General features: G+C 40.8%; 2 protein-coding genes across 2 annotated transcripts; one reads left to right on the top strand and one right to left on the bottom strand.

Annotated features, from left to right (window-relative positions):
• The first annotated feature begins 11,977 nt into the window (after positions 1-11,977).
• BRF2 (BRF2 RNA polymerase III transcription initiation factor subunit) lies at positions 11,978-20,693 on the top strand. Its single transcript, XM_063445603.1, has 4 exons — positions 11,978-12,202; positions 14,628-14,687; positions 15,947-16,268; positions 19,966-20,693. Exons 1-4 carry the CDS (start codon positions 12,049-12,051, stop codon positions 20,621-20,623), a joined length of 1,194 nt encoding a protein of 397 aa, XP_063301673.1. The 5' UTR covers positions 11,978-12,048; the 3' UTR covers positions 20,624-20,693.
• A 6,585-nt stretch (positions 20,694-27,278) lies between these two features.
• ADGRA2 (adhesion G protein-coupled receptor A2) lies at positions 27,279-203,406 on the bottom strand. The gene is made up of 19 exons (XM_063448684.1): positions 202,941-203,406; positions 109,644-109,715; positions 70,556-70,627; positions 68,117-68,188; positions 65,156-65,227; positions 59,093-59,256; positions 56,671-56,884; positions 49,208-49,372; positions 39,703-39,901; positions 39,210-39,359; positions 38,927-39,088; positions 38,248-38,454; positions 37,513-37,702; positions 33,769-33,977; positions 33,068-33,195; positions 31,710-31,833; positions 31,378-31,523; positions 30,514-30,603; positions 27,279-29,489 (listed from the first exon to the last, which is right to left on the bottom strand). Exons 1-19 carry the CDS (start codon positions 203,168-203,170, stop codon positions 28,268-28,270), a joined length of 3,888 nt encoding a protein of 1,295 aa, XP_063304754.1. The 5' UTR covers positions 203,171-203,406; the 3' UTR covers positions 27,279-28,267.
• Positions 203,407-239,833: the final 36,427 nt, after the last annotated feature.

The raw sequence follows: 239,833 nt of genomic DNA, 5'->3' as shown, positions 1-239,833 counted from the left end.
CTGGGCGTGAGCCTATCGGAGAAGGGAGTTCCACAGGAACTGTGCAGCCGTAGAGAAGTTTTGAAGGTGAGCATAAAGGTGGGGGTACATTCAGAGGATAGACGCAGGTCTCTGGCAGAGTGTAGGGGTGTAGATGGTACATACTTGTGTATTAGAGAGGATAGGCTGGTGAAGTCTTCATAACACACCAATCCATATTTCTGCTTGTAATAAACTTAAAGAGGAACTGTCCTTTTTAGACCACTGACTAAATTTTTTTTTTTTTTTTTTTTTAAAGACAATGCATCTCATTTATTTTTTTTATTAATATTAAAGATTTCAAAAATTACAACATATTCCAGTACAGACGAAGTAAACATTGAAAAGAAAGTGGGACATCTTGTGTGTAGAGGTTTTTTCTTCCCCTTTATATGCTGAACGCCGGACACAAAGAACAATGACCTGACAGGCCCCTAAGATGGAGGCACTCAATTGCAAGATAGAGATGTGAATATCTAAATGTATTTTTATTCTTATCTCACAAATACATATTTGTTTTAAATATAGTCATAAGTAAATGTAATATTGAATATCCTGAGCATTGACTGTTACCTTTTTAATGACAAAGAAAATGTGCTGCCTTTAAGGAAACCAGATGGAACTGCTGTCACCAGAAAGTAACATTGGAAAACACCCACTGATAAGGAATTAAATATAGGTTGCATGCAGTAGGTCCGATAACCGAAAACAAATGTTCTGCACATGACATTGACAGGTGTTGACTACAGCGACAAATTAAGCCATTAATGGTAAACACTCCACACTGAATGGAAAACCTGAATACTATATGTAAATATCAAAACTCCTAAGTAGCTGTAATTTTTCACATATGGGCGTTAATAAAAGTTTTTTTTTTTTATTAATTCTTTATTTTCAAAGTGCAGAGTTAATGATACAAGGCAAAATTGGTAAATAGCATAACATTTGGTATACATGTAAATGACAAGCTATGCTGCACTTTTTGTTTTTTGTGTAGTAGAGAAGATAACATGAGTTATAACATGCAATTCTAAGGAACAAAAGTTTAGTACAAGTTTAGTTGATATATATATATATATATATATATATATATCATTGTTGATATTATCAGGGTGGCCCCACCACTCTATCGTGGACAAGTTAAAGGCAACAGTGGGATGTGAGCAGCTATGGATCGGGGTTTACAGTCCACATTACGGATCACGGTCTGTTCACAATTTAACGATGGGGGTCTTATGTGGTGGGCTATGTAATATTATTAGCTATATTAGACAGGCTGGAGCCCCACAATATTTAAAACGAACAAGGGGAGAAGGAAAGCGGAGGGCTGGTAAGGTGCTAAAAACATTGCAGGAGTATAGCCCATACCAGTTCTTGCTAAGTTCAGCCAATACCCCGGGTGGGCAGTGCAGAGAGTTCCGGTATGAGGCCTGTCTGCTCGCCGGCTTGAGGAGAGTGAGCGTAGGTGTGCCTTCCTGATGGGGCCTGATGACTCCCTCTCTCTGTCTGTATAAGCCAAGGTAAGTAGGGGTGTTGGTTCTCCAGGATACCCACGTGGAGCTGTGTCTGTAGGCTGGACCGGGGTTTCGTTGGCTTCAGTCGGATACCAGCCGTCTCCTTGCACGGACGCGTGCGTTTGCTTGCAGGTGGGTGGAGGCGTTGTCTGTGGTGCCTTTGGTAAGTCTGCTTCATCGGCCGGGGTAAGCGCTCCGGGTAGAGTAGGCGGGCAGTGCCACGGGTGAACACCCTTCTATGGTCTGTGTACTTGCCTGCTGTTCTCTCTGCTCCAGCCTTTTCCAGAAGGCTGCGAATACAGCATCCAGTCTTGCGTGGATGTCAAGCCCCTGAGCTGAGTCACTCTGCCTGGTGGCGGTTTCCGCCATTTTGAGGACAGTGGACTTCGTCTGGGTACGTTGCCAGTCAGTCTGGTGAGGCTCTCCCGGGACTGAGATAACCCCCATCGGTCCATAGGGGGGGGGGAACGAGGGCCCATATTCAAGATTGTAGCCATCGTGGGCAACAGGGGAGCGGCCGCCTCCCCCGTGCCTGCCACGTGTGTAGGCCTTGGGTGTCGCATCGGGGATTTCTGCAGGGTAGGCTGCTTGTTCGGTATCGATACGTGCCCCTTGTTGTCACCTCGCAGTTGGTGGCCCATGTGTGGCTTTTAAGGGCTATTTGTGGCTTGTGGCTGGCAATACGTGCCTGGAAGAGCAGGAGCAGTACTTTCCTGCGTCCGCTCAGCTTGGCGGTTAGGCCCCGCCCCCTCAATAAAATAGTTTTGAATACACTAACCCTTTAATAATAATATGCAAAACCATCATTGTATAATCTGGTTAAGCCCTTGTCTCAAGGTGTCAATGTAGATTTATAGAAACCCAAAACTTCTTAATTGAACCAAAATCAATCACTTAATCCCTCTACCAGTTACCCTACCCCTCTACGTGTCTATTACAGTGTGCTGTAGTGGTTATGGTGGCAGGAGGGTAAGTATTGAACCAAGTGCTGTACAGTTTCTTTGGGTCTCCAGTCTTTTCCCTCACTATTAATGATATCATTCCTTATTTGCTTCAACTGTTTGGATAAAATTTATTGTCCGAGTGTTTGGTCATTCCATATGCCCATGTTCTCAAAATATGGGAGAATTACCAGCTACTGCAGAAATAGAAGTCAATGATTCCAATATAGTAGAAGTGGAGGCACCTGGGTTTGAAAATGGTCTTCTAACCAAGGAATGACACCATAGCTCTACTTTCACCATGATAATTATGAACGACTGTGCTTCCCTGTTAACTCTCTTCACTTCTGAAGTATAGGGATAGTTGGAACCACTTTGTCACTGGTGACTTACATTGTACAGTGACAGTTTGAAGTGTTTTTATGAAGGCTTAATAGTGGGGCACAACAGATATGGGTTCCCAAGGCAGGTGGTCATAGAGATAGCTGTCCCTAGCGGCAATTATAATCAGGACCAGATTAACATGGGGCTGATGGAGCTGCACCTCTAGGCCCATGGAATAGGCCTATTGCTAAAAAAAAAAAAATATATACTACTCTTCACATGCTCTTGCTTAAGTATGTAAACTTAAGAGGGATGTAGGGGAACACAACTGGTGTGGACTGGCTGACAATGAAATTAGTTATGGTAAAGCTGACTTTTTTTTTTACACACTATGTAAATGCTCTTGCTGCTTCAGTCTCTCTAACACTGTGCCATGTTCCCTTTCTTCTACACTCACTACATACACTTTTTCTCTGACCCAGACTGCATAACAGGAGCTGCTGCTAGTAAGAAGTTTAGGAGAGGAATGGACCAGCGAGTGCTAGGGGACAGTCCTTAGAAAGCGTAGAGCTAGCGCATCATTAGACGCATTTATGCCAAGCTCAGTGTGCTAGAGACGTACTGGATACCGCACTCCCCAAATAATCCAGGTACTCTGAAGCCAGAGCTGGCCAGGCCTCCCTTCCAAGAATAAAAACCGGTTCAGGCACTCTGGGATAACAAAAATGGCAACTTTATTGGGGCAAAAGCAGCACCTCCACCAGATACATGCCAATTGATGTATAACTGGTTTAATGTTTTCTGTCTATATAATTCTGTAATTAGACCCATTATAATTGTCAGCACCAGGCCCAATGGGCTCTTAATCTGGCCCTGACTTTAATCATCCCCAGCCAGGCAGGGTCCATCCATTCCTAGATCATGGCATGTACTGACTACAACTGAAAGCCTGTGCAGGAACAGCTTGTAATGCCTGTCTAGCCATGGAACTGCAGGGTTGTTCTCTGCAGCAGCTTGCCTAATGAGGAAATGAATGTCCACATTAGCTGTACAATTGTAGATGGCAATCATAAGCTGAGAGAGCTAGGGGTGAGTTGGATCAATTCTAGTTTAACTAAGGTTCAGCATAGGGACTGGGAAATAGTTTATTTGTGCCAAAAAAATACAAACTGGTTGGCAAAAACTAGAAAATGCTGCACACAGAATAAAACAAACTCTACAATCAGAAACCAAGAAAGTTATGGTGGGGAAAAAATTGTGATTGTAAACCTCTTCCACCTGAAGTCAGTAGATAGTCAATACTTTGTTAAACACAGATCTGCACACCAGTCAAGCCATAAGACTTGCTTTTCCCACATAAATCTAAAATTTGCAGTGATGTTAGTACCACAAAGGATCCTGGGTGGGCATATGCAAATTAGTTTAACAAAGAATCACATTTTTGCCTCATTCCATTTTAAACATGGATTCCTCGGAGTTTATACGAAACAGCTGTCCACGAGTGGTTCATTGGCTTTGTATCTCTTCCGGAATTGTGTTTCAAAGCTGTTGTATACAGTAAACATAAACTCCAAGGAATCCATGTTTAAAATGGAATGAGGCGAAGATGTGATTCTTTCTTGAACAAATTTCCATATGCCTACCCAGAATCCCTTGCAGTAGTAACATCACTACAAAGCTCAGATTTCTGTGGGAAAAGCAAGTGTTATGGCTTAACTGGTGTGCAGATCTCGATTTAACAATGTATTGACTATCTACTGACTTCAGGTGGAAGCGGTTTTCAATCACAATTTTTTTTCCCCACCATAACTTTCTTGGTTTCTGACTGTAGAGTTAGCTTTATTCTGTGTGCAGCATTCTCTAGTTTATGTCAACCAGTTTATTTTTTTACACAAAAAAAACCTGTTTTCCAGTCTCTATGCTGAACCTTGGTAAAACTGGAATAGATCTAACTCATCCCTAGCTCTCTCAGCCTATGATTGCCATCTACAATTGTAAGCTACAAAGTTGAGATGCCTCCCTCCCCCTTCCCATCAGTCAGTGGCAGGGAATGAACATGAAGACCTTACACTTGATAAAGTGTAAGTAGACTCAATAGGCAGAGATTAATTGTTGCTTTCGTTTTTAACATGGAATTAACAAATAATTCCCAGATTTTACTATTAACATGACGTAAAGTCATGATTTTATTAAAGACACGGAGGCGAGTATTATGCATAACTCTTTCTTTATTTCCTCAGCAGCAAAGATAGAGGAATATGAATATTGTAAAAATGAAAGAAAAAACAGTATAGATACACAGGCAACCAATCACATAACAGAGGAAGTGACTATATAAGGCCTGTGTCTCCCACAATCCCCCTCTTTCTTGCGAAAACCGAAGATCAGGTAAGAAGAACGAAATCCAACTTGTCCAGAACAGGAAACGGCAACAAACCGATAACGTCAAGCTAAAAGAGAGAGAGAAATATGGTAATATCCAAACTCCAAACTGTAGACTTACCAAAACAAACTGCAGGTATTTCAATGATAGAAAAAACTTGTATCAAAACACACTGTTGATAGCTCTAATGACAGAAAACTGGAATCTGAAAAACATAAAGTATATCATTAATATAACATGTAAGTAACATACACAAATCTCATCAAAAGACAGACCGAATTGAACGTACCTGAAGAGTCCAATAGCATCTCATCCCAAAACCCACATCGGGAGGGTGGGAGGGAATAATACTCGCCTCCGTGTCTTTAATAAAATCATGACTTTACGTCATGTTAATAGTAAAATCTGGGAATTTTATTAAAGACACGGAGGCTCATATTATGCAAGTTTAAAGCTGTGCTATCACCTGAGATGCGATATGTTCAATAGGTCTGAAATAGAAATCGCGGAAGGTCGATTCTCTAGACCAGTCCGCTGCACGCATGATGTCCTCCAGCCGACAGCCGACTGCGGATGCCTTCGAAGCCATGGCACCCCGAACAGAGTGAGGCGTAAAGACCGAAGTGTCTATACCCGCCGAAGATAAAAGCCAGCGCACCCAACGTGCCAGAGTCGGAGTCGACACAGGTCGGTGAGGCGCTCTAAAAGACACGAATAAAGGATGCAAGTCCAAGGAGCGGAGAGATTGAGTAGCGTCCAGATAAGCCTTCAGGCATTCTACTGGACATAATGCCGGACATTCTGGGAACCTAGGATACACAAACGACTTGGATGCAGATTTAGTCCTTCTGGATATGTTGAAAGCGACACCTCCCGGGGTGAAAGCAATGGCGTCCCAATCAAGGGCCCTAACATCAGACACCCTCTTACACGAAACCAAACAGAGAAGCATCACTAGTTTGGAGGACAATTGCTTGAGACTCAGTTCGTGGTTAGGGTACCATGATGAGAGGAACTGTAACATGACGTTGACGTCCCAGAAGACAGAGAAACGAGATCTAGGAGGGCGAGCGAGACGGATACCCTTGAGAAGACGACAGACAAAAGGATGTCTGCCGACTGGTGAACCATCTAAACCACTATGCCCGGCCGAAATCGCCGAGCTGAAAAGGTTGATTGTGCGGTACGCCTTGCCCGCATCAAATAGCAACGTGAGGAACTCTAGGATCAGATGGAGAGGGGCAGATATGGGATCCACTGCCCGTTCCATGCACCAATTAGACCATGAATTCCATGAGGCACGGTAAGCCGATCTTGTACCGGGAGCCCAGGCGTCCTCGCCTGAATCACCCTCATCATAGGAGTCATACTCCATAGCGTCAGACTCATTCTCTGCACTCCGGTCGGTATCCGACACATCATTTAGGGCTCTAGCCCGTTTCCACAACCTAGCCTTTTTAGCCCGGCCAGGGGCTCTTTTGCGCGTGGGAGGCGCGCTTTCTGTGACCGCGTCAAGCGAGTCCATCATAGCAGGCATAGCCTGCATCGGGGAGTGGGAGCTGACGTGCTTCGCCTTAGCCCTTGCCTTACGGGCCCCAGGCATGGCGGGGGCTGGAGGGGGGGTCCCATCACCCAGGGGGGAGGGAGCCGCCAATGAGGGCAAAAGCATACTCTGTAGAGATTGGGAAAACGATGTGGACACCGCTCCCATGGCAGAGGCAAAGGCCCTCTGCAAGGATGATGCCATAGTGGCGTCCAAGAGGGCATGGAATTCCTGGGAAGCTATATTACCCTCTGGAACATCCTGAGGAAAAGTGCCAGGAAGGCCCTCTTGCCCCTCATCCCTGTTTTGCATAATGGCAGGGACAAAATACTCACAGATGCAGTAGAAAATGATATGCAGAGCAACAGGGTTGAGTAACCCACGAGAACAAGGAAAAAGTGCTGTTAGGTGTGCCAGGGGACCCAGGGGACTGCAGAGGCGGGCAGCAGGCTGACCGCGAGCCGCAGAGGAGCAGTAGTACCGGCCGCGAGTAAGCTCCGCCTCCAAAATGGCCGCCGCATGAGGAGGCCGGCGGGTATCGCTCGCGGCCAGGACACACTGGGGGAAGGGGCGCGTGCACCTTATCCACGCGGCACGGAGGCCGTGAGGGCGAGAGACATGTAGCCGCGGTCGGTAAGAGCAGACCGCGGCAAACAGCCGCCCACAAAAAAACTGCGCGCGAGCACCCAGAAGGGAAGCCAGCCGCAGGGAAAGCAAGGGAAGGAATCCCCTCCGCGTGGAGAAAAAACAGCAACAGAGGAAGGGAAAACCCACTAGGCACACCAGGAGATAAACAGTAAATACACAATAAAACGAGCAAAGTGTAAACAGCAATAAAGAGCAATAAATGCTGAAAACATGTAGAGCAAGATAAAGGTACTTAGCTGATCTGAGGAAGCAGCAAAGAAAGAGGGGGATTGTGGGAGACACAGGCCTTATATAGTCACTTCCTCTGTTATGTGATTGGTTGCCTGTGTATCTATACTGTTTTTTCTTTCATTTTTACAATATTCATATTCCTCTATCTTTGCTGCTGAGGAAATAAAGAAAGAGTTATGCATAATATGAGCCTCCGTGTCTTTAATAAAATCTAATTGGCTAGCTTTTCTTTCAAACTGCTGTTCTTTCCTGGTCTCTTCCAATCCTTCAAAGAACTTTGATTTGTTAAGAATACTCCGTACTAACATCTGAATAATAAGCAACAGAGGCTTCACCTTCTGAGTTTTTCAGGAAGGTCTAGGAAGGTTTTAAATATACAGTACTGTTCAACTTCAATGATCTTGTGGACCTAATGCAGTAAGAATATAGTCTAGTTATTCGCTATTTGAGTCAGTCTGCACCTGATCTGCATATTTCCATGCTGGCAACTCAGCTAGTTATGCAACATCTAAGTCAATATGGTTTTAGTGATTTATATAGTTCTTATTCTTTCCCTCTCTACATTTCTTGTACACAGAGAGCTTTGGATGGTAACTTTGGACATGTCTTGTTGAAACCATACCTGGAGGATCTCTGTAGAAAAGAATGTTGCAACCTTCTTCAGATAACTTTTCTCTTATTATAACTTTGGCATCATAGACTTCACAAAATATTTTATTTTGTATCTACTTCTCTTATGGGCTGATTCATGGGGTTTCAAAAAATGTCACAGTGAAGCCAGTGTCTAAATAGTTTAAATGTAAATCTAAATGATCACCAAGCGACTAACCTTAATCTAGAGTGAGATCTGTAGAATGCTGATTCGTTATCAGCCTGGGCTAAAGAAAGAAGCGTTTAGTAAAACCAATAAATTGGAAAGAGGCTCTCTGTCCCATTAAAGCTACAAGTATACGCAAGTATTTAACTAAACTATTCTTTAAAGGTGAGTTAATATATAACTAATCTGTAATTGTTGCATTTCCTTTTGAGTCACTGAAATTACAATGGCTATATAAATTAATTTAGACAAGTAGCAAATAAAGAATGTGCATTGATCATTCGCTTAATTAGCTTATGCAAAACAACATAGTAACGGTAAATAAAATGTGTCGTATTTAATTATGCATAATGAGTTCCAAATGGATTTAGTGACTGAAATACAACTAATTTAAACAAGCCACGCTTCCCGTTTAATGAATCAAGCTTCCTCAAACATAAATTCGGAGAGTACCAAATACAGTACAATGGTGCTCCACCATGGACGGTAATTAAATTCTCAAAACATTGAATGGTCATCTGACAATGTACCTGGAATCTGCCAGTTTCTGCTTCCCCTGGAGCCAGAAGCTCATGCACTCTGCACATAACTGAGTTTTATTACTGTGGAGCTTTGCAGCTCTGTGGTAGGGAGAGGCATTAGCAGTAAGTAGAAAGAGGGAAGTGCTCATGCCATTGTACAGAACACTGGTGAGACCTCACTTGGAGTATTGTACGCAGTACTGGAGACCGTATCTTCAGAAGGATATTGATACTTTGGAAAGAGTTCAGAGAAGGGCTACTAAACTGGTTCATGGATTGCAGGATAAAACTTACCAGAAAAGGTTAAAGGATCTTAACATGTATATCTTGGAGGAAAGACGAGACAGGGGGGATATAATAGAAACATTTAAATACATAAAGGTAATCAACACAGTAAAGGAGGAGACTATATTTAAAAGAAGAAAAACTACCACAACAAGAGGACATAGTCTTAAATTAGAGGGACAAAGGTTTAAAAATAATATCAGGAAGTATTACTTTACTGAGAGGGTAGTGGATGCATGTAATAGCCTTCCAGCTGAAGTGGTAGAGGTTAACACAGTAAAGGAGTTTAAGCATGCGTGGGATAGGCATAAGGCTATCCTAACTATAAGATAAGGCCAGGGACTAATGAAAGTACGGTATTTAGAAAATTGGGCAGACTAGATGGGCCGAATGCTTCTTATCTGCCGTCACATTCTATGTTTCTATGTTTCTATGGTATGCTTTAACACTGTATTGCTGTTCGTTGTATTGCTGAGGAGCTTTGTGACACATACCTATACTCTGCACATGCCTCACAACTTCAGTGTCCCATAAATCGGATGCTAGTGGGAGAGGGGAAGAGGGTGGGCCAGTGACGTGATCACATTACTAGCACCGCCCAATGGAGTGGGTCCATTTAAAGGATTGTCAGGTCAGCCTGGTATGAATGTATGCCAGGCTGCCCACTGAGGGCAGACCCTGCCAGGAGCACTGTTTCAGTGCTCTCTGCAGGGTCCTATAGACTTAAGCATAGCACGAGAGCATCTAATGATGTACTCATGATATGGTTGTTGGGAACAGTTCACAGGTTCACCAGGGAACAAAGTCACCTTGGGATAAAACCTTAAAATTGGGACCATCTTGCTGAAATCAGAGACCGTTGGAACCTCTGCTCTGCACATAACTGTCAGGGTGCTTCACTAAATTGAGAATTTAAAGGGATGATTAAAGTCAGGGCCAGATTAAGAGCCCATTGGGCCTGGTGCTGACAATTTAAAATATAAGGACAAAATGGCCAAACTGAAAACCAAACTGTTTTGGAAATTTTTTCTATTTCGGCTCTGTTGACCAAAACTTTGAAATTCTCTTTGAACTCCCAGCAATTCTCACTTAGTGAATAACTGTGTGTGAGCGTTATTGCTGCGGGGCTCTGTAATACTAATACACACCGCACATTACAGCGAATTTTATTACACTGCTCAAAAAAACAGTAGGCAGGATTAGGTTTCCCTTCCATATTTCAATTGCTCATTTGTTTACTGTGCTCCTCTCCTGCGGTGCCCGCTCAGCCATGCTACACACAGCACAGAAGTGAGCTCTAAGGAGACACATGAGAGGGCTGGGAGGTTTAACCCCTTAAGAACCAAACTTCTGGAATAAAAGGGAATCATGACCTGTCACACATGTCATGTGTCCTTAAGGGGTTAAGGAAACACATGGGGGGTCTATAGGGTGGTTTAAGCAGACATATGGATGGGGCTTTGGAGGAGTTTAAGGAGACACATAGAGGGGCTGGGGGAGTTCAGGAGACGTGGGGACGGGGGATTATTGAAATACATTTGGGCACGGGGGGGTTAAGGAGACACATGGAGGGGCTGGGGGTTAAGGAGACACATGGGGGGCTGGGGTGTTTAAGGAGACACATGGAGGGGAGAGAGGCACATTGAGGGCTGAGGGAGTAGAGGTGCACAGAAGGGGTGGGGATGACAAAGAGATACACAGAGGGCTTGGGGACGAAAAAGAGACCCACAAAGATGCTGGGGGGTAGAATAGCTAATCTGGTAAAATATTCCAACTCGGCTATTGTTACAGTTTGGCTATTTTATACTCAGTTTTACAATTTAGATTTAATTTACTAAAATTATGAGTTTAGTGAATAAACTACATATGTTCCCCAGCATCAGCAAACGGCGCGCGGCGAGAGGGAGCAGACAGAACACACAGCTCCCTCGCTGCGGCTGATATGGACAGGGGGAACACGGGGAGAGGAAGGGGGACATTTGGGGGCGCTGAGTGCCTGCAGGAACGGCGTTCCTGCTAAAAAAAAAAGGGCAGGAACACTGTTCCTGCAGGACTCACAACATAGCGCGTCCCGCGGGGATTAGGGTGTGCCCAGGCACACCCGGCACACCCCGTGCGCACGCCTATGATATAGATGCCAGTAATAATAATAATAATCTGTCTTTATACCACAATGATGTGATTAGTAATCACTCTTTGTAAATAATAAATTGCATTTGCTCTAACTTACAGTTTAGTTACATAAAGTCACCTACAATTCTCAGAACAGCCCGCCACTCTCCACATCCTTAAAAGTAAAGTCTACCCTCTGTCCATTTAAAAACATTGGCAGGTATGAAATTAAACCTGATCTAAATACAAAATTTGCATGACTGATCGTGAATGGCTAGTTGTACATATTATGGATGTGTACAACCATTACTAGGATAAAATACAATCCCTGAGAACAGAAACACAGCTTTATTATAAAAGGAAGCCTTCACTTATCAATATTAATAGCGCCACCTGCAGACGAAGTCCAGTAAGTCAATCACGTACGCAAGCACCCCTTGCCTATATGAGCGCAACTTCAATCCCTTGGTCCTTTGCGCCTTTTTTTTTTCGGTGGGAAGTGACGTAACCTGAAACTCCTCCATATTACCTATAGTTCTGTTTACGTCAATTTTATGCGCTCAGCTGCCATTTTTGCGTAGCCTAGTGCTTATTAGCCATTCTATGGGCTTGGTCTCCGTGGTAATGGCTGGATGTTGTGACGTAGTAATTGGGAGACGCTGTTGATTTTAGTTGTGTGTGTATACTGAGAGGTAACGGTAAGTTTTGGCTATGTCGGGCCCCAGGCAGTGCCCTGACTGTGGCTCCTGTGATGTTGTGGAGGATGCTCACTACTCCCAGGACCAGCTGGTGTGCACTGCCTGCGGCTTTATATTGACAGAGGGACTGCTGACAACAACCCAGGCAGAGGAGGGCTTTCAGCAAGGTGTGTATACTGAGTTATCATTACACATAACATGTATTATCATTACACATGGTGTGTATACTGTATTATCATTACACATGGTGTGTATACTGTATTATCATTACACATGGTGTGTATACTGTATTATCATTACACATGGTGTGTATACTGTGTTATCATTACACATGGTGTGTATACTGTGTTATCATTACACATGGTGTGTATACTGTGTTATCATTACACATGGTGTGTATACTGTGTTATCATTACACATGGTGTGTATACTGTGTTATCATTACACATGGTGTGTATACTGTGTTATCATTACACATGGTGTGTATACTGTGTTATCATTACACATGGTGTGTATACTGTGTTATCATTACACATGGTGTGTATACTGTGTTATCATTACACATGATGTGTATACTGTGTTATCATTACACATGGTGTGTGTATACTGTGTTATCATTACCACATGGTGTGTGTATACTGTGTTATCATTACACATGGTGTGTGTATACTGTGTTATCATTACACATGGTGTGTGTATACTGTGTTATCATTACCACATGGTGTGTGTATACTGTGTTATCATTACCACATGGTGTGTGTATACTGTGTTATCATTACCACATGGTGTGTGTATACTGTGTTATCATTACCACATGGTGTGTGTATACTGTGTTATCATTACCACATGGTGTGTGTATACTGTGTTATCATTACCACATGGTGTGTGTATACTGTGTTATCATTACCACATGGTGTGTGTATACTGTGTTATCATTACCACATGGTGTGTGTATACTGTGTTATCATTACCACATGGTGTGTGTATACTGTGTTATCATTACCACATGGTGTGTGTATACTGTGTTATCATTACCACATGGTGTGTGTATACTGTGTTATCATTACCACATGGTGTGTGTATACTGTGTTATCATTACCACATGGTGTGTGTATACTGTGTTATCATTACCACATGGTGTGTGTATACTGTGTTATCATTACCACATGGTGTGTGTATACTGTGTTATCATTACCACATGGTGTGTGTATACTGTGTTATCATTACCACATGGTGTGTGTATACTGTGTTATCATTACCACATGGTGTGTGTATACTGTGTTATCATTACCACATGGTGTGTATACCATAACGTAAAGCATTCTGATTAAAGTTGCTCTGCCACTTTACAACAAAAAAAACCCTAAATATATTTAGTCCCAAATCTCCCCTCTGATTTAAGTGCACATATATATTCATTACATTTCATTATACATTTTAGAACAGTTTTTTTTCTTCTGATAACGTATATCTATACCTGATGCAACCTTAAGTATGATTTAAATGTTTTTTGTGTGTGGTTTTTTTTTTTTTAATGGCGAAAAACTTCATAGTATAATACTATACAAGTGCAACTAAAGAAAAATACAAGATGCCACATATTACACCTCATATTTATATGATTTCAATTATTTATTTATTTGCAATTCTAAGACAAACACTGGAAGGAGTCAATTAAAGGGACACTGTAGTCACCAAAACAACTTTAGCTTAATGAAGCAGCTTTTGTGTACAAATCATGCCTCTGAAGTTAAATCACTTTTGTTTCTGTTAGAGGGGAACTATAGTGCCAGGAAAACAAACTCCTATTCCTGGCACTATAGCTTCCTCCTTTGTCAAGGCTCACACCCGTGGTGCAGAAGGGGTTAATAACCCCTTCTGTCTCTTACCTGGGTCCAGCGCCGATGTTACTTGACGCTGGCTCAGCCTCACCCACGCTCCTCTCTCGCTGACGTCCGCTGGTGGGGGAGACCTAATGCGCATGCGTGACAATGGCCGCGCTCACATTATGATTTTCTCATAGGAGAGCATTATTCAGTGCTTTACTATGGGGATTCCAGTGACGCTGGAAGTCCTCATTCATAGCATGAGGACGTACTGCCTCGTTTAGGCGACCAAAAGTAGTCCCTCTAGGAAGGCTGTGTAAGTCACACGCAGGGAGGTGTGAGTAGGCCTGCCTAAAAAGTGTTTTAACTCCTAAATGGCAGAGAATTCAGCAGTGAGACTGCAGGGACATGATCTATACACCAAAACTGCTTCATTAAGCTAAAATTGTTTTGGTGACTATAGTGTCCATTTAGGGTGTTAAAGCTAAAACTTTGTATAAGTTGTAGCTGGAGGAAAGGGATCTCTGACAGTTGTGCATGTAGCATTAGGCCACCACACACAAAACATTAATTAGATACAGCCTTACGCTCATTCTGAGCTGACAGGAATTTTTTTTTTGTTTAAGTGGTTATAATGCATGTTTTTCTGTTGCCAAGAGTTTTTTTTTTTTTTTTTTTTACAACACTTTTTAAATAGAAAATAATCTATATTCATTAATGCAATTAAAATCAACCTAAACATGTCTTGTTTATTGTTTGTGTACAGCGGTGAAGTTTTCTGAAAGTACCGGAGAGCGTGAATCAACAAGCAAGTGCAAACTTCGAGGTAAGTCCTGCTGTTCCTTCAGCCACCATAGCAAATTGATTGAAATGGTTTAACCCCATCTTCTCCTCTTCAGCGCCAGATCAGTCTGCCCCTTCACCATCCACTTTTTGAAAAGCTTCAAAATGCAAACATAGGGCTTCTGCAGGCAGGGGCCCCACTGCTTTTTTTTAGCATGGTTAGCTGATGTGGTTCGCCATTCACAAAACTGCTTGAAAAACGTATGTGTATATATAAGTGAAATGTATAGCTTGCAAGTCCCGCAGCCGCTGTAGTATGTATGTATGTATGTATGTATGTATGTATGTGTGTGTGTGTGTATATGTATTGGTTTTGCCTGGCAACACTAACTTTAGTCTCCCATCATGCCATTGGGGAACTTTGTATTGTGTTGATTTGAATTCAGTGAGTAGTGAACTCTGGATAAGAAGGTTACATCTTCAAGGTCAAGACATTTCTTTAGTCAAAGGGACACTATAGGTACCTAGAACACTGCTTATCATTGAAGTTGTCAGTGTACACTGTCCCTGTTCATTTAACTCTGCAATGTAAACAATTGCAGTTTTAGAGAAGCTGCAATGTTTACATTGCAGTGTTAAGAATGCCTCTGGTGGCTGTCTGTCCGGCACTACCTGCTGTTTCACGGAGTTTGACTCCATGAAACAACGCTGGACATCCTCACGCTTTGCATGAGGATGCCCAGTTTATTTAAAAACCCAACAGGAAAGCATTGAGTCCATGCTTTCCTATGGGGAAGGTTTAATGCGTATGCGGCGCCCCTATCAGCTGAGTTTGAAGGAGGAGCAACTTGACCCAGTGCTGAGGGACTATGGCACTGGAGTCAGGTAAGTTAAAAAAAAAAAAAAAAAAAAAGAAAGGGGGGGGGGGGATTTGAACCCTTTACATCGCCGGAGGGGGGGAGGTGCAGAGGTTTCCTATAGTGTCTGGAATTCAGCTTTGTATTCTTAACACTGTAGTTTTCCTTTAACCTCTTATACAGAGTTCCCACTGATTTTGGATTAAGTCAACTATGGACATTTTTTTTTATAAGTTTTTCAAAAACATGTAAAATGACTTTGAATGAGAAAAAAGCGCCAGTGGGCTGGGAACCTCCTTGCAACATAACCACTATATAATGGAGTATTGGTTATGGTGCCTAGTGTCTCTGTATCGTGAAAAATGTGTTATTAATGCTTTAAGAATTAGCTATGCAAAGTGTGACAGAAATAATCAGTTTCCATGTTTTCTGCTTTGCTCCACAGGCATAAAGCGAGTAAGGGATGTTTGCAGAGTTCTGAGACTGCCAGACAGCTTTACAGACACTGCAGTGTCTTACTATGAACAGGCCTTCAACCATCCCAACTATCACTTTATCACTACGCAGAAAAAGGAAGCCGTGATGGGATGTTGCGTTTACATTACTTGCAGACAGCACCAGTGGCCTCTTACCATGGCAACCATTTGCACTTTGCTATACACCAAGAAAGAAATATTTGCAAGCATTTACCCTGATGTTGTTCAAACGCTGAAACTGAATGTACCATTGCTCAGCCTCTGTGATCTTGTGAAAAGTCATTGCACGAGGTACAGTGTTTCTTTTTATTTAGTATTGTGGGAAATATATATGTATATTAAAGGGACACTATAGTCACCATAACAACTACAGCTTAATGGTGTATTGTCAGTCCATGCAGGCTTTTTGCAGTAAACACTCTTTTCAGAGAAAAGGCAGGGTTCACCTTACAGGATATGGAAAAACTGGTGAGTATAAGGTATAAGTGCTCAATATCTATAATTGGCAGCAAATCACCAACAATGGGTTCTCTCCACCCTTGTGAAGTGAATAGTAAAGATAACAGACAGAAGGTGGGTTCACCATACAGCCTAGGGACACCTCTACTGGCCACTCCTCATTTGGCTACTAGTGGTGCTTCCTGGGCAGTGCTGCACTCCACCCTTTACATGGAGATACTGAACCTTCCTCATAGAGAAGCATTGATTCTCTATGAGGAGATGCTGATTGGCCAGGGCGGCGTTTTGCTCCGTCTCCTTTCCTGAGATCACCAGAATGGATAACCTCATCCAATCCAATGCTTTCCTATGGGAAATTATTGGGATTGGCTGAAGTCATTACTTTGGGCTAGCCATGGGGGCTAGATACATGTTTGTGTTCCTGACCCTATAGTGTTCCTTTGATTAGTCTCTAATTCATTATTTCTTTTACTTATGTAGTAAGCAGGTAGTTGGAAAAAGAGTATTTACATTAATAGACCATTTTCTTTTTTAGGAGGGCGGGGTTTGCTATGCTCAGACTTTGGCCACTACAGATATTATACACTACCTTTTGTGGCAAAGAAGTTTCCTTTTCATATTTGTACATATAAAGCACAATTATTTTTAGATAAATGTTAGAATGAATATAACTTAAAATTAGAAGTTGTTCAACATTTTTCACAAACTTAAAATTGTAACTAAAATATATAGGACATCAAACCCAGCTTTTTATAATGACAAAATGACAAAAAAGCCTGGAATATTATAAGCTGTATTTACCATGCATATATCTGTAGGTTAATTACAAGGTCAGAAATCGGGCAATATTCTTTGCTGGACTCTTGCTTAAAGGACCACTATAGGCACCCAAACCACTTCAGCTCCATTAAGTGGTCTGAGTGCCAGGTCCCTCTAGTGTTAACCCTGCAGCTGTAAACATAGCAGTTTCAGAGAAACTGCTATGTTTACACTAGGATTAATCCAGCCTCCAGTGGCTGTCTCCCTGACAGCCGCTAGAGACGATTCCACGCTTCTCACTGTGAAAATCACAGTGAGAAGACGCTGGACGTCCATAGGAAAGCATTGAGAAATGCTTTCCTATGGACTGTTTGAATGCGTGTGTGGCTCTTGCCGCGCATGTGCATTCTGCGCTGACGTTGGCAGAAGGAGAGTTCCCCAGCGCCAAGGGAGCCCGGTGCTGGAGAAAGGTGTTTTAACCCCTTCAGCCCAGTGGGAGGGGGACCCTTAGGGTGGGGGGGACTAGTTTGTTTTTCTGTCACTATAGTGGTCCTTTAATTTGCTTAGCCTCCAACTAAAGTACGTATATTTCAAAAGTAGAAACTGTGTTGAACAGGGAGACAGGTGCCTGTGGTGCAGTAAGCACACGTTTAACTGCTACATCATTGCAGGAGCAGGAAGAGTAAGTTGGTAATTAGTGAGCATACCAGTGATTAGCTACACACAGTTGCAAGAAAAAGTATGTGAACCCTTTGGAATGATATGGATTTCTGCACAAATTGATCATAAAATGTGATCTGATGATCATCTAAGTCACAACAAGAGACAATCACAGTCTGCTTAAACTAATAACACACACATAATGAAATGTTGCCATGTTTTTATTCACAGTGCAGGTGGAAAAAGTATGTGAACCCCTAGACTAATGACATCTCCAAGAGCTAATTGGAGTGAGATGTCAGCCAACTGGAGTCAATCAATGAGATGAGATTGGAGGTGTTGGTTACAGCTGCCCTGCCCTATAAAAAACACACACCAGTTCTGGGTTTCCTTATTACAAGAAGCATTGCCTGATGTGAATGATGCCTCGCACAAAAGAGCTCTTGGAAACCTACGATGAAGAATTGTTGGCTTGCATAAAGCTGGAAAGGGTTATAAAAGTATCTCCAAAAGCATTGCTGTTCATCAGTCCACTGTAAGACAAATTGTCTATAAATGGAGAAATTTCAGCACTGCTGCTACTCTCCGTAGGAGTGGCCGTCCTGTAAAGATGACTGCAAGAGCACAGCGCAGACTGCTCAATGAGGTGAAGAAGAATCCTAAAGTGTCAGCTAAAGACTTACATAAGTCACTGGTAAATGCTAACATCCCTGTTAGCGAATCTACAATACGTAAACACTAAACAAGAATGGATTTCATGGGAGGATACCACAGAGGAAGCAACTGCTGTCCAAACAAAACATTGCTCCACGTTTACAGTTTGCACAAGAGCACCTGGATGTTCCACAGCAGTACTGGCAAAATAATTTGTGGACAGATGAAACCAAAGTTGAGTTGTTTGGAAGAAACACACAACACTATGTGTGGCAAAAAAGAGGCACAGCACACCAACATCAAAACCTCATCCCAACTGTGAAGTATGGTGGTGGGGGCATCATGATTTGGGGCTGCTTTGCTGCGTCAGAGCCTGGACGGATTGCTATCATCGAAGGCAAAAATGAATTCCCAAGTTTATCAAGACATTTTCCTGGAGAAGTTAAGGCCATCTGTCTAGCAGCTGAAGCTCAACAGAAGATGGGCGTTTCAACAGGACAATGACCCAAAGCATAGAAGTAAATCAACAACAGAATGGCTTAAACAGAAGAAAATACGCCTTCTGAAGTGGCCCAGTCAGAGTCCTGACCTCAACCCGATTGAGATGCTGTTGGATGACCTCAAGAAAGCGATTCACACCAGACATCCCAAGAATATTGCTGAACTGAAACAGTTCTGTAAAGAGGAATGGTCAAGCATTGCTCCTGACCATTGTGCACGTCTGATCTGCAACTATAGGAAACGTTTGGTTCAACCAGTTATTAAATCCAAGGGTTCACATACTTTTTCCACCTGCACTGTGAATGTTTACATGGTGTTTTCAATAAAAACATGGCAACATTTCATTCTCTGTGTGTTGTTAGTTTAAGCAGACTGTGATGGTCTATTGTTGTGAATTAGATGATGATCAGATCACATTTTATGACCAATTTGTGCAGAAATCCATATCATTCCAAAGGGTTCACATACTTTTTCTTGCAACTGTATGTATGCAAGCGATAACCTGTCCAGGTTTTAAGGCATTACAGTAGACCAGCACTGTTTTCAAAGATTTTTTGTGTGACACAGGCTCAGCAATGTCACAGAAAATAAGTTACAGCACCTAGTCTCTGAATCCTTAGGCACTTAAGCATTAGCAGTCCCCTGTGTTTAAAGTTATAATGGATTTCTAAACTGGGGATTCAGAGTATAATAATCTTCGATGTGGATTTATGGTGGTAGCGTAGTCAGTTGTACACGTGGAATCCCTAAATCAGTGGTAGGCAACATTTGGCACGGATTTGGCATGTCCTCTGATGCTTTTCCAGCATTATGGCTGTAAGAGAATACAAGAAGATGCATTCCACAACACCTGGAATGTTCTAGGTTGGCTACACGTGTCCTCTATCATGTTGTAGATCAACATATAAAAATGGTAAATTGTTTTGTAATATTAGTATTTATTTTTTCCTTGCAGTTTCAAGCTATTTCAAAACTCCTCTTCGGCCCCTACAGGATATGTAGAAGATCTCAATAAGGTCTTAGAGAGGGCTCTGCAAACAGTGGAATTGGCCAGTGAGACATGGCTAGTTACTGGACGTCACCCTATACCTATCGTTACAGCAGCTGCCTATGTTTCCTGGCAGTCTTTGCAACCATCCACGCGTTTGTCATGTACATTTGTCCGCTTCTGTAAATTATCTGATGTGGACTTGCCACCTCCGTCAAAGAAGAGACTAAAAGAATTTCATGAAATCTTCCTTAAGTTGGCCAACCAGCTTCCCTGGCTGAAAATGCTTTCCCTAAATAAGAACACTGTAGTGCGCCACCTAGGTGACATCCTGAAGCACCGTGCGTACCTTCTGAGACAGGCGCTAGCAGCCACAGAGACTGTCAATATGTCCACAGATTCTGAAACTCATTCCACCACTGGGAAGGCAAGCCGATCAACTCAGTTTCTTCCACCATGTATCACTAACCCTCAGAAAAGAAGCTACCGAATGGCATTCCCACCGGGCCCTCAGAATCTTACAGGGGAAGAGGATATCTCTGATAGCGAGATTGAGCAATACTTAAGGACACCAAGTGAAATTGAGGAATTTAAACATGCCCTGGCTCAGGTACCTAGTGTTTAATATGATGCATGGTAAAAAAAAAAATTGAGTGTCGATGGCCATATTTTTACCTCCATTCCGGAATATCTCAGAAGACTTATTTTTTCTTTTTTTCTTTTACGTATTTTTCCAATAATACAAAATAAATTATTACAGTATCAATCACATTTTGCATAATATATTCAACTAGAGTTTTTCTGGAAAACAGATGTGTTAAAGAGACTCTCCAAACCTAAAAACACGTAAAGGGACACTCCTGAACCGTAAACCATTTCACTTCAGTGAAGTTTGTATGTCCTATTTCATTGTTCCATTTTGCAAAAAAGTGCAGATTTAACCCCTTAAGGACACATGACATGTGACATGTCATGATTCCCTTTTATTTCAGAAGTTTGGTCCTTAAGGGGTTAAATAGAAACTGGCACTTTTAAATTAACCTTATTACACCCTCCTGGCCGTCAATCAGACCATTATTGCAGCTTTGAGTCAGGCAATTGTCCAGATCACCTGCCTTGCAACAAATTCTCATAGAACTGCTTTGGGAAGTCTGTGATTGGAAAGCCACAGAAAATATGGGCTGGGTTGGAAGGGGTGGTCTTGCACAGGTTTCAGACAGGAAATCTGCAGCTTTTGCAATCCGTTTTTAGATATATGCACAATTAAATGCATGCATATTTTCATTTGAAGGATATTTACTAAACGGTGATTATTTTTTGTTTGTATTTGGGTTTTTGGAGGTTTACGGCTTGCCCTCTTTGTCCCAATTCAGAATAATGGCGATTATCAAAAGAAAGTGACACTTTTTTTCTTTTTTCTTTTTTTTTTTTTAAATGAATTTATGTGGACCAACTTGGGAACACCTCCCAGCTGTTAGTCCATAGGTTAGTATTAGTTCATGCTTGGCTATGAGAAGCATTTTACTGGGCATTTGCACCACTTTTTCCTAGACTACCTTGTCACTGACTGTTTATAATGGGGTAGAGCAGCAATGAGAGAGCTCTCAACGCTGGATAAAAAGAGAAGTACACTTTATTTTCGGAGGGGTTGCCGGCTTTTGAAGGGTTAAATAAACATTACAAATGATAACCCAATATAGAAAAGAAATCAAAACCTAAAAATGAAAGGAAGTGGGAGTGTGCGGTTAGGAAGAGGCATGGGGAACAAAAATGGTAATCGTGTGAGGATGACAATGGGTCGTCAATGTGTTCAATGCTTTTGTAGTTGACGAAAATACACATTTCAAGCTTGTGAGCTCTTTAATTTTACACAATACATATATGTGAACCACACATGTCTGATTATTCAGACTAAATGTACAGCTCCTGAAGAAGGGGGGGGGGGGGGGGGGGAATGCAGTAGAGTGACAAAGAAATAATTGGCATAAACTTTATGCAAGACATTTTCTAGCAGTAGTGGCAAGGGCCACCAAATAAAGTCCAGGTACCTGTTTCACTTAACCTGTAGACATATAAAATGGGTGACTATCAAGTGTAGTGTAGCCATAGTCTTACAGGAACACAGCCCTGAGGTCCTCTTGGTTTTTTTTTTTCTTTATTTTTCTAGTTTTCCAAAAATAGATGACTGTAGATATCTGTAGTTGAGCTGTACTCCCTGGACTATTCTGAGCTGTCTTCATTAGTAAACGCATTTTGTGTTTCTAATTAAATCCTGTTTGTGTCCAAGTAACTGTTGCCAGCACTAGTGCATGCACACTGTTATGTGACACAGCTGTCTTATTCCATTACTTTAGTGCGGGTGTGTGGACTAGCTGATTCTTGTCATACTTGGGTTTATGCACTAAACACCATATCCTATCAAATGGAAAACCCAAATTGCAAAAATCAGTCTCTGTAAATTAAACCTTAGAATTGCTCTAACTTTGTTGTAGTCACAGTTTTGCTATTTTACTCCAGGATGGAGATCACAGGTTTGCTTTATAGAAATACTGAGATGACCTCTATTTACTTACATGTATACAGAATATACCCTTAATGTTCCCTATGTAAGGGCACCTTGGTTATGTTGTACAAACAAGATACAAAGTATACATTCACTTTATTTGGTTTAAAAAATTAATATATTTTTTTTTATTAACAAAATGAAAATAAATCATTAAAATGGAAAACAGACTTTGGACATGATTTCTTTGGTATAGCATTATTGATTGCTTAAACAATACGGTTGGTTCTTCAAGAGGAGAGCGGCTAACTGAATAAACATCTGACACTTTGCACTGTTGATTGTCTCTCATAAATATAGATTTAGAGGTAACTGTACACTTAACCCTATTCATACAGGTTTGTTGCAAGCATTTTAACCTGGTGTTTTCACTTGGCTTTTGAAGACCAAAAATACTTAAACAGCACAGCAATAAAAAATGTTTGTCAGTTCTCAACAATCTAAGACTTGCAGGAAAAATATGTATTAAGTGCATTATGCAAGTGTTATCCTACGGTTCATATGTGGACTGAAATATGAATGATTGTTGGGACTCCGTTACTGTAGATTCATATGGCACATGTTATCTAGATATTAAGAGCGATAGGTCATTAGGGAGACTGAATCACCAGCATACCCTTTGCAGACATTTGATGACTGACTCATGCTTTTGGAATGTGAATGAATCTGAGTATATTTTAATAAAACAATTGAATGTAATACTAGATAACTAATTGCCAGTGCAATAGAGAATGCTGTGGATACTAACTTCTTGATCAGACCTAATTGTGGTACTGCAGCACCATAACCTACATTAAATAGAAGGTATCTTTTTGAAATTTACTTTTACTTCAGTCCAAGGTATACTACCTTGGAAACAACACACAGTGGTGTATAATTTGGCACAAACCTTATGATTGCATCACTTACTGGTAAGTGGTAATGTTTCTCTTTTACATCATTTCTGCACAACTGTATCATCATTCTCTTTCTGCCATACAAAATGTAACTATCACCATGAAGGGATTATATAATAAGACAATTGCTTTTATTGCAATATTAAGGGAATGCAACATATTTATACTGGCCAGACCTTCACAGTCCCGGGTGATACATTTTGCGTTATCCTAGTCTGGCTACAGTCTGAATATACATTTCATATAAATACAAAATAAACATATTTTATAAAGCATTAAACAAATATTTTTTTTGGCACATGGTAGGTAATTAACACCCCATTTCCCTGCTTTACTTTTGGTCTTTGATGTATATTTTTCATGTTGTTACTACAAATATTTGAGCTAAATAAGAGGCCTATGAAACACAAGTCAACAAGACTGCCACAATATGTTTTGCCCACACAAAATTAACAGGCAGAATAATACTAAATAATGAAAGGGACATTCCAGATGTTATATAACCGGTATGTTCAAGCTTGACACATGTGCTGTTCTCAAACTATAATCCCACATTTGTGGTTCCTCACAGGTGCCAAGAAATATGAGATACTATCTTTTCATTAAACATATAATCTGGGGAGTAAAATATCAAGGGTTTCCACTTCAGTATCAGCTTCTTTTAACAGAAGCCTGAACTGAAAAGAATTTAAATATCTAGGGGAAAAAATACTTTAAAGGAACACTATAGTGTCAGGAATGCAAATGTTTGTTTTTCCTGACACTATAGGTCTAAATAGCCATTTACATTTCTAGCCCCACTTACTTGCGGTTAAAAAGGTACCACTTGTCTGGTCGTGGCTGACTTTGTCCTCTTGGCTTTGCAATAGATAAGCATTAGGAAGCGATTGTGTATGTGTGGCAAAAAGCCGCTCTGCGCCAATGAGCATCTCCCCATAGAGATGCATTGACCCAGGAAGCACCTCTAGTGGCCATCTGAGTGACTGCCACTGGAGGTGTCCCTGGCCAGTAATGAAAAGGCAGTGTTCAAATTAAAATGCCTGCAGGGCAGGCTATACATGCCAGAACTATGACATTAAGCTGTAGTTCTGCTCACAATGTTATCTTTATAAGTGGTTTGGTTTTTTTTGTTGCTATTATTTTTTTAATGTGGGTACTAGTTGCATTTTTATACTTTAGGCAGATAGCATAAAAAGATTTAAATGTCCAACTTTGTAGAAACCAAGAAGTGAGTTTTCTCATCCATTCTTGGTCATCCCAGTATTTTATTTTACAACCGTGATGTGTATAACTATTCAACACATGCACAGCAGTCCTAAGTTAAAAAAAAAAAAAAAAAAAAAATTATGAATAAATTAATCAAGCTATGCACAAGTGTTGTTTTTTGTTGGAACTCTCACAGAAAGCATATGCAAGTCATTTAGGAGGTGTACCTCATAGATGCTCTTGTACTGTAGAAAACGTATGCTCCTGTGCCACCACAAATTATGGATGTAGATATTGTCTGCAACCATTTTTGCCAATACCTGCAGCTGCACGGGAAAGTAAGAATGGATACAATGACATGATGCTCTGTGTGCAAAGAACATTTGTTATTATGGTGCGTGTCAAAGTAAACTATTTTTCTTTAAGTATAATCATATTTCACTGTTAGAATTTGTAAGGCACTTTTACGTATCAAGTGTTAAACGGACTCTCCACTGCCCAAACAAATATAAAATTAAAATCACTGTTTAGTATGTATGTTCCAAATGAAAACATGCATTTTTATAATTGGAGTATAGCTAAACCGGTTTCAAAAGCTGCAGATCTCTTGTCTGCAGCCTTTGCAAGCCCTCCTAACCATCAAACACTTTATGTGGTTGTCCAATTACAGACTTCACAATGAGAAGTCTTTGCAAAGCTGGGGCTCTGAGCAATTGCTGCCTCTTGAGTTTAACTCCATTCAGTTACACTTCCTGGAGGTAACAGGAATAGCTGTGAATTTCTACTGAAATCTGCACTTTTTGTAAAATGGAAAAAAAAGGCCATACATAAAACACTTTAGCAAGGGCAAGCTGAAGTGCTCTAGGGGTCTGGAGTGTCCCATTAAGACTTGTTTTAAATTGACATGTAATCACCGCAGCAACACTCAGGAATATACAACATACAAGAGGTCATCCATTGAGACGGGAAGAAAGGTGTTTTGCTTACAGCAGGGGAAAGGATTATTTAGAGTAAGAACAATAAAGATGTGGAGTTCTCTACCAAAAAGGTTTTCTTATCAGATTCTATGGCGATATATATATATATATATATATATATATATATTTTTAACTGCACAAATTAATGGTTTTTAGGGTTGACCTGGGTGGACCAACCTATACAACTGTGTAATGTAGCTGGTGTTCTGCTGGAATTGCAGTATATTGGTGGCCCTTTAGTATTTGAGTTTGACATTCATAGTCTAAGGATTCTACCATATTCCTATCTGACTGCTTAATACGATTTGTAAGTAGAAATGTCTGGACATATTAACAATCCCTGTCTATACAGCTTTCCATATACAGTTTACTGTATCACAGAACAAGAGGGTAATAGGCGCTCGCTATAGTAAATGGTGAGCAGGCAGCAGTGTACAAAACAAGGATTCCCAGAACCTTGTATGTGAATAGAAATTGGAGAAAAAGAGAGTATACCGCGCCTAGAGGTATTGGTATAAAAAATTATACATACATATATTTGATGGATAATTCGACAGTAGATGGTAACCTCAAAATAAAAAGTAAAACATAATAGTGCAGTACAGTAAGTAAATACAAAGGACAAATAAAGCTATACACAGTCCACTCACATAGGGATGAGCTATAACAGAGCTTAGCTGTGATGCGCCTGGACGGTATAATCCCCGTCTCGGGATGTATGGTGGTGTTGCTTCAGGGGTTTTCCAAGGTGCAGTAGTACGTAGATCATAAAATAAAAATATAGCCGCAAATGGTGAAGTAAGTACTAATAGGATGATAAAAGTATAAATAGTATTGTACTTACAATTTCTAGAGCATAAAACCTGCTCTAGTGTGAACAGCCTAGGTGGTATAATCCCCACCAGGGATATGCAGGATCCAGGGAGTAAAAAATAATAATTGAAATATAAAAAAGTATACTATAAAAAGTACTTTAATATATATAACAATCAAATATAATAACAGGTATAAAAAGTCCACTTTACGCGTTTCGCCTCACAGGGCTTCTTCAGAGGCGAAACGCGTAAAGCAGGTTTTATGCTCTAGAAATTGTAAGTACAATACTATTTATACTTTTATCATCCTATTAGTACTTACTTCACCATTTGCTGCTATATTTTTATTTTATGATCTACGTACTACTGCACCTTGGAAAACCCCTGAAGCAACACCACCATACATCCCGAGACGGGGATTATACCGTCCAGGCGCATCACAGCTGAGCTCTGTTATAGCTCATCCCTATGTGAGTGGACTGTGTATAGCTTTATTTGTCCTTTTGTATTTACTTACTGTACTGCACTATTATGTTTTACTTTTTATTTTGAGGTTACCATCTACTGTCGAATTATCCATCAAATATATGTATGTATAATTTTTTATACCAATACCTCTAGGCGCGGTATACTCTCTTTTTCTACAGTTTACTGTATAACTGCCCATTTTGGGTGTCTTAAGCACATATACATCATGGGTACACTTTTTATTTTGTTTATATGTTAAAAAAAGATTCCTTGCCATGCTTTTAACAGAAAAATATGTGCAGAGTTCTCAAAATTGATTCTCATCATTCTATACAATATTCAATATAATTCTATATTTGAAAAATAAACATTTTACTCTTTTATAACAAAATACGCATAGACCATGCAGAGGTGATTTAAGAACAAGAATCTCTGCCTGTGATAAACATAAACATTGTCTGTGTGGATAGTACCAAGGTGCACACATTTGCATATTTGTTCCCTAGTCAGTCATTTGTCTTTATACACAACTAGATTTAGGCACTAGGTTTATTCATCTAGATGTGGAATTCATTGATGAAGAAAAATACACATCCCTGGAACATTACTCATAGAGCTAATTAAAGAGCTCCACGGACATTGGACCCAAAGCAATTTGAGGACATTAAAAAAAAAAGTTAGGGTTTTGACAAGTAGCAGTGTATAACAAGTAGTTTCTTTGAGATTTTTTTGAAGAAGGGATTCTGTTACTAGTGCTCAAAAAGAAGACCAGGTTAGTTTATCACAAGGCACTTGTGTTCATGACGAGACCGAGGACTTTTTAATCATGCCATAACAAGAAAAGGGTGAATGCATGATAGTAACTAGACTCCAAATGGGAATGTGGTCACCAGTATTGTTGCATAGACCATTGAAATATATATGTGTAATAATTCTGGAGGTTTGCATGATGCAAATTGAGACTGAAGTACTTTCCAAGCTAAAAAAAACACGTGTTCTCAGCTGGACTGAAGTCAGAGCTGTAACGAATCTACTAAATGAGATCCTTCATGTGTTTACATTAATTATCTGAAATATTGATAACATTCATTCAAGCAAAAGTCACAGACATCAAACCAATAACTGAAAATTGGTGTACATCTGTGTGCTCTTTTCCCTTATACAACCAAATACACCTTGGCACATCTTCCCTGTTATGAGGAACCAAGTCATCTCCACCAACCAATGTTTAAGCCCAAGCTGTGGCTGGGGAGAGCCTCTTTTCCTAGCATATGTTGAGGTGTACTGTGGAGTCACTTCTGTATATGACATTTAAGGCACCTGCCATTAATGCCTATGTACAAACTACACAGTAGTTTCACTTTTCCAGAGGCCTGTCTTCATGGTTGCTGAAGTCTCTGTAGTTGCAAGATTGATGTCATATTTGCTACCCTTAAGGACACCATTCTGGTTCGCAGTGTTAAGTGGGTATGATCTGCGTTTGGTCTCTCTTTCCATGCTGTTAGCTTGTTTAAGGTTGTCACGACTTTCACTTTTCCTCTGGGCCTTGGCAAAGTCCTGTGTCGGGTGTCCACTGCTATCACTCCCTTCAGACTGAGTCAAGCCTCCTTCTGGATCCCTAGCTTCTCCCCCAGTCCTTCCATTGTTTAAAGGGCTATTCCTGCTGTTGTAGCTTTCTGAATGGCTGTTATGGATGCTGCCACTCTCACTAGAAGGCTGTTCTGAAGTGGGGCCACGCAGGACTTTTAACCTATGGTGTTTCCCCTCTCTGTACTGTTTGCTTCTGCTCTTATGATTCCTGCGCCCATGAAGGTTATTCATGTACCTGCTGGGTACAGTTACATTTTTGTTATTGGCAGGTTCACTATCTTCACAGCTGGCTGGTTTGGGTGAGCAGCTCTCCACCTGATTCTGGGCCAGCTGCAAGTTTGTGATTTTACAGGGTCCATTATTAGAGTTACTGCTGCTACTCGGTGAGGACGACAACTTTACAGAATTAGCCACCTCTGTATTACATCCAGCGTAGACTTGAGGAGAATCATATACGGGTGACCCAGCGTGGACATATGCTTGCATTGGTAAAGGTTCTGTGTGAGATGGACAGCAAGAAAACCAGGAGCGCTGAACATCTTCTCGTCGTACACAATGGTGAATGAAGATGAAAAGTCCTAGAGCAACTGCTGTGACTCCATAGAAGCAGCTGAATATTATATTGAAATACCAATCCTGTGATACAGCCAAAGCCCCAAAAATCCAGAGTACAATATACAGAACATGGACAATCACTAGAGCCCAGAACTGTACAGCCAGAGAATACACTGTGTCTACATCTGCTGGTGGGGATGCAGAGTTGATGGTGACAGATATTGAGCTTGAATCACTCAACAAGTGGCTAATGCCACCAGGTGGCTGCTGAGGTTCAACGGGTTCCGGAAGATCTTTCTGTTCTGTTGGTTGCCGCTTTAAGTTTATTCCAGCGCACAGTAGATAAATCCAAGTTACGAGGAGTATAAGGGCAGCTGGGACATAAAAAGCACCAAGGCTTGGCATCCATACCAAACAGCAGCTGTGGAGACAGAAACCATTAGTTTAGGTTCACTCACATTTCTTTTGCAGGACATGACATTGAATGAATGAGTGCATAACGTGTAAACGTTTCTACTAATCACGATCACTGTCATTAACCATAGACATATGGAAACCTGAATTCTACTAAGGGCCTTTCCACAAAAATCTGCGTGAGGGTTAATTGGATAATAACTCATTTAAAGTTGGAGGAAATGTACAAGTAGGATCTTTGTTTTTGGTTCAAGTTATATTTTGTTAAAAAGAAAGCTGGCAAACATGACTTAGATTTGACTTTAGTTTCTCCCGATAACCTTAGTTGAAGAATCATACTGTTAAAAGATAATTAATTTAAAGGAACACTATAGCATTAGGAAACAAACCAGCTATAGTGCCACTGTACATACATAGATTCAACATCCCATTTGTCATATATATATATATTTTTTTTTTTTAAACTTTTGTTTTTTTACTTACCCTTGTCCAGCGCTGAGACTCCATCGGCACTGCTAACCTCTCAGCCTCACTTGGATCCTATGCTTCTCATAGGAAAGTATTGGATTGTATTGCTTTATATAAGCTGCCAAGTCTTGTGTCAGCCACTAGAGGTGTGTTTAACCCTGCTATGCAAACATTGCAGTTTCTAAAAAAAAAACTATAACGTTTTACATTGCACGGTTAAAACTAAAGGGCCAATGCACACAGACCACTTGATTTAGGTTACTTTAGTGGTCCTTTAAAATAAATGACAGCTGGATTCGGATGACCACCTTTAAACTGGGAGTCAGTTAGAATTTTCTTCAAAGCAAAAACACTGAGAAAATGTCATTAGTTACAACTCCAACAGCAACGCCAAACCTATTAGCCTTGCTGCTATGGCACAGGGGCTAAAAACTCCAGTGGCAAAGATTTTCTGAAACAGTCATCAGGTGATAAATTATTCTGATTGGGATGTTTTTGTTTATTGTGCTTTTTATTACTTTTGTGGTTTGCAATGTGTTATAGAGGTAATGGGAGATACTTACTAAGGACTGTTCTCTCTTGAGTTGTTCATGTTCACAGCAGCTGTGATTCCACAAATTATCAAAGGTATTCCACCAGCAATCAGGTAAAACCTGCAAAACCAACAATATGTCAAGAATAAGGCATGCCAAAACTACTGAATCTTTTCAGCATAGTTTAAAATGGTGTATGTGCCACTTGCTAATTTTCTAAGCACACAACTGCCTTTCTATTCAACCATTCTGTCTTCAATCCAATTTCTTCTAAATACTCATGTTGATAAAGCAGTTAAATCTGGAGCGAGTCAAGGTCCTTGCAATATCGCTACAGCAAGGTGAGAACATGGTGTGAATGAATAATAACTAAATGGGAAGGTTGGCTTTTTTTCCTGTAGGAAAGTTCAGTGATCAAGGCCTATATATCACATTATGTATTTACTAAAATTAGTCACTAAAACTAGTCATCTTCAGATCACTCTAACACACCTGATATTGGGCAAAACCCAGTCCTGATCATAATATGAATAACATTTTAATTCCTGGGGACCTCTTGGTACATCATTAGTATAATAATTAAGTAAAAGTAGGGAAGGAGATCGTCATCTGTGTCTTCCACTTGGTATTATTAATCCCTTACTCCAAATCCATGGAGTTAGGATGGGTCCCTGTGGTAAACATAACATCCTCTGACCTCTATTCATATATAAAAAAAAAAAAAAAAAAAAAAAAACACCTCCTGCCCATATGTCAAGATAAAGCTTTGATTTAAACTAATTTCATGTTCTAACTGAGGTATCCAAAAATATTTATCTATCTATAAGCAGTAGTGGAACATTCAATTTATCCTTATTCAGTGATGACCATTCTATGAGCCAGCTCTCAAATTACCTGAGCATCGGCCTCTGAGGAGACTGAACGGTTTCCCCATCCTGCGGTGGCTGAGGTTTGTGAGTGAGCTCCTTGTAAATGACTCTAGCCTTCAGACCCATCCAGAGCAAGGTTGACAAAGAAGAGTAATGGAGAATAATGCTGACCTGTACATAAAAAAAAAATAAAAGAATCAGAACAAGCCTTTAGGCCTTCAGAGCAGACTGAGTAAAATGATCAGAACTTTGAGAGTGTCATCCTGCAGAGCAGCTCCAATTCCTGTGATATATTGAAATATTAACTACTATTTAAACATTCATGAACGTTATCCAGGATAATTAACTAATACTTACAGCTTGACATACAATAAGGTATCCGGTCAGGTTGATTCCCCCAGCAAATACGGCTGATGTCATTGCAATATGGAAACAAAGATTTAGCTGCATATGCCATCCTTTTCTGGATATCTGGATGGAGCTGGATACATAATATAGAGCATTATTTAAGAGGGTATCAGTCAGTCAAGCCTCCCTTCTCATTGTAAAGTTGTAGAGCCATTTAAACACCCTACCTCTGCTCCCTATAACAACAAACTAATACATACTTGCATACAGTACTTCTTGTAAGAAGGTAGCGTTACAGAGAATACATAATATATTGCTCATTAACTGAGTCAAGTTCAATACATTGTATTGGTATTATTTTCATATTTAAAACAATTAGTTTAATCTATGTTTTTTGTTGTTGTGCTGAAACAAATCACAATATCTGTTTTCACAGATTATATGTCAATATAAAATAACTCATTTGCATAATTGTATAGTTTTGGCACATACACTGATCAGCCACAGAATTAAAACCATTTCCCTAATACCGTGTAGGCCCCCCTCGTGCTTATAAAACAGCTCTGATGCATCAAGGCATGGGCTCCTCAAGACCTCTGAACGTGTCCTGTGGTATATGGGACATACCACAGGAGTCATTAGCCACAACACCCCCCCACCCCCGAGGTTTTAAACTACTAATATTCTAGCCAGACAGCAAGGAAGCGCTGGCCTCGACTCTTCTTGCTCTCTCACGCTCTGTGAGTCTGTGAGTGAGTGTAGCTGTCAGTGCATGTGTAGCTGTCAGTTTGTGTCTGTGAGTGAAAGTATGTGTCTGTCAGAGTGTGTCAAATCAGTGAGGATGGGTATGTCTGTGAGTGTGTGTCTGTCAGTGAAAGTGTGTTGGTTAAACAGTGTGTGTGCCAATGACTGTGTATCTGCAATTGAGTGTATGTCAGTGCATGTATCAATGAGGGCCTGTGTCGGTCAGTCAAAAAAGTGGCCTTGACACGAATTGGGGGGCAAATTAATATTTGGGGGGTGCCAAAATTTAGTCGTGCCTAGGGCAGCACAAATCCAAAATACACCACTGATTGTAACAATATGATCTATGTTATTCTCTTCACATATCAGTAAATGTAATGTTGTGGCTGATCAGTGTATTCTGTCCTTACCTGTCTACTTGTTACTATTATAATATCCAAATTCAAGTCCTCTTTTTTATTGCATAACTGATTCCAAATCAGTTATTTACATGTGCACAGGGATCTGGGATAGTGTGCAAGTAACTCTTTTCTTTGATTCCAAATCATTCAATACCATTCATTTCTCACTACCCATGCGTTGCTGAAGTGTTCAAACAGCCTCACTGATAGAGTTCTCCTTACCTGTGGTTCACTATATATGTAATGATGGTGGTGAAAAGGCAGACGAGAAGGATGGCAGTGCAGGAGTAGATGACAGGGTGCAGAACTTCAGTGCCATTTTGAGTCGATTGGGAAAATGTGTTCAGCTCCTTTGGTGGAGGAAATGGAGGAGAGAAATGGTAACTCATTGAAAAAGGCAAGATGATGTATGTATAAGGCAGAAACTCCAATCCTAAAGACAGACCATTCTAAATGATATGCAAAAGGTGAGGTTTAATTGCTGCAAATACTAAAGGCATATATGCAATAAAATACATATGTAATTATTCTTGCCATCATAGTTTTTGATGTGTAGTATGCAACTGCAAATTCCTGATAAAGGTTTGAAAAAATAGCAAAATATGATTCCCAGAGCAAACTACCCTTCCAAACCTATACCCGAGGACTTAGTATTTTCTGTGTCTACAAGTCTTAAAATAGAACATATTTGTCCAAAGGAATATTTATTCTAAAATGCCCTGAGCATATATCTAAATTGCCAGACTGGAATTTCAGCATTGATGATAAAGCAGAAAGACAGATTGCACGGCTGGAGTGATGGTAAAATAGTAACTTGCAGATGTTGAATGTTAGTTAATAATTATAGTTGGTGTAAACATTTGGGGAACTCAGGGTATTTGAAAAGTTTCACCTGTACGAACATGGAAGGTTTGATCACTTACAGTCAGGATCGCAAAGTTCTTGAGCTGGTGGCACTGCATGCTGGTTATGTTTGGCTCTTCTGAGAGAAGTTGACAACCTTCCGAGCTCCAACTGCCGTAGCCTTCCAAAGACTTGAAGTTCCACTGAGCTGGGAGAGGATCAGATCCCTTCACCAAGTGCCGTAGAGTAACTTTTACAGGGTCAGTAATGTTACCAATCCCACATTCTTCTGAGAAAAGAGAGGATCAGGTTAAAAGAAGCATTCATTTATACAGGCTTGCATGTGAAATTCTGCTCTTACATTTTTTCAGTGTATCTTGTGACAAATCACTGTACATGAAAACAATGCTCTATACCAGCAGTGTATTAAACATTTCACATGATGCAAGTCAAAACATATTTAATGGAAATTTTGTTCTAGCAGAAAATGACTGAAACAGTTTTGCATATATAAAGCGTGCAATTTTGCTGCAGGACAATCTATTTAGATATCAATATTTCATATCTGAAAATATCTGAAGAGTCTTCTAGTTGCAGACTCACATATCCTATTCACGTGTTCTACTGCGATATAAGACTTCCTATGTGAGCATGATGGCTCCATGGTTTGCTAATGAGAAACAAGTATTGTAAAAGTTATCCAATGGGTTTATTTATGCAGTCATGAGTCGTGAGGAAAAACAAACTGCTCTGAACTAAGAGTCAAATAGTGAGGTGAGCAAACATTTATAGAATGTATTTAGGCCTCTGTATAATGAGAGTTTTCCAACCTTTTTAAACAAAATCCCTGGTATAGAATGGGTGAAAACATTATCCCATCCCAAATATTCAGGAAGAATGCATGCCAAAACCTTGAGCTCTTCCTGTCCATTGCCCATACTGGTAACGCTCCAGATTTGGAGTATGGAGCAAAAACCTTACATTACAGTACCAAGGAAACTATTTGAAATGGGTATTTCCCCTGTCACCGTCCAATCATGGCTGGAATGAGTGATGGAATTATTTTATTCACAAAAATATTATTGCTATCCTACATACAATTAGGGCATTTCTCCTCCTGAAATTCAATTCAAGAACTGTTTAATTGCTACCTAATATATCCCACCCCTTGACAGGTGCCATTGTAATAATATAATCAATGTTATTTGTCACGCCAAGGGTGCATAATTCATTGTTGCACTATAGAATATTGCCATTTAATGTAATTTATGTAGTGCATATATGAATTGGCCACTTGGTTGCAAGGTCAGATGACAGAAGGGATAATGTAAATGGTATAGGAATGTGAAAAGGGGGCAGATGGTTTGCAACATGGATGGATCATTTGATTAATCAAAGGCTCTGCAGGGCGTGAGATTTTACACTTGAGATGCCTGAATGTCTAGTCCCACTGTAAACTAACTGGCTTCAGCCACATGCTCTATACCTTTTAATTGATGAGTTGATTTCTTTGATATGTTAATGATCATTAGCTTTCAAGACAGAAAAGAAACAAACAAGCCTTGTGTTCCAGTATCATATCCAAAAGAAACATTAATACTTACTCACGGAATAATAATTCAGCCTCATTTTTGTTATATTTGGAATGGGAAGAGCACAATCTTCTAATCAAGGCCAACATGATTTGCATAACAACCATAGGGGGAGGGACTTTGATGTCCACTATATTGGGTCACAAGTAAGGAGTGTGACATATCTATGGATTGGAAAAATGGTAACAAATTCATAGATGCAATTATTATTTATGTGGCAAGTACATAAGAGGAGATAGAAGCAAATGTTTTTATTTGGATTGATGTTGGTCTGGAACACAAGGGGGTGGTCACTTATAGTTACTATAGGTATCTATCTCCACCTCTGGTCGAGGCTTGGTAATCCACAGAGTATATATCTAATGATACTGAGATGTGTATTTGAACTTGCTTGGGGGCCAGAATCTAATTCTAAGTGAGTCACCACTTTTCTTACCAGAGACCCCCTGGGGCAGAAGTTTTACTTTGAAAACCTGAGTAAGTGATTAGACCTTCTGTTATTTCATCCCTTTTGCTTTTATCTGTTGTTGGTGTAACTAATTTGATTGTCATCTATATTTTTGTATGCACTGTGACTAATTTTTGCTCATAATAACTTGTCTGGTATAGAATCACGTTACCTGAAGAGACTAATTAATTAGTGTTTTGCAATTGTGCTACATTGTATTTGGTGGGTTTTTATTATTGATTTACCTGGGGGACCAAGGCACCCCATTTATATCTTGGTGGTGGCAGCGGTAAAATAATAATAGTTATATTATTATGGTTAAGTGTGGGTTGTGTTAAGGGGGATTTTATCATTATATCCGGTCTAGTGCAGACAAATAGTGAACTTTAATCCTTTCACCACCCCAACCAAGTCACACACACTCTTGAAGTAGGGTGTATTCGTGATATTATTCACTTCACCCGTCAGTGGTGTTAATGTGGTGGCTGATCAGTGTGTGTGTGTATATATATATACATATATATATATATATATATACTGATCAGCCACACATAAAAAACACTGTCAGGTGAAGTGTAATGATATAATGAATGTTATTTACATCTCCTGTCAGTGGTTTTTATGATGTGGATAATCAGTATATATTACGCAGCAAGCGAACAGTTCTTGAATTTCATGTGTTGGAAGCAGGGAAAATAGTAAGCGAAAAGATCTGAGTTACTTTGACAAGGGCCAAAACATGATGGCGAGGCAACCGGGTCAGAGCATCTCCAAAACAGCAAGTCTTGTGGGGTGTTCCTAGCATGATATGGCCTATATTGTAAGCAACATTTAAGCTCACTTTATTGTTTATTTCAGCTTGGCTATTTTTATTTACATTTTGCAGTTTGGCTCTCTCCAGTCATTGTATGATCTATGTATGAGTATACAGACTGATTACAGAAAACACAAGATGAATTAATATTTTCATGCAATAATGGAAGAAGTCTCTATATAACAGAAAATACCTGAAAGGTGGATTACAGTTATATCTTTAAATCACTTTTGTAGCAACAAAAAGTAAGAGCTTGTGCAGGTAAGATTGGTTGATCCAAAACAATATGATGTTTGTTCACTAAACTCCGAATTGAAATGACTTTATATCCAAATAGCATTATTAAAGGAACACTATGTTAGGAATACAAACATGTATTCCTAACACTATAGTGCTGGAATGGAGTTAAAAGGGTATTTAAATTCCATTTTCTCCATCACTGCGCTGGTTTATCTGTAGCTGGCCCTGCCTCCATAGCTGAGATCATCAACTTTGACTATCTCAGTCAATTCAATGCTGTCCCATAGGAAAAAATTGGGAGGCTAGTGTGCATGTGCGGCAAATCGCAGCACTGCGTCAATCAGCATTTCCTCATAGATCGTGGAGCAGAGCGTGCAGGACCTAACTTAGGAAGTGCCTTTAGTGCCTGTCAGAGTTACAACAACTAAAAGTGTTACTAGGCTGCACTGCCTTTTCTCTGAAACACCAGAACCACTGCATTAAATTGTAGTGTGTCCCTTTAAAAATACTTTGGAAAACAAATGTCTAAAGTCCCAGCTTGGCTAGTTTAGCCAGAATTTTGCTATTCAGTTTGCAATCCACTACAGTTCACAATTTAGTGAAAAAACCTTTATGCTTCCATAGTAAAGTAATTAAGACAGTATATATCATGTTAATATTCCAAGCATAAATCATCAAGCATTGTTGTTTAAGAACAATATTTTGTGTGTTTAGAGAACGGTTTTCTTACTTGTTCCAACATATATAACAGGGGTGGAGATACTGCGCCTTTTCCCATCTTCTGCAAGTCTAGAGGAGTTTCCTACACTTCTGAACAACTTCCCATTCCTGAACGCTAAGACCTGTAACTTGCAACTTTGGGAGGAGGTTGCCATGAAGAGGCTAGGAGGTAACTGCACAGATGCTAGGGCAAGGCTGTTCTGTAGAAGGATAAAATAGGAAAATTTAAATTCAATCTCTGTAAGTAACAAATTTCTCAATTTAATGGCTAGATCTCAGCTTACGGGCAGGGTCCTTTTCTACCTTTTGTGTTTGTCTGTGTACATTGTATGTTCTCCACTAATTGTACAGCGCTGCAGAATCTGTTGGCGCTTTATAAATACCAGTAATAAATAAATAAATAAGCTTTCAAAATGATTCCATACTGTTAGAAAAAACTGTTCAAATGTTATATCTACAGAACTAACGCCTATAAGAATTTTTGAAGATAAATAAATTATTTGGAAGTTTTCTAACAATATTAAATCACGTCAGCCAACTGAAGTCATCCTGTGGTTTGAGTGCTTTAAATCATTAGTTTTCTTTCAATAACAAAATTATTAACTGAACTACTAAAAACCAATGACACTGGACCTTTGAAAAATCAGGTTGGAATACGGCTAAAAAGGACCATCTCTTCCGTGTTCACATTACAATTCTATACGATACGGCTTTTTATGACCAGAAAATCCATTGTTGTCTGTACCTTGACATGGAAGTTGGGCAGGGAAACATTGGCTTGTCCTGTGGTGCAGCGGAATTTCAGCCGTTGTTCAGTATGTGGGTCTACCTTCTGCTCTTTCCTGTGTGTCTCCTGTCGGTGGCCACCTCTTCTTTGGTAGGCCGTGCAGCTCAGACCAACAAAGCTGTCTGGCTTAATCAAGTAGGCCTCTAAAGCAATATTGCGTGTGCTCTAGAATAAAAGAGAAATGTATTTAATAAATATGCATATTTCTTTATATCAGGGCTCATCACTGTTACTTGTCACTGCAAACCTCCTCATATAACGGGACTGCTAAAAAAAAATACAGAGTAAAAGTTTGCTCAGCCACTCTACCAAATACAACTTGCACAACATCTGACAATTTCTAGCATGTGGGTGCACTCTAGAAGCCAAGTTCCCAATCAAGCTAATAAGTAGTATCTATATTACAAATCATAAGGGAGCACACAAATAGTAAGTAAATAAGTTAAAAATATGTGTTCCTTTATTAACTGGGCAGTGGAATGCTAATAACAGAAACAATATATCTCAGGTAGAAGTGTTACATTTGTGACCGGCATGACCATTTCTTTCCTTGATGGAAAATACTATCCATGCTACATCATCATGTGATTATTAAATGAAAAGCATAAATATTTATATAAAAAAAATGTGATCTTACCACAGACAGATCCTGTGAGTTGCTGCTAAGTGTTAGTCCAGCAATCTTCTCTACTGTCTGGACAATACTGCTGCAGGCCTTGTCTTCTACCTGGGCCATCCATAGGATGTGATCATCTACCTGCATTATATTGCTGGCCATCTCCAACATCACCTCTGCCAACTGAGAAGAAAAACATATATATAATTGTATATGGACCATTATATGTAGATGGAAATCTCCTCAGCACAAAAGTATTTTCAGGTACTGGAGGATGGAGATATTAAATTGTTGCAGCCATTACCTGTTTAACGTTGTCCACCAACTTAACAAACTTTTCCATTATCTGAGCCACGTAAATTACATCCATCATGTCAGAGAACATGGCAGCCTCAGCTGTGTACTTCTGCAACTGGTCAGCCAAGCTTAGTACATTGGAGGCATTGATGTGCATCTAGAGGACAGATAATATTAAAGTCATTCAACATAAAGGGACTAACATTAAAATGTTCTAGGTCATCTTCTTCGTGTTTGTAGCAAATCAAAGAGTGATATTCTGTTGCCCATTGAATGAAAAGACAAGCTACAACTAATATGTTTGTCTCAAATACTACTAATTTGTATTATTGAGTTATAATGAGAAGCCACGGTAACTTATATTATATCCTTGACTAGGGTCCACATGCTGATGTACATATGTGTGCATCCTACAGAGAAATAGTTCTGTACTGGACTTCATACTTTCTTTGGTAATCTTGTGGAGCTTCAAAGCAATAAAAAGTAAAAAAAAAAGATACCTTGGCCAGTTTGTAAAGCACGTTGGTGATGTCATTGGTATACTGACAGTTCGAATAATCTCCTTCTTCCCAGTGCCCAGTGCGATTGCAGTGGCGGGAGGCTTTTCTCTCCTTCCCTGAATCAATCAGTGAGATAGAAGTAAAGGGATATGGCGGGCAGGGTTGGTAGGATGTTATACCAGCCAATGTTCGAGGCCACCTGCAAGGCAAAAAATTTATATATGAACTCTACCAGGAGAAACATTTGTGAAAACGTATGTACCAGCATAACTTATGATAAAGCCATGTAACAGTCTCAGACCGGCATATAAGACAGATAGTTATTCAAAAATAGAACCCTTATATGTTACCATCAGTGGCATAGTAAAGTAAACCTATCATGAAGATAAAATATAGATATAACTGTTATGTTAATAGTCACATCTGGTCCAGCACTGCCACCATGATTGAGGGATCTAGGTCACTCTTGTCTCCTAGCCCTCATCATATTTCAATCCTCCAACATAGTGCAGATGTGCTGCATTCATTGCCATAGGCTTCAGAAAGGAGAGACACGTTATGGTGTTCTTATGCTTCTTTGCAATTGCAAGACACTTGCTAGAGGAGTAGTCACAGCAACCACAGTGCATGTCACCTCTTTACATATACCTATATTATCACGAGAAGATGCCCATCAGGAGTTTATAGGAACACAGTAGAAAGCACACAGCTATTTCCCAGAATTCTCTGCTGAAACCATCAAGCCTTCCAGGGCACTGGTTTACAGAAGAACTCCCACAGAAAAATTATGGAGCATCAAGGTTAGTTTTATTAATCTACAGACTCCGAAAATTGCAAAGCCCATTGATCATTAAAACGATTCAACTTTAGGCTCTAGTGTCCAGGATATTATGGGATTTAACAAATGTACTTATTTATTAAATATTTTACCAAGGAAGGATACATTGAGATTTCTCTCGTTCAAGTATGTCCTGGGTAATATGTATTTAAGGTGTGAAAAATAACATAGATAAGTTTATTTATTAAAGTGAGAATTCAAAGTGAATTTCTGCTTAAATGCAAGAGTGGGATAGCTGACAGTTTAGCTATTTTGACCTTAAAATTGAACTTCTTACTTTAGTAAATAAACCTGCAAATTAAGAAATTCACATTACTTTATCCTGTAACTGGGTGCCACCATCTTAGCTCCCTGTCAGCCATTGTTATAAGCTCTGTCCTTTGTACCTGGTAGTCAGCACAGAAAAAGATTACAGAAAAGAGGATTATGTTTTATTTTGCCTTTTTACTTGCAATATTTGCCCTGGTTTTGCCTTGTCTCAAATGGATCATGATGTAATTTGCTAAATCTTTAATATAAATTTAAAAGAAAACTAAAACTGTGTGAAGTGGCTCGATCCTCGTCTTCCTACAGAGCACCGCAGTTATGGAATAACGACAGGGACACAGTCAAATCTTCATTCAATCTAAAATATTTAAAGGGATCTATGGAAATATACCTCAGCACAGAATGCACCCGTCATGGTTGAATATATTTATCACCTGTTGTTATGTATTAAATGTATATATGTGTGTGTATATATATATATATATATATATATATATATATATATATATATATAGTTTGTATATTGTATTTTTTTTAATATTGTATCCTATTGTAACAATGCAATGTTTTTTTGGACCCAAGACATACTTGAAAATGAGAGAAATCTCAATGTATCCATCCTGGTAAAATATTTTATAAATAAATACATATCCCCTTTAAATATACAAAACGGCCAAAATACTCTACAGACAACCGCATAATTTCCAAATGCAACTCCCTCTTCCACTGCCAGGGGGCTCTCTGGCTACAGGTGACTCATGTTTTTCAACTAACCATTTAGAATTGCAATTTTACCATTGAAGCATAATCCCAGTTCAATTTTGGAAAGCAGAACATAACATTACAGCAAAACATTGCAGTCTTTTTTAAGTGATGCTAATTAATCATTAATTAAACAGTCAATGTGCCTTCTTTACTAGTGTTAGGAAATGCTCTGCCTCCAACATTAAATAATCCAGTTATAATGCTGAATATGAAAAGTAATGAGCATGAAATGATTATTGTAGGGGCGGGGCCTGGCAGCCAAGATGGCCGGACGTGTATACCCACAGCTCCAAAATCGTGGCCTGTAAACATCGCCTATACGACAATTTCCCTGCCGAGAGTAACCCACCGAGACCCCGTGGCCGGTCTGCTTCCAAGGGGGCACACATTGACACCTGAATCCTGCAACTGACCCCGACAGAACTGCAGATAGGCCCAGCGGCCTAGCCTGAAGTGAGACGCATGCGGATATCGCGGGAGAGACGGACGCTCTCCCTCGGCCACAGTGCGCAACTACTCTCGGCATGGGACCCCGTTCCCCCCCCTATAGACCGGTGGGGGTCATCCCAGTCCCCTACGCCCCGCAGCAGATAACAAAGCGGGCCCCAGCTGGCTTACCACGACAAAGGTATGGGGAAGAAGAGCCTCTCAAAAAGGCGGACGCACCCCAACGAAATCCACAGACACAAGCACAGCTTGGAGGCCAGATACAGGCAGGTACTCACTCACAGACTGCTGACAAACTAGAGTCAAAAGACCAAGTCACAGACACCCGCACAAACCGACTTACCCCCAGCGAATGGGCACTTGACTTTCAAACCAGGTTTGAGGCCATATGCAGGTGGTTCTGGGCCAGCCTGGAGGTCGAACAACAGCCTCTAAAGTCACAGACGGGCGGTACCACAGCGAACTCACCCACAACAAGACAATCAGACAGGGCTCCTCGCCCTAAAGAGCAACGGACCAGGTCACAGCTGAGGACGCCCCAAACAGAGCCACATGGGGTGTAAACCTTACACGCCACCCACACTGGTGAAAGAAAACAAGGCGCAAGCTGCAACACCGGAGTGGGACCCTAGGCAGCCACATACCACTCCAAACATCTCAGCCACATAAGCAGAGGGCTGCAGAGGGCAAACGGCACAACCCGCTATCACCTCATGGTGCCCACAGCAACAACCCCCCCAAGAAAATCCAGGACCCCACAGGACAGCGGGCGCAAGGTAGCAGACATCCGGCTTCACGGCAACCCCACAGCGGGGGAAGCACCCCACACCCACAGCACAACGCTGCGCCTAACAATGGATTGTGTACAAGAGTAACCAACGAACACCGCAGGGGCATCGGCTGAAAGACCGGAGCAGCAACAAGAGGGGCGAGCTTGAGGCACCAACCCTACTTAAGACTCGCGGCACCGTAGAGGGCACTGGACAAGTCAACATCCCCTTGCAACCAATTTGCGGACATTCACACTAGATGGACATATACATAGCCGGTTCAGCAAGTGCACCAGGCCAGTCACTAGGCAACCCCTTGCCTTGCCATACCTTGCGCAAGCCTTAACGTCCTAAACTTCCCTCCATTCTCCGGGCAGGACAATTTTGCTTCATGTGGGCATGTTCATGTCTCTATATTGGCGCCTGATGTTACAGCATATATTAGTTATTTAGCGCTTAAGTGACTGCCAGCATACAAAGGGTGTATAGCCTACTGAATGTCAGGAAAAAGTGAATCTGTATTTAAAAACACTCCACCTTGAGCAGTACAGTACCTAGCTAAAATGTATAGATCGGGGCAAAACGTTTCACTTACTGTCTAACCACTGTTTCTTTAAATTGTGAGCTTACTGCCTACCAAATGTCTGACTATAATAATTTAGCATGTTACCAACCAGATCTTATGATCCATAGCTTGTATTTTCAAACTAAAGTTTAACAACAAAAATTTAAAAAAAATGAGGCATCGCAATTCTGGAAATGTAACTTAATCTTGCTGATTGATGTATCAACCCTATACTGTAAATCACTCGAACATTTCCCCCAATTTCTCTTATGTACCCCATCTTATATGCCTTTAATAAAATAAAGATTAACAAAAAAAAAAGAAATGATTATTGTAAAATGAAAGATATTTATTAAGCAGTGGTTTTGACCACAATGAAAACCAAACGGCTCAGTAACACTGCTGAGGGATGTTCCTTTATCAAGCATTCTGTTTTTGCTTTGGTGTGTTACATTACAAGCTGAAGGCGTTATGGATGAATATAACTCTTACAAAAGGCAATCAGCCGTGCAAAAGTGCTATTAAATTGTTGCCTCAAGGTTCTTTGGAGAGCAAAACGATGAACAACCAAGCTTCCTATTTTTCAAAAGCTCCAACAGAAAACAGTGTTTTTTACATCATCACTCAGTGAACATCTTTTTTACAGAAGGCATAGAAATAAAAGTAACTGTCTGGGGGCCAAAGAGTTTCTTCTTTAAAGAGGAAGTGCCATGTTTCTATTTTTAATATTTTATGGTCTTTTCATCCTGATATAAACTACTGCTGCATATGGTTTTATCAAATGGCACTGCTAAGCTAGTATGATGTCCTGCTATACTAAATTAATGTTTAGATTTTGCCACACTTTAATCAAATCTCGATACATATATATATTTTTTTTACTAAACTGAGAACTGTGGAGAATTGACTGAGGCCCTGCAAATTTTAGTGATTATAGCCATAGTCATGTCCGCTTTCTCATAATAGGTATTCATCATCTCTGTAACTGCTCAGTAGACTTGTGCGTTCAGTGTCAAACAAACTGCAGTTTGTTCAAAATTTGGGCAATTGGAGGTTCTTCTGAATTCTGTAACTCTGAAATGTTATATGGAACAATTACAAAACAAACAAAATGAACAATGGACAAGCAGTTTCATTTGATTTGAGTTTCCATACATGGTGCCATAAAAAGAGATTATTGATGGTTAGCAGACAGCCACAAAATGCCGATTTTATTCACAGATCACATTCACAGTCACCAATAGAGGGGAAAAAATGAAGGAGCAAAAAAAAATAAAAAAAAATCAATTTTTATGTATTATATATTTAGTAAATATATAATACATACCGGTAATTATAGATTTCTTTTTTTACTGTACTGTGAACCAAATGGCAGGGAATTGGACTTATTAATGAAATGTAGTACTCTGACTTATTTTCAATTCCTATTGGATCATCCAAATGTTTTTTCTTGATTTATTGCATGGATGGAATTCATCCGAACCGAAATGTCAGATGAAACCATGTAGAAACCATGGGAAATGTACAGTAGTCATATTTCAGATTTTATAATCTGACTTGCAGATCTTTATTTTATAAAATGATATCCTATGCTTATATGCCAACACCAGAAGTATAGTACAAGATTAATAGCCCCAATTATAGCCAAACTAGGAAGTTGGATAATCAGCTAAAAGACACAGTTTTGGCAACACTTAGGGGTTCCACTAAAGAAAATATTTGACACTGTTTCAACTGTGGTGAAGCCAATAAACACCATGCACAATGATTTGTGACATGGGCATTTAGTCCAGTACAATGAAGGGAAGAGAAAGCCGATCGCAATATAACATCTGTTGACACAGAATGCCTTTTGTAAGTTGGTCTGCCTGATTTTTAACTTTGCAAATCTCTCATTTCCCCTGGTACTTTCTTCCAAATCCTTCTCTGTTTCAGAAGGTACAAGGAAAGAGGGCAGTGGGGCTGGGGGGAGAGGGGCTAGCCTAATTGAAGCCACATTGACGGTACCGATAATTTATATTTCATAAAGGAACAGACTCTGCTTGCAATGCACGGCACACAACTCTTTATTCTGTAGCCAAGCGAAATTCCAACACCTTGATTTTTTACGCCCTGTGTTTTCTGCCAGGAGAGACTATGTGAAAGGAACCTTCTCTGCAGTGCTTGCTAATAGCTAACAGATGAGCCCAAATCTCTAGTGTTTAACACCGTCACTGCCAAAGACAACTGCTGTACAAAATGTTTGCCAGGCCAAAACATTTATACACTCATAGGTGTCATATTTTAATAAAATGTGTTTGGTTTTATTTTGCTTTTTTTAAATTTGACACCTCTCCAGTATTAACATGGAAGGTTGTCATGTTTTTGGACATTGGGCTTGATTTAATTGTTTTGAATAAGCTTTTCAAATGAGTTATCTACAGAAGTCACCAGTAAAGTCTAATGAAATTATTGTAGTTAAATCATTTGAAATGTTTTCCTAATAGATTGGGATCATTTGAGACCATAATTTAAATACATTTTGGGTTCTCTTTATTAGATCAGCTGAATGGAAATATCTGCCAAGAGAACAACAAACAGTTTGACAACTGAACTCTGGAGTTCCACTCTTCAGGCAAAAACAAAGTAACAGTACCCTGTTTTTAATATTTTCAGAACTAGCACATCCATTTAGATTACACAATATAACCGCCAATGAAGTCAGTGACTATGTCCATACAGTGAATTCTTTCATGTACTCAGACATCAGTATTGAAACTACTTTTAACCATCAATCCTAACGAATCTTTATTAGTGATGTACAGATTATTAAACTAGGGACAAAACCGATTTTTAAATTAACAGTATGCTCAAAAAATAAAGTTCTGCCACTGACCATATCTGCAGTGATGGAAAAAGCATCGGTAATACTTAGCATCTAATAGACAGTGGTGCCACCATTTGTCTCCTGAACATTTTCAGTCATTATTGGAATGGTGCCATATAAGTCCTGAGCTTGTGTTTCGGAAGAAAAGTCTCTAGTTCTTTAAGGAATATACGAAGTGGAAATCTATTTAACAAGAGTTCCGCTTCCACTTAACAAGTTCAATATGCTCTACATCTGATGATTTGGGAGACCATGGAAGACATTTTACACTATCACTCCACAGAGTGCAAGGGGCCATTACCATCTCCAACTGTGGGAAAATCATGAGAGAACAATGTTTACAAAATATTGTGCTCATGATCTTTTAAAATAGTCTTTAATTCCTTGGCCTTTATAGGATAATGCAGTACACCTATAATTCCATCATGGATCCCCCACCATGTTGAGAACAGGCCTTGTGGGTTGCAGACATCCTTTGGCTTTCTTCAAACATAAACATGTCCAGATGTTGAAAACAGAGTGAAAGATGGCCTGTCAGACCATATTACTTTTTCCATTACTCATGGGTCCAAATTTTGTGCTTCATACACTAGGTCAGGGGTAGGCAAACTTTTGGTAGTACTGTGCAAAAGTAAAACTTTGAAGGGTGTCAGACCTATTTTTTTTTGTTTCGTTTTTTAAAGTAAAAATTACGTATGTGTAGGGATTCTGCTTGTGTCATTTGTGGTGCAGTGGATGCTTTGTGAGGTTGTATATGTTGGAGGTGTGGTATTTTTGTGGTGTTATGTGAGTCTATATGCATGATGTGTGTAGTGTTATGTATGTGCTGTTGTTTGAGTTATTGTGTGCTGTTGGTGTTTGCTTGAAGGTTTTGTGTGTGAATGATCCAGACCAAATTCTGTCCTTTAAGTGACATTATAGGCACTGTAACTGCTTCATCTCATGGTGGTGGTTAGTGTGTCTGTAGTCCTCTGGTGCAATGCTTTCGTTCAGTGTTAGACATTTCAATGTTTTAATACTAAAGTGTCAGTGTCCTGCAGCTCATCCCCTCTCTGCAGCTTGGGCTAATAAGGAAGCATTAGCCCGAGCAGCAAAGGCTGGCAGCGATTGGCTGAGAGTCTCAACTGATGGCTTTCAGCTGAACACAGGTGCTCATTGCTGATATGAATTTTAATGGCTAGATGGAAGTATGTATTCTATGATAAGCTTCTCGAAAATGATTTAGCACTGCATAGAGGGACAATGCAAGGTGACTCAAAGACGTATAACCAATTTAGTGAGATGAAATAGTTATAGTGCCTTGAGTGTCCCTTTAGTAAATAACCCCATATAATTCAAATATAAATATTGAGAAATAGAATATAATGTATCTGCACACACTTATATACAACATTTTACAAAAGTGAGTACACCCCTCATACTTTTGTAAATATTTTATTATATCTTTTCATGTGACAACCAGTGGTGTATCCTGGTTTTGTGCTGCCCTAGGCAAAGTATCAGGGGAAATGTAGTCCACAACATCTGGAGATCTGGAGTGCTGAAGGTTGCATATCTATTCTAGGTGTTCTCGGTTATCTTCAGAGAAATGCTGTATCAGTGCACTACCTTCTTCTTACAGTATAGTTAAAGTGCATGCGCCTTCCTGCACAGTACTTTGGGGTTTAAATTAATGTATATGCCCTGACTCTTCCAGGATTCCCACACATAAAATGTAAAATAGAAAATAAACACACAACTTTTTTTTAAGTAAAACCCATAGTTATCTTTTAGTTGGCTATTGGGATCTGCAAAAATCTAACAAATGACAGTCCCACTTTAAAGAGTTAATATGTATATATTTTTATGCCTCTGGCCAGCCTTGAAATGTCAGATATTGTAATGTGGTTTTAATATATAAATTAATAAAATAAATAAATAAATAAACTAGTTGTAAAGTATCTTAAATCGAACACAAAGAAAGTTTTAAATTGTTTTGATTGTTTGTTAACAATGTGGTTTTTTAATATGTCCTATTGTGGCTACTGCTAATTGAATCAGCAGCTGCATTTGAAACAAGTCCCTAATTGAAACATTGCTTGAATGCATATAATATTAAGAGAAATATGCAGAACATAAGCCTGCCACCTGAAGGTGGATATGGAGAACTATGAATCTTAATGTGTTTGCCAATATCTGTTTGTTTTAAGAACTGCTGTAGGATATGGATTATTTCGCACATCAAAGATGACATTCAAAAAAATCTTCTCCTTTGTTAAAACTCTGAACTCTGTGGTGTCCTGTTCCTATCACAAGCAGACCTCTATAACTGAGCTCCAGATCCCAAAGGGTTAACTTATGCTTGTGAGCTTGGTGTTAAATTAAATTTTTCTAATATTGAGGAATATCTTGTTCACGTCAGATCCTATGCGAATCACTTAAAGGGACACTCCATCCACTAAAACACTCCAGCCAGTATGCATCACTGTAACGGTCATGCTCAGGTTTGGGAGGTGAGGTTTCCGATAGTTCACATTTAACAATGTAAACTGCAACCGAGTTATCAGAAACCAATACAGGAAGCAGCATGGGCCTCTATAGCTCTCATGTGACAAAAGGAAGAAAAATATGTATCTGGCCTGTATTTACTCAGCCTGTGTCTACTAGATATCTAGGGAATGACAAACATTTATCTGGGTGGTATAGCTACGCTGAACCAGGCTTGTGGGAAATGTGCCCAGGTTACTTTATTTTGTTTAGACTTGAGCACTACTCTAATGCCAAGGTTCCACATTCCAATCTGCTTGCCCCAACTCCATGGAACTCAAAAAGCAAATACGGCTAGAGAGTTGTGCCTCATTCAACCAGGAGAAGTAATATTCAGGTAATTTTATATTGAAGTGTATATACTGGTATACCTGTCTGAAGGGCACTGTGCCATTCACATGTTTTAGAATGACTAAGTCACGTTAAATAACATGCCTGATAGAATGATAATGAATAGGTACCTAAAGTCCCCTCTGTTGTTGGACAGCCTCTCAGCTGGACAGTATGAGGCCGAGTTCTCCAGAACCACCAGTTCTACCTTCTTGCTGACGTTGCCATGATTGGTAGATACAATACACTCCCACTCACCATTGGCTGACAGAAGAATGTTGTTGAGGAAGAGTTCACTAGAAAAATATAAATAAATAAGTCAATGGTTTGAGAAAAAGAGAAGATAAAAACATGGTCGGGAAGATATCAAACTCAAGAACAAAAGACATAACCAAGTTATTAGGTATGATTAACAACAATAAAATACTTTTAGCATTTCGGCTGGATTGATGACTGCAATACAGTGACGTTTGGTAGCAGATAGTTTATTTTCAAGACATTTTGATGTCTTGACTTTTCCATTTAAAAAAAATAAAATATTTTACTAAATGTTTGATCTAGATATCCTTATCATATAAACAGTGATGTTACAAATAACCAAACCATTTATATTAAAATGTCATTGAGTGCCCAGCCTAAACACCTGTCTGCTATTTACTGTGAGCACAGAGTAATACTGTAATAATCCAGCATTTCTCAATGTTTTCACTTCAAATGCACAAGCATTCCATTATATATATTTTTATAAAACTAGTAATCCTAATGACAATCCCTGTGCACAAAAAGAGAGAACCAGCAACTTAGAACCTGGCCACTTAGTATCCCCTGCTCCCTGGTACAGATTATTACCACCCTGGGAGGAAGATGGGGAGGGGTGGGAGAGGGGAGGGGATATGGTCACTACTGGGCTGGTATATTTCCCCTGCAGGTATCATATGTTTACAGGGAACTCTGCTTATTTTCATGTTAAAGACGGGTTAATCACTGGTCCCATCTAGTGATACAGAAGTCATGTGATATAGAGGACACAGTGTATTGTTTTCTACTGCAAGGGTTATAGTAGTATCAGCGTGGTGTGCTATAGATACTTAGTGAGGGTTTAAGGCTTGCTAAATTGTCTTTTGCACCTGGTAGAGAGCACATAACAGATTAGCACAGAACGAGGTTGGAAATTTTACCCATGAATTGAGCAGCTTTTCTTATTGCCTGCTGTGCTTAGGTCAGCACATTAAATGGACTTTTAGAAACAAATAAATCCCAAATAAATCCCAAATAAATTTAGAAACAAACCAAAGCCTGAGTCTAAGCGACAAAGCAGCGTCGGGGCCTGTCATACACTGCCGGAACAGCACTGACAATCATGGCGGATGCCACGTGGAACCCTCTGAACAGCGCCCCGTTGCCCTCTCTTGAAGAAAGGCTAGATCGCCTGTTCGCCGCCTTTTGGGCCAAAATCTACCACCAGGGGGGCACCGAAGAGGAGGCACCACCAGCAATTACCCAAGGTGAGGCCGTGCTGCGACCCACGGCTCCCACACGGGGCAAGGGCAAGGCTTGGAAAGCGGGGAGGAAGCGGCGGGCGACCCGGCAAAAGCCTATGAGACGCAGTCCAAGACCAGCGGTGAGTTGCACTACCCCTGAGCAGGGACTACCCCATCACAACCACACCGCCCTCCGGAAGACCAGCTCTCACCATGTGGGGAATCCACACAGAAAGAGGCCGAAGAGACCCAAAGCGGAACCCTGCCGCACACCCACAGCGCTCCTGAGAACGACTACCCGAGGGACTGAACCGTTCCACACGACCACATCGGCACCCAGGAAGAACTACCCGACGCCATCAGTGCAAGTTCCACCTAGAGGAATCGGCTGATCCCTTAGCAGACGGGCGGCATGGCCTTCCCCGCAACCACAAAGGACGCTGAGCAGTTATGCAGGGACACTAGTCAGGAGCTCACATCACCGAGACTTTGACACCATTCCTCTCTACCATGCACACTAATGTACCTACTCCGAAGCGTGTTCTACTAATCCAGCTACACTTCATAGTCTTACATGCAAGTTATTCTAATGCCATTGTATTACTCTGACATGCAATTAGCATATAACTGTGTTCACCATAATATGCCTGCCTAGCATAACTGTTTTAAGCGGGAAAGGTCTGCCTGGCATATAGCTGTCCTCAACACGACATGTTCACCTAGCATATAGCTATACAGCTAGCAGCATTTGTATGCATGTAGCCAGTGTGCTTTTATTTTTGTAATCTTATGTTTTATAATTTCTTATTGCACCCACTAGGCATGTGTTCAACTAGTATGTTAATCTAATCTCACACTGACACATATGCATGCCTAATAATGTACATGTTTATTATTTTCCTTTTCAACATTCAACAGTCATGTCTCACTAGCTTGTTTGGAACTTACCTTTCATATACCCACACACATGTCTATGTAACGCTCTTAGACCACATCTTATGTTTTGCTAAACACCCTAGACATGTATGAATACCGTGACCTAGCTACTTAACTTAAAAAATGTGTGCACTGACCTTCTACGCCTTATACTTGTTCATATATGTATTTTACCAATCTTGTACTTGCTGTTGGGGCATGGCAAGAGCTTGTGTTAACTATTTGCACCACAAAAATAAAGAATTAAAAAAAAAATAGTATAAAGGAGCAACACACTGTACCTTAAAAACGTCTATGTCTACTGAGCTTTGTTTGTTTATTTTGTTACACATTTTTTTACTGTAAGGAGTATTGAAACTTAGCATGTATGAATTTAGATCAATAACCACTGGAGGGCCACTAAACCTTTTAACATGTAAGTCTACACAGTAAATGAGCTACTGAGTTGCAAAACCATTTCAGTGTAATTTTTTTTTGCTGCCAAAATGTTGGACACTGGAATTTTACTAGTTAAGTGGATTTTATCATCTTGCCAATTTTTTTGTGATGCTAAAGAAAGGTTTTCCGGAGTTATTTTTAAAACTACAATGGTGAGAATTGTGAATAGGTTCTGTGTGTATTTGTTTGCAATTATTCTGTAACAGTCAATTTGTTAAAAAGCGAACATGTGCTCTCACAGCGAATTTAGACCAGCTTGATAAACATGACAACTAGAGCAATATATACATTGCACGGTGCTAGTTAGGAAGGAAGGAAGACGAGCTGGAAACTGGGGGAGATGTGAATATATTCCCCACAGTAATTTGAGCCTTTAATGTATTAACTAAGCTCACAATGGGTTTTATTGAACAGTAAGTTACTAAGCTCACTATGGGTTTTCTTTTGTACAGTGCTATGGAATCTGATGGCGCTATATAAATAATAAAATAATAATAATTGAACAGTAAGTTGTGTGTTAACAGTTGAAAAAGTAAGCCAAAACAGCTTGTTTGGATGTATAATTTTGTGTCACATACAAACAATAGCACCTTACTTTCAGTGGTTCATGCATTACCATTTATAAACAGATTAAAGTGAATTGACCCATGGAATAAACCCCTATTATTTTTATCCAATTTTAAAAGTTTTCAGAAAATTGAAAAACAGATATCGGACCTTTAACGTGCTGAAACTGACCTTCCTGAGATTGTGTGTTTCAGTATAGCCCATACCAATTCAGTATTTGAGTTTATTTAAAGACCCCATGTTGTGGTAACCATTTCCTACACTGCTAACTACATTATCACAGGATCCAGACATCTGGTCTTCTTGGCACGTCTACTAATTGAGGGGTGAGGTTCACAAACATTTTTGCTTAACTGCAAGTCCCAAAATACAGATCAATATCTTGATAATTAAGATATTAATTAATTAATAATACTTGACCCAGATATATGTTTCTGTTTTCACTTGGTGCTAAGCTTTCATTATTAATATCATTAATTATCAATACAAGTGTTAGTGGTTTGCAGCACATTTTTACAATTAATGAGAAAAAAGAGAAACAAAAAAAGATGCATGAGTAAGAAATGGAGAAAAAGGTAAAGTATTTTGCCTCTACTTGGCCCAACATTTTGTGATGGTAGTTCTAATGGCAGCAGATTTCAAAGGGAGAACATGATATCTATTATATCCTTAGCCTAACTACATCTTCACTAAAATGGATTTAACAGAGTTAGAATTGACCACACTGATCCTCTTTCCGCCTCCATGCAACCACTTCTCGCTATTACCCAGATATCTGTAGGTCATTGATCTACCTATCTCTCCCCTATTTCAGTCAATGCCCTCACTAAACACAGTGAACAGAAACTCCTCTCCAGGTTCTTAATCTGCCACACTGTTTGCCCCTGAAAATCTCATATTATAGGCACCCAGACCACTTCTCCATCAGTTCATCTAAATGAAGTGTTCTGGGTGCCATGTCCCTGTATTTTTGTCCCTGTAGTGTAAAACACTTTCTGCAGATAGCCAATGTTTACATTACAGGGTTAACATGCTTCTAGTGATTGTCACTCAGACAAAATTGGAGACTAAAACTCTGGTATTTCAATCAGATGGTTTCATAGAGCCTCCCAATGCTTTAACCTTGATGATTCTCAGCCAAGAAGGCAGGGCCAGCTTGGGATAAAGCAAGGCGACATGGGAGCAAAAGTGAGTTAATAATTGTTTTTACTTTTTACGGGAGGCAATCACCTAAACGATGACTAGGACACTATAGCATTAGGAATACAAATTTGTCCTCCTAACGCTGTAGTGTCTCTTCAAAGGTGAGCTGTCACATTCCAAGAATTGAAATATTATGCATACTTATCCCTGCATTTAATAAATATGTAATTGTGAGATGTGAAAAATAAAATTAAATGTAGTATTAATCTCTTGCAACTGTCACTAGTCTAATACTATCCTTACCTTTTGTGTCATTTTACCCCACTCCCTCTAGCATGTAAGCTCATTGAGCAGGGCCCTCAACCCCTCTGTACCTGTGCGTCCAACTTGTCTGGTTACAACTACATGTCTGTTCGTCCACCAATTGTACAGCGCTACGGAATTTGTTGGCGCTGTATAAATAATAACATAATAATAATAATAATAATCACCTTTTCATCCTGCAATGAGTGCCTCCATCTTTGCTCCCTGTCTATCATTGTTACACTGCCCTTTGGATGTCAGCATAGAGAAAACATACAGAGAATAGGGGAAATGAAACAATGTTTCTATCTCTACTCTTCATTTGCAACACTTGCAATGGCTTTGCTTTGTCTGAACTGCATTAGGATGGAACACACTAAATATTTACTAAAAAAATTTAAGAAAATGGAGGGTCACATAAAAAAATGGTAAACACAAGTAATAGGAGATGTTTTTATATATATAAAATAAACTCCTGTTACAATTACAAAACTATAAAGGTAGTCAGTCACCTTTCACAGAGGTATAAACTCTGGAATAGCATACATGCTGCTAACTGTGCACAGACTTAATGCCTTCAAGCTTGCTAGTATTCAGATATTGACTGTAATCTCGTTTGAGCAGGGTCCTCTTCAACCTATCGTTCCTCTAAGTTTTCTTGTAATTGTCCTATTTATAGTTAAAGGGACACTCCAGGCACCCAGACCACTTCTGCCAATTGGAGTGGTCGGGGTGCCAACTCCCACTACCCTTAACCCTGCAATATTTACATTGCAGGGTTAAGTTCTCCTCTAGTGGCTGTCTACTAGACAGCCACTAGAGGGACTTCCGTGTTCATAGAACACGAAAAGTATGTTATACGATGCTGGACGCCCTCACGCTATGTGAGGACCTCCAGCTTCGCCAAAATCCCCATAGGAAAGCATTGTATAATGCTTTCCTATGGGGAAGTCTAATGCCGCACATGCGCATTAGATCTCCCCCGCCGGCTGACGTCGGCGGGGTAGGAGAGTAAGCGGAGTCTGACCCAGCGCCGAGGGACATCTGCGCTGGACTCCGGTAAGTCACTGAAGGGGTTTTAACCCCTTCAGCAACTTGCGATGGGGGGATGGGAGGGAGAGGGGCACTACAGTGTCCTGCAGTGCAAATATGTTTTCCTGGCACTGGAGAATCCCTTTAAATCCATCCCCTCTTATAATACTGTAAAGCGCTACGGAATCTGTTGGCGCTATATAAATAATATTGGGGCTTAATCAACCCTTAAATAAGATGCTCTAATCTTTGTCCTTGTCTAATTTCCTTGTTATCAAACTCCTACATAAAAAGATTTCTTGAACTAACTCTCCCCCTAAATTAACTGACCATAGAAAGGGCATAAAAAAAAAATATCAGCTCGACTTTGTTTATCAAACTCCTACGCGAGCAGACAGACTACCTTAACAGCAGGCCACTGCAGCTGTACTTAGTAAGCAAGCTTAAAAACTTTCCCAGCGGTGACACGTCCGCCTTAAATCACGCTGGAAGATGTAATTTAGTACAGTTTACACACTACATTGTTTTGGAAACGCCTGAAGGATCTATGTAACGTGTTTATTTTCAAGTGTTATTTTGCCTGACCTGTAACAAAGGCACATGCACAGACTAGGTGGGCCAAGTGACTCTTATCTACCATGAATTGCTGAATTTCTAGAGCACCTTGGCAAAAGAAATGCACATCCGATAGGAGGCCCTGAACGCACAGGATGTGCCTTCACGCTGAGAGGAAACGGCTGATTTGCCAGCTAGGAATAAACAGTTTATCAGCACTGGAGTCAGCAGGATGCTTAGTCGTAATACCAGGACCATTTGCTAAATTTAAACGCAGACACTAAATGTAAACAAGACATTCCTGGTCTGCCTTAGCTCTCCACTATTATGGATTCACTGATTCTGGAACTGGACTGTCAAACATTATATTATACATTGCTGCTGCGCATAACTCGTGTCTGAAGTTATATAACTCATACAGTATATGCTAGGTTCAGCATTGTAATAAATTATGAATAATGGAAAATGTTTGCTCTGTGACCAGAAGAATGCAAAGCAAAAGCTTTAGGCAAAACAAAAAAGAAGCAGTAAATAGGCTCCAATTTTTTTTTAACCCCTTAAGGACACATGGCATGTGTGACATGTCATGATTCCCTTTTATTCCAGAAGTTTGGTCCTTAAGGGGTTAAAGACACTACAAGCACCATAACCACAACATCATGCTGTAGTAGTTATGGTGCCAGATGCGCCTTGGTACCTCACACTGTACATAGTCAAACTATTTTAGACTTCTTACCTGGGATTTGCCAGGTGCCTACTTCCTCATCGAGAGTCAGAAGCTTTCTGTCTGAGCCGAGCCTGGCAGTAAAGGGCTTCGCTCATTGACTGAGTGCAATCAGTGGATACGCTCAGCCAATGAGCTAGCCCTGCATTGCCCTGCTCAGCGGAGGATAATTAATGGAAGCTTCTAAGCAGGAGCTTCCATTTTTCTGATTAATGTTGTGGGCAGATGGAGCAGTGCCTGGCAGATCAGAAGTCAAAGTGTGTGTGGGGGGAGGGTAACGCACTTCTTGCACCATAACCACTAAAACATGAAAAGGTCAATAACCTTGTCCACAAAAGCATACTTTTTTAATCTGCTTGCAATGTCCCTGTAAGTGAGGATGTATACAGTGTACAGTAACAACAACAAACAGTACCTGGTAATTAAGGTGCAATCATGGATTATAGTCTCTTCTAGTATGATGCCAAGCTCATCGTCTCTCACCACCTGATTCCCATTATGGTACCAGATGATCTGGCTGCTGTTGCCTAAGTAACTTGCGGTGCATTGGAAGGGAAGACGGTCCCCCTGGAAGACGACTTGCCGCAGGGATGGGATTAAGTAGTGGGTATGAAGCTCAAGGGTCCCTTCTGTAATAAAGAGAAACAATCATTCAGTAATTGTATTGAATTTAAAGATCTGTGCGTTTGCATTAAATGACTGCCTATACAGATCTTGGTATAGTATATTGTGTTTAATGACTTTGTTTACGAAGCCAAGTTTATTTGTGAATAATAATTGTGTTTACAGAGCTTGATTTTGTGTATAATGATGATGGTATTCAGTCAGATGTTTTTATTACAGAACTGTTGATAATAGAACCATTCATCTCCCTGAACCCTAACTTCCTCAAGGAACTGATCACCATCCTGTAGCAAAGAAAGGTGTATTTCCTCATTCCTCAACTTCCACCTGTGACTGAACCCCATCCTATATCCACTAACCAACCCACACCTTCCTGTCATATTTGTTTGTTTGTTTTTTTTATAATTATTAGACCAATGTTTTTCATCTTTGTGAAAAGACACTCTAATATCTCCTAACCATCTCACACTTTAATTGTTCTCAACATACATAGTATTTTCAGTAATATTTTTTAAAATATCTAATAATCAACTTCATCAAATTTCATCTCTAATATTGTGTTTTCTCAACCTCTGTTATCTCATTTAAATTATTAACTCATGGGCCATCTAATTCAGCAATCGATACATTACTATACTAATTACTATGTCTTTGAAAAGAACACTCAGGGCACCATCACCACTTCATCTCCATGAAGTGGTTATGATACCTAGAGGCCCCTAAAGCCATTTTACCTTTCAGTATTAAACCTTCCCCGGGTACCTGTCTCACTGTCTTTTCGTTGGTGCACTGCTAATGCTGAAGCAATTTTTTTCAAGCAGCGAAGAGGCTGCGGGGATAAGCCAAGAGCTTCATATCATCTTAATCTTAATGAATTGTTTAAAGCAGAAGTTTATAAAATTATATCTAGTTTTGTGGTGTACAGCTGTGTGATGATTCATCCTGCAGGGAACAGTCCAAATGTGAATAGCCTTATCATAAAAAACTGCGTGATGAATAGTCCTGTTATGAATGCGCCTATCAAAAATATATGTGTGATGAAGTGTCCTATCATGAACAGTCCTGGCTGTATAGTCCTATTATGGACAATTTATGTAAATTATGCTCTATGAAGGACAGTTCTATGAAGAACAATTATGTGATAAACAGTATTGCAATGGAAAGTAAACAGTCCTATGAGCATATATACCTTCCAAAGATGCTTATTATAAAGGGTCCTACAATAAATATTCATCATAAATACATAAACATTTGAGATTGTGGCTTACATTTGTGCGTTTGTGTATAGAATTTGTGCTAAAAGATCCTGGTTACTAGTCTTTCTGTCGTGAGCATTGAATAAATATCACTAGAGAATGTGGGTTTGTCCCCAGTGTGAGCTCCACATTCTGTTCTGTGTAGTGTTTGTACACATTTCAACGAAGAATTGTGTGTATTTATGAAATGTGTTTGTAAATAAAATGGTGGTCTTGTTGGCATCTTTCGTATGCCAGTGCTTTTCTGAACATGGTTCTAGAGTTGCATTGATGGCGCTATACAAGAAACACATGCAGGGAATTAAAAAGTATTTATTAGGTCTGTTGTGCTTGAATTTATTATCTTAATGGAACACTATAGAAAAACAAATCTGTATTCCTAACACTATAGTATCCCTGTCCCTAGATCTAAATAGGTCCGTTCCCCCCCAGACCCCAATTTAAATTTAAAACATATGTTTCACCTACCGTTTTCCAGTGCCCAGGCTCCCTCTGCACTGCTCAGCTCTTCGCCTCCCACAACATCACAGAGGATCTCTCTGCGATGGTCCAATCTAATGCTCTCATAGAGGAGCATTGGGAACCAAATGTGCAGAAAGCACTGCATGCACATTCAAGCTTCCCCATAGGAAAGCATTGTATTCAATTCCTTCCTATGTGCTTCCACGTCATATGACAAAGTTTTACTTGCCTAGTGGAGCGGAAACACCTCTAGTGTTTGTCAGTATAAGTTGCACTAATCCCTGTAAAGTATACATTGCAGTTTCTAAAAAAACTGCAATGTTTTACATGGCAGGATTAAAAGGACAGGTCCATTGCTCTCAGACCACTTAATTGAGATGAAGTGGTGTCACTTTAAGTGTGCAGTTAGGATTAATTACAGATTTAAAGCTTTTATAGAAAAGAAAAGTTTTATAGAGTGAAGGCTCTCAGGTAACTTTCTTTTGGATGACTTACCACAATTCAGCTGGTTTTCCACCAAACTCCTCAAAGGTCGGTCTCTAAGAGAACTTGGATAAGCACACAATGTCCTGTCTGACACTTGATTTGAGCCATTCCTTGTCCATGATGCCAACCAGCGTAGATGGCAGTCGCAGGTAAGGTACTCCGTTGAAAAGTCTCTGGTAGGGTAAAAGTTAACTAATGTTACAGTGGTGAATATAACTCTAATGATGGCTCTGCACTAGTAATGGGAGGAATCAGGCTTGTGATTAGATATAGTCAGAATGATCACATATTCTCTGAAACCCTAATATTAGGTTGGGTATTCACAAATTGGTTAGGCTCAGAGCATCTCAGAAGACCCAAGTATTTTTTTTTTTTTTCATTTGAACATAATAGCTCAATTTAGCAGTAATTTGCTGGACTCCAAAATCAAGTGACCCTGGAGAGTTTTGTAGACAATCTGGACCTCGCCATCCCAAAATAAAGATACTTGTTATCATATGCTTGATATGCACTTTTCTACCTATGTCTTGTGAGTGTTTTTAATTAGTTAAAATAAACCAAGCTATTTTACAGAGTGCACTATGTTTTTTTATCTTTTCCTTTTTAGGTGTGATATTTTCGAATACATTATCACAGTTTAGCTGACAGACAGTGACTGCCACTATTCAGATGATCTATTATACCTCCTTTGCTCATTAGTTCTGTTGGGTACTATAATATGCAAGCAATCAGTACTTAGAACCAACTACAGGTTCTTTGTCCTGTAGTTTTAGGCACCCTTTTGCTACCTGGTATCTAAGAACTTGTTTAATATTTATTACAGCATTGATACATGCAGGAGATACTTTATGACCTGTTTACAATTTTGAAAGTTTTCCCTCCCTGTTTTAGTCTAATAGTTCCACTTCGACTTGTTGATGCTCCTCTGGACTTATTTACACTGATTTTGAAGCCATACTTTATTCATTATAATATTTATATTGCTATTTGTCTAGTTTTTTTTTTTTTTTTTTTTTATTCTTTATTTTATTTGTACCGGCCCAGCACCCACACGAAGTCTCGTCCATCTTGCAGACGGGCCCGCCGTCGGACTCTCCCGATGCCTCTCCGCAAAACCGCAAGACAACACCAACCCCACACGGCCCATTCAGCCTTGAGTAATCAGTGAGCTGGACCGCTATAGTCAAGATTTTTTGCCGATATTAGGTAGTTTTGAGCCCGTTTGTGTCGGAGCTCGCTGAGCACACGTCTTGCCAGCTCGGCTGTCAGGCACAGCCCCCCCTGTCTAGTTTTTTTTATGTATCCTATTCTCTTCTAATTATAAGCTCCTGGATATTTTGGACTAGTTTTATACTGTTCAATTGAATACTTGATAACATATTGACTGATGACTAATTCCAAAGATAACAAAGACAACAGTGCACTTTGTGGATATATATTTAATGTGTTACATAACCAATATACAAAATATAGTCTACACTATGATTTAAAATCAAATATATCCAGTATACACAATAGCGCCTTACAAGTTCACACTAATATTTATTCTATCATATAAACTATTATAAACACACAAAAACAAGTTTGTGATTCTATGGTCGAATAAGTGGAGTTGAAAAATTCACCATTTCCTAACTTGAGTATCTTGGTCTAAGACTAACGTCAATGAAATTTGTTTTTCTGTTCACCAGATTCTGCTTTTATTCTGTTTACTGTAATACTCTAAGTACTTTACTCTTGTATTTAATATTCACTGCCCCCAGAAATAGACTTATAGGGCTTATTTGATCATAAACAAGGGATTTGGTGAGGTCACCACTTATGTTTTAATGGTTTGTGAGATCCAACTGGCCCATGTGTTCTGTTCATTTTTCCTTTTTTTCACAAATAAATACAGGGTTTAGGATGGTTTTTTTTTTTTTTTTTAAGTCTTTATTTTTGTTGTGCGGGGGGTTACAGACATATTTAACAAACGCCACAACAGCGTGTCACAGGATTCACATATAGTAATCAGCGGCGTGAGGATTCGCACCATTTTATATATTTAGCATGTTTATCTACACATTTGTTCCAACGGGGTAATATTCAGCTAAAATAGCTTGCGTTGAGAAGATAACATAATTTAAGTACAATTAGGAGATTAACATGGGTGAACGTTGCTTATAGAATATTAACTTAGAGTGGCCTAGTGTGCTGTGAGATGGGATGTTGTACGTACCAACAAATATTATGTTATGTTATTGCCCATAACGGTTCGGAGGGAGCGAGGCTATGTGCCAGGTACGTTGTGTACTATATGTAAGAGTGTAGAGTGGGACATACGGCAGAGGGTTGGAGTGTACCGGGCTGCAATGTGTCATCTTGCGCCTATGTTTCCCAGGTAAGGACATAAAACGTAATGATGTGCACTGACCAGGTAAGTCTAAAACATAACCTATAATAACATTGTTATAGCTTTTTACGTAAGAAGTTGTATGCTGTGTCAGATGTTAGTCAGATATACGCCAGTTTTCGGGTCTGATTAAAGGTAACATAGGTAAGATGAAGCTTTACAATCATTAAAGATACATTAGCATAATACTTTGGCCCAATACTGGCCTGTAGGCATTAGGAACTGTCATGTTTGGATCCTAGGTGGGTACCTTTAGCGTTTAAAAGTGAGTAAGCGAATCAATACAGGCTCAGGCTGGCCTATGAGAGCCAGATATCGTTACATTTACTCTAATCAAGCCAATATTAACAAGTTAATAAAGGTATGCATGCATAGTGACTGAGCAAAAACCATATAGGTCTATCTGTATTGCTGCCGTGAATGGTATATTTGCGGTACCTTCAGTTGAGGAATATAGCGTGGTGTATACAAGTATATGAATAGCTCCGGGCAATATACACATCAGAACGTTGGCAGGGTCGTATCTTGGATATTGCGCTGATCTCCTTATATGTCAGATGGGCATAAGATCGTTGTGGCATTGCCCTGAGAAGCAAAACATGGAAGCTCTTGGATATGGCCCCATGTCCATAAGGGTACAAAGAATTAAATTTAGCCTTGAGTCACGGTATGGTTGGTCGAGTCTCGATGTCTGAGACCAGGCAAAAAACTAGGGAAACTGGGGCGGTCGCCCATAAGGGCAAATCCTGTTGTAACAGTAGGTATGGCTAGCTAGTTGCAAGGAAACAGCAGCGGTGCATAGCCTGGCTGGATAGTTAGGCCCAGGAGGCTGGGCGATAGCGGGGTTGAATCTGGAAGCCCAGTTGCCTTGCGGGGTCCAGTAGCTTAGTGGGGTTATTACATTTATGTGTGACGCCTCTCATGTGCACGGGCATTCTCGCTACGCCCCTATAGTAGGAGCGAGTGAAGTATTAGCAATACGCTGAACAGTGCGGGCTAATAGGGAAAACTGTGTATACATGTGGCTTAGAAAGCTAGAGGGGCGCAAGTGTAACACATAGACATTGTCTAGTTAGAGAATTAACATCTGGTTGATCGACTAGGTGGCAACAGATAGTTACCGCTGGGTCGATATGTGACATCCTAGTGAGTAGTCGTAAAAGTGACAACATAACAACTGAACAACATGGCTAAATCTAGGACGGCACAAGCAGTGCGAGATTCTATCCGCTGTCTCCTCTAGAGACTGTGCTATAGAAGGGTTGTAGGTGCTACAGCGAGTATATATATTAACTAGAGGGTGTTGCTTAGGACCTAATGTCCGTCAACTTATCGGACATCAGCATAAAGTATAATAACAAGAAAAAAGAAGAGAAAAAAAAAGAAAAACAACTGGCATAGTCACGTGTTATATGTGTCATGGTAGAAATGATAAGTTCACAGGCTCTTGTAGGCCTCGAAGGGTCCCTCCTGGATGGCGGTAGAACTGCCCCTTTGAGACTTGGCAATCTCCTGTAATACTGTGTGGTGGGTCTAGGGCCCAGACAGATGGATGTCTCTGTGTCTCTATGTCGTGACTGCCGAGTATGCGTCCGGCGTGGAGCTTTGGGGGAGGAAAGTCGCGGCCCGTTCTGGGTCCCATGTATGGGTGCAGTTGGGGGAGCCATTATTGTCCCTGGTGGTCTCTCCAAGCGGAGGCAGCAAGTCGTGAGGTAGGTCCAGTAGTCGGAGGAAGGCCGGGGCGTCTTTGATGTCCTGAATGCTGTGTAGGGTTGACCCTTGTTGGACCGTCAATGTCCTGGGTGCCCGCCAGCGGTAGTCAATCTTGCGGGTACGTAGAATTGAGGTGAGTGGCCGTAGCGACCTGCGGCAGGCCAGGGTGCCGTTGGACAGGTCCGAGTAAAGTGTGAGGTCCATGTTATCAAAGCGGAAGGGGGTCTTGCCTCGGAGGGCTGATAAGATCGCTACCTTATGGCCGCTGTTGTGGAGTGTCAGGATTACATCTCTTGATGCCGTAGTTGGCGCGTTTGCTGGTTTAGGGACCCTGAAGACCCTCTCCGGGGTGATTGTTGGCCGCTGACTGCGAGGCAGTATTTCTTGTATCATGCGTTGCATTAGAGAAGGTAGGTCGGCCTCTGCTAGGTCCTCCCTGACTCCCCTTATTTTGATGTTGGAGGCCCGCCTGGTGTCCTCGAGCGCCGCAAGGCGATGTTCGTATTGCCTGTTTTGCTGTTCCAAGGCTCGTACTGTGAGTTGCAGTGTGGCAACGTCCTGGGCCTGGGATTTTGAGGAGCTCTCCAGTTTGGAGATGCGGCCTGTCAGGCCTTTCAAATCTGCGCGGAGTGCTGTAATGTCCTCGTGGAAGCTGTGTTTCAGGTCCGCCAGTAATGTCTTCAGGACCACAATGGTGATAGGCTCTGTGTCTTGCACTTTGTCGCAGCGCTGTGCCGTTTGTGGTGGGTTAGGAAGCTGTAGTATTCCCCTGTCTTCCTCGTCGGACAAGTCCTCTGAGAAATCGGAGCACCCACCGTGTTGAGCCGCCATGATTGTGTCAGAGGCTCCTCGTGTCTGCCTCCATAACTCTACGATCGTTAGTCCCGATGTGGGTTTGTGGGGTAATGATTTTTTCCCCTTTCTCCCCATTAGTGCTTGGGGTAGTTGTTGGTTAATTGGGTTGTGAAGGGAGGGGTTTTTTCACGCTTTTTCCCCTGTTCAAGGCTCGGAGCTCGCTTAGTGTGCGTCTGTTCGCTTCAGTGTTCAACCGGAAGTCCGTTTAGGATGTTTTAAATGACGAAATACCCAATACTGTACTTTCAACTCTTTCTATTCTGTCTATTTCCCAGTTAACTGCAAATTTTAACTGAAGTTTGGTCAGTTGCATGACCTAATGTATTGAAGGATCTCTGTAAACTAAAAAAATATTCAGTGTCCAGTAAACTGTCCTGATTAAATTTGATTAAATTTGACTTCTTAAAATGTATACTTGCTCTTGTGTAAATAAAAATAAATACGTAAATACATGTTTAAATAAAAAATTGTGGTTCCCAGAAAGTATTTAATGCATTTTGTGTGTGTTATAGTTTCCTTGTGCATTTTATATAATTCAGGTCTTTACAGAAAAAAAAGAAGTTATTTATTTGTTTTATTTAAACAAAAGTTTAAATATTTTTGCTTTGTTTCTCATGATGCTCAGTGCAGTATTGTGAAACTAATCTGCCTGGACCTGCAACAATCCATACAAAGTCTGATATCCAGCATTCACTGTTCTCCACCACGGGCCCACCTACCTCTCTATTATTTGTTACAGCAGTTTACCTATGGATATTTTAACCTGAACGGAATATTATATATAATAATTAAGATTTATTCATGAAATGGTACTTTTGAGTTGGCAAAATGAAGGACTAAGAAGCCAAATACCAGCCTATATTCTAGTTCACATATTTGGCCAGCTAGTTGTTGACTCACCATACATTCACCTTTTTGTTAATAATCCCTGGAATATTGATCCCTCTTTCACTTGCTCTTTTCAAATACATAATAGAAGAGATTGTAATCTGTTACTAAACCCACAAATGCTAATAACCACAAGCAGAACTCTAGATACATATCTAATAGTAACAGTGCATTGATGTCATATGACTGAATAAACCCATCACTTTATCACAAAATATACTTACACGGACTTCAGGGAGGGCATTTCATCAAATACCCCTGGAGTGAGACTGGAGAAGATGTTTCCAGACATGATCCTAAAAAAATTATAACCAAAATCTGTGTAAAATAATCATATCATTGGAAATAACCTTAATTTGGTGGGTTATCTTTTTTGGAGACGTGAAAAGTTAAACATGACAGACATGAGTCTTTTTTCAACCTATTTAACTATTTAAAAAAAACACACTGAGCACCAAAATCATTACAGCACTCTCTAATCAAGTGGTGGTTTTTGTACCAGGAGTCCCCTGGCACCCCTCCATTGTAAATAGTCAATCCATTTGGAAACACTTTGACTTCTTCCCTGGCATCCACCAGGAGTCCCCCCGACTACTGTCAATGGAGAGTTGGGAGCTCAGTGCTAAAACTGGCATGGTATTTGCTCAGGGGAGCTAAGAGAAGATCCTGCTCAGGAATGTCCAGCTGTCTATCACCAGTAGTGGAGACAGGGAGCAGAACCTGTTGGACCCCCAGGTAAGGATTTAAACAGTTCTATAATGGTTTAGATACTTCCATTGAGGGGCACCAGGGCACACTGGCATTACAAACACTACAGAGCACTTATATTTCCCGGAGTGTCCAGTTAAAACTCCAAGTATTAATTTGAATCTACACAGGAAAATTTTAACTAAAAATCAGACCTGGAAAAATTCTGCTTTTTAACTATAATTACAAGTATGTCAATACAAGTTAACACCTCTATTATTAGTGACATTACAATTTAGACATGAAGATATCTTTTAAAGACTTGTTTTGGGTTTAGAGAGCTAAGCTTGTTTACAATGCCACTTAATTTCATTTATTTTTCTGAAACACTCTTGATTATACCACAATGAATTACACATCAAACTCATGGACAAGAAGATAGATTTATCTAGAAGATAGATTTTATTGGAAGTAAAACTCTCTTGCTCGCACACTAAACAACCAGGAAAATGACTATAGGCAACAGGGCATACAAAAGAATGTAAGAGGAGTAACAAAACAGGGTCCAAAAACTTGTCAGCATCAGGTCTCTTATTCCCTTGTTGTATGTACCCTCGCAGAGAATCATGGGCATTGGAGCAAAAACACAGCTTGTGAGCTATAGATTTTCCATCAATCCTAGAATGTTATCTAAATCTAGAAAACAAATATTTGTTTGCAGGGTGCAGGATTGTTGTCTAAATCTTGAAAACAAATATTACCTGTGATATCAGTTAATTATGGATTAGTGGAATCTATTACAAATAGGCAAGAAATGTAATGGGCGTAAAATTATTCCGTTTAAGATCTGCTATAATAACCTGTAAAATCCTGCTAACAAGAAACAGAGGAGAACATTTCTGCTTCCAGGGTAAAATAAGTTGTTTAAACTTTAGATTTCTATGATGCAAGGACAATTCCTATAATGTTAGTGTCAGTCTTGTACCTATACAGTAAAAATGCTTGTTCCATTTGGACATGCTTAGAGATACAGCTGACCAAAGCACAAGGTGGTAATGCTGCAACCACAACGAATGTGCTGGCTATGCGCCCAAGTGGATCCTACAATTACAGACTTTATTAAAAACTGAAACTCCACTTCTTGTCTCCAGCTGGAAAGGGAGCAGCATGTAGGGGGTGAGAGTCAATCCTTCTAAGGCCACAAATAGCACACAAGAAATGAGGACGCTAGAAAATAAGCAGACAGAATGGTAATTTTACTGTCCCCGAATAGAACGTGGTCTAGTAAATGCTTAGTAAGGAGGTTTTATGGCTATGGAAGTGTCAGATGAGTAGTGGCATTTTAATAGTGGGTATATTTTAAGGAATGGGTAAATGATCCTCTGCCTTGTGGTTGATGAAATAAGAGGGTATATTCTAGTCTCTATGAGAAACTGCTGCCAAAATAAGCACATCTTTTTTCACATTTTCCATTTTCAACAATTCCTAGACTGACTGTCCTGTGAATGCAAGTACAAATTTGTAATGTGCATATATAGACATGTCAGGGCTAAACGTTCAGATGGATGTATACACTGTATAAGTGCAGGGATGCTTTAATAGTAATGTATCGTTTACATTTAACCTTATAAAACTGGAAATTCTACATGCGACACCCTATTGTGGTAACATTCTGCACTCTGGATTTTCCACAGAGTCTGAAGGGATTTAACACATGTGAAGAATGATGCGCAATACCCCAGTGACCCTTCTTATATCAAGAGCTTGGTGTATGTGTCTTTTGGAGGAACCCAGTAAATAGATCGCCTGCCCCCAGGGACAAGTCCCTTTCAAGCATCAATACAATGTTATGCTCTTATCTTGCCTTTACCACACTTCTCTGCAAATTATACAACTGAATAATATATATTTTTTTTAAAACCTACAACGCATGCTAACTTTTTTTTTTGTTTGGCTGTTCTGTTGTTTTGTTTTGTTCATTTTTAAAATTTTGAAAGAAATGTGTCACACAAAAACATAAAGGGGGCCAGAAATAGACACTGGTCAATACTTTGACACCGCCGCTAAAGTCATATCTTCTAGCAAACCTTCTACTTGGAGTAGAGTTTCATAAAAATATTATGTGATAAGGAACCTATTGCTGGCTATGTAGAGCAAAATTCTTTAACCGCTTAAGCACCAAACTTCTGGAATAAAAGGGAATCATGACATGTCACACACGTCATGTGTCCTTAAGGGGTTAAAACAGGCTACTAAACAGTATGGAAACAGTATGGATAGCTCAGGTGAGAGAAGGGTAAAGGTAAGCTAGGCAACTGATAAATATGTCATGGCAATATTCTTTATACTAAAAGTTTAACTAAAACAAAATGATGCATGGTATCATCTTCCAGCAGAGGTGGTAGAGACTAATTCAGTGGAAGAGTTTGAGAAGACTTGGGAAAGCTACACTGATGTACAAAATTGAGAACAAAGCCTAGGTTAAATCTTATACATACAGGCGAGTAAGGCTGCTTAGCCCTTGAAAGGCAGCAGGATTCACACAGCCAATTCTGTTGTTCGAGATGTCCCTAAAGAAGAAAAAAAAAAAAGTAAACCACATTTGGTAGGCTTATTTCATTTTACATAGATTAATGATTCTGCATTTAGTAATGAGCACAATATAAAGTTGAATTAGGTAGAATTAGACAAGATTGATAATTGGCCACTGTAAAATTTTGCATATATCGCAGTCTCTCAGGAAATATCTCTGTGGCCAAATCCAGATCTGGAGAAAATTCAGATTGCTGTGGAACACTGTTCTAATCAAGTCATTTTCACAGTTTTCCATTTACCGGACATGAGGAGGGAGCCAAAAATGTATACCCTTAGCCGATAACCTTGGTGTTAGAAAAATAATGGTACTAATGCAATGGGTTTACTAGTGCAGATTAAGAGAATAAATGTGCAATGATAATAAAAGTAACAAGGTCAGATGAGATTAAATGAAAGAGCCAAGTGAAAATTAGTTGGTATCAGGTATACAACTGACTTATAGAGAACGTCAAGCAATGGACTAGACATACACACACACACACACATAATTTCAAATATGTTATCATCATCAAATTTGTAATAGATACAATGAATATGATTAAACAATACACACGCACAATTTTGCTTTTTCATGTCTTCACTAAATCCAACAATCCAACAATGATAGCATTCACTGAAAAGACACTTAATAACTATAAATAAATACTTAAAGGACCGCAACATGCACCTATTGAAGTGGTCTGGGTGCAGTGGCATTGTTGTTTTCACTGCAGGGTAAAATCCACCTATAGTTGTGTCTTTACAACAACCACTAAATGATGCTTCCGCTGTAATGAAGGACAGACTTAGTTATGTGACATGACCTCACACATTGCATGAGGACATCACACTTTCTCAAGTGCAATTAAAGGGAAGCATTGGTTTTGAGGGAAACATTTTAGTGCACAAGCCGGTGCTCTATGTGCATGCGCTTCTCGTCCCCAAGACAAAGAGGAGACTGCATGAAGGACGTCACCAGAGCCAGAGAGGGTGGCTGCAAGGAGTGAGTCTTGGTGCTAAAAAATGTTTTATTTTGTGAGGGCCCTGAATCTAAATAGGGATTAGAACACTATACTTATACTTATAGAAAACACTGTAGCGTTATAAATCTTTGTATTCCTAAATGTTTCTTGTATCTCTTGATGAATCCTGCAAATCGGGTTGGAGGCTCTGTGGTCTGTATGACAGAAGCTCCCTTGCCAGGGCCTTTTAGATAGGCTTGAAGGCCAGGCTCTTGCCTACAGACTATGGACCATTTCCCAAAAGCTCCTGAAAGGGGCTTTTGATGGTAGCAATTGAAAAACAAACTATTCATTGTTACTTGATAACTCTGCAGTGCCCTCTGCTGGGTGAATGGAAGTTTGTACATTTGCATAATGCTGGTATGCAAATGAAGGCAACCAAATAAGCAGTTAAATGTATATATTATTGTATTTTAGTGTGTTCGAAAATTTTATTTGTATTATATGGATCATGTAATAATTATAATTGCTCGTTCTTCAATGTTCAATATATTTGTATTTTAAATGTTTGTCACCACTTATTTAAGGACTAGGCCCCAAAGGCTAGTCCTTGCCCGAACTAAAGTATTAAATGGTAGTTCCTTTTGGAACTGTGTGTCCTGGGTGGATTTTTAAGGATCCCAGTAACAGAGTCTTCAGACCTGTTGCCTGGCTGCACAATCCATCTAGCGTGGGACAAGCCTGAGAGCTGCACATGTCTTTGTAGAGACAAGAGCTATCACAGTGCAGGCAGAGGTGGATAACTTCCTGGAATAAGCACTGCATAGGAACAGGCAGAGGGGGCGATCCCTGCTTGGAAGAAGGCAGCTGCAGATTGGTCGGGTGGAAGAGTTCCAGAGAGTCCCAGTCAAACTTCGGCGACTGGGGTTGAAGTGCTCCAGAGTCCCCTTTGGCAGCTAGGAAGCAAATTTGGCAGAGTACAAGAGCTCCGTCACAATCTGTTTCTCTTAACAGACCTACTTTGAGACATACATTCTCTTTTTGGTTTGGGGTTGGGCACAATTTGCTTCATGTACATGCATTGTTAAAGATCAGATTCTGCCAGGTACCCATAAGCTTCCTGAGCTGCAGAGTGACTGTTGGATCAAGGTATAAATTTGAAAATGTACAAATGTATCTGCCATTTGCCATTTGATACTTTATTTAACACGTAGATGAAGACCAGGTGGCATTTTATGTGAGCATGTAGGAATATGGAGAATTCTGAAGTGCCCCATAACCTTTTTACACCTCTGTAGATGAAAAGATATATATGCCAAAAGATAAACAGGAAACAAAAACAATATGTTAAATCGGTTAACACTGAACCAAACATTTAATAGAGGGCAGCCCCTTACTTACAGCCGTTTTAACTCAGACAGTCCAAGGAAAGCTCCAGGCTCCATCTGACTGATTAGGTTGTTTTTCAAGTCTCTGTACGGAATAAAAAAAAACACACAACCAATAAGTCATTATATGGACACTATAATCGTGACCTGTGATGCATAAAACTGTTCAAAATATTTCCTAGTAAATTGTCTGAGGAGTTAAGCAAATTCCGATTATCTTTATCACAAGAAAAGGGTGTTAAAACCACACATACCATTTACTCTACATGCATAAGACAAATATAAAACTCACAATAAAGCACAGGTTTTTGACAGTCACAAAACAGCTAAAATAAACTGCAGAATGTCTCATGTCACATTATGCCATATATGTATTTTTTTCTGTATTGAAAAACACAAAATTTGTACATGTATAACACAGGGAATTTGTAGCTTAAGGAGTTAACAGCATGTCAGGAATGTCACAGTAATAAGGGTTATGTATCCCTGGTCTCGAAGGGGTTAAGGGGCAATAATTGTATGGATTTAATACATAGAAACATAGAATGTGACGGCAGATAAGAATCATTCGGTCCATCTAGTCTGCCCAATTTTTTACTCATTAGTCCCTGGTCTTATGTTATAGCTAGGATAGCCTTATGCATATCCCACGCATGCTTAAACTCCTTTACTGTGTTACAACAGATTAAGAAAAGCCTGCAGAGACCATGTGGTGTCAGCAGCCAATCAGAATTACTGAGTAGATCCTAGCTTTCCACTGAGCACGAACAGAAAAAGGTTCTTTTTTTTTAACTTTCTTATGCCGAATGTCATACATGCGATAGAAAATAAATACTTGGCTACAAATCTAAAAAAAAAAATATATTACAAATATTAACATTATAGGTAATTGCTATATGATGTTGCACTGACAATTTATAATGCAAGTGTCACTTTAATCCAATAGTCTTCTATGGAATGTAGATATCAATAGCACTGAATTTCACTAAAACCAAGAATAATCCACGTAATTTCATATTTTTATTTATTTATTTTTACATCATACATACAAGACAACATAATAAAACAAAGACATCTATTAAAACAATCCTATTATAGATGCTCAGATCTTTTACATTACTATGCATCAAAATTAAAATTAAAACACAGAAACATCTACAGACCAAAAGTTAAAAAAAAAGAAAGAGAAATGTCGACAAAAACTGCAGGGAAAAGGAGGGATAAGTGAGTATCGCCCATATGTAAAGAGATCAATTAAACTCAAAACCATCAATTTACAATAAAAGAGTACAAAATGTTCACAAAAGCCAAGGAAATCCAAAAGAAACCACCTAAATTCCACTTTATTGGTGGAACTTAAAGGGACGTCAGGTCTTCCCAAGCTTTGTAAGTCATACCAAAGCATTTTTGTCACGGCAGTCTTGTTTTTGGCAAAATACTCATAATCCAACTAGGCTTTCTTTCCATTTCTCATGGCCCTGTGATTTGTCCCCTCAATTGGTGCCACACAAAATCATTACTGTGTTTCCAATTTCTAGCTATTATAATGTTTACTGCTACCAGGCAGTGGATAGACCAGGGATAGGCAACCTTCGGCACTGCGGATGTTTTGGACTACACCTCCCATGATGCTTTGCCAGCATTGTGGCTGTAAGAGCATTGTGGGAGATGTAGTCCACAGCATCTGTAGTGCCAAAGGTTGCCTACCCCTGGGATAGACAGACAAGTTTTGACTTCATCCATGTGGGGCAGCATCAAGGCAAATATAGTTACCACTGGTTTCTTAGCTAGTTGGAATTAAAATTTGTCAAATAGTCAAAAGTAATATTCCCTTGTCATCTGACTTTTATACAGCTCCACCATATATGTTTATATGAGCCTCTATCTGCTCCACACCTCCAGCAAGTGCCTGAATTCTCTCATGGAATAAGGATAATCCTGTTGGCACAATATACCATATGTTGGACTTTTAAAAAGGTTTCTACCAGTGCTAGGTCATGAATATATTTATTGACTCTATAAAGGGAAGCATCCCATTCTTTGCACTGTATCACAATATTTAAAAATATTTTTTTCCATTTCTTAATATTCTTAATAATTCACCAATATTCTCCTATAATACCAAATCTAAGCACCTGGTGAAAACTTTATTTGTCTTTAATTGATTGATAATTGCCATTCATTCTCTCCAGTGTTCCAGAGCACCTAAGTACTGGTATATGTTTCCCCAAGAAGTATTTTATTATCAAGCATTTAAAAACTTCTGAATTAGTTATATGAGACTCCCTCACTAATTGCATGAAGGATTTGATATCGACTTTGTCAGTAATATTGCATACCAATGTAATGCCTTTGGTTTTTCCATGCTTCTAAATTTAAATACTCTATGCTCAGTTATTTCTATATTTAGAAAAGCAGGTTATTTTCCATTGATCCAGGGTCTTCTTTTTGTCCCATACCATAACGGAATAAAATTCTCCAATATCGTATTCTGAGCTAGGTATTTTGATATCATTTATGCTATAAGCTAAGCTTGTCAAATTCTTAACTCCACACGCATTGTTTTCTAACTTATACCATACTTCTGGCCTTAATTTCTCTGCATACATATATTGGCTTCGTATAGCTTCTATATTACTGGAAAGCTAACACCACCTTTATTTTTTTTATATTACAGATCTTTTAAGCTGATCCTTGGCCTTTTCCACTCCAACAAAGTTATTAAAACTTGCTTGTACTCTCTGTAGCCAGGTGTGAGGAACTCTCATAGGAAGCATCCTAAAGAGATATGGCCACTTTACCACTAGATATGCTTTTATAATATGGATCCTTACCCACGGTTATATGTTACCTGTATTCCATCCTTTCAGAGATTAAGTGGTATATTTTATTAACTGGAGACAATTTATTTCCATATTTGTTTAATCTAATTGGAGAGTAATATCCCTAAATAATTTAATTCTTTTTTAGAGCAGTAAAACTGATATTCCCTTTGTATGTGTATAAATTATTTACCTACATTTTTAAAAAGAGCAACCATTCCTAACACATGTATTCCTGACACTATAGTGTTGAAAATACACTTTAAGTGACCAGCCCCTGTTGCCCCCGTTAAAAAGGGTAAAACAAAGAGGAGGGAAGATGGGGTTGCAAGGTAAGCCTTGAGCAGCGTAGTGTAGTACAGGATGGGAGATTGGCTGCCCCACCCGCATGATGGTTCTGCAAGGCCTTGCTGGGACTTCCGTCTAACAGGCAGAATGAAGTAATCCAGGGTACCTCGGTTGGCACCAGGAACAGGTAAGTCACTAATTGTGTCTTTTGAGCTTGTTGGTAGGCGATTATTGTACAAAATAGAGAGATCAAGCTTGGAGCTCAAAGAAAGAACATCCAGCCGCCAGAGAGCTCAGGCCCCGCCCCTATATATATAGACAGATTTTTGTCTGTATGTTTTTAAATTAAAATCCTTTGATGTTTATGTTAGGCATGTGCATGGGGAAAATATTCGGCTCGGTTCGGCATTCTGAAATTCGGGACTTCATCAATTCGGCAATTCGGCACTTCGACACTTCAGCAACTTCGGATCTTAGACACTTCGGCACTTCGGCAACTTTGGCAACTTCGGAACTCCGGCATTTCGGGACTTTTGTTGCAGCCGCTTGGTAGATAACTCCCTAATTCCCACAGTATTAGGGAGTTATCTACCAAAAGGCTGAAAGACCTTAATTGGTCTTTCAGCCAAATTTATTAATACTAAGTAAAAATTACTTAGTATTAGTAAATTGTGCCCCTACTCGCAATACTGTGGCTGCTCACTGTTAAAAAAACAATAAAAAAAAATAAAAAAGGGTCCCCCCTCCCTGAGCGGGTGGGGGCCCTAAAGTAAAAAAAGGGGGGAGGACCTATTGTCCTCCCCACCGGCCCCCACCCCTGAGCGGCTGTGGGCCCTAAATAAAAATGAGGGGGGGACACCTAATGTCTTCCCCCCTGGCCCCCACCACTGAGCGACGGGTGGGGGCCCTAAATACAAATGGAGGGGACCTAATGTCCTCGCCCCTGCCCCCCACCCCTGTGCGGCGGGTGGGGGCCCTAAATACAAATCGGGGGACCTAATGTCCTCCCCCCTGGCCCCCACCCCTGAGCGGTGGGTGGGGGCCTAAACAAGAATAAGGGGGGGACCTATTGTCCTCCCCCCTGTCCCCCACCCCTGAACGGTGGGTGGGGGCCCTAAATACAAATTGGGGGGACCTAATGTCCTCCCCCTTCGCCCTCACCCCTGAGCAGCGGGTGGGGGCCCTAAAAAAGAATAAGGGGGGGACCTAATGTCCTCCCCCTGGCCCCCACCCCTGAGCGGTGGGTGGGGGCCCTAAACAAGAATAAGGGGGGGACCTATTGTCCTCACCCTGGCCCCACCCCTGAGCGGTGGGTGGGGGCCCTAAATACAAATTCGGGGGACCTAATGCCCTCCCCCCTGGCCCCCACCCCTGAGCGGCGGGTGGGGGCCCGAAACAAGAATAAGGGGGGGACCTATTGTCCTCCCCCCTGGCCCCCACCCCTGAGCAGTGGGTGGGAGGCTCTAAACAAGAATAAGGGGGGACCTAATGTCCTCCCCCCTGGCCCCCACCCCTGAGCGGTGGGTGGGGGCCCTAAACAAGAATAAGGGGGGACCTAATGTCCTGGCCCCCACCCCTGAGCGGTGGGTGGGGGCCCTAAATTAAAATTTAACCCCCCTCCCCCCCAGGTGACTAGGAGTCCCCAAACCCCTAGTCACCCCCTCCCCAAAAAAATAAACTCCTACCTACCCCCCTCACCCTAAAAATAATGAGGGGGGACCATTTAACTAAGTACCTGTAAAAATGTTTTCTTTCTTCTAAAATCTTATTTTTTCAGCCCCAAAAAAGGCCAAATAAAAATCCATAATAACCGACGCAATAAAAAAAAAAACGAGCGCAAAGAAATAATAATCCGTATTTACCTGAAATTCGCCCGAATTTTAATTCAGACCGAAACGAATTGCACATGTCTAGTTTATGTTATTTCTAATATTTATAGCCAATTGTTCCATAGAGAGTATATATAGAATGGGTGCTAATGGACAACCCAGCATTTTTAAGTTCGAACCAATTTAAACACAGATTGATTCCCACCACCCTTGCCATTGGTTTTATATGTAGACTGTAAGCTCATTTGAGCAGGGTCCTCATCAGCCCACTGTTCCTATAGCACTATGTACTTCTCTCATTTATTGTAAATTTCCTTCTCTCATAATCTTGTAAAGCGCTGACGAATATGTTGGCACTATAAAAAAGTCAAAAATAATAATATTGTATGGCCCTCAGCATTCACCCCTCAATACCAAAGGCTTGAAGAGCAGTAAATAGATACTTCCACCCAACTCTATCAAATGCTTTTTCAGTGACTAGAGACAGGATCAGGAGAGGATCACATTTTTCTCTACTAAATCCAAAATGTCTACTAGTCTTCTGGTATTGCTACATGCCAACCTGCCAGGCACAAAGCCAATTTGGTCTAAATGAACCATTTTAGATTTAACACTCTTTAGACGCTTAGATATATGCTGAGAATATATTTGTGCCTACATTTATAAGAGATATTGGTCAATAGTTTTTAAACTCTGTTGTTTTTTGTCTTGCTTAAGCATAGGGAGTATATTAGCTTTTTTTTTCATTTCATCTGGCAATTTTCCTCTTATAAGAATATCATTAAATGCATTATATGGTCTGATATATATTGCTTATATGTTTAATAAAATAAGTTGCCAAAAAGCATCCGGGCCAGGGATTTACGTTTAACCAATTTATCTATTGCCATTATCACCTCTTCTTGTTTTATGACTTGATATCGGCTATCCGATTCTAATTTACAGAGTCTTGGGATTGCAGTTCTACGAACATATCTTCCCATTTCTTCACTGTTTATATTCTACGGTAAGTTACACAATTTTTTTATAATATCTAACAAACGCTGTTGCTATATCTGCAGGTGTTGTTATCTATTATTGAGTCTATCCTTTAATTCGCTGTTTTCTTCTTTTTTTTTAAATCTTTTTTCAACATCCTTCTACTTGATCTATTACTGAGATGATATTTCGTTTTATTTTAGTAATGGCATGTTTTATAGCACAAAAGCAAAAATTTAAAAATGATTTAACTAAGCTATTTTTACAGTTCAGCTATTTTGCCCCCAAATTTCCATATCCCATGACAATAACCAGTTTTGGGAATAACCCTGCATGTATTACTCTAAATTCTTTGATTACAATTAATCCTTTTAGAGTAAGCATTCTTGACTGCCACATTTGGAGCAAAATTATTCCACGATTAGCCATTTGTCCCACAATTCTTGAGTTTGGTCTTGGTAAACATGGGCCATTGCATCTAAAATTAAACTATAACTAAATATGTTTGTTAATTATTCTTGGCAAAATACAGTTCAGCCAAGACAGCATGAGAAAAAGTAAAAGCACTGTACAAAATACGCCATCAATTTGCTTTTCCTGTTAATGCTTACGTAGAAGTTAATGACCCTTTCACCTTGGTATGTTTATTCCAAATAAATAAACAAGAAAAAAAAAGAAAATGTACGCAACTGTAAAAGTAGTCTAAATATGAATTTGTATATTTAAAGTATTTTTTCTATCAGGGTTTAGTGTACCGAGTTATCCCACTGTACCTTTCATAACTGCCTGCATATTTTTAATAACAATTCAAAATTTGCAAAATGTAGGTAAAATAGCTCATATGTGCAAAATTTTAAACTTTACTTTCACCACAGCTCACCAAAGCTTAGCTATTTTGGTATTCAATTCACTGTACACTGATCAGCCACAGCATTAAAACCACCTTTCTAATATTGTATAGGTCTCCTTCGTGCTGCCAGCTCTAATGCATTAAGGCATGGATTCCACCTCTGAACGTGACCTCTGAACAGTGGCGTACACACAATCCATGGGACCCGGTGCAAAACTGATCCATGGACCCCCCTCTCTTTTTCCCCCATCTCAATCCCCTCCCCCGACAGACACACACACACACACATATGCATACAGACACACATACACACAGACACATACAGACAGACAGATACATACAGACACATACACACATACAGAAAGACAGACACACACACACACACATAAATACATACACACAGACACATACAGACAGACAGATACATACAGACACATACACACATACAGAAAGACACACACACACACACACACACACACATAAAAAAGACACATGCATACATACACACAGACACATACATACAGACATACACACACACAAGACACACATGCATACAAAGACACATGCATACATACAAACAGACAGGCACATATACATACAGACAGACATACACACAAACACATACAGAGACAGACACACACACACACAGACACAGACACATACATATAAAAAAACACACACACATATACAAAGTGTTTCCTACCTTTTAGGTGCAGGAGGACGACTTTCCCTGGGGTCCAGTGGTGGCTCAGGTTGATGGGAGCTGCTTCCCCCGCACGGCTCTCTGATACCTAGGAGGAGTGACCGGGGCAATCACCCAGGGGGCCCGGTCGCGCTGTTAAAGCACCACAGCGCTGACCGGGCCCTCTGGAAATCCATACCCATCGGGTGGCCCTAACAGCATGGGGCACCCAATGGGCCCCTTGAACGTGCAAAACATGGCAGCTGCTACTCGGTAGCAGGGGTCCGCAAGGCAGCCAGGTCCCCTGGAGTGACAAGACCGGTCGCAGCTGCGACCACTGCGACCTCTATATGTACGCCACTGCCTCTGAAGACCTCTGTACGTGTCCTGTGGTATCTGGCACTAAGGCATTAGCAGCAGATCCTTTAAGTCGTACAAGTTGTGTGGTGAGTCCTCCATGGATCATATTTGTTGTTCCAGCACATTCCACAGATACCCAATCTGATTGAGATCTGGGGAATTTGGAGGCCAGGGCAACACCTTGAACTCTTTGTCATGTTCATCAAACCCTTTCTGAACCATTTTTGCAGTGTGACAGGGTGCATGATTCTGCTGAAAGAGGCCACTGCCATCAAGGAACACCACTGCCAGGAAGGAGTGAACATGGTCTGCAACAATCTCTAGGTAGGTTTTATGTGTCAAAGTAACATCAACATGAATGCCAGAACCCAATGTTTCTATGCAGTACCTACCCCAGAGCATAACACTGCCTCTGCTGACCTGCCTTTTTCCTATAGTGCATCCTGCTGCCATCTCTTTACCAGGTAAATTACACACCTGGCCATCCATGTGATTCATCAGACCAGGAAACCTTCTTCCATTGCTCCATGGTCCTGGTCTGACGCTCATGCCCCCACTCAAGGGGCTTTCGAGGTGGGCAGGGTTCATCATGGGCACTGTGTTAGCAGCTATGCAGCACCATATGCAGCAAACTACAATGCACTGTGTGCTCTAACACCTTTATCTCATGGCCAACATTAGTTTTACCGCAAAGTCACTCTGATCTTTTTGCTTGTCCATTTGTCCTGCTTCCAACACATAAAAATTCAAGAACTGACTGTTCACATGCTGCCTAATATATCCCGTGCCTTGACAGATGCCATTGTGACAATATCATCAATGTTATTCACTTAACCTGTCAGTGTTTTTAATGTTGTTGCTGATAGGTGTATGTAATGGCATTTCCCTGCCTTTGTATGTCATCTTCCATCCTCTCTACCCATGAACATCATGCTGCTGATGAATAAGATGAATAGGTCAATGGGGCCTGATGGAATACACCCAAGGCTATTAAAAGAGCTTAGTGGTGTACTAGCAAAACCATTAACAAATTTATTTAACCAATGATTGTTAACAGGAGTAGTCCCAGAAGAATGGAAGTTAGCGAATGTTGTGCCCATTCACAAGAAAGGTAGTAGGGAGGAGTCGGGCAACTATATGCCAGTAAGCCTTACTTCAGTAGTGGGGAAAGTAATGGAAACCATGTTAAAGGATCGGATTGTTGAACATCTAAAATCACATGGATTTCAAGATCAGAGACAACATGGGTTTACTTCAGGGAGATCATGCCAAACTAATCTTATTGATTTTTTTGATTGGGTAACTAAAATAATAGATCAGGGTGGTGCAGTAGACATTGCTTACCTAGATTTCAGTAAGGCTTTTGACACTGTTGCACATAGAAGGCTTATCAATAAACTGCAATCTTTAGGTTTGGATTCCAATATTGTTGAATGGGTAAGCAGTGGCTGAGTGGCAGGCAACAGAGGGTTGTAGTCAATGGAGTATATTCGAAGCATGGTCTGAGCTCTAAAGAGCTAAAAACAAAACATTTTGGCTTATCTTTGGGCTAAACCTGAAGACCGTAAAGGATGATGTTTCGTGCTGAATTTAATAAAAAAAAAAGGACCAAGCTTGCCCAGCTGTTTTGGAGTAGTTTAAATGAAGCTCCCCAACCCCCTCCCCCCCCCCCCCCCCCTCTTCCTATAAGAGCCGATCCCATTTTTCTGTATTTAATAAAAAAAGATGTTACTTTCTTTCTGGCCGTAGTTGAAAGCTCAAGATATCTGTAGAGCCAATAAACAGAGGGAATCAATCATGTGCATGGCGCAGGAAAAATAATATATCAGAGCTGACTTTTTGCCTCTTTGGGAGAGATAAAATGAAGGGGGGGGGGGGGATCACATTTTAGAGAGAAATACAGCCCTGTGTATAGTCTTACCATGTTAACTGCTTCCATCCCAAACACAGATCATATTAGCTTGTAATAAAAATATACTGAAATTCAGAGATGCAACACTAGATAATAGGCCACACATGCTCAGTGATCAGTGCAGACCAGGAAGTGTAAGAAATGAAGTGACCTATGAAATTTTAATCCCAAAAGCTCAGACTGTAAAAATGTTTGCACATTCCATAGTTTGATTCATGGTCCTACTTTTTATTATTATTATTTTATATCACTAACAAACTCTGCAGCGCTAGCTGCAGTAAATAAACTGTAGTTTTGTTTTTCTTCTCAAACTAACTGTTAAAAAAACAGGTCTTACACTCCAGGGTTCACTACTGATTGAGCACACTTGCATTAAAGGGCTAGTCATTTTTATTAATTCTGCCTTATGTAGCCATAACACATTGTAAATTGCACATTAACAGTCTGGTTTGTTAGCAAGTGCCCTCTGACTCCAGATGATACGAGGAGTCCTCATAAAATGATGTGGCACAGAGATTTTGCTCAAGGATGGCAAACACAGGCCAGTTGAGTTCCAATATGCATTATTCTCTGTTCCGTAAATTGGTAAGTCTACAGAATTGGAATGGCTATAAAATTGTTACTGGGACTTTTCTATTTTTTCAACCATTTTAAAATCCAAAAAAGGATTATAAATATCCAGTTAAACTAGTTGATAAGGTTTATTTTTGGTTTTTGGAGTGTCATCCCTGTGCGTTGATTTTTTCCATTGGCACCAATAGTTGCAAACAGTCTTGACTCTTGAGGTCACTCACCACATTTTTCCCTCCCTCTGTCATTGTATTATTAGGGATAATTGGCAGGCAGGTTGTGTGTATTTTCTGGTTCACACTGCTATACACAGTGTTAGGTACAGTGGTGTATTTTGAAATGGTGCTGCCCTAGGCACAACAGATCTCACCCACGGACAAGCACACACTCTCAGATACACTGACACACACACACACATACACTCACTGATTTGACACAATTTAACAGACACATACAATCATTCAGACACACACTGACAGGTGCATACATTCACTGACAGACACACATACGCACTGACAGACGAACCCACTTACTGACAGACACACACACTGGACACACACACTTACAGACACTCACTGACAGACATACACACACATTCACTGACAGACAGACACAAACTCATTGACAGACACACACACTCACACAATGACACACACACACATTCACTGACACACACACACTTACTCACAGACACACACACACATTCACTGAAACACAATATCACTCAAATTCACTGACACACACTCATTCACATTCAATGACACATACACTCACATTCACTGACACTCACAAACACAGACACACACACACACACACTCAAATTAACTGACACACACAATTACTCAAATTCACTGACACACACTCATTCACATTCAATGACACATGCACTCACATTCACTGACACTCACAAACACAGACGCACACGCACACACACACACTCACATTCACTGACACACACACACTCACTTACATTCACTGACACACACACTCACTCACATTCACTGACACACCCACACACATTCACTGACAAGCACACACACCCACACATTTCCCCCCAACACTCACAATTGTTATTACATTTAAATCCACGCAGCCTCCCTAGTTTTGTTTTTTTCCACCCCCTGGAAAGTGTCACCCAAGACAAATGCCTTGTTTGCCTCGCGGTAGATACAGCCCTGGCTAGGTATGAAAGGAACACTACACTATGTAGTCATAACCCCACCTTCTCTCTCACTGCACTTTCTGTTATACAGATAAACTGGCATGGTCATCATTAGGAGTTGGTCAAGTGTAGGGGAGCTAAAGAGATTATGGAGCTGGGGTAATGGGGGATTATGTAGATTAAATGTCTAGGTTTGTTTTAGCAATACTTAATCACAATACTGGAAGTATTCAAGTCTTGCAGTAAAAATCTACAATTCATGCAAACATTTTATTTAACTATTGCCTTATTTGTTCAGAGGCCCTTATATATGAGTACTCAATGACATGATTAGTCACTAAAGTCAGAATTCAAAAGGAATTCAAAGGTAAACTCAAATGTAAGCCCAGAGTAACCAAACTGGAAGCATTGCTCTTTAATTTCAGCGATTTTGAACTAAACTTTGAATTCTTACTTTAGTGAATAACTTTGTTAGTATAGGGCCGCAGTGACTGCTAGATCCATCACACCCCAAACTGACATCTACTCACATTAAATTAAAAATATCCATTGGTAACAGAGCCATCAGTCAGTCAGGTTCTGTGATTTATGATTCTGAATGTGACCCTCAGATTATATTTCAAAAGCAAGGCATTATGGGTTAAGTGACCATCTACGTTGTTACATTACATTTGGCCTTGCTTGCTGTGGGATACTAAAGTGTTGAATAAATAAAATGGTCACAAAACAGATTCTCAGGCAATGTAAAGTTTATGGGGTCAAAAATGACAACCACGAGGACAAAGCAAAACAGAAAATCAAAGGGGCAGATGCCCTGAGTATCAGTGAAAAATACAGGCCTTCATTTATATGGAAAGTCAAGCAAGCTTCCAGCACCACAATCACCATATTGTATATTGTTACCATAAAACAAAACACTCTTTCCATGCCTCATGAGGGTGAGGAAAGAGAGGCATTTGTTTGAAAGCAGCATCTTCCGCTTTTATTTAACCCTTTTCATTGCAGTAATGAGAATACTGTATGGAACAATCATTTGGCTTTAGTTATGGATAATCAACCTCTGGTCCTGTGTCCATAAATCAATGTGACAGAATACCCTACAGCATGAACATGTGTAAGAACTGGTACACTACTGATGTTCATTCCACAATATGTTATAAAACCAGTATCATATAGTATATGCTCTAAATTCATCTACACTAAGTAACTTTCACTCTGTTTTTCCCTAAATAAAGTGCACAAATTCATTAGTGTCACTATACACTTTATCTAGTTTATAATATACAAAAGAAATCAGAAAATGAACTATTAAAGCAATGGAAATATGGATCACTAGGAAGAGACTCCATAAATTAGGATGCTCTCATCCGGTTTATGATGTCTGATCTTATCCCATAAAACTCTGTCCAGTATGGGTTTAAATGATATGTAGTTTATCTGCAGCCATGATTCGACTCTACACATAGAGTGAATGAAATTGCTCTATAAACTGACAGCAGCCACATCATGGGGATATAAATTTTTTTTTCACAGCCGCGTTCAGTTTTGTGAACTGGGCTGCAAGCAATAATGGAGCCACTGACCACACGATTGCATGGCTGACGTTCAGCTCTCTCTAAGGAGTAGAGAGAGATTACACCAAGTTATGCATATTACATGTACAACTTGGACAAAAGTGACAGAAGCAGCCTGGAAGCAGATTTATGATTGGCTGATTGACACCTCTTGAAAATATTTTTACAAAGTCCTGCAATTGGAAGCCACTCTCAGAGCAAGTTAGTGCAAGGGTATACTCTGTATCATAAGCACTGCAATAATATAAAGTTGTTCAGATGAGTCTCTAATTTCTGCCTGCACCTTAGTGAATGCCAACATTGCAGACACTTTTCTAATTATGCTAATTCAGATGAGCTTTCAAACATGTATTCCTGACACCATAGTTCTGATGTGGCATTTTAGGTGAAGGGCCACATCAGATTGCACTAAAAAGGTGATTTCACTCACCTTTTCTCACACACCAAGGGTAGCCCTCCTGGCTCCCCCTCCATGGCTGGGATTATCAGTCTTGATGATCTCAGCCAATCCAATGCTTTCCTATAGAAAAACATTTGGAGGCTAATGGTTATGTGCGTCAAAACGCTATGCTGCACCAATCAGCATCTCCTCATAGAGATGCATTTAATTAATGCATCTCTGTGAGGAATGTTCAGCGCCTCTATGCAGAGTGTGGAGATGCTAAACATACTTTACTAGGAAGCATCTCTAGTGGCTGTCTGAGTGACTGCCACTAGAGGTGTTCCTAGGCAGCAATGTAAACACTGCATTTTTTCTGAAGGCAGCATTAACATTGAAAAGCCTGCAGGGACAGGATATAGACACCAGAACCACTACATTAAGCTGTAGTGGATCTGGTGACTATAGTGTACCTTTAAGGTTACTCTGTTATCTACAATGGGATTAAAGCAGCACTGACACACCACCTCCCCCTGCAAAACCAGGATTTCGTAAAGATAAACTCTTGACTGTGTTGTAATGTCACAGAAATTTTTAAATATTATAGGGACTACTTTATTTCAGTATATTTCATACACCTGACAATTCTAGACACTGGACGAAGCTACCGCTGTCTAGAAGTGTCAGTCTCCCAGTCTCCCAGCCGTAACCAGTGACGGCTGCAGAGATATTAGTTGAGATATTAGGATCCTCAACAGACCTCAATGCTGTTCTCTCACTCATGCAGAAGAAGACCGTCCAGAAGAAGATGGCGTCGCCCACGAGGGACAGGTTCAGGTAAGTAAATCTCACCTTGCCCAGCTCCACATCTCTGGCCACTGGACTACTTGCATCTATCTCACCGTCAGTGGTTTTTGCAAATAATGCAAAGTCTCCCGATGGTGAAAGTGCTGCTTTAAGGAACGTGTATAACCATATCACCCATGTGACACACATTGAACAATGTTGCTATTTATCCAAGTGATATCTGATATATCTCCAAACTATACGTTCAAAAAGGTTTGTCTTCAAAGACAGAATTCCATTATTTATTTTTAAAATTGGCACAGGCAGCTCACATTAACCCTCCCATCTAATATCCATTTTTCTGTATTTTCTTTCCTTGCATAGGTCAACAACTAGAGAGACAAATTGTGCCTAAAGACAAAAAGATGGAAAGTTAACAACAGGCACTGTAGCTTATCAACCATGTGTCACCTACAACTCTTGGTAGCAGGACATAGCTCACTTTCTAGCGAAATACTTTCAAGAATCTTGTACAGTTCTGTATTCCTGAGTTACTTCAACCAAACACCAGTGTTTTCATAAAACACTGTTTTTAGTTAGAGTATATTTTGCTCTGCTGGTCCACACCACAATAAAAAAAAAAAAAAGAAATAAAGTTATAAAACTTGCCTACATCCAGTTTTCCCTGCAGCCCAATCCTCCATGGCTAATGTCACTCCCCCTCTATAGAGGAAAGTCAGGAAGGGCAATTTGAGGGGAGGACATGGACTTCACAATGGAGAGCCCATGGCGCCATTGGCTGTCTGGTGCCAGAATGCTTTGTGTGCTGGCATTAGACACCACATATACATTCACACTAGCTACCTGGAACTCTTGCTCCAACCTGTCTAATAACACCTCAAAAACATAGCCTGAGGTGGAGCTACACCTCCAGCAACAGAGAGGTTAAACTCTGTATGGGCAGCCTTCATAGTGAAACGCTGTGGATACAAACTCCAGGCACCATCATCACTTTAAATAACTGAAGTGGTAATGGAGCTTGGAGTAAACCTTTAACCCCTTAAGGACACATGACGTGTGTGACATGTCATGATTCCCTTTTATTCCTGAAGTTTGGTCCTTAAGGGGTTAAATACCACTCTATGCACTAGAATCACTTAATGTAGGAAGTCTCAACCAGAACAGTGGCCGTGGTGAGAACGGCATTCTGAGAGACTAAAGATAACTAAATGCTATTTAATGGGTACATGGGGGCCCTTTATCTAAATAGTTAGGAAAATGCAATAATATTAGTAAAGCATGTCTATATTTCTAACATTAGAGTGTTCCTTTAACTAAACAACTTACAATCTAATTTACTAAAGAATAGTAACAGACCCTGTAATGGTGAATCAAGGTACATGCTGGCATTAGAAATGTACCTGAGTTAAATGTAGTGATTTTAAAAACTCAGACCCACAGTATAAATCCTTGCTAATGCAAGCAGGCTAAATTACAGCAAAATACTCCGGACTGTTTTGGGTGAAACTGTAGAGCCAGAGGCTGACTTTGCTCTTACCGGGAGGGACGGCTCAGCACGGGGGATAAAGATTCATGATAGGAAAATGTTTTGGTCTATATGTCATGCTGACCTCATTGCTGGATTTGTACCTAGAGCCTTCCAAGGAAAACAGGCCCAGGCGTTTCCCAAGCTCGGAGAGAAGAGGTTCCATCTGTACGAGTCCCACAAACCTCCAAGATATTAACTCTTTCCTGCTTCTCTAGCTATTGCAGAGACTGTGCAAGGAAAACAATATCCAAAATGTTCAAGACAGAATTTATACTTTAGGTCAAGAAAAAGTATAAAATACACACACACACACACACAAAATCCTAAACAGTAAACACAGACACAAGCACATCATTAACAAGCTGCACAAGACCATTGCACATTGCAAAAAAGCATTTCAATTGATTTGTCCAAATAAATTTCCTAGTAGTTATCAAAAGAATCGATTCTGAAATTCTGTTCATTCATAAATTAAATCATCCTTATTAAAAACCTTTTAATCCATGCCTAAAAAAAAAGATTTTGATTTGAGCTATTTGCTTTGTTTATGAACTAACTGAATGTCATAATTGATTCTTTGAGCGATGGGCGTGCATTTTATTCGGATGATTAACTTAAACTTAATATTTGCACATGTCTATGCAAGTATGCATACAATCTTTAAATACAAACATGTATCCCTGACACTTCAGTGACAGTAGTGTACCTGAGTGGCTGTTTATGTTCTCGGCACGTTTAGATCACTCTGAAAAGGTGTTCAAGCTCACATTTTTTCCCATGCCCCTGAACCCGCCTCCATGGCTGAGATCATCAATTTTGATTACCTCAGTCAATCCAATACTCTCCCTATGGAGGCTATTGCTCCTGCGTGGCAAAATGCCATGCTGCGCCATTCAGAATCTTCTCATTCAGGAGATCATTAATGCATCTCTTTCCGGAATGTTCAGTGTCTCCATGCATAGCGTGGAGATGGTGAATGCCAGTCCTGTACACTGCAGCACTGAACTAGGAAGCACCTCTAGTGGCCGCCTGAATGAGTTGTTCTGGTGAGTATAGTGTCCCTTTAAATGTATTAAATTGCAACAAAAAAAATAACTCAATACAAGTCTGTGTCATGCTTTAAAACCTGCATAAGCATATTGCTCCAATTATCATTATCAACTTATTTTATATAAAAAGTAGTATGAACCGCACATTCATACCAAACTATTGCTCAAACGGGGGCCCAATGATTTTCAACACCACCTACAAATTCACAAGACCACGTACAAAGAAAGCACAATTTATTTTTGGGTACATTTTCACTATTTCCCAGTTCTGTAGGTCATATACAGCAACATCGTCCCTACCTACGCACTCATTACTGTGAGAAATTCACAAATATAGATACTCAAATGTGGCTTTACAGACAATTGTTTCTCTTCCCCGCTCACATATACACGTCCCGCTGTTCCCTAGCTGTGGTCAGAGGAGTTGATGAAATAGATGTATCTGGCAGGAATTACACAACTGTCTTCCAAAGAAAACAATATATGCAGGAAGAACAAGAAACAAGAGATAGGCTTCAAATTTACATTGCTGTAGATTTTAAAATCTCAAACTCCCCGTCCCCTCCCCCCAATCTCCTTCCTAATCTTAACCTTCCTGCTTCTGGCTAATAATATGCATTATTATTTGAAGGGAGGCAAATATTGGTCACACATCACCACTTTATCTTTAGAAGACCCTTCTAATAGAATGTTGATCAAACTGATCTATATAGAACGGAGCAGAGATGTAGCACTCTAACTAGAATACATGCTCTGAATCTAGAATAAAGTTCACTTATAACATACCAGCTCAAATTAAAGTCCTCTTCCTTTTCCCCCTGTACACCTTGGGAAGGGGGATCATGACTGCTGCCCATGCATGGTGGGCTGGCCTAAATTGGATATATTGTTGCAAAGAAAAGGGGCTTGGGGAGAGAAGTGGGGAGGAGACTTACCAGTCAGCAGAGACTCTGGAGGGAAACTGGTGAAAATTCCCACCTACCCTCCCCTTGGTTATGGATGTGTTGGGTTGGTTTTGTTTTGGTGTCTTGCTGTTGTTTCTTGTTTTGTCACAGTTTGGCGGGATCCCTGGACAGCGCAACTGGGAGTAAAGGAGAAAGACACGGAGTCGAGTTGGGGAGATGACAGACCGCACGAGGGCTGATGGCAAGTGCCAGCTTTTGAGGCTCTTGGAAAAAAGAGGTGGAGAACTGTCTGTTGGGTTAACCGCCCAACAGCTGACAGGTCATGGTTATTGGATTTGAATTGAAGTTAATAAAGCTGTGGCCGTTGCCCTTATCCACAAGAAAAGTGTGTGGTGTCTTATTGGGAGGACAACAGGGGGGGGGGGGAAAGGGGGGGATGAGGGGGGGGAGAGGGAAGAAGGAGAATTGGTCAGCAGTCATGACATACCACCTCTAGAAAAAAGTTCACTTCTGACAACCCAGATTTTAGAATGACTTGTGATTGAGTCTAACCATTTAGCAAGGGTTGTCATAGTGGTTTCTTTGTCAGGAATTATTGCTGGTTTAATATCTATAATCCTTTTCAAGGTGCAATTGAAATATTTGACATAGATCTCTAACTAACGTGTGTCTGACAAGGTACAGTACAGTGAGCTAACGCATGTCAATGTAAATGGTATAAGGAAGGAACACTTCCCAGGTGTTTCAATATTATGTTTACTTATCCATATTTTTAATAGATACATATTTTGGAGATTTGGAAATGAACATTTAGAAATCTACACGTCTTTATTCTGCAGCTGGGCTTCTCCGTGAATGAATCTTTCACTTTCTTCTTTTCATTAGCAATGTTTGTCCTGGCATATCTGGAATATGATGTACTAGCATCTCATGAAAACTGTTAACACAAGATATGGGTGATTTTCAATGTTTTATTGAATGGTCTAAATTCCAGAGAATTGGCAGTCCCCTTTTAATGAGCACTCTATGCACTTATCTACATTAGATCACACGTGGATTACTCTATACTAGGGTTAAACAAAAGTAAGGTAAAAGAAACTGAGAAGAAGTGTCTTACATTTATTTCTACACACCTGGAGCTGTGCTTCCCCTGCCATATTGTTTCTGACATAGGGAGGATACAAGATTGGGTTGTACAGGTAAATCAGTGATTGGTGCTGAACGGACAGCTCCTTTACCCTAAGCACACCTGGAGTACTTAGGAATGAACAGGCAGACAGAAAACTAGCATTACATTCTAACTGTATAATCCAATTACAATTGCTGTTTTATTTAATAACTATTGTCAAATAAAGGTATTTATTGAAGACTGGCTTAGTGTAAAGGCTTAGACATGCTTATGGCAAGACCACTTTTTTTTTTTAATTCTTTATTTTTGGTTCAATGCTCAAGTATATGCTCATGACATAGGGGCAAAAATAAAGGTATACACCAGGACAAACATACCAACGTGGTATACAAACACATGTTACACATTTCAAACAAGGGATTTAATTATTTTTTGTAAACACGAAAGGCATGGTAACGATGGTTCAAATGGGATACATCTCCGGTTCAATTTCAGTCCATGCTAAATCTACAATCTTTACCGACGTGACATAACATAAGCGGTAAATCCATAGACTAAGCATAATGTCGTAGTGTCAGGAGCTTATCGAGTCTGAGATGTTCTTGGTGATATACAAAAATTATGCCTGGCTGTCTCAAAATGAAGCGTGACTGTTCCCCTAAACTCTTTAGTAGGCGGGTAGGGGGGTTGTTAGCTTGGTCTAGAGACCAGTCGATCTATAGGGTAAGAGAGCTAGGCTCAGTTGTATCTGTCATAGATGAGAGAAAGGAGATAGATCAAACATAACCTATCTAATGATAGAAGACCACTGCTAAACACAGTAAAACATTTAGGTGGTTACTACGGCATAGCGGTCTTGCACTGGTTGCCTCGGGATGAAGGTGGATACTGTGTCTGGATCCCAGTGGTGGCGCGGTTCGTTAGTACTTCGGGTCTCGGTAAGATGTAGGGAGTCCTGAGAGAGTCCCAGCTTGGGCAGTAAGGCAGATGCCTCCTGCAGATCTTGAACCAGATGCTTGTCTTCGCCCTGAAGAACCAGCAGTGAGCGGGCTGCGAGCCACCGGTATTGCATATTTTGCTTCCTGAGGAGTGTAGTAAACGGCCTAAGGGATCGTCGCCAGGCCATTGTACCTCTGAAGAGGTCTGCATAAAAAGTTAGGGACATGGCTTCAAACGGGAAAGGTGAGCATTCTCTAACAACTGCTAGTCCTGCTGCCCTGTCCTTCCCCTGGTGGAAACGGATAATTAGGTCCCGGGGTGCTGTGGCTGGTGCCTTGGCTGGCTTGGGGACTTGGAAGTGACCATCCACTCCTACTGTCTTGGCTTGCCGAGGGGTTATTAGCTCTGCCAGAAGATGGCGGAGGAGATGTGGTGTTTCAGCCGCTGGTATGTCTTCCGAGATGCCCTGTATTTTTAAGTTATTTTTTGCGCCATGCATCCTCCAATGCAGCAAAGCGGCGATCATAAGCTTAATTTTGTTGTTGAAGACCCTGGACAACTTGGTGCAAGGTGGTAAGTTGGTTTACACAGTCCCCGGAGGTAGTCTCCAAAGCCCCCAGTCGTCCCATCAGACCCTGTATATCAGAGCGAAGCACAGCTACATCAGACTGGATCGTTCTCTGTAGGTCTGCCAGTAATGTCTTCAGGATTGTGGTTGTGACAGGTGAGTTGTCAGGGCTTGAGAGAGCTGGTGCTGGGTTAGGCTTAGTAGGCAAGTGTACATCCTCCTCTTCATTAGAAAAGTAATCGAAGACTTCATAGGCGGCCATCTTGGGCCCAGCTCCGCATAGGCGGCCATCTTGGGCCCATCTGCCCCATGTGCTTGCCGCAGGAGGTCTCCGATGCTGAGTCCTTGCCGCGGCTTTTCAGCTCTTTGCTTTTTTTGTCTTTCGACCCATTCTGCCTCCCTGTCTCCAGCCAAGTTCCTGCAGCCATGCAGATATGACTTTAAAGCCCAAAATAGGTGAGAATAGCTGGCAGTATGCAGGAGCTCTCTCTCCATGCGACCAATCTGCTTTGTTGCTCGGCTTTCCCTCCCAGACCACTTTTCTATCTCTTAGTATAAGTTGTATTGCTAAGACTGTTGACTAAAGATGTGGCTAAAGTTGGCCACATACATACTATACATTTCATGTGGTTACCATTTAATGACCGCTTTGAGAACTATCAGGGCTATTCACTAGAGCAGGCAACCTTCAACAGTCCAGATGTTGTGGACTACATCCCCCATAAGGCTCTCACACTCATAATGCTGGCAAAGCATCATGGGAGGTGAAGTCCAAAACATCTGGAGTGCCAAAGGTTGCCTATGCCTATGCCTGCACAAGTGAGTGAGTATTACAAGGAATTTAAATTTCAGATTTAAGGACAAAACTATTTTCTGAGAGTTTTTCTAGTTCAGCTATTTTACGCTTGAATTTAAAATTCACGTTTTATTCCCAATCACTTTAGTGAATAATCCTGTATGAGAAATGTATGTGACTAGCACTCAAAGGATTAAAATCCCGATCCTCACCTTCAAAGCTCCTCGAAACTGTATTTCAAATTATACATCACCAAGTACATGCTCTGCAAGTGAGCAATGGAGCATCATGTTGACAACAAACAGACTGAACAATACCATTTTTGGAATGCCCGTTAATTTGTTCAGCAGAGGTTTCAGAACCTGAAAAACATTGTCATTATTAGGATCTTTCTGTGTGTGTATACAAATAGAAATCCAGTATTTTTTATTTAACATTTAATTTTCTACTATTTTTACCATGTTCTACAGATTGTTTCTTTTCTTCCCACCCCTCTTTTTTGTTCGCTGGTATACCAACTGGATTTCTATTGGTATAGCTTCAGAAAGAAGCTATATTTGGTGCAATGGCGTGCTAACCAGAAGGCAGAGGGGTTGGTACACTCCAAGTGACAGGCATCAGGGGCTGCATAGAGCACCCCACTCTTGCTAGAGCAGGTATCTGGCTACCGGCAGCAGTGCCAGACAGCATGCTGTAACTGCTCTGCTAACTCAGTTGTGCAAATCTGGGGGTGGTCAGGGGGATGCTGGAATCACTCTGTGCTCTGCCTGCACCCTGTAATAATGCCAGGAGCCAGGATGTAAAATATTCCCAGCACCGACATCAGTACAGTCCAGAGCTGCAGGTAGCTGTGCAAACAGTGCACAGAATAATCCCAGTGTCAAATCACTGGACACCAGTTATAAAGCTCTGAATAAAAATCAAATGTGTGTGTGTATGTGTTTATGAATATGAGTAAGTGTGAATATTAATGTGTGTATAAGAATGTGAGGGTATATATGTATGCGAGTATGTGCGCATATGAATGCGAGTATGTGTGCAAATGAATATGAGTGTGTGCATGCGTGTGTATATACGAGTGTGAGCATGTATGTCTGAATGTGTGTGTCTGAGTATGTGAATGTGAGTATGTGAATGTGAGCATGTGTCTATACGAATATGAACATGTATCTGCGGTTGTGCGTATATGTGAATGTGTGAGTGTGTGTGTGTGATTTCCCTAACAAAAAGCTGTTACGACATTGCAGAGTGGCACCCACACACAAAAATAAAAATATACAGTTGGGGAATGGAATGCTAACATAGATTTCTAGGTACCCCTCTGACTCTGTAGATGCCCGGTTTCCTGCTGAGATATCAGTTATATTTATTTAGCATTTATATACTGGTGTGATCTGTTTTCCTGATTTTTGTTTCATTTGATATGTGTCTGAATGTGCTGAATCTGAACCTTCCCTAAACACAATTCTGAAAATGACGCAAATTTACCCCAAATCTCAGGAATATTCCAGTAAATGTGTTTTTTGTGTCAATCTTCAACATTTTAACTTAGGTATCGCAAACTCTGTGCCCCAGATGTTGTTCAACTACAACTCCCATGATTTTCAGGCTATGAATTGAATTCAAAGAATTTTGGGAATTGTATGCACTTAACATCTGGAGGGCCAGTGTTTGAGATTCCTGCTTTGCATTTTCCAGCTTTTAATGACCATTTCTGCCAAAATTCCTACTAAATCACTTTATGTGAAATATTTTTACAAAGTTAATCCTTGAGTTTCTTAATTCTCTTTTCTTCATCACCTTTGGACAGTCAGAATAAATATTTAAATTGGGACTAAGCACAAAATCCCAGCTCTCGATGTAAACCAGGGTGTTGTAACTTCAACAGGTCTCACCATTTTAATTTTTCGTGGCGTTAACCCTTTATGGGATAGCACAGCCACAGGAAATAGCATCCTGTTTAGATGAGTCACTTCCTGGTCTGAGCCAGGGCCAGATTAACAGCCCAGTGGGCCTGGTGCTGACAATTATGACGGGCCTAATAACAGAATCATATCGACCAAAAACACTTAAACACTCCCAAGCATCATGTATCTGATGGAGATGGTGCTGGAGAGAAAGAAAACAGCAGCTATAAGAAAACACATACCCTATGCTAATCTCCCTCTAATTTATCTTTTCATCTTTCAAGTAAATCCATAACCCCTAACAGCAGTGTCCAGTCAAGCAGGAAGTCAATGGGCTGGGTAAAAGGGTGTGCCACTGACACAAATCACGTAACCTGCCAAAAGGGGAAAACATGCCCAAAAAGAGGACATGTCTGCCCAAAGAATTAGAAGGCCAGCCTGGCATGAATGCATGTCAGGCTGCCTGCCAATCATGCAGCTGGCCAACTAAGGGCATACTATGCAGACAGCACCCTGAGCTTGGCATAAATGCGCTCGCTCAACACTTTCTAAGGACTGTCCCCTAGCACTCGCTGGTCCACTTGTCTCCTTACCTTCTTACTAGCAGGCAGAAGATCCTGGTATATAGTCTGGGACAAAGAAAAGCTGAATGTAGTGAGTGTAGAAGAAAGGGAACATGCCACAGTGTTAGAGAGACCAAAGTCAGCATTACCTTAAAGGATCACTATAGGGTCAGGAACACAAACATGAATTCCTGACCCTATAGTGTTAACACCACCATCTAGCCCCCCTGGACCCCTCATGCCTCCATAAATATAGTAAAAATCTTACTGTATTCAAGCCTGAAGCTGTAACTCTGCATGCTGTTAGAAAAACAAGCAGTCTGCTGACATCATCAGAAGAGGTAGCCTGATCCAATCATAGTGCTTCACCATAGGATTGGCTGAGACTGACAAAAAGGCAGATGAGGGGCAGAGCCAGCATGATTCAAACACAGCCCTGGCCAATCAGCATCTCCTCATAGAGATGAATTGAATAAATGAATCTCTACGAGGAAAGTTCAGTGTCTGCATGCAGAGGGAGGAGACACTGAATGTTTGGATGCATTTTAGGCAGCCATGACCCAGGAAGATCTCTAACAACCATTTAAGGAGTGGCCAGTGAAGTTATCACTAGGCTGTAATGTAAAGATTGCATTTTCTCTGAAAAGACAGTGTTTATAGCAAAAAGCCTGACGGTAATGATTCTACTAACCAGAACAAATTCAATAAGCTGTAGTTGTTCTGGTCACTATAGTGTCCCTTTAACTATATTCATTGTCAGCCAGTCCACACAAGTTTTGTTCCCATACATCCCTCTTAAGTTTCCATACTTAAGTAAGAGTATGTGAAAAGTAGTTAGGGTTGCCACCTTTCTTGGAAAAACATACCGGCCTTACTAATTTGCATAATTAAATATGTATGGGTGACATCACAAGGAGTGACATAAGAGGAAATGATGTAAAATCAGCAAAAAACGACTTAGTTTGATTCTGCTGTATAGATGGATTCCTCCCAGTGCCCCCACTTGTCGATTACCCCGGTTTCCCAGTGACCCTATGTATCACAGTGTCCCTATGTATCACAGTGTCTCAATGCCCCATGTCTCCCTGTGTCCTCCAGTATTCCCATGTGTCTATGTCCCCATGTATGTGTCACTAGGACACTAGGAAGACGGGGAGACCTGGGGACACGGGGAGACCTGGGGACACAGAGACACCAGTGACACTGGGAGACTAGGGGACACTGGCTGGGACACATGGGGACACTGGGAAAATAGGGGACACTTAATGACATGGGGACACTGATACTAGAGACCAGGGCCGGACTGGGATAAAAATTCGGCCCGGGCATTTTTTTATCAGAGCGGCCCACTAAGAAGGGGCGGGGCAGAGAGGGTGCGTTTTGTCATCACTAACGACAAACACGCCCCCTTCTCAAAGTGCAGGCCAGGGCAGACCATGCACAGAGCTCTGCTAAAGATCTCTAGCATGAGAAAAAAGCCCTGTATTTGTTCTGCACAGTGCAAGCAAATTTAATAACATGCTTGCACTGTGTTTCCTTGCAACTTGTCTCTGGTGTCTCTATAAATGGATACCAGGAGACAAAAATGCCAGGAAAGAGTATTGTGCATGTGTTTGGAGCTTGCTTGTGGGATTGTGTGTGTGTATAGTGTGAGCTGATTGTGGTGTGGTATTGTGTAATAAGGTCGGTTTTAGTCGTGTTGTGTTTGTGGTGTAATGTAATGCATATGTGGCTAGGGGCTGTAGAGAATGTGTGTATAGGGGATGTAGCAAGTGTGTGCATACAGGCTATAGTGTGTGTGTGTGGGTGTGTGTATATATGTGATGTAGTGTTTGTAGAGAGTGTGTGTTTAGGGGTGTAGTATGCGTTTGCTTACAAGGAATCTAGTGTGTGTATAGGGGATCCAGAGTGTGTGTGTGTGTGTATATATATATATATATATATATATATATATGTGTGTGTGTGTGTGTGTATGTTTGGAAGTATTGTGTATGTGTGTTGGGGAGGTTCTGTGTGTATGTGAGGGGTGCAGTATGTGTGTATGATGGATGCTGTGTATGATGTGTGTGAGGGTGCTGAGTGTGATGTGTGTGAGTCCTGAGTGTGATAGTGCTGTGGATGATGTGTGTGAGTGCTGAGGGTAATGCGTGTGAGAGTGCCGAGTGTGATAGTGCTGTGGATGATGTGTGTGAGTGCTGAGGGTAATGCGTGTGAGAGTGCCGAGTGTGATAGTGCTGTGGATGATGTGCGTGAGTGCTGAGTGTGATGTGTGTGAGAGTGCTGTGTATGATGTGTTTTGTGATAGTGCTGAGTGTGATGTGTGTGTGAGTCCTGAGTGTGATGTGTGTGAGAGTGCTGAGTGTGATGTGTGTGTGAGTCCTGAGTGTGATGTGTGTGAGAGTGCTGAGTGTGATAGTGCTGTGTATGATGTGCGTGAGTGCTGAGTGTGATGTGTGTGATAGTGCTGTGTATGATGTTTTTTGTGATAGTGCTGAGTGTGATGTGTTTTGTGATAGTGCTGAGTGTGATGTGTGTGTGAGTCCTGAGAGTGATGTGTGTGAGAGTGCTGTGTGAGAGTGCTGTGTGTGAGTGCTGAGTGTGATGTGTGTGAGAGTGCTGTGTGTGAAAGTGCTGTGATGGGTTTGAGAGTGCTGTGTGTGATAGTAGTGAGAATGATGGGAGTGAGAGTGCTGTGTGTGATGGGAGTGAGAGTGCTGTGTGTGATGGGAGTGAGAGTGATGGGAGTGAGAGTGCTGTGTGTGATGGGAGTGAGAGTGATGGGAGTGAGAGTGATGGGAGTGAGAGTGCTGTGTGTGATGGGAGTGAGAGTGCTGTGTGTGAATGTTAGAAGGGATTGAGTGTTGGGGGGGGGTAAAATAAAATGTAGCATTATGCCCCCCCTCCCTTCTTACCTGTAGCCTGGGAGGTGGGGGGGTACCGGCACGCTGGTGAGTGAGAGGGGGGACCGGCACGCTGGTATCTTCCCTGGCGGTCCAGTGGGTGAGTGAACTCTAGCCTGCGAGGCTAGAGTTCACTCTCGCGAGATCCGGTCGTTGCCATGGCAACGCGCCGGATCTCGCGAGAGGAACCTGGCGGAGCTGCAAGATAGAGCTCCGCCGGGTCCTCTCCCTCCCTCCCCAGCCGCATGTGCCGCAGGTCTGTCCAAGTGGGCCGGTGAGGGAGATCTCTGATCTCCTCACCGGCCCTTCATTGAAAACAGCGGGGCCGGCGCTCGGATAGTGCCGGCCCTGCATAGACCGGCAGGGGAGATCCTGGGACTTCCCCTGCCGGCCTCGGCCCCTGGCCACCGCGGCCCACCGGGCATTTGCCCGGTGTGCCCGATGGCCAGTCCGGGCCTGCTAGAGACACTGGCTGGGGGACATGGGGACATTGAGACACGGGGCAGTGGGAGACATGGGGACACTGAGACACCAGGGCCACAGACACTAGAGACACTAGCTTGGACACATGGGGACATTGAGACACTTGAGGCACTGGGAGACATGGAGGCACTAGGAGACATGGGGACAGTGAGACACTGGGAGACTAGGGGTCACTGGGAGACTAGGGTGCACTGAGGCACCAGGGACACTGGCTGGGAGACATGGGGACACTGAGAGACATGGGGACACTGGGAGACATGGGGACACTGTGTCCCCATGTGTCTCAGTGTCTGCCATAATGTCTCCCAGTGTCCCTTAGTGTATCAGTGTATGTCTCCTTGCAGCCTTTCCCCCATCCCTTACTTCCCTGAGCTGTAGGCTGTATCTGCAGGGTGGGAGTTGCTGTCTGGACTCTCAGTAGCTGCACCCCTGCAGATCAGTGAGTATAGATAGGCAGGGAGGGAGATGCCGGAACTTCCTATCACTGCCTCTTTCCACACACAGTGACCCCTACTGGCCAGTGCTGGTATTGCATAGTAATCTCTTGTTTATACTGAGAAAAATAGCATTTGTATTGCCAATATCACTGCAATATTGGCACCAGCCAGGCAGCCTCAAATACTGTCTGTGCCAATAAAATAAAAGCCAGGTGGAATCCCTAAGAGTAGTGTGTGAAAAAAAAATGTAAAAAAAAAAAAAAAAAGTCAAATAATGTTTTTTTTTTTTTTTTTTTTTAAATCAATGGGCCTATTCCATGGGCCTGGGCCTGGAGCTGCAGCTCCATCAGCCCCTATGTTAATCCGGCCCTGGTCTGAGCACAGCTCACTGTAGATGCGACAAAGCCAGTGAAAACCCTGAACGTCTATTCTAATGTTCATGGGTCACTGTCCAATAGAGCTTAAAAGATATTGACTGACAACAAATTCAAAGACAAAGATATACAATTTCAATAAACATACTGTGAAGAGATGTAATTTCTATCCAACATACAGCTACCATCCCAAAGAAAGGCAGACAATGCAAAGCTGAAAAGTAGATGCAAATAATATAGAAGTGGGCTCATGGCTACAGCTGAGTTAATCAGTCTCATTTCAGATGCTGTAAACTGTACCAAACAAAGAATCTTGGGAAATGTGGTCAAATGCCTTAAAAAGGTAGATGCCTAAGCCTGATTTAGCAAAATATAAACATAGCCACAGGCTGGAGCGTTGGGGGGAGTGGGCTATAACTCAGAGTGTCTAAAATGGGAGCTAGAATTAATAGCCCTGAGTCCCAAGTCCTAGAATTGGCCTGGGACTCAGGGTTATGCACATGTTTCGCACTCTGAAATTATTTGTTGTGCGTGCTGGTACTTCAGTGGTCAGTTTACTTGCAATACTATGTAATACTTTGTGGCAGTGCTGCGTGATGGTTCAGCAGTCTCCCAGGTTGGAGTGGCAGAATCCCCCTCTGTGTCTATCCATCTGTGTACTGCAGTTAGACACCTGCAGCACAGGCATCAGAACACAGAGCTCCCTAATGCAGGAGTCGGTAGCCAGGACAGGAGTTAGGACTGAGCCAGCAATGGTGGAGACGTGAGGAGCGGAACCACTAGGAGTCAGTTCAGACTCCACTCCAGCCAGAAGCCACACCATGCTCCAGACTGCATTACCAGCAAAAGCACACTACACCCGCCCCCCCCTCCCCTTACACACTACCTCTCATACACACACACATACTGTGTCCACTATACACAAATACTACATCCCCTACATATTCACTATTCAGGTGCCAGGTCTGGGGCTTTAGGAAGGGGTCACCAAATATTTATTGGGCTTAAGCCTCCGGGTGTTGTTTGACTCTAGCAACACCCCTAGTCACAGGGAGACTTTAAGATACATATATCAATAGCTATCAGTAATAAATGGAGGCAACATCAATAACATGAGCCTTTTCCACATGTTAATCCTGCTTGTTGGTGTGAGAACAGAGATATGCATAGACTGCAAGTCTATAAAAGCCAAGTCACATCACACAGGGCCGTGTAAACATACTCTGACCTAGGAGCAGAGGGAGGATATGGAGTGAGGTGCTGAAATCCTGTATTCCTCAATATGTCATTTCCTCTCACAACCAGTTGCAGCTCTCAAACAGTCAGAATATTCAGTGCCCTGACTCGCTGATACCCACCCCTCTTTTCTCTAACCCTCTTTGTTTTTCTTCTTTTTTAAATGCTGCCTTTCCACCCCATCCATCTCCCGTCACCACTCCATACTGCGATAATGTAGATATGGGCACTCCTTAGTAACAGTTCTTGTAAATGACTGTTTGCACATTTTCTATGGCAAACAGTCTGCCGGAGCATCGACCAGTGTTTGCCTTTGACTTGCAATGCATTCTGTTTTAGACTTGGCACTTAAATTATTATCTGTCGGTACAACTCTGGCAACTTGATATTGTTTTCTTCACAGATATTTATATTACCACCAATGCAAAATGATCCTGCACAACTCTTGATCTCTCAAAGGGTTAAGAGTTACTTTCATTCCTCCCCAATCCGGTTGGTGGGTTCTTCTACCAACCGGCTTCTGTGGCGGGTGATTTAAACCTCTCACATCCGTGACTTGTCTCCCCTGGCGAGATGCGACTCAGGACAGCTTAGTGTAGTGGTTTGCGGCTAGATTAGGGATGATGCTGCAGCATATTATGACTATATAGATAAGCCACCACTCTAAAGGTTTTACTATACCTTCACTTTATTTACTTTCATTTAATATTTTTCTTTTACTATCAGACGACTATGTGTATGTGGTGAGAGTACTCTTATATTTCCTTGTAAATAAAGGAGCTTCTAGTCCTTAGCTGGGGAGTGGGTAGGATTTTGCATTTTTTTAAGGGGAGCCCTCGAAGGCACGTTAGGGAACAACGTGGAGCTATAGGTTATCCCTTCCCTACATTACGGTTTGCCTTTCTCCCCTCGATGTGCTGTATTTCGTAGGAGTCCCACCCTGATAGATACTTATTTATTTGTTACTATATCTGTTACATTTGTTTCCACGAGAAAGGTGTTTCTTTTCCTTTTACTTCAATTTGCCAATTTGCGTACCGAAGCAGTACACTCTTAATTTCTGCTTCGGCTTGCTTAGTCGTTTTTTTATTTAATTTATTTTGATTTATTATTTGGTTTCTATTTTCCTCCTGTTTTTCGCATTATCTGGTGGTTTTGTTAGCCTGGTGTAGGCTAGCATTTTATGATTAATTACAAGTTGTATATAAATCAATTTTATTTTATATTATATTTATTAATGGTTATGTTTTATTAATTACTTATCTTTGGGTTGCTTTCTAGCCTTGGGGAGGTCAGGATTGTGAGGTATTAACATTCATCTGCCTCCAATCCTTCTTTCCTCTCCGTTCTAATGTTTCTATTAATACTAGGCCGCAGGCATAGGCAACCTTCGGCACTCCAGATGTTTTGGACTTCACCTCCCATGATGCTTTGCCAGCATTACGGGTGTAAAAGTATTATGGGGAATGTAGTCCACAACATCTGGAGTGCCACAGGTTGCCTATCCCTGTCTAGGGTTAACCCTTCATTAAAGTCACCTGACACACTCTCCCTGGCTACACTAGTTCTGTATCATTGTTTCATTTATTAACATGTTCATTGCCAGTTAGGGGATACTTTGCACATCAGAAATACAAACTAAGAGAGATAGTAGGCGCTCGCTATAGTGATCAGGCAGCAGTATACAAAACAAGGATTCCCCAACCTTGTGAGTGAATGATAGAAAGAAGGAAGGGCGTATACCGCGCCTATTAGTTTAAATTAAAATATACAGAAAATACATACATATGTTCTTGGATTTTCCAATAAATTGTGACCTCAAAAAAATTAAGACAGAAAATAATAGTGCAATACAGCAAATTTTATCTTAAAAATAAGTGATTAGTAACTATGTACAGTCCACTCACATGGAGATGAGCTATAACAGAGCTCTACTGTGAAGCGCTTGGACGGTACAATCCCCGTCTTTGGATTGGTAGTAGTTGCCACAGATGTTCTCAATATGCCATGTGCGTAGTTGGTATAAAAAACAGAAAAATAGCAGCAATATGGTGAAGTAAGTACCAATGGTATAATAGATAATAAATGGTATTGTACTTACACTTTCCAGAGCATGTGACCTGCTCTGGTGTAAACAGCTTGGGTGGTATAATCCCCACCAAGGATATACAGGATACCAGGAAATGAAGATAGTAAGTCTAAAAAGTAACTTAAAAGTTTACTTTAATATATATAAACAAAACAATGGTTTAATAAAATGTATATATAAAATATAGTCCCACTTTGAAGTGGGACTATATTTTATATATACATTTTATTAAACCATTGTTTTGTTTATATATATTAAAGTAAACTTTTAAGTTACTTTTTAGACTTACTATCTTCATTTCCTGGTATCCTGTATATCCTTGGTGGGGATTATACCACCCAAGCTGTTTACACCAGAGCAGGTCACATGCTCTGGAAAGTGTAAGTACAATACCATTTATTATCTATTATACCATTGGTACTTACTTCACCATATTGCTGCTATTTTTCTGTTTTTTATACCAACTACGCACATGGCATATTGAGAACATCTGTGGCAACTACTACCAATCCAAAGACGGGGATTGTACCGTCCAAGCGCTTCACAGTAGAGCTCTGTTATAGCTCATCTCCATGTGAGTGGACTGTACATAGTTACTAATCACTTATTTTTAAGATAAAATTTGCTGTATTGCACTATTATTTTCTGTCTTAATTTTTTTGAGGTCACAATTTATTGGAAAATCCAAGAACATATGTATGTATTTTCTGTATATTTTAATTTAAACTAATAGGCGCGGTATACGCCCTTCCTTCTTTCTAGAAATACAAACTACACAGGAATTAAAGTGGTTAGAATGGCCTCCAGAGTTATTTATTTTGTATTATTACTCTATTGACCTTTAAACAAAGTTTTGACTCTTGCAAAGTTATTTTCGTGGAGTTAGTATGTGTTAGAATGTTCTGCCTAACATTCATTGTTTTTGTTTTATTTACAAACTGCTTGTGTTTAAAATTCTACAAATTTGCCAAGTAAATCTATGTAAAGGTTATGTTGTGTTACTGCTTTGCTGGAAAACCACATATGATCTTATATAGATGATCATTTATCCACTATGTTCCTAATTATTTACCATTTCCCACGATTTACATATTCTCTGACCTTCTTCCAACTCCACTTCCATGTACAATCACTACTTAAAACTTAAATGGACACTGTAGTCACCAGAACCACTACAGCTTACTTGCTAAAGAAATATTTCTTACCACTACTATAGTCTATTTCCATTTCTTGTTTCTCTGTAACAGTGAGTTGTTTTGGAGCTCTGATATACATGCAGACACACTAACATTATAGCGCTTCTAAAAATGAGGGACAGAGGGATTTGGGCACAATTTTACTTTTTGCCTTTCCTAAATAAGGACCCTTGCATGGTAAGATATATATATATTTATATTTAGTGGCAATGTCTTTTTAAAACAGTACCTACATGCGGTAGCAGGTTAAGCAACACATATGTAAGGAATATAGTAACTGTAACATTAAAAACATAGATGCTGAGGATTAAAATTGAACTAAGTGTTTAATTCCCTACATTCTGAGTATGTTCTTTTGGCATTGCTAAATCACTGTGCTGAACACTCAGTCTAACAGGATCCAATTAGCCAAGATGGTAAAGTTTTCAATGTTACAACCATAAAAGAACAATTCATTTTATTCCATTATTTATTGGAGTTTTACCATTTGTTCTACATCACGTAACAGTTACTCTGAAAGTGGTACATCATGTGGCTCTTTGTTTGACCCTTTGCAGTTGTGCCCCCTGCGAAGCCATTTGTTAATCCTTTTGGACTTTTTTATTTTTACTATTTGTGTTTCTTTGCCATCTCTAGTCATCATTCCCTCCCCCATATGGTTTTGAACCTTTTCTCACTCTGTTTGTTTTTATAGTGTTTGTTAGCGAATTAGCTAGGAGTGTAGCTGGCCGTATGGCACTTTTTGTTGAGTACAGAGCTCCACTTGATACTACCCTCTTGGGTAGAAAAAAAGACTTAAAGCAAAAACTAGTGGAAAAGGAAGTAAGTGGATGCAAGTCTACATGTACCCTACTGAAATGGGCACACACTTGCAACATGTCCAAGGGTTTAAACAAAACAGTCTGTCTTTTTAACGAAAACTAAAATGACACGTATGTTGCCACTACGTTATCTCCAAACCTCCAACAGTAAACATTTTCAGTTGGATGCCACCCATTCAGCAACATCCCAAAATGTTTTAAGCATCCTTCTACTAATAGATTGTCACCAATTCCTTGTCAGTTTGATCTCACTCGTGAAGGCAGAACAACATTGAGAGAACCAACAAATATCATTTATTTTAAACTATTTACATACTCTGGGACCCTCCTGGGACCTCACATCAATGTATCTTCTTTACCTGTCAATAAAACAATTCATATTTTGAAGCTTACTAACTAATCACTTCCACCTCCCCAAACATTTAAAATCTAAATGAAGTATCGGATTTAAAACAAGGCACGGCCAGTTTGCAGTATGCAGTACGGAGTGTATGTATTCCTTTCTCCAGGGGATAGCCCAGCTGCACAACTCAGTAGCCCACAATGACCATCATTTAGCACACTACTAGCATTGACCTCTGACCTTTAGGTGTCTTTGCCCACAAAAACAGGCCCATATAAATCCCCCTAAATGAAACTGGAGCATGCAGTATCCCAAATGCCTCAGGGCTGGCTCTCCCCTCACAAGTGGTTTTAATGATTTAGAATTGTCTGGGATAACTTCCAGGCAGTTTCCATACCATCAGGCTGACAGCATGCTGTGTATTAGAGGATACAGTAGCATGCTGAGGACAGACTTCTCTGGTTGGTGCCTGCTGAAGCAGTAGTTTGTTTGTCTTTTTTCCCTTATTGAGGTTTCACAGCTCCAAAATCGGTTCTTCCCACTTAACCCATTCCTGGCATTACACGTCCTGTGCGATAAAGTTTAGAGAATCACAATCAATTGCTAAAATGTGGCAACTAAACTACTCCCTATAATCGTTCTACTGCCAGGCCTATCTTTACTGATGGAAAATAAATTATTGTACTATATACTTAGTGAATAACAATGTGCTTCTATACCCTTTCTCCAACCTTAGATCCCGAATCACAACCTTTTTATGAGGTGTCCCTTTTGACATAGTTTCCCACTAAATATTGCAGAGATAAAAAAAATAATGAACAGGTATTAAAGTATTCTCTTGCCCTATTGGTGGTACCCAACTGAGAATGTGTACTGCAGGCTGAAAAATTATACTTAGGAGAAGTCATCACGTTGTTAAGACACACCCTTCCCTAATTCTCCAAAATTAAACAGACTGATTTACCAACTTCTCCTCCACCCATAGACATATTTTGCATCTTCCAGTAACTATAATCTCGTATATATGGTATGTAGTCCCTAGACACCAGAACTACCGCAACATGTTATCAGTGTTTAACCTCCTACAAACAAAATGTTTTACATTTTCATGGAAATGATTCCGTGTCATTGGAACTTAGATTTAACCTAATTCCAGGATGAGAAATAATAATGTGTCCCGTGTAACTTGATAAAAGGGAAAAACAAGGGATTAAAAAATCTGTTGTATCAATGTGTTCAATGATTTTAAAAGTATGCTTCCAATTCATTTTAAAATGTAGGCAGTTACTATATTTAATGGATACTTTAAAAGCATATCAAGGTTTTTGCCCTTACATCTCATTTATCTACCTATTGATATGATCTGACTGTTCATCTACCTACGCAATAGGGTCTACCTATTTATATACTTATTTGCTATAATAAACCTATTCATCTGCCTATTCAATATCATCTACTTGTTCATCTACCTTGAAATAAAATGATACACCCCAGTAGGCCACTCATGCAAATCAAAGTGCCAAAAGTCGCTAATCCCTCCTCTCCAATATACCTTGTTTCCTTACTCTGCTTTATCCTGTGTCTTTATATCCACCGTAGATTAATATCCCAAATTATTTCTCTGCAGTGCTACTGGCCAATTTGAAGCAAGCCAGTGTGGGAAAGTATTTTGCATGCACTCGCATTAACACAAGAATGTACACATAACAGATAAGGGCAGTTTTGTAACAGTATGTAATGGAGACTTGTGATGCTTGTTCGGTGAGATCAAACTCTAATGTTATTCCAGCAATGACTGCACTTACATGGTGCATTCTACCAAACAGTTTACAATATCACGTTTATACAGAGTATTCCGTACTGACACACTGTATCCAGTGTTACCTTCATTACTGTGTGAATTGAAAGCAGAAATAAAATCTACTTGTGTTGAACTGACTTGGTCCCACGTGATGTAGCACTTTAACCCCTTAAGGACATGTGTGACATGTCATGATTCCCTTTTATTCCAGAAGTTTGGTCCTTAAGGGGTTAAAATGGACGGTAAACATTAATAAGCTCTACGCATTAGAAGGAAAAAAACAAAACTAACTTTGATGAAAAAATACAATAATATACATCTACTCATCGACACATCGTGCAGGTGAGAAGGTTGTATATTCATACTGCTCTCTTTGAATACCCGTAACTTAGTGTCACTCAATGTTTATCTCAATGCCTGTAGCTGAGTTTTATATAAAAAAAAAACCATTTGTCCCATTTTCAAATAGTCCTCGTCCACAAATGTTCCATTTAACCCCTTAAGGACACATGACATGTGTGACATGTCATGATTCCCTTTTATTCCAGAAGTTTGGTCCTTAAGGGGTTAAAGAGGCATTATCTTATGTGGTGTTTTGATGGTTTGCAAAGACCCATATCTTTTTTCATGTGGGTGCATAGAGGTAAGAGGAAGGGAAATACATTTACAAGAGGATTTGCTCTGCAATTGTGTGGTCCTCAGCTCCTGGCAGTAGCTGCATCACCTTTGGGCTCTTCTGCATCCCTAGTAGTATGAAATAGGGATGTGTGGAAGATCCTTCTGAACATTCTACATATTGTCTCAGTAAAAAGCTTTGGAAGCTGTTTAAAGAGACACTAAAAGCACCCAGACCACTTCATCTTAATGAACTTAATGAAGATGGTCTAGGTGCAGTGCCCTTGTAGTTTTAACCCTGCAAGGCAGAAACTCAATGTTTTCATTGCAGGCTTAAACACACCTTGAGTGGCTGTCTTACTGGGAACCACTAGAGTGGCTTTTGCTGTGATAACTGAGTCAGAATCAGTTATTCAATCAAATGCTTCTGATAGAAAAGAATTGGATTGGTGCAGCACGCTGGTATACAGCATATGCACACTGGCTCCCTAATGGGGAAACATTGGATTGGCTGAGATCATCAAGATTGCCAGCAGGATGGAGGCCAGCACTGCGAGGGCTAAAAGGTGAGTAATACTATGGCATACTATGCCATTACTATAAGGCCTTTTCTCTAATGTGTGGATTATCAGGAATTCAAGGAAAAGTTCAAACTTTAGTCCACAATTCCTGAACTGAAAACATTGCTGACTTGGAGGATTTTTTTTTTTAGTTTGTCTTATTTTGGCCTAAAATTTTTAAATAACTTTGAATTATTGCCCATTCACGTTTTAGGAAAAAGGCACAATTAATAGTACAATGTTTAGTTATGAAAAGGAAGTGTGGTCATTTTTTGGACAGATTGGTGGACCCAATGCTGATATCCACTTTCTACTCAGAGAAGTAAAGAATAAATGCCATCCCTGGTCAGCTGAAAACAACAAATACAATTACAAATGTCACATAGTTGTAGAATTAAATTGTTTATGCCTATGTTTGTAATAGTTAAAGCATGTTCTTTTGTTTGATCAAATTGTGGGTTGACATCTGCTTTCCTTCAAAGTCATGTTTATATACAATAGTTCACATTGTATTTAAGTACTTAACAACCATGGAACTCTACAAAACAACTGCAAATAAATACTTATTATCACCGATTCATCAGAAAACGGCCTAAAGTACATTAAACTGCAATGATTACATTGCAGGACTAAGACTGCCTCTGGTGGCTGGCAATCCGACAGACACTAGAGGCACTTCCTGAATCCTAATGGACTTTTGGTCACCTAACTGATGCTGGGCGTCCTCACGCTCTGCATGAGGACATCCAGAGTCAGCATTATCCCCATAGCAAAGCATTTAAACAATGCTTTCCTATGGGGAGTGCCTAATGTGAATTAGTCCCGATGTAGGATTACGCTGGAAGAGGAGATCGGTGCTGGAATCAAGAGAGGTCCAAGTATATATCGTAACAAACATATTTGACTTGACCAGAAAATAATATTCAGAATAACTATTGAGAGTTTAAACCAGCTTTGTGTGTAATTTTTTAGTATTGCATAAAAATACATTCTTTATAACATACTGATACTGACTGCGTTAGAGTTTCACTGAGCGCGATCCAAAGATACCATAAGACAAAGTAGGGACTAATTTATCTTCTGGTAAATCTGGGGTTGACAAAAGTTGACAAAATGCAGAACTCTTTTGTCGAATCCCAATAGCTATCACAAATCCCAAACAGCAATGCTTAGAGTGTTATATGACCTCTCACCTTGACCTTTCTCTCACTGTCCAGTTAGTTAAATGTGATCACACTGAATAGCTAATGGTCTCTTCTTCTACATAACACAAAGCCTGCAATATCTTACATAATACTGCTGCCTCTGGAAAAAAAAAGGGCGTTAATCCCCTACGGCCAAGCCAAATGGATAGTACTAAAATCTGGGACCCTAGAACAGAGCTCTGTTATCTGCAGCATAAGGAATCTTTATAGCCTGACCTCTGAAAATGAGGCTAAGATTTATTGCAAAGCCGTGGGTAAGAGATGTAGGTATGCAGATCTGGGAAAAAGCAGAAAGCGTATTTTGTCCCACAGACCCAGAGAGAGCACTATTATGGGTTCCAGCTGCGAGATCAGGGGGCCGGGAAGGTAATTCTGTTTGATGTATGAAGTGAAGTGTCTGAGGTGTAGGATGCCAGAAGCCCTGTGCAGGCACAATCATATACAAATCCAATGCTCCCACCAGCTAGCCCCATGGAGCTGCACACCCCTTAGCAATGGTTCACACAAAGTCAATTCCTTTTAAGCTCAAATAACAGCATGGATATTTTTTCTGGCAAAAACAAGGTTGATTTTAGATAGAAGAATGCCTGGAATATTACAAATGTGATGAAAAGATGAAGTTACACCAACAGCGTGCAAGTAGATGACAGTTTTATTTCTACAAATAATATGTGTAGAATGTGTGAAAAATCTGTTCATAGATACTAATATAGGAGGGTACAAGGCTATTTACTATTGTGTTATATATATATCACAGTGCAAACAGAAAAAAATGTGTCATGCATCACCTGCACCCAGACCATTCCATCTCAATGAAATGGTCTGGGTGCTGAGGCCCCTGTCAGGAGTTGTGTTTCAAACGTTATACTGCATTACTACAGAAACCCTTAGGAATGGATGCAGTTTTAAACACAGCTTTTTATAAACCATAACAAGGGTGTGACGCATTTTACATACATTGTTTTGCATCAGATTCATTAGAAAGGGGATCATGTTAAAAAAAACATAACAGTGTCCTTCATACAAACCAACTATTATAGACCTTGCTGCAGATCATAAAGCTTGCAAAAATGTCATGGTGGCAGCAGGATCAGTTTCTGTCCCTGTGTCTCAAATACCAGTCTCTCAGCACAATTAATTTTTGGATCATTAAAAGTTAAGGACACATATAAAGTAAGAGGCCTGAATTTAAATCCAAGATGCTTGTAAGCAGAAAGACTACAGATGGCACCTGAAAAACATCACCCTGAAAAAACAAACAATATAAAAAGCTTTATGACTGGGTCATAGGTAGGACATCCGGCTTATGGGCAAAAGTGGGTGGATCTTGGCAAGTGTGTCTTTAACTACACCACAACGATTTGCGTTCTGCAGATCTGCTATGAAGTCACTTGATTTACTTCTTCCAGAACTGGTGGAAAAAGTTGCCACAGAAAGTACTTACAGTTTCTCAAGGTCATGAAGTCCATAAAAAGAGCTGTTCTTCAAAACCATGATTTTGTTGTTGCTCAAAATTCTGTGAAAAAGAAGGAAAAACAAGTTTATTTGACAGAAGTTTTATGGACAAAGCAAATATTCACACTAAAATGAAAACCTTAAAAAGTGTTATTACAAGTGGAACAGATTCCAAGTTGATCTTCATCTGTTAGAGTTATGCGCTATATACAGCTTTGTAGGTTCAGTTTATGTAACCCCAAGGCATCGTTCATCAATTACAACAATATAAGTAGGGGAACAGATGAACTTGGGGTTCAGGGAGGGAATGTGTCCGTTAATTATGGGCAGTTTTATGCAAGACAGATTAGTTTAAAGGGACAGCTCAATTAGTATGGGTGTAGTGGCCCTGTCCTTTGACCATGCAATGTAAAACATTTCACTTTTTTAGAAAATGCAATATTGACATTGCAGAGTTAAGTCCACTTCTAGAGGTGCTTTCACTGCACTGCCGATTAAAACGCAGTCACGTGACGCTAAAACCCCACAGGAAAGACTTGATTCAATGCTTTCAATTGGACCATCATATAGGAGTTCATGCCAAATTAAAAATCACTGTTTACTGTATATACTCCAACTGAAAACTTACATGAATTCAATTATGCAATTTATCATTGAAGGTATATCTAAAAACAGCTAACAAAAGCTGCAGATCTCTTTTCTAAATCCTTTGCAAGCCTTCTAACCCCACCCAGACATTCTGTTGCGTTCCAATCACAGACTTCCCAATGCAGCTCAATGAGAAGCTTTTACAAGGCAGGCACTCTAGGAAATTGCCTGTCTCACTAAGCTAAACAACCAGGAAGTAAAAGGACCGGTTGTCTGATTGACAGCTAGGGGGGGCGTAGCAAGATTAATCTGTAAAAGTAAAAATTTCTATTGAAATCTTCACTTTTTGTAAAATTAAAAAAGGATATACTCTTTACACATAAAACACCTCAGCAAGTCTCTTTAAAAAGTCAAATTAGTTTTTTTGAATTTGCTTGTATGTCTTGTCCACCGACTGTCACGACTGGATTAACATGTGGCAGATGGAGCTAAAGCTCCAGGCCCATGAAATAGGCCCATTAATATATTGTTTTACTACTCTTCACATGCTCTTGCTTCATACAGAGGGAATTAAGTATGGAAATGTAAGAGGGATGTAGGGAAAAAACACATGTGTGGAAACAACACCTTTTCTCTGTCCCAGATGGCAGTACAGGAGGTTCTGCCTGCTAGTAATAAGGTAAGGAGAGGAGTGGACAAGTGAGTGCTAGGGAACAATCCCCAGAAAGTGTAGAGCGAATGCATAATTAGACACATTTCTGTCAAGCACAGACTGCTGTCTGCATAGTACACCCTTAATTAACTAGCCATGATTGGTGAGCAGTCTGACATGTATTCATGCCAGGCTGACATTCCAATTCTTCGGGCAGACCCTACCCCTTTCTGGGCATGTCAGCCTATTTGGGCGGTGCCGGTTAAGTGATTTGCGTCAATGGCCCACCCTTTTACCCGCCCACCAACGTTCTGCTTTACCGGATGCTGCTGTTAGGAGATATGGACTTGCCGGAGAGATTAAAGAGAGATTGACATAGAGTATGTGTTTTCTTATTGCTACATCCTCTGAGTTTCCCTCCAGCACCACCTCCACCAGATACATGACGCATTGGAGGTATGACTGTTTTAATGTTTTCTGTCAATGAGTCTCTTAATCCAGTCTTGCCCACAGTACATTGCTGGTATGGAATATGCTGACACTTTATAAGTCATAATAACAGGGCATTGCAAATAACAGTTTGTGAAAAGATTTCACTTCAAGTCATTTGTGCTAGGGTCCTTATCAATCTATTGTTCCTGTAACAATTTGTAATTTTCTCATTTATTAATAAATGTACCTCTTAATAATATTGTAATGCGCTGCAGAATAAGTTGGCGCTATATAAATACCAAATATAATAATAATAAAGTCTTGCTGCAGTTTACATGTTTTCCGAATTAGTGGCATATGAATGCATCAATAGTGAGAGGATAGCAATTATGACTTTGAAGTAGTGACTCATATTGTATTTTCTTTATTTTTTTACTTTTTTAAACTTCCCAGAAAAAAAAAGTTCCAGTATTCATCAGTGTCAGCTTCCACTGATATCATATACTCTATTGCAATGAAGCATGTTAAAGCAAATAATACACACTGGCACCACAGATACAAATAGAATATACGTGGGATCGAATTAACTCAAATGTACTTTTGCTTTGGAAACTTTGACTACGCAAATCTGATACATGTTTAATTATCAAAATCAAAATACATTAGAAGGCTTCTTTTTCATACTATACTAGTTTATCTATAGTGACAGTGAATATTTAATATATAATATATTCAGTCACATAGCTTAGTGGCCAGAAAAAACTATACATTTGAAAAATAAGACATTACAGATCTATAGAGGCATAGAACAATACAATTTCCGGCCACCTCTGCATTTTCTTATGCAGAGTCAGGGCAGTCTTTATTTACAGAACAAGGTACAGTAACATGCTGGCTTGTATAGTGGCTTCATAAAGGCTCAATACATGAGCCGAAACATTGCTGTACCTTGTTCCCTAAATTAGATAGCCTTTTGGAAAACTACTTGGTGTCCCCAGGCTCTCTCTTTTATTTAACAGTTTGGAGATTTGCCCTTCCTGGAGTACCCCTGTGGGGACCATCTCACGTACAACATGTGGACTCTCATCTGGATGTCCTAAACTTTCTAATGCTTTTTGGCACAAGTCATAGTCTCTAATGGACAAAAAGCCATGGCAAAAGGATATAGATAGTTGGATGGCTGGGTAGAAATAGACAGTTGGAGGGCTGGTTAGAAATAGACAGTTGGATGGCTGAGTTGAAATATACAGCTGGATGGATGTGTAGGAATAGAAAGTTGGATGGCTGGGTACGAATAGATAGTTGGATGGCTGGGTAGGAAAAGAAAGCTGGATGAGTAGGAATAGACAGTTGGATAGCTGGGTAGGAATCGATAGATGGCTGGTGGCTGGTTAGGATCAGACAGTTGGATGGCTGGGTAGGAATAGACAGTTGGATGGCTAGGTAGGAATAGAAAGTTGGATGGCTGGGTAGGAATAGACAGTTGGATGGCTGGGTAGGAATAGACAGTTGGATGGCTAGGTAGGAATAGAAAGTTGGATGGCTGGGTAGGAATAGATAGTTGGATGGCTGGGTTGGAATAGACAGTTGGATGGATGAGTAGGAATACAAAGTTGGATGGCTGGGTAGGAATAGACAGTTGGATGGCTGGGTAGGAATAGACAGTTGGATGGCTAGGTAGGAATAGACAGTTGGATGGCTGGGTAGGAATAGACAGTTGGATGGCTGGGTAGGAATAGACAGTTGGATGGCTGGGTAGGAATAGACAGTTGGATGGCTGGGTAGGAATAGACAGTTGGATGGCTGGGTAGGAATAGACAGTTGGATGGCTAGGTAGGAATAGACAGTTGGATGGCTGGGTAGGAATAGACAGTTGGATGGCTGGGTAGGAATAGACAGTTGGATGGCTGGGTAGGAATAGACAGTTGGATGGCTGGGTAGGAATAGACAGTTGGATGGCTGGGTAGGAATAGACAGTTGGATGGCTAGGTAGGAATAGAAAGTTGGATGGCTGGGTAGGAATAGACAGTTGGATGGCTGGGTTGGAATAGACAGTTGGATGGATGAGTAGGAATACAAAGTTGGATGGCTGGGTAGGAATAGACAGTTGGATGGCTGGGTAGAAATACACAGTTGGATGGCTGGGTAGGAATAGACAGTTGGATGGCTAGGTAGGAATAGAAAGCTGGATGGCTGGGTAGAAATACACAGTTGGATGGCTGGGTAGAAAACACAGTTGGATGGCTAGGCTGGAATAGACAGCTGGATGGCTGGGTAGGAATAGATAGTTAGAAATTAGTGATCATTATGCATGGGTTTGTGGGACATTAAACATCCACATATAATTTACTAATTCCCCCATGCAAGGGAAATTAAAGATATAGATTGTATGGGATAGTCAATCCAGATACTGAATAATTTTGATTGACAACATGATGGTGCAGGTCAAAGAAAAAAATCATATATTAACCCCAACCCCAATGAGTCCCTCTCATTTCCTGAATCTGACTTGCAAGTACATGTCCCCACATTTCCTCATGCATCCAATAATTTTCCACAATTCAAACTTATTTGCCAATAAATATACCGTAGACATGACTGAGCCAGGTAAGCTGCTTCTGTCTGATCCTACCCAGCCATCCAACACAAGTCTTTGGACTTCCATTGAGGTTTCCCTACTGAATTGTGCATGTGGCATAATAATATTCCAGTAATATGAACCATTGGGTATAAAACTGGTAGCAACTATCAATGAAACAAATTGCAAATCTTTCCTGCCAGGATAGGGCTTACCACCTCGTATTGCTATGTTTGTTTGTTTTCTACAATGGGTGAAAAAGTACTAGGAATATATGCACGTCAAGGAGTATATGGAATCTAATCATGACTGCACTTAGCCTTAGTAGCCATTGCTATATATTTGTAATGGCTAACTCTACCAGCTATATTTCCCGTGATTACGGGACCTCCCATCACAGGAAATGTAGTCTACGGTCATCTTGCATGCCAAGCATAGTCATCACTTCTACAGGTACACAAACACAGGATTATTAATGAGAACAAAACTTTATTTCTTCTGGGTACACTATGGCTTATGCAACAAGGGTACATCATACCTTGGCTCCCTCAGGATTATGGGAGTAGTAGTTAATAAGAGCCACCATTCATAAGGGTTGGACTAAGCAATAAGTTGAAAAGTCCATTGTTTTAGGGCCAACATTAAAAACATATAAAACTCTGGACAATGCAGCTGATATAATGAGAGAGATTTTCTGCATTTGAATAATTTTCGTTGTTGGCTTACGAAAGTATGATGAATGTTTGGCTTTTAGTCTGTAGATACGTTTCAAAGGACTGGACCCATATTTCTATTAAGCTGCCAAAACACTCATTTATTTTACTAGAGGTAAGGAATGTACGAGCTTAACCCACAATAAGGCAGTTTTTCACAAACCAGTCCTCAAGGAACCCCTGAATGGATTCAGATTTAACCCCTCCGTGACAAGTCAGGCAAGCACAGCCTGGCATGGCACTGGTCATAAAATGGCTACAGATATTCCTATTTGAGCTTTGAGCATGTCATTTATGATTACCAAACTAGAAACTTTGTAAATAAGCCTTTAGAACATGAACACATTGGTTAACCTTTTGTTAGGTAAATTAAGTAAATTTTGTACGCCAAAATAGTAAAGCTAGAAGAATTAGCCAAGTCTGCTATTCTGGTCTTAAATTTGCAAATTTCTAGTAAATTCATGAGATTTAACAATTTGGTAAATAACTCTGAGAATATATGGAGACATAGTATTAGCAGTAGAAAGAGGGAAGTGCTCATGCCATTGTACAGAACACTGGTGAGACCTCACTTGGAGTATTGTACGCAGTACTGGAGACCGTATCTTCAGAAGGATATTGATACCTTAGAGAGAGTTCAGAGAAGGGCTACTAAACTGGTTCATGGATTGCAGGATAAAACTTATCAGGAAAGGTTAAAGGAACTTAACATGTATAGCTTGGAGGAAAGACGAGACAGGGGGGATATGATAGAAACATTTAAATACATAAAGGGAATCAACACAGTAAAGGAGGAGACTATATTCAAAAGAAGAAAAACTACCACAACAAAAGGACATAGTCTTAAATTAGAGGGACAAAGGTTTAAAAATAATATCAGGAAGTATTACTTTACTGAGAGGGTAGTGGATGCATGGAATAGCCTTCCAGCTGAAGTGGTAGAGGTTAACACAGTAAAGGACTTTAACCCCTTAAGGACCAAACTTCTGGAATAAAAGGGAATCGTGACATGTCAGACATGTCATGTGTGCTTAAGGGGTTAAGCATACGTGGGTAGGAATATGGCTATCCTAACTATAAGATAAGGCCAGGGACTAATGAAAGTATTTAGAAAACTGGGCAGACTAGATGGGCCGAATGGTTCTTATCTGCCGTCACATTCTATGTTTCTATGTTTCTATGTTTCTAGTATACAGGGGAAATATTGTGGAAAAAAACTATCTTATCACATCTTATTGTTACTGAGCCACTCTCCACCAGCAATGATTTCAAATAGGACATAATGATATGAATATTGTCAGGAATTCACTATATTAGCAAGGCAGCTGAGCTGAAGATATTATTCCAATTATGCAATTGGGCCTAAAATTCTAAACTCTGGTCAAGTTCCAGTTTAGTGAACTATTCTCATATTGACACTCCATATTGTGTGAAACTCACGGGATTAATCACTAAATTTCACATAGACTTGTACCAGACGGGACAAAACCATCAAACTGCATGGGGATATTGTTCACGCTACTCAACAATGATCAAATTCCTCATTTGGACAAAACACTACAGGATAGCTGAAATTTGGACCCAGCAGAAAAATAGTACTTAAAATTATCATTCACATGCAAAAAAAAAAAGCAAGTGAACGATGATTTGCAAAATTTCAGTTTGGTTCCGAATGTTATTAATATCGGTGCTTTGTGACTCTTCCTATACTTAGTAATGTGTTCAAATGCGAAAGCACCGATTTTAATCCGGACACCAAATGCTTCTAATAGACTGCTGCAGATTCACTCAGCCAATTGAATTCCGACTGTATTTAGCTTTAGTTAAAATGAGAACTGCCATTGCGGTTGGAATTTGGCCATTCTCACCAAATAATTATCCATCTGGACAAAATCCGGTGTTTAGTGAATAACTACTACTCTCTCTTCTAGTAAAAATAAATTACTAAACTGTGAATTGCGGCTAATGAAAATGGAATAGAAAGAAATGCGGTTATTTAAATAATTGAGATGGAGACCCTGTGATATCTTGAGTAGTATAGAGAATATACAAACTATAAATTATAACAAAAATGTTTTATGCCTGTCAGATCCTTGGACGTGAACAGTGATTGGCTGTGAAATAGGGTCATGCCAGTAACACAGCTAATACTGATCTCTCATTGGCTGAACTGAGTACATACTCAGAACAAGTCTAATAAGGAAGTTGCTTTGTGAAAAGAGCTACACTGCCGAAAGATGGCAAGCAATTTTTGAATGTGTAGCAAAATGTAGCATAAATATGAGGTCAAAACCCATCAAATGTAATTAAGTTGTGTTTGTTAGCATCCTGCATCAATCAAGGAAGAATCCCAAAGATGCACATGACAAGTTAGTAGATTTCACTCCTGCGGCATGTGAATCATATATTTTGTAGAGAAGCACTTTTCATGTCCTGTCCAATAGCACAATGCTGTGATATATGCAGTGCTGGATTTAAGGTTTCAGGGGCCAGGATCTAAAAATGTGATGGCCCTAATGAGAGACATTGAATTTATATATTGATTGTTTATTGCAGCTGTTGTACACATGTTGAATACATGTTTGTATTCCTGACACTACAGTGTTACTTTAATATAAAAAAGGTAATTCCTTTACATAACAAGCAGATAACGTAGTGGATCTGGCAACACTACTGCCATTGAACCTGACAGAAACATATTGGTAAGAATGGAACTGACCATGATAAAGGAATAAAATGTGTTTTTTACATTTTGGTACAAAGATGACCGATATACTCCAGGTTATCACAATTCTAATCATCAATGACTTCAATATTACCGTATTCTATTCAGGTTAATGCATGCTCATTATGGTTCAAGAGATCATCATGGAATTAGAATTTTTAGTCTCAATAGCAATACACATTCTACACGCAGATGCACAATCAATAGCCCTTTATTACAGGAAGTTGCACTCAAGATGGGTGGAGTTTTACAAGCGCTAACACTTAGTCAACTTCCTGCCATTACGGGGATTCACAAAGCTGGGTCAGGGGTCCTGGAACATTCATTTAAAGCTGGAAAGCGGAATTCAAGAGGGCAGGAGATTTTTACAATAACAATGGGAAGGAAAAAAAACAATGAATGGGACAGAGTCAAAACTAGATGTATCAATCAGTGTAAAAAAAAATCCCATTAATGCATGATTCTTATGGAAAAACAAATGCCATTTATTTCAGGATTGTCCTTAGCTATAAGGTGAAATTATTTAATATACTAATAATTTAGGATTAATTAAGTAAAAGCCGAGCTATAGCTACTTGACTTGTGCAAAACGTAGTCCTAAATTGTCGCGGTGGAAGAAATCTACAGTTTAAGCAAATTGGAGATTTTATTTCAACTTAACTATTTAGTCTAGCCACAAGTCCACTAGCCACAATTCACTACTTAGTGAATAAAGGTGCAGAGATACAGGTGTAGGTCTGTGAGTATGAAATACATACCATTAAATACAATGTGATATGTTAAATGTAAATCTAATAAGACATACAGTATTTGAAAAGGCATGGGGGCATGGCAGGGCCTATCCACAGAAGGGCCTTGCGTCAAGCACACCTGTCCGGCTGTCCCCTACATGTAGGATCTGATGAGAGCACTGCTGAAGAGTTCTCAGCATGGTCCTAGGATTTCAGGATTTAGGATTTACCCTTGGGGTTCCAAGTATAGAGATTTTTGCCAGGCCTCTGTGGCACTATTCTGTTCTCCAGGTAGGTGTAAAGGTGTGTAGTTCCACCTATTCCCAGCCTCTGTGCATAGTGATTTCTGCCTACTTTGTGTTACTCCCACTATTTTTGTACTAATTATGCCTTTCTTTTACCATGGGAAGAGGAAAGAGGACATCTTGGAATCTTGGAAGATCCTGATGTATGAAAAACCTCCTAAAACTGTTAAGTACTCCTCCGACATTGACAATAAGGGAGAAGCTAATGTGCATGCGCAGTAAGCACCGCGCTTGCATTATGCCTTCCCCATAGGAAAGCATTGACCCAATGGACATCCTCATGCAAAGTGTACGGTTGTCCAGCATCGTTTCCTAGTTAAACTACATTAAAATGCAGGAAGTGCCTCAGACAGCCACTAGAGGCACTGTTAACCCTGCAATATAAAAATTGCAGTTTCTCTTAAAATGTATTACACTGCAGGAATAAAGGAGGGCTAAAGGGGCAGGAACACTGCGCCCAGACCAATTCAATGAAATGAAGTGGTCTGGGAGCCTGTCCCTTTAACATTGATGTTATTATGTTTGCTCTTTCATACAGGACGGCTCTATTTTATTTACTTTTACTGCTGGTCTTTGCATTAACTCCTGCTATAAACACATGAAAATACTTTGTAGTGTAATGATTCATAGTCTTTATATTTGATTATATGGCATGGCAAATTAATGTGTGCTGGACTGGGCCCAGATACACAAATAAAAGTGTAATAAACCAAAAATCACTGCAAACAGAGATAAATAATTCTCTACTGAGTTTGTGAGTATGAATTGATCAGCTAATCATTTGCCAACGCACAAAGTGACATTTTAGCTAGTGAACCCCAGAGTGCACATAGCTTGCAGAAAGCACCAGCTGATTATGGCTGCTTCCTTGTTGCTCAACTCATATCTCCTAACCAATCAAGCTCCTGTAGCAACAAGAGAAGCCAGAAGCCAGCACTAGGTTCAAGGGCTCAGCCATTCATGCAAGAACTCATTAAAGCTCTTTTAATGAGCAATTAGTGCCTGTGGATGGGGACACAGACTAATGGGGTCAAACTCTCTTCCCCCAAGAATTTTGTCCTTATTTGTTGGTTCTCTGACTGCTGCAGCCACGATTACATTCTTTCTTTTAACCCCTTGTACACTATGTTAATGATGGACTTTTAACACAATCATAATTTTGTTGTCCCATTATGGTCAGGGACATAAAACAGTGCGATAATTTAAATTTCAGATTATTTATTTTGAATCTATCAAAAGTGATAATCTATTCCCCTCTTTTGAGAAACAACTGCAATTATAATATTGTGGCCTTAAATTCAAACAAATTAATAAAAATTGGTAGCTATACCTGTATTATACAGATATTTAAATTGATATTTTTGCTGAAAGAAAGCCGCAAGGAACATATATCTTTTTTAAAGAGAATAATCTAACTAAGCTTTGTGTAAAGTAGAAATCAGAATTAGTCATAGATGGGAGATTAAAGCACAACTGATATCATAATTACACAGGTTACACAATAATGTATTGTGTTTACTAAAATTGTCACTGCTTCTCATAGAGATGGACTAATAAATGGGTTTATTACTATTATTTATATAAACATTCATGGAGTGCCAACATTTTTCACAGACCTTTACAATTATACAATGAGATTTTACGGCAACAAATAATTTAGAAACAAAATATTGGCAGATGCAAGAGATGCGAAAATGAGAGCTTTTAAATGAGCTTACAATCTAATTTCAAGTGATTTGTCTTTCAGTGCATATATATTATATTTATAACACAGCACGCATATTATTTTGTTTATGTATACCATATTTATGGATGGGCTTTTTTGGGGTGTTGATATTATTATTATTATTATTGCCATTTATATAGCTCCAACAGATTCCGTAGTGCTTTACCAATATTATGAAATGAGAGGTTTTAACTATAAATAGGACTATTACAAGAAAGCTTACAGGAACGATAGGTTGAAGAGGACCCTGCTCAAATGAGCTTACAGTCTACAGGAGGTGGAGTGTAAAACACATTAGGACAGGAAATCAAATAAGGTGGGTGTGAAGCAGAGCTGGAGAAGAGAGTAGAGTGCTGCCCTATAGGAGAGAGGTTACCCTGGGAGGCCAGAAGCTTTCCTAAAGAGATGGGTTTTAATGCACTTCTTAAACAATTGAAGACTAGGGGAGAGTCTGATGGCGGTAGGCAAGCTATTCCATAGGAAGGGATCTGCCTGTGAGAAGTCCTGCAGGCATGAAAATTGGACAGGAAAATCAGTCTGGCGGCAGCATTTATTACAGACTGTAGCGGAGCAATATGGCTCACCATGACATCCAGAGGTGCCCAACAGGGGATTTGAACCTAGGTCCTTTGTTGTCCTGGGCCTGCTTTACTGCCTTTATGCCACAGCAGTTCCTATTGCTTGGAGTATTTCTAGCCATGTTCTACCTGGCTATGTCTGCAGCACTGGGGGCTGTACTTCTTCTATGGTCATTGCCTGTGCTTCACCTGAGACAGATCAGTTATCAGTTGGGTATATAAGCAATGCCTCGCCCTGGGAACTGGATCAAGTCTTTGATCCTGGTGTATGTGTTCAGTTCCTGTGTTTTAATCTCTTGAACTTATACTCCATATTGACCCTGGCTTCTGTCTTCGTTTATTCTGACCTCTGGCATCCCTTTACTTCAGCTACACTTCGTTTGTCCTGACCTCTGGCATCCTTTGACTTCGCTATCCCACGACTATCCTGCAATTTGTGTCCTTGTCAGTACTGCATTGGAATAACCTTTCCTTCACAGCCCCCGTGCACAGATTCAGAGTCCAGGTGGTTTCTTACCTGGTCACCTTGGTCTTTTTGCAAGGGTGAGCAAACATATCTGCACTACAAACTCCAACCTCAGGTAAGAACCCTGGCAATGGCTTTTGGGAAGACCAATTAGGAGAGGGTTACAATAATCCATGTGGAAATTACTAGAGCATGGACAAACTCCTTGGTAACATCTTGCGTATTAGGAGGAGGGAAGACAAGGAGCTCAGTTTTAGAGAGATTGCGTACATCCAGTCAAAGATGGAAGAAAGGCAAGCAGTGACAGCAGGGGAGAGGTTCGGGGAGGAGAGATATATCTGGGTGTCATCAGCATACAGGTGGTATTGGAATCCAAATGAGGTAATATGTTTTATGACCCCAAGAGAGGCAGTATAAAGAGAAGATAGAAGGTATGAGAAAAGGAGACACTGAATGAGCATTGGGAGAGATAAGAGGAAAACCACAAGAGGACAAAGTCACAGAGACCCAGTGATTGAAGAGTTTGAAGAAGGAGAGTATGATCAATAGTCCCAAAGGCAGCAGAGAGGTGGAGAAGAATAAGTATGGAGTAGTGGCCTTTGGATTTAGCTGTGATTAGGTCGTTAGTAACATTGATAAGAGCAGTCTCAACAAAGTGGAGAGGGCGGGAGCCAGATTGAAGAGGGTCAAGGAGAGAGTTGGAATTGAGGAAGTGAGACATACGGGTAAAGACATGTCTTTCCAGAAGCTTTGAGGAAAAAGGGAGCAGGATAATGGGACCACGTCAAGGGGGGACACGTCAAGAGATGTTTTTTTTCAGGATAGGTACTAGATTGGCATGTTTAAGGTCAGCAGGGACAATGCCAGAAGAGAGAGAGCAGTTGAAGATGTGTGTTAAGGAAGGCACAAGACAAGGGGAGAGAGATCTGATAAGATGAGATGGGACAGGATCGAGCAGGCAAGTGGTGGGGCGAGAGGAAAGGAGAAGCGCAGCCACCTCTTGTTCAGTAGCCGAGGAGAAAGTCTGAAGCGTAGGATAGGCATGATCTACGTGTGGTTGAGAAAGATAACAGCAAGGTGGGGAGAATTCTTTCCTTAGCTGTTCAATCTTGTCGGTAAAGTAGCATGCAAAGCTATTGGCTGTAAGGTTAGTTTGGGTGATGACCACAGCAGGGCGAAGAAGAGAGTTAAATGTGTCAAAGAGGCACCTGGGATTACGGGAGCATGAACTAATGATATGTAAGGAGACTTGTCAGTCAGCTGTGAGTACACAAGGAACGGACTGTGTGATGGCAATGTACCTGTTCACCTAGCAATGGTGACTCACTGTACATTGATAACATGGTCAGGAGAACAACTGAACAGTCCTAGCAAAATCTGGACAGTTTATTCGAAATGCACAATTAGGCTACTATGTTCTTTTTCTTTAAAGACTCTTAAAGGAACAAAACAGTGTTTCTCTATGGATATATTCTGTCCCTGTTATGTTGACATCTGCACTTTACAAATATGTGTCACCCACTGCTCTACAATTACAGATTAATTCATACAAAAGACAGACGAAGAGTTGGAAACTGATAACCTAATTTATCTGAGCCATATTGGGAAGTTGAACTGCAATCTCAGGTTCTAAGAGTATTTTCAACATTCCTTGTCTATTCTCATGGCTTGTTAGGCATCATCAGTGAGGCATAGCTGATATCTCTCTAGGCACCGTGAGCAAGGGGTCCACGTCTGGATTACCCTTTAAACTTATGGAGAGAAAAAACGGGTTGAAACGATCGTCTGGGGTTGCTGTATCTCTCGTGCAGAGAGAACTTGCTGGCATTTCGGATCTGGACTGCCCGTATGGGTGGGACCAGTCTGATATGCTTCAGATATGTTCTCTCTGTAATGGCACAAGATGAGCTAAAACCAGCTTGAGTTCTGAGCGGGACCCACCGAAGGGCAGGCTATTTCAGCTGCTGTCCGTTCTCAGAATACTCTTGCGACCCGTTTTTTCTCTCCATTTTTTTTCATTTTATATATAATGAAAAAGAAATAGGAATTATAAATCAATCTTATTATAACCCCACAGTCAATCAGACAAACGGTCCTGTTACTTCCTGGTTTGGTTAGCTCAGTGGAGCTCAACTCAATAGGCAGCAATTGCTCAGAGCACCTTCCTTGCAAAGACTTCTCATTGAGCTGCATTGGGAAGTCTGTGATTGGACAGCCACAGAAAGTCTGGGCGGGTTTATAAGGGGAGGACTTGCAAATGTTTCAGAGAACTGCAAGTTGTTTAGATATAACCCTTTTGGATACAAATGCATACTTTAATTGAATGCATGTTTTCATCCCTCCAAAAATATAATACAGAATTATATTAAAATATAATTGAACATTAACAATTTAAGTATTAACTAACAATCTACGCTTAAGTACAACGGGCAAGTGACTATGTTCCATTAACAACATGGTATCCTCATTAAACCTACTAACGACTGCTATAGCCTAATTCAAAATAAAATGATCACTTAATAAAGAAAATAACAATTGTAATACTCTATGGTATGAAATGGTAACATATCAAGGTTTAGATTCTTCCAAAGGGTTAATGGATGAATGTGAATTCAAAAGCTACAGACATCTGGTTTTCAAAAAAGTAATGGACCAATTTTCTTACAGATTGGCCAAGAGGATAAAAAATAGTTTGTTTCATCATAACTGGAGCCCTGTTTCTCATTTTATGTGCAGAGTTTGGGCAGCAGGCACTTTGTGTGATGTTTTTCAGATAGAAGAGGGAACCAGATAACAGAGAAAGGATGACTGGAACATACTACAATGCCAAGTGGAGTTACATATAACACATGTGTTAGCTATGCTGATCAACAAACTCAGATGAAATTACTCTAAAGGGAATTTAATGTCAAGCCTGAATATTTATCACGAAAAGGTATCCAGGTACTGATTTGTAAAAAAAAATTTTGGAGAGCAGAGTTTTTTTACTAGGCTGTGTTGAGTTAATATTCAGATTATGGGATGTAAATCTCCAGAAAATCCTGTGTATTTTACATTCTGGACACTGGAAGTTGTTAGAGCTAGGACTCAATTCGCAGACTAACTATGCAGGTTGCATAACTCTACCATCACTGTAAATGTTACACGGCTGGATAGCACTTCTAAAGTGTAACTGACAAACAGCAAAGATTCCAGCCGAGGCTTTCATAAAACCTGTTCTGGCTTTGCAGAGCTAATATACAAGTTCGAAACAAAGGGAAGGGGGTACACAGCATATAACATCCAGCATTGAGAGGTATAAAACAGGCATGCCAATGCGCAAGCATCCAGAGGGTATAAATGTGACACTAGTAATGGACAAATTGGCAGTTCTGACAAAAAAAAGGACAAGCCCATCCAAAAAAGAAGGTGCATGTTTGCTTCGCACACAAATACGACAGCCAATTATGCTGGCCAGCCCCATTCAGGGCAGCGCATGTTTAGTGCACAACCCATAGACTGAATGCAATGAGTCCAATTTGTACAGAATGCTTGCTTCTAATAATGTGCTTGATCTATGCTTTGTGAGGACTTGGTCTCATTAAATGCAGAACTTGGAGTTAAAAACCAGGACGACAAGGTAGGAGTCAAATTCGGATCCTCCTAAACCTGGGACTGTTTGGAGGTATGTAGTAACTATAGGACAGTGATGATGAAACTCTCGCATGGATGCTATCTCCAACAATCAGAGGCTTCTAGAATTACACTAAGTGTTTGCCTATCAATCAACAAGGCCCATGTTAACATATTATCCTAAGGAAGTGAATGCCGCATTGCATCATTATCAGATTACCTGTTGCTAAAGGGAAGATCAGCACATATAAAGTATTTTAACAGTGCAGAAGTGGATAGGATGGGAGAAACACACATGAAAAAGACAGGTTTAATAAAAATGGAAGCAAGAAACCAGAAATGAGGCCACCGTTATTGATGGGGGGGAGAGAATGATAGGAAATAGAGGAATAAGTAGACAACCTTCTTAAGGAAGAGATGGGACAGGTGTGACTGATGTAGAAGCAGTACCTGATATACTTATGAAGAAGAGGGCTAATATGACAAGAGAGAAAAGGACTGTTATGATAGAAGAGGACTGACATGGGTCGATGGGAAAATATTTATTGGCAAAGCGTGTTGACATTAAATGGATAAAGAGTGAAGTAGAACTGGCAAGAACATGGAGCCTGAAGTAAGGTTTGAGTTAGGTTCATATGTCATGCAAAACGGGAGAGGACATGATAAAGTAGAGAAAAAGATGTGGGCAATGAAGTAAACAAATTAGGAAAAGGGAATTGTTATAAGTAAAGGGTAAAGCAAATGCCTATTGGTACTTTTAGTTATGTAACAAAATGTCTGCACTCATTTACAATCAGTGCACTAGACTAATAACATAGTGAGGATATATCTATGCAAATGTAGATGTGCACACTGTAGATGCATGTGCTATAGGATAGATCTGTGTCTACATAGGTCATTGTATTTGTATATCTGTGTTATTATGTCTATATGGCCCTGAGTATTCAGAACTATAAAAGAAGACCAATACAGTGGATGAAACAGTTTATGGCAAAGTGCACAGCAAGTAAGCTTGTGAGGCCCAAAACCTATATTGCCCTGGAACAAGGGCCGGATTAAGAGCTCATTGGGCCTTGTGATGACAACTTTAATGGTCCTAATTACAGAATCTTATCGACAGAAAACACTAAAACAGTTTTACCTCCAAAGTATCATGTATCTAGTGGAGGTGGTGCTTGAGGGAAACTCACAGGATATAGCTATAAGAAACCACATACGTTATGCTAATCTCTCGGTTTTTATTTTTCAAGTAAATCCATGCTCCCTAACAGCAGTGTCTCTTGCAGCAGGATTTCGGTGGGCGGGGTAAAAGGTGTGGCCACTGATGTCAAAAAGGGAATGTGTCTGCATGAAGAATTAGAAGGTCAACCTGGTGTGATTGCATGTCAGGCTGCCTGCCAATCATGCAGGGAGACCAACAAAGGGCATACTGTGCAGACAGCACCCTGAGCTTGGCATAAATGCATCTAATGATGTGCTAGCTCTATGCTTTCTAGGGACTGTCCCCTAGCACTCGCTGGTCCATTCCTCTCCTAAACTTCTTACTAGCAGGCAGAAGCTCCTGTTATACAGTCTGGGACTGAGAAAAAGTGTATGTAGTGAGAGTAGAAGAAAGGGAACATGCCACAGTGTTAGAGAGACTGAAGCAGCAAGAGCATTTGCATAGTGCGCAAAATCAGCTTTACCTTAACTAATTTAATTGTCAGCCAGTCCACACCAGTTCCCTTACATGCCTCTTAAGTTTCCATACTTAAGCAAGAGCATGTGAAGAGTAGTAGAAAAAAAAAAATATATATATATATATATATTATTTTTTTAATCAGTGGGCGTATTCCATAGGCATGGCCATGGAGCTGCAGCTCCTATAGCCCCTATGTTAATCCAGCCCCGCCTGGAACATGTTAGAGACAGTGTACTTCCTAAGGAAAGTTCACTAATGTAAGGATGACCCTTTTAAAAGGTGGGTTTGTGTAAACCAGTAGTCCCTTGTATTCATCTGCAAACCAAGTGTCAGATGACATAATGTATATGAACGCGAAGACTAGACGAGTTAGTACGTACCACAGCAGTTTCTTTTCATACAGTTTGAAGTAAAACTTAAAACTACTTTCATATGCATTATAAATATAGTATTTCTTTTCAAAGCAATGTTTAGTTGTAAACCAAAAATTAAAGAAAATCTCAGAGGAAGAAGTTTAGGCTGCAGTGGTTTACGTGACGTAAATTATACAAAATGTTTAAACTATCAATGGTCCCTGTGTCCGTCCACAGAATATCCAGCCACAATAGCTGACTTTCATCAGACTCTTGTAGGAAAAACCGTGCAGTGAGAGACATTTTCCAAATGAATGTTATTTTATGTATTGTATGTGTTCTAGTTTCAAGCAGACACGTTTTAAATAAACAAATATGCTCCATGCTCATTAAAGGCATGAAAACATAAGCCATTCTTTATTTTCTTTTTTTTTCACAGTCTCCTTGCCTGATTACAAGATTTTATATTTCAAAGAATAAAGCATTTTGGTTTCAGACAATTTTTCCTTGATGGGGTGGTGCTGTTTTGTTTTTGCAACTTGAATTCTCAAGACTTAAAACTCACTATAGAGTGTGCAGTGCACCTCAATTTCTACAACAAAAGAGCCTAATAACTAATAGGGGATCTGGAAGTGACAAGGAGACTACATATTGGCAAAAATAGCCAAATTAAAGTAATAAATCCCAACTTTAATTTTTTTCCAGGTCAACTATTGTGGCCTAAATTGTACAATGTAATTGTTAATTCTCAAATAAGTAAATTAGCCATTTGCTATTACGTTTTGAGACACTTTATGAGTCAACTACTCAGGGCCGTTGCAAAGATTTTTGAATACACAGGCGAAGATGCATTTTGCCACCCCCGCTCCCACCCCCAAAAAATGCATCTTCACCTCTGTGTCTCTGTCTTAGCCCCCCTTTTGAGGTACAGGTACAATGTCATACAAACACAGACATACATTCATACAGACACAGGAACACAGAGAAATACAGATGTAGACATAAAGAAACATACAGATAGGCATATAGACATACATACACAGTGATACAGAGACATACATATGCAGACAGTCATACAGAGACATACACACAAGGTATATAGAGACATACATACACAGACAGACATACAGACTGTATGGTCCTGCCCAGCCCCCCTCCTCTCTGCTTTCTCCTACTCTCGCACTCCAGTGTTCTAGGGAGGAAGTCCTCCCATGCCAATTAGAAAGGGCCCGGCGGTAGCTATGCCACACTGTGTGCGACAGGGGGAGCAGGGATATGACATGTTCATAACTCCGCCCCATCACACAGTCCACGGCACTGCAGAATGAAGGCAGGCTGGAAGGGTTTGCTGGTGCTCGGCCACGCTACAAGAAGTTACCAGCAGGAGAGGGGTGCGATGCACTTCCCTCCTGCCGGCCACCCAGACATTTGCATCCCTGGGTCGGTGCACCCTAGGGTGGCCGCCCTGCAACTACTGTGGGTGATCAGGACCGCCATCAGGGTGTGACAGCTAGTATTCCTGTAAGGAGCCCAGTGCAGCAGGCACCTTGATGGAGGGCACTGACTTCCTGCCTTCCCCCTCTTCTCTACTGGGTAGCAGCGCTGGAAGGAAGTGATGTCAGATCATTTCCTCCCATCACTAACTTTCAGCAATATATATGTGTAGTATGGTGTGGGCATATGGTGTGTTTTGTATTATTGGTTGATTGTGTGTATTTTTTTAGCAAAATCTGTGTTTGGAAGTGTGTGTCATGGGGTCCACTGTCCAGCCAGTGGGCTTATAAGTGGCCCCAAGAATTTTGATGGAGGCCCTGTGGGTAATTATACATTAATAACCTTGTCGTCAGGAACAGAAATCTTGCCATTTTATTTTATTATATTTGACAAAATGTAAATGTCAATTGTTCAAGTTGTAGTAGTATGGTAGAATGACCATTTCAGGTGTGAAAAACCTTCATGTATGTCTTCTAAGGCCTTTTGTAAACCTAGTTTTCTAAATCTGCTGCAGTCCATGTGCCAGTTTAGATGATAGAAGTATGTACTGCAGAGGTTTATCAGAGTGGAACAATGATTCCAGCAAAAATGTATAACAATTCTTGATGACCTCAGTCAATCTAATGCTTTTCTATAGGAAAGCATTTGGAGGCTATTGAGCATGCTCAGAAAAACTCTGCGCCAATCAACATCTCCTCATAGAGAAGATTTGAATCAATGCATCTCTATGGGGAGCGTTCAGCGTCTCCATGTAGAGCATGGAGAAGCTGGATATAGGTGCTGCACTAGGAAGCACCTCTAGTGGCCGTTTGAGTGACTACCACTAGAGGTGTTACTAGGCGGTAATGTGAACACTGCCTTTTCCCTGGAAAGGCAGCATTTACATTGAAAAGCCTGCAGAGACATGTTCTAGACATCAGAACTACAACATTAAACTGGTAGGCAGACAATGTAATAGAGCAGCAGGAAATGTTAGCAGAATGCTTGGTTGTAAAGGGAGAGGTATTAGCAGTAGAAAGAGGGACGTGCTCATGCCATTGTACAGAACACTGGTGAGACCTCACTTGGAGTATTGTATGCAGTACTGGAGACCGTATCTCCAGAAGGATATTGATACTTTAGAGAGAGAAGGGCTACTAAACTGGTTCATGGATTGCAGGATAAAACTTACCAGGAAAGGTTAAAGGATCTTAACATGTATAGCTTGGAGGAAAGACAAAACAGGGGGGATATGATAGAAACATTTAAATACATAAAAGGAATCAACACAGTAAAGGAGGAGACTATATTTAAAAGAAGAAAAACTACCACAACAAGAGGACATACTCTTAAATTAGAGGGACAAAGGTTTAAAAATAATATCAGGAAGTATTACTTTACTGAGAGGGTAGTGGATGCATGGAATAGCCCTCCAGCTGAAGTGGTAGAGGTTAACACAGTAAAGGAGTTTAAGCATGCGTGGGATAGGCATAAGGCTGTCCTAAATATAAGATAAGGCCAGGGATTAATGAAAGTATTTAAAAAATTGGGCAGACTAGATGGGCCGAATGGTTCTTATCTGCCGTCACATTCTATGTTTCTATGGTGTCCTTTAATTATTTTTATGCATGGTTGCTGAATGTAAAGCAATACTCTTTATTCCAGAAAACACAACGGCTGTGCCAGAAAGTGATTAAACATGTTTATGAAAGACAGAACTCAATGTAACCCAGTTATTTTTTTAAGAATGCATAATATAGTATCTGGGATTACACTCCACTGCTACAAACACAACATGCCTCGCGTCTGTCTAAATGTTAAATACAAACTCAACTAGAAGCAAATGAATTCCATCTGTAATCTGCAGAGCTGTTCTTGGCTCATTTAAAATTACACTTTTGTTCAAAATCTATAGCATATATGACATTCCGAATGCTGAATTTGACGCTACGTCATGTCCCTACGGTTTCAAACAAGGTGTAGTCTTTCAACTAGAGTACTCGTACTGCTCCTTGTGTCTTTATCAACATATGAACAGTCTGTGAAGTGGTTCCAGATTGTGTCTAGACATAAATACAGGGGAAGAGGCAGGTAGGAGGGAGAAAGAAAGATTTAGGTTAAAGAGAAGTCTGTTGTTTAAGGGAACGCCTACAAACCTAGCTGGAGATGAGTGCAACGCGGAGAATGCTTGTAAACAATAATCATCTAATGTCAACAATACTGATCAACTGAGATGAGATAATGGTGCATCAAGACCCTCTATTTATTCAAGAAGTAAACCACAATGGAGGATTATTATGATAACCAAGTATATAAATTATAAAATAATAATAATCAACCAGATTTTCTAGTACAACTCTCTAGACCCAGGGCCGGCGCCACCTGTAAGGCGACCTAGGCAGCCGCCTAGGGCGCAACTTACCAGGGGGCGCCGGATCCCTGTCCCCGCTGCGCCTCCTCATGCTGCGCCGCCTGAGCGCTTTAACAAGCCCCAGGCGGCGCAGCACTGCTGCACGGAGGGCGGCCGGGTTTGAGTGACCGGCAGGAGGGAAGCGCAGAGCGCTCCCTCCTGCCGGTCTCTCCATGTAGCGTGGCCGGGCGGAATGAGTGCTCAGTGAGCACTTCCTGTCATTCCGCCGGCGGCCGGGTACAGGAAACAGAGGTTCCTGTCCCGCGTTCCGCGCCGCCCGGCCACGCTACATGGGCAGGAGGGGAGGGTAAGGACCACTAAGGGGGGGGGGGGGTTGTAAGGACCACTAAGGGGGGGGGGGTTGTAAGGACCACTAAGGGGGGGGGGGTTGTAAGGACCACTAAGGGGGGGGGGGTTGTAAGGACCACTAAGAAGGGGGGGGTTGTAAGGACCACTAAGAAGGGGGGGGGGTTGTAAGGACCACTAAGTGGGGGGGTATAAGGACCACTAAGGGGGAGGGGGGTATAAGGACCACTAAGGGGGAGGTGGGGTATAAGGACCACTAAGGGAGGGGGGGTATAAGGACCACTAAGGGAGGGGGGGTATAAGGACCACTAGGGGAGTGATGGGGGGGATAAGGACCACTATGGGAGGGAGGGGGGATAAGGACCACTATGGGAGGGAGGGGGGGATAAGGACCACTATGGGAGGGAGGGGGGGATAAGGACCACTATGGGAGGGAGGGGGGATAAGGACCACTATGGGAGGGAGGGGGGGATAAGGACCACTATGGGAGGGAGGGGGGGGGATAAGGACCACTATGGGAGGGAGGGGGGGATAAGGACCACTATGGGAGGGAGGGGGGGGGGATAAGGACCACTATGGGAGGGAGGGGGGGATAAGGACCACTATGGGAGGGAGGGGGGGATAAGGACCACTATGGGAGGGAGGGGGGGATAAGGACCACTATGGGAGGGAGGGGGGATAAGGACCACTATGGGAGGGAGGGGGGATAAGGACCACTATGGGAGGGAGGGGGGATAAGGACCACTATGGGAGGGAGGGGGGGAGATAAGGACCACTATGGGAGGGGGGGATAAGGACCACTATGGGAGGGAGGGGGGGTAAGGACCACTAGGGGAGGGGGGATAAGGACCACTAGGGAAGTGAGGGAGGGGGGATAAGGACCATTATGGGAGGTTGGGGGGGATAAGGACCACTATGGGAGGGAGGGGGGGGTAAGGACCACTAGGGGAGGGGGGATAAGGACCACTATGGGAGGTTGGGGGGGATAAGGACCACTAGGGGAGGGGGGATAAGGACCACTAGGGGAGGGGGATAAGGACCAGTAGGGGAGGGGGGATAAGGACCAGTAGGGGAGGGGGGATAAGGACCACTAAGGGGGGGAAGGACCACCAAAGGGGGGTAAGGAGGGAGGACTACTAAGGAGAGGGGAGGAGGGTGATTACCACTAAGGGGGTGGGGGGAGTAGGGGAAGGTCTACTAAGGGGTTTGGGAGAGGGAGGACCACTAAGGGGTTTGGGAGAGGGAGGACCACTAAGGAGGGGGGAGTGAGAAGACCACCAAGGGGGACTGCAGAGGGACAGGGGGCCAAGGGAGAGCACTAAGTGACAGAAGGGGAGAACACGGAGGGACAGAAGGGAAGGGGAAATCAATAATTGAGGGGAGAGCACTATGAATTTTTTTAAAAAAAGAAAGAGCTGTTCCCCTCCCAGTCTCTATCCTACCCCACAAACCCTCTCTTTTACACTACACACATACACAATGCACCCCCCCACACAGAAACATACAATGCATTCCTACTCACACACAGACACACCCGAAACACACAATGCATCCCTTACGTTCTCTTACATAATTAATGCACCCCTTACAGACACACACTGCATTCAATTACATACAATGCATTCCTACTCACACACACACACACACCCAGAAACATACAATGCATTCCTTACACGCAAACACACACTACATCCCCTATAAACACACTACATCCCTTACACAAATTGCACACATAAAACATCCCCAACTCATGGATGGGCCATGTAGGTGGATTTATGGGTGGGCATTGTAGGCGTATGCCCCCTGGGGGCCCAGACCTTGAGCTGTGTAAGGGACCCTAAAAAATGGAGCTGCTTCCTGTTCGTTAATTGTTGTGAGCACTGTTAAAAACAGTCTCCAGAGAGCCTCTTCTACACCAGACCTGTGGAGCCAGACTGAGCCCATCATCAGCCTCTTGTCCTCATCTGGTGGTAAGTAGGCAATCCAATATATTATTAGTGGCACTAATCTCTAATTTACCTCACATTAAATGGATACTATAGTCACCAGAAGCACTACAGCATAATGTAGTGGTTCTGGTGTCTATAGCCTGTGCCTGTAGGCTTTTTAATGTAAACACACTGTCTTTTCAGATACGACACTTTGTGAAGACTGGCGTTGGCCCATATGGCAGAGCATATGGGCGGGGTATTGTGATGTCACATGGTGGGCTGGACATATGGGGGGGCGGCAAATTTTTTTTTGCCTAGGGCGGCAAAAATCCTTGCACCGGCCCTGTCTAGACCTTCCTACCTTGCATGATACATCAAATAACGCTCAACCGTACATTTACTAGATATGTAGCCCAACTACATTTAAGTCATCTAAGAATGCCCATCATTAGTTATCATTGCAGTATCCTTAATTTTTTGGTACATTACTGCTAAGTGAATACAGTGATACTATATTTATAATATTATAATTATAATTACAACTAGTGGTAAGTAGGAGGCAAACGTAGGATAGATACAAATGTTTACAGGATAAAACTGTGTCTCTGTATATCATCTAAAGATTCTGGAACACTGTGTCAGAGACACAGGAAGAAGCGAAGTGCATCCAGTCCCTGTGGTTCATTGCATTGTCATTAGTGCTGTCTGAGACTGAATACTCTGAATACGAGGTCTGCTTAATGTCTCTGTAATGGAACCCAGGACACATTTGCAAATGACATATTTATCTTAAAGTACCTGGTAAAATCTTTAAAATAAATACAAGCAGCAAGCAAATACGCCCAGTAATATGGACTGGAGAATATAAGTGACATATGTTATATATCCCCAAACCAAGAAAAAAAACACATTTAAAAGAACATTTGGGATTTAGAGCCACAGTACTGCTTAGACAGCCCCTCCATGAAGTATATATAGAGCGCTCATATTGTTTAGCTTTTGACAATGTGTCCAGTGCAGCTTTTAATTCATAGTTCACCATCAGGATCCTTTATTGTTTTGTCATTTTTGTGTCCAAATAATTATGTTCTTGAAACAGCCTACTGCATAAACTACCACTAATGCCAACTACATAAATTTTGGGTACACATAAAGTGAATGCTCTTTGTATTGTATTGTACATATTAACAGTGCCTGAATGTTATCTAGAACCATTGTAGTGATGTCATACCATGTCAACACACATGTTCACGAGCTACATATTCTAATGAAATATATGCAAGTTTCTGCAAGTATATAAAACAAAGTCCACTTAGGAAAATATATATTTTATTTATGTTAGCGAAACCAACATCAGATGGATATATTGAATGTTTGGATTCGTGCCTCTGGAAAACAATTTGGCTAACTCAATGGATGAAATTAAAAATGTGTACTCCATAAAGTGCCACCACGTCATATTTAAGTGACAGATGACCATTAAAAGATGGCACTTCACTAGGAGGTCAGTGTTTACTCTTGAAGGCACAAGCTTCTGAAGGGGAACTTTAGGCTCCCACATATGTGAAGTGCATACTAAATATAGCTAAATGGTTACCATAACAACTTCAACAAACTAAGTTGTTACGGTTCCAGGAGATCCTCGAACGCACTCTTGCCTTAAGGAGTTAAACCATTTTCAAGTCGATTGCCTCCAGCACTGATCTTCAGGTTCCCCAGCAAGTGCAGAGTTACAGTTAGTGCGGAGTGCCACCGGGAAGGGGCGCCGCTGATTGGCTGGTGCAGTCAGCTGAAGCTCTAAGTCAATCCGTAGCAACCCATTCATAAAAAAGGTAGGGGGTTTGGGTTTTCATCTAACTGCTATGTGTGACTACAGGACTCTGAATTGGGTTCATACCAAGTATTGTAGCTTTCTGAAAACTCAAGACATCATCAGTATTTTTTGAAAAATAACACTGCAGGCCAGTAAGAAGAGACAGAAATGGTGGTTTAATAAAAAATAACGACCAAAAATAAATTTAACCAAATTTACTCATTTCACCATGTATGTATGGGTGCCTGAATTAAAAAATAAATAAAATAATAATAATAAAAAAATAAGTATATATATATATATAACTTTTAAGAATATATTCTTGTATTATATTTATTATCATATAATTTCATTCTTAGATTTTAAATTTGAATTCACAGAAAGCAGGCAGTAAATACTGGCTTCCTTATTTGGAAATGGTTTATCGGCTACTTGTAAAAGAAATAGAACTGATGGCTTGGCTCTAAATCTAAGTGTGAACTTTTTTCCTCTTGTTAAGGAATCACCAACATTGCAAACTACACTGGCCAACTCCAGGTCAGAGGTATTTAATCAGGCAACCATCTCTTTTCTCACTGATTGTTATTCTACTGTATTCATTTGTCAGTTGTAATCTGAAAAAACAATCATTCACAGTCATTATTGAAGGTATATATTTGATTTACAGCATTGTACTTAAGTTACATTAATGTCAATATGCTGACCCCTGGAGAAACCCAGTTAATAATAATAATAATAATTGTTACCCAAGACAAAAAGCATTAACGTAATATTACTAAGCATAGTAAGGTATTAAAATTTACTGTATACTGTGACAATCTTGTTGGCTGTTGATGGGACCGTAACACCTGGAGATAGCCAAGTTATGGTGATGTTTTGAATGTTTACAAAAAGTATATAAGCATGTTCACAATTAATATCTGATGTGCCATAAAACTGGTAAGATACAGTTGATTATTAATGTATGTATTATTCTAAGGGTATGTTATTTTGTCTAAAATGTTGGTGTTCATTAAATTAGGGGACATGAAAGAAAACAAAAAACAAAAACAAAAAAATTCAGGTAGAAATATATTTTTAACAATGTTAAACATGATTTATCTAATCCCTCGGCACTAAAGTCATTTTTATTACACATGAATTTACTTCCTCTAAACTGGACACATTGTGAAAGTATTCACTTATATTTCCTGCTGCAGACTATAAGGAACTCTATGTTCATTTATTGGATGGACTAAAAGACAACATTGAAAGGACGATATATATTAAGAACCTAATACTACAATGGAAAATTGGGTAATTGTACTTTTTCCAACCTTTTTTTTTTTTTTTAACAATGGCGATTAACCCCTTAAGGACCAAACTTCTGGAATAAAAGGGAATCATGACATGTCACACATGTCATGTGTCCTTAAGGGGTTAATAAAAGAATACTATTTGGCTACAGTTTGTTTTTTTGTTGTTTTTTTCAGGCCATAATTATTTAGCCCTGCTTCTTTTGATCTAGGTATGAGATCTATAAAACAATAAATAAATGATTTTGTATTTTAACTTCCATTTGTTTCATGTAGCATGCCTTTGACTTTCTTCTGGTTTCTACTTTGGTAAGGAGGTGTGTTGTATCCGTTATTTTACCATCTGGTTTGGGGTATCTAAATTATTGCACCATTATTACTTTTTTTGTGATTCACCTATAAATGTTACAAACAAAATAGTGCTTGTTATAAACCTCCAAATTGAGCAAATTATGGTAAAACTAGTCTCATGAGCTCTACGTTGACATGGCATGTCTAGCTTTTTCCATCCCTTTAATTTACTTAGTTTAGTAATAGGTAGAGCAGAACTGTTTTTAACTATGTTAAGCTGACTATACGTCGCTTCATATATACCACAGCATTCCACATGTACAATGTTTTAGTGCGTTTCTCCACAGAGAGCTGACAGTTGACTATCACCCCAGCAGGACACCCTAGCCTCCCAGTCTGCTTTAAATGCAGGTTTTCTGGAAGCCATCTTGGTATTGGATTGGAATCGTATGTAGAGTCCATGCACATCTGCTTTGTGTTGAGCAGCTGCAGACAGAGTGTGGAAGATAAGCAGGAATCCAACACTAGGCCTCAGAGCTCTGCTACAGGTCTGAGCATCCAGGAAAGATGTGGCTGGGGGATGTTCATCTGTGAAACCTCCTGCCAACAGGAGGCAGATAAGAGGCCCCAAAAAGAGGTGATAAAGCTGGGAATGTTAATTAACTCATTCTATGTCAGCATTTTAAGGAAACTTGTTAATTCTGATTCTGCACATATACGCACATCATCACTACATACATCTCTCAACCATAGTAAAATATGGTGTTCTTTTAATTCTACACAAGAGATTATTGGGACAGATGGCAACCATAAAAATTAAAGGTTAACCACATCAGTTATGTTTGTCTTGTACATATCTCTCGATACAAAAATAAGCACTGATAAGTGCACAGACACATTACTGAGAACACAGAGTGGATACAAAATACTAAGTATTATATATATCTTGAGAAAGGCATAAGAGGGGCTGACATGTAGATCTCAAATGTAATTCTACACTGACTTAAATAAAAGAACAGTTGGATTGTAACGACCTACAAGTGCTCCAAAGCATAATGTTTCCACCTCCATGTTTGTTGGTGGGGATAGTGTTCTTGGGGTCATAGGCAGCTTTCCTCCTCCTTCAAACATGGCGAGTTGATTTGATACTAAAGAGCTCAATTTTGATCTCATCTGGCCACAACACTTTCACCCAATTCTTCTATGAATCATTCAGATGTTCATTGGCAAACTTCCGAAGAGCCTGTAAATGTGTGTTCTTAAGCAGTGGGACCATGCGGGCACTGCAGGATTTCAGTCCTTCACGGCGTAGTGTGCTACCAATTGTTTTCTTGGTGACTATGATCCAAGATACCTTGAGATCATTAACAAGAGCCTCCCATGTAGTTCTGGGCTGATTCATCAACGTTCTTATGATCATTGAAACTCCACGAGGTGAGATCTTGAATGGAGCACCAGACCGAGGGAGACAGTTATTTTGTGTTCCTTCCATTTGCGAATAATCGCACCAACTGTTGTTACTAGTGATGTCCCGAACGGTTCGCTGGCGAATAGTTCCAGGCGAACATAGCTTGTTCGCGTTCGCTACGATGGCGAACATATGCAATGTTCAGTCCGCCCCCTATTCGTCATCATTGAGTAAACTTTGACCCTGTACCTCACAGTCAGCAGACACATTCCAGCCAATCAGCAGCAGACCCAGACCTTCCCACCTCCTGGACAGCATCCATTTGAGATTCATTCTGAAGCTGCATTCTTAGTGAGAGGAGGGACAGTGTGCTGCTACTGATTTAATAGGGAAATTGATAGCTAGGCTAGTGTGTTCAGTGTCCACTACAGTCCTGAAGGACTCATCTGATCTCTGCTGTAAGGACAGCACCCCAAGGGCTAGAACATCAGTTTGCTTTTTTTTTTTCCTGTGTAATCTAATTGAGGTTGCCTGCCTGCCAGCGTGTGTGTCAGGCTCACAGCGTATACTGTGCCCACTTGCCCAGTGCCACCACTCATATCTGGTGTCACAATAGCTTGCATTTTTTAAAAAAAACAACTTTTTTGACTGTAATATAATAGCAGTCAGTTTCCTTCACACGTGTGCGTTTCATGGCCTGCCAGGGCACAGTGTCACACCAGTGCAACTCATATCTGGTGTAACAGTAGTGTACATTTAAAAAAAAAAATGTTTTGGACTGTAATAGATTGAATAGCAGTTAGTTGTCTGCAAGTGTGTGTGTCAGGCCTACAGCGTCTACTCTGCCAACTACTGCCAGTGCACAGTGCCACTCATATCTGTTGTCACAGTAGCTTGCACGCATAGTACCACTAATCGAAAAAAAGAAACGACAGGCAGACCCCGCAGGGGCTGTCGTGGGCGTGGTGCTGTGATTCCCTTTGGCCCTAGAATAATGCCCAGTGTTCAGAGGCCACGTACCCTGAACTCGAAAAGTTCTGAGGACATAGTTGACTGGCTAACACAGGACACCCAATCTTCTACAGCTTCTGCTCGGAACCTTGACGCACCATCCTCCTCCAGCTTAGCTTCGGGCACGTCTCAAGTTACCACCCGCCCGCCTGCCGCCACCACCAACACTAGCACCACAGCCGCTTCACTTGATATGTCAGAGGAGTTATTTACACATCAGTTGGTAGAAATCTGAGAAGAGAATTCGCCTAGGTCAAAAAAGTCTAGATTACCTCAACTTTATTAAGATGAATGAGGGATGGATCCCGAAGGGACTGACAGTGGGCAATACATTCGACTAAAAAAAGCCTGATGAGGGGGACTACTTAACACACCACTCCTATCTGGTGGCACATTAGATTGCACGTGCAGTGCCCCAAATTTGAAGTAGGAGGACCGACCAAGCATCTTTTTCCATCTCCCGGTTCCTAAAATCGATGCCATATACACGTCCCCTGATAGGGGATGTAACAGGGATTAAACTGATAGGAATAGTATTACTTAACACACCTTATAATAATGCAGATAGAGGCAACGCAGAGAGAGGAGTCTGAAGAAGAGGAGTCAAAGGAGGAAGGTGGCTTTGAGGAGGTGGAAGACCAAACACAACAGGCGTCCCAAGGGGCTTGTTGTCACCTTTCGGGGACCCTTGGTGTTGTACGTGGCTGGGTGGAGGAAGAGACCTTCAATGACATCAGTGAGGACAAGGAACGGGACATGGCTAGCTTGGTATCCAACCTTGTGCAAATGGGGAGTTTGCGGTTGTTTGCGGTGCGTTAAACGGGGAGTTTGGTCTGTCACTGTGAAGCAGACGTAACCCTTACACTACCTGATCGATACAACATCATACCTGATGTTTTAAAGCATGTTATTCCAAACAATTTAGGAATGTTAGGTGATTTATGCCCTTTATGGATTAAAACCAGACTCTGCATCAACTATGTAATTTTCCATGGGAGTTTTTCCCCCTCCGGCATGCCACAGTCCAGGTGTTAGTCCCCTTGAAACAACTTTTCCATCACTATTGTGGCCAGAAAGAGTCCCTGTGGATTTTAAAATTCGCCTGCCATTTGACATCTATGGTGGTTTGCCAACATTTGCGGAAGTTCGCGTTCGCCGTTTGCGAACGGAAAATTTTATGTTTGCGACATCACTAGTTGTCACCTTCTCACCAAGCTGCTTGGCGATGGTCTTGTAGCCCATTCCAACCTTGTGTAGATCTACAATCTTGTCCCTGACAAAGTGTGCATGTGTGTGTGTGTGTGTCTGTCACACTTCCCAACTCCAGAAGTCTCCATTTATCATATTTATATATTGTATACGTCACAACATCAGGACTAGTCGCGCTGTGATCTTCCTGCAAAAAAAAAATGGCATTCATTTGCTCTCACTCCTCAGGCCAAACATTTCCAGCCTTCCCTTGTTAATACATGTCTTAATCCTTCTGAAAGACCTACTAGAGCTTCTGTGAGGAGAACCTTACAAAATTTTGATTAATATGTGCATTGCAAAGCTTATACTTTTACTGCAAAATAGAGGCATTTATAATATTTAAATATACAAATATTGTATAATATTGTGTAAAGTGGAAAACAAATGGGGTATATGTACTTGGAACGGAATATAAGCTGTCTATGCTACAGGTCTCAGTAATATATTTACAGAGGTCCCTTGAGAAAAACAAATTGTGGGAGACGGGAACAAACCCATAATCTGAATAAGCACTTCCACTTGTAGGTACAATCAAATAAAAGGAATAATAATTGCCCTATGCTAATGCACACTGTATAGTATACTTTCACAATTATTTTGTGATAATGGAGGCGATATATAGTCTGAAGAACTATGAGACAGAAACAGGGTTATTGGCAACTATTGTACCTGCTTTACCCATTTCCTATCTAAAAGTACTAAATCATGCATAGATATCATGTCCTTATCTCTGCGTATCATTCTAATTTGCAGTTCTGCTTTCCCTGGCAATGGATTATTTTTGTGACTTCACATTAATCTGGCTCAGAGTGTCGATAAAAAACAAACTGTATACAGTGCGGGTGCGTGGGATTAACACGTGGCCTATGCTACAGCTGCAGCACACATTTTCTATAACAGACAGAGGACAAGATGGAAATATCAGCGATGCTTTCTGCCGAGATCTGGAATAAAGGGTCACCTGCCAAACCTAACAACCTCCATGTGCCATTTATTAAAATTATTACTTTATTTACACATAAACTGATGTGGTCATCATTGGCAAAGGGTTGAATTTTAGACATGTTAGATTCATTCCATATTGCCTATAAACCTAGTGTGCATCTCGTGATGTTCTAATAAAGCTCAGGTAGGAGACACTGCAAACCTCCCAACACATCATACAGCCAGGAGGAGGGAGACTTAGTATTAGAGATATGGTTGGAAGTGAGATTGGGGGACACAAATTGCGTAGGGAACATTAAAGAGACTGTATGTCCTACAATGAAACCTAGAATAAAATCAAAGTATTTTGTTTACACAAAGTTGGACGCCAATTTTTTGTAAATTAAAGACACATTACTATCACGGTCAGTGTTATTTCAGACGAGGCAGAACTCGATATACTCATATACTCATCCATGCTAAGTATTCAAAAAAAATAAAAAATTGAAACGAGAAATACCAGAGTAGGAAACAGGGACAAAAATATAGGTGCCAAAATTTGGACGTGATTTTTGGCAAAGTTCCCTTCCAGTTGCTAACGCGTATTTACCCACAATCCATCAGTCAAAATATATCCATAAACGCAGTCTGCATTTAATAATTATCGATTATATAGGTATTTAGGATAGATTAACAGACAGGTGGACTAGTTTCCCACACAAGGATTGTCTCTCCCGTTATTGCAACAAGATTATGTTTTTCGGTGCCATGGTGTGGCCTAAGTGTGGCCTGCAATGACTTAGTGCTTGCCACCTGGCTAACTCAGTAAATAAACTCTGTATCTGTGTGTCAGTGGAGGTCTTATGGATGCCAATTAGCGAAACTGCAATGGCATTGGCCTATGTTTTAAGCTCATAAGCACCTGTTAATTGGAGTCTGATATCTCCGCGTTAGCTTGGTGACAAGGGACAGCGACAAGCAGGGATTTATCTTCTGGTGGGTGTCCAAGGGACCTGACTTGGGTTTCAGGGGTAGCATAGCATTGGATCAAATTGCTCTTTGCTTGTCATAACAGTAACCCTTGTCATCACGTGCTATCACTATACCATTGGCTTGTCACAAACACAGTCAGTCATTTCCTCTCACTGACAGATTGGAACTTAGTAAATATAATCAACTTAAATTCTCAGCATAGGCGGGTTGCCTGCAAAATAACAGTGCAGTTCTAAAAATGAGCAAAAACAACACATCTCCTAATAATTGTTTGTTATGTTTGCAGTGTATTGGAACTCGTGTCTTTATTAATGTTCTCCTCTTGTTGCCAATTAAAATATTGTCACTTTGGAACATCCAGCTTAGAGAAAGCAACAAGCAGTTTTCATCCCAGATACCAATGACAACTAACATAACCAATAATTCACAGCAAAGAGTACCTGCTCATTTAATTAATAGCACTCTACATCTGACCTACAATACGTGAGTTATTGGTGTATTACCCAGATATAACTATATCATTACACTACAATGTACTGAAATAAAACTACACTAACACTAGAAATACCTAAACAGCAAAAAACTGAAACACAACAATAAATCTCTACAAACGTGCAACTTCCTAACTTCACAATACACCTCTACGTACCTAGCTGTGGTATACGGTTTTGCTTTAGAAATAACCAAAATGGAAAAAGTACTACTGCATACTGATAGTAAAGTGTAGCTGTACTATAATTTAGTTGACCAAGGATAAAATAAAACAGTGTAATAATTATATAGTGCTATAATAATATTACAATAGACATTGATATCATAATACAGCCATGCTACAATGCATTTTGAAAGTATTGCAATACAGATGAAATATGTGACATATTGTAGAAGCCCTATAGAGTTTTACCCTACAGAAACATTAAGAAAATTTTCGAGGGGAAACAGAGGTCAAAGATAAGGTTTTGTCAAGTCCTCTTCCAGGATAAGCCCCCTTAACTCAGCACAATACACTTGACAGGTCAGTTCCTATGTGAGCTCGTGTTAGTGTTCTTCATCCACTTCCAGTACTTCTGGCTCGCTCAGGATGAGAACACAGGTTAAGAGTTTGTTTTAACCGTATATGGAAATTAAAAATCTATTTTTATCTCCATTGGTAACATGCTGTCTGCTCATCATAAAGCTGGTCCTACCTAGGGCATGTTCATTAAAAAATTACATTACAAAAACAACTAGTATGTTTGTTTCAACCGGATTTCTTTGTACAGTCTTTTGTGCAGTCATTCATTTGTTTGTTTATTTTATTTCGCCAATGATTTTATAGTGGTCAGTTTTCTGGGGTATAGAATTCCATTACATACCTAATTGAATTGTCCGGCTAGTTCTATAGAACTACACTTCTAGCTTATGATCTTGTGATTATGTTTGTAGATCTATAAATGGGTAATGTGATCTACATATAAGAAGCTAGCTATATTCGGGTAATAAGCTATGTGTAGGTATGGTCAATGGACAAACAACTGCGATAAAGATGAATTATTTCCTTTGGTATTGTGTGGGATTTGTGAAAAATATACATATTAACAAAAGTAAAAATGCACAATTATTTGTAGTGTTTGCAAACTAAGCTGTTTTTGAACAACATTATGATGACTAAATGAGTAGGGGAATGGGTGTTTCCTTTTACTTTCTGTAAGAAAAAAACCCTATCTTTTTTTGTCGATCATTTTGCAATTTTTATACCTAAAACAATTTCTGCACTGTTCTGAAATCACACAATTTCCCACTTTTATTCTGCTTTTTTATGCTGAACAAATTTCGAATGATTACATAGATCAATTTGGTATATCTACTATACTGTGTAATTGCTCCTATTGTGCACATGTGATACACTGTATTCAAGTATAACAGTGGTGTGTGAGTGTATGTACATCTCCATGCATCAAATGTTATTTCATCGTCATCTCGCTAACACATCAAATCCAACCCTTGACAGATTACCTTTCCGTTCACCCAGAGGAAGACAAACAAAAAACATCCTAGTGAATAATTTCCAAATAAGCTTCTTGAGAAAAAAAATATAATTCTTTCCTGAAGAAACAATGGGATTCCACCCCACATCAGCGCTCTACTTTATGCTATTGTATTTACCCTTTACACTATGTATAGAAAGTCTCAACACTCTGGGGAGTGCGTCTAACTTTTTTCTGCCCATATTATAAAATACTGAAGCGGAGATGTTAAAGCATAAAATAAATCATGTACTATTTATTTTAATATTTTTTTTTAAATAAGGTTTTTATAAAATTTCCAGTAAACATTAGCACAACTGTAGAAGGTTCACAGATGGATGAAAATATTGCACATACCATTCAATGTTATCACGTTACATCACGGCAATTGTCGTGTTTTTGTATAAATCATGTGCTATTATATGCCCTAAATCACACAATAGTCAGTGACTTTACATACTAATTTTGAACTCCATAAACCACTGACAGTGTTTATCAGACTCTCCCCTAGTCTTCAATCACATAAGAAGTCCACCAAAACCTATTTCTTCAGAAAAGTCTATGGCCTCTCAAACCTGCTCCACTCTCACCTCCAGTTCTGCTACTGAATATAATGTAAACAATGGATGCTGAGTGTAAGACTTGTGGGACATGTCCTCGGGCAGTACAGTAAGAGCACACCATTAGATACAATCCCACTATGAATGGACTACGAGTTCCGGCTGGCTAATGTCAATTCTGTGCAGAGGTGATTTATTAGCTGAGAGCAATCAGCTGACACCCTCAGAAAACGAATGGTGATGGGATTGGCATCCAGCTTCTGAGGCTATGCATAAGCTAGATATTGTTCACACAGCACCAGAGGAGACCAGGCTCCTGGAGGGGACCCAGGTAAAAGGGCAAACTGTTGCTACATAGGTAGTGAGGAACGGCAACTCACGGCATATGACCGCTAGAGGAGGCTGTAGTGGTTATGATGCTTGGAATAACTCTTTAATGTTGTTGTTTCAGTGCATAGATGGAGTCTCTTTTCTTATACAAAGCAAAACATTGACGTTCCGGAGAAAAGGCAATATTTACATTTGTCCAAAAACACACTTTTAGTGTTTATCAGACACACAGTCACTAGAGGCACTTTTGTCTAAAGACCTTTGACAGCATTAAGACATAAAACAAGGCCAATGCTTTTCATACGAAAAAATTGGGTTCAATGCTTACCAAGAGCAGCACTGGATTAGCCCACAAATCATCAAGCTAAATGGGGATCCTGGCTTCTGAACAGAGATCATCTTGGCACTGGATCACACACAAGTTTAATTGCATTTTTTTAAAATTTATTTTTTAAACAAAAAGGGGCAGGTTCTTATATGTAAACATAGTAAGGGACACATTTACCTTTAAGAATGATATATTTATCTATCACTGATGCCCAGTCTGTGCTTTGTACATTGAAGCCAGGGAGTGGAGCGGACAAAGAGGAGTGGAGCGGAGCCATCTGGACAACTTTGGGGTTAAACTATTTGTAAATCATTTAAACCAGTGTTCCCCTACCCAGTCCTCATGGACCACCGACAGTCCAGGATTGATGTATTTCCCTGTTTTATTCCAATGGAGATACTGAGGACTGGGTTGGGGAACACTGGTTTAAACCTTTAAACTACTTGTAAGTGGTTTAACCCCTTAAGGTAAGAGAGGACTTACAGGCACCATGATAACTTAATTGAGATGAAGTTGTTATGTTGCCTGGAGTGTCCCTTTAAGATGTGTTAAAGTGTATGGTAATAGCTAGGTTGTACACATTGAGCTTAGCCTTGCTTATCCAAGACAGTTTCCCTGTTTAGTCTACCTGCCTTAGCTACTCCGAATTCACACTGTTCTTGTGTTGCAGTTTTATTATTATCATTGCTGCACATGTGGGGACTAGTGATGTCGCGAACATAAAATTTTTGGTTCGCGAACGGCGAACACGAACTTCCAAAAATGTTTGCGAACGGGCGAACCCACAGGGACTCTTTCTGGCCACAATAGTGATGGAAAAGTTGTTTCAAGGGGGACTAACACCTGGACTGTGGCATGCCGGAGGGGGATCCATGGCAAAACTCCAATGGAAAATTACATAGTTGATGCAGAGTCTGGTTTTAATCCATAAAGGGCATAAATCCCCTAACATTCCTAAATTGTTTGGAATAACGTGCTTTAAAAAATCAGGTATGATGTTGTATCGATCAGGTAGTGTAAGGGTTTCGCCCACTTCAAAGTGACACACCAAACTCCCCGTTTAACGCACCGCAAACAACCGCAAACAGTCCATTTGCACAACCGCAAACTCCCCATTTGCACAAGGTTGGATACCAAGCTAGCCATGTCCCGTTCCTTGTCCTCACTGATGTCATTGAAGGTCTCTCTTCCTCCACCCAGGAAGCGGGAGATGGAAAAAGATGCTTGGTCGGTCCTCGTACTTCAAATTTGGGGCACTGCGCGTGCAATCTAATGTGCCACCAGATAGGAGTGGTGTGTTAAGTAGTCCCCCTCATCAGGCCTTTTTTAGTCGACTCTATCACCCACTATCAGTCCCTTCGGGATCCATCCCTCATTCATCTTAATAAAGGTGAGGTAATCTAGACTTTTTTGACCTAGGCGACTTCTCTTCTCAGTGACAATACCTCCTGCTGCACTGAAGGTCCTTTCTGACAGGACACTTGAAGCGGGGCAGGCCAGAAGTTCTATCGCAAATTGGGATAGCTCAGGCCACAGGTCAAGCCTGCACACCCAGTAGTCAAGGGGTTCATCGCTCCTCAGAGTGTCGATATCTGCAGTTAAGGCGAGGTAGTCTGCTACCTGTCGGTCGAGTCGTTCTCTGAGGGTGGACCCCGAAGGGTTGTGGCGATGCGTAGGACTTAAAAAGCTCTGCATGTCCTCCATCAACAACACGTCTGTAAAGCTTCCTGTCCTTGCCGGCGTGGTCGTGGGAGGAGGAGGATTACTTTCACCTCTTCCCCTTTTAGATTCCCATTGTGCTGTGACATCACCCTTATACGCTGTGTAAAGCATACTTTTTAATTGATTTTGGAACTGCTGCATCCTTTCCGACTTGCGGTAATTCGGTAACATTTCAGGCACTTTCTGCTTATACCGGGGGTCTAGTAGCGTGGACACCCAGTACAGGTCGTTCTCCTTCAGCCTTTTTATACGAGGGTCCCTCAACAGGAACGACAGCATGAAAGACCCCATTTGCACAAGGTTGGATGCCGAGCTACTCATGTCCTGTTCCTCGTCCTCAGTGATCTCTCTGAAGGTATGTTCTTCCCCCCAGCCACGTACAACACCACGGGTACCAGATACACCTATCTGGTGAGCACCCTGGGATGCCTGTTGTGGTTGGTCTTCCTCCTCCTCCTCAAAGCCACATTCCTCCTCTGACTCCTCTTCCTCACAATCCTCTTCCAGCGTTGCCGCAGGTCCAGCAAGCGATGCTGATAAGGCTGTTTCTGGTGGTGATGGTGACCACAACTCTTCCTCTTCACGCACATCTACGGCCTGATCCAGCACTCTTCGCAGGGCACGCTCCAGGAAGAAAACAAATGGTATGATGTCGCTGATGGTACCTTCGGTGCGACTGACTAGGTTTGTCACCTCCTCAAAAGGATGCATGAGCCTACAGGCATTGCGCATGAGCATCCAGTAACATGGCAAAAAAATTCCCAGCTCCGCAGAGGCTGTCCTAGCACCCCGGTCATACAAATACTCGTTAACGGCTTTTTCTTGTTGGAGCAGGCGGTCGAACATTAGGAGTGTTGAATTCCAACGTGTCGGGCTGTCGCAAATCAAGCGCCTCACTGGCATGTTGTTTCGCCACTGGATATCTGAAAAGGCCATGGCCATGTAGGAATGCCTGAAATGGCCACACACCTTCCTGGCCTGCTTAAGGACGTCCTGTAAGCCTGGGTACTTATGCACAAAGCGTTGTACAATCAGATTACACACATGTGCCATGCACAGCACATGTGTCAACTTGCCCAAAGGCAATGCCGCTAACAAATTTATTCTGTTGTCACAAACCACTTTGCCGATCTCCAGTTGGTGCGGAGTCAGCCACTGATCCACCTGTGCGTTCAGGGCGGACAAGAGTGCTGGTCCGGTGTGACTCTCTGCTTTCAGGCAAGTCGACCCCAAGACGGCGTGACACTGCCGTATCCGGGATGTGGAACAGTACCTGGGGAGCTGGGGGGATGCCGTTGATGTGGAGCAAGACGCAGCAGCAGAAGAGGACTCAGCCGAGGAGGTTATGGAAGAGGATGGATTAGGAGGATTAGAGGAGGTGGCAGCAGCCTACCTGCAAGTCGTGGCGGTGTCACCAACTCCTCTGCAGAGCCACGCATTCCATGCTTGGCAGCCGTCAGCAGGTTTACCCAATGCGCAGTGTAGGTGATATACCTGCCCTGACCATGCTTTGCAGAACAGGTATCAGTGGTCAGATGGACCCTTGCCCCAACACTGTGTGCCAGACATGCCATTACTTCCTTTTGCACAATCGAGTACAGGTTGGGGATTGCCTTTTGTGCAAAGAAATTTAGGCCGGGTACCTTTCACTGCGATGTCCCAATAGCTACAAATTTTTTGAACGCCTCAGACTCCACCAGCAAGTGGGCACAGTATACGCTGTGAGCCTGACACACACGCTGGCGGACAACTAACTGCTATTCAATCTATTACAGTTATTTTTTTTTTTTTAAATGTACACTACTGTTACACCAGATATGAGTTGCACTGGTGTGACACTGTGCCCTGGCAGGCCCTGAAACGCACACGCGTGAATGAAACTGACTGCTATTATATTACAGTCAAAAAAATTGTTGTTTTTTTTAAATGCAAGCTATTGTGACACCAGTGAGTGAGTGGTGGCACTGGGCAGGCCCTGAAACGCACACTAGTGAAGGAAACTGACTGCTATTATATTACAGTCAAAAAAGTTTTTTGTTTTTGTTAAATGCAAGCTATTGTGACACCAGTGAGTGAGTGGTGGCACTGAGCAAGTGGGCACAGTATACGCTGTGAGCCTGACACACACGCTGGCAGACAACTAACTGCTATTCAATCTATTACAGTCAAAATTTTATTTTTTTACTGTTACACCAGATATGAGTTGCACTGGTGTGACACTGTGCCCTGGCAGGCCCTGAAACGCACACTTGTGAAGGAAACTGACTGCTATTATATTACAGTCCAAAAAGTTTTTTGTTTTTTTTAAATGCAAGCTGTTGTGACACCAGATATGAGTGAGTGGTAGCACTGGTCAGGCCCTGAAACACACACTAGTGAAGGAAACTGACTGCTATTATATTACAGTCAAAAAAGTTTAGGTTTTTTTAAATGCAAGCTATTGGGACACCAGTGAGTGAGTGGTGGCACTGGGCAAGTGGGCACAGTATTTGCTGTGAGCCTGACACACAGGCTGGCAGACAGGCAACTGCAATTACATTACACAGAAGAAAAAAAAAGCAGACCGATGTTCTAGCCCTAAAAAGGGCTTTTTGGGGTGTTGTCCTTACAGCAGAGATCATATGAGTCCTTCAGGACTGTATGATCTACTCTCACTAAGAATGCAGCTTCACAATGAATGTAAAATGGATGCTGTCCAGGAGGTGGGAGGGTCTAGGAGGGAGCGTCTGCTGCTGATTGGCTGGAATGTGTCTGCTGACTGTGAGGTACAGGCAGGGTCAAAGTTTTCTCAATGATGACGAATAGGGGGCGGACCGAACAGCGCATGTGTTCGCCATCTGTGGCGAACGCGAATAAGCGATGTTCGCCAGCGAACAGTTCGGGACATCACTAGTGGGGACACAAGGCTACTTACCATGTAGAGCAGATTCATTTACTTATGTCTGGCAAAGAGTGGGTTAACCTATTGTATAAAAATAAGGAGACAAACTCCCAGTCAGGTTCAACAAGGATTCAGGTTCAACCAGGATTCATATTAAAAGCTCTCTAAAGGCTGACCTACTTGAAAAAACATTCAAATGACCAATCCAGACTTGCAGTGCTCTAATTGTCTGACAGTCTGATTTAGAGCTTCTAATTAAGGGGATGCTTGAAAATTTGAAAGCAAACTGCCCCTAATTGCACCCCTCATCACAGAACTATTAAAGGAGCATTTGTATATAGATCCCAATAAAGGACTGTTATTACTGAAGTGCACCTAAGCCACATCTGTGCAGTGTATAGGATTTGAGTAAATTAGTGCTTAAAATTTACTTTCCATGTGATTTTTCTTACATTTAAGTAACCATTTATGCTTATTACGCACACACTAAAATAGTAATATAGACAGCTGAAAAAGAATTTAAGTCCATCAGATTCAACCATTCATGTAGCACAATATTTGCTTAAAGGGTAACTCCCACCACCATGACCACGTCAGTGATATGAAGTGGTTATGGTGGTAGGAGCCTGGATGTGCAGTGTTTCTACAGTGTAAAAAAGGTCAGATTCTAAACAAGCCTAAAAAAATATTAAACAAAAGGTACTTCCGTGCTTCAGTCAACTCCAGCTTCTGTTTGATCAGGGGTACAATACAGAATTAAAAATACAAGAAAAAAGATAGAGGCGCTACTAGGATCTAGGATTTGCTATGTTCACAAGTACTTTGTGAACACAGCATGTCCCAGTAGTACTGCTTTCATTATTTCTGTATTGTGCAGCGTTTCTTTGTGTACCAGGGGCTGGTTGCACCTCCGGCACATATGACTTTGGCAGCCCAGAACTCTATTCTGGGCTACCTAATGTCAGTTCTGTGCATAAAAGACATCCGTCATCAGCATGCATGTGAGCTTCGCATGGTGCTGGATTCCAGATAAGTAAAAGGCTTTTTTTTTTTTTGCAGGTTGGAGAGCAAACTGAGGAGGAACTTATTCATAGTGCACCTCCAAAAGGACTGTGTCTTTCTTTATCTTGATATCAATGATGCATTTTCATAATGGCAATCAGAATTTGCCTTGGATCAACAACCTGTTTGCGTTCATGTCAATTATATCCTTAAATATTCTGCTTTTGCAAAATAAATATGGTGCTTTAAAGAGCCACAACATTTTTTTAATATGACTTCTTTAAAAGGTTGCAAAAAAAGAAAAACACAAGACCCAAACATTAAACTAGAATATTTTCATTGAATTATTATTGTTTATATTCTGCCAAAATAATAGCTGGTAACTGCATTACAATATTAAACAGGAAAAATAAAACAGCATGCAATTGGCAAACAAATTCATGATGACAATTCTCAAATTAGTTCATTGAAAATGCTTGAACATTCACAAGAGGCCACCTTGAGGTTTTCCATTCACTTATGAAAAAAACATATAAAAAAACTTAGAAACTAATAAGGTTTGTCCATCATTTCATTAAAATGATGTGTACTTTAGAGCTACTTGCAATCAATAAAACTATTATCTACAACCAATAAAACTAAACATGTACATGGCTATAAGCCACGCAAAATCAGTCATTGTAGGCACATGCACAATGAGATCTCTACTTATCGTCTTGACTTGGAAATGTTTGAGCATGAGCTCCTGTGATTTACTGCTTGTGCCCATGAACAGTATTTCCTAACAGCAATGAGGAATCACAGATTGGCTGGGAGCATTCATTTAGTTCCTTTTCTAAGCGGACAATAAAGGAACACTAATAATTTTTTTTTTGTTTTATTTAATTTTTAATAACCTAGCAGATATACATTTAATGAAAACATGCATTCCCTAAAAACAGTTTGAAAAAGCTGCAGATTTCATCTGAAGTCTTTGTAAGCCATCCTCTTCTAGCCCTGCCCAGACCTTTTGTGTCTCTCTAATTGCAGACACCTCAATGGAGCTCAATGAGAAGTCTTTGTAAGGCAGGTGCTCTGGGTATTTGCCTGCCTCTTGAGTTTTGCTCCACTGAGCTAAACAAAGCAGGAAGAAACAGGACCGGCTGTCTGGTTAACCCTTTAAGGACCAAACTTCTGGAATAAAAGGGAATCATGACATGTCACACATGGCATGTGTCCTTAAGGGGTTAAAGGTTTAAGGGAACACTATAGTGTAAGGCATATAAAACTGTATTCCTAACACTACAGTGTCCCTCTGCCATTAGCTAAGGGTTTGCCACCCATCTCGTTTCAATAAGTTAAACTCAGTGAAAACCCAAGAAGTGGCTGTTAGATAGACTGTTACTACAGGCAGTCTTAACCCTGCAATGTAAACATTGCTGTGTCTCTAAAACTGAATTAATTTAGATTGCTTTGTTAAGGGGACAGGGTCCGGGGTCCGGGGTCCTATAATGTCCCTTTAATCACTTTAAAAAAACCTGCAAATCAGATCAGCCCATCATAATGATCAAATAATAACCATAAGAGAAAATTAGTTGCGGGTTTGCACACAAAATAAAGAATTCACCCATTAAATAATAAGTTGCTGCAGTGAGCTGACAAGTTGCAACATTTAAGCAAAAATAAACAAGTTGCAAATGTTTCTGATTCAACTACATTTTCAAACTCAGTTGTGAAGGCATTATAAAAAACATTTTAGTCAATAAACCGTTTAGTACACTGCTATGGCAGAGATGGCAACTAGGTAACTTGGAAATCTTATCCAGTTAAGTTATGTTGACCTAACTTGCAGTGCTGTGTGGTTTATTTATTAAACAGTAAATTGTGAGTAGTGCCATGTTGGAAAATGTTGCAAATCAGTTTTCAGTTCACAATAATTCACAATTTAGTGAAATATCAAGGTGTATCGACACCTATGCATTAATGGAAGGGCTAAAAAAAAAAAAAAAAAAAACATTTTCCGCAGTCTGTAAACCGGAAAAAATGGTCAGTGAGATGTAAATGGACCCTTTGTCGTTATTTGTGTTTCAACATATTTTTTGCATTATAACTTGAAAACCTTCTTGTGCTTTTGAATTCAATTTAAAGAAGAGAGACCTGTGAGGTTATAGGATGATGTCATAGATTACATTATTAAAAGGACTCACAGCTGCTTTAAATTAATCTCACTCTCACACAAGGGCAAGGCAGACAGACACACCTCCACTTGTGGCCATGGAAGGGTTAATCATTGGTTTATGCATAGTCCAGCTGTTTTGTATTAGAATGGTGATGACTTAAGGATGGAAGAAAAACTGATGCAGGAATGTCGCCCCCTTAATTACAGGCTGGTTAAGGGAGCCCGGGGACCCACAGAGACTTGCAATGTGCACACATCTGTGGAAACCCTGGGAGGAGGATCTGTGGGGTGGTTAGAAGCAAAGATTTGTATTTGACACAATAAGATCGTGGGAAGATATACTACCTTTGTACAGAGGACCTGTCGCCTAAACAGTTATTACTATCAGCGTAGATGTATTTATCAGATGTATCTGCAGCTTTTCCTTTCTAAACACCAGAGAAGAGTATCTACTTCTTAGTTTTGGTAAAATATGGCAAACAGCAAAGCTTCAAACAGCTGGCACTTCTACATTTTGCCGTATTTATTTAGCGTCGGGGGAGTTGTTGGTTCCAGAAACACCTAGGGCTTTGCAGCCCAAGAGGAAATTTGATGGCCCTTACATGACCTATCCCTTCCTCTTTACCCATCAACAGTGTACTGCTGATGTGCTGAAGTTGGGAAATGCACATGCTGCACAGCCAGGCTTTAAATGCAATCCCATCAAGTAACCTAATTAGTAAAGGGGGGGGGGGGGGGGGTGTAGCAAGTTCTGTTCTCCCGTACTTCCTTCTGACAGTCCCCATAAGAAGCCTGGTAGTACACCGTACTACTGATAATTTTTTTATAATAGGTGACTGCTTTGAAAGCAGCATCCTGATGCCATCTCCTGTAGACTTCCAAGCCTAAAGAGCCCAACAGAGTCTTGTGCATTTTCTGGTGCAATGTGAAATAGATGCCCATGGCATATCATTGAAAAGAAAATCTATGGAGAATTTTGTATTTGCACACATGCACAAAAGTACATTAGAGGCTCATTTCCTAAGTACTTCAGCTAAAGATGGCTCTGGTCCAGAAGTGCTTGGTCACATGGTGGTCCTTGTCACCTAAAAACACAGCGTTAATCAGAATCATTTTAGAAAGATACTGTAGATTTGAATCTGCTTTGTAAAAAAATGACAAACTTTCACCCAAAGACTCTATAATAAGCGTTGTTATGGTGCTTAGACTGGCAGCTTAGACTAGTTTATGTAAACAATATTTTAATGATAATCATCACTCTGTGAGAGGGAGTGCTGTGAGTAGAACCGATCATATGAGCTATTAATTGGAATAAATAAAAAGACAGACACACAGATATATAGTGTAATACTTATGGTGTCTCCTTGGCTTTCCTCTTCTGCAATCTACAGCTCAGCTAACACTGCTCTCGGTATCTGAGCTGTGTATGTGCATAGAGATAGAGGCCAGTACAAAGTGTTGTGTTCATTTTTAGCATCTGTACCTTTTTGTCCACATGCACGAGTATCCTTTGTATAATATAGTTACTCGAACCTTACATTATCATCTCCCCCCTCATTCTGTCACACCATAATTATCTACAAATTTGCCATTTTACTATCTGCTTGTCAAGTTGTTTAGCCCACCTGTCCCTCTCTGTCCCCATTTTTTCCCCCTGATTTATTTCTGACTTTGATTCCTAAATCAGACAGCATAGTTTCAAAATAAGTGCTTGTGAGTTGTGATACTTTAAAAAGGAACTAGTAAAAGTTAACGAGGCTAAATATCATAGAGTAAAAAAAAAAAAAAAAAAGATAAAAAAAAATATGCAAAGTTATAGAAAGGAAAAATTGCACCAAACTAAAAGTGGTGGACAAAATCAGACCGAAAAAGGCAACATGGGGAACACTTTTTCTAAATATTGCATGTAGAAATATTTTTAACTAAAAAGAAACAGATTGAAAACATAACACAAACAAATGATGGAGAAAGAGCTAAAAAGAAAATGGTGGCACACAAAATGTAACAAAGTGGTGCAATACCACTATAAAAAACCCTATTGTGAGAAAATGGGGGAGGGGGAGGTGGCTAAAGAGTTGGGTTATGGTTGTAGCCCCTTTCAGTCATCAAGTAAGGCACAAGGATATTTAAATTTAACAGATATCTCTCTTACACCCTAGGGCCTCCTGCCAAATAAATGCATTGATTTACAAAACATGTCCGTAGCTATACGATTGCCCACTCTCCCACTGATGTGAAAGGTGACAGTTTTACTTCCTGTATTATTGTCCAAACCCTCCAAATAACTGTCCAAATAAGTTGTGCATATTTTGTTCCAATTTAATTAGTTTAACTGAAGAAGAACTGTAATGGATAGAGGTGTACACATGATATATTAAATAAAATATCAATGATATCATATCTGATTCATTGACACTGTTTAAAAGATCCAGTAAGGAATACTACATTAGTGTATCTTCCAATACACCTTTCCCAATAACGGAAAGTATGTGATGCTATGCTATTCTGGGAAGTATTTATTTAGGACAGATCTGTCACTAAAGGCAGAAGTGGAGACAGATGCGGACAGAGTGGGTGAGAGGGGGTAGAGAGTATTAGTGGTGCTGTAGCTTCCTGCAAAAAAAGCATCTCTTCATTTGTAAAGTGACCCATTGGAAGAGCTGTGCACCATTACATCACAATTAGAAACACACTGTACCTTCTCTGAAGGAATCAGACTGTCACATATTATACAAACCTAGGCGCTCCTGCGTCTATGCTAGCTACCATTATTTCTATTTCTCTTCAGGCAAATATTTAACTTGTATTTTAATCTCACTTTTGTACCAAAGTAGCAAAAATAAATGCCCTATATTACTGGAAATAGTATGATTTTTTAAATAGTTTTTTTTTATGAATGTAGTTTTATGTTTTAGCCCAAAGTGAACCAGTAGCTCTAGAGAAGTGTGTGTGTACAAGCAAAAGCAATATACATGACACTGTGAACAAACACTTGTATAGCTTGTTATAAAGACACTTACAGTATCTCACAAAAGTGAGTACACCCCTCACATTTTGTAAATATTTTATTATATTTTTCATGTGAGGAATGACACTCTGCTACAATGTAAAGTAGTAAGTGTACAGCCTGTATAACAGTATAAATTTGCTGTCCCCTCAGAATACACCTCTAAGTGGAAATGTCCAAATTGGCCATTTTCCCTCCCCAGTGTCATGTGACTCATTAGTGTTACAAGGTCTCAGGTGTGAATTGGGAGCAGGTGTGTTAAATTTTGTGTTATCGCTCTCACACTGGTCACTGGAAGTTCAGCATGCCACCTCATGGCAAATAATTCTCTGAAAAAGGATCTGAAAAAAAGAATTGTTGCTTTACACATAAATATGGCCTAGGCCAGGGGTGGGGAACCTTTGGCTCTCCAGATGTTTTGGACTACACCTCCCATGATGCTTTGCCAGCATTATGTGTGTAAGAGCATTAGGGGGATGTAGTCCACAACATCTGGAGTGCCGAAGGTTGCCTATCCCTGGCCTAGGCTATAAGAAGATTGCCACAACCCTGAAACTGAGCTGCAGCACGATGGGCAAAACCATACAGTGGTGTCACAGGACAGGTCCCACTCAGAACAGGCCTCGCCATGGTCGACCAAAGAAGTTGAGTGCACGTGTTCAGTATCATACCCAGAGGTTGTCTTTAGGAAATAGACGTATGAATGCTGCATTGCTGCAGAGGTTGAAGGGGTGGGGGTCAGCCTGTCAGTGCTCAGACCATACACTGGACACTGCATCAAATTGGTCTGCATGACTGTCGTCCCAGAAGGAAGCCTCTTCTAAAGATGATGCACAAGAAAGCCTGCAAACAGTTTGCTGAAGACAAGCAGACTAAGGACATGGATTATTGGAACCATGTCCTGTAGTCCAATGAGACCAAGATTAATTTATTTGGTTCCAGTACAAAGACAAGTGTGTCTTGCCTACAGTCAGGGCCGGCCCAAGACATTGTGCTGCCTGGGTCAAGTATAAAATGCTGCTTCTAGTCCTCCCCTCCCCCCCCCCCCCCACACACACACACACATTGCACCAAAAGCATGCCAACATCTATTATGTTATGCAGTGTGTAATGAATGCAATGTCTGTTTGTGTCGTTGATACAGTGTTTATATCATATTCAGTGTGTAGTGAATGCAGTGTGTGTGTCTGTGTGACGTGGATGCTGCGTCTGTGTGTTGTGGATGCTGCGTCTGTAATTGTGTCATGGATGTAGTGTGTATTGTATACAGTGTGTGTATAGAATATATTGTCTGTGTGTGTAGTGTGTATAGTGGAGGCAGTGTGTCTAGTGGTGTTTAGGGCAAGTGGCCGCCCCCCTCCTGGTGTCGGGCCCTCGGTCATTGACTCAGAACCCAACAAATCAGTCTGCCTCAAGGTTTAGAGAGCCGCCTCTGCTGCAAATATATGCAGCAGCAGTGACCCGGGCAGCAAAATGCCCCACCTGTTAAAGTGCTGCCTGGGGCCATTGCCCCAGTCCGTCCTATGGACAGGCCGGCCCTGCCTACAGTCAAGCATGGTGGTGTGAGTGTCTGGGCCTGCATGAGTGCTGATGGCACTGGGGAGCTATCAATGCCAACATGTACTGTCACGTACTATGCAGAGTATGATCCCCTCCCTTTAGAGACTGGGCTGCAGTCATGATAACGACCCCAAACACACCTCCAAGACGACCACTGCCTTGCTAAAGAAGCTGAAGGTAAAGGTGCTGGACTGGCCAAGTATGTCTCCAGACCTAAACCCTACTGAGAATCTGTGGGGCATCCTCAAATGGAAAGTGAGGGAGTGCAAGGTCTCTAACATCCACCAGCTCTGTGATGCTGTCATGGAGGAGTGGAGGAGGACTCTAGTGGCAACCTGTGAAGCGCTGATCCACTCCATGCCCATGAGGGTTAAGGCAGTGCTTAAAGATAATGGTGGCCACACAAAATATTGACACTTTGGGCCCAATTTCGACATTTACACTGTGTACTCACTTTTGTTGCCAACAGTTTAGACATTAATGACTGTGTGTTGAGTTATTTTGAGGGGACAGCAAATGTACACTGTTATACAGGCTGTGTACACTTACTACTTTACATTGTAGCAGAGTGTCATTTCTACAGTGTTGTCACATGAAAAAATATAATAAAATATTTACAAAAATGTGAGGGATGTACTCACTTTTGTGAGAAACTGTATATAGCTTGCTATATCAGTTCAGGTCTCAAACACATAGTATCGTACTTGTGCCATCACAGAGGAATTGATACCATAGTGCATATTAGACTGATCCCATCTTCATAGGCAGTCCAGAACCAAAATGACTGTATGTCCCCTCTTCACAAGGAATACAACTCCAACGTTGAACTGAACTTTTGAGACTTTTGAGGATATCTCTCATGCAGAGGAGTTCTGACAGATGCCATAGGCTAACCAATTAACAGAAGCAAATGCTACAGAGTTTTTGCCTGTTCTCAGTAAATCCAAAAATTCTGTGTGGATTTACCACCACAGAATTTTATTGTAGAAATGTCACAAAAAATAATTGAATTGTGTATGCTGTAAGCAACTAAAGGGGTGATACTTTATAGCTGACATACATTTGTACATTAATTTACTCCATGTAAGTTTAGCAAGTCACAGTAAAATTAATCGGCTCTATATGTTAACTCAGGCTATGTAAACCAACCATAAATACACCCAGATTATAACTACTTGGAGTTCTTCTGACCCATTGTAACACTTTCCATTTCTAGTTGTCTGATACACAAACCATATGTTGGAGTTTCCGTTTAGACAAGAGGTAGATGTTTTCAGATTGGGCGGTACGTTTTAAGAAATGCATATAATGAGTCCTTCAGCTGGTATTATATGCATGTTTGCTTGTCGAGGAGCGTGGGGGCACTAAGACTCTATTCTTTATCTTTGAGAAAAGACCAACACTTGACCTTAATTATAGGGCCAAACAAGGTTGCACTTAGGAAACATTACTCAGACATGAATAAAACCAGACTCATTTGAGAAATGAAATTTGCATTCCAACCCTGTGGGAACAGCTCTGATAAAGTGAAAAACTTCTGGCACGATTCAGAGAAATAAACTCGAAGGAAATTGTTATGACTGCAGAAAATGACGGGTGTGATCCTTAGCTTTGTGAATAAGGAAAGTTCATTTGTGAAAGTGAGATGTTAATAAGTAGCACATTGAATTTGTCCCACTGTGTGCAAAGCAGGATAAAACAAAACCCAAAGAACTGTAGGCAGATAGCTCAATATAGTCAACAAATTGGTGAGTGTATCAGGTTGACCTCTGAACCTCTACAAGGTCAAATGGAATTAGCAGGTCAGGACTATCTGTTTTAAAAAAAAAAAAGGTAACAGCATCTTGAAAGCTCATTTTTACATTATTCCTGCAGGGATTGTTACAGTTTGCTGTTTTAAGCTGGGAATGAGTAACCATTATCAGAAAAATAAATTCACAGGGTAAAGAAAAAAAATTTAAAAGTGTCTATTTTGTAAAACGAGTTTTTACACAGAAAATTAGCAAGTCATTTTAGTTGCAGTTCTGCCCATTCAGTGCAAAGATTCCCATCAGCAACAAGTTAACAGAAAAGAGAAAATGAGCACGGACAGTATATGCTGACAGGAATCCTCACGCTAGCTTGATGATTGGATTGTAAGTAACAAGTATCACATACTCCTTTTTCCAGACACTTGCCAAGAGACCTGATCCTGAAGCAATTCTGAGTAGCACATAAGTAACCCCCCCCCCCACCCCCCAAATAAAAAAAGGAAACCTGAAAAATTAGAGCTAGAACGAAGTATACATCTAAAAGTATTAAATATACATCTATATACACATACATCTTTGAATTTTTTCATTTTATTTTATTTTTTGACTAAAATTTGCAGTTTCCTTCTCCACTTTCCACAATTATGTATAGCCCCACGTGTAAAATAATGTAACAGCAAGCTTCCTTTATGGTATCAGGTGTATTTATTGCTCATTAATAAACAAATATTGTGAACTGCCTGAGGACTTCATGCCTAAGCTGTTGGCTTTACGGAGACGGCGTGTGACAGGAAGTTTGGAAGATATCGCAGTGATATGAATTATGGATAAAGACAGCCAAAGCTGAGAGGAAAGTGAGTTTGGAAAGAGTTGTGCATGACAGTTCGGGATTACACTCAGGGAAGTCTGGATAAAACACTCGCACACACACTTCCCTTCATCTTTCCAGCAAACGGTGAAGTGAGCAGGGGTGACTGCTCCATACCTCCGCCAGTACACACACAGAAGACAAGCCGCCCTTCTTAGCAGCAAAATGAAATTCAGGAGATCTCAGTCTCCGAAACAGGGCAATGTTTATTCAAATCAGCCCTAATAGGAAGCCAAGAGAGGCCTGTGTGAAAGAGACCCTTTTACTGCTGTCTCCCTGACTCTTTTCCAGCCTGTTTCCTGTTAAGAAGCTTTTGTATTTATTTGGTTAGGAATTTTTGTTCCCCCTCCATTCCCCCCCCCCCCCCCCAGGTTTTGGCTCATTGATATAACAGAGTAGATTTGTTAACGGAGCCATATGTTCCATGACAGACACCTCCTACCAAACCAGTAGTGGAAATGGTTTTACATTCTACCATACTTGACTTTAAGATGTTTAACACGTCCGTAGGAATTATATTTAGGGACACGTACAGAGTTGTAATAAACACATACCACGCAAGTGTCCCTTTTTAGGAGGTACAGTCCCTATTTAGGCCTAAATGTCTATGAGCTCAATATTATTGGTGTGTCTGACGTAAATAACTACGGAATTTGCTTACGCTATATAAATAATAAAATAATAATAATAATAAAATAGAACTCCACAATACATATGTTTAGAAATCATTAGATACATTGTTCTTACTCTAAATTACTTTTTAGTTTTATACATTGTTATTAGTAGGTCACCTACATTTTCTCAGAACAGCCACATACCGCTATAATTAAGGTGTCCCTCTTATTCCATTTAAAATGTTGGCAGATATGTAGACAGGAAAACATTTCCAATAAGATGTGACTCATCTGTAATTGTCACACTGACTATATAGAGTGATATAGAAAAAGGAGGTAAGTTACTACATGGACATCATAAAGTAATATAGGTACTGGAAAAATACTTAAAGGAACACCCCCACGATATCTTCACCTCATTAATGTTGTTATGGTACGTTGAGAAAAATAATACTCGCTCGTTCTCTCAATAGCTAGATAACACTCTCAGCCTATCAGCAGCTGCCTGGCAAAATGTCCAGACACAGGAAGGACATCTGGTGGCAGCTGTGTTGGACACCAGGGTACCAACTTCAGAGTTAAGCTTTTGGGAAATCATAGGTAAGACAGCAATTAGACACTCCTTCACCCATAATAACTAATAATAATGAGCTGAACCTGTTATTGTGGTGGGAGTGTTTTTTAAGTTATTATTTAGCACAATCGGTTGGAATTTTCTTGGTGTGCATCAGGCCCATCTAAATTTCAACCCATACATACCTGCTAACATTTGCTGCATAAGTAGCAGAGGAATAACGCTGTCTGAAGCACTAATAATATATAAACATTTGTCACATGTTTTTTCCCACATTTACTCCCACATTTGCCATCTAAGAAATTTCAGCCTGATACACCAAGTATTGAACCAAACCAAACAAAATACAAATACAGGGGTATATTCACTTGGCAACTGTGGAAATTGCAAATTGTGTGCCAAAAATACAGATTTCAACATATTTGACTGTTTGAGGAATTTGCTCGTTCATTGTTTTGGCCTAAATTTGCAGCACCTGGAACATATGTAAAAACCATTAACCTAAGTACATTAGGTTACATGTAGATTTATAGGTTTGGATGCCCCAGATTCCTAAAGATTAGAAAACAAAAGAAAAATGTTTTAACCATGTGTTTTTTAACCCCGTAAGGACCAAACTTCTGGAATAAAAGGGAATCATCACATGTCACACATGTCATGTGTCCTTAAGGGGTTAAATAAACATCTGTGTTTACAACATTACCCTTGGGCCCGGCCCATGGACTGAGAATTTTGCAAAGTGTTCCTCAAACCCAGTTACTAGGGCAAAAGGGACTATAGGCTAGAGAACAGAAGTCCAGGTCATAACTACAAAGCTTTCTGTATTAAAAAATCAAACAAAAAAGATACTCCAGATAAATCCCAAATTACCCTGTTCTAATAATATTGGATGCACAGGTACAGTAGGCTCAAGGCTTCCTCACTTCCTTCCCACCTCTCCCATATAATACAAACCAATACAATTTTATCTCAGCAGAGCACTGCACTATACAATGGCTAACGTAGATCCTCACAAAATCACTGGAAGGTCATAAAAAGGTTTTGAACTTCACAGATGTACAATTACATGTCTCAGAGCATTTGGTTCTGGATTTTCACATTTGTAAGAGTTACAGCTATCTCTTTCTTTGCTCAGTGTCTCTTTTGATATAGTATAGTAGGTATACAAATATTTATTGGGATCTCTCCCAGTACAACAAAGGAAAAATACTAAATAGCTTTGACAATGCAATGCTAAAACATTGGGAAAATGCTCAATTATTTTATGGATGCCACTCTATATCAATGTGCATGCCAATCTAGCTTCATAATGATGGCTGCCAAACCATCCCAGGAGTCGCATGCCCTAGAGGTCTGTGCAAATTCATTTTATTCAAAAGTATGCCTGTAGAGGGTGAGGTGTGATTTCCAAGACATAGCGAAAGTGGGATCATTTGCTTATTTTAGGTGGCACTGATGTTGTTGCCCAAGCACTCCTATTTATGCCAAAGAGGCAACAGCAGATTGACACAATCATGTAGGGTTATCTGATTAAACAAAAGGGTTTCATAGCTATATATGTTGACACATTCTAAATTAAAACAATAGTGAGTTGGGCCATAGAATTCCTTGGCCATGCATTGAAAGACAAGAAATTAACACAATTTAAGATGTGGAAATGAATTAGTTATACAGGACACCATTTATTTGAGCCAGCCAAGTGTATACGGCATATCTATGCTATTTAAGTATATTAGAGTTAAAGATTTTGAGCCAACAGATATAGAAAAAAAGTATAGCTGAGGTTTTTATTTTCCTAGCTGGCAACATTTCGAATTTGCAAATGTTTTTTTCTGAGTCTATTAAGATGGGGGAGGAAGACCGGTTCAAGGGTTTTGTGGAAAAAAAAAAAACCCTGGACCTGTTTCAAACATGCATGTGGATCTGCTGTGGAATGTGAATCAGATTCCGAGTCACCCCAGGAGAGCTGGGAGCCGCAGTGACCTTGTACAGAGTGTGCAGAGTCAGCACAGTAGTGACCTTGTACGTAGAGTGCAGAATCACAACTGTAAGTACCCAGGAAAGAAAGTGCACAGTCAGCAAAATAATAGCCCTGTACAAAAGGTACTTTCAGCACGAATGTCCATGTATATAATGTGCAGCATTTTCTTCATGTAATAACATAGTTTGTCTTCTTTGCAGTTTAGCTGCAAAGAAGACATAAATGTATACACATCAACAATAAATTATGGAGAACGAACTATAAGGAACATATAGTTACCTATTCAGGCAGTAAGGAACATATCTTTACCTATTCCGGCAGTAAATAACATATAGTTACCTATTCATACAGTAAGCAGCCTATTTTTTTACCAATCTAGGTGGTAAGGAACATAGCTTTACCTATTCAGGCAATAAGAAATACTTAGTTACCTTTCCGGTTGTAGAGAACCTAGTAAGGAACATATAGCTGCCTATTCAGGCAGTAACAACATATATGTACCTATTTGGTTAACTATTTCAGGCAGTAATGGACATAATTATCCATCCAGGAAGAAAGAAATATACATTTACCGTTTCAGGCAATTAGGAACATTAAATCTTAGTTGAGTAATTTAGACGTATAATATAAAACAATAATCCACCCAGCACTAGTAGCCTATCAGAGTATCCAAGTTTAAACAAATAATGTCTAGGGAATCTTGCAGATTATCTGAAAGGCTACACAGAGCAGAGGAAAACCCTGTTCCAAATTGATTGAATGAAAATGAGGATAAAGTGACCAAAGACTCATAACACCATAACCACTACACTTAACTGTAATTGTTACAACTTGGGGTGCCTATTTAACAGTATCATAATAGCAAAGATTTATTGGAACAACATGACAGATATAGCTTCTTGGAACAACATGACAGATATAGCTGCTGTTACTTTAAGGATTAGGGGTTTGCCAGCCCTAGGCACAGTGCACCGAGGTCTACAGGTGATGAGAGTGCGGATCCCTCTCTGCTATTATTTAACAGTATCAGTCCAAATAGGCACCATCTCGTATTAATTGATACATGTTAGTTTCTCAACCAAACAATTGAACATTGCCAGAATGTCCACCATTGCACTAAAATAGCTGGCCCAGAGGGAGTGTCCTTGTGCACTGATTAAATATGTTGTGGTTAGTGCAGTTTAAAAAACTTGCCAAAGGGTGCAAATTACAGCTTAGATTGTGTATGATATCAAGGGGATTTGACTGGTGGCTGGCTTAGACATTAGAAATAAATCTTAAGAAAGAAAAAAAAATCATCCCCACTTCCAAAACAAACATAAACCCATAGATTGTAAGCTCATTAAGCAAGGCCTTGTTTGTTTACTTCTTAATATCTCCTTCCTATATATGTTAAGCACCGCGGAATATGTTTGCTCTATAAAAATGCAAATTTTAGCTGCAAGCCATGATCTTGTTTTCGTTGTTTTGTTAATCTCTTTCACAAAAAATTAAATAAAAATATTAAGCTGATATGCTCTACCATCTCAGTGTCCCATGCAAACTACTCTCTCAAATGCTGCTGGCCAAACACATGCAAAAATCTCATTCCTTAATAAGCCTTGAAGTCGTTTCCCCACTACAAATGCCAACCTTGCAGAGCTATAATTTTCAGGAAGAGATCTTATTCAGCTCACCAGAGCCACTCAAATCAAACATCTTGGCATTGCGGAAACTATGAGAGTCTTTGATGATTAAATATAGCGGGCTGACTAATATTAAACTAATCTCTCTGAGTACGCATAAGTGTATGCCACCTGCCCAGAGTGCTTGATTTTCTTTAGCTTCATTTAAACACTTTTAGACTTTCTTAGGTGTCAAATAAGGACACGACGGATCACGGATGTAACGTTTTGTATTCTCGTTTTTATTTATTTATTGCAATTATTAGGTCAATGGTTTCTATAATGTGTATACAGAAGGCAAACTTTGTAAATGGTTGCAACAATTGGTAAAGGTATTGGCATTGCCAATATATTACTTTAAAAAGTAAAGTTTTGAAAGGTTTTTGATAATTGTCACAATAAAAAAAACGAGTGACATGAATAAGCAAAATACACATTTTTAGAACCAAAATATGTACCAATTGGGCAGCCATGACCATGTATAGTGCAGACAGAATCAGAGGCAGGCTTGTGCACCATGTTAAACGGTCATCAACAAAACGGTATTCTACAGTTTGTAGTTTGTCTACAACAGTGAAGCAACATTCCAAAAGTGGGGCAATTGCCATAGAAGCCACAATAATGTTGCCATTGGTTGGTACATGGCAATTACAGCCATGTAAAAATTTTGCCCACTTATGTTAGCAACACTTTTATATATATCTCTCCAATGAAGTCAGGGCATGGAGATGTAGGCAGTGGCACTGACTCAAGGCAAGTTTACACATTATTAGTCATATAGTTACAGTAAGGGTTCCTGGCTGAGGTGTTTTACAAGTTCCTGTAATATCATAGGTGGAGTTTTACATAATTCTCCGAAGGATAACTTCCTTTTTGATAAAGTAACTTTGAATTTAAAACGACACTATGGTAACCAAAACAAATAAAGCTTAATTTAATTGGTTCTGGAGAGTATAATCATTAATTCAGGCTTTTTGCTGTAATGTGTTTACATTACAGCCTAGTGATAACTCCAGGGGCCACTCCTCAAATGGTTGCTAGAGGTGCTTCCTGGTATAGTGCTGCACAGTGTACAGCACTGCCATTCGGTGCCTCTTCCCTCTGCATGGAAACACTGAACTTTCCTTATAGAGATGCATTGATTCAATGCATTTCTATGAGAAGATGCTGATTGGGAGGGCAGGGGCCTGACCCTATAGTGTTCCTCTAACAAACACGCATATAATTAAACCTTAATGGAACTCTTATTTATAATATTTATGTATGGGATTTACTGCATTATTGCATTGTATCAAAAGTTACTTACTAGACACTTACTAGAAACTAAAATTAGAATTTTTTTTGCAACCTTGAAGTGGATAACAAGTTACATTGTACACAAAAACATGAGGACCCCAAAATCAGCCATCAGTGATCTAATGTTTTAGTCTGGGTGAAAAGTCCACTCAGCACCCTAACAAATTCCCTAAACTCCTGTTTATTCTGCTGCAAAGTATCTTCTGCCTCTTCCTCCCTTTCTCCGTTATTGTTCTTCCACTTCCTCCCCTGCCTTTGTTTCCTGTATCAAGTGTGTGTCCTGTCTTCTAGCTCTTTGGAAAATCGCTCTTTCTTTTGAAAATATTCACATACACAGAATCCCTGGAAAGGTGAATGCTGTTTATAGACATGGATAGAAAGATACTCTCTTTACAATATTCTATAATGTATTCAGCAGATATATGCAAACAATCTTAAAGTTATTACCATTGTCATTAAGTGCAGAGGGTGGTGTTTTTTTGTTCCTCAGCATGTAGACATAGAACCTCAACATTAAGTAAATGTAGTATACATGTTCTGAAAAACAAAAATCCTACCTCAATAATCTGAGGGGCCATCTCTGAGAATAAATAGCAACTGGTGACAGAGTTCTTGCCCCCTGCAAACGGACACATCTGGTCACCCTAATAAAAAGTAATTGTGAACATACCCGAGCTTTGTACTCGCATATGGAAATACACAAAATACACTCATTAAAACCGACTGTAATTAGGGAAGCAAGGCAGGACTAATCCTTCACTAATAAAAGCATACAGGACTGTTACTGACCTAGCCCAGCTGCTGAATATGCCAACTCTCCGAATATGATCTGTGACCTTGATATCAGAAAATATGAATACTTTGCATATATATAGATACCTTCTATCAGCTAAAAATAGTGTAAATCTTAACCTCAAAATATAAGTACTAATATACTAAATAATATACTAAAGTAACTATTTATATAACTAGAATTTGTTAACATGAATCACTACATATCATATGTCATCTTTCTGACCTTTAAGATGTATGTTGGTCAATTTCAATCCCCTTACGTGCATGGCTTGTATAAAGTAATAGTCCTAATGTCATTCACATGCACATTGCAAAACATACGCACTAAGTTAGTTCCCAAACACATAACATACCAAAATGTAAAATGCTGAACTTCAAATCAAAACAGACATCATAATGCGTTAAAGATACTAAATGGTGCCAAAACAATACACCAGCGATGACAGTTTTGACAGGAGGGAATATTCCACTTACTTTGCCTTAATCTCAACCATATTTAATGGCAGTGCATTCTATTTGTCACCGACACTTCTACATCTAATTTTGGACAAATTTGTGTTGCAATTTAGTAAATCTGGCCGATTTTTCATCTGTTGCTCTTTTTTTCCTCCATCGGCGTCTTTTTTAAATAAACACCTTTTTTTTTCAGCGAGGCTGACGCTGTATGAATTTTTCCTCACTTTTTCAAGAGAAAACTTCTGTTTCACGTCTCTTTTTGTCACCACTCTAAATTTTATGGAATTTCTTTTGAAATGGAAATCTCTGCGAAAACTGGTGTAATATGCAACAAAGAAAATTGTCCATTTTTCGTTTTCTTTACAACATTTTTATGAATGCATTCAAAATAATGCTGGAATTTAGCCATCACTTTTCAAAACTCTTGATAAATATTCACCCTTATATCTATTAATCATTCTATAATATTGTTTCAACTATCCTTAGTATAAAAATGTTTTTATATCTTTTTATATTCTTTATTTGTTCACTGACAGGTGATTCAATAATACAGTAGCATTTCTGGAAGTGGCTTTCGCAGAAGTCGAATGTTCAACCGCATATGTTCGTTGTCAGTCAGCTTTTTTTTTTTGTGTAGCAAAAACAAGTACAAGTAAGATTACATGGGTGTACAAGAATACATTATAACAAGAATGTAACGAGAATAAGTACAAGTGAGGTGTATTGCTAAAGGTAGCTCTTTTGGCTGCGGGTGTTGCGAGCTCTGTGTGCTAACCGTATTCAATGTTAACGTAACACATTATAGGCGTGGGCAGCCTATTCCCCTATGGGTGAGGGAGCCCGTCAGTTGCTTGGTACCGGAGGTGGGTATATGCTCCCCGATTCCCCTCCCGCCCTCTCCCCATTCCTGGGTGTGAGTCATTCTTCAAATTGTTCCCATAGTGCCCATACCCATTGGAAGGCAGCCATAGTGTTGCAGACCTGGGCTGTCATTTTACCCATCAAATAGTTATCTCTAAGTTTGGACAACACCAGGGACAGTGGGGGTGTCTCAGGCTTTATCCAGTGTTGGGCTAATGCTTGGCGAGCTGCCAGATAGAGCATATTCAGTAGCCTCTGTTCGTATCTGTCTAGTCCGTCTGTGGGTCGGGACAGTAGGCAGGCCTAGGGGTCAAGCGCGAGTTTTCTTTGCAGAAGTCGGGAGCCCATGTCTACCACTTCCCTCCAGTATGTGAGCCAAAACAAAAACTCTTTAATAATCCCTCTTAAGGAAAAGAAAACATAAACTGTGTTATATGTACAAGTGTAAGTTTAAAAGTGAGGACCTAGTGGGGTAAGGATCAGCTCTCTATGAGCGGGTTCATCCTATTTTAATTTATCTTTTTGTTTGGACAATTCTGGGGCTGTGACATCTCTATGATCCTGAGCACTGTTTAAAGACCACTTAAGTATATATGTATATGATATGCACAAGATGCTAGGGATTCCTACCCCCAAATCTCATTTAGCTGTTTAGGCATCTTTGTACATATGGTTACATATTTCACTACTATGCCTTTCTTTATGATTTAATATGGGTCTCTATATACCTTTTGCCTTAAAAATCAAGATTTGTCTCTTGCACTGGATATAAATTTATGGCATTTAAAGGTATATCTCCATTTTTGAATTGCATTGTAACCTAACAGCTCTTTAGCTATCTCCAGGTATCTGTCAGGATCGGGACAGGGATCCAACACGCAGAGTACAAAGAGTGGAAAGGTACGTATACCGGGCCTTAGAATGGCCGGACTAACGTACCGAGAGTAATAGAGAATAGTCAGAGACAAGCCGAGGTCGAGGGAACGGGAAGACAGATAAGCGAGAGACAAGCCGGGTCAAGGGAGAACAGAGAAACAGGGAAGTACAACAAGCCGAGTCAAAACCAAATAGAGCAAACTAGAATACCAGAGCACTGAGTGACTAGACAAGCTAGAACCACGACAGGGCAATGAGCTGAAGAGAGAAGTAAGCTTAAATACCCTGGCTCCGGATGGTAAGCACGCCTCTGACAAGTGCCGATTGGATATCGGACACTTGAGTGACAGGTCGCTCGTGATAGCGTCATGACGTCACGTATTGAGCGTCCTGCTAGAAAAGGACGTGGATTCCTCGCGGCCGGTGTTTAAGTGGCTGGATGAACCGCGAGGAACGGAGGAAACAGCTCGCCTGGACGGATAAACCATCAAGTCTCTACCTCCCTTAGAGGTAGAGGCCTCAGGTACCCTGACAGTACCCCCCCTCTCAGATACGCCCACCGGGCGGAAGGAACCGGGGCGAGATGGGAAGCGGAGGTGAAATGCTCTGCGAAGGCGAGAAGCATGAACGTCCTCCTGTGGTACCCAACTCCTCTCCTCAGGACCATATCCCCTCCAGTTGACCAGATATTGCAATTTTCCCCTTGAAATTCTGGAATCAACGATGGAGCTGACCTCGTACTCCTCCCGACCCTCCACCTGAACAGGACGAGGCGAGGAGACCTTAGAGGAGAATTTGTTGCAAATAAGGGGTTTCAACAAGGAAACATGAAAAGAGTTAGGAATGCGTAAGGCAGGTGGCAGAGCAAGGCGATACGCAACTGGATTGATACGAGTGAGAACCCTGTAAGGGCCTATGTAGCGAGGAGCAAATTTCATAGATGGAACTTTTAGTCGAATATTCTTAGTACTTAACCATACCCTATCCCCAGGAACAAAAACAGGAGCCGCTCTTCTATGCTTGTCAGCGTGTTTCTTGAACAACGAGGAACTATGTAACAGAATTTGCCGAGTCTGATCCCATAATTTCTTCAGGTTGGCGACATGATCATCAACCGACGGTATCCCCTGAGAAGAGGAAACCGAAGGAAAAATCGAAGGATGAAAGCCATAGTTCATGAAGAAAGGGCTAGAGCGAGTTGAATCGCAAACAAGGTTATTGTGTGCGAACTCCGCCCAAGGAATCAGACCGACCCAATCGTCCTGGTGTTCGGAAACAAAGCAACGCAGATACTGTTCGATCTTTTGATTGGTACGTTCAGCAGCTCCGTTAGACTGAGGGTGATAGGCCGAGGAGAAGTTCAATTTGATGCCCATTTGAGAACAAAAGGATCTCCAGAAACGTGAGACAAATTGAGAGCCTCTATCAGAAACAATCTCCGAAGGAATCCCATGTAGGCGAAAAACCTCTCTTGCAAAAATCTCCGCCAATTCAGGAGAAGTCGGAAGTTTAGGTAATGGCACGAAATGGGCCATCTTAGTAAATCTATCCACCACCGTGAGAATAACAGTCTGTCTCTTGGAAGCAGGCAAATCAACGATAAAGTCTATGGACAAACAGGACCAAGGTTTCTCAGGAATGTCCAAGGGGTGTAAGAGGCCACATGGAGATGCATGAGGTAGTTTAGTCTTGGCACAAGTTTCACAAGCTGCGACGAACTCCTCAATATCTTTTCGAAGTGAAGACCACCAGAAATCCTTGGATATCAAAGAGTATGTCTTGCGAATACCAGGATGACCAGCTATTTTACTTTCGTGAAAACATTGTAAGAGCTCCAGTTGAAGTTCAGGAGGAACAAAGTTTCTTCCCTCAGGAGTGTTTCCGGGAGCTAGATGTTGTGACTTCAAGATCTGGTCAAGTAGCGGAGAATGAATTTTGAGACTGGTATTAGCAATAATATTGCATTTGGGTACAATGGAGGACATAATTGGTTCAACTGAAGCAGAGGGCTCATATTGGCGAGATAGCGCATCGGCTTTAGAATTCTTTGACCCAGGTCTGTAAGTCAGAACGTAATTGAAATGGGTAAGAAACAACGACCAACGAGCCTGTCTGGAGGACAACCGCTTAGCCTCTCCGATATAAGACAAATTTTTGTGGTCAGTTAGAATGGTAACAGGATGTAATGTACCTTCCAATAAATGTCTCCACTCTTTCAAAGCCTTGATAACCGCTAGTAATTCTCTGTCACCAATGTCATATCTGCTTTCAGTACCGGTCAATTTTTTAGAGAAAAATCCACATGGATGTAATGGTTTATCAACCCCCAACCTTTGAGATAGGACAGCACCTAAACCAGTCTCTGATGCGTCTACCTCAAGTAGAAAAGGCAGAGAAGTGTCGGGGTGAACTAAAATTGGAGCGGAAGCGAAAAGCTCCTTGAGAGTTTTGAACGCAAGGAGAGCTTCAGTAGTCCAATTCTTAGTATCAGCCCCCTGTTTGGTCATATTAGTGATAGGTGCGATAATGGAAGAATAGCCCTTAATAAAGCGCCTATAATAATTAGAAAAACCAATAAATCTCTGTACGGCTTTAAGACCTTTGGGTAAAGGCCACTCTAGAATGGATTGGAGCTTATCCGGATCCATCTTAAATCCCTCCCCAGAGATCACATAGCCGAGAAAGGTTACCTGGGTTTGATCAAAGCTACATTTCTCCAACTTACAGTACAAGCCATGCTGGAGAAGCTTGTGCAAAACCCTCCTGACTTGCTTGTGATGAGTCTCAATCTCACTAGAATGAATGAGTATATCATCTAGGTATACAATGACGCACTCTTGCTGAAATTCCCTAAGAACCTCATTTATCAGATCCTGGAATACAGCTGGCGCATTGCATAACCCAAAAGGCATGACAGTATATTCATAGTGACCATATCGAGTATTGAATGCCGTCATCCACTCATGTCCCTGCTGGATTCTCACCAAGTTATATGCCCCTCTGAGGTCTAACTTGGTGAAAATTGTAGAGCCCTTCAAACGATCGAAGAGTTCGGTGATCAAGGGAATCGGGTAGGCATTTTTAATGGTTATCTTATTCAAGCCTCGATAATCAATACAAGGTCTCAAAGAACCATCTTTCTTTTTAACAAAAAAAAATCCAGCCCCGGCAGGGGAGGAGGACCTCCTGATGAATCCCTTGTCTAAATTCTCGTGAATATACTCCTCTAGAACTGAGTTCTCTTTTGTAGATAATGGATATACATGACCTCTGGGAGGCATGGTACCAGGGAGTAGGTTAATTTTGCAATCAAAGGACCTGTGAGGAGGTAAGGTATCGGCTTTCTTTTTGTCAAATACTGCCTTTAAATCTAGATACTGAGGCGGAATTTGTGTCTCTGTAGGATTGTCAGAGGTAGTCGATGTGTTAGTTAATCCGAGAGGTAAGACCTTCCGCAAGCATTTTTCTTGACAATTCTCTCCCCACGAAACTATCTCCCCTGACTCCCAATTAATAATAGGGTTGTGTCTCCTCAACCAGGAGTACCCCAGGACTATGGGAATAGACGGAGAAGAAATGAGCATTAAGGATATATCCTCTTTATGTAGGATGCCAACAGTTAAGTTAATCGGTATGGTCTCATGGAAAATAACAGGCTCAAGTAACGGTCTACCATCGATGGCCTCAACAGCCAGTGGTGTCTCTTTTAACTGGGATGGGATAGCATGCTTGGCAACAAAACCCTGATCTATAAAGCTCTCAGCAGCTCCAGAATCGATTAGTGCCATAGTCTTTACTACTCCCTTCTCCCACCTCAAAGAAACGGGTAACAGAAGCCTGAACTCTTTGTAGTTGTGAATAGAGGACAAAGTAGAAACACCCAAGGCCTGTCCTCTAGAGAAACTTAGGTGCGAGCGTTTCCCGAACGATTAGGACAATTTAGGCGTAAATGTCCTCTGACTCCACAATACATACATAAACCCTCCCTTCTTCTGTACTGTCTCTCTCTCTCTGTGAGATGAGTACTGCCTATCTGCATAGGTTCAGAAATACGTAAGTCCTCGAACTCAGAATTTTGAAAGGTAGGTGCTAGTTTAAAGGAGGGTCTACGGGTCCTATCTCGAGTGTTCTGCCTCTCTCTTATGCGTTCATCAATACGAGATATAAAAGAAATTAAATCCTCCAAATTCTCAGGGAGTTCTCTAGTAGCGACCTCGTCAAGAATTACATCTGATAACCCATTCAGAAACACATCTATATAAGCCTGTTCGTTCCACTTAACTTCTGCCGCCAAGGACCTGAACTCTAGTGCATAGTCCACAAGTGTTCGATTGTCCTGTCTAAGGCGCAACAGTAATCTAGCTGCATTGACCTTTCTACCAGGAGGGTCAAAAGTTCTTCTAAACGCAGCTACAAAGGCATTATAATTATAGACTAGTGGATTATCATTCTCCCATAAAGGATTGGCCCATCTCAGAGCTTTCTCAATGAGTAAAGTAATAACAAATCCAACCTTCGCTCTATCTGTAGGATAAGATCGAGGTTGTAATTCGAAATGGATGCTAATCTGGTTCAGAAAACCACGGCACTTCTCCGGTGACCCGCCATAACGTACTGGTGGGGTAATACGGGAAGAAGCACCTACAGTGGCTACCTCTAGACCTGAGACTGCAGGAGAAATAGAAGGAGTACGTGTCTCCTCAGGTGGGTTACTAGCACGAGACAAAAGTGCCTGTAGTGCTAGAGCCATCTGATCCATCCTATGCTCCATGGCGTCAAACCTGGGATCAGAAGAACCAAGCTGACTGTTTGTACCTGCAGGATCCATTGGCCCTGTCGTAATGTCAGGATCGGGACAGGGATCCAACACGCAGAGTACAAAGAGTGGAAAGGTACGTATACCGGGCCTTAGAATGGCCGGACTAACGTACCGAGAGTAATAGAGAATAGTCAGAGACAAGCCGAGGTCGAGGGAACGGGAAGACAGATAAGCGAGAGACAAGCCGGGTCAAGGGAGAACAGAGAAACAGGGAAGTACAACAAGCCGAGTCAAAACCAAATAGAGCAAACTAGAATACCAGAGCACTGAGTGACTAGACAAGCTAGAACCACGACAGGGCAATGAGCTGAAGAGAGAAGTAAGCTTAAATACCCTGGCTCCGGATGGTAAGCACGCCTCTGACAAGTGCCGATTGGATATCGGACACTTGAGTGACAGGTCGCTCGTGATAGCGTCATGACGTCACGTATTGAGCGTCCTGCTAGAAAAGGACGTGGATTCCTCGCGGCCGGTGTTTAAGTGGCTGGATGAACCGCGAGGAACGGAGGAAACAGCTCGCCTGGACGGATAAACCATCAAGTCTCTACCTCCCTTAGAGGTAGAGGCCTCAGGTACCCTGACAGTATCCTCACATAAATAAGTGATATGTACTCAGAATATACTTAAAATGCACTGGATACTAATGGAAAATTTGTTTTATGCACTGGATATAAGCCTATAGCGCTCAAAGGTATATTTCTATACTGCATTGCAGTCTACAGCCTTCAAGCTATTTCCAGGTTTATACTCCCTACAATTGTACCCGTTTCTTTCACACAATAAGGTATATCTAATCTGGAATACACTTAAATATGTATTAGGTACTATTGTACTTGCATTTTGGAATTCTGGGTGCACATATTGTAGCTTCTACTAGTTGATACATAAAAATTGGAATTCTGGGTGCACATATTGTAGCTTCTACTAGTTGATACATATTATAACCGGATGTTATAGCAACTGTTGCTGCATACTCTGTACCCTTGGTCTTTTTGACACAAATATTCTAGTGGAGTATTCGGCATATGTTTCAAGCCACACTGATATCTCCTTAGTTTATGTGTTCATTACAGTAAAGCCAGGCGTAGCTATGATCCTTACCCCACTAGGTCCTCACTTTTAAACTTACACTTGTACATATAACACAGTTTATGTTTTCTTTTCCTTAAGAGGGATTATTAAAGAGTTTTTGTTTTGGCTCACTGCATGAAAAGACTCCCCACAGTGGGTATCTGCAGTACAAGCCTTTCTGTACCATAAGGATATAAGGTCTATTTGGAGGGCAATCCGGTTTCGAGTTGCCAACCAGTAGCCCTATTTCTTTCTATATATTTCCAGGTGTCAAGCCCCACTATATCCTATAACCACCACAACACTGGCGGAGGGATTTTATCCATCTCCTTCCAGTGTTTGTTCTTTATCCCTCCAGTATGTGTTCACCTTGGTGCATTGCCACCACATGTGGATTTGTCCATTTTTTGACACTCTTTAATCCCTTGGAACATCTGTAGATTTCTCTTGATAAGCACTACTGTATAATTCCAGTAGCCTGCATTTAATTTTCCAGACTGTATTAATTTATTCATAAAGATAAGATCTGCATATCTGAATACAATATTTTAGGTGACGTCGTACAAGAGGTTTTAAAACTAGTCTATATGCCTTATTTTAATTTTAGCTCAAGGAACCTATAATCCTAAATTCTATTTATTGTTCCTGTGCCTAATAATTTTGTTATTAAAAGAAGATAAACAGACAATAAACAGGAAACTGTATTGCACATTATTGTTTTAAATATGTTTATTGGTATCATGTCTTAAGTTCTCATATCAGACAGATTTTCATTAAAGCAAACAGTCGCCTGCGCAGAGGCTAAAGTATCGGTTTAAAAGGGTTAATGCAGATTATCGCCTGCGCAGAGGCGAATTAGTCAGAACATATAAACAGATATAAACTTTGCAGAAATGTATTCGTACATATTACAACACAGACTGCACATAGTGAACTAATGTAACATGTTACGCTAGCTGCCTGTGGGCGTTAAGCTTCATGGTTATGTAGTTTATAACCGCGCTTTGTGGGCTGAAACACAGATATGCCTTAATAAAAAATGTAAAGAAAACTAATAAGGCAAAAAAAAAAAACTTGTATGCATGGTATTTAAGCTTATGTATCCGCTTAAACATGTGGTACGGTAATCATGTATGGCAGGAGTATTACATCAGTCAGATGTCTTAGTGCAGTAATAAATCCTATCTATTAGCATTATAGCAGCGGCTAGTTACTCACAGAATAGGCATGCCTGAAAATGAATGTATAATCGTCAAGACTGGTAACATATATATACAGGGAGTGCAGAATTATTAGGCAAATGAGTATTTTGACCACATCATCCTCTTTATGCATGTTGTCTTACTCCAAGCTGTATAGGCTCGAAAGCATACTACCAATTAAGCATATTAGGTGATGTGCATCTCTGTAATGAGAAGGGGTGTGGTCTAATGACATCAACACCCTTTATCAGGTGTGCATAATTATTAGGCAACTTCCTTTCCTTTGGCAAAATGGGTCAAAAGAAGGACTTGACAGGCTCAGAAAAGTCAAAAATAGTGGGATATCTTGCAGAGGGATGCAGCACTCTTAAAATTGCAAAGCTTCTGAAGCGTGATCATCGAACAATCAAGCGTTTCATTCAAAATAGTCAACAGGGTCGCAAGAAGCGTGTGGAAAAACCAAGGCGCAAAATAACTGCCCATGAACTGAGAAAAGTCAAGCATGCAGCTGCCAAGATGCCACTTGCCACCAGTTTGCCCATATTTCAGAGCTGCAACATCACTGGAGTGCCCAAAAGCACAAGGTGTGCAATACTCAGAGACATGGCCAAGGTAAGAAAGGCTGAAAGACGACCACCACTGAACAAGACACACAAGCTGAAACGTCAAGACTGGGCCAAGAAATATCTCAAGACTGATTTTTCTAAGGTTTTATGGACTGATGAAATGAGAGTGAGTCTTGATGGGCCAGATGGATGGGCCCGTGGCTGGATTGGTAAAGGGCAGAGAGCTCCAGTCCGACTCAGATGCCAGCAAGGTGGAGGTGGAGTACTGGTTTGGGCTGGTATCATCAAAGATGAGCTTGTGGGGCCTTTTCGGGTTGAGGATGGAGTCAAGCTCAACTCCCAGTCCTACTGCCAGTTTCTGGAAGACACCTTCTTCAAGCAGTGGTACAGGAAGAAGTCTGCATCCTTCAAGAAAAACATGATTTTCATGCAGGACAATGCTCCATCACACGCGTCCAAGTACTCCACAGCGTGGCTGGCAAGAAAGGGTATAAAAGAAGAAAATCTAATGACATGGCCTCCTTGTTCACCTGATCTGAACCCCATTGAGAACCTGTGGTCCATCATCAAATGTGAGATTTACAAGGAGGGAAAACAGTACACCTCTCTGAACAGTGTCTGGGAGGCTGTGGTTGCTTCTGCACGCAATGTTGATGGTGAACAGATCAAAACACTGACAGAATCCATGGATGGCAGGCTTTTGAGTGTCCTTGCAAAGAAAGGTGGCTATATTGGTCACTGATTTGTTTTTGTTTTGTTTTTGAATGTCAGAAATGTATATTTGTGAATGTTGAGATGTTATATTGGTTTCACTGGTAAAAATAAATAATTGAAATGGGTATATATATTTTTTTTGTTAAGTTGCCTAATAATTATGCACAGTAATAGTCACCTGCACACACAGATATCCCGCTAAAATAGCTAAAACTAAAAACAAACTTAAAACTACTTCCAAAAATATTCAGCTTTGATATTAATGAGTTTTTTGGGTTCATTGAGAACATGGTTGTTGTTCAATAATAAAAAAAAAAGCAGGGCCCCTACGAAGCTCCAGCCCAGTCGTGCCTCACACGCCTCTGGTCTCATACTTGCCGCCGGCACGTCCTCCCGGCCACCGGTCCGTCGGGTGTTCACACAGCTCAGCGTCACAGGGCTCGCAGAGTTGGGGGCACTGTCTCCGGGACCACACCTGTAACTGGAGATCTGGGCCGGCTCCATGTCGATCGGTCAGCCGCCCGGGGGCTTCCAGCCACGGGGTCCGCCGCCACAAGGGACCAAGGCGTCTCAGCGTGGGCTCCCGTCACCTGTCTCCCTGGTGTGCCTTATTACTGTGCGTGAGTAAATTATCCGCCGCCCATCTCAGTCTCAAATGGGTTCGGGCTCCATGCCTTATGGGCCTCTTCCCCCAGCCTCCGAATTGTGGGCTTTCAGGCCTGGATCACCCCCATCGGCCTGTACAAGGGGGGGGAGCGGGGCCGGGTCCCCGTGCTCCAACGCTGTCTGGGCTCATCGTGGGCCATGTGTGCCTGGGCCTCGTGTGGGCCTCGTGGTTGTTGTGTGCTGTTAGCGGGTCGAGATCATCTGTGCTCCGCTCCTGGGCATGTCACCCCTCGGTTCCGGGCTTGTTCCCAGTTTCTAGAGGGTATTTAGGGTTTTTAAGTGGGTTTTAAGGCTTTGATTAGCCGGAGCTGGCTTAGGTTGCTGCCGCTCTGCTCGGCGGCCCGGCCCCGTCCCCCTGTATTGCACATTATTGTATAATCATTCATGTGGTTTTGCATGCATACATTGATAGTCGTAGGTCTATACCATATATGTTTATTTATCTAAAATATGCTATTTCTCCTGACATTTGCATTCCTTTACAACTATTTATCTTGTAACACATTATCCCCTTCCCGTGCACTTCACCTCTCACTATCCCCCTTGACCAGCACAGAACTATATCCATCTGCTTAACACATCAGAATATGGCCCAAGTAAGCCAACATAGATCAGTAACTTTGGGTTTAAAGGTCATCTTGACAGGTGATAAATACTCATCATATGCATGTGATGGGATGTTTGTATGTCATCCCCCGAGAAAAGAAAAAGCTATGAGTGGAAGAAAGACCTAGAGATGAGGAGGAGGGAAAACAAAATGAAAGATGGGAGACATCAAGAAAGAGAAATGCGGATAGAGATGAAGGGTTAGGAGGAGGAATCCATATAGCCACCTATTTTTAAAGGAAACACATATTTTTTACATATGGGTTTGATTATAAGAAAAAAAAAGATGCGCCATTTCCTTACTCCATTTCTTTTTAATAATTACGTTTAAAAAAATTGGCTGATGACAGACATCATGTCTTTGTTCAAAGGGACACTGTAGGCACTGTAACGGCTTCATCTCAAATGGTAAAGGTGTCTGGAGTTCCCTGGTGCTGTCCTTCCATTCAGTGTTTTAATGTTTTAAAGGTATACTATAGTCAAAAAACCACTTCAGCTTAATGTAGTGGTATAGCCAGGCTTTGCATTGTAAACGCCACTTTTCTAGTAACTTTCACTCAGAAAGCCATTAGGGGGGCTTCCTGGATGAGGTCCTATAATCTTTTGCAGGACCTAAGTTCAGCATTTTCATGCTCTGAACACTCCCCACAGAAATGCAGTGATTTGCCAGGCATGTGCACTAGCCCACCAATGATTCTCTATGTAAGGGAATAAGTAAGGGAAACCAGGGGACCACCAGAAGTAAGATAAGTAAACATCTTTTTGAAAGCTCATGGAGGGTTAACATCAAAATAATAGGTAGAACACTATAGCGTTGGGAATAATTTTTTGTGTTCCTAACACTTTAGTGTTCCTTAAATGCTAGGTGTCCCTTGCGTCCTCGCCACTATCAGGTACCCTGGAGCACTTCAGACCGAGACGCTGAAGCTTGACTTGAGTCTCTTCCACCCGGGACGAGGCTGCAGCTCCCTTCTTCCACCAGGTATTGTCCCCTTCTGCCTCTTCAGTTCCTCTCCCAAGCAGGTATCAACACCTTTAGCTTCTGCTTTTATAAAGGCACTTGTGGCTCTTTATTGCCCCGAGCTACAGGAACCATGTAGCCAGCCAACAGGTCCAAAGATTAGATCACTGGGATCCCAGCACAAATCCACACAGGACACACAGTTTCAATAGGAACTAACTTACAATCCTTTATTTTTGGACAAGGACTAGCCTTCAACAAGGCTACCACTTCAACAAGTGGTGACACACATTTCCTTTTATGCTCCCATCCACGTCTCCCCACGTACAGGGGAAGGGAGCAAGTAATTGAAGAACCCTTGCACTGAGGACAATGCCGCCGCAATGGATGTCTGGGAGGGGGTCCTGGCTGAACAGGCTGATGTGTATGCCGCCAGACCTGTATTCTACCGGATGCTAGTGAGCACCAATGTAAGTGCTTTTCGAGCGCCCGGTAACATGGCCGGCGGCACGGGTACTTCTATCACACATGGCATGGGAGCTTCTGTCACATTGCCTATATCTATATATTGTTTAAAAATGAAATACTGGATTTAGTACATGCATATGTACAGTGATGTGTCACAAATTACAACTATTTTGCAGAAGATAAATGATGGTCCAGGCACTTAAAGTAAATCCAAAGTTAGCAGGTTTATTGGAGCACGTGAAAGCAACGTTTTGGCCCGCAACAGGGCCTTTGTCAAGCAAATTACAACTATGACATGTGAAAAAATCCTGATACTATGAAAACGTTGGAGTGGAGATGCTGTTGTCTCTATGTACTGTCAATAAACTTTGAAATTCCTCTAATGTAATTTACGTACTCTTAATCTCTCCAACACCAAAAATGTATGCAGCATATTTAATCTTCCACTGAAAAGTAATGCAAAACATTTTAGTCCTTATAGCCTCATGTATCCTCCATTATACCTCGGGAATGCTTTTCACCTTGGAGAGAAAAGAAAATTCTCTGTTTGGACTCTCTGTCTCGCTAAATCTCTGCAAATTTCCCCAATATTTCTCCTCGACAGTAAAGGCATCTTCAAAGAACAAAGAACAAACAGAGCCCTAGTATTCTAATCATAGAGCGGGCCTTTCTATTGTTGTGCTTGTGCCATGATTAGTTTCACTGGTTTGGAACTAAGGTACTACAGGACCTGAAAATCGTGACTGTCCCGACGAATTTGGGAAAGTTGGGAGGCATTAATAAGTAACACAGAAAAGTTATTAATCTATGTTAATGAAATCAAGTGTCAATGGAAATTCATGTTTATTCCGCTATTTTTTTAAAAGCAATTTTAGTCACAGGAATTGAAGGATGAAGGATTCTACCAAGATCGCAGCTTCTTTAGGGAAGTATGAAGCCTGGAGCTGGCTCTAATGATAACGTATTAATGGTTGGAATGAAATAGTAAGCATCTTGATGAACGGTCTTCAATAAAATATTCTGTCTAACCATTTTGGTAAAGGATGATTAACAATCAGAATATTTCACTAAACTGGCCATTGGCAGGATGTGATCAGAGAATATTACAACCACAAAGATTGTGTGGCCCTGTTATTTGTCCAAATCAGCTACTTTTTTCCCCTAACATTTGCAGTTTCTTTGCCCACTCTCCACAGTACCAGATTTAATTAATAAACCTGACAGAAAAGGGAGCAATAGCATTGAAAATGCAAAAAAAAAAAAAAGGGAACTAACATGAACATCTGTTTTACATAACTCACTAGAGTAGGCTGATAGTCTTTTCATGAACCAGTGGGCTTCTTTGCTGCATGGGAAGGGTTAACACCAGCGTGCAGCCATAATTGTAAGTTCTTAAACTTTTCGTTGTGGCTGTAATCCTATTGAGTTCTCATTGATGTTGTTTGGATTGTGGGACGCTCCCGCCTTGAAGGGTAGATACGAATGTCATTACAAGTTAATCTCCCTTTCAACCCCTGTGTTAGGGTGAAGCATATAACCCTTTGCCTTTCTCTGTTTCTCTCTGTGTGCTGCCCCTAGCACTCCAAATGAGCCTGACCTCTCCTGGATTAAACAGGCCGCCTACCAATTATCTGGGTCTCTCACCTCATGCAGCAGCTGGAAGGAAAAACACAAGAAGAATTTCATATTAATGACAGAATCAAATCTATTGGTACCCAAGGCAAACTGTAATTTGCTGACCAATTCAACAACTCAGCACAACTCGATGTCCCCTAAAGCCCCCATACCAGGCTACTGCGTATGTCTCTGCTATGTAAGGGGTGACACTGCTCACTTTGCAGAAAATGTGAAGAACTGAGGCGGAACATTGACAGAACAGTGGAGCAGATGGAATGGTGTCCATTAACTCTATCTTAGGCCTTTATGGCGTACCTCCCAACAGTCCAAATGGAGATAGAGGGACACTTTAATTTTAGGGGTGTGAATAGGGCTGTGGTGTGGCTGTTCTGAGAATGTTTAAATGTCTTACTAATAATTTATGCAACTAAAATGTAATTTAGAACAAGAACTATGAATCTTGTTTACACAGACTGATTTCTAAACACATTTGTTGTAGTTTAAAGACACATTACTGTGAGTATTATAGCTGTGAAGGTTTGCTATACACTCAGACACACTAACAATATGGAGTTCCAAGAGGGCATTACAACAGAAAAGAAGGACAGGTGTATTTGGGCCCTAAATAGGGACTGCCCCTTGTTAAAAGAGAAACTTGGGAGGTATGCTTTATGGGATAATGGGAGTCATTACTTAATACCTCTTTAATCACATCACAATTTAAAAATATATATACATGGATTCACCAGTTTTCCAAATGCGGCTGGGATTTACTGGATGTAATATCGACTTTGCACTTTTTCCTAACGTGCATCAGTTTCCCATTTTTAAGTACTGGTTCAATGGATGATCACGAACCCAACAAACACACCTCATTTTACCCACAATGCAACACGAGCAACAACAGCACCTATAAAGACTGCCTAGCTGTGTGCCTTGGCAGTTGAAAAACTGGGGTTTAGCCAAGCTTCGAGTCAAACATTAAGTTCTAAAATATTTTAAAGTGACCTACCTCATGAAAACAGCAATTTATATTTTAAAAAATAAAACAAAAAAAATCTTAAAACCTATGTCTGTCAAATGCACACTGTTCATTCTTTAACTACATTTCATTAATTATTCATTCCAATTTGTCATGGTTTGTTGCTGTTTTGCTTTTTTGGGGGGCCTGTTGTTGCTAGTGTTGCATTGATGGTAAAATCAGGTGTGTTGTTTGTTGAGTTAGTTATTATACAATGAACCAGAAAGCTTGCAAAAAAACTTATTTTTAAGCTTATAACTTTATCATGTATACACTTTTTTTTGTTAACTTATCTCTTATTCAATTATCTGGCTAACACAGTACCAATTACATAATTATTTTTAACTGATAAATTAATTCCGCTATCTGAAACTAGCACAATTGCCTCCAATCTGCATACATTATCTGGATAAAATGGCCTCAAGGAGAATGATAACAGGCCAGGAACTCAGGAAGTGCTCAGTCCCAAGTCAACCATGGACACTTTCCAGCAAACTTGAAACACACTGTGCCTTACCAAGAAACCAAACGAAAACCTCATAGTTAGCAATAAAAGGAGGTGAAACAACCGTTGAAAATAGCTTGAAAATACCAACACTAAGTGGCAGTCCCAATATGGAAATAGGACCAAGTAAATGACATTGTGGATATTTTCCAATGTGGAATACATTTTTTTATAACAATTTGAGAGTTCAACATATCTTGCTGTTAATTAAACAGGCCCTTTAAATTCTATGGGCATGATTTATTCCAGAAAATATGCTTTCTGTATTCATCACAAATCTTTCCTGATCAGAGTCATTTGCTGAATAAGTTTGAGACAAATTTGGATTTATTTATTTATTTTTTTGTTCTAACCACTTGGATTATATTTTTTTGAGGCAGTAGGAAGCTGGATCTCCTGTTACAGCCTGGAATAGCAAATTCTGCCCAGGCATAGAGAAATGAAAATAAACAGCTCTCGTTTGGAGACATTTTCCATTCTGTACCTTTCCGGGAGCGTCTAAGCGTCTGTTGTTTTTGCGAAGATCATTTCACAGACCCTATGAATCTCTCCCCCACGTAGATATTAAATAGACATTTTCATTGCCAGAAAAACCAGCAACTCATTAGTGGGCAGAAATAAGAACAGGAGAACATACAATGGAATGGAGAGATGAAAAAAGTATCAAGTGATGCTAGGGAGGACACATAAGCACTTATGTCATTTATTAAACAGTTTACATTTATTTTAGAAAAAAAAATTTATTTAGAAAATAAATCCAATCTTGCAAAAGTCAAAAGCTACTTTGATTTAGATTTAAAAAAAAAAATCAGATTAAAGAGACACTCCAAGTACCATCACCACTGCAGACTTCCATAGTGCTAGGAGGCTATGGGTACCAATTCTCCATTTTTTCTGTAACGGTTTTAGAAATGTCTAACGGAAAAGAAAGACTGGGGATTCTACGCTCGCAAAGCACGCCTCCTTAGCCTGTAATGCTATAATGATGAAGTTTAAATTCCTTGTTTTCTGTCCCACTGTTCGACACAGTATGATTTCAGAGTTACCAAAAGGGTCAATAGGGATTTGGACAGAATGAAAGGCAGTCAGCATGCCCAAATAATCGCAGTACTGAGAACCTCTTATTGTCTGGAATAAGTAAACATGCACCCTATGTTAATGGTGTATAATTAGTAATTGGACAGGTAAGGAGAAAGTGAAATTGCACAGTATTGTGGAATATCTTGGCGATACAAATGATAATAATTACAAAAAAAAACTACAAAGTACAGCACACTGACTGCTAAGAAAATATATTCCGAATATATCTGTACAAGGACAGGTTTACTTCCAATAACTTTAGGCACAAAATCAATGTTCTAGTCTTCACCTACACCAGTGGCTGTTAACCTGTCGGTAGGGACCTAATAGTGTAGAATTGTTTTTTTTCTAGTTTAATGGATACCCTTTACAAGTGGGGGAGTCTAATGCGTGTGCTCTCTTTCAAGAATGTATTTTACTATTATATCAGAATTAAAGGATTGGTAGTCAGGTTTTGCTCTGTCTATTCCAATCGTAACAGCCTTACTTGGGAAGAATTGTATTTAAGTTTTTATTTTACTCTACCTCTGTTGGAGCATGCATACACCACCCTCCTATCCTAAAACAACAAAAAAAAGGATGTCTTCTAGTTATCCCTAAATTTCACACATGCTAATTTCAGAGCATGACCTCTTGTTATTTCCACGAAAAATAAATGCAAACTTCTTGTATTTTGAGAACACTGGCTTTGAAGTGCATGAACCTGTTTCCAATAAGATCCAGACAGATGCTAGATGCGGCTCATCATGTCACGCAAGGCAGATTCCCTACTTCTACCTATGACTCCCTAGTTACATGAAAAGGTATTCAAGGCACAGACAAAATGCAAGGGATAATTTGGAAGCCTTCTGATTACATTGGAATATTTTTGTTTTCTTTGCCTGTCTTCTTTAAATTCTATGACATATTCTTTGAATTGTATGACCAAGGAAAAAAGGATTGTAAACAAAAGATATATGTTCATATCTCACCAGGTATAGCTCACAGTCTAGCTAAAAAAACAACATAAGTGAGCTAACCATAAACAAATATGAATACCGCACTCAAAAAATTGCAATGAACCTTATTGCTAATCCTGCATTTGATTTCATAATATTTATTGTAGTGATTTTAGATAAATTCATAAAGGTAGTGTTATTTCATCATGGTAACACTCATTTCATCCTATGTACATAAGCTATTTACATATATATATATACACACAGAATCCTCCCTCGTCCGAGGTAAAGTTCATCATCTATATATCTATATACAGTTGGTGATGATCCGAAAAAATAGGAAAAAAATTGAAAAATGAAAAAATGGAAAAAATCCAACCAAGAAAAAAAGGGAAAAAAGAAAAGAAAAGAAAAAAAAAAAAAGAAAAAAGAAAAAATAATAATAAAAATGAAAAGTAATACAGTCCTGATAAATTGCAGTCCAGAATACAGTGCACTATATAGTTCACTGTCTATGGGTGGATCTCACCAATGTAGAAGTTTCCTTTTTGATGTACATAGTAGGAGGATGCTGAAGTCTGTTGATGATAGTGTGGTGGAAGGGGATGAGAATAGTTCCTGTTGAGTGAAGAAACGATCACCTCATCAACTCTCTATTTGTCTCGATCTGGTCAGTATAACAGCTAACAGCCATTTCACAACACATGGAATGCCACAGATTGCTTATCTCTGTATGGGCATCCCTAGGGCTGGCACTAATCCTTCTCATGGAGTCGTATAAACCATTTTACTCTTATGCTATCTAGCTGTTGGTCGGGTTGTCTTATGCCATATTGAAGTACTTGTGGGTAAGAGTGTTTGTTTTTTATCTAAACACCATACAGGTAGACCTAACATGGACTGGGTAAGAACTGAAGCTCTCCTACGTCACAGTCCTTTCATAAATTCATGAAAAACATTTTTTAGGGCAGAATATCAATTTATTGTCCATTCGCGGTTAGACTCACCCAGACTCATTTCACACAACTCACCCGCCTCCAACAATGTCCTATAATCATTTTTTCATCTTCATATTTTACATCTACAGCTCATCATATAACATTAGATATAGATTATTACATTTGTAAAAAAAAATTAAAAAAATAGTGGTGGTGGAGCAGAATGTATGCTGCCTGTAGCATGATCTAGTGATGGAGGAACTGTAATATGTCAGTGTGTTCCTCAGTTTTATCTTTGGAATAAATATAAACAGCAGGTTCTGACTCTCAGAGATTCTTGAGCTTCCAGCAGAAGGTCAGCAGACTCTTCATTATATCACCCTCTCAGAGCTAACCTTTCACCAGGAAGCAATAACATATCTGGAAAGTACATTAAGATGTACTTTGTTCCTGTGTATTCTGCAACTGCTCTGAAAACAACAGAACCAGCAATGGATACCTCTAGGGAAAATGTACAAATTGAAGGTGACAAAATAAAATAATACCCTGTTATATGTGATTTTAACAGATAATTCCTCTTATATGCCCACTCTAACTTCAGTAGTGGCCAACACCTGAATTTTATAACAGAACAGGAGGCTTCATATTTTGGCACAATCTTTCTTTACTAAAACTCCAGCAGCACAGGTTTAACAATAAAGTTTAGTGAAAAAAACATTGCCATAGGGTATAAAAGGCCCTTCCTCTTGCATAATTTCCTCTTTCTTTGCTGCCGATAGTTGTATTCTCCTACATTTGGACAATATCTCAGCAACCGGCTACACAAAACACCTGAACGGAGTCTCGTATCGGACTCTAATAATATCGGAGGACATTTATCATTTCTAAATTACACGCAAGGTTACCCTACGACTAGGGTTCCCTCAGGAGATTACCTATATCACGAACTGACAACGGGACTCCGCATCACCATCGCATCACGGAGATCTGGGTGACACGCACCTCGCCACTACGGCAGAATCGAAGGGGCTCCCGATCCTATTGACTCCATTCTGGGCTATCCACTGCCCTTCCACTGTCTCCCATCTTACGGACAACCCACAAGATACCATCGGAGACTTTGGCGGCTCACGTTCCACAACAGGACTTTTCGTATGCCGCGAGGCGTCATATGCTCCAGAACCAGTATCGGAATACACTCGGTTATGGGTCCTAGTTGTGGTTCTCTCTATTCCTACGGGTTTGACCTATGGATTTGGATACTCACTCCAACTAACCCTCGAGGAATCTCACAATCGAGACAGCCTCTCTCTCTCCCTTTGTATACTATACCTTTCACATCAGTTATGGCCACCACCTTACCGAGTGGGTACGTTGACCATTGCTCATATGGTTGCGGTGATCGATTGGTTATTGGTCATTCGGGTCATGGATGCGTCTCAGACATCCACGAGGCATCTTCCTTCACCGATGTTCATTGGCTGGGTCACGAGAAGAGACTTTCAGGGTGTTCTACTTCCTCTGACTCTTCACACATCCTGTGTTGTTCCATAGCGTTAAAAATGCAAAATAGGAAGCCTCCTGTTCTGTTATAAAATTGTAGATTATGCTAGCGCAGTGTACCTATAATCTTAATTTTACTAAGGACAGGAGGCGAGTATTTTCCCACCCTGCTTTTTCCCTCCCTATTTATCATTCCTTGGGTTGTACTTCAATAAAAGATTTGAATTCAGGGGGTGTGGTTATCTCTTTATTACGTGGCTTATTTCATATCGCATCTTGAAATTACGACTGCTATCTGTTATGATTTCCTAATACATACAATTTGACTATATTAATGTCTCTATCATAGCTATCTATTTCGGTAAAAAAATTATTGTCTCATCTGATAAATTCCTTTTACGTAAAGTACTACGGAATAAACTGGCGTTTTATAAACAGTAATATTGATTATGCTAATATAATAATAATAATAATAATAATAATGAGGACAAACAGTTCATTTCCAAATCCCTTTCACGTCTTTTGTTTCTTTTCAGTTTGATTCTTCTTCATGGATCAATACATGGGATCGTCTTCGCACACTACGACAATATTCCAGTCGGGATTCGGATCATTTACAGTCTGATTCTTCGTCGTTATCATTATTTATTGTAATAGCAGGATATGTTTATGATTATCTTGCACCAAAGAAAGAGGAAATGATGCAAGAGGAAGGGCCTTTTATACCCTATGGCAATATTTTTTTCACTAAACTTTATTGTTAAACCTGTGCTGCTGGAGTTTTAGTAAAGAAAGATTATGCCAAAATACCCGCCTCCTGTCCTTAATAAAATTAAGATTATAGGTACACTGCGCTAGCATAATCTACAATTATTCCTACATTTAGAATATCATTTTGACAATGTGATTTCCAGTACTAAAACCAATTATGTTGAGTTGCTATCTTCTTCTGGTGAATGCATTTGATACCAAAAACACTCTTTTCAGCTGCCAATGCCATATATGAAGTTAACAAGTAAAGCCAATGCATATACATATAATGTGATAGAATAATTTGCAAAGCCATCACCTTCACTGCTATAAAGGTTTGTCCCTGAAGTATACTAATGTTACACTTTGCAGTTTGTCCCTTATTACACACACATAATTATTCAATCCCTTGAATTTTGAAGGTGTTACTCTAGCACAGGGGTAGGCAACCTTTTAGCAGCACTGTGCCGAAATAAGATTGTGATGTCCCGTAGCGTGCCAGTTCTATTTTTTTAAATTGAGGTCAATGTGTTGTTGTATTCTGCTTGTGTTATTTATACTGCAGTTGCTTTGTATCGTTGTATTTGTGCGTATATGAGCTATTATATTGTATATGTTCATGAGTAGTTTGTGATATCGTATATGATACCTATGAATGTGGGCTGTGTATGGAGGCTGCTTGTGGAATTGTGTGTGGATGGATATGTCACATTGTGTGTTTGGTAGTGTGTGTATTTGTGGGGCTGTTTGGGGTATTGCATGTGAGAGACTGCATGTGGGGTTGTGTGCATGTATGTGGATTGTTGGTGGTGATGAATTTGTGGGGATTGTGTGTATGTTTGTATGTGGGCTGTTCGTATTATTTGTATGAGGGGAGAGTTATTCTGCAGCTCTGTGTATATCTAGCAGTGTGGGTGGCTTCCCTGGGTTCCAGTGTGGACCAGGCTGGCCAGGTACAGATCAAGGGCAGGAGTTGCGATAGCTGCCGAAGACTGCTTTACTCCAGTGTGGATTCCCATTCACAAGTGCTGTAATGAAGTGATCTGAGATCACTTCCTCTACGTGCTGCAATGCATAAATTGAGGATTGTCCTTCACTACTTTTTCGTATTAGCATATATCTGAAGTTTCACTGGGACTCCTCATAGGCCAGAGCCTGTTTGGCTCTAGCAGCCTTTAGTGCCGTGCAAATACACCTCCAGTGCCGTGCATGGCACACTTGCCATAGGTTGCCTACTCCTGCTCTAGCAAGATAGGCAGCTAAAACTTGGACAAATCGATACCAACTCTTATAATCCTTAGTGAAATCACTAGAAAGTGAATTGCAAGTATTCCCTGCTGGGTTTTGCCAACCTGGATCAACCTGGTCTACTTTCCACATAATTACAGAATGAGCAATGCATCTGGCAAGGCCTTGGCTGCTTTAGAACTTGGCTGTTGGCCCAATGATGTGTACACCTTTTTAATTGGGAGAGTAATGTCTACCAAGTAAATCATACTTTAAATGAGGATGATGCATTTCAGACAAATATATATTGGTGTTTATATATTAAGATTATTATTGGGGGTCGTAGGTTCAAAACCCGGCAGGGTTGACTTAGCCCTCCGTGCTTCCAAGGTAGTTAAAATGTGTACTATTAAATTGGCTAATAGTAACATCCCCTGGACGTACTTTGGAAACCAGAGAAATCTAAATGTACCGTTCCTCGTTAAATACTTTGTTATTATTATAATTCTTGTAAGCATGCAACCACATTGATAAACTCTATGTGTTATTAAATGCACATCCTATGGATGGGGGAAATGTATTTACAGTGCTGGCTACAATTTGGCAGTACATCTCTCATCATCAAGTAAAATGGAAGCAAGCAGAAAAGAAAAATCTAATTGTTCTTATCTAATCATCTTTGCAGATTTTATACTAGGCCGGTTTCACATAATACTTTCACGGCAACTGCTAAGTATTATACGTATGTTTAACATCTGAACATTACGTCTCCAACACAGTTATTCCCTTTGCCTTTCTGCATACTAGTCTTGAAATAACCACTGCTTAACCCTTCAAGGGTCATAAAGATGACAATGAATTGTAACGCATAAATTGTCCAGCACTCAAAGAGTCAAACGCTGGAGCCCATCAGGAAAGCTAGTTTTGACATTAGGATTACAAATGAGACTTTGTACATGTCTTCAGTATGAAGGAACGCTGATACAAAGTTTATACTTCTATAATGAGCTGCTCTTCCCCCATGGTATAGAATTTCACTCGCTCTCACAAGGCACATTGAAGAACTCTGTTCTACAACATCTGGAAACACTTGAGTACTTGTGAGTCTAGATGTGTCACACAAACCCTCGCTGCACCTATCCACAGAGCTCTTTACTTCCCAGCTAAACATCAAAAAGTGGCCTTGGCTGTATAGTTACCATGTCTTATACGATGTTATTCTAAAGTCTAATGTTGAAATCTCAAATCGGTTTGGTGAGAGGTCCCACTATCTTTCCCTATACTGTTAGCATCCTGATAATAATGCAGTCACTGGTCTGGTTATCAGTGAATATGACTATTTAGGGCCAGTAACTCTTACAGATCATGTGGGTCAAGAGGCTTGCTGCTATAATAGGGGGATGGGAGAAGGAATGCAGATTTAGATTCCTATGAAAGAACCAATAATTTTTGGAGCTCACAAATGCTTTTAGACAGGTATCAAAATAACTGTAACTGGCTTGGCTTACTATGATATTGGAAACGGTTGCATTAAGCGTTCACAGATGCTGTGAGATAGAAATTTGGTTGCTGTGGTGTAATAGGTTTATTAGAGGTGAAAGCAGGGACTGATTTCAGATCTGGATGAAATCACTAGTCTTAGGTCTAGATATAATGCTATAACTCTATATATTGTAGATATAATTCTATAAATGTCTTATTTTCTTATCTTCTGAATGTTATAAATGTACTGAAAAAATAATCCTACTATTGAAGCCATAGGATGGATATGCAGGTGAGTCAGAAAATAAAACCTACATATAACCTCAATTTTCATGTTTGTGGTACCTGCCAAACAGCTATAACTGGGCAGTAATTAGCATGGTGCTTTGTTGCCCAGACTCAAGGTCTAGATGGAATGTAAAACATGCTCTGCTTTGGGTTACAGTTTGGACAGCCTCCCTTGGGACCTACAGTCAACACACAAATGGAAGGAAAACAAATTCTCTGACAGCGTGAAAAATGAATCCATCAGTTAAGTAAATGGGATTTAAAGGAACATGACAACCACAAACAACACATGGCATGATGGCATTTAAACATGTCGTTTTTACACTCCCATGAGTCTTTCTTACTTTAGTTACCTGGCTATATGTTTTTCTTTTGCACTTTTATAAAACAAGTAAAGCTTTGTAAGCTGCTGGGAGCAGCCATCTTGCATAGTGAGAACAATGTAGCAAGAGATAAAATGTATATGCATGAAAAACTATGTACAAATAGCCAGATCCCTCTTTATACTGCACATGCAATACGTGGTCACACATGTTTTTTTTTTTTTGAGTCAAAGCCACAATTATCAAGTTAGGAAATCCCATTGTTAAAACAAAGTAGTATTAAAATACAGAAAATAAAAATAAAAATGATATTAAAAACAATACAACTAAAAACAAAGGGACAAGTATAACATGTGACTTTGGTCTTTTTGCAATATTGTTTAGTGAGCATCTGTGGGGTCACTAAATAGTTAACATGACCCGTCATCTACAAAAGCTGCCAATTTAAAGCAATACATTGTGCTTTAAGATTAGCTTATCTAGCATTTCTGAAAATCCCTTTTATTACCAACAAATCAAGTGCAGCATTACTTTGCAAAGTGTTGTTCAGTCCTTTGGCAACTGTTCGGTTAATCAGGTTGACCCTGACTGTGTGTTGTTTTCATGTAAAGATTAAGATTCTTGCTGGTGTTATTGCTGGCACTGAATCTATATGTAATATGCTGTGAAATGTTTCAATGAGTCGTACTAATATGAAATCTCAACCTAAAACACAATGTATACTCTGAAAAAAAATCAGAAATTACAATACCTGCTCTTTAATCATAATATTTGTTTTTCAGTGGTCATTCATATCCTGGAGAAAAAAGAATGCTATGGGTCCCTGGAATACATTTGACACCCCCCTACGTAAACATTCACTATTGTACTTTGTGTCTGGATATGACAATTCAAGTGTAATTTAGAACCACAGTAGTGTATCTTATTTACACAGACTGATATTTATTGTAGTTTAAAGACAAAATATTGTGAGTATTAGAGCTGTGAAACTCTGATATACACTCAGACTCACCAAGATTATTATTGAGCTCCTAGAAAAGAGGGACATTAGGGACAAAAAAACAGGGGCATAAGGACTTGGGCAAAAAAAATAGGGACTATCCCTCCTAATTAAGGATGCTTGGGAGGTATGAAGTATACTTTTATTACTATACAGGAGTATACTTTGTGCTTAGTTATTGTCTTAAAATAATTTCCCCAAACACCTTCATTCAATACCTTGAAATTTGACACTGCATAAATTCTTTACTCTGGTATAACAGCCATACTAGAATAAATGTATGGATCGTGGATGTTACATTGAGCCTTACTATGAATGAATATTTTGTGTCTGGCGATGCAGGAATTAATTGCTTTATAAGTAATAGTTCTTGCCTTGCATTAGTATTAAGTGTGGTCAGAAATTGCCCATGTTTGCACCACATGCATGAAATGTTTCTTTATAAGATAGGAGTTGGGCCCCCAATGCCCACAGGTTCTGGTGCAGTCGCAACAGCTGCAGCAGCAGTAGTTCCGCCACTGATGGTACATAAAAAGTAAGCAACCATTGTGAGGACAATCCCAAACGTGAAAACATGACCTGTCATCTAAATAGTTCTGAGGAAAAATAAAAACTTTTTTTGTATCTGACCAATCAGCAGGGTTGGGGCATGTTTGAACATCATCTATAGACATAGAGTTAATATAGAACTTGCCAGTCAATCATGAATATCAAATCATTGAAGTGATTATGGTGCATGGAATCCCCTGGCTCAATCCCCCTGTTCATTGTGCACCATTTTCAACAGTTTTAAGCTGATCCAGCATTCCCAACAGCCTGCCTCCAGGGCCCTGATGGAGGTATGACTGAAGTTCAGATTACACTCCACCTTACCCATACCAATTCATACCAACTAAGAGCTAATGCTCTCAACCACTTATTGCAGCCCATCGCAACGTGGGCTAATGCAGTAGTATGATCATGATCAGCACGGGGGTGGGGGGGAAGCTGGGTTGTAAGTAATAAACCACTTGAAAACTATTTTAACACTAAATGGAGGGTTGATGCCCAATGGCATGGATATAGTGTCCATAGTGTCCCTATTGTGGAAGCAATAACATTTTAAGATATCTGGCACAAAAATGGTTAAACAATGGATTTGACATAATTATATTCCCAGACAAATCCGAGTAATTTTGTCTGGAAAACAACATAGCTAGCTAATAGTTTGAGCCATTATTTCTCTGAAATTCCACCCTTTACAACAATGTAGAATGACTATGCGTTAAAAAGACTTTCAACCACTGTTAATCCGGTATCATAAGGGAGCTCACATGTCTCAAGTGGAACTGTCACATTCCCAAATATTTGCCATTCCCAGTCCATCCATCTGACATCGTGTGAGATCGTTCCTCCATATTGTTAATTAATATCCTGGCAGATTCAGAAGGCAGGTGGAGGAGAAGGGAGATGAGCTCAGAAAAGAAGAGTGTAGGCTATCTCCAAATCTATTACACACTGAAAATACAGGACTTATTCACTAAATATTGGACATAATGCTGAGTTTTGTTATTGTTCCAAATCAGCAATTACGGACTAAAATTGGAAATTTCCTGCTCAATATCTGACAAATCTCCTTTTAGTGAGTAGCCCTTAGAGTATTTTCTCAGACTTTTTCACTGTAGAATGCATTATAAAATATGATGCTTATTAGAAAACTATATCTTATTTCCTTGCTAACTGTGCATCTCTGCATATTTTAATTGAGACTAAGAGCTCCCTATACAATGACATTTATAGGCAGAGTCCGATTATAGTAGTGGACATCAAATAGAATGAAAAGTAGACATTTCTACATCACTACGTTGGATCAGATATCTTTGGCCCCCTGGGTTACACGTATAAAACTAAGATGATGGGTCAGGTATCAGATGAATTCCATGTCACCCATATATAGGTACGTTAGTGCGACTGTGCTAGTTGAATGGTAAACATATTTATAGGTAGAGAGCTCAAGAGAAATTAGACTGCCACCGTCAGATTGCTACAATCAGTGATTTGAAGTGGTCATGGTCACTGGAGTCTCAACATACAGAGTTTTGTTTTGAAACACTGCACATACAGAGTTTAACCGCATTGCTAGGTTTAAGTCCACCTCCGGAAGCATCATTGGGACAACATTAGCCAGCCCAGAACAGGAGTAATGTCAATTACAACTTATTTCTAATGTATTTCTATGCACAAAATTGCATTCATTGACTGAGAGCAGTCAGCTGGTGCTCTCAGCAAATTAATGGCAAGCCGAAACGACTGAAGAAGCCAACTGTCATCACTAGCCAAAGGCGGACAGTTAGCACCTGGCAAGGACCTTGGCAAAAGGGTTTGCCCTATTATTGGGAAAGGGGGTCAGGGTACTCCTTGCATCACAACCACTACAGTGGGCTGTAGTGGTTATAATGTTTGGAGTAATCCTTTAGCCAGTATAATTGAATCCATTTATTTATTGAATTTAGAATTCATTATGAGCAGATTTTAAAACCAGGTTTTTATCGTTACAGAAGTGTTTCCCAGTAACATATTGTAATGGTTATTACCATTTCCTTACAGTCTGTACATTCAGGGAAAGTGATAGCTACTTGTATACTCTATGGAAAGGGTTAGGTCAGTCAAATGGACTGATGGACAGTATGCAAGAAAAACAACCCTTTACATTTTTAAAGGTTTTAAACAGCGGACATCTAGGCTCTGAGAAACCCAACATTTAAATGTGTTCAGTAGCTAATTAAAAAAAAGCTTTATTAGATTTAGGAAACACATTAAAGGCTATGGATTTCTTATATGACAACACAATGAGAACAGTGGAAACAAGTTGTAACAGTAATGTGTCTTGACTTTTTGCCATTCACAGGTATTAAGAATGACTGAGATATGAAAACGAAAAACTAAATAACAAACTCAAAGGAACATTCAAAGCACCATAACCAATATAGCCAGATAGTGGATATGGTTCCTGGGGTGTCCTGGCGCTCTCCTATGGTAACTTACAGTTTAAGAATGGTTTGGTAACTTGCCTAGTTCCTGACAGGCACCTGTAGCCACAACCCTGCTTCCAGATTCTCCTGCAAAAAGAATCCCATTAGTTCCACTGAACTAACCACGGCCGCACGGCCACTCTCATTGACAGAGCACTCTCAGTCAATAAGCACAGTCCTGGATGAATACATTTGGCTATAACTGCAGGACATAAAGTACATGTGACCAGGGACACAGGAAAGGTGTCACCCCATTCCTACATAGATTTACTACTTACTCTGTAAGGGTGCCAGGGTGTTCTGGACACCATAACCACTACAGCAGGCTAATTTTAATATCAAAATCTATACTTGAACTAAACTAGGTAATTGCTAGCCAATGCAATTACACCTACATTTCAAACCATCATGCCAATATATATATATATATATATATATATATATATATATATATATATATATTATCATTGTGCTCTTGTTCACTAATTCTACTAAAGGGTTACTCCAACCACCATGACCACTTCTGCCTTGTGAAGTGTTAATGGTGGTAGGAGTAGGGAAGTGCAGTGTTTCAGCTTGAAACACCTGACAACCAGACTTATTGGCAACTGTGTCCTGGGGGCTAGTTGCACCCCCCCATACAAGTGTTGAAGGCAGCCCAGAACTTTAATGTCAATTCTGTGCATAGAATATGTCTGTTGTAAGTGTAATGCACACTGCCAACAGACGTAACTGCTTCTCCCTTGCAGGCAGGGACCAGTGATTGACTTAGAATTCAACATTAGTCTTTCACACGAGAAGGGCCAACCACTTCATGTTTTATTCCCTCTCAGACTATTATTTTACAAATGAACAAGAAACAGAAACAGGTAAGCAAACGTCAGCTGGCACAATTTTTAAAAATTGTATTATTTTATGGATTTTATTTGCAGTTGGGAATACCATTTTGCCAGTTAGTCACAAATGCCAGTATACGCATGCAAGGAAAATAATGATTATATCTGGATGACTGTGCCCTGTAAAAATAGGCTAGAAAAATAAAAAAATAAATCTGTTTTCAAAGACTAGGTGGGTAGACCTTTAAAAGGGATGATAATTGTGAATTCTAGATTGTAGCCTTCCTTCCAGCAAACAAGCTTGGACCATTGTGCTCAAAACAACTGCTTGAAGATACTGCTGTCTGCATCAAGACATGTCCTCCTGTCATTTTCAATTGATGCTCACATGTGTTTCTAGGGCTACTGCATCAAGAGAGTCTCATCCAACTGCTGGCATTTTCTTTGAACCTTACTTATATCTGAGTTTCTAAAGCCAAATCCTATAGAATCCTCAGGATCTGTATTGTATCCTCTCAAAAAATTCGTTTTTTTTTTTTATTCTTTATTTTTGTTTTGTTGTCATGAATTTTACAGTTGTGACTGTACAGAATTTATACAGAAGTCATGCATCACATGCAGTGGTGTATTTTGGATTTGTGCTGCCCTAGGCACGACTAAATTCGGACACCACCACAATCTAAATTTGCCCCCCCCCCCAATTCGTGTCAAGGTCATTTTTTGGACTGACAGACACATTCCCTCATTGATACATGCACTCACTGACAGATACACAGTCATTGGCACACACTGTTTAACCAACACACACTTTCACTGACAGACACACACTGACACACCCACTCACTGACAGGCACACACTCTCACATAAAATGACATACACACACTGACACACACTCACAGGCACACCCATTCTCACTCACAGACACACTGACAGCTACACTCACTCACTCACAGTAAGGTGGACAGCCTCAGAACACAAGGCAAACAAGGCATTTGTCTGGGAGCTTGGGGTCGAATTTTTTGGCGCCCCCCTGAAAGTGCCGCCCTAGGCAAATGCCTTGTTTGCCTTGTGGTAAATACATCCCTGATCACATGTTGTAGTTATGGTTTTGAACATTCGGTTTAAATTAACATACCTATTGATATTGTATGCGGTCTCTGTTTCCATCCTGGCCAACGTGTAGTCTGACAACAAAGGTTTGTGTAATAAATGAAGTAAAACTATGAACAGTAACATGTAAAATTCGGTTCAGATACTTAGGACCTTATTATAAGTTGTCACCGGCCCCCGAGAGGGAGATGAAGAGAGAGAAAAATGGAGAATAAGAATATCCCGTAGTTCCCCAGTTGATATTCAGTATGATCAGCGAGCACTTGCCTGACCCATTGATCCCCCAGTGTTATGCTACTAGGGGTGATTTGGATTGTAACTCAACTGCAGTTTGTAATCTCCCTAATTACAATAGTGAAGAAATGGAGAATCCTTAAGTATCAATACTGTAGCTTTAAGAAAAGAGAGAATCACTGGTAACTTGATTCAACCGAAGTTTTAATAAGTGTTAAACTTAAATGAATTGCATTTAGGCAATAATGCAAGTAATCAACAACACAAAGTTCATTATAAAGTATTTCTTCAGAGATGCATTGAGTAACATTCGTTCATGAGAATAATCTTCAATAGGAACAATAATCAAGTAGCTAAGAATATTTGCAAAGCAAGAACAGTTCATAGTGAATAAGCATGATGGGAGTTGTCCTTCATGAGATTAGTAACTTGAAGCACTGAATGTAATTGCAAAGCAAGAAACAGTTCATAGTGAATAAGCATGATGGGAGTTGTCCTTCATGAGATTATTAACTTGAAGCACTGAATGTAATTGCAAAGCAAGAAACATTTCATAGTGAATAAGTATGATGGGAGTTGTCCTTCATGAGATTAGTAACTTGAAGCACTGAATGTAATTGCAAAGCAAGAAACAGTTCATAGTGAATAAGCATGATGGGAGTTGTCCTTCATGAGATTAGTAACTTGTAGCAATGAAGATTTGAGTAAGCAAGCATTAGTTCAATAATAAATGATATTGCAGACAAATAGCTGAAAGATATACTTAAGGTTAATATGGGTAGTCCTCCAATAGTTCAGGGATATGGTCCACTTGTAAAGTAGCAAAGTATCCGTTCTCCAGTAATCCTTTATGGCATGCAGCAATCCTTGCATTTGCTCAAAGGCTGGAACGGCTTGTCTGAGCTTGTGGAGAGGTAAGTCTGGTGGAAGTAGCTCCCAATAGCTGAGCCTGTGGAGCCCGCGGTCTCGTGGAGGCAGCTCACACGTTAGCTCAAACAATCAATCACCAAGCACCCTCTCTCTGGCCCAGTCTCCCTAAATACCGTAAGAGCTGTGTCAGAGGGGGGCGGGGTCCGGCTCCTCACCGCTGAGTGCCGAACCCGGAAGTGTTACTCCATGACACCCAGGCACTAGTTCCTTCCCCCTAGTACTTGATCAATTGGATGTCATATTCGGCCCACCCTTCTGCCATGCGTCTCGCCCTTTTCCCCCAAGACATCAGGAGGGCGATATCTTTGCGCTCAATGGGTGGCGTAAGAGAGACTGTGATCAGACTGATGTTTCACCCATGTAATATACTCTGCTTGTATGGGTGTATTTCTATTTTTGGGTAGAAAAGTCAGGTAGTGTAGACTCAGGGCTTCTGGAGGTTTAGGCAAGGTTTGGTTACCCGTTCCTGTGCTCAGGTCCGAGTCTATCATGCTGACCTTTTCCTTCTGTAGCTGTTGTGTCTACCCTGTGTTTTCACAGGGATGGATATATGAATTTGCTGTCCAACATTGTTGTCGGCTGATTTTTTCCCAAGACTTCTATGTTTTTTTAATGTTTTTTTTTTTCCTTTTATATCTCTTCCTAAAAGTAACAATGAGATTAGGTGCTAGAGTTTAAGCACCATGTCTGCTTTAGATGACTTACCCTGATTTTAGTGAGATACATTTTCCCATCTAAACTGCTTTGTTTAAACAACTTGCTTTGATCACTAACTCTGAAGCCTATAATGTCAACTTTATGGATTTACATTCAAATTTTCAGTTTTGGATCTGGATGTCTGTGATAATACACAAGCAGAACATTGATAATCATCCACACAGATTTCTTTCTCTATGCACTTTTTTTTAAAACCAATGTCCACTGAAGTTTTAGCTTTTGTAGGATGGGGAATGGGATATATAAATAGAGAAAAGGGGGAGCGCACAGATAGGCAGAAATGTAGTGATTTAACATCACTAATACAATGCTAGGAGAAGCTATGCCACATCTGTCCTCTATGTGTTTATCCTTCAGGTAAGGGACAAATTCACAGTCCAGTATTTTGGCAGAATAGGTGACGCAAAGCTATGTTGTTGATACATTTATATCAGATATAACATTATGCTGGGAAATCGTTATGTTTCTTTTGTAGAATAAAATAATAAAACAGTCTGCTCCATTAGCAATTTGAGAGATGTAATGGTTATCTTCTCACTGCAGGTCCTCTCTGCCCAGAGATGACAATCTCCTTGGTCAATCCAAAGCGTCCCATAGACAGAAGCATAGAGAGACACAGGGCACATGCAGGAAAAAAACTGGCTGTACTGAAATTAGATGACAATATCCCCATGTATGTTCTAGTGATCATGCACACTCAACTTCTATTCGATGTTCAGGGAATGCAATGGCCTATAATAAACTTACTTTATAATAATTTATTATGCTTCTGTTATTATTCTGAAATTATTTGATGCACAACCCAACAGCATTTATCTAAAACAATAAGTAGACATATGTCCTCCAAACCAAGGTGATCTGATGACCTCGACTTAGTCACCATTTTTCTAAGTACTCTATATACTACAATGAAATAAAGTGAGAAGACATCCCTCTTTCCCTGGACTAAGCTAAAAATTGGTGTGTAGTAAGGGCCCTGTTCAAAAGAGCTTACAGTCATGTGATCTACTATAACCCAACGTTATAGAAAATATAAAGAGCATTCCTGAAGCATCTTGGGAAAAAACGAAGCACAGTAACTCAACGAATAGTTTCAACGGATGCCTTTAAAATGGGCTTCAATCCTTTTAACCAAGCAAACTATGGAGTCATGATAGCTCATATAAATATTAGTAAGTAGAAATAGCATGTTGATTCAGGGAAAATGTGAGCCAAGAAGAAAATTCTTCCCATTTTAAAACACTGCTAGAATATGTTTCCCTTTAAGGTGGGGTTCTTGCCTTCTTCAACCGCAGTAACAGGGGTGCACAAAAGGTTGATGGAATAAAGTCTATTTCAATTTAAATTTCTGTGTTACTAGCGTAACTAGCCATTAACTGAGAAAACTGTACATAAGCTATGTAAAACACTGCATTCAAAAACATAGTCATTTTCAATCAAATGTTTTATGTAAGAAGAAAAAAAGTGTCCGCAAGACAATATAGAAGTAGATGTGAGTGAGAAAATTATGTATGTGTACACAAATTATGGTTTTACTGTGTTTTGTTTACTTAAAGGGACTTAGCAATGTATCACATGACACAGTCTAGTAAAATGCAAATTATTGCTACATCTGATCTCATTTAGACTATGTAGCCACTGGGCTATCATAATGTATATGAACAATTATTTGCTGATCAAAGCATCTTTAGTAATAGTTCCCTAAACCAGAGTGTACTGTCATAATGGACACCAGTAAGATTAAATCTTTTAGGTAGATTCATTTTAAATAGATTTGATACTCAAAATCATAGTTGCAGTAATTATCACACCTGTGATCAAGCAGAGGCACTGTGATCATTTCTAGATCTGGGATAGATTGTCATCTCCCCACGTTATAATGACCAATGGCAAAGGATGGGGAAGGTGGACTATAGCAATGTCACAACTCTGTGATGGGAATGGTCACAGTATCAAGCAAGTTGTCCTTTGCACATTACAATGCATTAAACGAGAACACAGTATTGGAAGAGTCAATATAGGGGTTTACCAAGATGTTAAAAATGTAAATCTGTTTCAAAGTGCTGATCGATTTCATGCACTGCATAGTTTCAGTGCTTAAAGCCCAAAGATTATTCAGTACAAGCAAATCAATCCAGCATGGTCATCTACAGCTCATACATTAAATAGTATTGTACATTTACTGTCCATCACTGACACCATTCCCTCCATGATTGTTAAGATTGCTTGCTTGTGGGCAAGAACATCAAACACCTATGTTTTCGACTGATCATTTAATTCTTCGAATACCCTTACCCTATTTGCATCGAGTGCAAACGAATTGGATGAAGCTTTACAAATAGGGAGACAGGAAACAGTAAAGCATGGCTGGAGACATGCAGATATACACTAGCATAAGTGCAAATGCACAATAACACATAAACTATGATATTATTTTTTATATATATATTATATATATAATTGCACGGATCATATATTTCATTTTTACATGTAATTCATATAGCACACTTCTACGTTTCTTCATATCAAGAGATTGTATTATCCAGTTATATTACCAACAATGCAGGCAAAATGTACACAATTATATTTATAACTACCCCAAAGAAACTGAAAATAATAATAGGACAGCCAGTAATGTGTAAGGGCAATGTGCATTAATACTGTATGTATATGATCTGTATTCTTCTACATTCTGCAGTGTATCTGTACAAACATATTGGGTACATATGTGCAAGTGAGCATATGTGCAAGTGTGTGTATATGGGTGCTGATATAATGTTAGTAACTGTGTAATCTGTACAGTGTGATATGTGTGTAAATGGGTAGATAGAATGTTATTAACTGTGTAATCTTGCATTGTGATATGTATGTAGGTTGTGTGTTGTAAAACCATTGGGTGCTGATAGAATGTTAGTGACTTTGCAATCAGTAATCGGTAACTTTGTAATCAGTGTGTATTAATGTGATAAATTATTGCTTGCGTTGTATGACTGTGGATTTAATGTTAATATTTTTTGCTCAGAAGTTACAAGTGGCAGAGGGCATCCTGCATTAACCATGTTTCCAGCCCCTATGCCCAGTGCCAGAGAAGTGCAATTTAAAGTTACCCTGCCTTGCCCACCACCCCCCTCCCCATGGTTATCCGTGGTGCCCGGTAGGTACTCACAGGCTGACGGTGCTGTTGGGCAGCAGGGCAGGGTCTGGCACCTCCAGCAGCTCCTCGTTGGTGCACACCACCTTCTTCCTGGGGGCAGTAGCTGAGCCCAGCCCGGGTTTGGGGCGCTCGGCGACACACTTACAGCTGTGGATCAGCACGGGGCAGTTGAGAGCCCAGGGCACCAGGGATAGGAGCAAAAGCAGAGCCCAGGGGCAGCGAGAGGGCACGGAGCCGGGCATGCTGGGCAGCACTGGGTCCCACTCAGCCCATTCTACACAGCCAAAGAGGGAGAGGTGCCAGCCAGTCCTGGGCACATGGTCCCTTTAAATCCCCAGCCAGCGCTGTCTGTCAGTGGGGAGATACAGGTATCACTCCCAGCTGGGCTCACACTGGGGCTGCATGCTGTGCTGACAGGGGGTCCCGGCTCTTATCCCATAGGAGAATGGCTCTATGATGGGAGATAGCGGATCGCAGCCCTAACTCCTATTACTAAATCTGCCAGCTCTCTGCTCTCCTCTTACTAGAGCCCCTTCTCCACCTCCCAGCTCACACTCTGCTGCACGGTCCTAGTGCCTGCCCCAGGGCTCCCAGCCAGAAATACACACATACATAGCAAATCATTTTACCAGGATCAATGTATTTAGTTAGCCCCAGTTTCAGTTATCTAGTTATATACTGTTTATTTTTATACTGAGAGTGCTGTAGTATTTCATTGATGCTGTTGGGAAATAATGGTGCTTATCATTTTAGTGGTTGTGTTTAAAAATGGCTCTGGGTGCAGTTATCTCCAGATTTATCAAACTGGTTTTGAGTGGTTTCAGAATTCTCCTGCGGGTAATTCACTAAAATACCTATTTAAACAAGACAGAATTTGGTCCGGATTTCAGGCAGACTGAAAGACTTCACTTCTCCGGAGACTTGCCTGTTAGAGTTTTCATTCTCTGGCTTACTAACCAACCAATCAGAGCACTCTTACTCATATTGCAACGCATGGGAAACGTTCCCAAGCAATAAAGCGCATGTGCGGAAAACCTTCATAAAGGCTTTCTCCGCCTTGAGAGCTGTGGATCAGCTGTGGCTGGCCCTCGCGGGCGTAGATGGATTATTATTATTATTATTATTACATTGCTTTTTAAATGGTTTTCATCTTTTTTTTTGCGAGTCTGTTTTTAAAAAAAAAAAAAAAAAATATTTTGACTAGTTGTGTTGCGAATTCTGGATTTTTATTTAGCCTTTTAGAGGGCTGAAGAAAACAAGAATTAGAAGAGAGATGAGTATAGATGGTAAATATAATTTTTTTCCAGGTATAAGTTTTATGGACCCTATTACTAGGGTGAGGTAGGTAGGGTTATTGATTTTAAATGGGGGTTGTTTAGGTGATTGAGGAACCCTAGCCACCCAGCGGGGGGAAGAAAGAGGGTCACGTCACTTCTTGTGGGTTGACAATTGCATAATGTCAGGATCGGGACAGGGATCCAACACGCAGAGTACAAACAGTAGCCAAATACGTATACCGGACCTTAGAATGGCCGGACTAACGTAAGTAGTACAGTATAGAATGGTCAAAGACAAGCCGAGGTCGAGGGTAACAGAAGACAGGTAAGCGAGAGACAAGCCGAATCAAGGGTAACAGAGATAAGCAGAGTAAGGTAAACAAGCCGGGTCAAAACCAAAAGGGATAATAGAATACACAAGCACTGAGTGACTAGAACAAGCCAGAACCACGACAGGGCAATGAGCTAATGAAAGAAGCTCTGTTAAATACCCTGTTCAGAGCAGTAACCACGCCTCCGAGGCCTCCTGATTGGTCCTGCAGCAATTGAGTGACAGGTCGTTCCGGAGGAGTGTCCTGATGACAACTTCCTGCCTAGATGCTGTAAAAGGCAGTCACTCCCTCGCGGCCGGCCTGCATGACCGGATAGACCGTGGGGAAGGGTGCCATCAGGCCGTCTGGATGGAGGAACAGCTAAGTCTCTACCTCTTTCGGAGGTAGAGACCACAGGTACCCTGACAGTACCCCCCCTCTCAGATACGCCCACCGGGCGGAATACACCAGGGCGAGAAGGGAATCGAGAGTGAAACGCCCTGCGGAGACGGGGAGCATGCACCTCCTCCTGAGGTACCCAACTTCTCTGCTCAGGACCATAACCCTTCCAATCGACCAGATATTGCAGTTTCCCCCGGGAGATTCGAGAATCAACTATGGAATTGACCTCATACTCCTCCTGACCCTCCATCTGAACTGAGCGGGGAGGGGCGATCGTGGAGGAGAACCTGTTACATATTAATGGTTTTAGCAAGGAAACATGAAATGAATTAGGAATGCGTAAGGCATTAGGCAACGCTAAACGATACGCAACTGGGTTAATTTGAGACAGTACCCTGTAAGGTCCAATATATCGAGGAGCAAACTTCATGGACGGCACTTTTAACCGAATGTTTCTAGTACTTAACCATACTCTATCACCTGGAACAAACACCGGTGCTGCCCTTCTACGTTTGTCAGCGTGTTTTTTAACCAGCGTAGAATTGTGCAGAAGGATTTGTCGAGTTTGATCCCACAACTCTCTTAAATTGGCAACATGAACATCCACCGAAGGTATCCCTTGAGAAGAAGACTCCGAAGGAAGGATGGAAGGATGAAAGCCATAATTCAAGAAAAAAGGGCTAGAATGCGTAGAATCACAAATGAGATTGTTATGTGGAACTCCGCCCAAGGAATCAAACCGACCCAATCGTCCTGGTGTTCTGAAACGAAACAACGTAAATATTGTTCAACTTTTTGGTTAGTGCGTTCAGCAGCTCCATTGGACTGAGGATGATAGGCAGAGGAGAAATTCAATTTGATGCCTAGTTGGGAGCAGAATGATCTCCAAAAACGGGAAACAAATTGGGAGCCTCTGTCAGAGACAATCTGGGAAGGTATCCCATGCAAACGGAAAATCTCCCTGGCGAATATCTCCGCTAATTCGGGCGAAGATGGGAGTTTAGGTAAGGGAATGAAGTGAGCCATTTTAGTAAATCTGTCTACCACAGTGAGGATGACAGTCTGCTTTTTAGAGATAGGCAAATCAACAATGAAGTCCATTGCCAGGCAGGACCAAGGCTTTTCAGGAACCTCTAAAGGGTGTAGAAATCCGCATGGAAGCGAATGGGGTAGCTTGGTCTTGGTACAAACTTCACATGCCCCAATGAATTCTTTAATATCCTTGCGTAAGTCAGGCCACCAAAAATCTTTAGAGACCAGCGCATAAGTCTTGCGGATGCCAGGATGCCCAGCCACCTTACTGTTATGGAGACAGCGTAGCACCTCCAGTTGGAGAGCGGCAGGAACGAAGTGTCGATCCCCAGGGGTCTGTTTGGGTGCCAAATGCTGAAACTTCATGATCTCAGAAAGCAATGGAGAGTGAATCCTGAGATTCGTGTTCGCGATGATATTCCCCTTAGGAACTATGGAGGACAGAAGTGGTTCAGTTATAGTGGATGGTTCATATTGACGAGACAATGCATCGGCTTTAGAGTTCTTAGAACCAGGTCTATACGTAAGTACATAATTAAAGTGAAATACAAATATTATTTCTGGTTAGAGAAATATATGGGTGGATTGGCGCTATTAGAAAATAATGGGAACAGCAACAACCCCCAAGTGCCAAACAAATCACCCAAAGGCACTATACAAATACAAATAGTGAAAAAGAATAAAAACAGGAGGGGGGTGCTATATATATGAAACCACAGTGTTATACTTATATCTGTACATAGGTAGTCCTGTCAAAGATCTGCCGGATCGATCTAAAAACAAATATTGTACATAGCATAATACTGTATAACACAAATGGTGAATGAATATGGTCTGGTATTGGGTCACTCACGATCTCCAAAGCCTATTGTAGCAGGCTTAGACTGTAACAGCTCTTCATAAGGTCATGCAGACTATGATTTTCAAGATGTTCCACTTTTCAGATTTCTCCCCGATCACATCAAAAGCTCCAATAGCCAAATGGATACGATTAAAGGGATTTATTCAATAAAATAACAATTTCACAAAGTGATAAAAAAGTATTAAAAAAGTAATAAAAAAGTATTAAAAAGTATAAAAGTACAGGGCACAACGCGTTTCGACTCTAGGTCTTCTTCCAAGGTGCATATGGCCCTGTACTTTTATACTTTTTTATCACTTTGTGAAATTGTTATTTTATTGAATAAATCCCTTTAATCGTATCCATTTGGCTATTGGAGCTTTTGATGTGATCGGGGAGAAATCTGAAAAGTGGAACATCTTGAAAATCATAGTCTGCATGACCTTATGAAGAGCTGTTACAGTCTAAGCCTGCTACAATAGGCTTTGGAGATCGTGAGTGACCCAATACCAGACCATATTCATTCACCATTTGTGTTATACAGTATTATGCTATGTACAATATTTGTTTTTAGATCGATCCGGCAGATCTTTGACAGGACTACCTATGTACAGATATAAGTATAACACTGTGGTTTCATATATATAGCACCCCCCTCCTGTTTTTATTCTTTTTCACATAATTAAAGTGAGTGAGGAACAAGGCCCAGCGAGCCTGCCTGGCGGACAAGCGCTTCGCCTCCCCAATATAAGACAAGTTCTTATGATCCGTTAGAATAGTAACAGGGTGTAGTGTCCCTTCCAGTAAATGTCTCCACTCCTTTAAAGCCTTAATGACCGCTAACAATTCCCTCTCCCCAATGTCATATCTGCTCTCAGGCCCAGAAAATTTTTTAGAGAAGAAACCACAAGGGTGTAACGGTTTATCCACCCCTAACCTTTGGGACAGAACAGCCCCAACTCCTGTCTCAGAAGCATCGACCTCGAGCAAGAAAGGCAGAGTCGTCTCAGGATGAACTAGAATGGGAGCTGAGGCAAAAAGTTCCTTGAGAGTCTTAAAAGCACCAAGAGCTTCCTCAGACCAGAACTTAGTATCAGCCCCTTGTTTGGTCATATTGGTAATAGGCGCAATGATAGAGGAGTAACCCTTAATGAAGCGCCTATAGTAGTTGGAAAACCCAATAAACCTTTGGATAGCCTTGAGTCCTTTGGGCAAAGGCCAGTCTAAAATAGATTGGAGTTTACTAGGATCCATTTTAAAACCTTCCCCAGAAATCACGTACCCAAGAAAGTCTACCTGAGCCTGATCAAAACTGCACTTCTCCAATTTGCAGTATAGACCATGTTGCAGAAGTTTGTGTAACACCTTTCTGACCTGTCTATGGTGAGTCTCAATCTCCTTAGAGTGTATTAGTATGTCGTCCAGGTAAACAATAACACAATCATGCTGAAACTCCCTAAGTACCTCATTAATCAAATCTTGAAATACTGCAGGAGCATTGCATAGTCCAAATGGCATAACAGTGTATTCGTAATGGCCATACCGGGTATTGAATGCCGTCATCCACTCGTGACCTTGCTGGATTCTCACCAAATTGTAAGCCCCTCTGAGATCTAACTTGGTGAAGATTTTGGAGCCCTTAAGACGATCAAATAACTCGGTAATCAGTGGGATAGGATAGGCATTTCTGACAGTTATTTTATTCAAGCCTCGGTAATCGATACAAGGTCTCAGCGTGCCATCCTTCTTCTTAATGAAAAAGAAGCCCGCCCCGGCCGGAGAAGAAGACCTCCTGATAAATCCCTTTTCTAAATTCTCCTGAATATACTCCTCTAGAACCGAGTTTTCCTGAACAGACAAAGGATATACATGGCCCCTCGGAGGCATAGTCCCGGGTAGAAGCTTAATTTTACAGTCAAATGACCTGTGTGGCGGCAAAGAATCGGCATTCTTCTTGTCAAACACTGCCCTTAAGTCTAGGTAAAGGTCTGGTATTTGTCTCTCTGTGGACTGAGTAGGATTCTCCTGTATGTTAATATTAGCTAATGGAGAAACCTTGCACAGACACCGATCCTGGCAGCCCTGGCCCCACGAGAGTATCTCCCCTAACTCCCAATCGATAATAGGGTTATGTTCTTTCAACCATGGGTACCCCAGAACTATGGGAACGGAAGGAGACGAAATGAGCAGAAGAGATAAATTCTCCACGTGTAGGACACCAACACCTAACTCAATGGGTATGGTCTCACGAAAGATAACAGGATCTAGTAGTGGTCTACCATCTATGGCCTCAACGGCCAAGGGTGTCTCCCTTAGCTGGGATGGGAAATTGTTTTTACTAGCAAAGGCTTGGTCGATAAAATTCTCAGCAGCACCGGAATCTATCAAAGCCATAGCCCTTACTACTTCCCTCCCGCAAGTTAAGGAAACTGGTAGCAGAAGCCTGTGATCTTTACAATTAGGAGTAGAGGACAAAATAGAAACACCCAAGGCCTGTCCTCTAGAGAGACTTAGGTGCGAGCGTTTCCCGGGCGGTTAGAACAGTTCGAGAGTAAATGACCCTTAACTCCACAATACATACACAAACCCTCTCTTCTCCTGTACTGTCTTTCCTCCTCAGAGAGGCGGGTATACCCTATCTGCATAGGTTCAGGAAGCAAAGATACCGTGGAGTCAGGACTTGGAAAAGCGGGGGCTAACCTAAAAGAAGGTCTCCGGTTCCTCTCTCGAGTGTTCTGTCTCTCTCTTAAACGTTCATCAATACGAGAGATGAATGAAATTAAATCCTCTAAATTCTCAGGGAGTTCTCTGGTAGCAACCTCATCAAGGATTACTTCAGATAAGCCATTCAAAAATACATCCATATACGCCTGCTCATTCCACTTGACCTCCGACGCCAGAGACCCGAACTCTAGTGCATAATCCACCAGTGTTTGGTTCTCCTGTTTCAGACGCAACAGTAATCTGGCGGCATTAACCTTTCTACCTGGAGGGTCAAATGTTCTTCTAAAAGCAGTTACAAAGGCGTTATAGTTATAAACTAATGGGTTATCGTTCTCCCATAATGGGTTGGCCCATCTCAGAGCTTTCTCAATAAGTAGGGTGATAATAAATCCTACCTTTGCCCTATCTGTAGGATAAGAGCGAGGTTGCAATTCAAAGTGGATACTAATTTGGTTTAAGAAACCACGACACTTCTCAGGAGCCCCACCATAGCGTACTGGGGGGGTAATGCGAGAAGAAGCACCCACTGTGGCTACCTCTAGACCTGAACCGACAGGAGAAACAGGGGTACTACGTATCTCCTCTGGTGGGTTATTGGCACGAGATAATAGAGCCTGTAGCGCAAGCGCCATCTGATCCATTCTGTGATCCATGGCTTCAAACCTAGGATCAGGAGAAGCCAGCTGACTGTTTGTACTTGCAGGATCCATTGGCCCTGTCGTAATGTCAGGATCGGGACAGGGATCCAACACGCAGAGTACAAACAGTAGCCAGATACGTATACCGGACCTTAGAACGGCCGGACTAACGTAAGTAGTACAGTATAGAATGGTCAAAGACAAGCCGAGGTCGAGGGTAACAGAAGACAGGTAAGCGAGAGACAAGCCGAATCAAGGGTAACAGAGATAAGCAGAGTAAGGTAAACAAGCCGGGTCAAAACCAAAAGGGATAATAGAATACACAAGCACTGAGTGACTAGAACAAGCCAGAACCACGACAGGGCAATGAGCTAATGAAAGAAGCTCTGTTAAATACCCTGTTCAGAGCAGTAACCACGCCTCCGAGGCCTCCTGATTGGTCCTGCAGCAATTGAGTGACAGGTCGTTCCGGAGGAGTGTCCTGATGACAACTTCCTGCCTAGATGCTGTAAAAGGCAGTCACTCCCTCGCGGCCGGCCTGCATGACCGGATAGACCGTGGGGAAGGGTGCCGTCAGGCCGTCTGGATGGAGGAACAGCTAAGTCTCTACCTCTTTCGGAGGTAGAGACCACAGGTACCCTGACACATAACCATGCCCCCCAATGTTTAATTATTTAGAACCTCCAACTGCCATCAGGGAATGCTAGGTTCCGCCCCCTTATATTACAATAACCCCCAATTGCTGACTATGGGTCGGGAGAGATGGGTGGACAGTTATGTTATCTGTTCACATGCCATTATTTATTTTAATGTCTCCCCCCACACAGGGAGGGAAGGTCTATGTCTCTGACCCCCCCCCCCTCCTCTCCCCCCTTATTTCAAATTCAGCAAATATGCCCCCTCCTGCCATGGGATGGGGCCTTACTAGTGACTGAGAAGCAATGACTAGTTTCAGTCAGGCAGTTAGCAGATATAAAAAAGCATTGTATTAATAGTATGGAGAAGCACTAGACAATCAATGGTAGATAAATAAGGCAGCAAAACATGTAAGACAGTGGAACTCCCATTAGCTTCTTATAACAAGACAAATAAAACTAAAAAAACACAGGTAGCGACAAATTAAAATTATGAAAAAAAGTCCAAACGCATAATGTACACAATTTTCAGTGTCCAGTATTCCAATATGCCCACTCACATTTGGCAGAGCTTCAAATCAGCTCTGAACATAATAGCATGCAAAATAATAGATCTAGTGATGGATATAAATCCTTGATCGATAGCAGTCAACAATGACCAATAGTGCACATAGTCATATAAAAAAATAATAGTGTGAATATGTGCAAAAGTGTGAAAGTAATATTTATTACATAATAGAGGAGCTTTCCTCATAAGCTCAATGTATTAGGCAAATAGTGGTATAATTCCCACCTATGGATATCTGTTGGTTCTTTAGTCCTCAGTATAGGCAATACATGTAATAGAAGGAACAAAACACATGGCAGGTTGGGACATATGAGTGATGGTGGTAATATGATAATATTAATAACCCATAGGCTTTTTAATGTTTACTTTTTTTAATGTGGCAGATGTCTAGCAAGTGCTGGCGAGCCACAACATTTTAATTAATACATTTTCGCATTGCCGAGGGGTTTAAGCTTTCGCAAAAATTACTTAAAATTATCATTCACTTTCAAAAAAGCAAGTGAACAATAATTTGTGAATGTACATCCTGACGAGAGACATTCTTTTCTGAGTTTTAGTAAAACCAGTGCTTTATGAATATGCTGAATCCTATACATCAAATGCAACCAGTCGATAGCTGCCGATTGGCTCAGGCAGATTGAATTCTGACGTGAACTGGTTTTAGTAAATATGAGAATTGCCATTACAGTCGGAAATTGTACATTTTCACTCGGTATTGCCCCCATAGAAAAAATCCAGTCTTTAGTGCTGACAAACTAGTCATATTTGGTCTATAATAAAATGCTATGAGATCTTGGCTTAGTTACCCTCAGACTCAGAGTTCAATTGAGGAATTGGTCCCTCAGGAAGACCTGGTAAATGGCTAAACGTGTATGGTGTGCTTTCAGCCCAAACAGTTAACCCGTAATTCCACTGATAAAAGAACACTATAGCATTAGAAGTACAAATGTGTTACTGGCCCCCACCCACACCAAGTGCATGAAAAGGTAGATTACTTACCTTTTCTCCCAATGCTCAGTACTCTCTGGTCTTGCCTCCATGGCTGAGATCATGTAGATCAATGGTCTCAGCCAATCCAATGATTTCCCATAGGAAAGCATTGGAAGGTTAATGCGCATGTGCGGCAAAACGCTGCGCTGTGCCAGTCAGATGGTCTTTATGAGACCATCTGATTGAGATACCTGAGTTTACTCAGCTATTTCTGTGGAAGTGCCTCATGTGGCTGTCAGTATGAAAGCCATTATGGGTACTTAAACCTTACAATGTAAACATTGCTGTTCCTGTTGCAGGCCAATGAAGTGGCCTGGATACCTATAAAGTCCTTTCCAATGACTCAGGACTTTGGGAAAAAAATATTTTATTGGATTTTATTGAATATTTTGCTTTGCAAGATATCTTCTCTATCTTTCTGGAGCTAAAATTCCTTGACGAGCTCCAATTCCAGGCTGCAGAAATAGCATGGCATCTACAGCATTATTTTTGATCAGTTCACATTTCAACTCACGGTTTGTGATTGCTTGTTTTTCTTTAATTTTAATAACATACTTCCAAATATATGCTTCTATATTTTTTCCTATGTGCGCTAGACTCTGTGTACTGTTGGCCATGTTGTTTTACTGGAGGGTATACATTAAGTTAATGGACTGATAAAATTGTATTTGATTGTTTCTAGCACTTTTCTTTCTTTTTTTATTGAATTGCAATATGAATTTAAATATAGACACTTAAAAGGAGAGTGACAGTACATGCTACAATCTCTTATACAACCTAGGTAGTGAGTGTATAGTTAATGAGTAATTATTCATTTTTTATCATTATTAAATAGTTTTCAAGTTCACAAAGTACATTCGTATGACATGCTATGCATTATGCAGATTTGTACAGAAGAGAAGTAACTTGGTTAAGCTGTGATATATACAACCAGTATTTTGTACTATTATGAACACATTTTCATTTTTATGAGTACTACAACTGGGGAATGGGGAATGAGGGGAGTGGGGACATAGGTAGAAAGAGCCAGGTTTGGGCTTCTAAGTATTCCGGCTATGTGAGGGATTTGGCTTGGGCTGTCTGGGGCAGTCGCCGCCCCTCTTTGGTGTGAGTAGTTGGTGTGGTTAAAGACCTGGTGCAACCTATCCCAGTATCTTACATTCATCATATGTTTTACATTTGTTGTACCATTGTCCTGGCATGAGCTCGGCTGGCGAGATTTTAAAGCGGATTCAATCCTTGGGGGTGTTGGGCCACGGCCTCTGAAAGTGTCCCACTGCTGCCAGGCTTTACTCCAAAAAGTCGCCTTGGTTGACAGAGCTGCTCTGCATGAGGATTCGTAAAATGTGTTTGATTCAATTAGGTCTAAGCACTGTGTCAAGGTTGGTGCTTTCAATTTTTTCCATGATGTGCTTATCAATGCTAAAGCTGCTATGTTAATCTGGTAGATCAGATATTTTGTTGCTTTGGGTAATTTTGGTGGGTAGTTATGTAATAACAGACAATCTGGTGTCTTAGGTAGGGTGATGCCTGTGCAACTATGGATCAGCGAGGCTATTGCTGTCCAGTATGGCAATATTAGTTTGCAGGTCCACCAGAAATGGAGCGTGGAGCCTGTCTAATTACTAATTATTAATAAAAATGTTATAATAGAATTAATCATTTGGCTAATAGAAGCCACGTTGGATAACAGAATTGTCAAATCTGGTTCACTGTCTAAAACTATGGAATTAAGACAACTAACCCCTAATGGGCGAAATCCAGACTTAGCTTTCATCACAATCTGATTGTTAACAATTTATTGCAACCCTGCAGTTGCTAGTTGAGTGGTTCAATCTATTTTGCAATAAGAATAAGAATATACTGTTTTGATGGCATAAACACTTATTGGCCCTTAAAGGGTTAAAATATTGTGGAAAATAATTGCGGGTTAAGTTAACCTCACCCAGAGATTCCACGGTAGGGAGTATCAATAGAAAAAAAAAAACACCTTAATAAACTACAGTGGCCTGTGGGTCACTGAGGGTTAGGTTCTATGAAAGGGTGGGATTGGATGTGTCAGTAACAAAACAAGATAACAATGGTCTTTATTACAACTGGACCAATCAGATATGTGCCTATGATAATACACACAGATACAAATGGTATGTTCACCCCTAGCAGACTAAAAAGCTGTATTTCATGAGCTCTCCAAGGAAATATATATGTCTAACGAATAGCATGCATACAGCATTGCATATCAAATACAAGATATCATTAGAGAAGTAATAAGAAACAGCTATATAAGGTGTAGACAAACAATAAATATAGGCTGAACAAAGTTAAGGAAAAAGTAAGAGGAGTATTCACTACACGTGTTAGTGTAGAGGATCTAAAGTGTGTGCTTATGTCCCTCAGTGGACTCTCCCCCGTTCTCTCCACCCTCCACCTACCCTGTGTAGTGTGGCCGAGCCCCAGTCCGGTCTGTGGTACAAGAGTTTCTGTTTCCTGTACCCGACTCAGTGAGCACTTCCGGTCAGTCCGGCCGGGTACAGAAAAACAGATGCTCCTGTACCGCGGACCGGCCTCGGCCACGCTACACTAAGGGACTTACAGGAGTGATCGCTGTGTGCCTCCCTCCTGCTGTTCCCTCATATCTTGCGCCCCCGGGTCGGTGTGCCCTCATAGACCTGCCGGCCCGGGCAGTGCTGCAGCTGCCTGAGGCTATCTATAGAGCGCTCAGGCGGCTGCAGCATGAGGGGGGCCTAAGTCACCTATAGGATGCGCCGGCCCTGTACATAACTCACAGGATCATGGGTAGCCTGTCCACTGTGACATGTTTAGCATGCTGTGACACACCAGACATAAATGTTGTTCAAAACAGATATTGCAAGAGTATTCCAGCTGGCTGATTGATGGCCCAGGTAGACAGCCCTACACATAGAAAGAAAGACTGGGACAGCATCTTTGTTTCATAACCACTTCAGCAAGGTAACGTTTTTTTAGAGCTTTGTCACTTTAACCTAACAAGTCACAGTCTGGGCAGGAAGACATACCAGCCACAATTGAATTAATTTAACTAATTTACTTTTCTGCTATTAACAGAGCAGAAAACTAGGAACTATAAATGAATCAGAATTTGCTTTAAAGTTTAAACTTTATATCTCTCTTTACAATAGGAGATTAAGGAAGCTGTGTAAGTCACATGCAAGGAGGTGTGGCTCAGGCTGCATAAACAAAGTGATTTGAATCCTAAATGGCTGATGGGCATGATATATACACTAAAAACATCCCAATAAGCCAGAATTGTTTTGGTGAATACAGTGTCTCAATGGTTAGCAATAAATTATCACATTACGCATTAAATTGATTTAAAAAATGGTCTAAACGCCCCAAGCAGTTGCAAGGTTCATTTGATGTAAAAAACAACAATAATATTTCTAGCTTGTAATTGACCTCACGTTTGTAAAATGCATGATATTGATAACACAGTAAACAAACAAAGCAAAGTGATACATTCATATTTGAATATTTTCAAAAATGTATGATTTAACTGTTCTTACTGTATGTCAGCATTGTGCTCAAATGAAGACATTTTCTAACACAAGTGCTTAGTAGTGAAGGGGTTAAAGGGACAATCTTCATCTCCTTGATGTGGTTATGGTGACTAGAGTGTCCAGTTATAATTTGAAAGATTTAAAGTAGTCCTTTCTACCTTTTTGTCTCACTCATTTTCAGATTTAGACTGTAAACTCACAGTTCATCTCAATCAGCACTTTTTATACACGTATTTGCATACTAGAATGCTTACTTACAAATTTGAGAATTGTCGGCAATTCAAAGTGAATTTCGAATGTAAGGTCAAAGTAACCGAACTGGGAGTGTAGCAGACTGGGAGAATTTTCCCAGTTCACCGCTTTGTCCTTTAAAAAAAAATCTCTTTGAATTTCCAACAACTCTTACTTACGAAAACAGCCTGTTATCAACACAACTCACAGTATTGTGCTTTTAATATGCACTAAATGTGTTAAGAAATTAATCTGTATGAGATATGTCAGCCATATCCTAAATTTATGTAACCGAAAATGTAAGCTTTAAAGTCACCAAAAATGTTTCAGAATAACTCCTACCCTGGTGACAATTCCATTCAAACACTGTAATATAAATATGTACCTCTTTGTCCAATTGAAATGTTGGAACTTGAACCTCAATAAGAATTACATACACAATAGATTCATTGAAATGCAGTGATATCAACAGAGAATTAAAGAAGGGAAAACCGTTATTTTTAGAAAATACACACAAAACATATTGCCTAATTGAAACAACTCCAGTAAAAAAATATATTATGTTTGTAGTTGAATTTTACATCTTTAATATTATATTCAAGCTAGTAGGGTGCCATACAGGAGGCTCAAGTGCTTATTATTTGTTCCATAGTAATATAAAATGATCGGAGCCAATGAAGTTTGACCTTTTTTCTGCATTCAATGTTTCTTGGGAGGCTGCCCAAAATTTCCATCTAGTTATTCACCACCTCTTTTCATACTTTTACAGCCAAAATTCTCTGACTCGTGAACTTTAATAAATGTCCCTCCTTAATTCAGGTAATGTTTGATCCATCACAATTCACAGACTGAAGGGGCTCTGTTCATTGCCCATTTCATGTAACCAAAATGTGGTTCTTGTGTTCGACAGGGCCTATCATTCTGCCACCAGTGCTTTATGCATTTTTCCAATTCTTGATGGAAGTTGTGGTAAACTGAAATATTGGCACCGGTTCGTTGGTTAATTCTTCCCATGTCCTTGTGAAACTTTGGCCTATGAGACTCATGTTAGCCTGTGAGGTATAGCAGTGCGTGAATTATTTTATGCAGTAGTGTCTCCACTAGCATTTTTGTTTGTGGTCTGGATTTTAGTAGTGGCTCACTCAGGTTGATCAAGATGAGCAAGATTTATAAGATTTCCTGTACTGACACTGGCCAATGTATAGTGTCATCCTCTTGATCCACTTCACCTCTGTCCCATTCAGTATGTTCCAGAAAAACATGATGTGACGAAGTGCCCTTCGCCACTTGTTCTTGGAGAGGACTAATGGCTAGCCTTTTGCCTTGTGACTATGGCCCCTGGGAGGTATTGCCATTTAAAAACCTCTAGTTATGGCTATTGTATTTTGGAGACTGTTTCTGGTTCTTTAATTTGTACTGTTACAGTTCTGCACTTTTGAATTGGCACTTCGGATGCAGCTGAAGTGCCGAAGTAGTCGAAGGGACCGCAGTTCGTGCATACGAACACGTGGCAGCGGCCATTTTAATTTAGCCGAACGCGGTCAGCTGTGTTTTGCCGTCGAGTTCATGGAAATAAAATCGGAATCGGTGCTGGTCCATGCCGTTCTTTCTTGCCTTGACTACTGCAATCCCCTTCACAGTGGTCTTACATGTTCCCAGATTGCACCGCTGCAATCTATAATAAATGTGGCGGCGTGGCTCATTTTCGTGTCCGCCCGCACCTCTCACGCACCCCTCTGCCCTCTGTCAGTCCCTATATTGGCATCCAGTTAGATATTGGGCTCAATTTAAGATTCTGGTGCTTGCTTACAAGTCCCTACATAATGCTGCTCTAACCTATCTATCCTCCCTAATACACAAGTATGTCCCGTCAAGGCCCCTGCGCTCTGCCGAATACCTACGTCTATCCTCTGTCCATACTCCCACATCTGATGCTCGCCTCCAAGACTTCTCCCTACTCTGTTAGACTTTCACCCAGTCTCCACTCCTTCAAAAAAATTTTTAAAACATACTTCTTCAGGAAAGCATATAATTTAAACTGTTAGCAGGTTTTCATCCTCTCCCCCCCCTCCCCCCCTCTATGACTCCTGTCCTGCAACTGTCAAAAATAACCTACTAAGTTCTCAGTGAATGTTTTTCTAGCAACCTATTTCATTACCCCTACTTCTCAGTGATTACTTTTCTAGCAACCTATTTCATTACCCCACACCCTCTAGCATGTAAACTCATTGAGCAGGGCCCTCAACCCCTCTGTTCCTGTGCATCCATTTGTCTGGTTACAATTACATGTCTGTTAGTCCACCCATTGTACAGCGCTACGGAATTTGCTGGCTCTATATAAATAATACAATTATAATAATATCTAGGTTAGCCCTTTATCGTTGTTGGTTCATAATCATTTCTCTTGAAAGCATCCACACTACATGAGCAGTAAATTTTGTAAAGACCCACAAAGGTGAGAGTCAGCAGGCAAGAGGAGACGCAAAACGTCGGTAAGCCTACCTGAAGCTATAACGTGTGGGTGCAGGAATCTTTCTTCTGGGTTTGTGTGAGTACAACAGAGAGTTCTATTGAAGGTCCAGCAAGACCAGAAGATCCTCAATAGAACTATTCATGAAACACACTAAAAGACACCTTTTCCGGGGGCGGAGCCTGACCGGGGAGCTGCACAGACGTGCTTACTCTGAGCTCCGGATCCTGATCACGGTTAACGGCAGAAATCAACGGTGCATTCCGCAAATCCTGCACCCCGGTTCACCCTACCTTGTTACACTGGGGCAGAGGTACCGGGGGACACCTTCCGAGACACTGTGACCGCCATACCGCTGAACCGGAGGACCGAGGCCTACACCTCACTGGGCTGGCGAGAGACGGCCGCTCTCCCAGCACGACAAATCATGATGCACCCGCAGTATCGGACCTCCTCCCCCCCCCAAGACCGGTGGGGGTTATCCCGGTCCCTACTAGCAGATATCATCGACCCACAAATGCTGCAAACGGGGACAATACTCCACAGCATGCTCCGAACCAGCAAGCAGTGCTCCACAAAATGGCGCCCACAAACTTAAACGCTGAGCCTGCTCTCCATCAGCCCCTCCACGAACGTCTGGATGCCCTGCTGCAAAGCTTTTGGGAAAAACTGGAGCAGCGGACGGCACAACAACCACCTAACCGACAAGAGGTAGGGGAAAGGCGGGAGGCCGCGAGACAAAGCGGGCGTTCCCCGGGCAAACCCGCCATACGCTTACAGGCGGAGTGCCCTTCTAGGCAGGGGCCCAACAGGAGACTCCCTCCTAAACGCCGACCACACCGCAGGAGGGTCGCCCGACGCCGGCGGCGGACAACCACCAGGGCCCTCCAAAGCGCCCACAACGGGAAAGACCCGGCCCCGAGAGGTATCCGAGTCTGTGGACACAAGGTGTGGGCCCAACTTCAAGCCTGGAGCTGGGGTGAAGCTCCGCGCCGTACTCCAACCACCTCCGTGCTGACCCACCTGACACCTCCGCTGATGAACTACCGATTACTCCCTTGCTCACCACCTGCCATAAGACTGACAGGGATCGGCTGAATGAAACCTAGACCCCGATCATAACAGGCCAGACCACAAGCTGACGGACACTCACAACTTGGCGCAATATTACCTAAGCAATCTACCTAAGTGATATGCATAACCTTATGTTTTGTTTTACTATTTACTGCACCTAAGTTTTATCTGTTGTATTTGTATTTTGTGGAGGCGTTAGCTGAGCCAGATATCACATTTCCAAGTAGCATGTTACTAATCTAAATCTCAGACCTATAGCGGTACTTTCAACTACAGTTGTGATATGGCTGCAGATTGGGGGTGCATTCGTTTTATCTCTCCATAGTACTACCCACCCTGAGCGGTGGATATGTTTATACTCTTGACCCTCACAGTCGAGCATTTAATTTTACCAGCGCACACTGTAACGTTACCATGCATGCTACGCGTCCACTTAATGTTCCATTAGCCTCTTGGCGCATGTCAGGGCACCCTATGTGACCCACGTATGTTTACTAATGCAGAACTAGGTTATGCTTCCTGAGTTAATATATCCTGTATGCTAAACCTAGATGGCGACCCTCATAATACTCTCGTTTGCTAAGCAAGACCAATTTCTTTACCTACTTCTAGTTTAATCTACCGACAATTCACATGTGTTTATGTCCCCTATGCTAATGTAAATTTGAGCGAATCCAGCCTGAATCGTGCTATATTTACTGACTGCATGTCTAGGAAATTATACTGTATTTTGCTATTCCTTTGACTTTCTAACACGTCATGCAGTGCTCTTGAATATATTATGTTGTTCCCGAACGACAAGTTCACAATTTAAAAAACGAAGCATCGTTATCCAGAAATGTACTAGTTTAACGCTGATAATGTTTACACCCTCTACTGTAATCAAACTATACGTTTCCCTCTTCTCTTCTGTACCCCATCAAAAATGCTTCAATAAAAGAAAGATTGACAAAAAAAAAAAAAAAGACACCTTTTCCTACAGCAGCTGCTATCTTGACTGCTGGGAATTTAAATAGGGTGATAGCAGAGCTCGCCTTTTCTCAACTTCCGATAACCTTGGCTTTGCTTGTATGCAAATTGATACCTCTATTGTCTTATATCGTTAAATTGGTTTGAGAGTTAAATGAAATTCCAATGCAGTCAATAAGAGTATCTCATAAACATCATATGTTTATAAAATACTCAAAAAGGACAGAACTTGTCAAAGAGTCTTCTATTATAGAAGCGCAAAATAGAATAGGGGATCATCTGCTAAATACAGATAAAATGGAGAGACATAGCGTTTAACTGTGTGAGAGTTAGTGAGGTATTATAATTTACAATTGGCCACTCACAAATTATCAGATGTAAATCAGCCTTGAGTGAAATCTTTTTCTTCTGATTCTTCACACTCCCATCAGTCAATCAGAGTATTTGCTCAAAAGAGAAAGTATATGGAGAAAAATAAAGTGCAATTCCAGAGTAAAGTATAAAAAGAATTTAATAACTTACATATAAGTTAAAAGCATTGAGTATATCACCACTGGGCGTCCTACACGTTTCGTCCTAAGATGGGACTTCCTCAGGGACTTGGTGCATCAATCACAACAGAAAATGTGTATAAAAAACATTCCCCCCCGCCCGTTCTTATATATCCCCTCCCGGAGTTCATTATTCAATTATTCCCGGCCGGTGTTTCTTCTCCGTTCGGGCCGCACTTCCTGCTTGGACGCGATGACGTCATCACGTACGCACGTCCCTTGCGTTCCAGACGTGCGTTCCAAATACCCGGAAATGGATGACAGTCATGAATCTTCAGTTCTCCCGGAGACATATGGGCAAATCAAAGCATATAAAGGGGAAGGAAGTTAAAAGAAGACTCTGGATAGCACATTTGTGGATAAAAATATCCATTATATTTCTACTAGAAGCTAAAAAAATCATATATATTGAAAATATATACATAGATATTATATATATATATAAACTATGTTGTAAAAAAATCATAATAATAAAATAAAAAAATGAAAAAATAAAAATACACTAAAACAAGTATATACATCTAAATTATTACATTCAAATAGAAATCTAAAGTGAAACTCCATATATTTACATCTTTCTTACATACTGGTTTCTCATTTTGGGAGTGTGTATAAGACAGACAAATGAAGATACATACAGCCCAATATTAACACATAACTCTTCTATAATATATTGGTAATTAAGTGCATAAGGTGGAACCCATTTCTACATGTATATTTGTTCGCACTCCTCCCACTCGTCTCACTCTCTACGGTACTTCCACATTTTTCTACCTCTACAGGTTTTCCTTTTAGAATTTTTTTAATGTTTTTAAAGGGGCCCCATGTTTAATACTAATGTGGATAATTGGCCATATTATTTATACAGCTCAATATTTGATATTAATACCACTAGAGGACTGAATTGTATATATATAATCTTTCGAGATAAATCCATTAGTAGCGCCTTTATACGAATATTGGAAATTACATAGAAATGAAATGAGGAAAAAGGAGGTGCGACATCCGTACAGACCTTTTATACAACCAAAATTAATCTTCAAAAAAACTCCACAGGTCAATATCCAAATTCAAACCCCAAGGTTGGAGTGTCTTTAGTTTATTTATCCAGAATGTTTCTCTCTGTGAGAGTTTTTTAGTTAAATCTCCTCCCCTCCAGTAGGGATCCACATGTTCAATGCCCAGGAAAGAAAAATTTTGCCAATCAAATTGGTTGCAGGAATTACAATGCAGAGGTACTATATGTTTAGTTGATTTTTTTCTAATATTATTTTGATGTTCCAATACTCTTTCTTTAAGTTTTCTACAGGTTCTCCCCACATATTGTTTCCCACATGGGCATTGAAGCATGTAGACTATATTTTTGGTGTTGCAGTTAATGTTAGATTTTATTTTAAATTTCTCTCCGGTTGTAGAGCTCCTAAATTCTCTCTTTTGTATGTATCTTTGATTTTTACATGCTTTGCAGTTGTTGCAAGGGTTAAAACCATTGACGTTGAATGGTCTGCCCTTTCGCTGGATTTTTAATGCATAACTAGGTGCAAGAATGTTTTTCAGATTTCTTGTTCTTCTAAAAATCATAGGTGTTTTTTTGGGTTACACTTTACCTAGTATGGGATCTCTACACAGAATGTTCCAATGTTTGTTGAAAATATTTTTGATTTTCCAATGTTGAGTATTGTACTGTGTGATAAAGGAGAAATTGTAGTCCCTTTGGGGGATCTTCTTGGGTTTAGATGTCATTAGGTCTTTTCTATTCTTTTTTTCTATTTCCCCAATTTCTTTATCCAGCAAAGTGGATTCGTATTTTTTTGCTATAAATTTATTTTTTAGGTGCCTGGCTTGCTCCCTATAATCTGATTTCTTTGTGCAGTTTCTCCTCACTCGTATTAGTTGACTTTTTGGAATTGTTTCCAGCCATCTCTCCTGATGGCAGCTTTTCCTATGTATGTAACTGTTACCCTCAGTTTTTTTTAAAAAAACATTTTGACTCGATCTTATTATTCTCCACAAAAAAGCATATATCTAAAAAATTAATTGTTGTAGTGTTCATCTCATGTGTAAATTTTAGACCATATTCATTTTGGTGAATGTAGTCCAGAAACAGTGATAGCTCTTCTTGTGGGCCCTGCCAAATCATTATAATATCATCGATAAAACGTTTCCATAGGACCAGGTTCGCTGCCCAGCCATGCCCACTCCATATGTGGTTGGATTCCCAATCCCGCATATATATGTTTGCATAGCTGGGGGCGAACCTGGTCCCCATGGCCGTACCAGTTGTTTGAAGATAAAATTAATTATCAAAAAAGAAGAAATTGTGTTTGAGAATATAGTGAATACTTTTTATAATAAACCTACGGAAATCGGATGCTACATTCTCATCCTTTTCCATAACTCGTTCTACTGCGATCAGACCTTTGTTGTGCCTGATTACAGTATACAATGAGGCGACATCAATGGTTACCCAAATGAAATCTGGTTTCCACGTTACATTTTCCATAATCCTCAAAATGTGGGCCGTATCTTTTAAGTAGGAAGGTGCTTCCTGGGCATATTTTTGGAGATGATGGTCAACAAACTCCGATAAGTGGGCAGAGATGGAATTTATGCCGCTAATAATAGGCCTACCTGGTGGTATTGTGGGGTGTTTGTGTAGTTTAGGGAGGAAATAAAAAATGGGAATAATTGGGAATTTATTATACAGATATTCTTTATTGTTTTTGTAAATTATACCTTCCCTATACGCCTGATCTAGTAAAATTTCTAGAATGGTATTAAATTTTTTGGTAGGGTCCCCTGTGAGTTTTATATAGGTGTCAATGTCACCCAAAATTCTATGGGCCTCATGCATATAATATTCCTTTGTCATTATGACGATAGCCCCCCCTTTATCTGCTTCCTTAACGATTATGTTATCCATTTTTTGGAGCTTAGTGATACTCATCGATTCCTCTTTGCTCATATTGTATTTGTTTTCCCTTTGGTTTTTTTCCTCTTTTTCTAATTTTTCCAAATCATGACACACCATATTATTAAAGGTCTCCAAAAAGGGACCTCTATCTCCCACTGGGTAAAAATGAGACTTTCTCTTAAACTTATTCAGTTCAATGCCTGATGGTTCATTTGGGCTTTTTAAAGACATATTTTCCTCTCTCTCTTTTTTTAGAAAAAACCTTTTAAGTGTCATTTTTCGTATGTATTTTTGTACATCAATATAAGTATTAAAAAAAATTCATTTTTCGGTTAGGAGCAAACTTTAGACCTTTGTTTAGGGCTTTTAAATCTGTATCACTGAGTTCTATGTCTGTTAGATTGTAAACACCGTATTGTTTTTCTAATACTTTTTTCTCAAGAAATCCTCTCTCCGAGGATTCTCCTCTATTCTTTTTCTCTTGGGGGGAGTTAGAAGTATATCTGGCGATGTTTCTTGACGGTTGTGGCGGGGTTTGAAAAATTGGGTAATCCTTCCGTCCTTGTGGCGGGATTCCCTCTCTAAAAAAAGATTTTCCCTTTCATTATGATGTTCTGAATTCGTGCTTGCCACCTGTGCATACGATCTTTTGGGGGAGGGGCTGTTGTGATTTAGGGGGATAAATTCCTTTCTTTCTCTTTGTTTAAATTGATCATGTTGTGTACGTGAACTATTTTGAAATCTTTTTGGAGTGAAGATTTTACGTCTAGTGATTGGTGGGCTATATGTAGAATGTTTATATGTATCTCTTATAGGTGAATTGGAAGCATAGTTCCTTGAAGTGTTTTTATTTCCAATAGGAGAGGTATTCCTTTTAAATGGACTGTCTCTCCTAATAAATGTGTTCCCTCGTGAGTTTTCAAAATTTCTGGTATCTCTATTATAATTACGTTTGTGTCTATTTTTTATTTTGTTACTGGTAGAAAAAGTATTGAAGGTTTTATCCCTTCTATCCCTCTTCATTTTATTATTTTTAGTTTCTGCAATTTTTTCTTCTAAATTGTTAATTTTATTGCAGATTTATTTTTCCTTTTCTTTATATTCATTGGACTCTTTATTTTGAGTTCCATCTGTTTCTAGAGTTTTTATATCTATTTCTGTTTGATCTCTATTATGGTTTTCAAACTCAATTATTAGTTTCATCAAATTTTGTGAACATGTGTCCAAAATTAAATCCCATTTTTTCAAGAAATCTTCATTATCTATACCACATGCTGGAATTTTTTCTACTCTTAATCCTCTAGGGATTAAACCCTCTTTTAGATAACTTTCAAGATAGGATACTTCCCACCATTTTTTAGTTTCTTTTACCATTAGACGTTCTAATTTGGTGAAATAAAAATTATCCGAATCTCTTAAAGGGATATTCTCCGTATTATGATGGAACATTTTTTCGAATCTAACATTTCTACCTCTTTGGATGTTAGCAAATGAATGGGTTGTCATTATGGTTGTGTCACAAGTGAGGAAATATATCAGAAATATATACAAACAAAACAGAATATGTGCACACAACCCCAGTGAAAAAAACAGTGATGGTATATAAACAAAATGAAACTTCCCTTTTAACTTATATGTAAGTTATTAAATTCTTTTTATACTTTACTCTGGAATTGCACTTTATTTTTCTCCATATACTTTCTCTTTTGAGCAAATACTCTGATTGACTGATGGGAGTGTGAAGAATCAGAAGAAAAAGATTTCACTCAAGGCTGATTTACATCTGATAATTTGTGAGTGGCCAATTGTAAATTATAATACCTCACTAACTCTCACACAGTTAAACGCTATGTCTCTCCATTTTATCTGTATTTAGCAGATGATCCCCTATTCTATTTTGCATTTGTATTGAAGACAAGAGGAAGTCTTTGGGGACTTTGTTTTGGAAACTTAACCCCACGAAGGGAAGTTTCATTTTGTTTATATACCATCACTGTTTTTTTCACTGGGGTTGTGTGCACATATTCTGTTTTGTTTGTATATATCTTCTATTATAGAACACTGCGAATGAGGAATTACCTCATTTGCAATTACCAATAAATATCACATCTGCCATCAGTCTAAAACGAAAATATATGCCTCTTTATATCGTCCTGCAAAATCTATCTGCAATTATTATCAGAGTTGAATAATACTGTTCATGTATCATACTAAATAAAAAGGGGGGTAAGGTTAGCGCTAATAATATATTGAACAGGCAGCGACCTTTAGAGGGTAACCCTCTAACCCTCTATATAAGAGATATACAGTAAAGAAAAAGGTTGCGCCACAGATAAAATAAAAAAAAAAAAAAAAAAAAATAAATAAAAGTAGGAATAACAATACAAATATAAAAATATAAAAATGAATAAAAATACAAATAGGTATAGTCCAGAATGGTTGGTTAGTTCCAATAGGTGTCTTGAGGTAAAGTAGGTATAGTCACTAATTCCGCTGTGGGGGTAGGTTCTCTTGTTGTAGTAGTTTCTACCGTCTCGTAGTATGGAAGACACAAGGTGAAAGGACTAATCGTGCGGAGTGTATACACTTAATGTGACAGTATAAATAATATATGTTGCACTCACATTTAGTTGAGCTATAGCCAGCTCAGGGTTTGTAGGCATACAGCGGTATAATCCCCGCTTATGGGATATATTGTTGCTTGTCCTCCAAGGGGTACGTCCAACTCTCAGGAGAAGAGGGAAAAAAAAAAAACAGCAGATAGTGCTCTCCGATTAAATTAAAAGGTGGTGAGTAAAATAAGATAAAATATACTCACAGGTAAAGTGCAGAATCCACTGCACTTTAGAAATAGCGTTAGTGGTATAATCCCCACTTCAGGATATGTAGAATAAAAAATGCCAGGAAAAAATAAAATAATAATGATAATTGTGTATATAAAATGATAGTGGTACAATAGTCTGACCAAAAAATCATTTATTATAAAATAACACAATATAAATAACCATTTAACGCGTTTCACCGCTGGGGCTTTATCAAAGTTAAGCAGGGCACATAAGAGAAATCAACAAGGCATTGTTCATGATAAAGCATTTCATAAACAAATAAATGGACTCGTGTTGGGACTTGATGACACATGACATAGAAATGTGCCTTGTTTTAAACCTCAATTATTATTTTACGTAAAATGCAATCACTGATCAAGCCTAGAGGCGGCATGCTTCTGCCATATGACACAGGGGACATGTAGTGGCACAATGCCAGGAGACAGAATTGTACTCTGCTGTAGAGGAACAATGGCAATCAATGACACAGACAGGAAACAGAGTGGCGCTACGCCAGTTGTAAATTAGAGCCAACAATCTAGGGCATGCAATGTAAGTTCAAGGCCAGCCAATGGAGGCTCGAGGTCAGGAGACAAGCTGAGTTAGTTAGGAAGGCAGGACCAACCTTACTACTTCTATCCATAGCCTTATTTTATTCTCGTATTAAACGTTTTAAATGTCCCACAACAACAACAACAACAACAACAACAACAAAATGAAGAAATTCAAGATCAACTAGTTGGTTTATTTACCATATTGTGAATTGTAAAGAGCTGTCAAAAATACTGCAACATTTATTTATTGTTCTATAACTGTCTACGTATCACAGATTACTTTTACAGAAATAGTCAGATGATTCTGTATACACATGCACAAAGAATACAGTACATCAACTTAAAATGTTCATTTTCCCCCCTAGGTAGCAGAATTTCTGTTCCTGTAAACATCAGTTTAAACATAATAAAGTATTGTATTTAAAATGTACTAACATGTAACATGAACACAATTTAGTAGTTCATATTCCATAGTAACTATATTATCCATCCTTTAGTACTCTCTCCTCTGTTACTGGCTTTGCTTAGGTTCACTACAGAATGCACTATGCATTCATTATATGCAGAGGTTTTTTGCGTTCATCAAGTGCACAACTATCATCAAGAGGTAGGAGGCACACCAGGGAAGGGAAGGGAGATGGCACTAAGGGAAACTGGGGGGGGGGGGGGGGGGGAGACAGCACTAAGGGACACTGAGGGGGAGACATCACTAAGGTACACTGGGGGAGACCACTAAGGGAAAGATAGGGGGGAGGGAGGAGAGACCACTAAGGGAAAGATGGGGGATGGGAGGAGAGACCACTAAGGCAAAGATGGGGGGGGGGGGGGGGGGAGTAGGAGAGACCACTAAGGGATCTTCAAACTAAAAGAAATTGGTCTAGATGATTATTCTTGTTCTTGGGTAGAACATCATTAATGGTACATTTTAAGGCTGGACAAAAGTGGTAAGTGGTGTCCCTCAGGGATCTGTTTTGGGACCGCTTCTATTTAACATATTTATAAATGATCTTGAAATAGGCATTGAAAGAGCATGTTTCAGTGTTTGCAATTGACACAAAACTTTGTAAAGTAATAAAATGTGAGCAGGATATTGCTTTGCTGCAGAGGGATTTGGATAGATTGGGGGACTGGGCACTAAAATGGCAGATGAAATGTAATGTAGAGAAATGCAAAGTTATGCACTTCGGGGTCAAGAATGCGCAAGCAACTTACACCCTAAATGGTAGTGAATTAGGGATAACCAGATACGAGAAGGATTTGGGAATTGTTATAGACAACAAATTAGGCAGCAATATGCAATGTCAATCTGCAGTTGATAAGGCCAGTAAGGTTTTGTCATGTATAAATAGGGGCATAAATTCTCAGGCTGAAAATATAATTTTACCTCTTTATAAAATGCTGGTAAGACCACACCTTGAATAAATGTGCAATTTTGGGCACCTGTTCTAAAAAAGGATATCATGGCACTAGAAAAAGTGCAGAGACGAGCTACAAAAGGAGCCGGGAAGAGTAAGACACAAAGGGGCTTGGGGGAGTAAGACACACAAAGGGGTTTGGAGGATGTAGGAGACATAAAAAGAGGGAAGATAAGAGACACACAAGGGGCTTGTAAAAGATACACTAAAGAGGGGTGTAAGACACAAAACTTAAAGAAAAAATATACAAAAAATTATATTAACAAAATAAATATAATAAAAATAGAGAGCTGCTACCCTCTCAGCCCCTATCCTACCCCACAAACCCTCTCTTTCACACTACACACATACACAATGCATCCTTACACATACACAGAAACACACAATGCATGCCTATACACACATGCACAGAAACATACAATGCATCCCTTCTCACATGCAGACACACTGAAACATACAATGCATCCTACACTCACATAGAATCACACCATTCTTCCCTTACACACACAGAAACACACAATGCATCCATTACACACACACACATCACACCCACAATGCATACCTCACAAACACACACACACAATGCAGCCCTTGCACACATACACAATAGCACACGATACATCCCTTACACAAACACACTGCTTCTCTTAATGCATCTCTTACACACACTCAATGCACCTATTAAAGACACACACACTGCATTACATTACATACTCAGAAACACACCTTGCATCCTTTACACATACAAACACAGATTCACACAATGCATCTCTTACACACACACACCACATCCCTTACACAAACTGGTATCCCCATACACTAAATTCCATAAGAACACACACACATTACATCCTCTACAATAACACATAACACATCCCCTACACACATACACTCCACTCCCTGTGAGCGAACTCATGGGTGGGCCTTGTAGGCATACTCACGGTCAGGCCCTGGGGGCCCAGACTGTGATTTGTCTAAAGGGCCCCAAAAATGGAGCTGCTTTCTGTTAGTTGATTTTTGTGAGCACTGCCTCCAGAGAGCCTGTTTTAACACCAGACCAGTGGAGCCAGACTGCAGCCTGAGCCCATCACCATCCTCTTGTCCTCATCTGGTGGTAAGCAGGCAATCCAGTATATTATTAGTGGCACTAATCTCTAATTTACCTCACATTAAAGGGACACTATAGTCACCAGAAGCACTGCAGCTTAATGTAGTGGTTCTGGTGTCTATAGCCTGTCTCTGCAGACTTTTTGTGTAAACACACTGCCTTTTCAGAGAAAAGACACTGTGTGCAGCACTGGCGTTGGCTCATATGGCAGATCATATAGGTAGGGTATTGCGATGTCACAGGTTGGGCAGAGCACATGGGGGCAAGGGGGGGCAAATTGTTGTTTGCCTAGGGCGGCAAAAATCCTTGCACCGGCCCTGCAAATGTTTAAAGAGCAATTGGATAAATACTTGCAAACACATAATTTTCAAGGATATAAGTTTTAATTTGTGGGGTAATAGCTTGTTGATCCAAAGAGGTATCTGACTGCTATTCTGGCGTCAAGAAGATTTTTTTTCGTTTTTTGCAAAATTGGAAGTGCTTCAGACAAATGTGAGCAAGGCTGAACTTGATGGACACGTTTCTTTTCAGCTATGTACCTGTGTAATTATAACTTATGAAAGTGGAAGAAAACTACCCTTGGTGTATGAATAACAGCCAGGGAGGTATTTCTGCCCCCAAATATATAAGTGCAGACTTCTTTTGAAATTGGTGCTTTCATAAACTGTGAAAAATATTAAAGACTCCAGACACAAAGAGCATTTCAACAAGCTGAAGTGTTTTATGTGTCTGGAATTTTCTTTTAATGGTGCAAAAGAATTAGAGCAGTGATAACGTTTTATTCCTGAGCAAATGAATACTAAACACGGTTATTGCCAGGAATGCTTTTACATATACAGCCTCACAGCCAGGGGCCGACTGACCACTCGGACACATCGGTCATGGACCCAGGGACCCAGGGCCCGAGTCAGTCAGGGGGCCCGGCAGCACAGTCATGCTTCTGCTGTGGAGATCAGATATCTCCTCAGGCAGAAGGAAGTTAGGCAAAAACAAATCAAGTGAAAGGTTACAGGGGGCCCATAATGACTTGAAGGGCCCCTGCAACCCATCATACTGTAAATAAATCCCCCCACTCAGTGTTAGACCTGGTAACATACCTTGCTCTCACTGCCAGGTCTCCTCTCTCTCTCCCTGCAGCACTCAGTTCTCTGTGTGAGGATGGGAGGCGGGGCAAGAAGTGACATCACACCCCCTGCTCCCCTCTCACGCGGACACACTTACAGCGGATGGAGGGTGAGAAGAGGATACTGGTCTGCCCAGTGCTGCATGAGAAAGATAGAGGGAGTGAAAAACATTAGATTGTACAGGTAAACATTCTAGGGGTGAAAGGAGCATATGTAGGATGAAGGGGTGAGACAGGGCAGGAGCACACAAGGAATCAGATACATGTGAGGTAGATAGGGGGAGACACAAAGAACCACTGCCACAAAGAACCACTGCCACAAAGAACCACTGGGGTGAGTTAAAGAATTGAGTGAGATGGAAGACAACTATGGGGGACAGCCAATGGCGTCGCTAGGGGGGGGGGCATGGCCCCCCTACATCATGCTTTGCCCTCCCAAATGCCGGCAACTTGCTGGCCATGTTATTAAATTCTATTCCCTCGGACTGTAACAGTCTGTTACAGCCCGAGGGAATGAAGTGCTGGGTATTGTCTGTGGAGAGATGCTGGGGCACTGACAGGCTCCCCGGCACTGGCCCTGCCCCCAAACCAAGCCCCGCCCCCGCCGTTAACCCCTTAAGGACCAAAGTTCTGGAATAAAAGGGAATCATGACATGTCACACATGTCATGTGTCCTTAAGGGGTTAAGCAGCAGTCCTTGCTGCTGCTGCTGGAAAGGCCAGAAGATGTCTGTGCATGGACTCAGCAGTCTGTATGTCTGTGTGTGTATGGACTCACCAGTGGTGTGTGTATGGACTCAGCAGTGTGTGTGTGTATGGACTCAGCAGTATGTGTGTCTGTGTGTGTATGGACTCAGCAGTGTGTGTGTATGGACTCAGCAGTCTGTGTGTGTGTGTGTGTGTCTGCTAGTGAGGAAGCTTTTGTGTGTGTATGGACTCAGCAGTCTGTGTGTGTGTGTGTGTGTGTGTGTGTGGACTCAGCAGTCTATGTGTGTTTATGGACTCAGCAGTCTGTGTGTGTGTCTATGTGTGTGTGGATGGACTCAGCAGTCTGTGTGTGTGTATGGACTCAGCAGTCCGTGTGTGTGTATGGACTCAGCAGTCTGAATGTGTGTATGGACTCAGCAGTCTGTGTGTGTCTGTGTGTGTGTATGGACTCAGCAGTCTGTGTGTCAGTGTGTGTGTGTGTGTGTGTGTGAGTGTGTGTGTGTGTGGACTCAGCAGTCTGTGTGTATGGACTCAGCAGTCCATGTGTGTGTATGGACTCAGCAGTCCGTGTGTGTGTATGGACTCAGCAGTCTGAATGTGTGTATGGACTCAGCAGTCTGTGTGTGTGCATGGACTCAGCAGTCTGTGTGTCAGTGTGTGTGTGTGTGTGTGTACTCATCAGTCTGTGTGTGTGTGTGTGTGTATGGACTTAGCAGTCTGTGTCTGTGTGTATGGACTCATCAGCCTGTGTGTGTGTGTATGGACTCAACAGTCTGTGTGTGTCTGTGTGTGTGTGTGTGTATGGACTCAGCATTCGGTGTGTCTGTGTGTGTGTATGGACTCAGCAGTCTGTGTGTGTGTGTGTGTGTGTATGGACTCAGCAGTCTGTGTCTGTGTGTGTATATGGACACGGCAGTCTGTGTGTCTGTGTGTGTATGGACTTAGCAGCCTGTGTGTGTGTGTGTGTGTATGGACTCATCAGTCTGTGTGTGTGTGTGTGGATGGACTCAGAAGTCTGTGTCTGTGTATGGACTTAGCTGTCTGTGTGTCTGTGTATGGACGCAGCAGTCTGTATGTGTGTATGGACTCAGCAGTCTTTATGTGTGTATGGACTTAGCAGTCTGTGTGTCTGTGTGTGTGGATGGGCTCAGCAGTCTGTGTGTGTGTCTGTGTGTGTGGATGGACTCAGCAGTCTGTGTGTGTGTATGGACTTAGCAGTTTGTGTGTCTGTTTGTGTGTGTATGGACTCAACAGTCTGTGTGTGTATGTGTGTGTGGACTCAGCAGTCTGTGTGTGTGTGTGGACTCAGCAGTCTGTGTGTGTTTGTGTGTGTGTGGACTCAGCAGTCCGTGTGCGTGTATGGACTCAGCAGTCTGTGTGTGTCTGTGTGTGTGTATGGACTCAGCAGTCTGTGTGTCAGTGTGTGTGTGTGTGTGTGAACTCAGCAGTATGTGTGTGTGTGTGTATGGACTCAGCAGTCTGTGTGTCTGTGTGTGTGTATGGACTCAGCAGTCTGTGTATGTGGTATGGACTCAGCAGCCTGTGTTTGTCTGTATGTGTGTTTGTGTGTGTATGGACTCAGCAGTCTGTGTGTCTATGTGTGTGTATGGACTCAGCAGTCTGTGTCTGTGTGTGTATATGGACTCGCCAGTCTGTGTGTCTGTGTGTGTATGGACTCAGCAGTCTGTGTGTCTGTGTGTGTGTATGGACTCAGCAGTCTGTGTGGGTGTGTCTGGACTCAGCAGTCTGTGTGTGTGTGAATGGACTCAGCAGTCTGTGTGTGTGTGAATAGACTCAGCAGTCTGTGTGTGTATGGACTTAGCAGTCTGTGTGTCTGTTTGTGTGTGTATGGACTCAGCAGTCTTTGTGTGTGGACTCAGCAATCTGTGTGTGTATGTGTATGGACTCAGCAGTCTGTGTGTTTGTGTATGGACTCAGCTGTCTGTGTGTGTCTGTATGTGTGTGTATGGACTCAGCAGTCTGTGTGCCTGTGTGTGTATGGACTCAGCAGTGTTTGTGTGTGGACTCAGCAGTCTGTGTATGGACTCAACCGTGTGTGTGTTTGTGTATGGAATCAGCAGTCTGTGTGTCTGTGTGTGTATGGACTCAGCAGTGTGTGTGTCTGTGTATGGACTCAGCAGTCTGTGTGTGTGTGTCTGCTAATGAGGAAGCTTTTGTGTGTGTATGGACTCAGCAGTCTGTGTGTGTGTATGGACTCAGCAGTTTCTGTGTGTGTATGGACTCGTTAGCCTGTGCGTGTGTGTGTGTATGGACTCAGCAGTCTGTGTCTGTGTGTATGAACTCATCAGCCTGTGTGTGTCTGTGTGTGTGTGTTTATGGACTCAGCAGTCTGTGTGTCTGTGTGTGTGTATGGACTCAGCAGTCTGTGTCTGTGTGTGTATATGGACTCGGCAGTCTGTGTGTCTGTCTGTGTGTGTGTGTATGGACTTAGCAGTCTGTGTGTCTGTTTGTGTGTGTATGGACTCAGCAGTCTGTGTGTGTATGTGTGTGTGGACTCAGCAATCTGTGTGTATATGGACTCAGCACTCTGTGTGTTTGTGTATGGACTCAGCTGTCTGTGTGTGTCTGTGTGTGTGTGTGTGTGTGTAGGGACTCAGCAGTCTGTGTGTGTCTGTGTGTGTGTATGGACTCAGCAGTCTGTGTGTATGTGTGTGTATGGACTCAGCAGTGTGTGTCTGTGTATGGACTTAGCTGTCTGTGTGCCTGTGTGTGTGTATGGACGCAGCAGTCTATGTGTGTATGGACTCAGCAGTCTTTATGCGTGTATGGACTCAGCAGTCTGTGTGTGTCTGTGTGTGTGGATGGACTCAGCAGTCTGTGTGTGTGTCTGTGTGTGTGGATGGACTCAGCAGTCTGTGTGTATGGACTTAGCAGTTTGTGTGTCTGTTTGTGTGTGTATGGACTCAACAGTCTGTGTGTGTATGTGTGTGTGGACTCAGCAGTCTGTGTGTGTGTATGGACTGAGCAGTCTGTGTGTGTTTGTGTGTGTGTGGACTCAGCAGTCCGTGTGCATGTATGGACTCAGCAGTCTGTGTGTGTCTGTGTGTGTGTATGGACTCAGCAGTCTGTGCGTCAGTGTGTGTGTGTGAACTCAGCAGTATGTGTGTGTGTGTATGGACTCAGCAGTCTGTGTGTCTGTGTGTGTGTATGGACTCAGCAGTCTGTGTATGTGGTATGGACTCAGCAGCCTGTGTGTGTCTGTATGTGTGTTTGTGTGTGTATGGACTCAGCAGTCTGTGTGTCTGTGTGTGTGTATGGACTCAGCAGTCTGTGTCTGTGTGTGTATCTGGACTCGCCAGTCTGTGTGTGTGTGGACTCAGCAGTCTGTGTGTCTGTGTGTGTATGGACTCAGCAGTCTGTGTGGGTGTGTTTGGACTCAGCAGTCTGTGTGTGTGTGTGTGTGAATGGACTCAGCAGTCTGTGTGTGTGTGTGTGAATGGACTCAGCAGTCTGTGTGTGTGTGTGTGTGTGTGTGTGTGTGTGAATGGACTCAGCAGTCTGTGTGTGTATGGACTTAGCAGTCTGTGTTGCTGTTTGTGTGTGTATGGACTCAGCAGTCTTTGTGTGTGGACTCAGCAATCTGTGTGTGTATGGACTCAGCAGTCTGTGTGTGTATGTGTATGGACTCAGCAGTCTGTGTGTTTGTGTATGGACTCAGCTGTCTGTGTGCCTGTGTGTGTATGGACTCAGCAGTCTGTGTGCCTGTGTGTGTATGGACTCAGCAGTGTTTGTGTGTGGACTCAGCAGTCTGTGTATGGACTCAACCGTGTGTGTGTTTGTGTATGGACTCAGCAGTCTGTGTGTCTGTGTGTGTATGGACTCAGCAGTGTGTGTGTCTGTGTATGGACTCAGCAGTCTGTGTGTGTGTGTCTGCTAATGAGGAAGCTTTTGTGTGTGTATGGACTCAGCAGTCTGTGTGTGTGTATGGACTCAGCAGTTTCTGTGTGTGTATGGACTCATTAGCCTGTGCGTGTGTGTGTGTATGGACTCAGCAGTCTGTGTCTGTGTGTATGTGTCAGGGTACCTGTTGTCTCTACCTCGGAGGAGGGGCTGACTCACTCGTTCCTCGCAGTTCTGTCGGCCGTTTACACGCCGGCCGCGAGGAGTCCGCTTCCTTTTATGACGCGGCGCTCAGTAGCCGACGTCATGACGACAATCCGTTCCGACCTGTCAATCAAGTCTCGAGCACGAATCAGGACTCGTCGGGGGCGTGATTCCTATCTAGAACCAGGGTATAAAGTAGGGCTTTCTGCATTTGTTCATTGCCCTGTCGTGGTTCTAGCTTGTCTAGTCACTCAGTGCTCTTGTTTTCTATTTGTCTCTTTGGTTCTGACCCGGCTTGTTTGTTCTACCCTGCTTATCTCTATTACCCTTTGACTCGGCTTGTCTCTCGCTTACCTGCTCTCTCGTTCCCCCGACCTCGGCTTGTCTCTGACCATTCTTTGCTTACTCCTTACGTTAGTCCGGCCATTCTAAGGTCCGGTATACGTACCTACCACCTGTTTGTACTCTGCGTGTTGGATCCCTGTCCCGATCCTGACATTACGACAGGGCCAATGGATCCTGCAGGTACAAACACTCAGGTTGGTTCTTCCGACTCTAGATTTGACGCCATGGATCATAGAATGGATCAAATGGCTCTAGCGCTGCAGGCTTTATTATCTCGTTCTAGTAATCAACCAGAAGAGATGCGTACTACGTCCATCTCCCCTGTAAGCTCAGGTCTAGAGGTAGCCACAGTAGGTGCTTCTTCCCGTATTACTCCTCCTGTACGTTATGGTGGCTCTCCGGATAAGTGTTGTGGTTTTTTAAACCAAATAAGTATCCATTTCGAATTACAACCCCGCTCCTATCCTACAGATAGGGCAAAGGTTGGATTCATTATCACACTACTCATTGAGAAAGCTCTGAGATGGGCCAATCCATTGTGGGAGAATGATAACCCGTTAGTCTATAATTATAATGCCTTTGTCGCTGCTTTTAGAAGAACTTTTGACCCTCCAGGTAGAAAGGTCAATGCAGCTAGATTACTGTTGCGCCTTAGACAAGAGAACCGAACACTTGTGGATTATGCACTAGAGTTCAGGTCCTTGGCGGCAGAAGTTAAGTGGAATGAACAGGCTTATATAGACGTATTTTTAAACGGATTATCAGATGAAATTCTAGACGAAGTTGCTACAAGAGAGCTTCCTGAAAATTTGGAGGATTTAATTTCTTTTATCTCTCGTATTGATGAACGTTTAAGAGAGAGGCAGAACACTCGAGATAGAACCCGTAGACCTTCCTTTAAACTAGCTCCCTCATTTCAAAGTCCTGAGTCCACAACCTCAGTTTTTCCAGAACCTATGCAGATAGGCAATACTCGCCTCTCAGAAGAAGAGAGACAGTACAGAAGAAGGGAGGGGTTGTGTATGTATTGTGGAGTAAGAGGTCACCTACGCCTAAATTGTCCTAATCGCCCGGGAAACGCTCGCACCTAAGTTTCTCTAGAGGACAGGCCTTGGGTGTTTCTATTTTGTCCTCTATACATAATTATAAAGATCACAGGCTTCTGCTACCTGTTTCTTTAGCTTGGGAGAAGGGAGTACTAAAAACCATGGCGTTGATAGATTCCGGAGCCGCTGAGAGCTTTATCGACCAGGTTTTTGTTACTAAACACTCTATTCCATCCAGGGGTGTATCCTGGTTTTGTGCTGCCCTAGGCAATAGGACCTGTTTGGCTATGGACTTCATTGTCGATTTGCCTGTTTCTAAAAAACAGACTGTTATTCTCACGTGGTTGACAGGTTTACTAAGATGGCTCATTTCGTGCCCTTACCTAAACTTCCATCTTCTCCCGAATTGGCTGAGATATTCGCGAGAGAGATTTTTCGTTGTTTCTGATAGAGGTTCCCAATTTGTTTCCCGTTTTTGGAAATCCTTCTGTTCTCAAATGGGCATCAAATTGAATTTCTCTTCTGCCTATCATCCCCAGTCTAACGGAGCTGCTGAACGCACCAACCAAAAGATTGAACAATATTTGCGTTGTTTTGTTTCCGAACACCAGGACGATTGGGTCGGTTTGATTCCTTGGGCGGAGTTTGCACACAACAATCTTGTTTGTGATTCTACTTGTTCTAGCCCCTTTTTCATGAATTATGGCTTCCATCCTTCCGTTCTTCCATCGGTTTCTCCTTCCCAAGGGGTACCGTCGGTTGATGTTCATGTTGCCAATCTGAGGAAGTTGTGGGATCAAACTCGACAAATTCTCCTGCATAATTCCATGTTGTTCAAGAAACACGCTGATAAGCGCAGAAGGGCGGCTCCAGTTTTTGTACCAGGTGATAGGGTATGGTTGAGTACCAGAAACATCCGCTTGAAGGTTCCTTCTATGAAATTCGCCCCTCGTTACATTGGTCCTTACAGGGTTCTGACTCGAATTAACCCAGTTGCGTATCGACTGGCCCTTCCATCTGCCTTACGCATTCCTAACTCCTTTCATGTTTCCTTGTTGAAACCCCTAGTCTGTAACAAGTTCTCCTCCGCTGTATCCTCTCCTCGCCCTGTTGAGGTTCAGGGTCAGGAGGAGTATGAGATCAACTCCATCATCGATTCTCGAATCTCTCGGGGGAAGTTACAATATCTGGTTGACTGGAAAGGATATGGTCCTGAGGAGAGGACTTGGGTACCTCAGGAGGATGTGCATGCTCCTCGCCTCCGCAGGGCTTTTCACTCTCGTTTTCCATCTCGCCCCGGTTCCTTCCGCCCGGTGGGCGTTTCTGAGAGGGGGGGTACTGTCAGGGTACCTGTTGTCTCTACCTCGGAGGAGGTGAGACACTTAGACGTGCATCCTCTCAGAGGGGCTGACTCACTCGTTCCTCGCAGTTCTGTCGGCCGTTTACACGCCGGCCGCGAGGAGTCCGCTTCCTTTTATGACGCGGCGCTCAGTAGCCGACGTCATGACGACAATCCGTTCCGACCTGTCAATCAAGTCCCGAGCACGAATCAGGACTCATCGGGGGCGTGATTCCTATCTAGAACCAGGGTATAAAGTAGGGCTTTCTGCATTTGTTCATTGCCCTGTCGTGGTTCTAGCTTGTCTAGTCACTCAGTGCTCTTGTTTTCTATTTGTCTCTTTGGTTCTGACCCGGCTTGTTTGTTCTACCCTGCTTATCTCTATTACCCTTTGACTCGGCTTGTCTCTCGCTTACCTGCTCTCTCGTTCCCCCGACCTCGGCTTGTCTCTGACCATTCTTTGCTTACTCCTTACGTTAGTCCGGCCATTCTAAGGTCCGGTATACGTACCTACCACCTGTTTGTACTCTGCGTGTTGGATCCCTGTCCCGATCCTGACAGTATGAACTCATCAGCCTGTGTGTGTCTGTGTGTGTGTGTTTATGGACTCAGCAGTCTGTGTGTCTGTGTGTGTGTATGGACTCAGCAGTCTGTGTCTGTGTGTGTATATGGACTCGGCAGTCTGTGTCTGTCTGTGTGTGTGTGTGTGTATGGACTTAGCAGTCTGTGTGTCTGTTTGTGTGTGTGTGGACTCAGCAGTCTGTGTGTGTATGTGTGTGTGGACTCAGCAATCTGTGTGTGTATGGACTCAGCACTCTGTGTGTTTGTGTATGGACTCAGCTGTCTGTGTGTGTCTGTGTGTGTCTGTGTGTGTGTGTGTGTGTGTAGGGACTCAGCAGTCTGTGTGCCTGTGTGTGTATGGACTCAGCAGTCTGTGTATGGACTCAGCAGTGTGTGTGTGTGTGTGGACTCAGCAGTCTGTGTATGGACTCAGCCGTGTGTGTGTTTGTGTATGGACTCAGCAGTCTGTGTGTGTCTGTGTGTGTGTATGGACTCAGCAGTCTGTGTGTCTGTGTGTGTATGGACTCAGCAGTGTGTGTGTATGGACTCAGCAGTCTGTGTGTATGTGTATGGACTCAGCAGTCTGTGTGTGTGTGTGTGTGTCTGCTAATGAGGAAGCTTTTGTGTGTGTATGGACTCAGCAGTCTGTGTGTG

Source organism: Pelobates fuscus, chromosome 3, assembly GCF_036172605.1.
Source record: "Pelobates fuscus isolate aPelFus1 chromosome 3, aPelFus1.pri, whole genome shotgun sequence".
NCBI lineage: Eukaryota > Metazoa > Chordata > Amphibia > Anura > Pelobatidae > Pelobates > Pelobates fuscus.
Note: the sequence above shows the minus strand (reverse complement) of the source record. Positions and strands in the feature narration are given on the sequence as shown.

Excerpts from the sequence above, each read along its gene's own strand:
- BRF2 (XM_063445603.1), top strand. The coding sequence starts at position 12,049 with ATGTCGGGCCCCAGGCAGTGCCCTGACTGTGGCTCCTGTGATGTTGTG. Across the intron at positions 14,688-15,946 it reads AAGCAAGTGCAAACTTCGAG|GCATAAAGCGAGTAAGGGAT; the intron begins GTAAGTCCTGCT and ends TTTGCTCCACAG. Across the intron at positions 16,269-19,965 it reads GTGAAAAGTCATTGCACGAG|TTTCAAGCTATTTCAAAACT; the intron begins GTACAGTGTTTC and ends TTTTCCTTGCAG.
- ADGRA2 (XM_063448684.1), bottom strand. The coding sequence starts at position 203,170 with ATGCCCGGCTCCGTGCCCTCTCGCTGCCCCTGGGCTCTGCTTTTGCTC. Across the intron at positions 33,196-33,768 it reads AGAACTTTGCGATCCTGACT|GAGCTGAACACATTTTCCCA; the intron begins GTAAGTGATCAA and ends CCTCCACCAAAG. Across the intron at positions 29,490-30,513 it reads TCAAGAGAGAACAGTCCTTA|CTGCTGTTTGGTATGGATGC; the intron begins GTAAGTATCTCC and ends CTGTCTCCACAG.